We start from the raw sequence: 288,358 nt of genomic DNA, 5'->3' as shown, positions 1-288,358 counted from the left end.
GTGCTTGTGATCACAAACTGTTCCAAGCCTTTTCCACTATTTTTTCTTCCCAGCATTCTGGTACAGATTAATATTAGTTTCATCCATTAAAGAATGCTTATCCAGAACTGGTCTGGCTTATTTAGATGTTTTTTTACAAAGTCAAATCTGGTTTTTCTATTCTTCAGGCTTATGAATGATTTGCACCTTGTAGTGAACCTCTGTATTTGCACTTGTGAAGTCTTCTTTTGATTGTAGACTTTGACAATAATACACCCACCCCCTGGGGAGTGTCCTTCACTTGTCTGGATGTTGTGAATGGGGTTTTCTTTACCATAGATAGGATCCTGCGATCATCCACCACTGTTGTCTTCTGTGGACGTCCAGAACTTTTTATGTTTCTGAGCTCACCAGTGCATTCTTCTTTCCTCAGAAAGTACCAAACTTTTGATTTTGCATCTCCTTAGGTTGCTGTTATCTATCTGATGGATTTGTTTCATTTTTGAAGCCTTACAATGGCCTGTTTCACTTGCATGGACAGCCCCTTTGAATGCATGATGTAGGTTCACAGCAAATGCAAATACCACACTTAGAATCGACTCCAGACCTTTTATCTGATTAATTGATGAAGAAATAACGAAGGAGTAGCACACACCTGGCCACGAAACAGCTTTTAAATGTAATTGTCCAATTACTTTGGCCCCTTAAAAAAGGAGGGATGGCTATTCTGAAGAGCTGTAATTCCTAAACCCTTCCTCCGATTTAGATGTACATACCCTCAAATTAAACCTGAGAGTGTTCACTTTCAACCTGTATACATTATATAATAATAGCCTAAATATATTTTGGTGAATATCTGAAAAAAACTAAAATTGTGTCTGTCCAAATATATATGGACCTAACTGTAAATTTGTATATAATTCTTTAAAGCCCAGCTCTGGGAAAATGTAAAATCATCACACAACATAGTGGGGCTGAGCCCACACAGCAAGGGCTAACTATTCATTTCGTCTAAGGGAAAGGAGAAACATTTTCAATTACTGAATATTCCACTCCAAAAACATGACATGACAATATGAGTACATACATGGTAAATAGGCATAACAATCACATATTATTGACCAGATATTCACAAAAACAATCATAGCAACTTGAAGATGACATATTGAGGTATCAGACAATTGTCCATAGTAAATAATCACTTAAAAAGCAGCATGGTGGGATAGTTTGGTAGTGAATTAAATAAAACCCTCTAAAAAGAAAATGGTGCATCAAAATCGGCTCATTTCGTGGCTTCCTACCACATCAGCTGCCTAAAATGTTCTTCCTGGGAGCTGAGGAAGCGGCCCACAGGAGATCCAGACTCACACAATGATCCCCAGAACAAAGGAAACCAGTAGTCAAAAGGAAAACACATTTGGGCTCAAATGCTGCAAAAGTGAACAAATCAGGCAGACCATGAGTACATGAAGGTGCACTGTATAATTGAAAAGCATTAAACAGCAAATGGAGCCCAACAAGAAAGTCCAGCCAGGTAATTACCTAAAGCTGTAACAGAAAACCATGATCCACAGATCTGTGCAGTCTGCTGTGGAGGTGCTGTCAAGAGAACTAGCAGAGTGAAATGGGGATCCTTATATGCTCAGCGTCACGCTGGCAGGCAAAAAAGGGAAAGGCCCTCCTGCCGGAGCGACCTAAGCCGCCCATGACAGTTAGACGCATCTCCCCATGTGCTGGCCACGATAGAAATTCCACTTATGCCAGCAACAGGATGCCCAGAGTGGGCATCGTATGCATGGCGCGGGGAGGCGTGGTGCCAATGCGCAGTGGGCTGGCCCACCCCAATCCCCTACACCAACCAATGGTGGATGGGAGGGAAGAGGGAGGGCCCACTAAGCCCCTCGCAGCTCCCTATTAATGAACAAAGACCAGCCCACCAGAAAAAGATCACAAAGGTCAGACAAACATGACTGTATATAAAAAGTTGCTACGTGCGATACAACTATTAAATCAGTATTAACGTGGGTCTTTATTAAAAAAAAAAAAAAAAAAAAAAAATTAAATGCATAATGGACACAAAAGTTCACCTTGAACTGCATAGGAAGAAAATATAAGATCACAGACTCCATGAAAGCCGCTAGTATACCTCCATCCCTAATCAACCCCCTCCTTTTTGATCCATATTTACTCATTTTACAAAAATCGTAGTGCAGATGTGGGAACTGCAGAAAAAATTGCATGGTCAAAATGAGCACATTTTTCTGCAAGCACCTTTTTCTGCGGGAAATGCAGACATAGCAGCCCATTGAAATTTATGGGCTGCTGTCAGGTAGGATGGAATGATGCAATCTCTGGGAGGTTTTCAGTCATAATTCGGGAGGTACATAAATGACCTACACCTATAGCAAGGGTGGTATTAAACTTGTAGGTTTAAAGTCAAAGTTGCACTGTTTGCTTTTATCTATAGACACCCCTTATCTCCATAGGCAGTTTTTGGGTAAAGGTGAATTAACCCTTTAAAAGGTAAACCCTTTTCTCCTTCTATACTTGCACAGTGTATGAACTACCCAAGCCTGCTCTAAGACTCCTTTCACACTGGGTCGTTTTGCAGGCGCTATTGCGCTAAAAATAGCACCTGCAAACCAACCTGAAACAGCCGTGGCTGTGTCTCCAGTGTGAAAGCCCCGAGTGCTTTCACACTGGAGCCGTGCTCTAGCAGGACGATAAAAAAAAAGTCTTGCTGACATCATATCCTTTGAAGGAAGATATTATGAAGCAAGCCCACCTTGTCCGCAATGTGACCCATAGAGATCACCCAGTTCAGCTGTTCCCGGACCTGTCCTGGATCACCCTGCAAAAGCATTGACTACTCCAACCACTGCTACGAATCCTCCAAGATGAGAATATTCCGTACCGCTGGGGGTTCCCCTTTAGCCTCACGGCCAGGCATCAAGGCAAGATGGCGATCTTGAAATACCTGGAGGACTTAGAGCCATTTTGCGACACCCTGGAGCTTAGAACCCCCCAGCTGCCGGACTGGGAACTTATCGCCCCCCCCCTCCACCACCTACAGTGTGGCAGAAGGTCCCCCCACCCAAGCGCCTCCGCGGTCCGGAGAAGTCGCCCAGAGGCAGAGGCTCCCAGCAGCGAAGACCGTGAATATGCCTTCCTTGGGATTGACCATTTTCCTGAGAGGACATGTGCTTCTTGTTATTTCTTTTCTTCATTTTTTTCCTGGGCGTTTTGCTGCCCTCCCAACTGGAGCAACCATGGTGATCGGCCACAAGTGATATTGTCTATGGCAACTCTGCCACTGATGTGTTGAACATTATGAGCTAGTCTCGGAGGAGACTTTAGAGAGACATTGTCCACGTATCCCTTCCCACCACCACTGCTGGACTCCTAGTGCAAGCGGTCTATAAGGTCTCGCATGTTTGACTTAGGATTCCCCTGGGCCCCTCTGGCCCACCCTACCCGAGTGGGGCCAGAGGGTCACAGGGGAAGCCTGTTAGACCTAGGCCAGTTGGCCTCTACAGGTCCACTACTGATGATACTGTTTATGTTTGGTTTTACCATCCTCACTGTTTTTCTTTTTTTCCTAGCTTTTGCTCGTCCCTCCCCTACATGTGAAGGCGCTTGGCTCTACAACAATGGCTGCCTACCCACCCGGATTACCTCCCGTGCGGTGCCTGCTGCACGTCCTGGCTGTCGGGCACACCTCTGACCACCCCAGATGAGTATATACACCCCCCACCCGGGTACTCATGACTAAGATTTTATCCTTAAATGTCCATGGTTTAAACTCCAACCGTAAAAGGCAGCTGGCATTGGGGGAGTTCAGGCAGTCGGGAGCGAGTGTCATACTGGTGCAGGAAATTCACTTCGATCGGGAGGGCATGTTTATGTTCGCCTCCCGGTATTACCCACAGATTTACTATGCATCGGGTCCCCATAAACGAGCAGGAGTAGCCATCCTGATTAAACAAGGGTCCCCTTGTACTCGTCCCATTACGCCGATCCCGAGGCCATTTTCTTATTCTTCGGGGACTCTGGCTGGACAAGGAGGTTACATTCTGTGCAGTCTATGCCCCAAATGATAAGAAAACCGGTTTTCTGAGCAGGGTACTGAACCACCTCTTCTGAGTAGAACATGGGGTATTGGTGGTAGGAGGGGACTTTAACCTTGCCCACTTGTTGCTGTCGGATCGCCAGGGGTTGACGCACTGCTCGAGCTCTTAGGGACTCGAAACAGTTTCGCCAACTTACTAGAAAGTATGCCCTCTTTGATGCCTGGTGGACCCTCCATCCGGGCGATCGGCAGTACACGTTTTACTCTGCCCCCCACCGCACCCACTCCCGCATAGACTACCTATTTGTCAATAGTACCGCCTTGCGTATGACCCAAACGGCGCAGATACTACCGATCTCCTGGTCGGACCATGCCCCAGTGGAAATTACCCTGGACCTGGGCTCTCCCGCACACAGGCCCTATAACTGGCGTCTAAATGCATTTCTGCTTCAACACTCCCCCTCCAAACCTGAATTGCTGATTACTCTGAGAAACTATCTCGAAGAAAATGATACTGGGGAGGTGCCCATGTCCACCTTGTGGGAGGCCCATAAGGCGGTGATGAGGGGCAGATGTCTGGCCCTCTCTTCCGCCTTGAAGAGGGATGTGAAGGCCATGCAGATGCAAATGGAGAGGGAGCTTAGAACCCTTGAGGAGCAATTGCAAACCGCACCCACCATTACTCTCCTGAAGAAACTTACATCCCTCAGAGCAACTTTAGGCGACCTTGCCCTGGGTCGTGTTGAGAGGGCCATAATCAAATTAAAGCAAATGTTCTATGATAAGGGTAATAAGGCCCATACACTTTTAGCCAGAAAGCTAAGGAACAACACTTTAATGTCAACCCCACACCAGATTCAGGACAGCTCAGGCTGTTTGGTCTCTCACCCTAAAGACACAGCCCAATCTTTTGCGGATCTCTATAGGGCCCTTTACAATAATCATGACATCCCGTCCAATCCCCCCTCGCCCGACCTTACTGGGCGACTTCAGCAGTACCTAGACCATAGTGGAATAGCGAGGCTTCCAGCTGCAGATCTAGACTCCCTAAATTCCCTGATCACCCAGGAGGAAATAGAGAAGACCATCAAATCCCTACCTAATCTTAAAGCCCCGGGCCCGGACAGTTTTCCTTATGAGTATTATAAGGAATTTCTCCCGTCCCTGCTCCCCGCAATGTGTCAGTTGTTTAATGCCTTCCTACAGGATACCCCGATCCCGAGAGACATGCAGAGCTCCTTTATCACAGTAATCCCCAAACCAGGGAAGGACCCTGCCATGTGTGCCAGCTATAGGCCGATAGCCCTGCTGAACTCGGACCTTAAAATATTTACTAAACTCCTGTCCACTCCCGTCCCTAATCCACAAAGACCAGGTAGGCTTTGTCCCCCTATGCCAAGCAGGGGACAACACCAAGAAGATAATTGACCTGGTGGAGGTGGTGAATAGGGAGGGCGGCCAGGCTCTGCTATTGGGTTTAGACGCGGAGAAGGCGTTTGATCGTCTGGGGTGGCCCTTCCTTTTCGCCACACTGCACCACATAGGGATCAGGGGACCCTTCTTCAGGGCTATCCAACATCTGTACTTGCACCCCACCTCCCAGGTCAAGACCCCCTTTGCCCTCTCTGCCCCACTACCAGTAATGAATGGCACTAGACAGGGATGTCCGCTATCGCCCCTGCTTTTTGCACTTTGTGTCGAGCCCGTGGCAGGCACAATCCGGAAAAACCCGGACATTAAAGGCATAATGGTGAGGGACAGAGAGTTTAAAATTTTCCTGTTTGCGGACGACATTATTCTCTCGCTAACACAACCTAGAACATCCCTTCCTATTCTTCACGCGAAACTGGAACACTTTGGAGTTTTATCGGGCTATAAAATAAATACTTCTAAGTCGGAAGCCCTCCCCATTAACATTCCGGTAGGGGAAGTAGCATATCTTTCAACCAATTTCCCTTACAGCTGGAGAACTAAGGCACTAAAATACTTGGGAATTAATATCACCCCGCAGTATTCCACCCTGTATCAAGAAAACTTTCCTCCCCTCCTTCATAACATAAGAACCCTCCTCCAACAGTGGAAAAAACACCATATCTCATTACTCGGGAGGATCGCGTCCGTTAGGATGATGATCCTCCCGAATTTATTATACCTCTTCCAGACCCTACCCATACCAGTCCCCTATGGCCAACTAAGTCAACTACAAGCTGACTTACTGAACTACACCTGGAACTACAGGAGGCATAGCATCCCACGTTCTGTATTGCAGGCGGCCCGCCTGGATGGTAGCCTGGCCTTCCCTACCCTCATTAAGTACTATCAGGCAGCACAACTGAGGGTGATAACTTCTTGGTTCACACTCCGTTCATATAATAAATGGACCGAGATAGAGACGTTATGGCTAGCCCCAATACATCCCAACAATTTATTGTGGAATGCGAAAGCGGAGGTGGAACCGGCACAACTTCTAGGCCCGATGGCACTGCTCTGGAAGCTCTGGCGCTCATTGTCACGTCAACATAAGCTTTCATCGGAGAGCTCGCTCCTGACCTCCTTGGCCTGTAACCCCAAAATACCAGACAGTCTGACCCATCGGATGTCCTCCCCCTGCATCACCAGAAATCTTTTCCATTACGGACATCTGGTCGATCCTTGCACCCATAAACTGCGTTCCTTTGCCGAACTACAGTCCAAATTTGATCTTCCGAAGCAGGTTTTCTATGGGTATGTCCAAATCAGACATTACGCCTTAACATTTGCGCCGAGTCTGCAATTCTCCACACCAACCCCCTTTGAAAACCTCATCCTAGCAGGATCCTATGCACGCTCTACAAAGAAAATATTTATAAGATACTTTATTTCTGGTACATGACTCCTGACGTGCTCCATGCCATCCACCCGACCAGTTCCGACCATTTCTGGAGATGCCTGGGAGCCAGTGGTACACTGTACCATGTCTACTGGGCATGCCCCTTGATAGTACCTTACTGGGAGTCGGTTCGGCTACTCCTGAATCACCTCCTTAAAAGGGGGAGATCCCCATCACCCCTACATTTTTCCTGCTGGGGCTGTCGCCTTTGAAAATCCCAACCCCACATGGGAAAATAGTCAGGCATATCCTCACGGCAGCTCACGGCCTAGTAGCATTGCACTGGAAGAGTCGCTTCCCTCCTCCAGAGGGAGCACTGTATGCTAGGGTTTAGTGATGGACGAACTTCCGACGGGACGTTTCGCGAACGCGAAACGCGAACGGACACAAACGTTCGCGAAAACGACCGTTCGCCGCGGGCTCCATTGACTTCAATGGGAGGCGAATTTCGCAAACCTTTAGGTCGAATTTGCGGCCACGGGGTAATTATTAGGGGGTAGCACGTAGTCCCACCACCTGGACAATAGCATAATACATGTATGAGGTGAATTTGGGATCGATAACTACAAGCATTTTTTTTTTATTTGGGAAATTGTTCTGACAATTCAGGACTATGGAGCTAATGAAGGCAATGGAGGAGAGGGAAGGTCAGGGACCAGGGTAGGCAAACAAGAGGGTGCAGGAGATACAGAGCACTGACAGCAGCACCGTAATACAGAGCACTGACATCAGCACCGTGACATACAGCGCTGACAGCAGCTCCGTGACATACAGCGCTGACAGCAGCTCCGTGACATACAGCGCTGACAGCAGCTCCGTGACATACAGCGCTGACAGCAGCTCCGTGACATACAGCGCTGACAGCAGCTCCGTGACATACAGCGCTGACAGCAGCACCGTGACATACAGCGCTGACAGCAGCTCCGTGACATACAGCGCTGACAGCAGCTCCGTGACATACAGCGCTGACAGCAGCTCCGTGACATACAGCACTGACAGCAGCTCCGTGACATACAGCGCTGACAGCAGCTCCGTGACATACAGCGCTGACAGCAGCACCGTGACATACAGCGCTGACAGCAGCTCCGTGACATACAGCGCTGACAGCAGCTCCGTGACATACAGCGCTGACAGCAGCTCCGTGACATACAGCGCTGACAGCAGCTCCGTGACATACAGCGCTGACAGCAGCTCCGTGACATACAGCGCTGACAGCAGCTCCGTGACATACAGCGCTGACAGCAGCTCCGTGACATACAGCGCTGACAGCAGCTCCGTGACATACAGCGCTGACAGCAGCTCCGTGACATACAGCGCTGACAGCAGCACCGTAAGCAGCCCCAGGAGGAAGTCAGCACAGCACAGGGATGGTGTGATCCCCTCATAATAAGAACCCCCAGGAGGAAGTCAGCACAGCACAGGGATGGTGGGAGCCCCTCATAATAAGAACACCCAGGAGGAAGTCAGCACAGCACAGGGATGGTGGGAACCCCTCATAATAAGCAGCCCCAGTAGAAATATGACACCGCTCAACCTCTTCAAAGAGGAGGGTAGGGGCATATAGTACGGTGTGCTTTTTTGGGTCAGGGAAGTGAGCCAAATGAATTAAGAAGGTCTGTGTGCTTGATTCCAAAAATTGTTTATAGACATATACATGGTCTACTGATCACATGTGTTGAATTCCTCCGAGATCCATGCCTCATTCATTTTTAGAAATGTGAGGTAGTTAACACTGTGGTGAGCTAGGCGAGTACGCTTATCGGTCACAATCCCCCCTGCTGCGCTGAACGTCCTTTCGGACAGGACACTGGATGAGGGGCAAGCCAACAGTTCGATTGCAAATTGGGCAAGCTCTGGCCAGAGGTCAAGCCTGCCCACCCAGTAGTCTAGGGGTTCATCACTCCTCAGAGCGTCCACATCGGCCGTTAACCCAATGTAGTCGGACACCTGACGGTCTAGGCGTTCCCTGATGCTGGATCCGGATGACACCTGTCGATGGGTCGGCTGAAAGAATGACCTCATATCCGAAGTCACCAACACATCTTCAAACCGGCCTCTTCTTGCAGGCGCTGTTGGATTGGTACCCGCAAATCCTTCTCTGGGAGTGGGAATTGCTCCTCTGCCAGCGCACGCAAAAGCAGAATGCAGCATTTCTCGAAGCAAGGCCTGGAAGTGCTGCATTCTGACAGCCCTCTGCGACGGCGGTAACATTTCCGCCATTTTGTGTTTGTACCGGGGGTCTAAGTACGTTGCCACCCAGTACTGGTCCTTGACCCTCATGCTTTTTATACGGGGGTCCCTATTAAAACACTGGAGCATGAAGGCCCCCATTTGCACTAAAGTGGAAGCGGTGTGGTGGCCTGGCTCCTGCTCATCATCCAGGATAATGTCGTCCTCTTCATTCTCCTCTCCCCATCCTCGCACAACAGGGATCCCAGAAAGGTTTAAAGCATGCTCTTCTTGCTCCTGCTCATCCGCCCCGGCACCATCCTCCTCTGACTCCTCATCAGACTCCTGTTGTTGACTTGTCTCAGATAGAGTAGCCCCCCCTGGGAATTCATCCAGCATTGCGACTTCCTCATCTTCCCGCTCCTGCTCCTCCACAGCCTGATCAATGACACGACGCAATGCACGCTCCAGAAAGAAGGCATAAGGTACCATGTCACTGATGGCGCCATGGCTGCGACTGACCAGTTTGGTGATCTCCTCAAATGGCCGCAGAAGTCTGCATGTGTCGCGCATGAGCAGCCACTGGCGCGGTGAAAAAAAACCCAGCTCCCCAGAACCGTTTCTTTCGCAGAGTTCATACAGGTAGACGTTAACTGCACGTTTCTGCTGGAGCAGCCTATCAAGCATATAGAAGGTTGAGTTCCATCGCGTCGGGCAATCGCAAATAAGACGTCTGACCGGCAGATGGTGTCGCCGCTGAATGTCAGCAAGGCGAGCCATGGCCGTGTAAGATCTTCTGAAATGGGCCGAGATTTTCCTTGCCTGCCGCAAGATGTCCTGGACCCCAGGGTATTTGACAAGGAATCGCTGCACGACCAAGTTTAAGACGTGTGCCATGCACGGCACGTGCGTGATTTTGCCCTGTTTCAATGCGCTAAGCAGATTGGCACCGTTGTCACACACCACTTTACCAACTGTCAAATTGAGCGGTGTTAGCCACTCATCTGCCTGTGAACGCAAAGCTGAAAGGAGTGCCGGGCCAGTGTGGCTCTTTGCTTCCAGGCACAACAGACGCAGCACGGCATGGCAACGTCTCACCTGGCATGTGGAATAGGTTCTGGGGAGCTTGGGCGGTGCAGTGGAAGAGACGCTAGCAGCGGAAAAGGAGGAGGCAGCTGAGGAGGAGAGGGAGGAGGATGGAGTAGGAGGAGGAGAAGAAGAGTCAGGCCTGCATGCAATCCGTGGCGGTAAAACCAAATCTACACGGGTGCCACGGGTTACATGCTTGACGGCCGTCAGAAGGTTCACCCAGTGGGCAGTAAAACTGATATACCTTCCCTGCCCGTGTTTGCTAGACCACGTGTCTGTGGTCAGATGTATCTTGGCACCGACACTGTGTGCCAGAGATACATTCACTTGCCGCTGAACATGGCCATATAGCTCTGGGATGCCCTTCTCTGAGAAATACTTCCTTCCTGGGACCTTCCATTGTGGTGTTCCAATGGCCACAAATTTGCGAAAGGCCTCCGAGTCCACCAGTTTATATGGCAGTAGTTGGCGGGCTATGAGTTCTGACAAGCCAGCCGCCAACCGTTGGGCAAGAGGGTTATCCGGCGTCATCATTTTTTTACGCTCAAACATTAGGCCCACGGAAGCCTGCCTTTTTGCAGAAAAATGTGAGCTTGGCGTGATGGAAGGTGGAGTGGAGGACAATTGTGAGGAGAGAGGAGAAGGAGAAGTAGAAGACGAGGCTGGACGGTGAGAGCCTGCAGTGTGGCTTTGTGTGTTCCGTTGCTCCCACTGGGCTCGGTGATGGCTGCTCATGTGCCTTCTTAAGGCGGTCGTCCCTAGGTGAGTATTGGGCTTACCGCGACTAACGCGTTGACTGCAAAGATTGCAGATGGCAACGCTATTGTCAGCAGCGGACACGTTAAAAAAAGCCCACACTGCGGAGCCATGTGCCGGTGTCCTGGGAGCGCCAGATGTGACCGTACATGGTCGATGACTCGCTCCTGATACATTTGCAGTCTGCTTTGTCCCTGCTGTGCAATGTAAGTCATTGCTGCTTCTCCTCCCTATCTGCTGGTCCATATCTCCCTCTGAACTCCCCTCCTCTTCCTCTCTTGTGGGCACCCACGTGACATCACTAGACACGTCATCATCAACGTCACCTTCCCCACCGCTATAAGTAGAGTAGGCAGCAACACCGGGGACCAACCTCCTCCTTGGGCTGATCTGGGTACTGGCGTCAGACTGCTGAGTAGCGCTTGTTGCTACCTCCTCTTCCTGATCCAATACCAAGAGTGGCTGCGCATCAGAAATGTCCTCTTGATATGGATCGGAAAATAATTCCAGTGACTCAAGCGGAAGGTATGTGGTGGTGGTGGTGGTGGTCGTGTTGTTGGTGGTAGTGTCTTTGGGGGTGCACATAGCAGAGAGTGAAGAAGAGGGTGCAGATCGAGAGGATGAGGAGGGTGCAGAAGAGTAAGGCTGAGCGAGCCACTCAACCAAGTCTGGTGCATCCTTTAAAGTAATTGAACGCACCTTCTGCAACTTCCCACTTTGGCTCAAGCCTGTTGCTCCTGCCCTACCCCTACCACCCCTGCGGAAGGGCCTGCCTCTTCCTCTGCATGTCATTTTTTAAATGACCCTGTGACAAAACTCTTAGTCCCTATACCGCTGAAGGACTGCTGCAGTATAGGTGAGCGGTCAGCAGTGGTGCACGTCAACCCTATCTATTGTGGACCTATAGCGGTCCTTACAGAACAGCAGACTGTACCGCACTCAAGCCTATGTACCGTAGCACCCTATACCAAGTTACCAGTCCTTATAAGAACTTTTGTGGACCAAGCAGGTTGTGTATTAGTGTTTAGCAGACTGTACGTCAGTCCCTATACCGCTGAAGGACTGCTGCAGTATAGGGCAGCGGTCAGCAGTGGTGCACGTCAACCCTATCTATTGTGGACCGATAGCGGTCCTTACAGAACAGCAGACTGTACCGCACTCAAGCCTATGTACCGTAGCACCCTATACCAAGTTACCAGTCCTTATAAGAACTTTTGTGGACCAAGCAGGTTGTGTGTTAGTGTTTAGCAGACTGTGCGTCAGTCCCTATACCGCTGAAGGACTGCTGCAGTATAGGGCAGCGGTCAGCAGTAGTGCACGGCAACCCTATGTATTGTGGACCGATAGCGGTCCTTACAGAACAGCAGACTGTAACGCACTCAGGCCTATGTACCGTAGCACCCTATACCAAGTTACCAGTCCTTATAAGAACTTTTGTGGACCAAGCAGGTTGTGTGTTAGTGATTAGCAGACTGTACGTCAGTCCCTATACCAATGAAGGACTGCTGCAGTATAGGGCAGCGGTCAGCAGTAGTGCACGGCAACCCTATGTATTGTGGACCGATAGCGGTCCTTACAGAACAGCAGACTGTAACGCACTCAGGCCTATGTACCGTAGCACCCTATACCAAGTTACCAGTCCTTATAAAAACTTTTGTGGACCAAGCAGGTTGTGTGTTAGTGTTTAGCAGACTGTGCGTCAGTCCCTATACCGCTGAAGGACTGCTGCAGTATAGGGCAGCGGTCAGCAGTGGTGCACGTCAACCCTATCTATTGTGGACCGATAGCGGTCCTTACAGAACAGCAGACTGTACCGCACTCAAGCCTATGTACCGTAGCACCCTATACCAAGTTACCAGTCCTTATAAGAACTTTTGTGGAACAAGCAGGTTGTGTGTTAGTGATTAGCAGACTGTACGTCAGTCCCTATACCAATGAAGGACTGCTGCAGTATAGGGCAGCGGTCAGCAGTAGTGCACGGCAACCCTATGTATTGTGGACCGATAGCGGTCCTTACAGAACAGCAGACTGTACTGCACTCAGGCCTATGTACCGTAGCACCCTATACCAAGTTACCAGTCCTTATAAAAACTTTTGTGGACCAAGCAGGTTGTGTGTTAGTGTTTAGCAGACTGTGCGTCAGTCCCTATACCGCTGAAGGACTGCTGCAGTATAGGGCAGCGGTCAGCAGTAGTGCACGGCAACCCTATGTATTGTGGACCGATAGCGGTCCTTACAGAACAGCAGACTGTACTGCACTCAGGCCTATGTACCGTAGCACCCTATACCAAGTTACCAGTCCTTATAAGAACTTTTGTGGACCAAGCAGGTTGTGTGTTAGTGATTAGCAGACTGTACGTCAGTCCCTATACCAATGAAGGACTGCTGCAGTATAGGGCAGCGGTCAGCAGTAGTGCACGGCAACCCTATGTATTGTGGACCGATAGCGGTCCTTACAGAACAGCAGACTGTAACGCACTCAGGCCTATGTACCGTAGCACCCTATACCAAGTTACCAGTCCTTATAAAAACTTTTGTGGACCAAGCAGGTTGTGTGTTAGTGTTTAGCAGACTGTGCGTCAGTCCCTATACCGCTGAAGGACTGCTGCAGTATAGGGCAGCGGTCAGCAGTAGTGCACGGCAACCCTATGTATTGTGGACCGATAGCGGTCCTTACAGAACAGCAGACTGTAACGCACTCAGGCCTATGTACCGTAGCACCCTATACCAAGTTACCAGTCCTTATAAGAACTTTTGTGGACCAAGCAGGTTGTGTGTTAGTGATTAGCAGACTGTACGTCAGTCCCTATACCAATGAAGGACTGCTGCAGTATAGGGCAGCGGTCAGCAGTAGTGCACGGCAACCCTATGTATTGTGGACCGATAGCGGTCCTTACAGAACAGCAGACTGTAACGCACTCAGGCCTATGTACCGTAGCACCCTATACCAAGTTACCAGTCCTTATAAGAACTTTTGTGGAACAAGCAGGTTGTGTGTTAGTGATTAGCAGACTGTACGTCAGTCCCTATACCAATGAAGGACTGCTGCAGTATAGGGCAGCGGTCAGCAGTAGTGCACGGCAACCCTATGTATTGTGGACCGATAGCGGTCCTTACAGAACAGCAGACTGTAACGCACTCAGGCCTATGTACCGTAGCACCCTATACCAAGTTACCAGTCCTTATAAGAACTTTTGTGGACCAAGCAGGTTGTGTGTTAGTGATTAGCAGACTGTACGTCAGTCCCTATACCAATGAAGGACTGCTGCAGTATAGGGCAGCGGTCAGCAGTAGTGCACGGCAACCCTATGTATTGTGGACCGATAGCGGTCCTTACAGAACAGCAGACTGTACTGCACTCAGGCCTATGTACCGTAGCACCCTATACCAAGTTACCAGTCCTTATAAAAACTTTTGTGGACCAAGCAGGTTGTGTGTTAGTGTTTAGCAGACTGTGCGTCAGTCCCTATACCGCTGAAGGACTGCTGCAGTATAGGGCAGCGGTCAGCAGTAGTGCACGGCAACCCTATGTATTGTGGACCGATAGCGGTCCTTACAGAACAGCAGACTGTAACGCACTCAGGCCTATGTACCGTAGCACCCTATACCAAGTTACCAGTCCTTATAAGAACTTTTGTGGACCAAGCAGGTTGTGTGTTAGTGATTAGCAGACTGTACGTCAGTCCCTATACCAATGAAGGACTGCTGCAGTATAGGGCAGCGGTCAGCAGTAGTGCACGGCAACCCTATGTATTGTGGACCGATAGCGGTCCTTACAGAACAGCAGACTGTACCGCACCCAAGCCTATGTACCGTAGCACCCTAGACAGACCAAGTTACCAGTCCTGATAAAGAGCTTTGTGGAACAAGTGAGTTGTGAATGATTAGCAGACTGCAGCAGAAGGGCAGCAGTCAAGTATAATATTCTTTCTATATTTGGAAGAAAGAATATTATACGTGTACAAGCCTATTACCGTACCACTGATACCAGTCCTGAAAAGAACCTTTGTGGAACTAATAGTAACAGCAAGTCTTTAAAATTATCCTCACTGCCTGACACACTGCTTCCTGCCTGTCCCTATACAAATTGGCAAAAAAGAGTAGGCTGGAACGATTAGCTGGAACAGCTCTTTTGTGGACCTGATAGTAACAGCTAATGATGATGATGATGATGATGATGAAGAAAGACTAATCTGGCTGAGCTGTCCCTAAAATAGCAGCATACAGCGCTCTGTCCCTTTATCTAAACTGACAAAAGAAACTCAGGCTGCTGACCTAACACCTATACCAGTCCTGAAAAGAACTTTTGTGTACCAAATAGCTAGCGTTTTCTCTGTCCCTACTCCACACAGGATCCTTTCCCTACAGTGACAGAAGAAAGAATGTAAAATGGCCACCGGATCGGGTGTATTTATAGGTTAGGGGGAATGTCCAAGTGTCCATGAGCTGTCATGTCTCAATTGGTTGTCCTGTAACACATGATAAACGTGTCACGAAAGGTTAAAGTTCTTGTATACATTAAACACGTAAGTCCGCCGGGGCGAACGACGGAAAAAGGCGTTCGAACCCGCGGACGGCGAAAGTCGGAAATTCGCCGCGAAACGACCGCCGGGCGAACCGTTCGGCCATCACTACTAGGGTTAAAGAAGTAGAGATAATGGAGAGCGGGACTGCCTGGACGCGTACAACCTGGTTTGGGAACTATGGCACCGCCGGGAGGAACCTACCGGTCTGGAATCAGGTACTTGTTGAGATTGGCCGAGCCTTCCTTTCCCCCCCCCTCTTGTTTTCCCCCCATCACCCCCTTTTTTCCCCTCCCTCTTCCCTTTTTCTTTTCTCCCTTTCATTGGGTGCCCGTTAGGGACCTATGTACCCACCCACTACACCAGCTGGATGGTCTGTTCAACAGCATTTGCATTAGTTGTTTATATAACCTGATTTGAACAGTCTTGAGAAGTATACAATAAAACATGGAAAGCAGATAGATAGTGCACACGAACTAGGGACACTTGCATAACCATGTAATTTCAAGGTGAAAGTTTTTTTTTCTTTGTATTGTTGGTCGAAAGACCATTGCACTTCAACTGTATGTGAAATATCTTTCAATAAAAAGTTATTGATAAAAAAAAAGTCCTGCTATTAGAATCTTTGGAGCAGTAAAAGACTGGTGTATACACCACTCCTCCACCACTCCTGCCCATTCAAATAAATGGGGCAGCGTGGCTATACCACCAGCAAAGCGCTGCTGCAGCAGCGATTTGCAGTGGTTTTAACCCTTTCTCAGCCACTAGCAGTGGGATAAAACCACCCCACTAGTGGCCGAATACTGCCGCTAAAACGACATTAAAGCAGCACTAAAAATAGCACCGTTGTACTGCCGACGCAGCTCCTGCCCCAGTATGAAAGGGGCCTAAGACCCCTTTCACACTGGGTCATTTTGCAGGCGCTATTGTGCTTGAAATAGCGCCTGCAAACCGACCTGAAACAGGCACTCCTGTGTCTCCAGTGTGAAAGCCCCGAGGGCTTTCACACTGGAGTGGTGCGCTAGCGGTGCACTTCACACTGGAGCAGTGCGCTAGCAGGACAGTAAAAAAAGAAGCATCTTCGGAGTGGTGAAGGAGCGGTGAAGGAGCGGTGAAGGAGCGGTGTATACACCGCTCCTCCACCGCTCCTGCCCATTGAAATCAATGGGGCACCATGGCTATACGGCTGGCAAAGCGCCTCTACAGAGGTGCTTTGCGTGGTTTTTAACCCTTTCTCGGCCACTAGCGGGGATAAAACTGCAACACTAGTGGCCGAATATCGCCGCAAATCCGACTGTAAAACGGCGATAAAAATAGCAGCGCATTACTGCTGACGCACCTCCCACCCTAGTGTGACAGGGGCCTAAGGTGCTGCACAATCCATATGGTTCCAATATTATATTGGATTTTCTCATATTGATCTTCCCAGCAGTAAGCTCTGAAAAACGAGTCATATGTACTTTTGTAAGTATGTGAGCAGAATTATATGGTGACCAACAGGTTAAGCTATCCAGGCATTTTATAAAACTCTTCCTTCATCGAGCACTGATCAAAGTAAAGCTGAGCAATAGGGGGTCAAGTGATGTTCTCTGTCTATGATACTACAGAATGCACGTATGGTAGACCGCAGAAATTACAGCAAAGTAATTAATGATTCTTGCAATAGGAAGAGAAAGATCAATACACACAGGGAGACCAGGGGCTATGGGTAGCAGAACTACACTAAGAATGAAATAGTAGGCAAATAATTGAATTACATTCCCTTCAAATGTATTAACAAAATTATGTTAAGAGGTGTAGGAGGAGGGACAAGAGAGAGGAAGGCAGCAAATATACTATATACACCCACCTCCCTGTGTTCTCACCCCATCCTTAAATATCCCTGTCTAACAAGACTTGGACTAGGACTTGTTGCTGGCAGGAATCAGAGACACAAAGAAGAGATCCTACTGAGACAAAATGTGGTGGAGGTTCTCAACATTTTCAAAGCAGGTGAAGAAGAACCCTGGAGTAAGTCCTGCATTTACTATTGTTATAGATTTTTTTTATATATATTTCTAATAGCTGCAAAGTTAGTAGTCAGTGGCACTACATAATGTACATCTGCTGTAAACTTTTTAAGATATATAAAAAGAAAAAGTAGGTTAGAAAATTGTCACAGTTACTTTATTTGCAGTGTCCTGGATAAAATGAGTCATATATTCAGCTGTAAATCCTCATCTGAATGATGATGCTCCAGTCACTCTTACAAGTGGGAATAACTAATTGTAATAGATGTAACCATGCCCAGACTGCTGCTTCTTATCACAGCACTCTTCTTTAGAAGGAAAACTTTTAGTGTATTCAAAGTACCTTGTGATGAGAGACATGAAGGAGGTGCTATTGCTGGCATAACTTTAAAAGAGTGAGGCTAGTGAGTCAGACCCAGAACAAGTATGCACCCAGTGAAGGCTGAATAGTCTAAACTGTCATCCTGCCTACTTGTTCCAAATCACAGGAGGGGTGAAACGAATGTTAACTCCTTTTACAATTAGACAACTCTTGCATTTATCATCTAACAGGTTAATTCTATAGTAAATAACTTATATCTGAAAGCAACTTCAAAGTTTTGTACGCAAGATGGATAACGCGTAGAGACTGCATTTACTTAGTAATTTCATATTTCCCTTGCAGAGGGTGAAAATCATTTCTTTAACTGATTTAAGTTTCATTATCTGCATGTTGTCAGAACTCCTTTCCTAGTTACTGCACACAGTTATGGAAATCGGTTGTAGCGTCTGATCATTTTTTAAACTGGTTGTGAGTGAATAGGTTCCAATGTTTATTGGCAATGGGCTTCGCACCCCTTTTCATTGATTGTTAACAGAGAGGTGCCCAGTTATCCTGGTGATCAGTGTAACTTTACATTGGTGGTCAGTGGTTAAGTGCCACCAGTGTATTGGAAGTTAGTGGTGAAGTGTTCCTTACATTGGTTGCCAAAAGTGAAGTTTATCCTTACATTGATGGTCAGTGGGAGAAGTCACCCTTAAATTGAAGGTAATTAGTGAAGCCACCTTACATTGATGATTAGTGGTAAGGTTTTCCTTTACATTGATGATCAGTTAGAGAAGTGCCCAATTACATTGGTGGTCAGTGGTAAGTGCCACTAGTGTATTGGAAGTTAGTGGTGAAGTGCTCCTTACATTGGTGGCCAAAAGTGAAGTTCATCCTTACATTGATGGTCAGTGGGAGAAGTCACCCTTAAATTGAAGGTAAGCAGTGAAGCCACCTTACATTGACGATTAGTGGTAAGGTTTTCCTTTACATTGATAATCAATTGGAGAAGTGCCCCATTACATTTGAAGTAGGTGGAGAAGTGCCCCCTTACATTGACAGTAAGTAAAGAAATACCCCGTTACATTGTTGGCTAGTTTTTTTGGCCCCTTAAATTGGCGATTAGTGTAGAAATGCCATTTTACATTGGTGATCAGGTTAGTGCACTCTAACATTGGTAGCTGCAGAGAAGTGCCATCTTTTGTTGGTGGTCTGTGAGAAAAGTGCCTCTTTACATTGATAGTCAGCCGTGTCTGGTGGCAAAATGGTAGCTTAATAGATCATTGGTGTCAGTTGATCTTACTTATTTCTAGATCTGGCTAACCCAGCAAGAGAACCTGGTTGTGTGCCCCAGGTGCCAGGGTCTAGTGATGGCCATGATGATATTCCTTCCTCATCCATACATGGCTCATTAGCTGCCATGTCCCTGTTCCTTCTTTTTATATATGTGTTTACAGAAGTATAAGTAAACCAGTAATTGACATCCTACTCCATTATTAGTCACATCTGGAGTATTACAGGTTCCTTGTGATGAGAGAAGTTTGTGAGCTGCTATTGCTGGCATAACTTTAAAAGAGTGAGGCTAGTGAGTCACAGATCCAGAACAAGTATGCACCCAGTGAAGGCTAAATAGTCTAAATTGTCATCCTGCCTACTCGTTCCAAATCACAGATGGGGTGAAACTCGTGTTAATATCTTTTACATATAGACAGCAACATCTCTTGTATTTCTCACATAGCAGGTTCATTCTATAGTAAATAACTTGTATCTGAAACAACACCAAAGTTTTGTATGCAAGATGGATAACGTGTAGAAACTGCATTTACTTTAATTTCATATTACCTTTGCAGAGGGTAAAAAAATGTTTTTAAACTGATTTAAGTTTCAATATCTGCATGTTGTCAGAGCTTCCTCCCTGGTTACTGCAAATAGTTATGCAAATCAGTTGTAGTGTGAGATTATTTTTTTAAACCTTGAAATTTTAAAATGTATGCAGAGGCAGAGAATTATTGTCAAAGTGATACCTTTTAGTAGCTAAGATATTAAAAACACAAGGTTTTTATAACACTGGGTTCCTTCTTTGTCTATATTGAGAGATAAAAGCTAAATTGGCAGAGTACAAAATAATATTAATTCCAAGCAAATATTTGAACAGTGTGGATAGGATAATAAAAGATGACATGTAAATTAGCTGTTAATACGTTTGCTCACAAAATATGATAAATCACAGCAAATAATAATACAACAATGTTTTATTCCATGTGTAGTACAAGCGGAAATATTTATTATATGTGATGAACAGCCATGGGGTGTTAAAATAGTACAGCTCATTAAAAAGGAGTCATTATACAATCTAATTCTCTACAAGTCTAAACCCCTGTACATACGGTCGGAGATTTCGACAACCAAATCCGTCTGATTTTCTCAGTCGGATTTTGTCCGTCGGATCTTGTCCGAAACTGTTGCATACACACGGTCGGACTAAGTTGTCGAAAAATCCGATCTTTCAGAACGTGATGACGTAATTTCTTTTTTTACGATGGGACTACATTCAGGCTAGTAGCCAATAGCTTTGATGTAGGAATTTGATCTGAGCATGCGTGGCACTTTGTCCGATCAAAATTCTCTACACATGATCAGAGTATGTCCGATCGAACCAGTTGGTGGGAAAATATTTCCAACAAGTTGGAAAATTGGGTCCGACGGATATTCTGAAGGAATCAGTCCAATGCATACCACACACAGTCGGATTATCCGAAAAACCGGTCTGATAGGACACATTCCGTCTGAATCTCCGACCGTGTGTACAAGGGCTAAATTTTTTTTTAACATTTTGACAGTCCATGTACTGGTGAGAGTAACATTAGAGAGAAAAAAAGAACCCCTATATAGTATTTCTAGCCTTGTGATTCCAACACAATATACGGGGCATTGTAAGGATTGAGAAAGCTGTAATAGTTAGTGTACATGGCCACAGCACGCACGTTGATTTACCGTGCAGCTCTGCATAGAAACCAATCAGCTTCCAGGTTTTGTTGTCAAAGCTTAAAGCAGAGTTCCACCCGCCTCTTTAAAAATTAAAAGTCAGCAGCTACACATAGCTTAACATTAGAACACTTACTTGTCCTGGAGTCCAGCAATGTCGGCACCGCAGCTGATGTTTACATAGGCTGTCGGGTGCTGCTGCCGCCATTGCCGGTAGCCTTGCGACATCATGGCTGTGTCCCTACTGCGCATGCGCACTGCACTCTCTCACTGGCCTGGCAGAGGGGGAGTGAGGAGGAGAAGGGGCCCAGATATGTGACCTACTTTGTCATGGCCTGGTCTACTGTAAGTGGGGACTGGGTACCTGTCAAAAACAGGTACTTGCTTTAAGACGCCTTTCACACTGAGGCACTTTTCAGGCTTTTTCACGCTAAAAAAAAAGCATCTGAAAAGCTCACGTAAACCTATTTCCATTAAGATCAATGAATGCTTTCACACTAGGGCAGTGGGCTGGCAGTGAGGTGAAAAAATGCCCCTCTCTATTGAAATGAATGGAACGCTCTTCATAAATGTCTGAAAAGCTCTTCAAAAGAGTTTAAATGTTTTATTGGCAGTTTAGAAGCGCCTCAGTGTGAAAGGGGCCTAACTGAACAAGCTTAAGTTAAAAGCTGATTGGCTACCATGCACAGCTGCACCAGATTTTGAACTCTCCAGCTTTAGTATATCAACCCCTTTGGATGGTGGGAGTGACTTAAAGTTAAATAGCCTACTTGTGTATATTTTGCACACATATTGCGCAGTCCTTGTGCTGTCATAAGTGAGAATCTCACAGACAAATATAAACCTCAGGACAAAAGAGCATTTTTACACATTGATACTCTCTATCTTCCTGCATACAGAATAATAACACATACTATTCTTCTCTCTGCATACAGAATATAAACAAAGAACTAACACTTTTTTTAGTCTGCCTTAAAGAAGAACTTCAGTAAAATAGTTATGGACCACTTATAGTAACCAACTGAGAAAACAATTACTTTAGTCTTAGAATATATATATATATATATATATATATATATATATATATAGTATATTTTACATCCCAGCTTATATAGTGCACAAGCCTGGAAATATGTAATGTACAGCACAACTTACAAAATAAAGCAGTACGGGTTACATACAGCAGGGCTTAGGGAGGTCAGTGGTCAAAGGTATGCCTAGGGAATGCACTGTGCTGAAAAGTTAGAGTAATGTCTTCTTACAGGTGATTATTGGAGAAATAACTTTTACATAAGTGGTCAATGGGAATTGTCTCCCTTACATTATACCTAAGTTCCTACTTAAAGTATATTAGTTGTCACTGTTTAATTGGGCAGCTGTGTAGCAAATGAGATTTAATGTTGATAAATATAAAGTTATGTACTTGGGGGGCTAAAAATATGCATTATGCATACTAGGGGGAGTACAACTGTGTACCTCCCAATGTGCATTGCATCCTAGCACGTTACGTTAACCACTTCCCACCCTCCGTATGCAGAATGACAGCCAGGAAGTGGTTCTGTTATCCTGACTAGGTGTCATGTGATGTCCAGCATGTTAACATACCAGCATGCATGTTAGTCTGACACCCTGCATCTCGGATCATGATAAGAAGCCTCTGTCAGAGGCTTCTTACCATGTGATCAGCTGTGACCAATCACAGCTGATCATCACGTGAACCAGGAAGTGTCGGTAAACAGCATTTCTTGGTTCACGCTGACAGGGAGAGACGATCGGAGGCTCTCCCTGTGAGGGGGGGGGGGGTCTGTGCTGATAATCAGCACATTGATTATCAGCACAGCCCCCTCATATGTGCCACACAGGACCCAAAGTGCCAATCAGTGCCCATAACAGTGATAATCAGTGCCCACCACAGCGCCAGTCAGTGCCCATCTCAGTTGCAGAAGTAAAACCTGTCAGTATTGGTGCTGCCCATCACCTGTCAGTGCCAATCAGTACCGCCTATCTGCAAATCAGTGCCACCTGTCACATTTTATAACTGAAATGAAGAAAAACATTTTTTTAATTCTTTTTTCGTTTGTTTAGCAAAAAATAAAAACCACAGAGGTGATCAAATATGACCAAAAGAAAGCTCTATTTGTGGGAACAAAATTATAAAAAATTTCTTTGAGTACAGTGTAGCATGGCCGCGCAATTGTCATTCAAAATGCGACAGCGCTGAAAGCTCAAAATTGCCCTGGGTGGGAAGGGGCGAAAGTGTCTGATATTGAAGTGGTTAAATTTACCTTAAAACTAAGCTCTTCCAGCATCGAGATGTCTGAGCGGCAGATGCTCCCATCTTCACTCGTCTTGCTTTCAGGTTTGTGGACTTCGGCTCTGTGACTGGCCAGAGCTGTGATGACGTCACTTCGGCACATGCACATGGGAGCTGCCGTTTACGGCACAGGGCTCTGAAGGAATGGCATAGGTGGCCATTCCTTCAGAGCGCATGCGCCAGTAAGAACACTGGCTGCATTTACAGTAAGTATCTTCTAAACAGTGCCCGTTTAGGAGATACATACACTACCTATAGGTAAGACTTATTAAAGGCTTGCTTATAGGTAAAAGTTAGTGATTTTAAAGGAGAATTGTAGAAAAAAAATTATTGATTAAACTCTCAAGTGCCTTTTTTACCACTACTATTCCTTTATATTGGCTTTTGGAAAATTTACAAATGCAGCAATTTGCAAATTGGGTGAAAGCTTTAGCAGTGTAAAACATTTTTTGATAGATAAAAAATGCATTTTATATACAACTATATAGATTAGACCAAAATGAGGGACAAATGAGGAGGAAAGTGGGACAATCCCTCAAAATCAGGGACAGTTGGGAGCTATGCAACCTTGGGGAATCAATGGTGGAGAAGGATGTGGGTGTTCTGGTAGATCATAAGCTTAAAAATAGCATTCAATGCCAAGCTGCACTTTCCAAATCAAGCAAAATACTTACATACAGTTTTGGGCACAAGTTCATGAAAAGGATATCGGGGAAATGGAGAAAGTGCAGAGAATGGCAACCAAACTGATAAGAGGCATGGAGAAGCTCAGCTATGAGGAAAGATTAGAGGAACTAAATTGATTCTTTCTTGAGTAGAGGAGATTAAGGGGGTATAATCTAAGTACATAAGTGGTCCATATAGTGAACTTGGTGTACAGTTATTCACTTTGAGGCCATCAACAGAGGACAAAGGGCACTTTTTATGTCACTTTTTATGTCTGGGGGAAAAGAGATGTATCCTCCAAATATGGAAAGGCATCTTCAGAGTAAGAGCTGTGAAAATGTGGAATAGGCTCCCACAAGAGGTGGTTCTGGCCAGATCAGTAGATTGTTTTAAAAAAAGGCCTGGATTCTTTCCTAAATGCACAAAATATGAATTAATACTAATATTTATACGTGCATTTGGTAAGTTAATCCAGGAAATAACTGATTGCCTCTTAAGGGTTCAGGGAGGAATTTCTGTCCCCACTGATGCACATTGGATAATGCTTTATTGCTTTATTGTGTGTGTGTGTGTTTTCTCTGTGGGCTGAACTGGATGGTCTTTTTTCAACCAGTCATTATATGTGACTATATATATTAGTGGCTAGTGAACAAATTTCCTTTGTGTTGCTAGTGTAGTACCCCATATATTGGTGGTGAGTAAACAAGTTCCAACTTTTATTGGTAGTGAGTTTAGCGCCCCTTTTCATTGATTGTGGACTTATAGTGGTGATCATTGGTAAAGTGTAACTGTATTGGAATTCAGGGTGAAGTGCTCCTTACATTGGTGGCCAAAGGTAAAGTTTTCCTTACATTGATGGTCAGTGGGAGAATTGACCCTTACGTTTGAGGTAAGTAGTAAAGTGCCACCTTACATTGATGGTTAGTGGTAAGGTTTTCCTATACACTGATGATCAGTTGGAGAAGTGCCCCATTGCAATGGCAGTAAGTGGAGAAGTGCCCCCTTACATTGACAGTAAGTGGAAAGTGCCTTCTTACAGTGACAGTAAGTGGAAAGTGCCCCCTTACATTGGCAGTAAGTGAAGTGCCCCCTTACATTGGCAGTAAGTTGAGAAGTGCCTCTTTGGTGGCTGCAGTAAAATACCATCTTTCGTTGGTGGTCTGTAAAAAAAGTGCCTCTTTACATTGATAGTCAGCGGTGTCTGGTGGTAAAATGATAGCTTAATAGAGCATTGGTGTCAATTCACCTTACTGGTTTCTAGATCTGGCTAACCAGCGAGAGAACCTGGTTGCGTGCCCCAGGGTCTAGTGTTGGCAATGATAATATTCCTTCTTCATTCATACATGGTTCATTATTATTATTATTATTATTATTCAGGATTTATATAGCTCCAGCAATTTACGCAGCGCTTTACAATATCATTATCTGCCGTGTCCCTGTTCCTTCTTTTTATGTACGAGTTTACAGAAATGTAAGTCAACCAGTGATTGACATTCTACTCCATTATTAGTCACATCTGGAGCAGAAAGATCTGCAAGTTTATAAAGAATTTATAAGGCAGTTTTGTAAGGCTGGTTTTGCTGTTTTTTTCCTCAAATGTATTTAGCATCTATTATTGTCATTGCAAAGTATTGGTATAGCAATGCTATGTTGTTTGTTCTGCAAGTTAATGTTGATGGAGATACCCAGCAAATGTTTTAGAAGATGAAAGTAAACCTTTATGTTAGTACTGGTGTGCTTTGGAATTCTCATGTTTAACACTATGGGGTGAAAGGTCTTTCATTTGGAGGCTGTCCAGAAGCAGAGCACACTTCCCAGGACCTCGCTTCCTCCCCAGATTCATCCCCGGTAGCTGATTATACACAGTTTTTCCATTAAACTCATTAATGTTCCTCAGAGTTATCACAGAATAACAACCTATATAGGTTCATTATCATTGCAGCGATCCTTAGCTCCCTGGTTCCTCTCTGTGCAGTCTTCATTTGAACAATCAACAAAGAAGGCAGTGACACCACCTGAATGACATCCCCACCTCTACCATGGGAATATATGTGGAACACATCATTTAGAAGGGATGCAAGGAATTAATTTCATATCTGGTCCTGTGGCTGTAAAGGCAAGACTGCAAGTAGGGAAGATTTCCTTTCTAAAGGGACAGAATTATAGACCCAGCAAGGATCAAATCCCATCCAATTTACCCAAAATGTAAATATGTGGTGTACAGTTCTGCTTTAGCATTAATGCATATTCGTGTGCACAAACGTTTAATATTTGGGAATGAACACTTTAGTTAATCCATATTTTATGATCTTTTCTTTCTCCTGGTATTAAAAAAAACATTAAAATAACTAAAGGGATGATAACCAGTCACAATTTTTTATACATATGTTCAGTATTATTGTAGAAGGGAATCAAATATTTATCTAGCCATAGAACATCCCAGGCGCTACATGTGTACAATTACTAGAAAATAGGTGATTCTGAAACTGCGATCCACTGTACTGAAGAGTAGGTAAGAGATGTAAAGAGGTTTGACATTGCCTATTTTGTTCCTCCCTGTGTTTCAAGTTTATGTATGGCCAAAACTTTTGGGTAGATCAAGGAATAATCAGAAACCCTGTTGGGTTGTGTTTGTCATCTGTGTTCCTGCTGAAATAACCGCCTGCATAGTGGAGATTTACTAAAGCTTGAGATTGACAATTCTGATGCAGTTCTGCACAGAAACCAATCAGCTTCCAGGTTTTATTGTCAACCCTTAATGGAACATGCTGAAGTTAGAAGCTGATTGGCCACCATGGACAGCTGCAGCAGATTATGAGTGCTCCAGTTTTATTAAATCTCCCCCTCTGTGTCCTGGTGTTTTTTTTTAAAGCAGAGCTCCAGTAGTTTTTGTGTTTATTAAAAGTCTGGATCTTTGTATTAATTTAAAAGTCAGCAGCTACAAATAGTGTAAACACACATTCACCTGTCCCAGGATCCAGCGATGGGATCACCTGAACCATTGCTTGTCTCCCTCTCATCTCCCTGGCACAGGCATTTCAACTGTGGGCACCTGGCTGTGATAGGTTGCAGCTTTACAGCCAGGTGCGAGTCACACTTCGTCTGCTTAATGGTCCGGCAGTCTTCTGGGATCAGTGACGTGTCCCAGAGGACTGCAGTGAGGGAGGGGGAGAGGAGAACTTCTGCTGGGATTGCTGAGGTACCTGCTCCCTCCAATTTAAAAACAACTAAGTTTCCCGCTCCCTCCACTAAGAACAAGTGGTGAGAGGAAATTTTCATAATTTTTCAGGTATTTCCTCTCATTTTCTGCTGCATTTCCAGGACAGGAAGTAAAGCAAATCTTTTCAAGGGGGACACAGAAGGTAAAGATAAAACCTAACAAAGCTTTTATCCATTTCTTCTCTATACAAACAAAAAAGTTTTGGCTATACTACACTTTAAGGCATGGGTCGGCAACCTACAGCCCGCGAAATGTCCGGCCTGTCAGTGCACTTAATGAATTCATGTGCACCCGGCCCGAAGACATTTTAACCCCAGTCAGCTTTCTTATGATAACACCCAATGCGGCTAAGAAGCTGCTTGGCTGTTTCCCCAAGTAGCGGGAGGGGACGTTCCCCCCCCCTCCGGCCCCTGCCTTCCGCGGCTCGCCCAGGCTCTCCCATCCCACTGGGAGGCCCGAGTGACCAGCCGTCACGTCTGGCGACTGGCCGTAGAGCCAAACGAAGCCAGAATTGGCTTCGACCGGGTCTCGGATCTTGTAACCCGGAAGCGATGTCATGACCTGTCTGTATATTACTGTCAGAAGGGATGTTTACATTCCTTCTGACAGCAATAAAAGTGATCAGAATTATTTTTTTAAAGGGAAGTGCAAAAAAGAATTAAAAAAATAAATAAAAATTAAAGCACCCCATCCCTTCATACTCACAGAACCGAACGCATATGTAAGTCGCGAATGCAAATGTAAACAGTGTTCAAACCACATGTGAGGTATTGCCCTGATCGTTCGTGCAAGAGCAATAATTCTAGCACTAGACCTCCTCTGTAACTCTAAACTGGTAACTTGTAGACATTTTTAAGGCGTCGCCTACGGAGATTTTTAAGTACAATAGTTGGTCGCTATTCCATGAGTGTACGCAAATTTAAAGCATAACATGGGCTGTGTAATGTAAAGGGGTCCAGATTATTATCTTAATTTATTAGCAGGTGAATGGTGCCCTAAATGCATTCACATACATTGAATCCATCCCTTAAGTGGAAAAAAGGTTGCTGACCCCTGCTTTAACCGCTTAAGGACCGCCTCACTCCGATATACGTTGGCAGAATAGCACGGCTGAGCACAAGCACGTACAGGTACGTTGCCCTTTAAGTGCCCAGTTGTGGGACACTCGCGACCCGGTCCTGAGCTCCGTGACTATGGCCGTGGGACCCACGGACCCGATCACCGCCGGTGTCCCGTGATCGGGTCACTGAGCTGAAGAACGAGGAGAGGTAAGTGTAAACAAACCTCTCCTCGTTCTTCCTAGTGAGGCTGTCACTGATCGTCTGTTCCCTGTTATAGGGAAAGACGATCAGTGACGTCACACACCAAGCCACGCCCCCTACAGTAAAAAAAATCCCACACACACACACTTAACCCCTACACTGCCCCCTAGTGGTTAACCCCTTCACAGCCAGTGACATTTTTACAGTAATCAGTGCATTTTTAATCATACTGATTGCTGTATTAATGCCAATGGTCCCAAAAATGTGTCTAAATTGTCCGACGTGTCCACCATAATGTCGCAGTCACAATAAAAATCACTGATCGCCGCCATTACCAGTAACAAAAAAATTATTAATAAAAATGCCATAAAACTATCCCCTATTTTGTAGACGCTATAACTTTTGCGCAAACCAATCAATAAACCCTTATTGCGATTCTTTTTACCAAAAATATGTAGAAGAATACGTATCGGCCTAAACTGAGGAAAAAAAAATTTTTTATATATTTTTTGGGAATATTTATTATAGCAAAAAGTAAAAAATATTGCATTTTTTTCAAAATTGTCGCTCTATTTGTGTTTATAGCGCAAAAAATAAAAACACCGCAGAGGTGATCAAATACCACCAAAAGAAAGCTCTATTTGTGGGAAAAAATTACTCCAATTTTGTTTGAGAGCCACGTCGCACGACCGCGCAATTGTCAGTTAAAGTGACGCAGTGCCGAATCGCAAAAAGGGGCTTGGTCCTTTAGCTGCAAAATGGTCCGGGGCTTAAGTGGTTAAGGTGTCTATTTACTGTATAAAAAAAATTATTGGACAAATGTAACAAACATGTGCCTAGCTGTGATGAATTCTGACCATAATTTACGGGTGATTTCCTATAAGGGCCAGCTCCATCTAGTGGCCATATTATGATATTTTTTCTGATTGCGGCATTTCAGAAAAAATACCGCTTTCTGGCCACTATATGAAACTGTTGATCATAGGAAATAACTGTATTAATCGTAATACAGTCAGAAATTATCACAGCTAGGAAAATGCTGTTCACACTCATTTTGTATAATTAGATCCCTAAAACAATGGTTTCTCTTTATTTAAGTAAGAAGATATCTCACCAAAACAATGGGATATCCCCTCTAAGCCCTTGTAAACACGGTCGGAGATTCCGACGGAATGTGTCCGAATCGGACCGTTTTGTCGGATATTCCAACTGTGTGTGGTCTACATCGGACTGTTTCCGTCGGAGTATCCGACGGACCAAGTTTTCCAACTTGTTGGTAAAATTTTCTGACAAAATGCTCCGATCGGACATACTCCGATCATGTGTAGAGAATTCCGATCGGACAAAGTGCCACGCATGCCCAGATCAAATTCCTACACCATAGCTATTGGCTACTAGCGTGAACGTAGTCCCGTCGTAACAAAATAACGTAATCACGTCGGATTTTCTGACAACTTTGTCCGACCGTGTGTATGCAACAGTTTCGGACAAGATCCGTCGGACAAAATCAGACGGATTTGGTTGTCGGAATCTCCGACCGTGTGTACAAGGGCTTAGACAGTTGTCACCAGAAGAGTTTTACCCATTGGAAGCTTTACAATCGCCACCTGTTACTGTGACAGCTCAAAATGTTTAGATGTTCCTCACTTTCTATCTCAGTGGGGACACAGACAACAACAAAAACCTGACAGAGGGTCTATCCCTCCCCTTTTCAATTCAAAACTAAAAAATAAAGTTTTGGCTGGACTTACACTTTAAATTGTAGCTCATAAATCCTTAACCTAATGCTATTGCATCTTCAGGGTGCCACTTAGAGACATATTCTGCAATGCTGAAAGGAAAGAACACATTTTAACTTAGTTTCCTAGTACAACCTAACCTCCCAGTACTGATATAGTAAAAGTCAACAAAGATAGAAGAGTGCAAATACTACAGTAGCTCTGAAACACTTTCAAAATACAATGTACAGGTACATTTTTACTTTTCTGGATGCGCTGATATGCTAAGCCATAGCAGCAGAATAGTCTGTTTAGTTCCATTATGCCTGTACAGTGGCTTAAAGTTTCCATTGTGCTCGATCAAGAATGCTCACATTTTGCTTGTTAACCCGTGGGAAATACAAAAACTGTTTTATGCCGTGTCTGTAAACATTGCCTAGCACAGTTATAAACTGTTGGAAAATGAGTCTCACAAATGCAAGCAATATTTTATCATTTCAAACAAAACCAAAGAAAATTCCCAGCTCGACTTACCAACCAGCCTGCAACCAACCAAATTATCCTGTCTATCAGTATGCATTAAAAACAGGAGTTTAAGTGGTTGTAAACGTGTGTTTTTGTTTTTTCTAAGGCCGGGTTCACACCACAGCGATGCGGGAACGCTGCGAATCCGCTGCGTTTTCCCGCATCGCATGCCTCCCGCCGGCAGTTCACACTGCCCTATGCGAACGACTGGGAGTGTCAATGAAATGTTAATGACACCCCCAGATCCGTCCGCATATCGCAGTGCGATCTGCACACTCGCACAGGAATCGGATCGCATGGTGTGAGCACCCATGCGATCCGATTCTGCTGCGGACCAAAAAAAGGGTCCCGTGCGAGTTTGCTGCGGGAGCGATGCGAATTCAGCCATACTATCTGTATGGCTGAACTCGCATCGCTACGGAGATCGGATGTGATTTGCACTGCAGTGCGGTGCGAATCACATCCGGATCTCCCCCCGCAGCAGTGTGAATCCAGCCTTAATAACAAACATGCCCATACTTACCTGCTCTGTGCAATGGTTTTGCACAGAGCTGCCCTGAATCTCTTCTTCTGGGCTCCCCGTCGTCGATCCAGGCCCCTCCTCTTCATCGGTGCCCTCAGGGAAAGCCACTTTCCATGGGGGGGGGCACCCATGCGAGTTCGCTCCCGAGTACATCTGCTGTATCCATTGACACAGACAACGGGACTAGCCCCACCCCCCTGATCCCGTGTCACAGCTTTTGATTGACAGCAGCGGGAGCCAATGGCTGGAGCAGCGCTCGTGCACATCGCTGGATCAGATCAGGCCCAGGTAAGAAAAAGGGAGGGTTGGGGGCGCTGCAGCACAGAAAGTTTTTCACCTTAATACATAAAATGCACTAAGGTGAAAAATCTTAAGGCTTTAAACCACTTTTAGTTTGCACACATTTGCAAATACACGCATAAGCTGCAGAGCCACTTCACGACACCCCAGGATTATCTATAGTCCTGACTCTAAATTTTGAGAGCCTCCATAATAGAAGCACATGCATTATAATGAATAGGCAGAGGGCAGTTGAGTCTGGAGGGAGCCCACCCCTCATAAAAGGCACAGGGGCACACTGAACACCCAACATATAGCACTTTGACAGCAAAGGTTTCCAGTGCCTCCCCTCACCAGTATTCCAACAGTACAAACAAATGGCCCCTGTCCTCACATATAACTGGCCTTTGCAGCAAGGAGCACATGGAAAGGTGAGAAAATTCCCAGCTCAACTCACCGACCAGCCTGCAACAAACTGAATTATCCAATTTTATCATTTCCAGTAGGTTAACATGAACACCATCAAAAGCCCTTACAGGCTTGAAGCAAAACTCCTATTTTCATGCATTTATTCTTTAATAAATCTCTCAGATGTCTTATAAAATAGGAACACAGTGTTCCCCACAGAAGTCTACTCCACTGGAACAGGGAACTGAGGCTACAATTCGCACAGGCTCACCAAAATTGGACTATAGAAGATTGGAAAAACATTGCCTGGTCCGATGAGTCTCGATTTCAGCTGAGACATTCAGATGGTAGGGTCAGAATTTGGTGTAAACAACATGAAAGCATGGATCTATCCAACCTTGTATCAACGGTTCAGGCTGGTGGTGTAATGGTGTGGGGGGTATTTTCTTGGCCCACTTTGGGCCCCTTAGTACCAATTGAGCATCATTTAAATGTCACGGCCTACCTGAGTATTCTTGCTGACCATGTCCATCCCTTTATGACTACAGTGTACCCATCTTCTGATGGCTACTTGCAGCAGAATAATGCATCATCTCACAAAGCCCAAATCATCTCATCACTGATTTCTTGAACATGACAATGAGTTTAATGTACTCCAATGGCCTCCACAGTCACCAGATCTCAATCCAATAGAGCCCCTTTGGGATGTGGCGGAACGGGAGATTCGCATCATGGATGTGCAGCCGACAGATCTGTTGTCAATATGGATCAAAATCTCTAAGAAATGTTTCCAACACCTTGTTGAATCTATGCCACGAAGAATGAAGGCAGTTCTGAAGGCAAAAGGGGTTCCAACCAGGTACTATCAAGGTGTACGTAATAAAGGGGCTGTAAATGTATTTTTATCCTTTTGCCAACCGCCCCACATACATTTACTTCAGGGCAGTGGCTCCTCTACACTCTGTACGTGATTCTGCATTGGCGGGTCTGGGGCACGCACATGCCACCAGTGACCAGCTCCCACTGTGATTGGACACAGCAGGAGCCAATCAGTGATGTCTGCCAGGACACACCGTTCTTATGAGGCACAGGCCAGATGGTAATCTGCAAACAAGGAAAATCTGTAAACAAGGCAGATCGCTGTTCTGTGATAAGAGAAGGCAGTGATCTTGTGTTTCTGCTCAGCAGAAACACAGATCTCTGCCTTCCCACAGCACAAGCATCCCCCACACAGTTAGAAAGCACTCCCTAGTAACACATTTAACCCTTTGATCCCCCCCAATGTTAACCCCTTCCCTGCCAATGTCATTAGTATAGTGACAGTGCATATTTTTTTAGCACTGATCATTGTATTGGTGGCACTGGTTCCCAAAAAGTGTCAAAGGTGTCAGGAGTGTGATTTGTCCTCTGCAATATGGCAGTCCCGCTATAAGTCGCTGATCACCGCCATTACTGGTAAAAAAATAACTAAATAGATAAAAATTCCAAATATAACTATTTTCCCCTGTGGAGGAACCCTGGTTAAGGAACCCTGCTTTAAAGTTGTTTATGTGTGATAGTTGACAAAGCCGTTGCTATATCTTTGGACAGGTGTGTGTTTTCTTGTTAGAGAATAGCCATTGTCATTCTCTGATGTTCTTGTAAGTGTCACTCTGATATCCATCGGTCAAACCTTCGGTTTGCAGCAAATGATATATATATATATATATATATATATAAAGTCTCAGAAAAACCTGGAAAAATGACTGAAGCAAATATATATATATATTTCACTATTAGTACTATAGACTGAGAACTTTGCAAGTGCAGTTGCTCTAGAGCTTAGTAAATGAGGGGTAGCTCAGCTGACTTCCATCATCATGTGCAAAAAAAAAACATTTATTTATTTTCCTTGCATGTGATTGTGTATTCTCTGTAAAGTAAACCTTTAACTCATTTACTAAGCTCTGGAGCAACCTGTAAACTTGCACAGTCTATTTGCCTTAAAGTAGGCACAACTTTTTTTTTTACATTTTGGATAGAGTAAGGGAGGATTATAACCCCTGATAGTCTGTGTCCCATTGGAAGATTTTATACTTTTCTGGGGACAGCTCAAAATTAGGGATTTTCTTTTACTTTCAATGATAATGGTAAACAGGACAAGTATAGGGCGAATCTCCCTGATGGGGGCACATACAACATTAAGTCCACACTATCCAAAACTTAAAAATGGTTCTCCTTTAGTTATACTTTAACCACTTGCTTACTGGGCACTTAAACCCCCCTCAGTCCCAGACCAATTTTCAGCTTTCAGCGCTGATGCACTTTGAATGACAATTGCGCGGGCATACAACACTGTACCCAAATGAAATTTTTATCATTTTTTTCCCACAAATAGAGCTTTCTTTTGGTGGTATTTAATTACAGCTCGGAGTTTTATTTTTTGCTAAACAAACAAAAAAACATGCAAAAAAAAATAAAAAATCATGTTTAATAGTTTGTTATAAAATTTTGCAAACGGGTCATTTTTCTCCTTCATTGAAGTGCGCTGATTAGGCGGCACTGATAGGCTGCACTGGTGGGCACTGATGGGCTGCATTGGTGGGCACTGATAGGCTGCATTGGTGGGCACTGATAGGCTGCACTGGTGGGCACTGATAGGCATAGTTAAGGCGGCACTAATAGGCACAGATAAGGCGGCACCGATGGGCACAGATAAGGTGGCACTGATGGGCAAAGATGGGCACAGATAAGATGGCACGGATGGGTGGTACGGATGGGTGGCACGGATGGGTACCACTGATAGATGGGACTGATGGGCACTGATAGGTGGCACTGCTGGGCACTGATGGGCGGCACTGCTGGGCACTGGTAGATGACACTGATGGGCACGGATATGTGGCATTGGGGTGAAGCACCTTTGAGGCAGATTGTGGGCACTGCTGGGTGGCACTGCTGGGTGGCACTGACGGGGGGCACTTACTTTTAATACATGTGGCACTGCAGGGGGCAGGTGGGCACTGGCAGGGGGCAGGTGGGCACTAGCAGGGCTGGCCGTGATCGGGACTGATGTCCCGATCACGGCCGCCGGTGATCAGCTTTTTTTTTTCTCCTCGCGCTGACAGCTGATCACGTGATAAGGGGTGATAAGGGGTCGGGATCGACCCCTTGCACGGATCGGTGATCAGGCGAGTCTCATGGACTCACCGATCACAGAGCACGCCCCCCTCAGGGGGCGCGCAGGCCGCTCGTGCACGGGACGACGTCAATAGACGTAGTCCCGGAAAAGGATATCCGCGCTGTAGCCGTCATTTGGCTATAGCGCAGATCTCAAGTGGTTAAGTAAATCAACCCCAATAATTTTCATATTTAGGTTTCTATGCATTACTGCTGAGAGGACAGATCCAAAAAGGCAGAGACTACTCAAAATTGGTTATTATTTATTTACATTCCTTAAATATCTCATACCTGAACCACTACTTAATTACCACATGCATTTAATTATTTATTTCCTTCTGTGAATTGACTTTAATCCCTTTTCATGCGGTATTTACTGACAGTTTTAAACATTTTGCGGTAAATATCACAAAACGGTATAGTGAATTGACAATTTCAGGATCGCATGCAATATATAGGGGAAGTGTGTCTGGACACCTAAATCTCACATGTGAGATGCTTTTGTGAATGGAGCCCATTGCATTTTGTCTAGGATGGACTCTAGGAAAACTTTAATGCAAACTCTGACTATGGCTGCTTCTGATTGGGGTGCTAGAAGAAATTTTGGGGGTACTTTAGCAAGCACCCTCCTGGTGCTACCACTAAAAGCACCAGACCCAGTGTCAGCCGGTGTTTTTTTTGTTTTTTGTTTGTGGGGGGGGGGGGGGTTGCAAACAACCACAACCCCGCCCTTCGCTGTCTGCCGATCCACTGGGACTTACCCCATCTAGGCGGCGGGCACATCAGGCAGCGTCGAAGATTGGACAATGGCAGGCACATCGGGCAACGGCGGAGATTGAGCAACAGTGGGCACATCGGGCAGCAGCGGGGATCGGGGCATCAGCGGGCACATTGGGCAGTGGCGGACATCAGGCTATGATGGGCATCGGCTCCTGTGTCTTCTACTCCTCCCCTCCTCCTAAATGTCCAATAGGATCTCTGAGTGCTGCGTGAAGGTCATTTGCTCATTTAAGACTATTGTCCAAAAGGATCGCCTGTCCTTTCAGCCAATCAGGTGAGACCTGCTTCCATCTTGGCTAGGAGGAAGATCAGTGTTATATTAATTTGCTGTTGTAACACCTGGGTGGGCTCATAGTGCGATGCTCCGCGACCCGAACCAAACCTATTTTGAAGCCTATTAGAGCCTCTGGCACCCCCGCTGCTGTAATTCATGCACCTGGCATCTTGAAAGGGACCGGACACATAAATTAGGGGGTAGCTTCATGTGGATCATAGAGCATTAATTAGGATGTGGTGGCCGTGGATACAGAGGGCGACACCCCTAATGGACGGGCCACCACTGACCAGACCCAAAGGTCCAGTTCTCATTTTATCATTTGTTTGACTCATGCATCTCTCTACTGTGTGTTTGTTGCACAACTTGCCTGTCTGACCTTGACTCAACTTCACTTGCCCCAGCTATTTCTATGAACCCCAAATCAGATTCCCATTTGCCCTTCTATTCTAAAGCATAGTTTTTGCATCTTCTGCTATAAACTCCGTAAACACTACATTTTTGGCACCATCTATGTCTGGTTGATTCAATTATCTATTTCACCTAGATCAACCGATGTTTAACTGTTTGACATTGTATGGGCATCTTTAGTTTGATGTCAGCCTGTTTGTACATCTTGTTAATCTGCAGACTGTGGCCTGCCGCCTACATTCTCTGAATAATTTTAGCACCCACACATTCAAAGCTTACTTGAAAAGTACCTGCTAAGGGTGAAGAGCACTAAAGAAGTGGTCATAGGGTCTGAGCAAGAAGATCATGTAGTTTTTCCCTTCTGAAAATCTAAGACTATAAAATAGTTTTAGATATCTATTAATTTTCAATATATATGCACAGGTGTAAATCCAGCTGCGTCCAGCAATTTGTGCCCATGCATGTGTTAAGGACAACATGCTGTATACCCACCTACTGCCATTAATTACGATGGGCAACTGTATGTTGCAGCTGTATTTCCCAGGTGCAGCAATATACCTGCAATGTACACTGTATGGCCTCATGCGTCTGTGTACATGAGGTCTCATTGGCCCTTGTAAACCTGCTAGCCATGGGCAAAGACCATGCAGTGCATTATGGTTTTGAAAATTTTTCCCAGGCAAATCTGCAAAGAAACTCACCGGAACCACAAATCTTGATACCACATGGTTCAGCTCAAATCCTTGGTAGCAGCAAACCCAAACCTCATCCGTATTAACAATGTGACAGCGAAGGTACACAACTGGAATACAGGAGAAAAAAAACATTGTCAATGTATAACAGGAAGTGCCCAGTGCAGGATAAAACCCTGTGGATGCCCCAAAGCCAAGGCGATCCGACTGTAAGTGGGAGTAGGTAGCCATCAAAACCAGGAATCTGCCCCCCATGTAAATGAGGAGGGGGTGGGATGCAAATAAGCGGAACTTCCCCTTTTGGGTGAAGTTTCACTTTATGTTCTCAATATTTTCTGCATAGAGCCCTTTAAGGTAAAGTTTTCATTTCTTTGAGTTTCTTTTTCTTTCTATCTTTTGTAAACAATTTAAGAAAGCTTCACTGTCATTTTCTTTCAAGATCAAATCAATGTTATTTTGATCCATTATCACGGGGCCCTTAAATGGCATTTGGCCCATTAGGCCAGTGTCTACTCTGCTCATTTGAAAAGCACTAGAAGTACCTGAACCAGGACCTTCTCATGAAAGCTTCATATATAAAAATATTGAAAATTACTTTTAAAATTAACATATTAAATAAGACATGTGAAATTATAGTGACTGAATTTATAAAATAGTTCAAGTGAAAAGAAGTAAAAAAAAAATAAATGGTATAAAGTAAGACATCTTATGAAACAGAACAAACCAGAGCTGGGAAAAGAATGGCAGCCAAGCTTAGACTTCCAGATGATTACTTAGCTAGGTACTCCACCTGCCCTAAATCAAATTCTACCCTCCCCATTTGTTGTTATTATTTCCAGGGTGCGTTTGCGAGTGGTATTCCGTGTGCAATTGGTCCATTTTAAATGAGGCAATCAGCAGCACGACACAGCCTGGCAGGGGACTCTAGCTTACTTAAGGTCAAGTGCTTGTGTATAGTATCCGATTGAGGGCAAAGCTCTCTGTCCCCTGGGATAAACACAGGCAAAGTAGACCTAGAGACAGCAACAAAAGCCATTATTCTGAGAAATAGAGAAACAAAACTCCTATTAGAGAGCCAAGGATGCAGGAGATTGACCCATCGAGTGCTGGAGAGACTGGAGATGGTAAAGCACGGCTAAGATTACAATACGATTTTGTGTCAGCTTTCATTTAAAAAGCCATTAATCTTGAAACAAGATCAGAAAAGATATATATCAAAATATAAAGCCCAAACTTCATGCACATAAAGCCCAATACATGATTTTACTGCATAACTACACGATTATACAAATTTGTAGTCCTATTGTTCTAATGCCAGATTTGTTTACTGCAGGTACAAAATTTATTAAAGAGAACCTCCATTCAGGACATCCGAAATAAAATAAAGGCATCATTATAACTATCGTGAAATAGCAAAAAAAAAAAAAAAAAAAAAGACATTTTTAGAGTTACATGCAGGCTTTTGTTTTACTGATTACCTCTTCATTTTTATCCTTAGTGTTCTTATCATGGTGGCCATTTTCATTAAAGTGGAAGTAAAGTTCACTTTTAACTTGTGTCTACAGGTAAGTCTATAATAAGGCTTATCTGTATGTATAGTAAATATCTCCTAAACTTGCACTGTTTAGGAGATATTCACACATCATGCAGCCATGACGTCACCATCGCATTCACGCTGAAGAGATGGCATACCCATGCCATACCTTCAGAGCTGTGTGCCATTCATACAGCTGGAGTCCATAAACCCGGATGGAAGACGTGGTGGAGATAGGAGCACAGGGAACAGTGACAGGACTGCTCCGCGCTGGAGGGATCCGTGTCCAGGTAGGTCTGTCATAATGTGGTAGCATGCGAAGATTGGTGTTTTTCAAATGGTTTTGATTTTTCGAAATGGTGCCGTTGACATCCAGGTAAATCAGAAGTGATGTCAGGTCAACACTTTCAGGTTACCATAGCCGAGAGCCGAGCAAAGCCAATATATTGTCTCTGCTTGTAAAAAGAAAATCCAGCCACTAGGAATCACATTTACAAGAGAGCCGATCACCAGCTCTAAAAAAACTGTACTTTTTTTCCCCACATATAGAGCTTTCTTTTGATGGTATTTGATCACCTCTGCGGTTTTTATTTTTTGCGCTATAAACAAAAAAAGAGCATACATTTAGAAAAAAAAAACACAATATTTTTTACTTTTTGCTATAATAAATATCCCCGAATTTAAAAAAATATATATATTTTTTTCCTCAGTTTAGGCTGATATGTAATTTTCTACATATTTTTGGTAAAAAAAAAAAATCACAATAATCATATACAGTGTCTTGCGAAAGTATTCGGCCCCCTTAAACTTTTCAACCTTTTGCTACATTTCAGGCTTCAAACATAAAGATATAAAATTTTAATTTTTTGTGAAGAATCACCAACAAGTGGGACACAATTGTGAAGTGGAACAAAATCTATTGGATAATTTAAACTTTTTTAGCAAATAAAAAACTGAAAAGTGGTGTGTGCAAAATTATTCGGCCCCTTTACTTTCAGTGCAGCAAACTCACTCCAGAAGTTCAGCGAGGATCTCTGAATGATCCAATGTTGTCCTAAATGACTGATGGTGATAAATAGAATCCACCTGTGTGTAATCAAGTCTCTGTATAAATGCACCTGCTCTGTGATAGTCTCAGGGTTCTGTTGAAAGCGCAGAGAGCATCATGAAGACCAAGGAACACACCAGGCAGGTCCGTAATACTGTTGTGGAGAAGTTTAAAGCCGGATTTGGATACAAAAAGATTTCCCAAGCTTTAAACATCCCAAGGAGCACTGTGCAAACGATCATTTTGAAATGGAAGGAGTATCAGACCACTGCAAATCTACCAAGACCTGGCCGTCCCTCTAAACTTTCAGCTCAGACAAGGAGAAGACTGATCAGAGATGCAGCCAAGAGGCCCATGATCACTCTGGATGAACTGTAGAGAACTACAGCTGAGGTGGGAAGAGTCTGTCCATAGGACAACAATCAGTCGCACACTGCACAAATCTGGCCTTTATGGAAGAGTGGCAAGAAGAAAGCCATTTCTCAAAGATATCCATAAAAAGTCTCGTCTAAAGTTTGCCACAAGCCACCTGGGAGACACACCAAACATGTGGAAGTGTCAGGTCACCTAGAGCCCAGGTGACAGATGCACCCCGTAGGGTTAGGGGTGCACCGCAAGGTTGTGGACCCTACGGTTGACTGCTGCAGATGGGGGACAAATCCCACTGGGGTTAGAGCGTGAGATTCCCTGGGGCGCGGAGTCTAAGAGCCAGCAGGTGTTCACCAGAGCCTCGAGTGGTGAGGATGGACTTGGCTGCAACTGGCTCCAGGTCGCGACCCCCAGGGTCCCCCAGCTCACACCCACAGTAGGCAACAGGAGGATAGGGATGATGAGGGACAAGCCAAGGTCGGGGCCGCAAGCAGACAAGAATAGTCGGGTACACGCCAAAAGGTCAGGGTCACAGGCAAACAGGGATAGTCAAAACACGCCAAGGTCGGTAATGGAAAACAGTAGCAGAGCACACGGCAGGAAACAGGACGCTAATACACAATGGATACACAATGGTTGATCAGCACTGAGGCCTGCAGTGCACAGGTTAATATAAGGCTCCCTGATAGGCCTGGGGTGGAGCCATGCTTAGAGGAGAGGTTATAAAAACCACCAGGTGGAAGAGGCTGGCTTCTTAGTCTGAAGACATGAGGGAAGGTAAGCAAACACAGGAAGATCACTGCATAACCATGACAGGAAGAAGGTGCTCTGGTCAGATGAAACCAAAATCAAACTTTTTGCCCACAATGCAAAACAATATGTTTGGCGTAAAAGCAACACAGCTCATCACCCTCAACACATCATCCCCACTGTCAAACATGGTGGTGGCAGCATCATGGTTTGGGCCTGCTTTTCTTCAGCGGGGACAGGGAAGATGGTTAAAATTGAGGGGAAGATGGATGCAGCCAAATACAGGACCATTCTGGATGAAAACCTGTTGGAGTCTGCAAAAGACCTGAAACTGGGACGGAGATTTATCTTCCAACAAGTCTCTGTATAAATGCACCTGCTCTGTGATAGTCTCAGGGTTCTGTTGAAAGCGCAGAGAGCATCATGAAGACCAAGGAACACACCAGGCAGGTCCGTAATACTGTTGTGGAGAAGTTTAAAGCCGGATTTGGATACAAAAAGATTTCCCAAGCTTTTAACATCCCAAGGAGCACTGTGCAAGCGATCATTTTGAAATGGAAGGAGTATCAGACCACTGCAAATCTACCAAGACCTCTAAACTTTCAGCTCAGACAAGGAGAAGACTGATCAGAGATGAAGCCAAGAGGCCCATGATCACTCTGGATGAACTGCAGAGAACTACAGCTGAGGTGGGAGAGTCTGTCCATAGGACAACAATCAGTCATACACTGCACAAATCTGGTCTTTATGGAAGAGTGGCAAGAAGAAAGCCATTTCTCAAAGATATCCATAAAAAGTCTCGTCTAAAGTTTGCCACAAGCCACCTGGGAGACACACCAAACATGTGGAAGAAGGTGCTCTAGTCAGATGAAACCAAAATCGAACTTTTTGCCCACAATGCAAAACGATATGTTTGGTGTAAAAGCAACACAGCTCATCCCCCTCAACACACCATCCCCACTGTCAAACATGGTGGTGGCAGCATCATGGTTTAAGCCTGCTTTTCTTCAGCAGGGACAGGGAAGATGGTTAAAATTGAGGGGAAGATGGATGCAGCCAAATACAGGACCATTCTGGATGAAAACCTGTTGGAGTCTGCAAAAGACCTGAAACTGGGACGGAGATTTATCTTCCAACAAGACAATGATCCCAAACATACAGAAAAATCTACAAAGGAATGGTTCACAAATAAACGTATCCAGGTGTTAGAATGGCCAAGTCAAAGTCCAGACCTGAATCCAATCGAGAATCTGTGGAAAGAGCTGAAAACTGCTGTTCACAAACGCTCTCCATCCAACCTCACTGAGCTCGAGCTGTTTTGCAAGGAAGAATGGGCAAGAATTTCAGTCTCTCGATGTGCAAAACTGATAGAGACATACCCCAAGCGACTTGCAACTGTAATCGCAGCAAAAGGTGGCTCTACAAAGTATTAACGCAAGGGGGCCGAATAATTTTGCACGCCCCACTTTTCATTTTTTTATTAGTTAAAAAAGTTTCAAAAATCCAATAGATTTCGTTCCACTTCACAATTGTGTCCCACTTGTTGGTGATTCTTCACAAAAAATAAAAATTTTATATCTTTATGTTATGTTTATCCTATGTTTGAAGCCTGAAATGTGGCAAAAGGTTGAAAAGTTCAAGGGGGCCCGAATACTTTCGCAAGGCACCATATAGATTGGTTTGCGCAAAAGTTATAGTGTCTACAAAATAGGGGATAGTTTATGGCTTTTTTTTTTTTTTACTAGTAGTGGTGGTGATCTGTGATTTTTATTGGGACTGCAACATTGCAGTGGACAGATCGGACACTTTTGACACTTTTTTGGGACCACTGACATCTATATAGCGACCAGAGCTCAAAAATAGCCACTGATTATTGTATAAATGTCACTGGCAGGGAAGGGGTTAACACTAGGGTGATCAAGGGGGTTAACTGTGTTACCTCAGGCCGCGTACACACGGGCGGACTATCCGTCCAACTAAGTCCATCAGACAATCCGACAGACAGTCCGTCCTACTTTTGAATGAACGGACTTGACCACACACGACGAACAGACAGTCCGCTGAAAGCTTGCGCGATGACGTGTACGGCACGTACGACGGGACTAGAAATACGACGTCCAATACACTGCAATGCAACCTTCGGCCGTGTGAATCCTTTCTGAGCATGCGCCATACTTAGTCCGTCGAACTAGCCTACTCACGAGCGGACTGTCCGCTGAAACCAAGTTTGGACGGACAATATTACGGAAATTCCGAAACACTTAGTCCGCCAGACTGTCCGCTGAAAAAGTCAGCTGAAGCCCACACACGAGCGGATTGTCCGCTGAAACACGTTTCAGCGGACCAAGTCCGTCAGACAGTCCGCCCGTGTGTACGCGGCCTCAGTGTGCTCTTATTGTGGGGGGGGGGGGGTGGGATTGCCTGAAGGAGGACACTGATCAGTATTCCTATATACTAGACATGGGCGCCGTCAATAAATTAGTTTAGTTTCGTTCCGTTACGGTTCAAATTAGAATTAATTTGTACTTCGTAATTTGTGTCCGAAATTCAATTTTGATTCGTACGAAATACGAATTGTCGTTCGGTTCGTTAACTTGTCGTAACAATTACGAACATTCTTTACTATGAATTTAAAGGCAAAAATATATATACCTCAATATAACAGTCGATGCTGATGGAAGTTTGGCTTTTATCCGAAATATGAAATTTCGTTAAAGAATTTCCGATCCGAAATATGAATTTTCATTAGATTTGTTCACTTTTCGGTCCAAATTTCATTACTACGGAAACAACATGTGACTGTTGGTTGACCAATCAGAGCTTTTCTTCTGATGCTGAGGCCTACAGGGCAGGCCTGATCATGTGACTTCCCTTTGTGGGTTAGTTAGTGTAGTGGAGCAGATCATTTAGGTAATATGTTGTTATTTTCTGTTGGTATAATATTTTTTTGGGGACATTTGGTGATTTTGGTGTTAGTTTGCTGGAATCAAAATCATATTTTTTTGTCTACATTTTAGTTCAAACATCTGGATCCTCGTCAGCAGTTGACAAACAGTGGCACCGCTCCTTCCTCCTGCACGCTGAGGCCATTGATGAAAAGCACACAGCGCAAAACATCCTGCAAGCCCTGCAGAAAATGTTGTTGCAGTGGTTTGGACAGGCAGATAGCAACTACCGGATTAGCTATGTTGTCACTGATGGAGGCAACAACATGGTCAAGGCTGTAAGGGATGGCAGCTTTGTGGGTGTGCGCTGCTCAGCCCACCTTCTCCACCAGGTGGTAACTGACAGTTTTCGGTTGGTGGAGGCCATTTCTGGCAGCGATGGAAGGCTGTCCAAAGTGGTGGACTCTTGTCAGAAGATGGCTGGTCACTTCCATCAGAGTGTGAGGGACAGCCACCTCCTCAGGGTGGAACAGAGGAAGGCAGGCCTTCCAGAACACTGCCTAAAACAGGAAGTGGGGACTAGGTGGAATTCAACCCTTGTCATGGCCTGTGATCATAACATTGGCATAGAGAGACCTTTAGGCAGGGAGGACTGGGCCATAATTGGGCAGATTATGGCAGTCCTCAAACCTTTCCTCTCTGTCAGAACACCTAAGCCGCGAGGATGCCAGCATTGATTATGTGCTCCCACTCTTCAACCACCTTAAGATTTGGATCGGTTCAAGTCGGCTGAGGAACCTTTGCCTGGTAGTGGCCCTCAACCTGATGTGTTGGCTCTGCTAAACACATTTCTGATGGAAATGGGCAGGCGCACGCAGGAGTTGACTGCCTCTTGCCCAGAACTGATGCTGGCTGCAATGTGTGACCCTCGCATAAAGGGCAAAATAGCTGTGCAGTGTAGTGCTGTGACAACATGGCGGGGCAGACTAATCGACAGGGTGCGTCTGAGGGAAAGGCAGATGGTAAGGCTGGGAAAGGAGGAAGAGGAGGAAGAAGATATTGAACACCCCCTCTCCCATGCATCATCTAGTGAAGTGAGCAGAGCTTATGCCAGCGGAGCATCTTCTGTCTTGGCTGAGGCACTTGACAGCCTAATGGGAACCTCCAGCATAGTGTGCCCCAAGAAACCCATATCTGCAAAGGAGGTTGTCATGTCCTATTTGTCAGCCCCACCAGTGCACCCCACCACAGATCCAATGTTTTTTTTGGCAGGAGAAGAGCGAGGAGTGGCCTGCCCTAGCAGATATTGCCAACGAGCTACTGTCCTGCTCTCCGACAAGTGTCCAGCGTGAGCGGGTGTTTTCTGTGACGGGAAACATCCTGCCACCCCAAAGATCCCAGTTGTCCCCCCAGCTAAAGGAGAAGTTAGCATTTTTGAAAATCAATTTGCCAAAGCTCGGGTATCCTTGCCTCACTCTGAACATTCTTTGAACTGACTGTCTGCAGCAGAGATGGCCATTTGGTCTTAGTTGGTCCCTGTCCCTCCACACAATCCCTCCCCTCGCTTCTCATTTACCTCTATTTGCTTGTGACATCATCTGGGATGGACAAGAAGAGAGGAGGGGCCGCCAGGAAGCAGCGGAGAGAGAGAACTTATTACACACGCTTCCTGCGCTACTCTGCATGCTGGCTGGTAAACGCTGTGCCCTGATGTTCCCCAATGTGCCCTAATGTCCCCAATGTGTCCCAATGTGCTCCAATACGCCCTGATGTGCCCCAATGTGCCTCAATATGCCCTGATGTGCCCTGATGTGCTCCAATGTGCCCTGATGTGCCTCAATATGCCCTGATGTGCCCCCACCATTCTTCTAATTTACATATATGACTGCTAGAACAGATAAAAAGACATTTAGGGAAATTGATCAAAATTGGAGCGAACAGAATCTGGAGCAGTTGCCCATGGCAACCAAGCGTGGTAACACCAAACAATTTCCAGTGACCCCGCACATCCCCGGTGACCCCGTACAGTGCGGGGGATCAAAACTGGAGCTGGCAAAAACTGGAGCAGCTGTGCATGGCAGCCATGTGCTCATTATGAGGGGCTCCCATCATCCCTGTGCTGTGATGCCTTCCTTCCTCCTGGGGCTGTACCCCTGCTGTGCTCAGTATGTCAGCACAGCACAGGGATGGGGGAAGCCCCTCTTAATGGGCACAGCAGGGGTACAGCCCCAGCAGCAAGTCAGCATAGCACAGGGATGGTGGGAGCCCCTCATAATAAGCATAATGAGTCGACGACGACGATTGATCCGAAATTCGTAAACAAAAGTTTTGTATTTCGTACAAAATTGGGACGCATGGCAATTGGTATTTTGGATCCTCCCAAATGTACGAATTTAGGGAAATTCATACGAATTTGTAATTCGTACAAAACTAATCGCACATGTCTACTATATACTAGGAACACACGATCGGTTTCCTCTCCCCTGTCAGAACGTGGATTTGTGTGTTTACACACACAGATCCTCATTCTGGCTCTGTCAGGAGCGATCACGCATGCGCATCGGCTGCTCAGTACCACGGCGGGCGCGCTCCCCTTATACTCCTTAAAGCTGCATACAGGTACAGTGAGTGATTTGTGCAGGGGAGCCATTCTGCCACCATTAAACAACGGTGGGCGGTCGGCAATTGGTTAAATACCGCATAAAAAGGCATTAAAGTCAATTCACAAAGGCAAATAAGTAAATGCATGTGGTTATTAAGTACTGGTCAAAGCTTGCAATAACCATGCGGTAACTATGGCAATGGCCAAAGTGATTGATTTAAAAAATAGGTGGGAAAGTGCTAGAGCAGGTGTCAGTTATATTTTAGTCAGGAGTTGTTTCTGGGGCCTGACAGACCACATATTAAATAGGATTGCGCAATGCAAAGGAGGAGGATGAGGAGGAGAAGATCTCAAGTGGTCCTTTTAAAGAAAAGAACCTTTAAGGAGTGAACACTGCTGGATCAATTCTTTGATGCTGATACCCTGCAGAAGTTCAGGTTATTAAGCCAGTGGTTCTCAACCTCAGTCCTCAAGTACCCCCAATGGGCCATGTTTTGGGATCTTCCCTTAGATAAAATAGCTCTTATCAATAAAATGTCATTGATATTGATTTAAAGCAGCTGTGCAAAGTAAAGGAAAACCTGAAAACATGGCCCGTTGGGGGTACTTGAGGACTGAGGTTGAGAACCACTGATCTAAGCAACTTTTCATGGAGCTCTATACCCAACTCATAGGGTACCTTGAGCCCTCAACACAGAGAAGCCATGCCATACCAGCCATGACTAATGCTGGCCATACACTATACGAAAAATCGGACAAACCCATTTTCGAAAAACGAACATTCGGCCATGAGCGCAAACGATAGTGCTATCATGTAATGACCGATAAATCGCTCAGTGGACATAAGTGCATTTTTTTTTTTTTTTTACATATACCTAGTACAGACAGTTCAGACGGGAGAATTTAGTCGAAACCCTAGCTTCAGCTGTGTGAGGTGACAGATCCAGTCTACCATGCATAGGATACAGCACTCTGGATTATTGTATTTTGCTTTCTGCTTTACAGAAGTAAGGTAAGGGGGCCATTCCACCTGGTGTGTTGTGGGCACTTTGAAGATACAGGATCACTTAGTCACATATCCAAGTCACTCAATTCCATTTCTTCACGGACTTGATTTCCAATTTTGCTTTTTGCACTGTGTGCTTCACGGACTGTTTATTTATCTGTGATTGCTGTTATTGCACTTGTTTATGCACTTTATATATTCACATACATGGATGTTTATATTTGCACTTAAAGCGGGAGTCCGCCGGGACTCCACGTTTTTTTTTTTTTAAAAGCCAGCAGCTACAAATACTGCAGCTGCTGACTTTTAAAATAGTGACACTTACCTGTCCAGCGCGCCCGAGATGTCGGCACCCGAAGCTGATCTCTCGATCGTCTCTCGGGTGCTGCCGCCGCCATCTTGGGTATGGGAATCAGGAAGTGGAGCCTTTCGGCTTCATTTCCCGGTTCCCTACTGCGCATGCGCGAGTCGCGCTGCGCAATAAGGATGGACCCGCTGCCTCTGGGATCTGTATGTTTCCCAGCAGGCAGCGGGGGGACTTTCGGAAAGGGGCGTAATCTACGCCCCTTTCCGCAGAGAGCTATCCTGGAAGTGGGTGCAGATACCTGTACTGTACAGGTATCTGCACCCCCCTCCCCCCTGAAAGGTGCCAATTGTGGCGCCGGAGGGGTGGAGGGTTCCGATGAGCGGAAGGTCCACTTTAGGGTGGACCTCCCCTTTAATGGCTTGATTAGCACAGTGGATTTTATGATTGCACTTTATTTATTTACCACATCCATGTGTTTAGTTCTTAATTCATTTATTTTAATAGGCCACTTTATTTTATAGTGTTGCTCTGTGTTTTTTATTTGGAGTGCAACACCATATATTGATTTTTTTCTTACTATTTAATTGGGTGGGGTTTGCACCCCTGTCGGTGGTTTGCTGCCACCAATTTTATTTCATTTTCATTTGTTCATTCTCCCAGTAGCGCGGGAATACCATATTATTTTATATCTCTATTTTCAAATTGTTGTACCACTGAGCATGCGGGACAGGAAGACAGGGACACTTTATTATACTGTGTGACCTAAAAACTGATCTACAATTATCTGTTAGAAAAATAAATTGCAATTACAAAACATGCTGTTATTTTTTTTTTCATGGTATTTACTTGAGTGGTATCTATATAGATAACCGAAATAGTTAAAATAAAAATGTAATTATAAAAGTTTTTTCCTAAAAATAAATAAAAGCAGAACAATGGTCAGCATGACAGGAGAGATTATGAGTACTTGTATTATCACCTATGGTTCTGCAAGATTGTTATTCATAGCTGTGACATCATAGCCCTGACTAATACAATTACTATGGGTTACACAGCTGGAAGCAAATTAATATTAGTTCTCCCACTGACAAGTGGAATCGCTTAGAACAAAACCTTAATTTTAAAAGGATACATCCACTTAACGAGGCTTCCAGTGCATGTCTTTCTATCTTAAGTGCCTTTCCTTTTCAAAAATGTTTAAAAGAAAAATACATAAAATCTAAATTTTAATGTAGTACAATTTTTAACCGAATGTTGGTCATCTATTCTGTGTGTGTAAAAAAAAAAAAATAACAGCATAATGTGTTCTTCACATTAGAAAGTATTATTTTACAAAATACCTTTTAGTTCTACCTTTTCGGGGCTTAATCATAGAGGCCCCTACAATTTAGACCAGAGTATGGTGAAACAAGTCTGAAGGGTTTTCTACAGGTGAAGAACAGAAGCTGAGCCATCCTTTACCCATTCTATTCACACTCATGCAACAGGGTGGTTGTATGCAAACAACCGCCATTTTGTTTTTAGTTGATGTCTACTGGAGCCTGACAAGCCGATCCTGTCTGTCATGCACCAGTCTTTCCACATTCTAATCCGACCAATATACAGGGGTTGGACAATATTGTTACCTAATATGGCGTTGAACCACCTTTGGCATCCAAGACGGCCTGAATTCTTATGGGAATTGCAAATATAAGTTTTGGATGGTGATAAGAGAGTCTGATACCACTCTTCATGCAAAAATCTGGGTCACAATCCTTTTATCTCTTTCAGTCAGTTGACCATGTCGACTGTGCTTATGCGTAGCAGACAGTTTTACCAGAAACTATATATGCCGTCATAACCTTTGATATTGTACCTTGCGACACCGTAAATAAATTGGCAACTTCAGTCACCGAGGTACCAGCTAAACGGGTACCAACAATTTGCCCTCTTTGAAACACAGCAAGCTCTGACATGACTCCGTATTACTAGCAGCGCACACAGCGAATGATGAAAGTAAGTCTTCGCATCTGCTAGGAAAAAGAATGTTACATCACTTCTGCTTTAAACGTGAAACATTGTTACTTCCATACCTGCAAATCATGTAATGCTTCCATATTTTTGTCCAACCCCTGTAGGCTTGAAGGGCATTTAAAACAAAAACATTTCCTCCCCCCTCCTCCTACCTATCTGGTGTACCCTGTATAAAAGGATCTGTATATTTACATTTTTTAATCTTGTTTGGTCACATGATTCAGCTGCTCGCCTGTGTAAGGCAGTGCTTGACAACGGCTGTGAATTCCCATAGCCGTGGTTTCACCTATAGGCTCCCATGACTTAGCCATTGTCAGAGCTCCCTCCTCTCCCCTGCAGCAGACACAATGGAGCTGGAGCCACAGGGACATGTGACATGTGACATTAAAAAAATAGGTAAGTACACATGCAACAGCATTTCTGTATTGACAGCCCTGATATGATGCAGGCATATCTTAAAATGGTTGTAAACCCCACTTGGTCATTTTTACCGACAGGTAAGCCTATAATAACGGACTTCCTGTAGGTAAAATGAATATCTCCTAAACGTGCACCGTTTAGAAGATATTCACCCTACATGCAGCAAGTGACATCACTGGCGCAAGCTCTCTAAAGGTCAGGCATACCTTGCCGCTCCTACTTGCATGTGGTGGAGTGACGTCATCAAGGCTCCAGCCAATCGCATAGCCGGAGCTCGCGAACCCATAAAAAAGATAGGGCGAACATGTCAACCCTCTCAGCAGTGATTCTACAGCACAGGAGGGCTCTGTTCCAAGGTGAGTATTTCATAATGTGTTAGTATGTGATGCATACAAACACATTTTGCAAATATTCTTTTTTAAACATCTGCAGTTTACTACCTCTTTAAAACTATGTACAGTGCCTTGCGAAAGTATTCAGCCCCCTTGAACTTTTAAACCTTTTGCCACATTTCAGGCTTCAAACATAAAGATATAAAATTTTAATTTTTTGTGAAGAATCACCAACAAGTGGGACACAATTGTGAAGTGGAACGAAATCTATTGGATAATTTAAACTTTAAAAATTATTCGGCCCCTTTACTTTCAGTGCAGCAAACTCACTCCAGAAGTTCAGCGAGGATCTCTGAATGATCCAATGTTGTCCTAAATGACTGATGGTGATAAATAGAATCCACCTGTGTGTAATCAAGTCTCTGTATAAATGCACCTGCTCTGTGATAGTCTCAGGGTTCTGTTGAAAGCGCAGAGAGCATCATGAAGACCAAGGAACACACCAGGCAGGTCCGTAATACTGTTGTGGAGAAGTTTAAAGCCGGATTTGGATACAAAAAGATTTCCCAAGCTTTAAACATCCCAAGGAGCACTGTGCAAACGATCATTTTGAAATGGAAGGAGTATCAGACCACTGCAAATCTACCAAGACCTGGCCGTCCCTCTAAACTTTCAGCTCAGACAAGGAGAAGACTGATCAGAGATGCAGCCAAGAGGCCCATGATCACTCTGGATGAACTGTAGAGAACTACAGCTGAGGTGGGAAGAGTCTGTCCATAGGACAACAATCAGTCGCACACTGCACAAATCTGGCCTTTATGGAAGAGTGGCAAGAAGAAAGCCATTTCTCAAAGATATCCATAAAAAGTCTCGTCTAAAGTTTGCCACAAGCCACCTGGGAGACACACCAAACATGTGGAAGTGTCAGGTCACCTAGAGCCCAGGTGACAGATGCACCCCGTAGGGTTAGGGGTGCACCGCAAGGTTGTGGACCCTACGGTTGACTGCTGCAGATGGGGGACAAATCCCACTGGGGTTAGAGCGTGAGATTCCCTGGGGCGCGGAGTCTAAGAGCCAGCAGGTGTTCACCAGAGCCTCGAGTGGTGAGGATGGACTTGGCTGCAACTGGCTCCAGGTCGCGACCCCCAGGGTCCCCCAGCTCACACCCACAGTAGGCAACAGGAGGATAGGGATGATGAGGGACAAGCCAAGGTCGGGGCCGCAAGCAGACAAGAATAGTCGGGTACACACCAAAAGGTCAGGGTCACAGGCAAACAGGGATAGTCAAAACACGCCAAGGTCGGTAATGGAAAACAGCAGCAGAGCACACGGCAGGAAACAGGACGCTAATACACAATGGATACACAATGGTTGATCAGCACTGAGGCCTGCAGTGCACAGGTTAATATAGGGCTCCCTGATAGGCCTGGGGTGGAGCCATGCTTAGAGGAGAGGTTATAAAAACCACCAGGTGGAAGAGGCTGGCTTCTTAGTCTGAAGACATGAGGGAAGGTAAGCAAACACAGGAAGATCACTGCATAACCATGACAGGAAGAAGGTGCTCTGGTCAGATGAAACCAAAATCAAACTTTTTGCCCACAATGCAAAACAATATGTTTGGCGTAAAAGCAACACAGCTCATCACCCTCAACACATCATCCCCACTGTCAAACATGGTGGTGGCAGCATCATGGTTTGGGCCTGCTTTTCTTCAGCAGGGACAGGGAAGATGGTTAAAATTGAGGGGAAGATGGATGCAGCCAAATACAGGACCATTCTGGATGAAAACCTGTTGGAGTCTGCAAAAGACCTGAAACTGGGACGGAGATTTATCTTCCAACAAGACAATGATCCCAAACATACAGCAAAATCTACAAAGGAATGGTTCACAAATAAACGTATCCAGGTGTTAGAATGGCCAAGTCAAAGTCCAGACCTGAATCCAATCGAGAATCTGTGGAAAGAGCTGAAAACTGCTGTTCACAAATGTTCTCCATCCAACCTCACTGAGCTCGAGCTGTTTTGCAAGGAAGAATGGGCAAGAATTTCAGTCTCTCGATGTGCAAAACTGATAGAGACATACCCCAAGCAACTTGCAGCTGTAATCGCAGCAAAAGGTGGCTCTATAAAGTATTAACACAAGGGGGCCGAATAATTTTGCACGCCCCACTTTTCATTTTTTTATTAGTTAAAAAAGTTTCAAAAATCCAATAGATTTCGTTCCACTTCGCAATTGTGTCCCACTTGTTGGTGATTCTTCACAAAAAATAAAAATTTTATATCTTTATGTTTGAAGCCTGAAATGTGGCAAAAGGTTGAAAAGTTCAAGGGGGCCGAATACTTTCGTAAGGCACTGTACTTAAGATTGCATTGTACATGTACAGTGATTCTTATTTATGTTAAATTACCATCATTTTATGAATTTCTGTTTAGAGGACATCTATGCTTTTAGTAAAGCTGCCCTTTAAATGTTACCACATGAGTGGCAGCCATCTACCCTAATACTTACCTTTTACCCTGCTACTGAGTTCTAAACTATGTGGCACTACACAGCTTTTGCAGTAAAAAAATAAATAAATATCCCAGCTGCTTTTAGCAACAACTGCCTATATGCACCCCTTGGTCCATTAAGTCCTATAGTTGGTCTGCACTGGTTTGAATGGGTGCAGCTTGCGTGAGCAGTAAGAGCTGGGCACGCCCAGGACTTATTCTGCAAAGGCTGTGTGGCACCAGGTAAGGCCACTTGGTGAAGAACTCAGAACTTTTAATTAAAAGTGACAATGCCCTTTAAATTTCTGTTTAGATTGACAGTGGGAGTGATTGTACTGGTGGCTGGAACATGAAAGAAGGGGCAGAGTAGGGATGATTGACACAAAATCTCCTCTGCCATTTGCTTTTCCTGCTTCCTACTGTCTTATTAAATGAAGTGACATTAGGTAAGGTATTTAGACAGCACAATAAAGATAAACAGGAGAAATCACCAGTTACACTCCATTCAATAGTATTTTGTTATAGTTGGCTGGAATGACTGAAACAGATGGTACCATTCCATAAATGCAAGACAAGATATGTCATCTGTACATAAGAAATTGCTCAGCAGGCTTTTAATTTAGTCATAATGACAGACATGAAGAGTTTTGAGGGCCACACGGAGCCCGTTTTATTAGGCAATAGTCAACTGATAAAAGGGACTCTCTATGGCCATAAATTGTTGCATATCTTTCATTGTGACTACACAATAAGCTCTCGCTGAGCAATTTCTGATATACAGATGGCATATCTGGTCCAGAACAACAGAAGTCACACAAAGTTTAAACACGTGCCAGGAGGCAGAGTTGAGAGCCCTTAAAAAAAATAGTTATAGTCTGGGAAAATGATAATTTAGTTTCAGGGTAACTATCGTTGACGAATCATGTGGAGAGCTACACAAATTTCACTTGTATTTGGCTTTGAGAGATCCATGCTGGAAACAAACAAAACAATAGTTTTCACAGCAAAGTTACGTTAATGGCAGATACTTTGTTATGAGTGCATTAAAATCCAGTACGTTTCTATACATAATACAGCTATCAGTTTAATTGATCTCTTGATAAAGTCAAAGATTCCTGGTGAATCAAGATGGTCATCCTCATCAAACAGGCCTTTCTCACCTTGAATAGGTGACTGATAATGTTTTAAACAGGCATTACATAAATTATATTTGTTGTTACCAATAGTAACATATTGCCTAATATTATACTTTCTATTTTTATTACAGCTGGTGCCAATGCTTGGTTTCACAGGACTGGGAGTTATTAATGTTACTGTCTACTTGGTGAAGAACATTCTGTTCAACCGAGAATTAAGGTATAAACCACACTATACTAAAATACAGTATATACCTAAGAAATAGCAGTAGAAATATTAGGTATTTGAAATGTCAGATAGCAGAGATGTTGCAAGACATCCAAAAATGGTCACCTGTTGAAAGTGTAAGCATTTGTTCCCTTCTATATCAGGGTGCAGTGTCTAAATTTTTTAAAATAAGTAACAAGGTCACTTTTGCAGGAGCAAAAAATGTATTGGCTAGAGATACTTTTTAAAGTGATTGTGAGGGATTTTTTTATTTCTTTTTTCTAAATAACAAACATGTTATACTTACCTGATCTACGCAATGGTTTTGCGAAGAGCAGCCCTGATCCTCCTCTTCTGCGGTCCTCTGCCAGCGCTCCTAGCTCCTCCTGCCTTCTGAGTGCCCCCATAGAAAGGCGCTTTCTAGGAGTGCACTCACATGCCTCGGTCCTGAGCCACACTGTGTGCGCCTATTGACAAATACAGTGTGGCTCGGCCCCACCCCTTCTGCTACCTCATCACTGGAATTGATTGACAGCAGCAGTGATCTCTATAATGATAACAACTAATGACTGAGTGATTCATTCACCTACAAAATGTACCCCCGGGGCACCGCAGTACATACAGTATACCAGGGGTTTCTAAACAAAGGGCCAGTTTACTGTCCTTTAGACTTGGGGGGGGGGGGGGGTAGGGGCAGACTGTGGGCACTGGGAGTAGAAAAGGTTAGGGGGAATGCACAATGCCCCATTTTTGGTGTCAGTGGGAGGAATAGTGTCCCATTGTTGGTATCATTGGGAGGAATTGTGCCCCACCTTTGGTGTCATTGGGAGGAATTCTACCCCTTCGTTGGTGTCAGTGGGGGGGGGGGGGGGTAGGATTTTTCCCCATTGTTGGTGTAGTGCCCTCCTAGATAGGTAGATAGGTGCTAGAGTGAGTGTATATAGTTTTTGTTTTTTCTGCTTAAAAGTGAGACAGCTAGGCAAATTTATGCCCTGTCAGCTTATCAGAGAGCTGTGATTGAATAGCAGAGTCTGCTCAGTGCTCTGGTGCTGCTCATGCTGTCTTGATTGGTTTCACACTGGTCTACAGTGAGGGTAAAAGTATTTGACCTCCCTTGCTGATTTTGTACGTTTGCCCACTGACAAGGAAATGATCAGTCTATAATTTTAATGGTAGGTTTATTTTAACAGTGACAGACAGAATAACAACACAAATATCCAGAAAAACGCATTTCAAAAAGGTTATAAATTAATTTGTATTTTAATGAGTGAAATAAGTATTTGAGCCCTTCGCAAAACATTACTTAGTACTTAGTGGCAAAACCCTTGTTGGCAATCCCAGAGGTCAGACGTTTGCACACATCTCTGGAGGGATTCCCACTCCTCTTTGCAGATCCTCTCCAAGCCATTAAGGTTTTGAGGCTGACTTTTGGTAGCTCGAACCTTCAGCTACCTCCACATATTTTCTATTGGATTAAGGTCTGGAGACTGGCTAGGCTACTCCAGGAGCTTAATGTGCTTCTTCTTGAGCCACTCCTTTGTTGCCTTGACCATGTGTTTTGGGTCATTGTCATGCTGGAATACCCATCCACGACCCATTTTCAATGCCCTGATTGAGGGAAGTTGGTTCTCACCTAAGATTAGAAGGTACATGGCCCCGTCAAACATCCCTTTGATGCAGTCAAGTTGTCCTGTCCCCTTAGCAGAAAAACACCCACAAAGCATCATGTTTCCACCTCCATGTTTGTCGGTGGGGATGGTGTTCTTGGGGTCATAGGCAGCCTTCCTCCTCCTCCTCCAAACACGGCGAGTTGAGTTGATGCCAAAGAGCTTGATTTTGGTTTCATCTAACCATAACACTTTCACTCAGTTCTCCTCCGAATCATTCAGATGTTCATTAGCAAGCTTCAGATGGGCCTGTACATGTGCTTTCTTGAGCAGGGCACCTTGCAGGCGTTGCAGGATTTCAGTCCTTCATGGCCTAGTGTGTTACCAATTGTTGAGATCATTAACAAGATTCTCCCGTGTAGTTATGGGCTGATTCCTCGCCATTCTTATGATCATTGAAACTCCATGAGGTGAGATCTTGCATGGAGCCCCAGACCAAGGGAGATTGACAGTTATTTTGTGTTTCCTCCATTTGCAAATAATGGCACCAACTGTCGTCACCCTCTCACCAAGCTGCTTGGCGATGGTCTTGTAGGCCATTCCAGCCTTGTGTAGGTCTACAATCTTGTCCCTAACATCTTTGGACAGCTCTTTGGTTTTGGCCATGGTGGAGAGTTTGGAATCTGACTGACTGATTGCTTCTATGGACAGGTCTTTTATATACAGGTAGCAAGCTGAGATTAGGATCACTCCTAATCACACTTTAAGAGAGTGCTCCTGGGAGCCAGAAATCTTGCTGAGTGATAGGGGATCAACTACTTATTTCACTCATTAAAATGCAATCAATTTATAAAACTTTTTTGAAATGTGTTTTTCTGGATATTTTTGTGGTTATTCTCTCTCACTGTTAAAATAAACCTACCATTAAAATTTTAGACTGAGCATTTCTTTGTCAGTGGGCAAACGTTCAAAATCAGCAGGGGATCAAATACTTTTTTCCCCTCACTGTAGTAGCTATGGGAGGTACGGGGCAGTGGGAGGAAACCTTGCAGATGAGCGCATGGATGTCTTTACAGCCCTAGCCAATTAGAAGGGGTAAATTGTATTTATATTTGATGAGCACATGGGTTATGAATCTTCCTCTAGATAGAGATCCAGGTGGGGAGGAGGCTGCTGCCTCTCCCCAGTGCAGGCTGCAATGCGGCTCAGGTGGATGGCCTGAGGGCCTGAAGCTGAAACCCATGGTTCTTGTGAGAGCTAAAACGAAGGAGGATGTCCACAGATCCTGCTTGGCATCATGGAGGAAGGTGACCTGGCCAGGGCCTTGTGAGTACAGACCCCCTAAAAGGATCCTAAATACTGTTGTTGCTAAAATCTCCTCTTGGTGCTAGAAGTCAGCATACTGGGTGTATGCTAAAGGGGACACTGGCTAGTGTTTTGAAGAAGCAAAGTCCACTAAATTCCTTCTGCTACAAAAGGACTTGCTCTATTCTGTACAGCCTGTTGCATAGTTCTACTGACAGTCTGCTACACCGTTCTATTAAGAGGTTGGCCTCACTTGTGAATAGTTCATTTGGAGTATCCTACTAAATCCCTTCTCCTATCCAAGTTCTCCAAATAAAACAAAAAAACACATCCCCTAGACTGTTTATTAGAGACAACGAGAGGGAGAGTGTGTGCACCTGGCTGTGGGAAAATACCCTGTGACTGGCTGTGGATTAATCAGTGGGAGGCTTGGGCACCTATAGCGGCTCCTGCAGGGGTAGTGTTACACTGGTATCAGTGGATTAAAATAGTGCCCCAAGGGTTGGATAAAAGCAAGCAAAGGGCCACATTTGGTCTCCGAGCCACAGTTTGGAGATCACTGCTGTATACCATGCATTTTGGTGTACTGCATGTTCAAAGAAGGAGTTGTGTATGTTTTTTCATCTGTTGTGGTGCGTTGGGAGCCCATTCATAAATGAACGCACAACGCATGCCACAACACACATTTACCCAACAGAACACTTAGGTGTGAATAGGCCCTCAAGTCTCATGTAAAAATAAAAGCGATCTATAAAATTCTTGTTAATCATTTGTAGTTCTCTTCTCTTAATGGCAAGCATATGCTACTGCAGGAGTTCCTTATCTATTATCTTTACACAAATGTTCATATAATAGCATGCAGATGGTGGTCGAAATGTGGTCTCTAAGTACTTTCAGCTCCTTGCCAGGATGCGTGCTTGTTTGTATCATGATCACATCGACTCTACCTGCTGCACAAGGTGCTGTGTAATACTGATTGGTTTTGATTCTATCAGCAACAAAGAACTGGCATCAAAAGGAACTACCCAGGTAATCTTAACAAAAACAATCACAGTTTTGAAAGCTCACAGAATGAGCCTATGAATGTCCCCTATCTGTTCCATTACTGGAAAGAAAAAATAATAATGATTTTATTTGACTCATACTTTTTTTGTCTTGCTGTTTTTCCGCAGTTGGGTAAAGAAGGAAGAGCCAGAACCATGGTATAAATGAGGTCCAGACCTCTGAAGGAGAGGTGAAGACCTTTAAGTGTTTTTATAATGAAAACAGGTAGAATGGATTGAATTCTAAATGACTGTTCTTGTACCTGCTGTAGTGTGAGATTACTCAGCAGATCTGCAATAGGTGTAATTTGCACACCCACCTCTTAAAAGCATGGCACTTTCTGTTACTTGTCCCAGTGAAGACACAATGCAGAAATGAGGAAATGACCAGGGATTTCATACTGTATATCCTTTCCACATCCCTATGTATATAGCGATATACAAGGCGATCATACAGACATGAATTAAACGCAGCATGCACATGATAATACAAAATATATAGTATATATAATCATATCACCACTATACCCATACAGAGTATAAACAAGTTATCAGAATCACTTGGAAGCCACTGTAAGTGAAGGACACTGAAGACTCTGAAAAGTACTGCATTATGATAGATTATTTCTAACCCAAAGCACTTTGTTGCAAAAAGGTGTCAACCTGTTCCTTCGCTGGTGAAGGAGATTCTGTAGCATTTGAGCCAGGGACAAGGCCATGTGTTAGGCATAGATAAACAGTAGCAGGACAATGGCCTCTGGCACCCAATGCAAAGATACCAAAATGCCCCCCCCCCCCATCTTCCCCATCATTACAATCCCAAGCTGAGACAGGTCACTCTGCATGGCCAGTACAGGGTACATAAATGACAAATACTACCCACTGTTACCTGTTTATTGTATTTTAGATTTAATATCGCTCAGATATGATGTGGGTTAAATGAGAGTTCTTTGACCAGGTGTGAAAACACAATAACACATTTTTGTTGGTGAGTAGTAGAAAGTCTAAACTAATACACAGCAATCTATCTATAGCGTATACAAAGGAAGAAAATCTTCAGTTAAAATAAAAGAATACAGAGTATATTCCTTAAAACATTAATCTACAAACAGTAGGACATAAAAGACATAAGACAAACATATTTACTTACAAGTACAAGGCAGACATTTCCCATAGTTACCATTCCCACAAAGTTCCATTCTGGTGGCTAGTGTAACATACAGTGTGTGCTTCCCTCCCATCTAGTCTGTGTATATGATTACAGGATGATGCCTCATTGGTTGGCATGGCGTGGCTCTGATTGGTGGGCCTCCCTATTCCTGGTTAAGAATTGGCTACATCTCCAATTCCTATACTTTGAATAAGTCAGCCCTTCTATAATGCAAATCCTTGTTACTACTCTGAGCGGGAGATTTAACTTGACCCTTTTCAGGGAAGTTAAGTATTGATGACGGGCTAGCCACTCTCATTGAATATCTAAACATGGATCCTTTGAAGTGAAAATGTGTAGAACAAAGAGGTCCCAATGTTTAGACACACAAGCTTAGGCACCAAATGGTCTGTATACCAGGGCCTTTTGGGATGCTATGTCACACCCCCTACAAATATACAATGCTAAAAGAAATATATTCACTATTACAATATTTTACAGCTATTAATGGAGATTTCACATAAACTCATAAGGCAAAACCCCTGACCCTAGGACTGCCTTCTTCTGTCCATGGAAAGTTGGCATTGCCTCATTGCCAGCCAGTGTGGTTTAATCATATTGAGCATGGTGAAACACAGCCATGTTTTCATTACAGCTGACCTTGCATCAAAATACAAGGTCCACTTTACGGACAGCATCCCACACCCAAAATACAAAATGCCTAATTAAAGATGGAAAAAAATATATAAAAAAGTGCTTACAGGCCTAGCTTTCACCTACTTCCCAGAGTCGCTGATGACGGCATTGGCCCCATTGCTGCTAGGACATTGCTGGAGCACATTCCCATGACAATCCCATGACAATCTGATCCTCTGGCAGTGGTGAGACACAGTTATGTCACTGACTCCTCCAGGAAGCGTGGGGAACCAAGGGACCGAGAAAAGTTTTTTTTTTTCACAAAGTCATACATTTTTCAATGTTGACTATTGGTATTTTGAATTCAGGTCAGCTGTAATGAGAACCTGGCTTTGTTTCACCACACTCACTGTGATTAAACTATGCTGATTTAATATGGGGAAACATGAGGAGTCGAACAGACACTACAACACTCAGCACAATCATCCTCAAGTATCCTTCTGCCTTCCTGTCTATGATGTTCTTGAACGACCCCGCGTCTTCAAAAGACAGATCCGATTTCTTCGCCACCTTGGACAGGGCAGCATCAAGCCTCTGACATTTTGCCCACAGGGAGGTGACTTCCTTGAATAGGAATCTCCTTTTCAGGCTTTTTTCCAGTTCCCTCCCTTCCTGTAGTATGGTGTCCTTTAGAGCTGTATGCACAGGAAAGGTTCTGGACTGTCTTGTCTGCAAACCTGCGTAGAGTTAGTCGTGGATGGAAAAAAAAAACACTATCTTTTTCTTCCAGTTCTAAAGTGTTATAAATCAGTGTAAGCAGGTCATCTGTTTCATCTGAGTGAAATAAGTGAACCTTTAAACACAGCTTTCCCTTCCCTTTCTTTCTGTCTCCACTTAACACATTTTCCATCTCTTCCAAAGTACCCTGCTGCTATACCACAGCCACTGGAATAGCCAGGGATGCTTAACTAGAGCCTGATGTGCAAGGTATAGAGACATCAGCAGAGCCTGAATCCTGCAGCGATGACCTGAACGTTTGAAAAGTTTTCACCATTTCAACTTTCATAGTATCTGCGAGGAAAGGAATATTCATGTGCACAGACACACAAACCTTTAGAAGTCCTGCGCATGGCCAGTTAGTAGGCGCGCGCACACGTGCATATGCATGCATTGGTGCCAGAAGGGCTATTTAAACAGCACTAGTGCAGTGTGTAAGTGCTGTTTGGTCTATTACATTCCTATTATCAGTTCCTGTTGTTCTCCTGTTGCCGATTTGATGCAGCCTCTGACTCCGTCTGAAGGCCACCTGCACCAACCTTTATGACTAAGCACCGTGTTCGGTGTGAAACATGTCAGCGGCTGTGCAGTTAGTCTGTTTACCAGCCTAGATGCTATGATTTTAATTACATTTTTGAAATAAAGTTGAATAATTCGGAGTGCGGCTATCCAGCTACATCTTTTCTACTTCAGTTCCTGTTGCAAACAGAGCCAGCACCCTGTGGGATTGTGGAGACAGCTGTTTTGGGAGAAGTCATTACCTTAGAGCGGTAATTCTTTGTATCTGCACCAACCTTTAGCCTGTCCCTGGATTATGCTTCTGCCTGCTCATCTGATCTGCCGTTACCAACCCGGACTTGATTCCTGATGATTCTCCTGCTTGCCGTTTGTACCTGCTCTGCTTGCTAGTTGCCGACCTGCACCATCTGACACTGCCTTGTGCCCATCCTGCACCTGTATCTGTCTTTCTGCACTCTTCTCTGGCTCCTGTTCTGCCAGTGTTGCCAGTCCTGTCTTCCCTGTGTTCCAAACGTACATCAGCACCTGCCAGCGAGAGACTTACCAGGCACTCATGGCACTCTGCGCTCCAGCGCTCCCTGTCACCTTACCAGGGACTCCAGAGCCAGAGCTGTAAGAGAGGCCTTCCTCAATGCTTCAGGCTCCACCACCAGATATGTTACAATATCCAGAAGTTTCTTAAACATAGAGCTTGCTTTTTTCTTAGCTGTGGCATCTATGCAATTCTGACATAGGGTTTCCTCAAGGAGGATGACAGCTTTTATTTACATGAAGCATGTCTCTTTTTGTGGCTTCTTCAGGGCCAGCTAAATCTTTTTCCTTGTGACTCTTACCCTGTAAGGGACAAGCAACATACAGTGCCTTAGAGAGCTGCCAAGTGTTAAAGAGAAGAGGAAGGCAAAGAAGCCACCCGGTGTAAAATCTATACCTGCTACCTTCAAGCTGAGGTACCAACATCACTTTCCTACCTTAAGGCCTGGATCTTCCTGCATCCCCGCTGCAGCAGCCACCTCCATCGTGCCATGCAGGGTATCAGGGTAATGCAGAGTCCTTATGTGTCCTGGGTCCTGCCCAGCACAGCCCTTGTCCGTACTTGCGAGTCCCAGCCCAGCACATGTGGATTGGAATGCTGGTCCTTAGTCCCAGAGCCTGTAGTTCCTCCCCCTTGGCTTCCCTGATGTTTACCTGAGACCCAAAAGCAAGATGGCTGCCATCCACATCCAGCACATCACTTCCTCCAGGAAGTCATCATTACCCAATCGGAAGCGACGTCTTGCCTTGCATTCTCAGCCCCGCCACTGCCATACTGAGCCACAATGACAGCCAGGGAAAGGAAAAACATTCTCCCTAGCCAGGTATTCACCCTTTGCAATCCCCACACAGACCAGGTTTGCCTCCCACTGTGGCTACCTTCATGGACAGAAAAAAAGTAGGGAAGAGGGGGTCCCCCTAATCCTCCCCATAGCACCAAAGTCCTGGGAGAGCCCAGGCCAAATAAAGAACCCCTGCCCCCAGAGACATTGCCCTGGTATAGAAAGTTCCATGGCCAGGAGACCCCTGACGCCTAGTACGTGGGGTCTAAGAGAAAAAAAATAAAAAAATCTCTTCTCTATGCTCATCCTGTCTGGCTGGAGGAAACACAAAATATTGACAAACCCTAGGCTCACGCCTGTTTTTGAACCAATGTGGATTTGTGTTCCATGTGTTAGGTGGGAGGAGGCTCTCTCATTAAGTCATCCTAGAAGATGACTTGGGAAATATGCTTTAAAGTGATGAAACAAGAAAGTGTTAATTGTGTGTGTCATATACACCCATCCAGTGATTTAAGATACTCCGATGCTCCTTCAATTTCAAAGAGGCTATGGATATATTTTACTTCCCTTTACCTAGGATGGGACACCTGCCTGTTATTTTATTTGTCTAATCGATCTTGTATGTGCTGATGTCTTGATTTTCATGCCTTGCAGCTGTCACTATATTTAGTTAAGTACTGAATAATACAAGATTACTGCCTATTCTAAAAACAATACTCATGTAATGTAGCCAAGTGCATCTGAGTAACACCACACCTTCACAAAACAAAGCAATTACCAGGCAATCTAAAGGTGGGAATGTCAATGACCGTAGGCAGTGATATGGTTAACCTGGCTTCTAAATAACAATTCTTTTTTATATACCAGTCACTAGAGCAGATTCTAATTTAGTGTGTAAATCTTTAACAAACATGCATTAATTGGGGCCCACCTGTCTCTAAATGGTTCATAAAATCCCTGTAGTAACTAGTCACAAAAATGAATTACTATTAGCACCATTTGTAAGCGGTCACATCAAATTAAATTTGAGACAGACAGTGCATTACCTATAACAACTTTTTTTAAATAAATTTTAAAGGAAAAAAATATTTTTTCATATTTTATCCCAAAATAATAATACATGCAAGAGCATCAGTATAGCCATCCAGGACCATGTCCATTTTGAGGAGCCAAGAGTTTATCCATCAACATCTGTGCTGTTTTTCTATTGGTTTTATAGGGTAAAAAAGGGTTATAAGTAAGAATATGCTGAATGTATAGTAATGGGCATAATCAAAATTGTAATATTCTTATTATTTTTTCTCCACAGATTTCCTGGATCTGAAAATGCCTTTTGCAAGGTGGACTCGTGCTGCTTCTGCATAGGATATTATTTCAGTGTCACTGACGGGGCACCTGTATTATATAAAATCAACGTAATCTCCTCTTTCTTTCTTTGGGAAATTAGTATGAATGTGGACAAACCAGGAGTAAAATAAGTATATATATATATATATATATATATATATACACACACACACACACACTGTATATATGTCCATACACACCTCAAAAGCCTTTTGAACTGATTTAGACAGCCTATATGTTAAAATATTTGTTTTAGGGTACAAGATAACTATGCAAGAAATTCTCAATGTACAGTTTCTAGGGCACAGCTTGGCTGAGTAAATTTACTACAGAAACAGGGTCACTGTAACCAAAGCTCCTTTACTCCAGTTAAAGAGATCCTGTCGCCAGACCATTCATTTCATAAAATCTTTCTATATGTTCATTTACCATATTGTAGGTGCGTTATTTACCTGTAAAAGCTTCCCTGAGGACATTTAAAGGCCCAAAAACGATTGCTGGGTGACGTCATTTTCGATATCATGCCAGCAGCTCCAGCTACCTCTCAAGTGACACTCTACAGCAGGGTTTCTCATGGAAGTCTAGGGTTCCTCCAGAGGTTGCTAGGGGTTCCTTAAGCAATGTGCAATATTTGCCTCTTAGATAAGTTCCCACTTGACACCATTGATAATTCTAGTTATCTGTAAGAGGGGATTCTTCCCAATGACCACAAGTGTAAGGAGCATTCTTTCTACTGACCATCACACTAATGTATCATGTGTTATAGACATATAGAAGTTTATTTCAAGGGTTCCTCTGTGTTTAAAAGGTTGAGAAAGGCTGCTTTGCAGTAATCCCTTTTACTTCTTCCCTCAGAGGTGTATGGAGGTGAATGGAAGGGTGGAGGACTTTGGCAAGCACAGTCAGTTAATTAGACACTATCAGAAAAGGAAAGGCAAGAAATGCAAGGAGGGAGGGGGCTGCACTAGGGAATTGGCTAGTCAAATGTTCTAGCAAATGCAAAGACAAATTGCAAGTGAACATTATTTATGGATAGAAAAACACTGCAAGCAGGCATTTAAAATACTTAATTATTCTGTGCTTTTACCTGCATTTTTTTAAGTTGGTGAATGGGCCTGTTTAATACCTACTTATAAAATAACTAAAGCAAACGTAAATGTATTCAGATTATTTTTACTTTGAGACAATTATGGCTATTTCACAGCAGTGTTTAGCACAGTGGATCGGATTCAGAGGTAGGTGGAGCAGTGGCTGCCCGGTTTGCAGTAGGGGATACTGCTGCCTCCTGGATGTCTGTTTTTGGGATGGCCACAACTATGAACAAAGCAATTGCAATGTGCACCCACTGACCTGTCAAACTCTACAAGCTAAATAAAATTTGGGACAAATACAATCCCATCCAGTTGCAATAGTAGAATTTGGGTGGGCAGTCTGGAGACAGAAAAACTGCTCAACTGCCTGTTTTTACCACCCCCTGACCTCTCGTGTGAAAGGAGATTTAGGGCTCCACTGCAGTGGTCAGACTAAAACTGTAAACATATTTACATGAGAGAACACATGGAAGACCTTAGCAAAGTTCTTTCATTGTCAAATCACAATGCTAAAAAGGAGGACCAAAGAAACCCTATCATGAGAGAATGATAGAAGTTGCCATTTCTAACAATACTCATTTCATGCTGATACTTTGGCTTCAATGTTTTCTGAGTCACTGACCTGGGACACAAATAAAGGTAATGATTTCTGACACTCATGTATGGTATGTATGTTCCAAATATGGTGCCCAAAAAATATTGACACCAGACACAGCTGGTCAACTAGTATATTTTAGAAGCATGCCAGCAGTGGCAGCCCCTGTATAATGACAGGATCGCTTACATTGGAACCGAGTTTAAAAAGTGAAGATATGGTATGTTACTTGGGCCTGAGTAGTACCCTGAAGTTTACCTTTTGCCCTGAATTCCTCCTAATATAAAGCAGTGCACTTCCTAGTGTGTGAGGGTGGCTAGGCACTCATGTGCCCACACCTTTATTGCTCTACAATGCCTTGAAAAACTATTCATACCCCTTGAAATTTTCCTACATTTTGTCATGTTACAACCAAAAAACATAAATGTATTTTATTGGGATATGGTTTTCAATTTTTTTTACAAATAAATATCTGAAAGATGTTGTGTGCATTTGTATTCAGCCCCTTTACTCTTATACCCCTAACAAAAATCTAGTGGAACCAATTGCTTTCAGAAGACACCTAATTAGTAAATAGAGTCCACCGGTGTGTAATTTAATCTCAGTATAAATACAGCTGTTCTGTGAAGCCCTCGGAGGTTTGTTAGAGAACATTAGTGAACAAACAGCATCATGAAGTCCAAGGGACACACCAGACAAGTCAGGGATAAAGTTATGGAGATGTTTAAAGCAGGGTTAGGTTATAAAAAAATTATCCCAAGCTTTGAACGTCTCATGGAGCACTGTTCAATACATCATTTGAAAATGGAAAGAGAATGGCACAACTGCAAACCTACCAAGATCTGGCCATCCACCTAAACTGACAGACGGGCAAGGAGAGCATTAATCATAGAAGGCGCCAAGAGGGCCATGGTGACTCTGGAGGAGCTGCAGAGATCCACAGCTCAGTTGGGAGAATCTGTCCACAGGACAACTATTAGCCATGCATTCCACAAATCTGACCTTTATGGAAGAGTTGCAAGAAGAAAGCCATTGTTGAAAGAAAGCCATGATAAGTCCCATTTGCAGTTTGCGAGAAGCCATGTGGGAGACATGGCGAACATGTGGAAGAAGGTGCTCTGGTCAGATGAGACGAAAATTTAACTTTTTGGCCCAAAAGCAAAATGCTATGTGTGGCATAAAACTAACACTACACATCACCCTGAACATACCATCCCCACCATGAAGCATGGTGGTGGCAGCATCCTGTTGTATGGATGCTTTTCGTCAGCAGGGACAGGAAAGTTAGTCAGAGTTGATGGGAAAATTGATGGAGACAAATACAGGGCAATCTTAGACGAAAACCTGTTAGAGTCTGCAAAAGACTTGAGACTGGGGTGGAGGGTTACCTTCCAGCAGGACAATGACCCTAAACATAGTCAGAGCTACAATGGAATAGTTTAGAACAAAGCATATTCATGTGTTAGAATAGCCCAGTCAAAGTCCAGACCTAAATCCAATTTAGAATCCATGGCAAGACTTGAAAATTGCTGTTCACAGACGCTCTCCATCCAATCTGAGAGAGCTTGAGCTATTTTGCAAAGAAGAATGGGCAAAAATGTCACTCTCTAGATGTGCAAAGCTGGTAGAGACATCCCCAAAAAGACTTGCAGGTGTAATTTCAGCAAAAGGTGATTCTACAAAGTATTGACTCGGGGGGGGCTGAATACAAATGCACGCCACACTTTCACATATTTATTTGTAAAAAAAAAATAAAAAATTTAAAACCATTTATCGTTTTCCTTCCACTTCACAATTATGTGCTACTTTGTGTTGGTCTATCACATAAAATCACAATAAAATACATTTACAAGGGGTATGAATTATTTTTCAAGGTACTGTATATCTGCAATGTGAGATCTCAGACACCACTGCTTCTGACTGCTAGTCTTAGGAGTTGCGTTGGATTTGGTGATACCACTACTGTGCTTCTCACTGCTTTCCTTGCTGGCTCAGACAGGACGAAACATAACTCTACAGTGTAGAGTAAGGCATTGTGAGTAATGGTGAAAGGCCAGCTGCAGGGAAGACCACAGGTAATTCTAACGACTAGTCCTCGACATGCCTTTTCTTGGGACACAACTTACAGAATTCAGTTTTTGTTTAAGAAAGTAGAACATAAACAGTTAGTTTTCCCCGTAGTTCCTCATGGATTCGTGCTATTAACATGGTTCCAGAAGTAGAAAGATAATAAACTGTGCACTTGGAGGATACGTGCAGCTGTTAGCCCTTGTACACACGGTCGGACATTCCGATGGACAATGTCCGATAGGACCGTGTTGTCGGATAATCCGACAGTGTGTGGGCTCCATCGGACTGTTTCCGTCGGAGTATCCGACGGACCAAGTTTTCCAGCTGGGCTATAAAATTTTCCGACAACATGATCCGATCGGACTTTGTCCGATCATGTGTAGAGAATTCTGATCGGACAAAGTGCCACGCATGCTCAGATCAAATTCCTAGCCCAAAGCTATTGGCTACTAGCCTGAATGTAGTCCCGTCCTAACGAAATAACGTCATCGTGTTAAGTACGATCGGATTTTCTGACAACTTTGTCCGACTGTGTGCATGCAATAGTTTCGGACAAAACCCGTCGGACAAAATCCGATGGATTGGTTGTCGGAATGTCCGACCATGTGTGCAAGGGCTAAGAGTTATTTAGAATGAGTATGCAAGGAATATACCTGACACCTTGAGTCTATGTACAACTGTGTTTACCCAAGTATCCCTGCTCAGTATAGAAAAGATCACCTTCAAAGCTAGGGCAAAAAAACATGAAAGTACTATAAAGACACATATAATTTACCTATACTGTACCTGTACTGTATGTACTACTTAGAACACCTTGGACATTCATGGAATGTGTATATAACGGCTTTATGCAAAATCATATATTATATCAGCAAAAATTGATTTTGTTCATAGAACACATTGGACATGTATAGGATGTGAATACAAAGGGTTGATTCAAATTCCTGCCTAAGATCAGCAAAAACTATAAGTAATAGGATTTAAATTGCAGTGGCTCATTTGCATTGTAAAGTAGTCCAGAGACGCCCAATGAATGACGTGACTTGACCTGATTCAACTGGTCACCAGATCTGAACAGCATTATGACATGGAATGGTCGGCACCTTCTACAGTTAAAATGCCTTTTTTATTTATTCATATCAAACTTGGTGAGATGACAGTAAGGCTTGGAAAAGGTTAGAGATCTCAAAACACTGCAGCTGCTATATAGTTGCTGTTGTGATCATGGTTATGAATTTTAATATGGAGAAATAGAAAAGCTCTTTGACTGGTCATGCTAGCCATTCCATACTATGGCTCATTTGTATATAATACCTGAAAGTAGAGCAGATAGTTTAAGGTTTTCCCATGAATGAAGACTGGGGTATATTCTTCCAATACATGCTGCCTGTGGATCTACTCATTCTGGTGGCTGACTTTATTATTGTTATGCTAAATATATATAAAATGCAAATACTGTCTGTTTTTCTCTTGAGGATTTCCTAATAAAGCTTCTTAAAAACAATATTTTGCCTTCATATTTCCAACATGCCCAATTTAATGACACCATTTCAGCTTCAGAGGATTAAAGTTCTGACATACAGAGGGTCTTTGATGTAAGGAAAGCTTTCCCATACATTTCTAAGCGTAGGAGGTCAGAACTTCCTGCTTTCCATGACTACACATCACATCTGTGATGTCAACTCAAGCCAAAGCATAATAATCAATGGAACAGGCCACTGCAAAACTACCTCCGAACGTCTTGAGAAGAAAAAATACACCTTTAGCATTTAGTATATACTGGCTTCTCAAAACAACAAATATATTAATTAGAGGTTGGATAAAAAAAAAATTGTAGGGTAACATGTTTGATAGTCCATTGAAAAAGGTCTATACATGAAAACAATAAAACAAAAGGGTCAGTACATCAGACCAAAGTACTAAAGGGTGGACACTTTATAAGGATAAAGGTATACTTGGTACACAATTGTGGAGAACATGGCAAGCACAAATATTGTATTTGATGAACAGGTCAGAAATTGTCCACCAGTTATGAATTTTGTTATAGTGCATTTTGCCAAAGACAAGCATCTTAGAAGTGTGGCTGTCAGATGGATTAATAATCATCTCTGCTGCTGTTTATGCCCCACTTCTTTATAGGACAAAAATAAAATATGAGGATAAAAATGTATATATATATATATATATATATATATATATATATTTCATCCTTTGCACTTCTGAATTACTGCTAAAAAGTTGCAGTTGCCAAAGAACCTTAAAGTAGATCTGCACCACAAACAAAAAAACAAATTCAATGCAATTTACAATGCAAATATGGTTTTCCCCGTGGTGTCAGAGGGGGCTGGGTCACCCATTTAGGTAAACGGGTTACCCCGCCCCTTCTGACACCAGGGGAAAGCCATAGGGAAGTCTCCGTGCATCAGAGGGGGGCAGGGTCACCGGGTGGCCCTGTCCGCCGTTATATAAGAGCTGTCGCCTGAACAGAAGCGTCACACAACGGGAGACTGCCATTGAGGTGGATCATCCGGAGGAAGAAGAAGCCGGATGAAGATGACAGATGAGAAGATCGGAGGAAGAAGCAGAGGAAGATAGAGGAAGAAGCGAGGAAGAAGAAGATGGAGGAAGAAGAGGAAAAACGAAGAAAGAACAGAAGAAGATGGAAGAAGAAGCAGGGAAAGAAGAAGACATTAATAAAGGAATTGTCAAAAACCGGCTATTGTCTTTTTTAACATTGTTGACACTTTTTTGGTGAAATGGTAGGGGTACAAATGTACCCCACTACCAAGTCACACGGGGCAGGATCTGGGGGTTCCCTTGTTAAAGGGGGCTTCCAGATTCTGATAAGCCCCCACCCACAGACCCCCACAACCACCGGGCAAGGGTTGTGGGAATGAGGCCCTTCTCCCCATCAAACTGGGGACAAGGTGCTTTGGGAGGCTACCCCAAAGCACCCTCCCCATGTTGAGGGCATGTGGCCTGGTACGGTTCTCTCATCCCCCCTCTTTTCCTGTGGCCTACCAGGTTGCGTGCTCGGATAAGGGTGTGGTATGGATTTTTGGGGGGACCCCATGCCATTTTAAAAACAAATCGTGGCGCGGGGGTTCTCCTTAAAATCCATACCAGACCCTTCGGTCTGGTGTGGATTTTAAGGGGGGCCCTCACTCCATTTTTTTTTATCTTTGCCGCGGGGTTCCCCTTAATATCCATACCAGACCTGAAGGGCCTGGTATGGAATTTAGGGGGACCCCCACAACATTTTTTTTACATTTTGATTCAGGGTTCCCCTGTGGGGGAATCCCGTGCCGTTGTTTTCAAACACTTTTTATTAAAATAATTTGCATATTAACCTTGAAAATAAGCACTTTTGATTTCTCCCATAGACTTTTAAAGGGTGTTTCCGCGGCTTTCGGATTTGCCGCGAACACCCCAAATTGTTTGCTATTCGGTGAACAGCCAGTGCTCAAGTCAAATTCATGTTCGACCCAAACATAAAGCCCATCCCTAATGCAAACTACTCACTAGGGGGAAAACCCCTGGGGTAAATAAAGGATGGAGACAGATGTGGGGGATTCCTAATAGATGACAGATTGAGTAATAGCATGCAATGTCAAGCTGCAGCTACCAAAGCCGGCAAATATTAGAATGCATAAAAAAAGGGATATACTCCAGAGATCGAACGATAATCCTACCACTTTATAAAACTCTGGTTAGGCCACATCTTGCATATTCTGTCCAGTTCTGGTCACCAGTCCTCAGAATGGCTGTGCTGGAACTGGACAGAGTCCAAAGAAGGGCAACAAAACTAATAAGGGGACTGGAGGACCTCAATTAGTGGAATGACTGCAAGCACTAAAATTATTATTTTCGCTTTGGAAACCGCAGCTTGGCATTGGATGTTATTATTGAGCTTATGATCTACCAAAACCCCAGATCCTTCACTACGGATCCCCCCAGTTGTACTCTCCCTAGTATGTATGATGCATGCATATTATTAGCCCCCAAGTGCATAACTTTACATTTATCAATATTAAACCTCATCTGCCACTTAGTCGCCCAATTAAACAGTGCATTGAGGTCGGCTTGTAAATTGGAGACATCCTGTAAGGACATTATTCCACTGCATAGTTTGGTGTCATCTGCAAAGATTGAAATGGTACTTTTAATCCCAGACCCTATATCATTTATAAAGCTATTGAAAAGTAAGGGTCCCAACACTGGACTTTGGGGTACACCACTGATAACCTTAGACCATTCAGAGTAAGAATCATTAAACACTAGTCTCTGAATTTGGTCTTTTAGCCAGTTTTCTATCCATTTACAAACTGATATTTCCAAGCATGTAGACCTTAGCTTACACATTAGCCCTTGTACACACAGTCGGACATTCCGACAACAAAATCCGTCTGATTTTTTCTGACGGATTTTGTCCGAAACTGGTGTTGCATACACATGGTTGGACAAAGTTGTCGGAAAATCAGATCGGAACATGATGACATTCGTTGGTTACAACGGGACTACGTTCAAGCTAGTAGCCAATGGCTTTGGTCTTGTAATTTGATCTGAGCATGCGTGGCACTTTGTCCAATCTGAATTCTCTACAAACGATCGGACAAAGTCCGTTGGATCATGTTGTCGGAAAATTTTATATCCAACACGGTCCGATCAGACATTTTCCGTCGGAATTTCCAACCGTGTGTGCAAGGGCTTAGTCGTGTGTGGGGAACTGTATCGAACGCTTTTGCAAAATCCAAGTATACCACATTCACAGCCACCCCTCTGTCCAAGGTTTTAGTTACCTCTTTATAAAAGGAAATCTGATTTGTTTGAGTACTTGCACTCTATGGTATCCCCTCTGAGAATCCTTTTCCCAATGAAAATTCTTTTTTTTTATTTTAAATGGAAATACCTTGTATATTCTTCTTTCTCCTGCACTTCCTGGCACGTCCGCCCAGGCAATTATGTCCCCAGGTGATTCACGAGAGCTCCTGTGATGGCAGTGTCATATATCCCAGGAGTCCTTGGGACTTGCTTAGTGACAAAATCTTGTGTTATTTATTTCCAGATCGTTGCTACGGCAACGTGTCAGGAGGATGGATCGCTTCGCTGTGACATTACTGCGCAGGTGCAAGATTGGGAGGTGCATGCTGGGAATCCAGCTGCACCTAGTCCCAAAAATAGATACCAGAGGGCTTCAGATGCCCACACTGGGCAAGTCCCCTGCCAGCTTCCGAGATCAAAGTAGTCTTTATTTTAAAATGAAATTAACCGGAATACACTATAGGCACTAGCTAAATGTGCCAGTTGAACAAATGACAGCGGCATTTAAAAAAAAATTTGACTTGGGGGACTGGAACTCCACTTTAAACTCTCCGGTATCTTCCCGAATATAGAAGCTAAACTAATAGGACTATAGTTACTTGGTAAAGACTTTGTTCCCTTTTTACATATAGGCACCACATTGGCCCTACATCAATCCAGTGGTACTATTCCTGTCAGTAATGAGTCCCTAAAAATTAGAAACAATGGCTTTGAAATTACAGAGCTCAATTATTTTAGGATCCGTGGGTGGATACCATCTGATCCAGGTGCTTTATCAACCTTAATTCTGTCTAAATATTTCTGGACCATATAACTTTTGAGCCAATGTGGATCATTTGGGGCTGTGTCAATACCATCCCCATTATGGACATGAGCTCCCCCATGCTCCTTTTTTATACACAGAACTGAAGAATGTATTTAATAAATTTGCCTTCTCTTTGTCCCCAGTCACCCACTCTAGATTATTTTGTGAAGGGCCTACATGCTCAGACCTGACCTTTTTACTATTAATATATTTGAATAATTTTTTGGGGGTTTGTCCTATCTTTTGCAATTTGTCGATAAACTGGACCATAAAATTGTCCTGTAATAGGTTTATAATTTTTTTGCCCTTTAACTGTTCGAGCAGTGCCATTACTCCAGTCAATTTCCGGGTAGTTAAAATCCCCCATTATTATCACTGTTTCAACCCTTGTAGCCCTTTCCGTCTGTGAAAGAAGCTGAGTCTCCACCTCCTCATTAACAATGGGTGGTCTATAACGAACTCCAATGATTAACTTTGAACTACACACATCTATATGCAGTTCCACCCATAATGCTTCAGCCACATCAAACTCTCCACTAAAGCACTATAATTTCCAATGGTTGTTTGCAACGTGGAAACTTTCTTTTCACCTGCCATAACCCTCCCCCCATCTATCCCCATTCCACCCTTCATTAATGTCTGACCCCTAACTGACCTGTCTTCCCGATTGAATTCTAGTTCACCATCCCCCCTCAATCCTAGTTACTCCTCCAACTTTCCCATAAATCTCTCCCCCAGCACAGCAGCCCCCCTTCCATTCAAGTGCAAACCATCTTTAGCATATAGGTTGCACCCCAATGAAAAGTTTGCCCAGTGCTCTAGAAACAAAATCCCTTCCTTCTTACACCAGATCTTAAGCCATGCATTCAGCTTATTAATTACCCTCTGCCTTTCTTGTGTTGTGCATAGCACAGGCAATATTTCAGAGAATATCACTTTGGAGGTCCTTCCCTTCAACTTGCAGCCTAGTTCTTTAAATTGATTCTTAATCATATTCTGTCATTGGTTCCAACATAGACCAAGAATCCGCCACAGAGACCACTTTTATCTTGTAGTGGACCGCTGGCCGAACACGAGGATACCGAGCTCATGGCAGCTAGCTGCTGCCATAACGATATCTGTCCTCAAAGTAAGGACATATATCGGCATGCAGTGGTCTGGAAGTGGTTAACTCTCTACTTTAGTTCAAAATTCCACTTATTTCCACAATTTCCAGATGCAAGCCAGCTTTAGCTGGGAGCCAGCCCAGTTTTTACTTCCTCGGAAGAGCGTGTCACATTGATGAAAGCATTTTATATATGTAAGTTACTTCTTTTGAATAAACTACCTTTTAAATAAGTACTTCACTATGGCGGTTTTTACTATTACATATGATACTTGTTGGAGATGAGGAATTTCTGCCTGAAGCATCACTGTTTGGTGAGTTTGAGAGTATAGGTCTCTACCTAAGGTGAGCTGCTAGGTTGCACGGTGATGGAGAAGTTTCTCACAGGACTGAGATCTCATCATGAAAGAAGCTGTTTTGATTTGTGTCATTATGTCACTATTAATGGACTTTAAAAAAGCGCTATTCCCTTTAGTTGATCCCTTTATGGAATAGCTTTTACCAGTTATAACACTGGAAATTGATTATACCACTTAGGAGCACTATGAATTATAGCTTTTGGCCACTTACCACTATTAATATCTTTTTTTCATTTATACAAATATTCATTTATATAAATATTGTTTATAGCACTGAAAATCATACATAATAATTGCCATTATTTGTTGGGTGATATTTACAGCATTGGTATATGGTTCACAACAAAGTAGGTACTTAAAGTGGTTGTTAGCCCACTTTTATTAAATATAACAGCAGTTCAAATCGACAAACTTGAGTTCCAAAAGTCTCAAGAAGCTGAGTTGTACTATAGTCAGAGTCCAGACACCAATTCCACTGAAAAGCTCTGGCAGAGTTTGAAGTAGGCTATTCAAGCAATACATCATCCCCCCCAAAAAGTATAACCTCCTAAGTGCTAGGCAGGTCAAATCATCTGCTAAAATAAGTTTTGGCTGTCACGATGATCAATCTATAGGGTACTAAACGATATGGTCAACATTGACTCTCCTCTGTTCTATGTGAAATACAAGATGGAGTACTCTTTCAGTGTTCTTTTTATTTTTACATTACGGATTTGGCCGATAGGCCCCTTGCTCCCGTAGCATTGCTATAACTTGAACTGTATGGTTTCATATATTCTCAATAAAGTCCTTGTAAAAAAAAAAAGTATTTAGCTGGGATTACTGCCAATAAAGTAGCTACTAAATATACAAGCTCACATTGTTGCTCCATAAGTTACAGTAATGATATATATTTTATGAATAAATATTATAAACAATGTATAATTGGTTGTTTGTTAAATAAGGGTTCAACAACCTTTTGTATAGATGACGGTCAATATGTGAAAACATTTAAAAATGACATCCCTGCTCTGCCAAGGTAAGAAGGTTACAACAAACCAGGACTGGTATAGGATTTGAATTTATTCTATGCAACAAGGCATATTAAGTGAATTCTGTATTTCCACTGAGATGTACAATGCAGTCTGTATCCCCAGTGGATAGCAGCGTACAACAGTAAGAAAGTGAGCAAGGTTGGCCAACTGTATACCTCCCCGAGGAGAGCCATGATAATGCGAAAGCATAAGTGATTCGCAGTCTGGGACAGGTCCAATCTGCCCTAGGCAACATATGGTAGCTCCCATCTCAGCAGCAAGGCGTTCATTCTAGTGAATAAATACACTTCATCCCCTATGTGTCACGAAGCAGAAGACATCCTATTCCCCTATGATAAGACATTCAGAGAACAAATTGTACTTCCCAGGATACACTAAAACAATTTGCGGCTGATATAAGACACTTGTTTTTACTTCATTAAAAGGAAGTAGAAAAAACACAGCAATAGATGTCGTTCCTGGGCCTGAGAACTAGCCAGCTAGACGTGAGCAATGCAAAAGACGCTCAAATAGCATACACAAACAATGAATAGACTTCATCACTCAAGTTCTTAATTGCTTGTATCCTGGTTGTGCGCATTCTTTATTTGTTGTAATCACAGGACAGATCATTACTAAGGTTCTTCTTAATTGTTTTCCTTGCGCTTCTGACTTTATATAACAAATCAACTCAATATAAACTTTATTAGTGAATCATCTTGCTTAGTACTGAGAGGGTTACAGAAAGATTGTTAAATGTCTCTAGAATTCCAGAGACCTTTAAGACCTCTGAGCAGCTGTCCATGTCTGGAGCACAAACCTCAGGCCAGGAGGAGTCTAAATACACTCTCAGCACAGGAGAGGCTTGTGACACTGAGCAGATGGTGAAGATCCTTGAAACGTGCCTCCTTGCATGCTACTAGCGCTAACGAGGGACAGTGCTGCTTCTCATGCTTCTTTTAAACATCCTTCCTAGACTATAGGGTTACCTCAAAAATCATGTCTGGCCAAAACAGTCACTTGACCACTCTACATATTGCAGGCCAATTAAAATAAGCTTCAGATAACTGTTGATTTTTTTATTTTTATTTTTAATTACTGATGTACAGGCATGTAAAATGTTACCTGCTCTGATGGTTATTGGAACAAGCTTGTATCTTATTTAATTAGGCAAAGAAGAAATTGTTTAATTACTCCCACAAATCAGTAAAACAAGCTGCCATTTTTGACACCCCATTGGATTTCAGATCCCAGGTTATGGGTAGCTGGTTTTCTCATTTGTGTACTAGCGGAAACATCTGAAGCGGCGGCAGCAGATTGATTGTTATAAGAAACTTGCAGCCTCATTGATGACAGTGACTGACAACACTGTGTAGTTACTCTGAAATGGTTACATTCCATCAACTGGATGAGAGGTGCACAAACTGCAGTTTACAACCACAAGTCTGTTCTTGGTGTCAATTTAAAGAGTTATCAATTACAAAATTAAAAAAATATAGTGACTGCAAGGAGAGACTTACTAAAGTTGATCGTTTATAAAGAAAAAATGCACATACTGTATATTTGCAGGAAAAAAATAGCATTTATTTAATTTTTTTTCACAGGAGCCTGCAAAGCGTTTTTGCACCCGCAATCAGTGAATTGTCAATGGAATGCTCCTGCAAACTCTTCCTTCGGCTCTATGGCCAGAGTTATGAGCTTTCAGCTGGAGAGTTGTTCGAAGTGTCAATGGACTTAGTGCAATGCTTACTGTAATCGTGTTTCATTGAGAACTACAAGCCCATCTGCTGCAGTGGCAGAGGAGCCTTGTGGTTCATTCACAGATCTCAGCTCCAATTTGCACCATGTTACACCCAAGAAACAGGTGTTGTACAAAATCTGGAGCTGACCTTTAAGAAGTCTCAAGAAAGTTGCCATTTGAATCAAGGTTTGGGCATCATTAAGGTGTATGCCAAAGCACAAAAAAAGCATAGTTCCTACTCATTATATACGTACACACTTTCTCAATGTTTTTGCCCCTTAAACAGGCTAACCTGCTGATGTGCTAGAAATATGGTTTGCCCTACCTTCCTCTTTGATATGACAATACACTAATTTTGGCTTTAAATTCCACGGCTGGTGTTGTCAGACCTGCCTACTTCATTTAGGGTTTATTATTAAGAACCCAAACTTTGCATTATCATCTTCATAACCCTTCCTTGTGCACAAGCAGGCAAGCTATGACTGGTATGTGTTTTGGCACACCAGAACGCATGGTAACAAAATACATTGGGGTTGACTAAAGGCAAATAGTCTGTGCACTTCAAGTGCAGTTATGGTAGATCTGAGGGGAAGCTCTGGAATGAGGAAAAGCTCTGCTGATTTTTATTATCCAATCACGTGCAAGTTGAAATGCTGTCTTTTTTTTTTTCCTTGCATGTTCGCCTCCGATCTAGAGCAACTGTACTTGCAGGGAAGAGACTATTTGCACAACCCCAGTGTGTTCTGGTGAAGTGTGCAGGTGCAAAGACTTGTTTGGTGCGATTTTAGTGTGTTGGACAAGCAATTTGAATCAATGGGTTGCCCTAATACCGTTTGCACTGTCATAGCTGCTCAGTAGCTGTGAATGGAACCGTATGACAGCTTCACACTGTCCCATTGAACTTTTGCTAAAGTGCAACTCTTGAATATTGCATCTTTGGTGCACTTTCTGAAGCCACATCAAAACCATAAGTCCCCGTTCACACTTGTGCAATGCGATTGTGATGCAATTTTTTTCATTGCGTGTTTGGTTATTACCAGCAGAATTGTATTGCAAATTCAATGTGAATTTAATGCGCTTAGAATGTAAATAAGGCACAGAAGCATTTTGTGCTCAGGCCAATCGAAAAGGCAAGAAAAAAATGGGTGTTAACTTCCTGTGCTCTTCCCTGTTTTCTTTTGTGGGGAGAGTATTGTTGAGGAGTGTGGTTTCTTTGTGAGTAGTCAGTGAGGATTTTGATTTTTGGTCATTATGTTTGGTCATATGCCATTGATCATGGTAGCAGTTGTAAGGCCGCGTACACACGCGCGGACTGTTTGCCCAACCTTGTTCGTCTAAGGCCGCGTACACACGGGCGGACTGTTCGCCCAACCTTGTCCGCTGAACAGTGTTTGGGCGGACAGTCCGCTCGTGTGTGGGCTTTCAGCGGACAGTTTCAGCGGACAGTTGGACGGACAAAGTCTTTCGGAAATTCCGAAAAACTGTCCGCTGAAACTGTGTTTGAGCGAACAGTCCGCCCGTGTGTGGGCCTGTCCGCTGTACTTTCGAAATGAGCGGACTGTTCCCGCTCGGAAAGTCCGCCCATTTCGAGCGCGTGTACAGGTAGGCGGGGCCCGCGAAGGAGACGTCGCGGGCTCCGCCGCCTGGAATGGACTTAAAGGGGAACCCCAACGCCGAAAAAAATCGGCGTGGGGGTTCCCCCAAAGTCCACACCAGACCCTTGTCCGAGCACGCTACCCGGCCGGCCAGGAAAGGGGGGCGAGCGAGCGCGCCCCCCCTCCTGAGCCGTACCAGGCCGCGTGCCCTCAACATGGGGGGTGCCTTGGGGAAGGGGGGGCCACGCGGCCCCCCCACCCCAAAGCACCTTGTCCCCATGTTGATGAGGACAAGGGCCTCTTCCCGACAACCCTGGCCATTGGTTGTCGGGGTCTGCGGGCGGGGGGCTTATCGGAATCCGGGAGCCCCCTTTAAGAAGGGGGCCCCCGGATACCGGCCCCCCACCCTATGTGAATGTGTATGGGGTACAATGTACCCCTACCCATTCACCTGTGAAATAAAGTACAAAAAAAAACACAACACAGGGAAAAAATATTTTATTGCACAGCTCCGGGGGTCTTCCGTCTTCGGGGGTCTTCTCGCCGGACTCCTCCACTATCTGTGTGTAGCTCTTTTACTAGCGGAGGAGTCCGGCTTTCTTCCTCCCCGCCGCCGGCCTCTTCTCCCGACTTCGGGGGTCTTGTCCCCCTCTTCGGTTCTTCTGCCGGGCCACCGCGCCTTCTTGTAGCTCTTTTGCAGGCGGTGGCCCGGTCTTCTGTCGCCGCTGCCTTCCGTTCTTCTGCCGCCGCCTTCGGTTCTTCTGCCGGGCCACCGCGCCTTCTTGTAGCTCTTTTACAGGCGGTGGCCCGGTCTTCTGTCGCCGCCGCCGCCGCCTTCCGTTCTTGTTCTTCTTGTTCTTCTTCTTCTTCTTCTTCTTCTCCAGGAGATGTTGACACGTCGCTCTCTCCGGCCGGAATGCCAGAGCCGCGCTGTGCGGTCACTTATATAGTGACAATGGGGCGGTGTCACATGGTATATGTCACATGGGTTGGTCACATGGGTTGATGTCACATGGGGACTATGACATCGTAAGGGGGCGGGGTCACCATGTGACCAACCCATGTGACATATACCATGTGACACCGCCCCATTGTCACTATATAAGTGGCAGCGGAGCGTGTCCCTGGCATTCCGGCCGGAGAGCTCGTCGAGTCAACATCTCCAGGAGAAGAAGAAGAAGAACAAGAAGAAGAACAAGAACGGAAGGCGGCGGCGACGACAGCGGCGACAGAAGACCGGGCCACCGCCTGTAAAAGAGCTACAAGAAGGCGCGGTGGCCCGGCAGAAGAACCGAAGAGGGGGACAAGACCCCCGAAGTCGGGAGAAGAGGCCGGCGGCGGGGAGGAAGAAAGCCGGACTCCTCCGCTAGTAAAAGAGCTACACGAAGATAGCGGAGGAGTCCGGCGAGAAGACCCCCGAAGACGGAAGACCCCCGGAGCTGTGCAATAAAATATTTTTTCCCTGTGTTGTGTTTTTTTTTGTACTTTATTTCACAGGTGAATGGGTAGGGGTACATTGTACCCCATACTCATTCACATAGGGTGGGGGGCCGGTATCCGGGGGCCCCCTTCTTAAAGGGGGCTCCCGGATTCCGATATGCCCCCCGCCCGCAGACCCCGACAACCAATGGCCAGGGTTGTCGGGAAGAGGCCCTTGTCCTCATCAACATGGGGACAAGGTGCTTTGGGGTGGGGGGGCCGCGTGGCCCCCCCTTCCCCAAGGCACCCCCCATGTTGAGGGCACGCGGCCTGGTACGGCTCAGAAGGGGGGGGCGCGCTCGCTCGCCCCCCTTTCCTGGCCGGCCGGGTAGCGTGCTCGGACAAGGGTCTGGTGTGGACTTTGGGGGAACCCCCACGCCGATTTTTTTCGGCGTTGGGGTTCCCCTTTAAGTCCATTCCAGGCGGCGGAGCCCGCGACGTCTCCTTCGCGGGCCCCACCTACCTGTACACGCGCTCGAAATGGGCGGATTTGCCTCCTCCTTACGTGGGCGAGTCCGTTCATTTCAAAAGTTGAGCGAACTGTTTGGCAAACAGTTCGCTGAAACAGTCCGCTCGTGTGTGGGCAAGTCCGCTCATGCAAATTTTGAGCGGACTGTTTGCCGAAACTGTTTGACGAACAAGGTTGGGCAAACAGTCCGCGCGTGTGTACGCGGCCAAACAGTTTCGGCAAACAGTCCGCTCAAAATTTGCATGAGCGGACTTGCCCACACACGAGCGGACTGTTTCAACGAACTGTTTGCCAAACAGTCCGCTCAACTTTTGAAATGAACGGACTCGCCCACGTAAGGCGGAGGCAAATCCGCCCATTTCGAGCGCGTGTACAGGTAGGCGGGGCCCGCGAAGGAGACGTCGCGGGCTCCGCCGCCTGGAATGGGCTTAAAGGGGAACCCCAACGCCGGAAAAAATCGGCGTGGGGGTTCCCCCAAAGTCCACACCAGACCCTTGTCCGAGCACGCTACCCGGCCCGCCAGGAAAGGGGGGCGAGCGAGCGCGCCCCCCCTCCTGAGCCGTACCAGGCCGCGTGCCCTCAACATGGGGGGGTGCCTTGGGGAAGGGGGGCCGCGCGGCCCCCCCACCCCAAAGCACCTTGTCCCCATGTTGATGAGGACAAGGGCCTCTTCCCGACAACCCTGGCCGTTGGTTGTCGGGGTCTGCGGGCGGGGGGCTTATCGGAATCCGGGAGCCCCCTTTAAGAAGGGGGCCCCCGGATACCGGCCCCCCACCCTATGTGAATGAGTATGGGGTACAATGTACCCCTACCCATTCACCTGTGAAATAAAGTACAAAAAATACACAACACAGGGGAAAAAATATTTTATTGCACAGCTTCGGGGGTCTTCCGTCTTCGGGGGTCTTCTCGCCGGACTCCTCCGCTATGTGTGTGTAGCTCTTTTACTAGCGGAGGAGTCCGGCTTTCTTCCTCCCCGCCGCCGGCCTCTTCTCCCGACTTCGGGGGTCTTGTCCCCCTCTTCGGTTCTTCTGCCGGGCCACCGCGCCTTCTTGTAGCTCTTTTACAGGCGGTGGCCCGGTCTTCTGTCGCCGCTGCCTTCCGTTCTTCTGTCGCCGCCTTCGGTTCTTCTGCCGGGCCACCGCGCCTTCTTGTAGCTCTTTTACAGGCGGTGGCCCGGTCTTCTGTCGCCGCTGTCGCTGTCGCCGCCTTCCGTTCTTGTTCTTCTTCTTGTTCTTCTTCTTCTTCTCCAGGCGATGTTGACACGTCGCTCCCTCCGGCCGGAATGCCAGAGCCACGCTGTGCGGTCACTTATATAGTGACAATGGGGCGGGGTCACATGGTATATGTCACATGGGTTGGTCACATGGGTTGATGTCACATGGGGACTATGACATCGTAAGGGGGCGGGGTCACCATGTGACCAACCCATGTGACATATACCATGTGACACCGCCCCATTGTCACTATATAAGTGGCAGCGGAGCGTGTCCCTGGCATTCCGGCCGGAGGGAGCGACGTGTCAACATCGCCTGGAGAAGAAGAAGAAGAACAAGAAGAAGAACAAGAACGGAAGGCGGCGACAGCGACAGCGGCGACAGAAGACCGGGCCACCGCCTGTAAAAGAGCTACAAGAAGGCGCGGTGGCCCGGCAGAAGAACCGAAGGCGGCGACAGAAGAACGGAAGGCAGCGGCGACAGAAGACCGGGCCACCGCCTGTAAAAGAGCTACAAGAAGGCGCGGTGGCCCGGCAGAAGAACCGAAGAGGGGGACAAGACCCCCGAAGTCGGGAGAAGAGGCCGGCGGCGGGGAGGAAGAAAGCCGGACTCCTCCGCTAGTAAAAGAGCTACACACACATAGCGGAGGAGTCCGGCGAGAAGACCCCCGAAGACGGAAGACCCCCGGAGCTGTGCAATAAAATATTTTTTCCCCTGTGTTGTGTTTTTTTTTGTACTTTATTTCACAGGTGAATGGGTAGGGGTACATTGTACCCCATACTCATTCACATAGGGTGGGGGGCCGGTATCCGGGGGCCCCCTTCTTAAAGGGGGCTCCCGGATTCCGATAAGCCCCCCGCCCGCAGACCCCGACAACCAACGGCCAGGGTTGTCGGGAAGAGGCCCTTGTCCTCATCAACATGGGGACAAGGTGCATTGGGGTGGGGGGGCCGCGCGGCCCCCCCTTCCCCAAGGCACCCCCCCATGTTGAGGGCATGCGGCCTGAAACGGCTCAGGAGGGGGGGCGCGCTCGCTCGCCCCCCTTTCCTGGCCGGCCGGGTAGCGTGCTCGGACAAGGGTCTGGTGTGGACTTTGGGGGAACCCCCACGCCGATTTTTTTCGGCGTTGGGGTTCCCCTTTAAGCCCATTCCAGGCGGCGGAGCCCGCGACGTCTCCTTCGCGGGCCCCGCCTACCTGTACACGCGCTCGAAATGGGCGGACTTTCCGAGCGGGAACAGTCCGCTCATTTCGAAAGTACAGCGGACAGGCCCACACACGGGCGGACTGTTCGCTCAAACACAGTTTCAGCGGACAGTTTTTCGGAATTTCCTAAAGACTTTGTCCGTCCAACTGTCCGCTGAAACTGTCCGCTGAAAGCCCACACACGAGCGGACTGTCCGCCCAAACACTGTTCAGCGGACAAGGTTGGGCGAACAGTCCGCCCGTGTGTACGCGGCCTTACTGCTACTTCTGCAGTGCTGATGGACAAAGCCAGGAGGAAGAGGAGGAGGAAGAGACCGATGAGTACAAGAAGATATTGGGTCCATCCAATTATTCAAAATAGGGAAGAGAGAGGCCAGTTCAGGATCCTCTACAATGATCTCAGGCAGCATGAGGAGAAGTTCTTAAACTATTCCCGCATGTCAGTAAATATGTTTAAATATGTTAGTACCTTTGCCCCTCTTCCTTCTCCTCCTCCCTCCTTTTTCTATCTATCACTGACATACATCCCACTGACCACCAATCCCACTGACCACCAATGTAAGGGCATGCATCCCACTGACTACCAATCCCACTGACCACCAACCCCACTGACCACCAATGTAAGGGCATGCATCCCACTGACTACCAATTCCACTGACCACCAATGTAAGGGCTTGCATTCCACTGACCACCAATGTAAGGGTATGCATCCCACTGACCACCAATGTAAGGGCATGCATCCCACTGACCACCAATCCAAGGGCATGCATCCCACTGACCACCAATCCCACTGACCACCAATCACACTTTCCATCTCTTTTCTTCTTTTACTAGAACTCTTGCCTCTTACCATTCAATTTGATTTTATGTATGGGGTTTAGCCTGTCACTTACATTGGTTTTGTGGTTTTATTTCTTAGCTTCGATTAATTACTTTGGCTGCTTGGTACACATTTGGAATATCAGAACACCACCTTTCGGAATAGTGTGGAGCCACTGGAAAGGTTGCTTGTTAAGGTAAATTTCATAGATATATTTTGTGAAATGTTGTGCTATGCACCATAGTAAGCTATAGTAAGGAATGCAAAGAATGCAGACAGATATCACAACAAAATTGTCTTCCAAAAAAGTATTTTTTATTTTTTTTTCAAAAACTTTAGTTTGTGATTACATATTTTGCATGATCTATTGTGGAAACAATCTAACTTCCTCTGACTCTCTAACCTCCTCTGACTCTCTAACTCCCTCTGGCTCTCCAACTCCCTCTGGCTCTCCAACTCCCTCTGGCTCTCCAACTCCCTCTGGCTCTCCAACTCCCTCTGGCTCTCCAACTCCCTCTGGCTCTCCAACTCCCTCTGGCTCTCCAACTCCCTCTGGCTCTCCAACTCCCTCTAACTCTCCTACTTCCTCTAACTCTCCAACTTCCTCTAACTCTCCAACTTCCTCTAACTCTCCAACTTCCTCTAACTCTCCAACTTCCTCTAACTCTCCAACTTCCTCTAACTCTCCAACTTCCTCTAACTCTCCAACTTCCTCTGACTGTCTTAACTTCCTCTATCTAGCTTTAACTTAAAGTGGCATTTTCAACGACGGAGCTGCCGTGCGTGTCGGCTCCTGTGCGCATGCAGCGGAGCTACGAGACCCCACCGAGAAGATGGATGCGCCGGAACAACAGGGGACAGCGGTGACATCGCTGGCTCCTGTGTCAGGTAAGTGACACATAATGGACTACTATGCGATGCATAGTAGTCCATTATGCTTTGCCTTTGCAGGGAATGAAAGAGGAAGTAAACTCATCAGGGTTTACTTCCTCTTTAACTGAACTTGAATTCTAACTTACAAAACTTTAGTAACTGAAACTCTATCTCTCCACCTCATCCTCCCTGTCATCTCCCACTCTCTTAACCTCCCTCCCTCACATCTTCATCTCCACTTTCCCCCTAATCTTTTTTCTCTCCATCTCTATTTCCCTGAGCCAGTCAAAATATGATAGCATTTTGGAATAAACTATTCAAAATGACAAAAATAATTTAACAAAAATATAACACTAACACAGAAAGTATGGATTTTCAACATGAAGTTGGTAGTGGCATTAGCAGGTAGTAATCTACAAATTCAAAAAACTTGGTGAACTATGTTCATCAGGCTTGGTTAAATCATGCCATTGTAGTGTTGCTGTTGAAGAGCTTGGTGGTGTTAGCTGGAAGGCTTCACCTTGTGTTGAGGGATATTTCCTCAATGCCACAGGTGGGGATATCTCGGTATCTGGTGGTAAACTTGGGGGCCCATATTGTCTTGGTGTAGGCATGATTGGGGCAACTTCAAGTGATCGATTGCGCTATGGATAATTACTTGCCATTATCAGTTTGTGCTGTTCCATTAGTCTTGCTACAGGTGGAAAACTGATTTGGCATGGATTGTATTTGTTTGTAGAGCTGTGGTGGTCGGTTTTGTGTTGGGACAAGGTCAAGTGGTCTCATATCCATTTGTCTGGTAATATCCGTGGTTTTACTTGGGGGTGAAATTACTGAGGCAACTGGTGAAGGAATGGAATATGGGATTCGTGATTTGGGGGTCTCATACATGCTAGAGGGTTCCACAAAACTAGAGTGAGAAGGGTTTGATGCAGTGTTTGAGGCAGAATAAATGGGAGTAAATACTTGGGTACTAGGACTCTCATGCTTAGGCACAGAAACATGGAGTGGCAAATGAAGGAATGGATGCAATGTTGCACTGCAATCCTCATATTAAAGTAATGGTCTGGCAAGACCTCTTTGAGAAGAAGCACCAAACTAATGGCAAACATAGTGTGAGGGCATCGATTTGATCAGTGATCCCTGACACTATTTGTAGTAATTTATTGGTCTAGTTATCATCAATACTGGGAGCATGCTCCTCCTCCCCCTCCTCCCAACTTGCTTCCGTACTGCAATACAAAAAATTTAAATTGGAACTCTATTATGAAATAAAAAGTATAAAACTGATAGGGGGAGAAGTAAAGGTTAGGGGTAGGACAGGTTCATTATTTAGAAATGGTAGAGTGACCGATTCATGTATGATAACTTACTTCCTCAATTCTAGAACTGGCTTCAAAAATCCATGTATCTGGAGAAGGCATAGGGACACTTTGGGGGGCACCAGACCCACTCCTTCCTTCACGCTGCAGTCTCTGGTGTCTCTGAATTGTGTCCTTGAGGCTCCGCCACCTAGTGCGTATGAGTCCTTCTGTAATAAAAACAAACAGAACTAATTCATTTTCTATTTTTTTTAGGTACCTGGCAACTGGAAATTAATTTGCCAGCTTACACTATGAGTTCAAATTGAGGAAATCTATGGTGAGCACAATTGTGCGGGACACCTGTATTGCCATCTGGGAGGTCCTAAGAGATGTGGTCATGAGAAAACCAAACAAAGAGGAATGGAACGCCAAAGCTGAGTTGTTTCGGGAGCGCTGCAACTTCCCTAACTGTGTTGGTGCCATAGAGGGCAAGTACATCACAATTGTGGTGCCAGTCGATAGTGGGACAACATTTTTTAATTATAAAAAATATTTTCTTTTGTTCTTCTGGCAGTGGCTGATGCAAACCATTCGTTCACCTACATAGACATTGGTTCTTATGGGAGCAGTTCTGACTCCAGCATTCTTTCCCACTCAAGTTTTGGAAGAATGATTCAGGAGAACACACTATCATCATATGGATGATATGGAAGGGGCAATTATAGAGGGGCCAGCATCCATGAGCAATTTAATGACTTCCTTATGAGTCCTGTCAGTCAGGTATCATGGCAGCTTGCCATGCCATTGAATAAAGACCAATAACTTTTTCCCTGTCATGCTGCATCATCTACTATCTGTTACTTTTTTCAATAAATGTGATAAAGTTTTATTGTTCAACAGTGCGTCCATCTATTGTCAACATACTGAGCATGCAATATCATTCCACAACATTACATTGGTGGTCAGTGGGATTGGTGGTCAGTGGGAATCATGACCTTACATTGGTGGTCAGTGGGAGGCATGCCCTTACATCAGTGGTCAGTGGGATGCATGCCTTTACATTGGTGGTCAGTGGAATTGGTGGTCAGTGGAATTGGTGGTCAGTGGGACGCATGCTCTTACATTGGTGGTCAGTGGGATGAATAAATAGAAATATACTTACGTTTATGTTTGCGGACCTGAGGTCTGAAGTCATCCCAGTCTGCATACAGATTTTTACAATGTCAACATACTGAGCATGCAATATCATTCCACAACATTACATTGGTGGTCAGTGGAATTGGTGGTCAGTGGGATGCATGCCCTTACATTGGTGGTCAGTGGGATGCATGCCCTTACATCAGTGGTCAGAGGGATGCATGCCCTAACATTGGTGGTCAGTGGGATGCATGCTCTTACATTGGTGGTCAGTGGGATGCATGCCCTTACATTCGTGGTGAGTGGGATTGGTGGTCAGTGGGATGCATGCCCTTACATTGGTGGTCCGTGGGATTGGTGTTCAGTGGAATTGGTGGTCAGTGGGATGCATGCTCTTACATTGGTGGTCAGTGGGATGAATAAATAGAAATATACTTACGTTTATGTTTGCAAACCTGAGGTGTGATGTCATCCCAGTCTGCATACAGATTTTTACAAATTTCATCCCAGCCTCTGCTCTTCCAGGCATTATTTTTGTATTCTTCAATCTGGCTGTCCCATATATATGGCCTGTCACGGACAAGTCTGATGAGCTCCTCATTATCAATGCTGTTCCGACGCCTGGGGGCCATCATGACTGTTTACAGATGGACATGAGGCAGGAAACAGGAAGTGAGGAGGCAGAACTGGAAGAAGGAGCTGGAGGTGAAGAATTTGCACATATCTGAACCAACAATGCGCTTCCAGAATGATTTACATTAATGTCTATGGAGACTAAATTTGCAACGCAACGCTGTAAATTCGCACAAGACCCTTTTTTATATCGTATCGCATTCAGAGAGGAATCGCAACGCATATATGTGAACAACCGTCATTGAAAACAATTACTTTTGGATGACATGTGAATCTAGTTTTTGTTTAACGCATCACATTCTTATCAACTCGCATAAGTGTGAACCGGCACTAAGACATCATAGATGTCTATGGGAAAGCGCAAGCAACCCACAGGTTAGCTGTGCTTTGCCCAAAGCAGAGTGAGGAACGCATCGGGACAGTGTGAAGCTGCTTTTTAGTTGAAGAGTTAAACGTGCAGTTGGCGTTCTTACCTAGCAAAGGATTTGTATCTCTGTCCATCCAATTCTGAAATTTACACAACCTGGCCAAAAAGGATAGTAAGCCTAATGACCTCACATTTTTCTGTTGCAGTTAAGCAACCCAACTAGGTCACCCCTCTTTCCCAGCCTATGACTGAACACTGAATGCAGGAGACTCAAGTACCAACTCAAGTAGCAGGCCCAAGTACTGCCCTTCCTTTTCTATGTCTACTGTGTAGAGCTTTAAAAAAAGAGATGATGAAATAAAGTCACACTAATAAATATGCAACTACATTTTTTTATTAGTATCTGCTTAGAGACCATCTTAAAGTAGTTGTAAACCCTTACAAACCACTTTGACCTACGGGTAAGCCTAGATTAAGGCTTACCTGTAGGTCCAAGAAATATCTCCTAAACGGTTTAGGAGATATTTATAAAAAGACAGCCACCGCTGTCTACAGTGCATGCACCATAGACAGCGGCTATGCATACTAGCTCATTATGCCTTTGCCTTGCAGGTTGCATTTTTTTTTTTTAAATAGCCTTTACTTCCTCTTTAAAGCCATTCATAGTATTTTCAGGACAGGTTAGTTTGCAATTTGGTTTATTGGATCTACTGACTGTAATGAAGATGCATGCAGTGACTTTGTATGCATGCAAAATCCATAAGCTTTACAAATGCATTAAACGGCTTTAAGCAAGAGACTAGACTGTGGTTCTGCTGTCTGAACAGATGCTGCAGTTTAAAAGTCAGTCTCCGGAATGCATTCTAAACATACACCTTCATTACATCACCTGAACTATCATGAATTTGTCTTTCACAATTGAAAGAACTAGCATGTAATTAAGACTTTAGCTCTGACATGCCATGCATATGAGAAGGAAGAAAACAAATCATGCACCAAAGTGATATTAAAAAACAAAGACGTGTCCTGGTACTAGCAGTTTATTTTACCATGAGAATTTGGAAAAGACCACAATTATCCTGTATAAAGTAGTGTGATCTCCTTTTAGGAAAGAAGACCCATTAGGCCTGGCAGCGCAATATACTGCTGTCCCCCTTCAGCAAAAGGGGTTAATAACACAGAACTGTGCATGTCACCCCAGGCGGTGAGCAGATGGGAACATTACACCAATACCCAGTCTCATTTCATTACATTTACTCCGTTTGTTTGTTAATCGATTCTAATTTGACCGCCGGGATCGTTTAAAAAAACAAAACGCGAGGAGTCTACTTCCCAAGCTGTTGCCTGCTCCTTTCAGGGACAAAACGCAGCCACCGCCTCGGGGCAAATACAATTTCATCTAAACAAATTGAATTTGCTTTACGATAATAGTTCGCTGGCTGTGATGGTAAGTTATGGCTGTGAGCCCTGAATGAGGAGGAGAGCGAAACACGGCGTCACGGGCTAGGGCACTGCATAAGATAGACGTCTCTAAAAACTACCAAGAGTAAGATAAACCATGCTGTGTTAAGGATGCATCATACCACTATTCAGTGCTTCCACTTAGACTTTAGCAGCATTTTCCCCGAATTTCGCATACTCTAGAGAATGTTCACAGGGAAGGTAGGGATGCGAAACAGTTAATGGACTGACTTAAGTGATCTCTCACTAACTGACACTTTAAGCCCTCATGCACACGGCTGCCTGGGCTGTTTGACATCAAATTCAGGAGTCAAAGTGGCGCGTACATCTGCCCATAGAAATCAGCGGCTCTACACAGATATACGCTTCCATTTGAGTAAACATGCATGTGTATAGGTTGCCTGCATCCAGGGTTGTATGTCTGTACATATGTGCATGTTTATACAAATACTGGTGTACACCCTCATGCGGCCATAACTTTCGAAAGATGGATATTCGCAAGCACCTGTGACTGAGGCCGCGTACACACGGGCGGATTGTCTGGCCAACTAAATTCGTCAGACAATCCGACAGAGTCCGTTCAAAATTTGCATGAACGGACTTGACCACACACGTTGAGCAGACAGTCCGCTGAAAGCGTGCGCGATGACGTGTACAGCACGTACGACGGGACTAGAAAAACGACGTCCTATACACTGCAATGCAACCTTCGGCCGTGTAAATCCTTTCTGAGCATGCGCCATACTTAGTCCGTCCAACTTGCCTACACACGAGCGGACTGTCCGCTGAAACCAAGTTTGGACGGACAAAACCAAGTTTGAACGGACAAAATTTCGGAAATTCCGTAAGACTTTGTTCGTCAGACAGTCCGCTGAAAAAGTCCGCTGAAGCCCACACACGAGCGGATTGTCCGCTGAAACACGGTTCAGCGGACTAAGTTGGACAGACAATCCGCCCGTGTGTACGCGGCCTCACAGGCAAGAAAAATACACCCACATTTTAGGTCAGACAGCTCAAGCCAGCCGTGCACGAGGCCTTAGCGAGACTACAGTGAGGGGGACAAAAAAAAAGTATTTGATCCCCTGCTGATTTTGTACGTTTGCCCACTGACAAAGAAATTAACAGTCTATCATTTTACCCCCTTCATGACTAAGCCTATTTTGGCATTTGGTGTTTACAAGTTAAAATCCATATTTTTTGCTAGAAAATTACTTGGAACCCCCAAACATTATATATATTTTTTAGCAGAGACTCTAGAGAATAAAACGGTGATTGTTGCAATATTTTATGTCACATGGTATTTGCGCAGCGGTGTTTTAGACGCAACTTTTTGGGAAAAGGGACACTTTCATGAATTAAAAGAAAACGAAACAGTAAAATTAGCCCAATTTTGTTTGTATAATGTGAAAGATAATGTTACGCCGAGTAAATAGATACCAAACATGTCACACTTCATAATTGCACGCACTCGTGGAATGACGACAAACTACGGTACATAAAAATCTCAATAGGCGACACTTTAAAAAAAAATTCCAGTTACCCGGTTAGATATACAGAGGAGTTCTAGTGCTAGAATTATTGCTCTCGCTCTGACGATCGCGACGATACCTCACATGTGTGATTTGAACACCGTTTACATATGCGGGCGCGACTTCCATATGCGTTTTCTTTGCTTCGCGAACTTGTGGGTGGGACGGTGGGTGCTTTAAAAAAAAAAATGTTTTAAATTTATTTTAAAATTAATAAATTGTTTTAAAAAAATAATAATTTTTGATCACTTTTATTGCTATCACAAGGAATGTAAACATCCCTTGTGACAGTAATAGGTGGTGACAGGTACTCTTTACCCTCCTTTACACTTCAAACTATTTTCGGCAATTCTGAATAGTGTATTTTTTTTTAAATCCGGCGCCATTGGCAGCCGAGTAAACGGGAAGTCATGACGTCGCTTCCGTGTTTACCATTAGGAGACTGGAATGAAGCCACTTACAGCTTCATTCCAGTCCCTGCCCAGCCGCCGGAGGAATCGGATTTGCGATCGGTGCTCCCGATCGAACGGGAGCACTGGTAAGAGCGGCGGGAGGCAGTGGGGGGGGGGGGGCGTCCCCTCCCGCTCCTCTGGCATAACAGCTGAGCTGCTTTTAGCCGCATCATTTGTTATGGCTGGAAAGCCAATCGCCCGCTCGGAAAAACGGTACCGGGATGATGCCTGCAAAGAGCTTGATTTTAATCTTATCAGACCACAATACTTTCACCCAGTTCTCCCTTGACTCATACAGATGTCCATTAGCAAACTTCAGAAAGGCCTTTACATGTGCTTTCTTGAGCAGGGGGACCCTGCACAATTTCAGTCCTTTACGGTGTAGTGCGTTACCAAATGTTTTCTTGATGATTATGGTACCACCTGCGTTTGTGTTTCTTCCATTTGCGAATTAGCTCACAAACTGTTATCACCTTCTCACCAAGCTGCTTGGCGATGGTCTTGTATCCCATTCCAGCCTTGTGTAGGTCTAAAATCTTGTCCCCGACATCCTTGGACAGCTCTTTGGTCTTGGCCATGGTGGAGAGATTGGAATCTGATTGATGGCTTCTGTGGACAGGTGTCTTTTATACAGGTAACAAGCTGAGATTAGGAGCCCTCTTTTAAAGGGGGTGCTCCAAATCTCAGCTTGTTACCCACATAGAATACACCTGGGAGCCAAAGATGTTGCTGATTGATAGGGAATTAAATACTTTTCAATTATTAAAGTGCAAATCAATTTATAACTATTGAAATGCATTTTTACAGATATTTTTGTTGTTATTCTGTCTCTCACTGTTAAAATAAACCTACCATAAAAATTATAGGCTGATCATTTCTTTATCAGTGGGCAAATGTACAAAATTAGCAAGGGATCAAATACTCTTTTCCCTCACTGTATACTCAAAATAAAAAATCACATTAGGATGCAGGCTGATAACAGTAGTTTCTTTTGTTTTTCTCGGTCAGAAAAATGTTACCTTTTGAACTTAGTAGATCTCAGATATTTCCCCTTCCTGTAATAACATGACAACCTTGTTCATTCTGCAGTAAAACTGCACAGTAACATTGTCACTGTGGGGAACAACGCTGTATCCTGGCCTAGGGCAGCACTTTGCTGGGGGGGCAGCACGGAAAGCGTCCCCGCCGGCTTGCACTACACTGTTAGTGTAGCGCCAGTCTTATGGGGCGGACTGGGCTGAGAGGCAAATTAGTCTAGCACCCCCATAAAGCAGCCTCATTGTTTCTGGTATGCAGGCGGCATTCCACAACTTTGGGGGGGGGGGGGCGCTGCTTCTAATTTTGACTGTCCTATCATCCTGGACCACATACCTTCCTCCCTGTGCCATATGTTTTCTGCTGCACCATTTAGAATAAGGGAGGGTTATAGGCCCTGTCAGTTTATTTTTTTACCATCCCTGTTGCATTTCAGAGATTTCCCTTCACTTCCTGACCCATAGCCAAACAGGAAGTGAGAGAAAATCTATGCAAATTAAGGATTTCTTTGCCCCGCTGGCCCTCAGAACTAGTGTCCTCACTCAAAAATTTCAAGGCGGCTCTTAAACAGCAAGGGGTGTGGCCTTGACAGGAAGGGGTGGGTCATTTCTAAATTAGGGGGTGCACGAGTTTAGTCAGGCCTAGGGCAGCACAAAACCTAAATACACTACTGGTGGGGAAGTGTAGTTTTTGATGGACATGTAGTTTTAAATTAACTTTACATAAAATAAAATAAAAACACATTAAAGCCTAAGTCAAGATAACACTCCACTTTTGAACTATAATGTTTACCTGTAGGTACGTGCACGGTTTAGGAGATAGTCACACAACATGCAGTCAGTGATGTCAATGGCGCATGTGCACTGAAGGGATGGCATACCGTGCCAGACCATCAAAGCTATGTGCCATAGCCCTTGCCTCCCACGCACATGTGCGGGAGGGACGTTACCGCAGACTCGGACATTCATACAGCCAGAGGCCACAAACCCAGAAGACCAGGTGAAGAGGGTGGTGCTGAGGAGCCATGACACTGCTGCACTGGAGGGCTTCATGTACAGGTAAGTCTTTTATAATTTGCTAGTATGCATTGCATACTGGTACATTGTGACTTAAAGTGGTTGTAAAGGCACAACCAGTGGTGTCGGGAGGGTGGGCTGGAGCCCCAATGTGCCCCCAAAAAGCTGCGGGTCTCAAAATCCCTATATGCATTATTAGCCCTGAGCCGCTGCAACAGGGAATGATCTACCGCCAGCACGGCTGAGTGACGTACTAAAAGTCCAGCACCTGGCTCCTATGACGGATGTCCCACTCATCCAATACCGAGACCGCGGGTCGTGTGACGTCCATCATAGACGCTGCCGGGTGCAGGAGGAGAATGACACTGCGGCCACACTGGGAGATCCCCACTGAGCTGCTCGCTCTATATAAATGTGCAGGCGGCTCTTCTATCCTGGCTCTGGCTGCCTAGTGCCTACAGGGCTGTCTGAGTGGTGGTGAATGCTGGGGCCCCGGGATGAGTGTACTCGCACACTACAGGTAAGGCTGAGCACCTATCATCCTCGCTGAGCCCGCCCCCCGACCAGCACGCCCCCCCCCCGCTTTACCTCCGGGCTGAACCCGCTGGTCTTTTTCCCACCCAGCAACACCCCTGGGCACAATGTTATTTACCTTCATGCATTCTATGTATGAAGGCAAAACACCTTCTGTGTGCAGCAGTCCCCCCCCCCCCCCCCCTTCGATTCAGCGATGTGCAGGAGAGTCCTGCCTCGCTGGGGGCTCACACTCCTGATTGGCTATTGGCAGCAGCAGGGGGCTGAACCGCAGCTGTGTGTGTGTGAATGGACATACACAGCAGCATCTCGGTTGCCCCCATAGCAAGCTGCTTGCTGTTGGGGTACCCGATAGGAGGGAGGAGCCAGGAGCGCCAGCGTGGGACTCTCGAAGAGGAGGATGCAGGCAGCTCTGTGCTGCAAATCCACTGCATAGAGCAGGTAAGCATAACATGTTTATTATTTTGATGAAAAAAAATATTAAAGCTTTACAATCACTTTAGATCTGCAGGGGAGGCCCTATTGTTTTTTTGTTTTTGTTTTTCTGATGGTTTAAGCCATATGAATAAAAGATGACCGTTGTAAGCACCTCCACCAGCATAATATGTTGTGTTTTTTTTTTATACTTCCACTTTTGCAAATTGTTAAATGCATGGTTGAAATATATTTATGTTTATTGTTTTACTGGTCAAAAGATTTATAACTCTGGCCAGCCATGTTTGTGATATATAACCTCTTCTAGCCAGCAATATCTATCTGCTGCATTATGGGCAGGGCCAGATTAACAGCATCATGGGCCTGGTGCTGAGGATTTTGGTGGGCCTTTTTTACGGAAACAAAATGAAAATGCAAAAATGTTTTGCTAAAACAAATTAAATATACTTTCACCAGTAATATCGGCCGTGCAGCCTTTGAGCAGCAGGAACACCCCCAATACCACCTGCTATGCGGTCTCTCAACAGCAGCAACATAGGAGACCACATTTCCAAACTGCCATTCAGGGAGATCCCCCCCTTCCCAAAAAAAAAAAAGAGGGGGGATGTAGTCTCGGGTTGATGGGGAAATAGGTGGCGGGGGGTGATTTTTCAGGCAAATGGCACTTAGCACTTAAAATCATCCTGACGCTATGCTTGATATGGCATCGGGATGATCAAATTCCATTATTTCTATTACTACATTGTAATATATAGTGAAATAGTTCAACTCACCATGATGCATTATCAGTGGGAACCTGAGCTTGTCACTTCCCACCAGATGCAGTGTGTCGCTTGCCACCATTGCCTGCTGCCAGATGCCACCCGCAGCCTGCCACCAGATACAGTGTGCCACTTGCCACCAGATACAATGTGCCACTTGCCATCAGCATGCCACCAGATACAGTGTGCCACTTGCCACCAGCAGCCTGTCACCAGATACAGTGTGCCACTGGCAGCCTGCCACCAGATACAGTGTGCCACTTGCCACCAGATACAGTGTGCCACCAGATACAGTGCCACTAGCAGCCTGCCACCAGATACAGTGTGCCACTTGCCACCAGATACAGTGTGCCACTTGCCACCAGCAACCTGACACCAGATACGGTGTGCCACTTGTCACAAGCAGCATGCCAGATAGTGTGCCACTTGCTACCAGCAGCATGCCACCAGATTAAAGCGGGATTCCACCCTAAAGTGGAACCTCCGCTGATCGGAACCCTCCCCCCATCCGGTGTCACAATTGACACCTTTCAGGGGGGAGGGGGGTATTTTCACCCACTTCCGGGCATAGACTCCCACGGGAGTCTACGCCATTTCCTGCCCTGCCGCGCTGTCTGCTGGGACACACACGGGTCCCAGTGACAGCGCGGAGATTTCCTATTGCGCGGCGCAGCTCGCGCAGTAGGGAACCGGGAAGTGAAGCCGATTCGCTTTACTTCCTGATTCCCTCACCTAGAATGGTGGCGGCAGCAGCCGAGGCACGAGCGGTCGATCGGCCTCGGCATCGCTGGAACCCGGGACAGGTGAGTGTCCATTTATTAAAAGTCAGCAGCTGTAGTATTTATAGCTGCTGGCTTTTAATATTTTTTTTTGGGCGGAATCCCTCTTTAAGTGTGCCACTTGCCACCAGCAGTCTGCCACCAGATACAGTGTACCACTTGTCACAAGCAGCCTGCCACCAGATAGTGTGCCACTTGCCACCAGCAGCATGCCACTTGCCACCAGCAACCTGCCACCAGATACGGTGTGCCACTTGTCACAAGCAGCATGCCAGATAGTGTGCCACTTGCTACCAGCAGCATGCCACCAGATACAGTGTGCCACTTGCCAACAGCAGCCTGCCACCAGTTACAGTGTGCCACTTGCCACAAGCAGCCTGCCACCAGTTACAGTGTGCCACTTGTCACAAGCAGCATGCCAGATAGTGTGCCACTTGCTACCAGCAGCATGCCACCAGATACAGTGTGCCACTTGCCAACAGCAGCCTGCCACCAGTTACAGTGTGCCACTTGCCACAAGCAGCCTGCCACCAGTTACAGTGTGCCACTTGCCACAAGCAGCCTGCCAGATATAGTGTGCCACTTGCCACAAGCAGCATGCCAGATACAGTGTGCCACTTGCCACCAGCAGCATGCCAGATACAGTGTGACACTTGCCACCAGCAGCATGTCACCAGATACAGTGTGCCACTTGCCACAAGCAGCCTTCCACCAGATACAGTGTGCCACTTGCCACAAGCCGCCTTCCACCAGATACAGTGTGCCACTTGCCACAAGCCGCCTGCCTCCAGATACAGTGTGCCACTTGCCACAAGCAGCCTGCCACCAGATACAGTGTGCTACTTGCCACAAGCAGCCTGCCACCAGATACAGTGTGCTACTTGCCATCAGCAGCCTGCCACCAGCAGCAGTGTACCACCAGATACAGTGTGCCACTTGCCACAAGCAGCATGCCAGATACAGTGTACCACTTGACACAAGCAACATGCCACCAGATACAGTGTGCCATTTGCCACAAGCAGCCTGCCATCAGATACAGTGTGCCACTTGCCACCAGCAGCATGCCAGATACAATGTGCCACTTGCCACCAGCAGAATGTCACCAGATACAGTGTGCCACTTACCACCAGCAGTGTGCCACCAGATACAGTGTGCCACTTGCCACCAGCAGTGTGCCATCAGCAGCCTTCCACCAGATAGTGTGCTACTTGCCACCAGCAGCAGTGTGCAACCAGCAGCCTTCCACAAGATAGTGTGCTACTTGCCATCAGCAGCCTGCCACCAGATACAGTGTGCCACTTGCCACCAGCATGCAACCAGATACAGTGTGCCACTCGCCACCCACAGCCTGTCACCAGATACAGTGTGCCACTTACCACCAGCAGCCTGCCACTGCCTCCAAGACTCTCCCCAATTGGTTAGAAGAGACAGGGCCTGCATAGTCAATCAAATCCCTGGAGCCCCCACCCCTCCTGAGCTGGGATGGTATGGCTGTATGCCAGGAGTTTTGTTTAGACCAAGTTGTACAGGGTTGTGTGTGCAAGCTTTTGGGCTCACACTGGTGTGCTGCAGTTGGCTGCACTGCTCATGTATCTGCAGTTTTAGCTGCAGTCCTATTGATTTATATCAGGTTGCAGGTTTTTGCTGCATTTTCTGACAGTGTGCCAAAGATGCAGCATGCAGGAATTTTGGTGCGCTTTCAGAAAATGCAGAAAAAACAAACAACCTAATAGAAATCTATAGGACTGGGGGTAAAACGCAGGAAAACTGTGGATACACCAGCAATGGGCCAAAACACAGCAAATCAGTGTGAACCACCTAAAAGCACAAGGGACCACCAAGCACTGCCACAGGCTGATGACACAATTCTAAACACTTTGGCTGCAGTTATAACAGCTACTGCTGGAGAAAAAAGTTAAAAACGAGGGAAAGGGATATAAGAAACCAGTCACTGAGCTCACATGTGGACGGTCCCTGGAGGCTCATCACTCAGAGATATCCTGTTCACCTTCTATCTGCCGGTGTTTCCCACCCACACGGCTCCTTCACTGCACAGACTTCACAGAGGGGGAGGGGAAAGGCAGAGCCAACTCAGCCTCTCCCATTTGTGTAGGGGGGGAACTGTGCACTGTGACATTGTAATAACCACAGTGAGCAAACACAGATGCAGCCAGACACCCCTACATTTACACACACTTCTCCTGTCCCATAGAAGTTTATGGACAGGAAAAAAAAAAATCGGGCTTATGCTGCTGGCTGGGTGGGCCTATTTTAAGGCAGGGGCTTGGTGCTGCAGCTCCATCAGCCCCTATGTTAATCCGGCCCTGATTATGGGTCAGCACCTTGCTCACTGGACAGAGTTAATGGTGCCGATTTAATGTCTAATAAGAAGGTGACATAGGCAGCTTTGTGCTTTTGATGGAAAATTACAGCTGAGAGCCTGTTACAGAGTACATATATACAGTATCTCAAAAAAAGCAAATACACCCCTCACATTTTTGTAAATATTTTATTATATCTTTTCATGTGACAACACTGAAGAAATTACACTTTGCTACAATGTAAAGTAGTGAGGGTACAGCTTCATTCTCCAGTGTCATATGACTCGTTAGTGTTACAAGGTCTCAAGTGTGAATGGGGCACAGGTGTGTTAAGTTTGGTGTTATCGCTCTCACTCTCTCATACTGGTCACTGGAAGTTCAACATGGAACTTTATGGCAAAAAAAAGATTGCCAAGACCCTAAAACCGAGCTGCAGCACAGCGGCCAAAATCATACAGTGGTTTAACAGAATAGGTTCCATTCAGAGCAGGCCTTGCCATGGTCGACCAAAAAAAGTTGAGTGCACGTGCTCAGTGTCATATCCAGAGGTTGTCTTTGGGAAATAGGCCTATGAGTGCTGCCAGCATTACTGCAGGAGGTTGAAGGGGTGGGGAGTCAGCCTGTCAGTGCTCAGACCATACGCCCCACACTGCATCAAATTGGTCTTCATGACTATCGTTCCAGGAGACCACTTCTAAAGATGATGCACAAGAAAACCCGCAAACAGTTTGCTGAAGACAAGCAGACAAAGGACATGGATTACTGGAACCAAGTCCTGGGGTCTGATAAGATCAAGATAAACTTATTTGGTTCAGATGGTGTCAAGTGTGTGTGGCAGCAACCAGGTGAGAAGTACGTGTTGCCTACAGTCAAGCATGGTGGTGGGAGTGTCATGGTCTGGGGCTGCATGAGTGCTGCCGGCACTGGGGAGCTACAGTTCATTGAGGGAACCATGAATGCCAACAAGTACTGTGACATACTGAAGCATAGCATGATCCCCCTCCCTTCAGAGACTGGGCTGCAGGGCAGTATCCCAACATGATAAAGACCCCAAACACACCTCCAAGACAACCACTGCCTTACTAAAGAAGCTGAGGGTAAAGGTAATGGACTGGCCAAGCATGTCTCCAGACCTAAACCCTATTGAGCATCTGTGGGGCATCCTCAAACGGAAGTTGGAGTGCAAGGTCTCTAATATTCACCAGATCCATGATGTCGTTACATAGTTACATAGTTAGTCAGGTTGAAAAAAGACACAAGTCCATCCAGTTCAACCTTAAAAACAAAAATAAAATAAAAAATAATCGTACAATCCAAATACCCAATTTTATGCCCACAATTGATCCAGAGGAAGGCGAAAAAAAAACCCCAGCAGAGCATGCTCCAATTTGCTACAGCAGGGGAAAATATTCCTTCCTGATCCCCCAAGAGGCAATCGGATTTTCCCTGGATCAACTTTACCTATGTTAGTACCCAGTTATATTATGTACATTCAGGAAAGTATCCAGGCCTTTCTTAAAGCAATCTACTGAGCTGGCCAGAACCACCTCTGGCGGGAGTCTATTCCACATTTTCACAGCTCTAACTGTGAAGAAACCTTTCCGTACTTGAAGATGAAATCTCTTTTCCTCTAGACGTCATAGAGGAGTGGAAGAAGACTCCAGTGGCAACCGCTGAAGCTCTGGTGAGCTCTATGCCCAAGAGGGTTAAGGCAGTGCTGGAAAAATAGGATTTTTGTACTCAGTATAAAATCCTTTTCTTGGACACAGCACCTTTAAACTTGACCTTAGGGTTATATCACCACCTTTAAGAGAGGACTACGTAAAAACAGCAAAACTGCACAGTACTGCCCAGGGGGTGGTCCTACTGGCTATAACCCCCCACTCTGCTTCCGGCAGCTCAGTTCATCAAAAAGCAGTACAAACATAAAGAGGAGGGGTGGGTGCTGTGTCCGTCAATGAACTTCAGAGAAAAGGATTTTACGGCGAGTACAAAAATCCTATTTTCTCTTTCGTTCATTGACGGACACAGCACCTTTAATCTTAACCTTAGGGACATCCCCAAGCAGTATAAAAAAAAACGAGGGGTGGGAACAGAAAGAAAATTCCACCCATAACAAAAAGAACTCCTCAACAGAGGAGTTGCAACCTTAAACAGCCACCTGAAAAACCTTGCGGCCGAAACACACATCCGAAGATGCGCTCACATCAACCTTGTAAAATTTAGTGAAAGTGTGAACAGAGGACCAGATCACGCCTTACACACCTGGGAAATGGACGCTTTATGTTGGAAAGCCCAGGAAGCACCAAGCGCCCAGGTAGAATGTGCCGTGACAGGAAAGGGGGGCACCCGGCCACTTATGGCATAAGCCTGAACCATGATCTGTCTGATCCACCTAGAAATGATGGCCGATGAGATCGCCAGACCCTTCTTCGGACCAGCCACTGACACAAACAGGGAGTCCGACCTCCGAAAAGGAGCTGTAGCGGATACATCCGCAGAGCCCGGACCACATCCAAAGAATGCAAAGCAATCTCTGAGATGTGATGGCCGAGGACATAAGGAGGGAAGCACAAAGTCCGCATTTAGATGAAAGGCCCAAAACAACCTTTGGAAAAAATGAAGGCTGCAGGCGCAGCACCGCCTTATCCTTGTGGAGGATCAAGTAGGGAGACTTGCATGACAAGGCCACCAACTCAGAAACCCTCCTTGCAGATGTAATAGCTACTAGAAAGACTACTTTCTGAGAAAGTGTCAATAATGGAATCTCCCTAATGTTTTCAAACTGCGGTTTCTGAAGCACCAAGAGCACCAGATTCAAATCCCACGGAAGCAGCAGTGGTCAAACCGGAGGGGGCCACATGTCGAAGCCCCTGAACAAACGTACTCACCAATGAATGAGTCACCAAAGGTCACTGAAAAAAACCAGCCAAAGCTTATATCTGCCCTTTAATGATGCTTAATCAAGTTTCTGATCCACTCCTTGCTGCAAAAACAGTAGGATCCTAGTAACTGAATATGTACGCGTATGCCACCCCATCTCCTTCCTCACACATGGAGATGTAGGCCTTCCACGTACGATGATAAATCTTCAGAGAAGAGGACTTCCGTGCCCTCAGCATAGTGGAGATTACCGAATCCGACAGTCCTCTATCCCTTAGCACCTGGCTTTCAACAGCTATGCCATTACAACCAGGTAAAGCAGGATGAAGTATTGGACCTTGTGACAGAATGTCCTCCCGCATTGGCAGCCGCCAAGGAACATCCGCCCACCATTCTATGTCGGTGTACCAAGGACATCAAGGCCAATCTGGTTCAATCAGAATCACCGGAATCCCCTCAGCCTCCACTCTGTGTAGCAGACGGGGTAGGAGTCTGAGCGGGAGGAAGGCATAAATCAGCCGATAATGCCCCCATGGAGCCACCAATGCGTCTGACGCGTGTGCCCAGGGGTCTCTTGACCTGACCACAAACCTCTGTACCTTCAGATTGAGCCCGAGAGGCCAAGAGATCCACATCTGGCATGTCCCACTTTAGGCAAATGAGCTGATATACTTCTGGAAGCAGCGACCATTCCCCCTGGTCCAGAAGCTGACGACTGAAGTAGTCTGCCTGGCCAGTTTTCTATTCCCGGAATGTATACGGCCGACAGTGCCAGCACATGCCACTCTGCCCACTGCAGGATGTGATCGACCTCCAGAGCTACAGCCAAGCTCCTTGTCCCTCCTTGATGGTTGACATTAGCCCCCGCTATGGCGTTGTCCGACTGGATCCTGACCGGACGCCCCTATAACCTCTGTGACCATGTAGAGAGGTACCGCCTGATAGCCCGAAGCTCAAGCACATTGATTGACAGGTGAGATTCTTCCTGTGTCTAGCAACCCTGGGCCGACTGTACACCCCAAACTCCTTTGAGCTGCTCTCAGGAGGAGGTCGTCCAGGTAACCCACGATTGCGATCCCTTGTTGTCTTAGCGATGCCATAATTGGGGCTAGCACCTTGGTGAAGACCCTTGGCGCCATCGCTAGGCCAAAAGGGAGAGCTACAAATTGGTAGTGCTTGTCCCCAATCGCAAATCGTAGAAACCTCTGATGCCCGACACATATGGGGACATGCAAGTGTGCGTCCTTGATATCCAAGGACAAGAAATCTCCCTGATGGAGTGCAGCGACCATGGAACCAACGGATTCCATCCTGAACCTTTGCTACAGGACTGGATGGACCCCTTCCTTCTTTGGGACTACAAACCGATTGGTATAGAATCCCTAAAACCTTTCTGGCGTCGGTACAGGTACTATCACCCTGCGCAGCAGCAGGTCCTGTACTGCCCCAAACATGGCCTCCCGACGACCAGGAAGATGAAGGTTGGAGGGAAAAAAATCTATCTTGTACTCTGAGGAAACCAGTTCCCAGACCCACTGGTCAGGAAGGAGGGAGGTCCACCATACTGCAAACTCCCAAAGACGGCCTCCCACCCGATTGTCGGGTGGGGGCAAACATTCATGCAGCAACAGATTTGCTCCCAGGCTTGTTTGGCTTGCGAAACCAGGGACGCTTTTGTCCCTCAGCAGGCACCTTGTCAGACTGGGAAACTAAGCCAAATCAGTCGACGCAGCACCACAGCTGATATCGAGGGTCTAGAAAGCAAAGGGGCCGTATCCAGGGCCACATCACAGACATACTTCAGGCCATGCACCAACTGGTCTGCCAGTTCCACACAGACCGGGGAATCCTGTTGCTTCTCCAACTCACGGTGCAACAACTTAGCCCATTCAGTAAGCGTTTTTGACACCAGGGCCGTGGCTAACACTGGCCGCATTGCTGACCCAACCACCGTAAACATGGACCAGACAACTGCCTCGGCCCTTCTGTCAGAAGGGTCCTTGAAAGCAGGGGACCCTTCCACCGCGATCATGGTTACCTTATTTACCCTGGATACCGGGGGGGGGGGGGGTCAACAACCGGAGATGTCCATTTTTTTCAGGAAACTCTCCTCAAAGGCCCGTTTTAGGCTTCCTAAATAAATATGTCGCAATAAGTTAAATACGGAAACACCTTAGCAGTGCGGGCCAGCTTGTGGCACCCAAAAGAGACCGACACCTCTGCAGATGCCCCCGCCGTATGCTCTATCTTTAGGGTATCCCGCACCACTGTGATAAGTGGTCCTACTATCGCTTTTTCCCACGCTGACCCGGACACGGAGTCATCCTCCCGGTCCTGGTCCGCATCCTCTGAAACATCAGAACAGGGGCCACCTGTCACAGCGGGACCCGAGTCTGAGTCACAGCTGTCCCCAGAAGACAGTGGGGTTGTTTTTACACCCCTTGCACTGGCACGCCGCTTCCACCCTGGCAACAAAGTACTCCAGAACCGCCGACAGGGCATCCATAGGCACCGCTGGTGCAGGGGAACCGGTTGCAATAAGGGGGATGTCTGGGGAAGACGCGCCAGTTCTGACACCATGCTGACTCCCTCGCCTGTCACCACTAGGGACCTAAGGCAAGTCACAAAAAAAGGCCCACCCTCCTAGCTGTCACAGTCTGAGGGGCCCCCCGCAGGACTCACCACCCTGACCTAGGTACTGAGCTGTGCTGCCACCGTCCGCTCTCCCTTGTTCCAGCCACGAGGTGTTCTGTGTCAGTTTCACGCTGTTCCAGGCTGAACCAGCCACCCAGAGCTAGAGTAAAACAAATAAAATATGAGGCTACTAGAAAATGGCTAGAAAATGACTAGAAAAGTTTGAGAGTGCCGGGACTTGAAGAAAATGGTTGTGGTTAAGAAAACTGGCTGCGGCTACAAGAAAATGGCCGTGGTTCCGCGGTGGCCAGTCCCCACACAGACACTAATGCCCACCCCCAAAAACGGCCTAAAAACAGGGAGAAAATGAGCGGACCACCAACTGCCCAGCGCAGCCCCCTGCGAGGACCCAGAGACTCTCCAGCCAGGTATGTGCACCGCATCCCCTGTACCCAGTCACACAGTGGCCCCTCAGCATGGGGAGGAGGGGAAGGGACAGGGAGAGAAGAAAGGGAGATAGAGAGACCCCCTAGTCAACCTCCCAGGGAATGCCCAGCTGCTCCATCCTGCTGAGACAGGTGGGACCATTCTTACCCCTCCTGCACGGACTGACGCATTCCACAGACAGACCCATCACCCGAGCAGTACAGGGTGGCTGTTGGTCACGGCACACTATGACATGGACAGCAGTAGCCTGGTCACGTGTGCCCCGGAGCATATAGCTCACCGGCCGCCCCTGGACTAGACGGGGCATGTCGTGGCCGACCCAGTGTGTAGCTAAGGTCTGCACGCGCTTGATGGCCAGGCTGGGGAGACTACCAGGATCTATATTATCCAGCCCGTCACCCAGCCCGGCTGTTGTTGCAGCTTACAGGAATCAAAAAGCATAAAAAAAAAAAATTCCTAGGACCGTTGGCAGAAAAAAACTGAGCTGCTGGAAGCAGAGTGAGGGGTTATAGCCATTAGGTCTGCCCCCTGGGAGGTACTGTGCAGTTTTGCTGTTTTTACATTTTCTGCCCAGTCCTCTCCTGAAGGTGGCGATATAACCCTAAGGTCAAGATTAAAGGTGCTGTGTCCATCAATGAACGAAAGAGAAATAATAGTGGCCACACAAAATATTGACACTTTGGGCCCAATTTGGACATTTTCACCTTGCCAGGGGTTTAGACAGTTGGCTGTGTGTTGAGTTATTTTGATGGGACAGCAAATTGACACTGTTATACAAGCTGTATGCTCACTACCTTACATTTTAGCAAAGTGTAATTTCTTCAGTGTTATCCCATGAAAAGACATAATAAAATATTTGCAAAAATGTGAGGGGTGTTCTTACTTTTGTGAGATATTGTATGCATTTCAATTGCCCATAGCTTTGCTTTATGGACACAAACGTCAGCAATTTTGGTCTAAACACGACTTGTAATATTATATTGCTCTTAGATTCAATACCCTCTTATTTAAAGGTGATATTATCTTAACCTTAGTCATTTTTTTCATCTATTAAATCTTCTGCCCTTGTTGTTTTAACTTTGGATAGTAAAACTCCTGTTTTTTGTCTAGTAAGAAAAAAAAAAAAGAGCCTAGGCTTGACATCATGCACAGGTCTCCGACTCTCCTGAGTTTGACAGGAAGGGAGGGAGGATGAGTCATAAGAGGGCAAATGAGATCTGCAGATCTGGAGGTGTACTGTGTGTGTGTAAATCCAGGAAGAGAACAGGCAGCCGCTTCAGCTGTCCACGGTTAAAATGACTGCAGCCAGACTCAATGGAGGGAGATTTCTGCATAAATGGCAAGTACAGAATCACAGTATATATAAAATAATATGCAAAGTGGTTGGAGGGAAGCTTCAGAATGTCAAAGATGTTTTTATTGCAAATTATGTGAGCAGACTGCAGTTCCTCTTTAAGGTTAACCCTTTCATGACTAAGCCTATTTTTGGCATTTGGTGTTTACAAGTTAAAATCCATATTTTTTGCTAAAAAAATTACTTGGAACCCCCAAATATTATATATATATTTTTAGCAGAGACTCTAGAGAATAAAACGGCGATTGTTGCAATATTTTATGTCACACGGTATTGGTGCAGCGGTGTTTTAAACACAACTTTTTGGGAAAAGGGACACTTTCATGAACTAAAAAAAAACGAAACAGTAAAATTACCCCAATTTTTTTGCATAATGTAAAAGATAATGTTACGCTGAGTAAATAGATACCAAGCATGTCAGACTTTATAATTGCACACACTCGTGGAATGACGACAAACTACGGTACCTAAAAATCTCAATAGGCGTCGCTTTAAATTTTTTTATGGTTACCAGGTTAGATTTACAGAGTGCTAGAATTACTGCTCTCGCTCTGACGATCGCGGTGATACCTCACATGTGTGATTTGAACACCGTTTACATTGCAGGCGCGACTTCCGTATGTTTTCTTTGCATTGCAAGCTCGCAGGGACGGCGGGCGCTTTAAAATTTTTTATTTTTTTTTTTTAATAACTAAATTGTTTTTATAGAAAAAAAATTTTGATCACTTTTATTGCTGTCACCCCCGATCCCTCCTTTACACTTCAAAGTATTCAGATCGCCGAAAACGGCGATTCTGAATACTGTATATTTTTTAAAAAACCGGCGCCATTGGCAGCCGAGTAAATGGGAAGTGACGTCATGGAAGCAGCGGATGTGAGATCAGTGCTCCCGATTGAACGGGAGCACCGGTAAGAGCGGCGGGAGGGGGGGGGACGTCCCCTCCTGCTCCTCCGGCATAACAGCCGAGCGGCTTTTAGGCGCATCAGTTGTTATAGCTGGATAGCCGATCGCCCGCTCTGCAAAACGGTACCGGGATGATGCCTGCAGGTGCGGGCATCATACCGGTATAACCCCTGGAAGTCAAGTACGCACATCTGCGTATGCTCGGCGGGAAGGGGTTAAAAAAAAAAAAAAAGTATCCTTTACAAGTATTTCTAATAAAATCTTCCATATTTATGAGGAGAGATTTAACCCTTAACCACTTCAGCCCCGGAAGATTTGGCTGCTCAATGACCAGGCCATTTTTTTGTGAAAACAGCACTGCGTCGCTTTAACGGACAATTGTGCAGTCATACAACGCTGTACCCAAACAAAATTGACATCCTTTTTTTCCTCACAAATAGAGCTTTCTTTTGGTGGTATTCGATCATCTCTGTAGTTTTTTTTTTTTTTGTTTATAGTGTAAAAAAATAAAACAATATTTTGTACTTTTTGCTGTAATAAATAGCCCCATTTTTTTTTTTTTTAAAGCTATTTTTTTTTCCCTCAATTTAGGCCGATATGTATTCTACATATTTTTGGTAATAAAAATTTCAAAAAGCATATATATATATATATACATATATATATATATATATATATATATATATATATATATATATATATATATATAGATTGGTTTGAGTAAAAGTTATAGCATCTACAAAATAGGGGATAGATTTATGGCATTTGTATTTTTTTTTTTTTTTAACTAGTAATGGTGGCAATCTACGATTTTTTTTATGGAGACTGCAACATTATGGCGGACACATTTTTGGGTCGATTGACAATTATACAGCAATCAGTGCTATAAAAATGATGACTGTATGTCACTGGCAGGGAAGGGGTTAATACTAGGGGGCGATCAAGAGGTTAACTGCGTTCTCTAGGTGTGTGTTCTAACTGTGGGGGATGGGACTATAGGAGATGAGAGATCATGGTTCCCAGCTTGTAGGAAATCATGATCTCTCACCTCACAGAAGTGGTATGCGTTTACACATACATTTCCCTATTCTGCCTCTCATGCCCGCTACCGCCAGTCACGAGCATCAAAAACCCTGCTGTGCAGCGGGCTCTTGCCTGCTATCCCGCTTAAAAGGGACCAACTTACAGCTATGCCGGTTCGCAGGATCGTGCCGTTCTGCCGCCGTATAATGATGGCGGCTGGTCGGCAAGTGGTTAAAATATCCTTGAAAAGTCATCAGCATTGCGTTAAAGTGATGGTAAAGTATAGTTTTTATTTATTTTTTTCAATTAAAAATAACAAACATGGTGTACTTACCTGTACTGTGCAGTTGGTTTTGCACAGAGCAACCCCAACCCTCCCCTTCTCCGGGCCCTGGCTGGTGCTCCTGGCCCCTCCCTCTGTTGAGTGCCCCCCCCAGTAAGCAGCTTGCTATGGGGCCACCCGAGCTGAACAGCATTCAGACATGGAGCTGTGGCCCGGCCCTCTCGCTCCTGATTGGCTAGCCGACTTTCATTGACAGCAGCGGGAGCCAATGGCACTGCTGCTGTGTCTCAGCCAATCAGGATGGAGACCCCCGGATAGCCAAGGAACTAGTGGAGATCACTGGACAAAGAGGGGGGGGCTCAGGTAATTAGGGGGTACTGGGGGAGATGCCACACACAGAAGGCTTTTTATCTTAACCACTTCCCACCCAGCCGATAACAGAATGACATCCAGGAAGTGGTTCCGTTATCCTGACTGGGCGTCATATGATGTCCAGCAGGACAACATGCTGGCGCACAGCGATCACGACTGTGGCGTGTCTATCTGATTCACTAACCTAGAAGTAGGGCTGCAGCTGTTGGTTTGGGTTTAGGGTGACCAGTCTCTACAGCAAATCTGATTGCATTGAATGACCGGTCACCCAAAATCCCCCAGTAGTAGAGCATAGCATGAGCATGCAATATGACAAAAGGAAAACCATAAAAGGGCATTCTCAGAGGAATTCAAGGCGCAATAAATCTTTGCCTCATTTAGCGTTGTTCAAGCAGTTGCTTTAAATGGCAGAGATACTGAAGCTCCACCTTCCAATAACTTGTCTAATGAGAAGTTTAGTATGATGGAAGGATAGCAGGGGTAGAAAACTAGGGGGCGATTCATGCTTTGTGTTCAATATGGTAGGAGCAAGAGCAATGATAATGTGTTAAGTTTGACTTTACTTCCCTTTCTCTTCAGACACAGAATACATCCTATGATCCACATAAAACCAAGAACGTTTATCAATCTAAACATCCCCGAGAAATTAAGCCCTATGTCAGTGGGTGCCAGCAGGCTACCAAACACCACTTGTCAATGAATGATCTTGCTTGGATATTTTCAGCCATCACCATTCCTTTCCCTGTAATATGCACCAGAGTGGCCTAGTAGTGTTTCTGCACACTTGGATAATATTAGCGTAAGTGCTTACAGAAAGGTCTTTTAACCACTACAGATCCGCGCTATTGCCAAATGACGGCATTAGCGCGGACCTACATTTCCGGGACTACGTCTATTGACGTCGTCCCGGATACGAGCGGCCTGCGCGCCCCGAGGGGCACGCGCGGCGCGCTCTGTGATCGGCGAGTCCGTGAGACTCGCCTGATCACCGATCCGTGCAAGGGGTCGATCCCGACCCCTTATCACGTGATCAGCTGTCAGCCAATGACAGCTGATCATGTGATAGAACGGAGCCGGTAATCGGCTATTATTCCTCCTCGCGCTGACAGCGCGAGGAGAGAAAAAAAAAGCCGATCACCGGCGGCCGTGATCGGGACATCAGTCCCGATCACGGCCAGCAATACAGCTGACCACCTGCCCCCTGCCAGTGCCCACCTGCCCACCGCCGTGCCATCCTGAATAAAAGTGCCCCCCATCAGTGCCCATAGTGCCCACAGTGCCACCTACAGTGCCACCCACAGTGCCATCCAGCAGTGCCACCAACAGTGCCCACAATCTGCCTCAAAGGTGCTGCGACCCAGTGCCGCCCATCAGTGCCGCCCATCAGTGCCCAGCAGTGCCGCCCATCAGTGCCACCTATCAGTGCCACCTATCAGTGCCCATCCGTGCCACCCATCCGTGCCACTTATCCGTGCCACCCATCCATGCCATCTTATCTGTGCCCATCAGTGCCGCCTTATCTGTGCCCATCGGTGCCGCCTTATCTGTGCCTATCAGTGCCCACCAGTGCAGCCTATCAGTGCCCACCAATGCAGCCCATCAGTGCCCACCAATGCAGCCCATCAGTGCCCACCAATGCAGCCCATCAGTGCCCACCAATGCAGCCATCAGTGCCGCCTAATCAGCGCACTTCAATGAAGGAGAAAAATGACCCGTTTGCAAAATTTTATAACAACCTATTAAAACATGATTTATTTATTTTTATTTTTTTGCATCTTTTTTTGTTTGTTTAGCAAAAAATAAAACTCCGAGCTGTAACTAAATACCACCAAAAGAAAGCTCTATTTGTGGGAAAAAAATGATAAAAATTTCATTTGGGTACAGTGTTGTATGCCCGCGCAATTGTCATTCAAAGTGCATCAGCGCTGAAAGCTGAAAATTGGTCTGGGACTGAGGGGGGTTTAAGTGCCCAGTAAGCAAGTGGTTAAAAAGACCATTAGGTGGTTACGATTGTGCCTAGTCAACCAATTACCTGTGCCATCTATGGTAAGGTCTAGCTGCAATTTCGTTGGACAAACACTGTCTATAAGTACAGTAGCGTTGCTAGGTGGGGGCGGGGGGTGCGGGCCGCACCCGGGTGACACCCGCCAGAGGGGTGACACCCGTGGATTGTGGGACCGCTAACACCGCCACTGCCCTGATGATCTGCGCCTCGCTGCGTCCCCAGTGGAGTGGACTGAAGCCGCCTCCTCCTCCTCCTCTCTGTTTACATCCAGTGAGGAGGAGGAGCCAGAGGGACACACCACTGTGTGTGTATGTCCGCGGCCACGCTGTTCTGAGGTCTGTACTGCACACTTATATGTCTACTTATAAGCAGATGGATGTGTGGGGGGGGGGGGCTATGGGAGGGAAGAGGGGTGTCTATGCTGATGGGAGGGTCTGCACTAAGGGGGGTGTCTATACTGCATGAGTTTGCACTAAGGGGGTGTCTATACTCATGGGGGTGGGTCTGGATTAAGGGGGTGTTTATACTGATGGGGAGGTCTGCAATAATGGGCATTTTATACTGATGGGGGAGGTCTGCACTAAGGGAGGATTCTATACTGATGGGGGGTCTGCACTAAGGGGGGATGCTATACTGAATGGAAGTTGTGCACTAAGGGGGGATTTTATACTGATGGGGGGGGGGGGTCTGCACTAAGGGAGGATTCTATACTGATGGGGGGGTGGTCTGCACTAAGGGGGGATTCTATAATGATGGGGGGTCTGCACTAAGGGGGGGGATTCTATAATGATGCACATCCCAAAGCCCAGCTGATGGTAGGATCTTTTTTTCCTAGAGTCCCATGACTGTCGCACACAAAAAGGTGTAGGTGAGGGAAGGGTACTTTTGGACAAGTGTTGGCAATAGCACCATAGAAAACCCCCAAAACACCAAAACAGAAGACAGGCATGAGGTGACCATAATTAATATTATAAACTCCTATTAGCCCTTACTTATTCAAAGCAATATATTCTTTTGTCAAGGTAGCCATTAATATCTGAGGAGGTTCGTCCTCTTTGACCTCAGGCTCCATCCACACCTGAGTGTATTGATTTACTGTTTTGCAGCTTTTTAAAACCTTTTTAGAAGCATATTACAAGTGTTTTACAGCTGCAGCCATTTTTGTTTAGCCAAGACACTAGGGCGAGGAGAGGAAATTAGGGGTGGAGAGAGCTGCCATTTAAGTAGAAAACGCTCAAGTCAGGCATTTCAATTGAAGTCTATGGAGCCAAAAATGCTAGTAATCTGCCAAAAAGAAGCTTATGTACTTCTCTGAGCTCAAGCTCTTTGCTTCAGGTGACGGAACACAAATCTCAGATGTGAAATAAATGGGATTTGGCTTGTTGAGCATTTTAGAGCTACAAGTTTCAAACGGAAAATGGCTCAGGCATGAACGGGGCCTTACTAATTGGCTAAGACTTGCCCGTGTTCATTTTAATTTCTAAGAACATGCTGAATGTACCTGAACACAAATGATAAGCATCAATCACTACTATGTGGAGTGGCAACTGTAAATTTAGGACCAGATCACATAGTTTGCCTCCCAACATGAAGCAGATTTTTATCTTAATTACAATTAAATGAATATACTGTACAGTGGGTATAAAAGTCTACACACCCCTGTTAAAATGATAGGTTTCAGTAATGTAAAAAAGGATACAAAGAAATAATTTCTGAATTTTTTCCACCTTTAACCACTTGCTTACTGGGCACTTAAACCCCCCTCAGTCCCAGACCAATTTTCAGCTTTCAGCGCTGATGCACTTTGAATGACAATTGCGCGGGCATACAACACTGTACCCAAATGAAATTTTTATCATTTTTTTCCCACAAATAGAGCTTTCTTTTGGTGGTATTTAGTTACAGCTCGGAGTTTTATTTTTTGCTAACCAAACAAAAAAAGATGCAAAAAAAAAAAAAAAAAAAAATCATGTTTTAATAGTTTGTTATAAAATTTTGCAAACGGGTCATTTTTCTCCTTCATTGAAGTGCGCTGATTAGGCGGCACTGATAGGCTGCATTGGTGGGCACTGATGGGCTGCATTGGTGGGCACTGATGGGCTGCATTGGTGGGCACTGATGGGCTGCACTGGTGGGCACTGATGGGCTGCACTGGTGGGCACTGATAGGCTGCACTGGTGGGCACTGATAGGCATAGTTAAGGCGGCACTAATAGGCACAGATAAGGCAGCACCGATGGGCACAGATAAGATGGCACGGATGGGTGGCACGGATAAGGGGCACGGATGGGTGGCACGGATGGGCACTGATAGGTACCACAGATAGATGGGACTGATGGGCACTGATAGGTGGCTCTGATAGGTGGCACTGCTGGGCACTGATGGGCGGCACTGCTGGGCACTGATGGGCGGCACTGGGGTGCAGCACCTTTGAGGCAGATTTTGGGTGGCACTGTGGGTGGCACTGCTGGGTGGCACTGTGGGCACTGCTGGGTGGCACTGTGGGCACTATGGGCACTGCTGGGTGGCACTGACAGGGGGGCACTTACTTTATTTCAGGATGGCACTGCGGGTGGCAGGTGGGCACTGGCAGGGGGCAGGTGTCCGTTTAAATTGCTGGCCGTGATCGGGACTGATGTCCCGAACACGGCCGCCGGCGATCTGCTTTTTTTTTTTCTCCTCGCGCTGTCAGCGCGAGGAGGAATACTAGCCGATTACCGGCTCCGTTTTATCACATGATCAGCTGTCATTGGCTGACAGCTGATCACGTGATAAGGGGTCGGGATCGACCCCTTACACGGATCGGTGATCAGGCGAGTCTCACGGACTCGCCGATCACAAAGCGCGCCGCGCGCGCCCCTCAGGGGGCGCGCAGGCCGCTCGTAACCGGGACTACGTCAATAGACGTAGTCCCGGAAATGTGGGTCCGCGCTATTGCCGTCATTTTGCAATAGCGCGGTACCCAAGTGGTTAATGTGACCTATAATCTGTACAACTCAGTTGAACAACAAACTGAAATCTTTTAGGTGGAGGGACGTAAAAATAAAAAAATAAAATATGGTTGCATAAGTGTGCACACCCTTAAAACGAATACTTTGTTGAAGCACCTTTTGATTTTATTTCAGGACTCAGTCTTTTTGGGTATGAGTCTCTCAGCATGGCACATCTTATAAGAGATTATAAGAGGGTGCACACACTTATGCAAGCGCATTATTTTAGTTTACTTTTACACGCTCCCACTAAAAGATTTCAGTTTGTTTTTTAATTGAGTTGTACAGTTTATAGGTCACATTAAAAGGTGAACAAAGTTCTGAAATGATGTCTTTGTCTCATTTTTTTTACATCACAGAAACCGGACATTTAACCACTTGCTTACTGGGCACTTAAACACCCTTCCTGCCCAGACCAATTTTCAGCTTTCAGTGCTCTCACACTTTGAATGACAATTAGTCATGCGACACTGTACCCAAATTAATTTTTTGTCCTTTTTTGCCACAAATAGAGCTTTCTTTTGGTGGTATTTGATCACCTCTGGGGTTTTTGTTTTTTGCGCTATAAATGAAAAAAGATCAAAAATTTGGGAAAAAAAAGCATATTTCTTTGTTTCTGTGACAGAATTATGCAAATTATTAATTTTTCTTCATACATTTTGGCCACAATTTATACTGCTACATATCTTTGGTAAAAATAACCCAAATTAGTGGATATTATTTGGTCTTTGTGAAAATTAGAGAGTCTACAAGCTGTGGTGCGAATCGCACAAAATTGATCACATCTGATGAACTGGTGGCCTATCTCGCTTATTGTGACCCGAACAAGTCAGGAAAGTACAAATACCCCCCAAATGACCCCTTTTTGGAAAGTAGACATTCCAAGGTATTTAGTAAGAGGCATAGTGAGCTTTTTGATGTTGTCATTTTTTTCCCACAATTCTTTGCAAAAATAGGATTTTTCATTTTTTTCCCCCACAAAATTGTCATTGTAATAGGTTATTTCTCTCACGTGGCATGTGTATACCACAAAAGACACCCCCCCCCCAAAAAAAATTCTGCTACTCCTAAGTATTACAATACATGTGTGGGACTTTTTCACAGCCTGGCCACTTAGAGAGACCCAACATGCAGGGAACGCCATCATGTGTTCTAGGAGCATAAATTACACATCTAACTTGTTGACTACCCATTACACATTTGAAGGCCCTGGAGCACCAGGACAATGACACGTGACACTGATGACAGATGGCACTGATACGTGGCACTGATGACACGTGGCTCTGATGACAGATGGCACTAATATGTGGCACTGATGACAGATGGCATTAATAACAGATGGCACTAATACGTGGCACCGATGACGCGTGACACTGATGAGTGGCATTGATGACATGTGACACTGACAAAAGATGGCAGGTGACACTGACAGGTGGCACTGATGACAAATGGCACTGATACGTGGCACTGATGACAGATGGCACGGATAACAGGTGGCACTGGGGACAGCTAGCACTAACAGGTGGCACTGGGGACAGATAGCACTAACAGGTGGCACTGGGGACAGATAGCACTGGGGTGGATGGCACTGGGGCGGATGGCACTTTTTTTATTTATTTTTTTCACACTTACGGCTGCTGCAGCCGTTCATCTCTCCCTCCTCACACGCTGTCTGTGTGAGGAGGGAGAGCGGCGCTGCGAGATGATCTCATATGTTTACATATGAGATCATCTCACATTGGACGCGCTGTAAACGGCCGGTGATTGGCCGTTTACAGCGATATGCGTTTGTCTCCGGGCGACACGGCAAACACAGAACTTCCCCGAAGCGCGCCCGCGGCGGCACGCATTGCAGGAGTAAACACCAGGACGTCCAGGGACGGCCTCCCGGACGAAAGCGCCTGCTCTATAGCCATCATTCGGCTATAGGGCGGGCAAGAAGAGGTTAATGGGTGTGTAGACTTTATATATTCACTGTATAATAAAAGATGATTTATTCAATTGTCGTTCATTTTGAAATGACTTGGTATAACCATACTGGTATCAGGGTAAGTGAATCCAGTCACACATGGGTGTTATTGCTTTTATTCACAGTCTACAGATGTCATAAAAATCTTCACAGCCATTGCTATGTAGTAGAATCCACAGTTGTTTAAGAGCATTAAACTGACCAAATGAAAATCTGAGTGTACAATCTCCTTTAGAAATGCCAAAACTATGTAATATGAAGACAAAGCTAACCATGCATTCAATATATCTCAAATTAGGCAGTCCCTTACACTTTATAGTCTATAGTAGATCTAAAGGAGAGAGTACAATAAGACTGTATAGAGCATGGTCACCTAAAAGCCTTGTACACACGATTGGATTTTCAGCAGACAAAACCTCAGACTTTTGTCCGAAGGTGGGTGCCTGGATTTTGTCTTGCATACAAACGGCAAGGAACTGTAGGCCAACAAACACGCATGTAGTGACGTACGTGTTTTTTCAGCTCTTTAGAGTCACCCTTTAGGCTGCTCCTGCTAATTTCGTGTTCATAGAAGTTTGATGAGTGTTGATTTGTGCTTTTCATTTAGTTTTTGAACGGTCGTTCATCAACCTGACATGTTGCAGAATCGTAGGAGAAAACGTGTTATTTATTATTGGCCTTGGAGTTATTGCTTTGACCCAAGCCCAGTCCAGGAACAGGAGGAGGAGTTCTTGGACCGAAAATTGGTTGCTTTATTAATCGTGACCAATTATGTCATATGCCCTTGCTGCAGGAGCTCCAGGAGAATAATCCAGATGATTTTCGGAATTATCTCTGGATGACAGACCCCTGCTTTCACCAATTCTTGGCATTGTTGACCCCCTACATTAAGAAGCAGGACACATTCACGAGGCTTTTTTTTTGTTTGAGTAATTTTGATTTGTTATATTTTCTATATTTTTTGGATGCATAGAACGCACTTTTTGTTTAAGTTCTATTGGCGGATAGCATGTCTAATTTTTTATTTGTTTTCTTTTTTTAATGCACAGTAAAAAAAAATGTAGTGAATAATACTTGGCTATACGTTTTACTTCAAGTGACAGTAGGCAGTTACATATAAAAAAAAATGCAATGTAAAATTGACAAGGGACACCAACATAGTTGTATCTTTGAACTCAAAAACTACAGGATAATGGTGCTGTGGTAACTTTTTTGTTATCACTAGAAAAAAAAAAAAAGTATTTGAAAATGCGTTTGCAATAACTCCATCAGTATCACCAGCAAAGCAGCTTCATTATGATCCCATAAAAGAAGAGAATGTGCACTGCATTTTGAGATTTCATAATTTGCCATGTCACAAATGTTAATTCTCTATTAAGAATGCTAGTTTACAAGACCCACCGCTTCCGGGTTGTCCTTGCTTCCGAGCATGCGTGTTTGTACTTTGGAATTTTGTCTGACAGACTTGTGTACACACACTCGGAAAATCCAACAGACATTTGTACGGGGAAAATTTTAAAACATGCCATCCAACATTTGTTCGCGGAAAATCCGACACTAATTGTCCGATGGAGCGTACAAACGGTCGGATTTTCCGCAAACAGCCTGTCATCAAAAATATCCCATCAGAAAATCCGATCGTGTGTACGCAGCTTTAGAGGTCATGTTGGAAGTAAGCTACACCACAAAAAAAGCAGGAAAGAAAGTATGAAGGAGTGATTTAATATCGAAAAGGCAGAAAAAAAGAATGGACAAGAGAAAAGATTGCATAGGGCAAAATGGAGCAGCTTTCTTCCCAGGGTCTATCGACATCTAGCGCTCATCAAATCCTGGCATGGGGAAGACACGAGCAAACTTCTCTACACGCTGACGAAGGTCTGCAATTTTCTGTACCGTCTCCTTGTCCTCTAGAAGAAAGTTCTTGAAATCTTGAAGTTTGGCTGCAAAAAAAAACCAAAAAAAAAAACCACACAATTACAAAAAAGGTCAGTGGGGATGGCACTGCTCAATTTTTAAAGATATAAAGTCACAAGGCCTGAGGCTCCTTAAAGGTCATGATGCTCTTAAAACCAAAAGCATCTCAAAGTGAAAAATTAGGGGATTACAACAGCAAATGCAAAATAAAATAAAGTAAAATGTAAAGTTGAAGAAAAAAAATACCAAGCGGATTCTTGCTTATAAATTGGGCACCTAATATTCAACTTTTAATACACATTTTTTTTTTTGAATTCTGAATTGCCTATATAAAAGGAGATACACATGCGGAAAGCTTCCCGGCAGCACAGTCTCATTACCTAAAAGGACTTCACTAGATTTCTCCTTTAAGGTTTAAATACTGGACGTCATTCAACCCAAGGTTGACCTACTCTAGACTTTAGAAGGGAATACCTGGGAGGGGCAGTGAATGTCAGAAGGGGAAGATTGTACTAAGAGTTGCTATTTTATAATCATGGGCAACATTTTCTTTTTCAAATCAAACCAGAATTGGGTTTTAAAGTGTAAAAAAGGGATAATCTGATTTCTAACTTTAAGAAAAATAGACCGTTCTTCCATCAGGCACTTTAATTTAGAAGCCCCCCCCCCCAAATTTCAGGCTCAGTTCAGTAAACTATAACAAGTGTTACCTGCCCTAATAGTATACAAAACTGAGCCTCATCACAGGATAGTAGACAGGTATTCATGTCAAGTATACATGGGTCAAGGATCACGCACGATAGATATGAGAGATAAGATAAGACAGTCTATATATTTCTGATCCTAGCTTGGAAATACTGTATCTTTACATCTTAGACTATAACCGATTTACCCTGCTCTCCAGGATTAGAATGACAATTAAAAAAAAAAATTTTTTATTCAGCTTCCCAGTTTCTGGATGCCACATGAAACACAATCCAGGCTCTGCAATCAGTGTACGTTTGGTTTCCCACTGAGCAGAGTTTGTTATCTTACACGGCGAGGAAGTGGTTTCCAGTGAACTGAAGAAACTCAGCAGTCACCTGATGGACAAAGACACATTTTGCTTAGAGCCAGCTAAAGAACTTCTTCAGCTCAGTGCATTCAATTTTCATTCTCATAAAAGCCACTCAGAGTTAGACGATAGATATTAAAGCTGCGATGCTACCAAGCTTATGCACCAATTGATTAGCAATATTAACTGTACCTGTTGACAACCTGGAAAATATTTATATAATTGGGTATATCTGCTATAGGTGTGTGTAAATATATATATATATATATATATATATATATATATATATATATATATACACACATACACACACACACACACACACACACACACACATATATACATACATATACACACACACAGGATATAAAAATTCTACACACCCCTGTTAAAATATTAGGTTTCTTTGTTTTTTTTTGTTTTTTTTACATCAGACAAAGATAAATAATTTCAGAACTTTTTCCATCTTTAATGTGACCTAAAACTATACAACCCAATTGAAGAAAAAAAAAAAAAAAAACACTAAAATAATGCGGTTGAATAAGTGTCCTCTTATAGCTGAGGATGTAGTTATGTTCAGAAATACGCAATCAAATACAAAACTTGTGTTAAATAGGAATCCGTACACACCTGCCATCATTTAAAGTGCCTCGGATTAACCCAAAATAAAGTTCAGCTGTTCTAGTAGGTCTTTCCTTAGTCTCATCCTACAGCAAAAGCCATGGTCTGCAGAAAGCTTCAAACGCATTAGAGGAATCTCATTGTTAAAAGGTGTCAGTCAGGAGAAGGGTATAAAAAGAGTCATCAAGTGGAGAAAATATGGCTGGGCTATGGGGTTGAGTGGCAAGACGGAAGCCTTTTCTTATGAAGAAAAACATCCAAGCCCAGCTAACTTTTGCAAAAAGCACAGCTGAAGTGTCCCAAAAGCATGTGGAAAAATGTCTTATGGTCTGATGAAACCAAGGTTGAACTTAATGGCCATAATTTCAAAAGAGATGTTTGGCGCAAAAACACTGCACATGACCACCAAAAGAACACCATACCCACTGTTAAGCATGATGGGGGCAGCATCATGCTTTGGGGTTGTTTTTCTTCAGCTAGAACAGGGGCCTTAGTCAAGGTAGAGGGAATTATGAACAGTTCCAAATTACAGTCAATATTGGCAGTAACCCTTAATGCGTCTGCTAGAAAGCTGAATATGAAGAACTACTTCATCTTTCAGCATGACGACGGAAAAAAATACATCCAAATCAACAAAAGAATGGCTTCACCAGAAGATGATTAAAGTTTTGGAATGGCCCAGCCAGAGCCCAGACCTGACTCCGATTGAAAGTCTGCGGGGTAATCTGAAGAGGGCTGTGCACAGGAGATATCCTCACAATTTGACACATTTGGAGTGTTTTTGCAAAGAAGAGTGGGCAAGTATTGCCAAGTCAAGATGTGCCATGCTGACAGACTCATACCCAAAAAGACTGAGTGCTGTAATAAAATCAAAAGGTGCTTCAACAAAGTATTAGTGTAAGGGTGTGCACACTTATGGAACCATAATTTAGCTTTTATTTTTACTACCTTCCACCTAAAAATAAAATTCAGTTTGTTGTTCAACTGAGTTGTACAGTTTATAGGTCACATTAAAAGTGGAAACATTTCTGAAATGATTTATCTTTGTCCCATTTTTTACATCACAGAAACCCGACATTTCAACAGGGGCGTGTAGACTTTGTATATCCACTGTAAAATAGGATTTTTGTACTCACCGTAAAATCCTTTTCTCTGAAGTTCATTGACGGACACAGCTCCATTAATCTTGACTGTAGGGTTATTACGCCACCTTCAGGAGAGGACTAGGCAGAACATGTAATACATGTGAAAAACAGAACTGTACAATTCCGCCCAGGGGGCGGTGCCTCTGGCAATAATCCCTCGGCCTGCTTCCTGCAGCTCAGTGTCAACAAGCAGTATAACGTAAAGAAATAGGAGGGGTGGGTGCTGTGTCCATCAATGAACTTCAGAGAAAAGGATTTTACGGCGAGTACAAAAATACTATTTTCTCTTTTGTTCATTGACGGACACAGCACCATTAATCTTGACGTTCTCAAGCAGTGTCATAACGAGGGGTGGGAACAGGAAACACAACTTCCCCCACAACCAGAGGTGCTCCCCAACGGAGGAGTCACCACCTTAAACAAATGCATCAGAACTTGCGGCCAACATATACATCAGAATGCATTGACAATCAAAATGTAACTCTCTCTAACAAGAAGAGAGTGAAAACTTTGCGGCCAAAGCAGGCATCAGAAGATGCGCTTACATCAACTTTGTAGAACTTTGTGAAAGTGTGAACGGATGACCAAGTTGCTGCTTTACACACCTGGGAGACCGACGCTTTATGTCGGAAAGACTAAGAGGTCCCAATTGCCCTGATGGAATGGGCCATGACAGGAAAGAGGTGCACCTGCCCCTTCAGGGCGTAAGCCCGGACTTCGTTCTGTCTGATCGGTGAGATGGTGGTCGACAAGACCCCCAGTCCTTTTTTCAGACTAGCTACCGAAGCGAACAGAGAATCCGACTTCCGGAAAGGGAGCCGTGGCAGACAGGTATACCCTTAGGACCTAGACCACATCCAGGGAATGGGGGGCCACCTCCTTAGGATGTGTCGGCTTAGGACACAGAGATGGTAACACAATGTCTTCATTGAGATGGAAGGCCGAAACCACCTTCGGCAGAAAAGAAGGTTGCCGATGCAACACCACCTTATCCCTGTGGATAACCAGATAGGGCGACTTGCAAGACAAGGCCGCCAGCTCAGAAACCCTCCTGGCAGATGTAATAGCCACTAGAAAGAACACTTTCTGAGAAAGTCAACAAGGGAATTTCCCTGATGTTCTCAAATGGCGGTTTCTGAAGCGCCGATAGCACCAGGTTCAGATCCCACAGAGGTAGGGGTGGTCGCGCCAGAAGGACTACATGCCGAACTCCTTGCACAAAGTTGCTCACCAATGAGTGAGACGCCAGGGGTCATTGGAAAAAAACAGCCAAGGCTGATATCTGTCCTTTGATGGTGCTCAAGGCCAACTTCTGGTCCACTCCACGCTGTAAGAACAGCAGGATCCTGGACAAAGAATAGGTGCGTTGACGTCTCCCCCATCTCCTCACACAAGGAGATATAAGCCTTCCATGTATGATGGTATATCATCCAAGAAGAAGATTTTCGTGCCCTCAGCATAGTGGAAATTACTGAGCCCGACAGACCTCAGTTCCTTAGCGCCTGGCTTTCAACAGCCATGCCGTTAAAACCAGCGACGGGTAAAGCAGGATGGAGTATCGGACCTTGCGATAGGAGGTCTTCTCGCATTGGCAACCGCCAAGGAGCATCCGCCACCAGGCGTACCAAGGACACCGAGGCCAATCTGAGGCAATCCGTATTACTGGGATCCCCTCGGCCTCCACTCTGCGTTGCAGACGTGGCAACAGTTTGAGCAGAGGGAAGGCGTAAATCAGCCAGTACTGCTCCCATGGAGCCACCAACGCATCCGACCAAGGATCTCTTGTCCTGGACACGAACCTCCACACCTTTTCGATCTCCTGATGCAGCGACCATTCTCCTGGGTCCAGCATCTGGCAACTTGGATAGTCCGCCTGCCAGTTTTCTACTCCCGGGATGTATATGGCTGACAGGGCCACTACGTGTCGGTCTGCCCACTGAAGGATGTGAGCGACCTCCCGTGCTGCAGCCAAGCTTCTTGTTTCTCCTTGATGGTTGACATATGCCATCGCTGTGGCGCTGTCTGACTGGATTCTGATTGGACGTCCTCGTACTCTCATAGACCATGTGGAGAGGCATAGCCTGATCACACTGCTCGGTAACTGGGATTCCTCCCTCGACCAGAGGCCCTGGGTCGATTGTGCTCCCAGTACTCCACCCCAGCCGGTCAGGCTGGCGTCCCTTGTGATCACCGTCCAATGAAGCGGTAGGAACGATTTCCCAGACCGAAGGGCCGGAGATCTAAGCCACCACAGAAGATAATATGACTAACTGGCTTACCCGAATCTGCCGATCCAGGGATAACAGAGATTTGTGCCATTTGGACAATATCTCCTTCTGCAACACTCTGGTATGAAATTGAGCGTACGGTACCACCTCGAAGGAGGCATCCATGAGACCCAGAACTCGCATGCAGAAACGCGACGACAACCTGTGGTTCATTAACAGCTTCACCGCGGCTCCGAGAGTTTGCAGTTTGTCTGAAGGGAGAAACACTCTCGCTTCCACGGAGTCCAGCAGTAAACCTAGGTACTCCAGGTGCTAAGTCAGCACTAGTACTGACCTTTTTGAGGTTCAACACCCACCCAAATTCCTGTAGAGATTGCATGGCGATTGCCACATCCTTCCTTAATTCTTAGGCGGAAGCTGCTCTAGGAAGGAGATCATCCAGGTAACCCACGATTGTGAGCCCACGTTGCCGCAACGACGCCAAAATTGGAGCCAAAACCTTGGTAAAGACTCGGGGTGCTGAAGCCAGGCCAAAGGGGAGAGCCACAAACTGGTAGTGGTCTTCCCCTACTGCAAATCACAGAAACCTCTGATGCCCGAGGCATATGGGTATGTGCAGGTACGTGTCCTGGATTTCCAGAGACACCAGGGAGTCCCCAGATGGATTGCAGCAACTACGGAGCGAACCGATTCCATTCTGAACCTCTGTACTTCCACAAAGCAATTGAGGGCTTTTAGGTCCAGGATTAGACATACCCCTTCCTTTTTGGGGACTACAGATTGGAATAGAATCCCTGAAACCTTTCCGTTTCTGGTACAGGTACTATCACCCCACTGCCTCGGCCCTCCTGTTGGTAGGGTCCTTGAATGCAGGAGCCCCTTCTACCAGGATCGTGGTTACTTTGTTAAACCTGGCTACTGGGGAGTTCATAACCGAGGGAGCCCACCATTTTTTAAGGCGGCTCTCCTCAAAGGGGTAATGCACCGCCATTCTTTTTGGGACCGAAAAGGTCTGTTGCGGGCTTCCCCATTCCTTGGATATGAACTTATCAAAGTCAGATACGGAAACACCTTAGGTGTACGGGCTGGCTGGACTGACCCAAAAGGGACCCCCACCTTGGCAGCGGATCCTGTCGCATCCTGTATTTTCAGGGTATTACGCACAGCAGTGATAAGTGCTCCAACTAGCACTTCTTCCTGCACGGACCTGGACATGGATTCCTCCTCACTGTCCAAACGGTCCAGGTCAGCGTCCTCTGACACATCATAACAGGGGCCGCCAGTCACTCCCTGGATGAGGGGGGCAGGGGCCTTTTTTATCCCCCTTGCGCCCGCACACAGCCTCCACCCTGGCAACGAACGATTCAAGGACCGCCAATAAAGCGTCCAAAGTCATTTGCAGGCAAGCCGGTTGTAATTGCAGGGAGATCTGGGGAAGAAACGCCAGCTTCTGACGCCATGCTAACCCACCCTGCCTGCCACCCTTGGGGACTTAGGACAAGGTGCTCAATCCTACCCTCCTAGTTGCTACAGACTGAGGGGCCCCCACCGCAGGACTCACCACCCTGACCAAGTGCTGCGCTGTGCTGTTGCTGATGGCTGTGTCCTGCATCCGTAGTCTGGTCATATGTGTGCCCCGGAGCACTGTGCTCACCGGCCGCCCCTGGAGCCTGAGGGGCATGTCATGGCTGACCCAGCGCGTAGCTAGGGCCAGTACATGCTTGATGGCCAGGCTGGGGAGACTACAAGGATCTATATTATTCAGCCATCACCCAGCACGCTATTGATAGAAGATTAAAGGATCTTAAAATCTTGCGCAAAAGCCAAAAATCCAGAGAAAATACCCAGGACCGATGGTCCCACAGGGAGCCTAGGTCCTTCTCCTTCACTAGGCAGAAAAAAAACTGAGCTGCAGGAAGCAGGTTGAAGGGTTATTGCCAGAGGGACCGCCCCCTGGGCGGAACTGTACAGTTCTGTTTTTCACATGCATTACATGTTCTGCCAGTCCTCTCCTGAAGGTGGCGTAATAACCCTACGGTCAAGATTAATGGAGCTGTGTCCGTCAATGAACAAAAGAGAAATATATTATACACACATAGTACTGTGCAAATATTTTAGGCAGGTGTGGAAAAAAAAATCTGTAAATTAGGAATTCTTTCAGAAATAGAAGTGTTAATAGTTTATTTTTATCAATTAACAAGATGGAAAGTAAATGAACAGAAGAGAAATCCAAATCAAATCGATATTTGGCATGATCACCCTTTGCCTTCAAAACAGCATCAATTCGTCTATGTACACTTGCACTTCGTTTCTGAAGGAACTTGGCAAGGTATGCTGTTCTTGGAGAACTAAATCACAGATCTTCTGTGGATGTAGGCTGCCTAAAATCCTTCTCTTCTTGCAATCTCTGACAGACTCTATATTTAAATCAGGGCTCTGTGGGGGCCAAACTATCACTTCCAGGACTCCTTGTTCTTCACTACACTGTAGGACATGGACTGTATGTTTGGGGTCGTTGTCCTGCTGCAGAATACATTTGGGGCCAATCACACATCTCCCTGATGGTACAGCATGATGGATAAATATCTGCCATAGACACACTTATCAGCCAAGGAAACTGAATGCAGCAGATGAAAGACACATCACACTTACTTCTAGAGCTGCACGATTAATCGTTAAAGAATCAGATTGCGATTCTCCCCCCCCCCCCACGATCTTAAATCATTTTCCTGATTCTATATAAAAAGTGCATAGAGTTCTCTGCTCAGAGCTGACAGCTATTTTAACAAGTTAAGGACCGAGTCTTTTTTTTGAGATTTGTTGTTTAGAAGTTAAAAATGTTTATTTTTTTTGCATTTTTTTCTAACATCCTAGAGAATAAAATGGTGGTCATTGAAATACTTTCTGTCACACCGTATTTGCACAGCGGTCTTACAAGCGCACTTTTTTGGGAAAAAATTTTTTTTTGATAAAAAAATAAAAAGAAAACAGTAAAGTTAGCCCAATTTTTTTATATTGTGAAAGATAATGTTATGCCGAGTAAATCGATAACCAACATGTCATGCTTCAAAATTGCGCCCGCTCGTGGAACGGCGAAAAATACTTTTACCCTTAATCTTCATAGGCGATGTTTAAAAAATTCTACAGGTCGCATGTTTTGAGTCACAGAGGAGGTCTAGGGCTAGAATTATTGCTCGCCCTCTGTTGATCTTGACGATACCTCACATGTGTGGTTTGAACAGAGTTTTCATATGGGGGCGCTACTCACGTATGCGTTCGATTCTGCATACGAGCTCAGTGGGATGGGGCACGTTTAAACATTTTAAAAGTGTTTTTTTTTTTATTTATTGTACCTATTTATTGTAGGCTTTTATTATTATTACAAGGAATGTAAACATCCCTTGTAATAGAAAAAAAAGCATGACAGGACCTCTTAAATATGACATCAAGACTGCATGGGGTCAACAAGACTGCAGAGCTCATATTTACACTAAAATGCAAAAATAAAAATTGTAATTTAAAAATAATAAAAATAATGGCCCTTTAAGTACTATGGGTGGAAGTGACGTTTTGACGTCGCTTCTGCCCAGCAATGGTATGGAGATGTGTGGGGGCCAGCTTCCCCTCACTCGTCTCCATACCCAGCATGTGAAAGGATCTGATCGCCTCCGCCGCTGCCGACGGCTCCGGTAAGCGGCAGAGGGCACTGGAGCGCGGCAGGAGGGAGCTCTCTTCCACAGCCGATAAAACTGATCTCGCAGCAAATCCGTGCAGAGACCACTCTTATCGGAAAGCGGACTGCCGAACAAAGAAGAGGATACCGGGGTTATGACAGCTAGTCATGAGGCATTGTAAGGCTGACCGTTACAAGCATGACTCCCACAGGCAGAGGCATAATGGGACTTGTAGTTTCGCAACAGCTGGAGGGCCGCCAGCTTGAGACCCCTGACTTAAAGACTAAACTTTTTTCTGACATGTGTTGCTTACAAGTTAAATCAGTATTTTTTGCTAGAAAATTACTTGGAACACCCAAACAAAATTCACATTTTGTAAATTAATAAAATTAAATGTACTGTATATTTTTTTTTAAAAGCATTCTTACTTTTCTGCATTTCTTCACCCCCCCCCCCCCAAAAAAAAAAAAAAAAAAAAAAGAAGACTGAATGTGTATAATATACACACACACACACACACACACACACACAATGGGGACAGAAAGTATTCAGAACCCCTTAAATTGTTCACTCTGTTATATTGCAGCCATTTGCTAAAATCATTTAAGTTCATTTTTTTCACACAGCACCCCATATTGATCAAAAAACAGAATTGTTGACATTTTTGCAGATTTATTTAAAAAGAAAAACTGAAATATCACATGGTCCTAAGTATTCAGACGCTTTCCTCAGTATTTAGTAGAAGCACCCTTTTGACCTAATACAGACATGAGTCTTTTTGGGAAAGATGCAACAAGTTCTTCACACCTGGATTTGGGGAGCCTCTGCCATTCCTCCTTGCAGATCCTCTCCAGTTCTGTCAGGGTGGATGGTAAACATTGGTGGACAGCCATTTTTAGGTCTCTCCAGAGATGCTCAATTGGGTTCAGGGCTCTGGCTGGGCCATTCAAGAACAGTCACTGAGTTGTTGTGAAGCCAATCCTTCCTTATTTTAGCTGTGTGCTTGGGATAATTGTCTTGTTGGAAGGTAAACCTTCAGCCCAGTCTGAGGTCCTGAGCACTCTGGAGAAGGTTTTCATCCAGGAAATCCCCGTACTTGGCCGCATTCATCTTTCCCTTGATTGTAACCAGTCATCCTGTCCCTACGGCTGAAAAACTCCCCCACAGCATGATGCTGCCACCACCATGATTCACTGTTGGGGCTATATTGGACAGGTGATGAAAAGTGCCTGGTTTTCTCCACACATACCGCTTGGAATTAAGCCCAAAAAGTTCTATCTCGGTCTCATCAGACCAGAGAATCTTATCTCTCACCATCTTGCAGTCCTTCAGGTGTTTTTTTTTTTGTTTTTTTTAGCAAACGCCATGCGGGCTTTCATGTATCTTGCTTCCATCTGCCATAAAGCCCCGACTGGTGGAGGGCTGCAGTAATGGTTGACTTTCTACAACTTTCTCCCATCTCCTAACTAAATCTGTGGAGCTCAGCCACAGTGATCTTTGGGTTCTTCTTTACCTCTCTCACCAAGGCTCGTCTCCCCCGATAGCTCAGTTTGAGGCCACTGTGCTCTTAGGAGTCTTAAAGCGGAGTTCCAACCAAAACGTTCGGCTTCGTGGCCAGGCAAGCATGCGCGAGTTGCGCTGCGCTCCCGGAGGGTGCCCAAAGTGACAATGGAGGCGCTGGCGGAGAGGAGGAGGAGAGGAGCGACACCCCATTCGACCTCATTGCTGGACCATGGAACAGGTAAGTGTCTATTAAAAGTCAGCAACTACACTTTTTGTAGCTGCTGACTTTCTATAAACATAAAAAGCCTGGAACTCCCCTTTAGGTGCAGAAGAATTTTTTTTGTAACCTTGGCCAGATCTGTGCCTTGCCACAATTCTGTCTCTGTGCTCTTCAGGCAGTTCCTTTGACCTCATGATTCTCATTTGCTCTGACATGCACTGTGAGCTGTAAGGTCTTATATAGACAGGTATGTGGCTTTTCTAATCAAGTCCAATCTGTATAATAAAACACAGCTGGACTCAAATGAAGGTGTAGAACCATCTCAAGGATGATCAGAAGGAATGGACAGCACCTGAGATAAACATATGTCACAGCAAAGCGTCTGAATACTTAGGACCACGTGATATTTCAGTTTTTCTTTTTTAATAAATCTGCAAAAATTTCACAAATTCTGTGTATTTCTGCCAATATGGGGTGCTGTGTGTACATTAACGAGGAGAAAAAAAAAACAAAAAAAAACAAACAACTTAAATTATTTTAGCAAATGGCTGCAATATAACAAAGTGAAAAATTTAAGGGGTTCTGAATACTTTCCGTCCCCACCGTGTGTGTGTGTATATATATATATATATATATATATATATATATATATATATATATATATATATATATATATATATATATATATATATATATATATATATATCACACATACAATGTCTCAAAAGAGTGATTAAAACACATTTTTGTAAATATTCTATTACATATTTTCATGTGACAACACTGAAGAAATTACACTTTGCTACAATGTAAAGTAGTGAGTGTACAGCTTGTAGAACAGTGTAAATTTGCTGTCCCCTCAAAATAACTCAGCACACAGCCATTAATGTCTAAACCGCTGGCAACAAAACTGACTACACCCCTAAGTGAAAATGTCCACATTGATCCCAAAGTATCAACATTTTGTGTGGCCACCATTATTTTACAGCACTGCCTTAACCCTCTCCCATGGAGTTCACCAGAGCTTCACAGGTTGCCACTGGAGTCCTCTTCCACTCCTCCATGATGACATCACGGAGCTGGTGGATGTTAGAGACCTTGCGCTCCTCCACCTTCCATTTGAGGATGCCCCACAGATGCTCAATAGGGTTTAGGTCTGGAGACATGCTTGAACAGGCCATCACCTTTACCCTCAGCTTCTTTAGCAAGGCAGTGGTCATCATGGAGGTGTGTTTGGGGTCCTTATATCGGAATACTGCTCTGAGGCCCAGTCTTTGAAGGGAGGGGATCATGTTCTGCTTCAGTATGTCACAGTACATGTTGGCATTCATGGTTCCCTCAATGAACTGTAGCTCCCCAGTGGCAGCAACGCTCATGCAGCCCCAGACAATGACACTCCCACCACCATGCTTGACTGTAGGCAAGACACACTTGTACGCCTCACCTGGTTGCCACCACACACGCTCGACACCATCTGAACCATCTTTAGAAGAGGCTTCCTTCTTGGGACAACAGACATGCAGATCAATTTGATACAGTGTGCGGCGTATGGTCTGAGTACCGACAGGCTGACCCCCCCCCCCCCATACATCTATTTCCCAAAGACAACCTCTGGATATGATGCAGAGCACGTGCACTCAACTTCTTTGGTCAACCATGGAGGCCTATTCTGAGTGGAACCTGTCCTGTTAAACCACTGTATGGTCTTGGCCACCATACTACAGCTCAGTATCAGGGTCTTGGCAATCTTCCTATCTTTATGTAGAGCAACATATTTTTTTTTTAAATCCTCAGAGTTCTTTGCCATGAGGTGCTGTGGTGAACTTCCAGTGAGCAGTGTGAGAGTGATAACACCAAATTTAACACATTTGCTCCCCATTCACATCTAAGACCTTGTAATACTGAGTCACATGACACCAGGGAGGGAAAATGGCTAATTGGGCCAATTTGGACATTTTCACTTAGGGGTGTACTCACTTTTGTTTCCAGCGGTTTAGACATTAATGGCTGTGTATTGAGTTATTTTGAGGGGACAGCAAATGTACGCTGTTCTACAAGCTGTACACTCACTACTTTATATTGTAGCAAAGTGTTCTTTCATATACATATATAATATATATTATTTTTTTATATTAATTTTTTTCCCCATTAGTATGCGATTAAAAAGAAAAGCATATTTTTTTTACAATAAAATGTGTGCTATACACTAGAAAGAAAGCAAAACGACTGGGATCCACAGATACAATAAAAACCTTATTAAGACACATAACAATGGTTGAATAAAAAAATAAAAAAAAAAACAGCAATCAGTAAAGGTATATATCTTTTTTTCATTCAAGTATACTGTAGTTCTCAAGTTTTCTTGTTTGTAAAGAAGAAAAGTCAAAGGCCTCATTTACAGGCCCGTATACTGTGAACGTCTTTTTCCCCTGGTGTGTTTAGCCTCCAGGTGGCTCATTGCAGACTATTAGGGCACACCGCTGCTGCACTGTGCACAGTCACTCGTAATATGAAATGCGTGGAGGTGCGTGGCCCCGAACACAGACAGGGTTTAGGGTTGGTTATCAGCAGGCCTGTCACATTAGGATAAGCAAATGTGTCCCTGCAGCTGCTGCACCTAATCTGAGATATGCTCAGGCATGTTTGGGCACATGTCCCTTGTATATGTGCTACTGTGGGGCAGATAGTTCATCAGCTGCCTGTGATTGGCTGCTGGCTTTGACAGCCACTAGGCAGGATAACTGGAGCAGGTCTGAACCCCCCCAAGCTCATCCCTAGCCCCAATAAACTTCAATAAGCTAAGCTGACTGCATGCAAGAATTTGGAGGCTGAAAAAATAAAAATAAAGGGCAGTTCACAGTATACAGGCCAGAGTACCCATGTGAATGAGGCCAAAAGTGAACAAATAATTATAAATATAAAACAGATTTCTGGGCATTGATCCAATTCATACATACTGTATACAAAAAAGTTCAAAGATGGACTCCAGCAAATAAAGTAGCTCTCTATTCACCATAAATAAGGAATGCTTTAGCCACATTTTTCACGTGGATAAATTAGGCTACAGTGTAAAATGGGGGACCCATCAAAAACATGTCCCAACCCATAGTTCAAGAAACACTGTTCTAGGAAGTTTTACAGTAAAGGGTTTTTGCCGTCAATAGATCAAATGTGTAAAATGAAAAACAGAAGCCTACTATTCTACTCACATGTTTTGCTCTTCACATCAAGTCCAATCTGAATGCCTTCATCAATAAAGTCAACCACTTTCTCAAAGTCGGTCTCTCTGAAATCGCGGGATGTAAGTGCGGGAGCACCTTTTAGGGAAAAAAAAAAAACCTGTGAAAATGTGTAAGCCAGATCTCAATGGTAAATGGTAAGTTGAGTTCTGTCATATGGTATAAAATATATAGTGTTAAAAGGCAGCCTTACGTTTATACTACAAGCCACTACACTCAGCATCAATAGGTGACCTTTAATAATGTTGGAACAGAGGCAAACATTTTTCACAAGCAACCTAGCCCCACTCAAAGCGGCTTTTTTCTCTAGAAATGCCAACCTCCAATGATGAAGCCTACAGAATGCACTATTCACTGGCCTAGGACTGGATTTAGATGTTAACAGGCCACCTGGTAAATGCACTGAAGTTATGCCAAGATCCCTTTCTATGGTCATTCCTTATCTGTAGACTAGCGGTCTCAATAAAACGTTGGCGTTTATTTACTAAAGGCAAATTCACTCTGCACTACAAGTGCACTTGGAAGCGCAGTCACTGTGGATCTGAGGGGAAATTCTGAAATTAGGGGAATCTCTGCTGATTTTATCATCCAATCATGTGCAAGCAAAAATGCGAGGGTTATTACATTTTATTTCTGTCATTTAATTTAATCGACTTTTTCCACCTGACCAACTATATAATTATGTACGATTTCCCCTCAACATATAATAGAAAACAGACAGAATCAAGTCATCCAGTGGGATACAGGAAAATGTGCCTTCATCCCACTATCCTCATTCTTCCAGGGCTCTGGCACATTACATAGCTTTGCTGCAGGACTTTTTTTTCATTGTCTATTGATTGAACAAGGCCCAGGTGGATGTTTTCTGCATCTGCACAGCTTCATGATAGATCACTTCTTCCACATACCTGACCTTCATTTTCAAGGTCAACTTGCTTTTTAAAATTCTAGTTACCTAGTGCCATACACACACTAATAAACCTTGTTTAGATTTTGACAAGTAGAGAAAAACAAAAATGCATTTAAACTGACTAAAAAGGACACTGCCTACTTGCCGAGTGTCTTGAATTCAGATTTTGGTGTCTTAAGCATTACGACATATCTATTCCACTAGCTAAACCCCTTCGACTCCCAGTGCTCTTAAGTGGTAAATGGCACTTAATCTGACTTTGTAACAAAAGAAGACAAGTGAACACCATGGTCCAGGAAACATATGACTTCATTACATACTGGAACGTGAAAGTGAGTTGCAAAGCAACTGCATTATAATACAAAAGGCTGTATTTCCTTGCACATGCCCTACAACAAGCCTAATAATTATGGCTAGCGTGGACTTTCTGACCTTCGCACACATCTGTAATGTTTCCTAAATAACATCTGTTCGCTGACAATTTTACTAGTAATGTAGAGATGCTCTTTTTAAAAAAAATGCAAATTTTTACAAGTAAAAAAATGTGCATTTTTTTTTTTTGAAGGTGCCTGTAAAGCAATGCACCACTGATGCCCTATAGGTCTGTTGCAGATCTGTCAGTGTATCTGCTTCCTCTTACCTCCAAGGAAGTCGATACATTCTGATAGAAAGCATGAATGAACTAACATTCAGCTGCAGAGGCTGTTGGGACTTGTTTTTAATTCACAGAGCACTGTAAATGAGTGAGGCGGCGGGTGGGGGAGCTTTTTTTTTTTATTTTGACAGCTAGCAGGGAGAAGATAACACCCCCCCCCCCCCCCTTCCCAGCTGTCAGAGCGGGAGAGTAGTTTCCTAACAGCTTACATGTTACACCCTGAATATGGGTGTAACATGTTAGGAAAGGTGAACTTATCCTTTAAGCCTCATGCAGATTGAACGTTCTTAGATACAGATAGAGCTTTCTTTTGGTGGCATTTAAATCACCACTGTTTTTTTTTCCTTTTTGCTAAATAAATCAGCAACTTTTTTCATTACTTATACAATTTTGTAAATAAGTAACGCTCCTTTACTGATGTGCGCTGGTGAGGCTGCACACTGGTGGGCACTGAGGAGGCGGCACTGATAATCTCTGTAAATGTCCTGTTACACTTGCCAGTTACTGGCGCTCCTCTCCTCACCCTGTGACAGTGCATTTGGAAAGGAATGCAAATAACTGGCAAGCTTGTGTACATGTGATCAGCTGGGGTTGTACACAGCTGATCGCATGGTAAAGAGCGGCTGTGATTGGCCCGTTACCATGATCTGTAAACAGCTGTGTTCGAAGGACATATCGATAACAGAATGCACCGGTTGAGCGCCCCAGGGGGCGTGCAGGTGGTGTGATCCTGGGAGGACATTCGTGGATGCCAGACATAGGGGTGGGCATTATGTGGTTAAAAAACAAAATTAGACCTGCTCAAGCAAGCTACTGAACCAGTGACCGGAGCAAACAATGCAGTTTTTAAAATGATACCTTCAGGATTTCCAGGCTTCTTGTATTACAGGCATTAGACTCTGAACATATACTGCCATAAACATTACTACTCGGTGCAACTTGCAGTCTCTTAAAGAGTTTCAAAAGCCATTGGCAGCAGGGCTGGATGGTGCACCTGTGCCTCCTTCCCACATGAAAATTCTGGAACCTTCTGCACAGTAGTCAAATGCCCAGTGTGCAGTACGTGGAGGCCTTAAGTGGCCCCTTTTAAAGGAGGACACTGGAAATGCCTTAAAAAAAATTTAATAAAAAAAAGTGATCACCCACTAAGGGTACTTACCTAGTCGCAGGCCTCCAGGGGTCAGAGCACTCTTATCCCCAGGGCATGTGTTCTTGTTGGCAGTTATAGATACAAGCTCAAGCACCCGCTCCGCTCGTGCTCCATCCATACCTTTAGGCCTGAGGTCTACTAGCACAAGGTGGTTATCTGTTCCTCCTGAAAGGGGAATGAGGTTATGAAAGCCATGACTCAAAGTATGCTGAACAAAGGGTCAGAAAAGACAAACCAATCATGTCAATATGGATTCCCAAATGGTATGAAACTATCTTGGTTAATGTTGGTACAAAGTGGCAAGGCTTGGGTTTTTAAATACAAATTTTGTTTGGTAATGAATTACTCAACATCGAATCCTATTCTCTTACAATGAGAAGCAGATGACACTTTCTAGTTTAAAAATTAAGCTTGCCATTTCACCTCTACACTTCCAGCTTGTACAGAAGGCAATCATCATCACCAGCTCTGTCAAATTAGCAGGGAGGTGATCCAGGAGGCAGCAAAGCAGAAATTAATAGTGTTGATCTTCCTGACTGTGCAGTGTTCCAGATGTGTAAATCACAAGATAATCGGAACAGAATTACAAACTGTATAGCAGTAAAAACAGTAAACATATGTATTTTAATGGTTTATTTAGATACATGCCTAGAGGTGTACTTTAAATGCGATTGTGGTGCTTTTCTTACTAGAAATGGCAAAATTCTTCAGTAATGTGATTGATCACTATTGATGGCATCAAGATGGAATATTTGAACCCCCACGGTGATGATAAATTGCCAACAGTCTCACTGGGATTTGCTTTCTTCTGTATAAATACAATTTTTTTCTCTATATTTAACCTAACTGTATTACTGCATAAACGTTGATTCTTTACAAGAGCACCACAACTAAGAGGCTCTGCATTTACCTGTCTGAAGCAAGAGTTTGGAACCCTCCACCTTGTGGTTAGAACCAGGAGGTGTAGAAAAAAAAAACCTTTTTCATAGAAGTGCAGTTTTGTTTTGATCAAGGTCTGGATTTAAAAAAAAAAAAAAAAAAAAAAATCACCATGGTCAGGATGATTTTTTTATTTTTTTTCAATTTGCATTCAGCAGACCACACACAAAGCTCCACCTATTAGCTGCACTATTGAAGAAATGTGTTGTGTACATAGCTCAAGCTTAAATTTACACAACTGAATGATTTAAACCAGTGAAAACCCCTTTCCCCACCACTGCCTCCTGCTGGTTTGATCAGTAGGCCCTTTAGGTTTTTAATGGAGTCTGAGAGTGAACATATCTGCCAGTTTTGCTGTGCTTTCCCACCAGAAAATCCAAACAAACATTCTCTGAGTATCCTGTGTCATTGGCACATCACATATTTTTTTTTTTCAGAATCGCATATATTTAGTAGCAAGAAAAAAGTGCATGAGCCCCTTGGAATGAACCGGTTTTCTGCAGTAATTTGCCCAAAAATGTAATCTTATCCTCCTCTAAGAACCCTTTCACACCAAGGGCATTTTGCAGACGCTATAGCGTTAGAAATAGCTCCTGCAATCCGCCTTCAAACCGCTGCTCCATTCACTCCAGTGTGAAAGCCCGAGGGCTTTCACACTGGAGCGGTGTGCTGGCAGGACGTCAGGAAAAGTCCTGCCAGCAGCTTCTTTGGAGCGGTGAAGGAGCGTTGTGTCTACCGCTCCTCCACCGCTGATCGCCATTGAAATCAATGGGGCAGCGCTGCCTTACTGCCTATTGCGAGCGGTTTTAACCCTTTCTCGGTGGCTAGTGGGGGTAAAAGCGGCCCACTAGCAGCCGACATGCGCTGCAAATCCGTCGGTAAAACGCCGCTAAAAATAGTAGCGTTTTACTGCCGACGCTATGGGCGGCTTGGTGTGAAAGCGGTCTCAGTCACAGTAGACAAACAAAATGTGCTTAAGCTTATAGGACAGGAACTCTTTATTGAACAAATCCATTAAACATTGGGAATGCTGTAGGAAAAAGTAAGTGAATTCAGACTAATTACTTCAATAGCCAATTGGAGTCAGTCGTCTGCACACCTGGAGTCCAATTAATGAAATGAGACTGGAGGTGTGGTTTAGAACTACTTTGATAAAAGACACTTAAACATTTTAAGACTGCTGTTCATAAGAAGCATCAGCCGATGTGAACAATGCCTTGCAAAAAAGAGCACTCTGGAGACATACAATCAAGAGTAGTTGATCTGCATAAGGCTTTAAAGGGATGCAAAGCAATTTCAAAGCAGAATCTTCAAGGCAGTAAAGAACCCCCGAGTAACAGCTTAAGGTTTGAAGTCATCACTGGAACTGAAAACAAGTTCATGAGTCTACCACACAAGTCTTTGAAACAGCAGTGTGTCCATGGCAGAACACCATTGCTGCGTGTCTGAAGTTTGCCAAACAGCACCTTGGCTAACCTCAAAACTTCTGAGAAAATGTTTTGTGAACCAATGAAACAAAAGTTGAATCATTCAGGAAAAAAATAAAATATAAAACTCTGCAACATCAAATCATCATCCCAATGGTGGTGTATGGTAGGGGGAACATCCTTATTTGGGCTGTCTATGAGCATTAATTTCCAAGTTTATCAAAATATCGTTACGGATATTGTCCAGCACTATGAATGTTGTGTTCAATAAAGACATAAGGAATTAGAATTGTTTGTGTGTGATCAGCTTAAGCACATTATGTTTATCTATAATTGTGACTTAGATGAGGATCAGATCACATTTTATGGCAATATACTGCAGAAAACCAATTCCAAGAGGTTCACCTGTGTTTTCTATATATTTGTGTATAAAAACATATCTTTATAATATTCAGACATCCAGTATAGCATCCTTCAATCATAACATTTCCAAAAAATACAGTATTCTTTATTAAATACCTGAGACAAGCGTGTACCCCTTCTTAAGTAGGGAAGAGGCCATTGCCTTAGCATTTTTTAGGACCTGCAGCGCATATTCATGGAACATTGGAGAACTAGCCTGTGGATTAAAAGAATAGTTCAGTATAACATTTAACACTCAACACTTATAACGCATCAGTGTATGGATCATGTTTATTCCACATGCTAGTATAAACATATCTTAAACTTAAGAGCTAATTCACCTTCATAAATCTTTCTACCTATAAATTTAAAAGGTTAAGGGGCTCATTCACATGGACGTGTCCATGCACGGAGCCTGCTCTGCGGGGGATCCCTCTGTCGATTCCCACTGAGCAGGAAGAGGACGGGTCCGTCTCTGCACACTGTGCAAGGACGGACCTGCCAGAGAGCCGCTCTGCCCTATGGGGGATCGGATGAGGACAGCCCGCAGAGTCCGTCGTCACCCGATTCGATCCTCAGACGGATGGAAAAGTAGGTTTTTCCACCATCACACTTGTTTGTCACTGCTGCCATCCGACGCTCCATAGAGGTCTATGCAGCATCCATTCAGGTCCGCCTAAAAAAAACTGACAGGCGGACCTGAACGGATCGTTCGTGTGAAAGAGGCTTAAGTTCACCTTTACGGAAAAATCTCTAAGGTGAACTTACACAGGACCCCCTTCTCATCCCCAGTCCCGCTGACCTGGAGCCCCACGATCTCCCGCTATGAAAACTCGTATAAGCGCCTCACCGGGGGTCAGAAATCCCCTCTGCTTAATCTCTATAAACATACCTTGTCAGGATGTACATTTAGGAGCATTCTAGATGGTTGGTGCCATCACATGGGTGGATCCGACCAATCAGAACCCATGTAGCCCCTCCTGTCACTGTGAGCGAAGAGAAAGCTGCAGGGATTTTAAATCCCCCAACTGGTAAAGTGGCGATACAATGTGTCAGGCTGGACGATTGACGCTCTCCAGATTAGCGGGACCGGGTGTGATACGGACAGAGTCCAGTGTAAGTTCACCTTACAGATTTTCTGTAAGGTGAACTTACACTTTAAATGTAGAATTCCAGCCTAAACCTACTTGGTCTTAAAAATGCTCGCTACCCCTGCCTAACACCTATGTCAACTACTCTGTGAAAGAAAGTAATATATCTTACCTATTTTTAGCTTGCTCTGGTCCGGTCACGTGACCCCCCTGCACCAGCCAGCAGCAGCTGCAAGGCACCTAACAGCTAGTAAAGCCTGTGATGACATTACCCTTATGCTACTGTGGCCCATAAGTTGTCACCACTCTCACCTCTCTCTTGCAGTTGATGTTACCCAACACAGGAAAACAGGTTCATGCAACTGGACTGGAGCAGCATGAAAATAGGTAAGTATATACATCTTTCTTATACAGGTTAGCCAGCATTAGTGTTAAGAGGGGAAAGGGAGATTTTAAGACTAGATTTATCCCGGAATTCTACTGTAAAGCATTACTGTGTTTTTCATTATTTTGTTTGAAATACATTTTTTCACAAATCATTTTGCTATGCATTTGGCCCCGTTTACTTTTTCAAATTTTGTTGGTTGCCATAAGCAAGCTGTACACACTTGGAGCACCGATGCTCACAGACATAATTACCAATGGAATCATGTGACTCGATTTTACTTGTCAATTAAGTCAACAGTATATGATAAAAAAAATAAAAATAGTACCAAAGCACAGGGACATACAAATAGCACCTGAGAAATTCCCCTGAAAAGCAGGATGCCTTCATATCCCTGTGTTAGTTTTTTCCTATTTGGTGCTGTTTTGGCAGATTTGAGAATAATCTTAAAGTAACCACTTCCCATCCAGGCCAGTTCTGACATTTCTCTCCAAGTGTAAAATGCATCATTTTTTTTTTTTGCTAGAAAATTACATAGAACCCCCAAACATTATATATGTATTTTTTAGCAAAGACCCTAGAGAATACAATGGCAGTCGTTGCAACATTTTATCTTGCACAGTATTTGCGCTGCGATATTTCATAAAAAAATTAAAGTGCATACGGCTTCAACATGCTTTTATGATGTGTTTTTGATGCTTCGAGATATATATATATATATATATATATATATATATATATATATATATATATATATATATATATCATACCTGCAATTTCTCCAAAGCTAAATTAAAGCTTCTCCAAAGCTGCAGGTGCTTCAAGCGAGCTTTGCCATAGACTTCTATGGAGGCTTTGAAGAGGCTTTGAAGCCCCAATAAAGCAACATGGGGGTCTAACTATATTTGTGTTACCCTTTTTTCTTATTTTTTTAGTTATATACATGGTGTGCCAAATACTTTAAAGAAAAAAAAAAAAAACTAAAAAAAATAAGAATAAAAAAGCTAAACACAAATGTGCCTAACCTCCTAGGACAGGAGCAAAAAACGGAAGCAGGATGGTTGCAAACATCTTTATATGGAGGCTGGTTTATGGTTTTTGTTCGCAAGTGTGCCAACCTCCAGAAGTCGGCAGTAAAGACTGTTTAAGAATTCCTAACATTGCTGTATCCTTAAAATATAAGATAAAGAAAAGCATGTTTCTGTAGGAAATATATCAGCACATAAGACAGGTCAAAGTCTTTCATTTTTGAGCTGCAAGGGTGAACTTACAATTTAAGCTACGAGCCCCTGGTGCTTTTCAATTTAATCTTTGTGTTTTGCAGCTATTAACCGCTCACAGAAAAACCTCCCCCTCATTTATGCATCAGAGCTCCATTTGTAGACAGTCCGCAATTAGTGATTTCACAAGGTGCCGTGGTTATTTTGTTTTGCAGTATTCCACAGCGCTGTCACATTTTGATTAATAACTGCATTTCCTGTTGGAATCACCTGCTCTGTGGTTATCGGCCAGCAGGTGTTCCACACACAGGAAAACTGTAATTCCATTTAACAAGGAAAAGGCTTACAGGAAGACTACTGTATGTCTAATGTTAAGCATGTGTGGTAGCAGCAGGCCATTCCAGAAATCACTGATTGCAATATACATGGAAACTAGGGATCTTCAAGGGGACCCAGAATGCTGGAGATTAGTTTTCATATCTCTACATTACAGCATATAGAGGAAAAACACAAAACAAAAAAAACCTTTGTTAGACTGACCGGTGACACTTTCTACGAGCCTTTCAGAACAGCACCTTGGAGAGAGAGTAGCTTCACCTCTTCAAAGGAAACACTGCGTGACAACGTCCTTTTTAAAGACAGCTGCTTCCATCATGCCTTCAGTTAATACAGAGAAGACCTCCGACATGCTGGAAGATATAAGCAGAATTACCAAGCCCCATAATTATACTTTACATATGATAAACCTAGGGAGGGAAGTAGGCTGCTGTCCTGAAAGGCTCGTAGAAATATTGTCATAGGCAACTCTAAGGTTTTCTCCCTTCGCCTTTCAGGACAGCACCTTGGAGATAACCAAGCACTTACTTCAGGGTGGGACCACTGCCTGTAAAACCTTCCTACCAAGAGATTGGTCTGAGGCTGACAGTAGATCCAAATGGTAATGCCTTATAAAGGTTGAAAAAAACTGGACCATGTGGCAGCTTTACATATTTGCTCAGGTGATGCCCCACCCCTCTCTGCCCAAGAAGTCGTCACTGCCCGCATAGAAAGAGGCAAGATTCCCTGTGGAGGTTCCAGATCTAAGGATAGGTAAGCTCCTTTAATGGCTTGCTTCAGCCATCTTCCTAGGGTACTTTTGGAGGCTCTACTCCCCTTGCGACACACTTCCATCAAGGCAGAGGGAAGATGATTTCCTAATACTGTTTGTTTCTAAATACCTAAGGAGACACCTTCTAATATGCAGAGTGTGGAAGGCCTCTTTACCTGGCCCAGAAGGCAAGGGACAAAAAGGTAGGGAGAATGATCTGAGCCTAGTGAAAGTCCGAGGAAAATTTAGGCAGGAAGGCTGGGTCCGTCCTTAGGACTATCCTGTCTGGAAGACATCTCATAAAAGGCTTTTCGGTAGATAATGCCTGTATTTCACGAATTGTCCAGGCAGACATCACTGCAACCAGAAGTATAGTCTTTAGTGTCAGAAATCATAATGAAGCTTCTTCTATTGGCTCAAATGGTGACTCGGTGAGCCCCTGAAGAACTAAAGATAAATCCCACTTGGGAAAACTTAGAGGTCTAGGTCTAATTTTTTGCCATAGCCCTAAAGAACCTAACTATCAAGGGCTCCTCCCTTGAAGGTTTTTTTTCCCAAAAAAACTGATAAAGCAGCTACCTGCGTTTTGAGGGTACTCGCTGCTAAACCCTTTATACCTTCCTGGACAAATTCTAAAACTGAAATAACACCAAGTAAATTAAAGTTTTTGCTGGGACACCAGGAATTGTAACACTTCCAGACTTTGAAGTAGGTGACCTTCTTTCTGCTGGCAAGAAGGGTGCTGATGAGATTTTCTGAGAGTCTCTTTTTCCTTAATATTTACTCTTCAGAAACCAGGCCATCAGATTGAGGTAGTCTGGATCTGGATGGAAAATCTGTCCTCGATACAGAAGATGCACCCTGAGTGGTAATCTCCATGGGGGTTTTCGCTGAGAGTTCTACTAGGATTGAAAACCAGGGCCTCTTCGGCCAATACGGGGCAATTAGTATCAGACTTGTGGATTCCCCCCTGAATTTCTCTAACACCTGCGGTATTCGTTGAAATGGAGGAAAGGCACAAGACAAAGGGAAGTCCCATCTTTGGGCTAACGCATCCACCCCAAGGGCCAGATCCTGCCTCTGAAGAGAGAAGAAAGCCAGTGTTTTTGCTTTTCTTTGATTTGCAAAGAGGTCTAATTGAGGAGAGCCCACGTCTCGGAGATCATCACAAATAACTCCTGGTTTAGAGACCGCTCTGCTTCTCTTATTTCTCTCCTGCTGAGGAGATCCGCCAGGGTGTTTTCTGTGCCTTTTAAATGGACTGCGGACAATGGCGCCAAATTCTTTTCTGCACAGCACAGGATCTGACGAGCTAGCTCCATCAGAGTCTTGCCCCTCATGCCCCCTTTTTTTACTAGGTTTAATACCACCGTCATGTTGTCCGACAGTACCTGGACATGTTGACCTTCTAGAAACTGCTGGAAACAGAGGCGGCTTAGGTGAATAGGCTTTAACCCTCTCCAATTTGAGGACCTTCTTGCCTCTGGTTTGGACCATACCCTGCTAGTTCTTTTCTGACAGATGAAAAGAGCTCTTTACAATCCTGTGTAGATTCTTCTTACTAAACCTGCGATGCAGGATTTGCACAGTGGTTTGGGCCAGGAGTCCTTGCATGAAGGTTACTTTCTCCATGTTGCTCGCTCTGACTTAGCAGTGACTTTCTGAAAAATAGCAAGACATAACCGCACATTCTATTAGGGCGACAAATAACTGCCAACAGGGAGAAACACACTTCTCACTATAGCAGTTAGCTGCAGGCCTAGCACAGACGCAAAGAAAAAACACACGCAGTGAGAAAAGTAAAGAGGTGGCACTGTACACCTCCCCTACCTGGGCCTGGCCAGGAACCTGGGCACCTGCACACGCCATCGCTGCTGACAATTCAGCCTCCTCCATTGCGAACGCCGCAGCTGCCACCGGTGTGCTTTTTAAATAATTTCCTCCATGTGACAAACAAACAAAAGGAAGTCCCGACCCTTGCTCCTGCATTCCAGCAGCCGGAACCAATTGCCGCTACACCCCGCCGGAAGTCTCTGCCCCCAGAACTGATGTCACCCGCCCTCCGGGACTCTGTGCTGACATGCTGGGACCGAGCATGTACACTCAGACCGAGCACACCAGCGCACCCTGAGCGCTCTAGGCAGACGACCTCCAGCAGAGCGAAGGGATGGACACCGGAGCACTCCCCTCTCATGCGGGGAGCTGGGTTGGTCAAAGAATAAAGCAAAGAAGGTACTGCTCAAAACCCCCCCTTGGAGAGCACAGCCCCTCTAGTTCCCCAAGCAGTGCTTCCATGGTGGAGGAATCACTAAAAATGAAAGCATGGTGAAAGAAGCTGCCTCTAAAAAGGGTGTTGTCACGCAGTGTTTCCTGTGAAGAGGTGGAGCTACGCTCTCTCTAAGGTGCTGTCCTGAAAGGCAAAGGGAGAAATGGAGGAGACTAACACTTACTGTGCCTCTAAGCAAAGACGTCAACACATGCATGGGAATAGACTGGTCCTACTGCATGCATTAATAAAAAGTAATTCTTCTGATGGCAACTTCTCAAAGATCCATGCTGCAATAGTTCAAACAATTTGCCCATCATGGGTCAGCACCACTCCATTCATTGCGTTGATGGGCTTGTGTTTAGAACTCACTGACAGGGGCATTAGACCTGCAGATCTCATCCTGACCTGCATTTGACTTCAACAGGTGTTGCATTCCCAAAGACTAATTGCAAAACCTGTTATAAGGGAACAAAGGCTTGTCTACACAGGCACTAACTTTTCTTATTATACAGGATTTGTATAGCGCCAACAGTTTGCACAGTGCTTTACAACTGACAGTACAAATACAATACACTTTAAAACAGTAGGAATCAGAGGGCCCTGCTCGTTAGTGCTTAGAATCCAAGAGGGAAGGTCAAGAGATACAAGCGGTAATGACTGTGTGGGATATGCTGATGGAGATGGTTTTCAGGGATTGTCTGAAAGTGGACAAGTAGGAGAAAGTTGGACAGATTGAGGTAAAGCATTCCAGAGGATGGGAGAGGCTCTGGAGAAGTCCTGGAGGCGAGCATGGGATGAGGTGTCAAGGGAGCTAGAGGTCTTGGAAGGAGCGAAGAGGACAATTTGGTTGGTATTTTGAGACCAAGTGAGTGATGTAGCTGGGGGCCAGGTTATAGGTGGCTTTATAAGTTATGGTTAATATCTTGAATTTAAATTTGTTGGTTGAGTGGCAGCCAGGAGGGACTGGCAGAGGGATGTAGCAGATGCCGAGCAGTTTGTAGGGTGGATGAGCCTCGCAGCAGCGTTCATGATGGACTGAAGTGGGGATAGCCTATTTAGAGGTAAGCCAATAAGGAGGGAGTTGCAGTAGTCTAGGCGAGAGATGACCAGGGAGTAGATTAAAAGTTTTGTGGTGGCATTGGTTAGGAATGGGCGTATCTTGCAGATGTTGAAGTTTGAGGCGGCAAATTTTGGATAGTGATTGTATGTGGGGCTAACAGAGAAATCAGGAGAAGTGGCACATGGGGAGGATGAATTTTAGGAAGTGATGAGACATCCAGATTGATATGTCTGTTAGCGAGTTGGTAATGCGTGAGGAGACAGATGGGGAGAGCTGGGGAGTGGAGAAATAGATTTGGGTGTCATCAGCGTAGAGAGCATATTGAAATCCATGGGAGGCAAGCAACTGACCCAGGTAGGTGGTGTAGATTGAAAAAAGGAAGATCCAAGAACAGAACCTTGGGGGACCACGACGGAAAAAGGAAGAGGAGAGGAGGAAGTAGAGTTGTAAGTGACACTGAAGGAGTGGTGGGATAGGTAGGATGAGAACCAGCGAAGAGTACAGCGATTCCTACATAAATATAATCAATTTACCAGCCAATTAGAATTTATTTTTTTAACCCAATCATAGTACAGTGAAAGCTGATTGGTTGTTATGCGTTACGTCATCTTGCACATCACCACTACTGTCTGCACCTTTACAGAAAATACACTATCATTGTTATGTTTTTAGAGTCTTTAAACTCTAGCCACAGGCACATTTACAAATTCATTAGGGGAAAATAAATGACCTCTTGTCGTCAGATGTATTACATGCTCTGCTTCATACGGTTTATCGTATATATATTTAAGTCATTTCTACCAGTCGGAAACTACAGTCAGCATTTTATTTCGAACACTTGCTATGAGAGCTTCCTTCACATAAAAGTGAAGAAGGATCCTGTAACTGGTGCTCCCATTTCATCTCCTCTTCCCTTGTCCATCCACCAGTCACCTAGTATTCTTGAACAGAATACAAAGTTGTCTTCAGATGAACAAGAGCCATAGTTCACAAACACAAGAGCCCCACAATAAATTACCCACCCCTTCTCTGCATTTCTTCATTCACAGAACAGACAGCTTTAGCTATTCAGTGTGCTGAGGTTGGGCAGCCAAACAGAATGCAGGTATGCCTGCTTGCAGACACTTTGATTGTGCAACACTTGTAGACATCTCATTACGATTTTTCGGGTCCCATGTTCATTCAAGGCCTTTGTGTCATAAAACATACTGTAAATAACTGGCCATAATGCTCATCACAAAAAATGCAACAGCCAAGATCTACATCTACGAGTCCTGTCTAAGGTTATGTTTGTTTTATCTTTTTAAACCACTACCCTGGAAATTGTAGCACTAATCTCATTTATTGCACGTTATAAAGTTGTCACTTTAAAAAAGTTATTAGACATTTCCTGACTCTTAAGCTGGTGGATAAACAGGTCATGTGTACAGCTGCTCGTCCGAGCATGTCTAACAAGCATGCTGGAAAACCAGTATTTGATCAGCGCTCACAGCCAAAGGCAGAGAGCGCTAATCAGTGTTTTCCTTGGGGGGGGGGGGGGGGCAGCAGAATGGCACGGCTGGGCAAAGTAACGCAACTTTCTTTGAATTTCTCGCCGTGCATGCGCACCCCTGCCACGAGCTCCATGACCGTGCCAGTGGGACCCATAGGGGGGGGGGGGGGGGGTAGGGTCAAAAATCAGATGCGTTAGTATGGTGATCTTTAACTGCTTGTCGACCATGTCCTGCACATATACATCAGCAGAATGGCACGGATGGGCAAAGTAACGTACCTTGACGTTACTTTGAATTTCTCGCCGTGCACGCGTGCCCCTGCCGCGAGCTCCAGGACCGTGCCAGTGGGACCCGTGGACTCGATGTCCGTGGGGATACCCGCAATTGTGTCACGGACCTGAAGAACGGCAGATGACAATGTAAACACAGCATCTCCCCGTTCTGCCTAGTGACAGGACACTGATCGTCTGCTCCCTGTCATCGGGAGCAGCGATCAGTGTCGTGGCACTGCTAGCCCATCCCCCAGACAGTTAGAATCACCCTCCAGGACACACTAAAACCCCCCACCCCCTTAGTGGCTAACCCCTTCACTGCCAGGGAAATTTTTTACAGTAGTCAATGCAATTTTATAGCATTGATCGATGTATTAATGCCAATGGTCCCAAAAACGTGTCAAAATTGTCCAGTGTGTCTGCCATAATGTCGCAGTCACGTTAAAAATCGCTGATGGCCACCATTACTAGTACAAAAAATAAAAAAAATATTAATAAAAATGCCATCTATCCCCTATTTTGTAGACGCTATAACTTTTGTGCAAACCAAAGACTTATTGCGATTTTTTTTTCCACCCAAAAATATGTCGAAGAATACGTATCGGCCTAAACAGAGGGGAAAAAAAATGTTTTTTTTATATATTTGTTGGGGATATTATAGAAAAAAGTCAAAAATAATGCATTTTTTTTTCAAATAATTGTCGCCCTTTTTTGTTTATAGCGTAAAAAAATAAAAAAACGCAGAGGTGAGCAAATGCCACCAAAAGAAAGCTCTATTTGTGGGTAAAAAAGGACGGCAATCTTGTTTGGGAGCCGCACAACCATGCAATTATCAGTTAAATTGATGCAGTGCCGAATCGCAAAAAAAATAAATCTGGTCTTTGGCCAGCAAAATGATCCGGGGCTTAAGTGGTTAAAAAAATTTTCGGTCAGCCCACTGAAAAAAAAATGTATATAGCGTGTACCAAGCTGTAACCTTTTTGCAAACCGGACATGAACCTAGTTCCTAACCTTACAGTGTATGTAAACCCTAAACAATGAACTTCTCTTTTTTGCTCCCTTTGGTCTTTGTGCTAAGTATACGCGTGAAAACTGTTTGTTATATTCGTTTGATAAGTGCAAACAATATCTCTTAATATTAGAGAAATCTTGTGACAGGATAACGTCCTGCATGATCTGTACAAAACAGTTATGGAGAGGAGAAAGGGGCGGGAATGAAGAAAGGTCTGTGTTCTCTGTAATTGATATTTATTTTATTTATTTCAGTTACTTATATAGCACCATCAATTCACGCAGTGCTTTACATATACATTGTACATTCAGATCAGTCCCTACCCTCAAGGAGCTTACAATCTAAGGTCCCTAATTCACATTCATACATACTAGGGACAATTTAGACAGGATCCAATTAACCTACCTGCATGTCTTTGGAGTGTGGGAGGAAACCAGAGTACCCGGAGGAAACCCATGCAAGCACAGGGAGAACATGCAAACTCCACTCAGGTAGTTTTGTGATTGGGGTTCGAACCATCGAACCTTCTTATTGCTAGGTGAGAGTGCTACTCACTACACCACTGTGCCACCCAAGTAGGCATGGCTGACACCACGTGTTTAGGAATTCAGGCTGTGTTGTCCTGTCAAGCAGGAATGAAGGAGCTAACCACATTTCTGACAGATCAAGTTATTTTTGCTCCCTTGCAGCATGTTAGAACATAGGAAAGGTGTGCATGTATTCCAGAGATGCACCAAATATGCTTTTTTTTTTTTTAATAACTTTGACATATGTTAACTTAAAAGCCCTAGCTGTAACCCAACACCCAAAAGCTAGCCTTACTCTGGCAAAATCTATGTAATTGTAGTGCTAAATACCAAGATGATACCAGTAAACAAAACAAAGTCACAACAAAAACATGATGAAAGCAAAAGGAGGAGAGAGAAGCGCTAAGCCAATCCTTTAAACAGCATAGGAATTTATTCAGTATATAGGTATAAAACAACACTAAAGGCTTGTGTGAAGCCTTTTGTGTTGGAGCACTTGCTCAGTGCTAGAGTGCGTGAGAGCTTCCACATGCAGTGTCACTGGAGCACAGGAGGACCGCAGGGAGGTCGCTATTGAGGGATCAATGAGCGCTGTGTGTTAGCCGCAACTGGAGCCTCGGTAAGTCTCATGGAGACACCGGCTGTGTGTCTCTGGGTGGGAGTGGTGTAGGCTTGTCAAACTGGGGAGCCGCCTACACGCTATCTGGCCAATCAGAACGCGTTTTGAAGGCACGGCCACACCTTCATCAGCAAAAATATGATTGCTTTGGCGTTTCCTTACAGTATGTCAGATTTTCACGTGTGCAAAACTATCTGGACAAATAAATCCTGAATCTAATGCTGTTACGCATGACTCAAACTCCTGACTGTGGATCACTGGTTTAGAGTAGTACATCTGTATAGATTTTTCCTTTAAAGGGTTTGTAAAGTCAGTTTTTTTTTTATCTGAATGCATACTATGAATTAAGATAAAAAGCCTTCTGTGTGCAACATCTGCCCTCAGCCCCCCTAATACTTACCTGAGGTCCCTCTGTCCAGCAATGTCCACCAGTGTCATAGCTGTCCAAGATTCTCCCTTATGATTGGCTGAGACAGCAGCAGTGCCATTGGCTCCCACTGCTGTCAAAGTCAGCTAGCCAATCTGAAGAAAGAGTGGGTGGGGCTGGGTCAGGGCTCTGTGTCTGAATAGACACACGGAGCTGTGACTCAAGTTAGGTGCCCCCCCATAGCAAGCTGCTTGCTGTGGGGGGCACTGAACAGGAGGGAAGGGCCAGGAGCACAGAAGAGGGACCTGAGAAGAGGAGGATCTGGGCTGCTCTGTGTAAATCCACTACACAGAACAGGTAAGTAGAACATGTTTGTTATTTTTATAGGGAAAAAAAAAAAACAAGACTTTACAATCACTTTAATTGCAATAAGCAGACTGATGCAATAACCGTGCATGATCACTTTCTGTGCATTTCAAGACTGGCTAATAAGGAATTTTATAGACTACGCCTCATTAAACATGGATTTGGTTTTTACGATCCCAGGCAACCAAACACGATTTTCAATACCAGTTCTGAAAAATGGCAAGCATAACAGACACCACATACAGTTTAGGATTAAAAAACATTTAGGTGTCTTTTGCCTTACCTGTTTTAAAGCTATTGCCACAGCTGCAATTGCATGATTGTGCGGCCCTCCCTGAATTGAAGGGAAAACTGCAAAGTTGATTTTGTCTTCAAAGTTGTAAAGGATGTCTTTTCCAGTTTTCTTATCCACAGACTTGACACCTTTTCGGTAAAATATAAGTCCAGATCTGTTTTTAAAACAGAAAAAACATCAAGTTTAGAGCGAAGCTTTACTCTAAAAGGTAGGCCATAAATTTTGCAATTTTCTTTCCTTCCACCACAGATGGTGTTGATGGTGGAATCCCCCGGCAGCACTATTGTGTTCTGCCAGAGGGGAGCCTTCCCTACTGGCAGAACACAATGAGTAGTATTGCCGACTATATCAGGCAGCACTAGTTGCTCTGGAAAAAACAGATAGGCTGGTTTTACACGAGTTGATCTATAGATCGACTTGTGTACAACCAGCCTGCCCATACATAGATCAAAATTTGCCCAGTCCAATTTCGTTTCATGTATGGCCGGGCTTATAGCTTGAGGCATGGTAAACCTTCTCCCCTTTTAACAAAAGCTGCACATTTTTTTATTTTTTACCTTTTTGTTATTCTCCTTAGGGCTGCCCCTATTCTCGCCTAGATGAGAATGACATTTTCTTCTTTCAGCCCCCTGAGATATCAACACATCTCATCAGGAAGCGGGAGGAAAATTCTTCATATTCATGTAAAGAAAATGTAATACCTTCTAAATGTGTGTTGTCAGTATTCCAGGAGGCAATACTAATCTCCATCCATAGAACAGCATTAAAAAATTCACAATGCCAGATCTCTGTCTGCGCATGTGCAAGATCCAGATGAAGAATTAAAAAAAAAAAAAAAAAAAAAAAAAAAAAAAGATACATTTTTGGTGACAAAAAGAAAACGGTGGCGTGGGACAGGACATCTGTGAGGCGTGGGGAAAGAGGACGACCGCTCTGAATCCAGTTGTGTTATTTTATTGCACGAGGACCCATACTCAGCGGCTAGCTTATACCTCCATCGCTGACCATGAATAATGCCAAGCATTCTATCACAAGTGACACAAGGGAAATTTTAAAAGTACTTTTTACTAAAATGCCAACTCCACTGAAGTAAATGATCCAGTTGCTTTTTACATCTCCCTGGTTAAATATGCCTTTATTCTTTTTCTATGGGAAAACTACAGGTTGGGTCCACAATTGCCTGCACTACTCCTGGGTGCACGTCCAGCTCAACTCTGAGGTAGAGGATTAAAATGATGGATGACCGTACTTCCAGTACTTTAAAAGTACTCCTTTAAGTGTCCCAATAATAATAAAAAAAAAACCGACAAGTGCCTTTCACAACTTAAAGAAACCCTGTTACATTGTCAATTTGGGGCAAAGCGACAAGTTTGTGTAAAGCCCACCATTTAACCATGTCATACCATTCTAGCACTTACCCACCACTCCTTTTTCTGTGGCTGCTTATGCAAAATACAGGTATGGAGGAGTATGTGACTTATGTGAGTATGTGAGTCCTATAATGCAGTGCTGGGGCCCAACAGCACAGGTGCATAATGAAGGGGTGACGTCACCACTTCCACTCAGTACCAACCACAGGTATTTTGGTAGTGGCTGTGACAGAGCACTGGGGTGATCAGTATATTCTAGTCAGGTGAGGGAAGAATTACACAGACATTGTCACTATGCACTAAATGGGGAAGGTCACAGTGTTCTCTTTAAATAGTTTGTTAACGTTTAGATGGAAAAAGAACAGAAACAAGCCAGTACATTTTCACTTTGCAAAAGGAAAATGGACCACAAACCTGTATATTTGTGTGTTTTACTTCCCAAATGCCCAAACAAATGTAATCATGGTTGAGCCACATCAATAGTGTGTTTGGATTGAATTCTTGTTTCTGAGCCACCAACAGACACATCATAGGACTAATAAAACCTTGGATTGTGAGCATAATTCGTTCCAGAAACATGCTTATAATCCACAGCACTTGTGTATCAAAGCAAATTTTTCCCATAAGAAATAATGGAAACTCAGGCGATTTGTTCCACAACCATTTATTCACAAGTCCTTCAGTTTATAGTCCATAGAAAAAGATTATAGCAATGTGATCGGTTGTGTAACCATAAAATGTCCATCCACAAATGGAAGCCTCCACGATCAGATGCAAAATCCAGCAGGAGCTACAGAGTATAAAAGAGAAGAGAGGCGCCTCTAAGCCCTTGTACACACGGTCGGACATTCCGACAACAAAATCCGTCAGATTTTGTCCGAAACTGGTGTTGCATACACAGGGTCGGACAAAGTTGTTGGAAAATCCGACCGTTCGGAACGTGATGACGTTATTTCGTTACGACGGGACTACGTTGAGGCTAGTAGCCAATAGTTTTGGTCTCGTAATTTGATCTGAGCATGCGTGGCACTTTGTTCCGATCGGAATCATGTTGTCAGAAAATTTTATAGCCCAGCTTAAACTTTGTCGGTCGGATATTCCGACGGAGACAGTCCGATGGAGCCCACACTCGGTCGGATTATCCCACAACGCGGTCCGAGCGGACATTTTCCATTGGAATGTGACCGTGTTTACAAGGGCTAATAGTAGTAATATGGTTACATTTAATGAAGGTACAACATTTAGCAACTCACATAGTTGATGATTAAAACAGGCACATCTAAGTACGCAGACATTCGGGGTAAAGCTGTCCACACAGACCATCATCCTCCCCGCCAGCACTCACCGCTGTCGGTCTGCAATCATGACCGGGAAGACTACCCTGTAGTAGAGCAATTTGAAAGCGAGGCTTGAAGCACTCATGGAGCGCAGTGTGGAAGGGATGACAAAGATGGTGGTGGAGAGGATGGTCTATGTGGACAGCTTTATGCCTGCATACTTAGATGTGCTTGCTTTAATCAACCATGCAACTTGCTAAATGTTGTACCTTCATTAAATGTAAACATATTGCTACACTTAAAGGCACTTGTGTTCTGCTTTATACTCAGTTGTGACATGACGCTACTTGTATATCAAGACAAAATGTATTTAAATATTTTTGCTCGTCTTACAAAATGCTCTCAAACCAAGGTTTTACTGCATCTTAATCCGATATACCAAGTTTTGAATAAAATGAATTAAAACACCCTTCATCTAATCAATACCTGATACACCGTCTTCTCAACACCTTCCACACTTTCTTCAGCTCATTTTAAATATACCAAATTTGCAGAAGCTTTGGCAGAAACAGACTTATTTACACTATGCACCAATCACGCTAACCTAATCCATCCCACAAAAGAAATTTAAGCAATAGAATTGGTGGCTCTACCTCAATATGGTTGACAAATCAATTGCCAACCATTGTTCTGATGGGTCCAAGGGTCATAAGATCAAAGACATAAAACGGGTACCAGGTCAACAAATTATGTGAAAGTATACATTTGAAACCCTACACATAGCCCTGGCAGAGACACATGGTTTAACTTTACCTGAAGAACCAAAATAAGGCTTCACCATTTCTACAGTTTAAATCTGCTTTACTATCAAGGATATAGTCTCTTTTCTCCATTTTCATCTACCACTGTTGCGCCACATATGGAAAACTTCTTGGAAGTCGCCACTCTGATAGAAATTCAGATCTTCTCTTTTGGAAGACTATTCATTGCTTATATTAGACCTTTTTAATCAGGATCCTCCAACAATCATAACACTCACGCACACAACTTTAAGTTGCAATAATTTTTTTTCTAGTTTTTAAGCCGATAAATACACAGTAGGATTCTTCTTTGTTGATCTCTGCCAGCATGGGTGTCATCCCTCTCCCTCCAATCTGCGCACTGGACAAGTAAAAGGCACGGGACCTAAAATGCAATGAAGCTGACCCATAAAAAAGGAGGCATTTTCCTGTCTGTGCAGCGAAGGCAGAATTGTGGGAATCACAAGGATGGCTGAGCTGAATTATATATACTTTGGAAAATAAAATAGCAAACATATGTATATTTAACGGAACATTCAGTGGTTTGTCTGGAGTTCCACTTCAATAAAATATGTCTATAGAATCGTGTCTCACTCTCAAATACAGTGGATATAAAAAGTCTACACACCCCGGTTAAAATGTCAGGTTTCTGTGATAAAAAAAAATCTAAAATGATTTATCTGTGTCATTTTTTTTACAACTGTATATAAACTGTACAGCTCAGTTGAAAAACAAACAAATCTTTTAGGAGGAGGGAAGTAAAATTAAAAAAATAAAAATATGGTTGCATAAGTGTGCACACCCCTACACCAATACTTTGTTGAAACACCTTTTGATTTTATTACAGCACTCTTGGATAGGAGTCTATCAGCATGGTGCATCTTGACTTGGCAATATTTGCCCACTCTTCTTTGCAAAAACATTTCAAATCTGTCAGATTGTGAAGTGCACAGACCTCAGATCACCCCACAGATTTTCAATCGGATTCAGCTCTGGGCTCTGGTTGGGCCATTCCAAAACTTTAATCATCTTCTGGTGAAGCCATTCCTTTGTTGATTTGGATGTATAATATGACTGATATTTGGAACTGGTCATAATTCCCTCTACCTCAACTAAGGTTCTTGTTCCCGCTGAAGAAAAACAGCCCCAAAAGCAGCATGCTGTAACCACCATGCTTCACCATGGGTATGGTGTTCTTTTGGTGATGCGCACTGTTTTTGCTCCAAATCTATCTTTTGGAATTATAGCCAAAAAAGTTATCAGACCATAACAATGTTTAATTGATTTGTACAGTTTATAGGTCACATTAAAAAGGTGGAAAAAGTTCTAGTCCTGAAATGATTAGTCATGTTTTTACATCACAGAAACCTCACAATTTAACAGGGGTGTGTACATTTTTTTATATCCAATATATTATATATATATATATATATATATATACACACACATATACACACACACCTATCTATCGCTATATGGTTAAAAAAAAAAAAAAGCCATGTGTTGAAAACCTGCAACAACCCTTTGCTATAACGCATACGGGCGGCTATACATTGTAAGAAGACATTGTTTATGTAGCAGAGATCTTGGCAAAGTGCTGAGAAAGGGTGAATGAAGCCCAATGAGAAGGATGAGTCCTGCTGCGCAGTTTCACAGTTTCCTGCTTCACGCTCTACTCCAGGGTGTGAAACCAACGGAAACAAGAAAGGTGCAAAAAAAAAAAAAAGAAGAAAAATAAAACCTCTCTAGAGATCAGGAAAAACCAAGGAAGTCAGGAGTAGAGGCATACGTGTGCTGAGACCCGTTTGTTAATTACTTTGATTGGAAGGTGTAGAGAACGGCACAAGGAAATGCTGGCAGAGTTCTCACCACTCGCTGAGGATTCTTATCACAAGGCTAGCTGCCGACTCCCTCATCGTTCAAGGCAAAACACAGATGCTTAGAATCTGCAGTTGGCACACACTGACAAAGAAATAATATCAACCGAGATTTAAAAACAGGAACGAATGATCACATAGAATACCTGTGTTTGGGGCTTTTAAGCTATAGAGTGTTCGATTTTACTGAAGCCACATTTATGAGTGTTGTTTGAAAAAAGTGAGACTGATACTACACCATATGCTCAAACCTTTCCTTTTATTTAAAACACATGGAAAAGGTATACCTGAATAGCTCCAATTTACTATACTGGCATTTCACTCCAGAGCCTGGACCTCCCTAGCTACAGTATATTCCTATGGCTGCACACTGGTGGGTCCTGACAATCTTTTGATAGGTGGGCCCTCACTCCATCTTCTGATTGCCCATCACTTTTCTGATGTGTTCAAGGGTCTTTTTCAATGCCAAGGAAAGTCTCTTGTTGGCTTAATTATCACCCACCACTATTACTATGTAGGAGTCATGTTTACAATCTAAAGCAACAGTATAATTTTTCTTTCTCCCATATATTGTTGCCACTATATAAAACCTGTGTACTAATAATAATATAAATCATAGTAACAGAGTGCCCTTACTGAGAGAGGCATCATCAATGGACAGCTGTTTCAGATTAAGACACATCAATGCTTGAATGCTTGCTGACTTCACAAATGCTGTTTTAATTAGCCAAAGTATCTGCTGTGCCCCTCTCGGATTTAGCTTGATTTTATTACCAGGGCTTAAATACCCCCAACCCTGAGCAAATAGCTATGCCCTATCAACTGTCATTCCACTGTGGAACAATGGGACTGTTCCATTGTCAATAAAGGTGCTCTCAAGGGTGGCAGTTGGTGGATCTTAGCCTTGAAGTTAGGATCAAGTAACAAGTTAAAACTAAATCAAAAGCATTTTTTTCTGGCCATTAAGGGTAAGGCTTGGTTCAGATCTATGTGTGTCAGGAATGCACACAAAAATCGCTTGCATGTCTAACCTGCACAGAAATGCGCTGCTCTTTAACTACTTAAAGACTGCCCACCGCATATATATCGCAACAAGGCGGCTCTATTGTGTGAAACGCTAATTGGCCAGAGTGGGAGCCACTCAGCGGGTCCAGCGGACCACAAATCATTCCTCAGAGAGGCAGAATGGTGATCTGCCTATGCAAACAAGGCAGATTGCCATTCTGACAGGGAAGTACACAGTGATCTTGTGCTCCTGCTAAGCAGCAACACGGATCTCTGTTCCTCCGGTCAGTCTATCCCCCACACACTTAGAAAGAATCCTCTAGGGACACACTTAACCCTTTGATCGTCCCTGGTGTTAACTCCTTCCCTGCCAATGTCATTAGTACAATAACCGTGCATATTTTTAGCATTGATCACTGTATTCATGTCACTGGTTCCGAAAAAAAAAAAAAAGTAAAAAATGTCAGGTGTCCGATTTGTCCGCCACAATGTCGCAGTCCCGCTAAAAATCGATGATCGCCACCATTACTAGTAAAAAAAAAAAAAAAAAAAAAAGCCAAAAAAAATGTCATAGTTTGTAGACGCAATCATTTTTGCACACACCAATTAACATACGCTTATTGGGACGTTCTTTAACCAAAAATATGTAGCAGAATACATATTAACCTAAATTGATGAAGACTTTTTTTTTTTTTTTACATTTATTAGTTGATATCTTTTATAGCAGAAAGTAAATTTTTTTCAAAATTGTAAATTTTTTTGTTTATAGTGCAAAAAATAAACTGCAAAGGTGATCAAATGGCACCAAAAGAAAGCTCTATTTGTGGGGAAGAAGGACATACATTTTATTTGGGTGCAACATCGCACAACCACGCAATTGTTAAAGTAACGCAGTGCCTTATTGCAAAAAATTACCTGGTAAAACCTTCCGGGGTTGAAGTGGTTAACAGAGGTGTGGGGTCATTCTTAATGGCACCCCACGCATTGCAAACCATGCAGTTTGATGCAGTGCGAGTAGAGGAGAGCTGGTCAGCTGCTCTCCTAACGGGGGGGGGGGGGCTGGTCTGTAATGATTGGTTATTAGTGCACACCCCGCCCCCCCCAGCAGGCCCACACGTGCCCATTAGAGGCACCCATCAGTGCCACCAATGACTGCAGCAGCCAAGAGCCTGAGCCAGCCGCTCCCTCCATAGCCCAGCGCTGCAATAAGCGTGGGAGGGGGATCACAGCAGAGCGCTGCTGAATGACAGTCAGCAGCTTTCTGCTCAGGGAGCTGTGAGAACCAATCAGTGGTGTTTGATTGCTTGGTTCTCAGTGTTAGGCCTCTTTCACGGGGGACAGATCCGTGATGATCCGCCCCGTGAACATCCGCTTCCTCAGCGGGGATCGCTCCGTCGATATCCCATTGTTTTGAAAATCTATTTACACTACAAACTATATGATTGAATCAGTTCCGATATCGCCGTTTTACTAAATTGACAGCTTAGTATTCTAAATAGGAAAGCTTTTGTTCGTTTGCAAATAATAAAGATTCTACGAGCAAGAATAAGCCCTTACATTTAAAGAGCACCTGCTGCCGCCACCTTGTTGTGTCACTGCCGCATATTCAGCCGCCCCATTAAACTGAATGGGACTGTCGGTGAGTCAACAGCAGGTCAGAGGTGACAGTTGCTCTTTAAAAATTATGATTTAAAATGAAGTTGATTTAAATCTAACCTTTTTACTAGTGATTTAACCACTTGCCGACCACTGCACGCCGATATACGTCGGCACAATGGCAGCGCTGGGAAAATGGGCGTACCTGTATGTCTTCTTTAATTGGCAGAGCTAGCAGGCACACGCACACCCGCCGCGTACTGGGCCGCAGAACGGGGAGATGCCTATGTAAACAAGGCATTTCCCCTTTCTGCCTTGTGACATGACAGATCACTGCTCCCTGTCATCGGGAGCAGTGATCGCTGTCATGTGAGTGGAGGCCCATCCCCCTCACAGAATCACTCCCTGGGACACACTTAACCCCTTCATCGCCCCATTTTAACCCCTTCCTGCCAGTGTCATTTACACAGTAATCAGTGCATTTTTATAGCACTGATCGCTGTATAAATGACAATGGTCCCAAAATAGCGTCAAGTGTCCGATGTGTTCACCATAATGTTGCAGTCACGATAAAAAAATAAATAAAAAAAATAAAAATCGCAGATTGATGCCATTAGTAAAAAAAAAAAAAAAATTATAATAAAAATGCCATAAAACTAGCCCCCATTTTGTAGACCTATAACTTGAGCAATTCCATATACGCTTACGGCAATTTTCTTTACCAAAAATATGTAGAATACATATCGACCTAAGCTGAAGGGAAAAAAATAAAAATCGTCAAAATCTTCACTTTTTTTTGTTTGTAGCGCAAAAAATAAAAACCGCAGAGGTGATCAAATACCACCAAAAGAAAGCTCTATTTGTAGGGGAAAAAGGGATGTCAAATTTTTTTTGGGTGCAACGTTGCACGTCCACGCAATTGTCAGTTAAAGCAGCGCAGTGCCGAAATGCAAAAAGTGCTCTGGTCAGGAAGGGGGTAAAATCTTCCTGGGCTGAAGTGGATAAGTCGTGATTTAAAATCGACTTGATTTAAATCGAATCCACCCTGGTACATCCCTAAGTGAAAATGTCCAAATTGGGCCCAAAGCGTCAATATTTTGTGTGGCCACCATTATTTTCTAGCACTACCTTAACCCTCTTAGACATGGAGTTCACCAGAGCTTCCCAGGTTGCCACCGGAGTCTTCTTCCACTCCTCTATGATGACATCATGGAGCTGGTGGATGTTAGAGACCTTGTGCGCCTCCACCTTCCGTTTGAGGATGTTCAATAGGGTTTAGGTCTAGATACATGCTTGGCCAGTCCATCACCTTTACCCTCAGCTTTTTCAGCAAGGCAGTGACCGTCCTGGAGGTGTGTTTGGGGTCATTATCATGTTGGAATACTGCCCTGCGGCCCAGTCTCCAAAGGGAAGGGATCATTCTCTGCTTCAGTATGTCGCAGTACATGTTGGCATTCATGGTTCCTTCAATGAACTGTAGCACCCCAGTGGCAGGAGCACTCATGCAGCCCCAGACCATGACACTCCCACCACCATGCTCGACTGTAGGTAAGACACACTTGTCTTTGTACTCCTCACCTGGTTTCTGTCACACACGCTTGACACCATCTGAGCCAAATAAGTTTATCTTGGTCTCATCAGACCACAGGACATGGTTCCAGTAATCCATGTCCTTAGTCTGCTTGTGTTCAGCAAACGGTTTACCGGCTTTCTTGTGCATCATCTTTAGAAGAGGCTTCCTTCTAGGATGACAGCCATGCAAATCAATTTGATGCAGCGTGCAGCATATGGTCTGAGCACATACAGGCTGAGCCCCCACCCCTTCAACCTCTGCAGCAATGCTGGCAGCACTCATATTTCCCAAAGACAACCTCTGGATATGACACTGAGCATGTGAACTCAACTTCTTTGCTCGACCATGATGAGGCATGTTCTGAGCGGAACCTGTTCTGTTAAACCGCTGTATGGTCTTGGCCACCGTGCTGCGGGTCAGTTTCAGGGTCTTGGCAATCTTCTTATAGCCTAGGCCATCTTTATATAGAACAATTCTTTTTTTCAGATCCTCAGAGAGTTCTTTGCCACGAGATGCCACATTGAACTTCCAGTGACCAGTATGAGAGAGAGAGTGATAACACTGAATTTAACACACCTGTTACACATGACCTGACACCAGGGAGGGAAAATGGCTAATTAGGCCCAATTTGGACATTTTCACTGAGGGGTGTACTCACTTTTGTTCCCAGCGGTTTAGACATTAATGGCTGTGTGTTGAGTTATTTTGAGGGGACAGCAAATTTACAGAGTTATACAAGCTGTACACACACTACTTTACATTGTAGCAAAGTGTAATTTCTTCAGTGTTGTCACATGAAAAGATAATAAAAGATTTACAAAAATGTGAGGGGTGTACTCAAATATATATAAAAAAAAAAGGTGTATATATATATATATATATATATATATATATATATATATATATATATATATATATATATATATATATATATATATATTTATTTGGGGGTTATTTAGCCAAAGTGCTGCACCAGCTAGCGAGAACAGTCCACACAAATGTTTTTTCAGGGCTTGTTGGCCTACTTTTATTAAAAGCAGAACAAAACAGGGGTTTTCACCATGAGCATCAGCATTAAACGACAGCATGTTCAGTCTCCTGGCTCACACATGCAACCTTTCAAACAAATATACCGAGCTGCCTGGCTCTCTTCAGCAGCAGCATCACTGCTCGGGCTCCCACGTGGAGCCCTCCTGACTCCTGTCAGTGACCTCAGACTCGGGTCTCTGGCATTCACAGTGCAGCCTGCACTCTGGCTTCTTCTTGCAAGCCTGAACTCCTCGGGAGGGTGGAGCCCAGAGCCATGGTCAGGTGTTCTCAAAACAGGCCAGCGCACGCCTAACCAGTCAGTGCGCTGGTGAGTCTCAAAATCCAGTTCTGATCGCTACAAAATCCCCGGGCTCCAGGTTCCAAAGTGGACTTTACTAAATAATGAGGAAACTGAAAAGCCAACTTCCTCCCAAATAAGAGAATGCACTGGAGCCCCTCAATCTGTCTGGTGGGGTACCACACACACACAGTTCTATCAAGACTTTAATTCACAGTTTTTTCAAAGCAGCCCAAATTCTAATTGTGTCTCCAAGTACTCTCCATATGTTTTAAAGTTAAGGGTTTTTTCACCTTTTCATTTTGTTACTACAACTATTATTTACTATGACCAGTAATAATAATTATATATATATATATATATATATATATATATATTTTTTTTTTTTAAATACTAAACCGAATTACTATCATTTTGGATGCAATTTATTTTTTTAGTAAGTTAAACCAACATGCCTAGCATGCATGCTTTATATTAAAGTGGTTGTAAATGTAGAAAAATAAATATAACAAACAGGCTTATACCTGCAGAGACTGCATTAAAGAAAAGCCTTCAGTCTTTACAATCACTTATGCTAGGGGGGCTCAGTATTAAATAGTATTCCATACAAACACCACCTGAGCGGTTTATTTTAAAGTGTATGTGATATTTATACAGTACTACCAAACTTTGAACTTTACAAGGTCACACATTTCCTGATAACTACAAGAATTATTTTTTGCAAAGTTGTGATCATGCCACCCATTTAATTCAATTCACAATGCAAATAGAAGCAGTCATTGATTTACAGTTTTTATAAGCATGAGGTGATAAGTAAGCTAACAAAGTAATGAAAGGTCTGAACAAAACTTCATACTACGGGGCAAACAATATTCACTATAGAGCAGAAACATTAGACTTGCATTACTAGGGAAAAAGTGAGTGGAAAAATGTTAGATAGTTCTATGAAAATATTTTTAAGCACTGGAAAGTGCACCAAGATTTACCTGGCCCCTCGTAGAGTCTTGTGTGTTGTTGTTGTGACCACATCAGCATGATCAAAAGGTGATGGAATGACGCCAGCTGCTACCAGCCCACTGATGTGGGCCATGTCAGCCAGGAGGTAAGCCTTCACCTCATCACACACCTGCAGGAGAGAAAGAGCTCATCAATATAGTTACTCATGTTCTCCAAAACAAACTGCTATTAGATACACATACCCTAAGGTCACAGTCAACCATAAGGAAACTGGGCTGTGTCCCACCAGAAGGGCCTTTGTTCCCTCTCCACCTACTGCACCCTATCCATCCACATTCTTTACTTCCTGGTTTGTCACTCTGTCTTTAGTACCCAACCCACGCCTCAGCTATTTCCAAAGTGTCCTTGAAAATTTCCCTGAGTCTGAAAACCCCATCTTTTACTGGGAATGACACGGTGTTAACAGCAAAGAGTGGACATTTTGGTGCCGAAACTGAAAATGCAGTAAGCGCTTAGCCGAAAATTACATTTTTAAAACAATATTTATATTTTTAACTATAATTGGATTATATGCGGTTTTAATTAATATGAATTTATTGTTGGTAGCAATAGTGCAAGAAAAGCTCAAGAAAAATGCAGTCTGCAGTCTGACCATCTCTTGTGATATTTTACTTAAAACACATTGCTAATAGTATTTGCAAAATTTGCATTCAGTGCACCTCTAGCAGACATACAGGAGATGGTCCGACTGCAGACAGGATACCATAGATCAATGCAGCCTCACCAGTGCCAATCAGATGCAGCCTCACAAGTGCCTGGATCAGACAGAGCAGAGATCTCACGCTGTGTCACGGAGCTGTATTTGAATTTCCTGGGCAGTGCAGTCGCAGTAACAAAGTCTCATCTCCTTTGATACACGTCACAACTCATTAAATTTCCTGGCATTGGATCAGTGTGCCGTCTATCACAGGAGGCCAAACAATTCGGGAGGGAGATCACGTCACTGCATGATGAGGAGGAGGAGAAAGGAGAGGACTTGGGCACGCTACTAGGACACCGCCACAATGTGCGGCGCTCGGGGCCTTTTCGGTGCAATCGGCACCTTTTCTTCTTTCGGCCGAATTAAAAAAGTTATGCTTCGGCGGCTGAAATTTCAGTGCACCTCTAGTAGCAAACACAGGACCTTTAACAGTAGCGAAGTTCAAACTCATCTGGTCTCCTACACTGCAAGTCAGCAATACCTTACAAAGACCACCACACAGCTTCTCCGTCATTTGTCCTTGCATATAACGGTACATTCATTTTTGCGCTATAGATACATTCTTGGGGATGCAGTCCAAACATTCAAACATTATGTTGTTCACAGAGCACCACAAAATCTAACCAGTCACAACTCCGATACCAGTTTTTAGATACTGGATGCGGATAAAGGGAAAACGAGGAGGGCTCCCAAGTACTGGGACCACTTCTAACTTTAATGATCAGCAAGAAGGGATTTTCAGTCTAAAGTCCTTTTTAGAGGCAATAGCACCACAATGTGGAACTGAAGCTGGTTTGTTAATAAAACAGATTCAACGGTTCCTCTCAATACAAAAGCTCTGTTTGTGTTACTAAACATTCTTTCATGTACAAGCTCCGTGATCTTTAGTAGGAATTTTCCACCAACCAATGTTCTCATTTAGCAATTCAGAGTTAAGATCAATTCCGCTCCCATATGTCTGCTATAAATTTAGCCTTAATTCGCTCTTCAGAGAGGTTTTTAGTCTTGTAAGCTCACAGGTTGAGACTTCTCTGGTTTTCCTCCTAAAACTCCAGAGACTTTTTGTACTCAGACTGGCAACATTTTGCTTAAAATAGTCAAACATCTTTTTTTCCTCCAGTTCATGATTTATACCCAAAGGGTCTCAAGACAATGAAAGACTAACCCAGCCAAGATGCTGCACCTTCTGTTGTCTCATTTGGAGCAGAATTTCTGCATAAACACAAACACAATACATCAGTCTACAGGCATGAATCAGGTCCCCCAGGTACTTGCCTCTGATGGAACACGCTATATTAGTCTGGATTTTCTATCAGCCCTGTACCTGCTTAAGAACAAACGAGAAAGAATAGTACTCTCTAGTAAAACTGCATAATATAAATGAGACTTTCACATTAGATGTTCATGTTATAAAATAGCAACCACTTTAAAATCAATTGTGTTTGCCATTTTGTGTGGGTTCCACCTTTACTGAAAACTTTCCTAGCTAAAATCTTTCATTCTGGCCAGCTTTAGTAAGGACGAAGAAAACTGCTGTGTATATATATATATATATATATATACACACACACACACACACACACACTTTTTTTTTTAAGTGGAGGGCTCATATCACATAGCAGCACATTTCAACCGGTTCAAAGGATTGGTGGTTTCAAAATTTTCTCAAATGTGTATGCAGCATTGCAAATGTCGATCCAAACCTGCTAGTTGTTTCTTCTCAGATGGATAAACAAGCATTTTCAAAGCAAGTGGCCATGTTAAAGGTCTTTAACCACTTAAGGACCGCCGCATGTAAAATATACGTCGGTAGAATGGCACGGATGGGCACAATCACGTACCCGTACGTGCCTGCCTTCCAGTGGGTGAGGGGTCCGATCGGACCCCCTCCCGCTGGCTGCAGCGGTCCGTTTCACTTCAGGAGCGATCCGGGTTGAGGGGATGGCCGTTGGTTTCTGGCCATCCCCTCTCGATCGCTCCTGGCAAATGAGAAGCTTCCCCTGCCTGTGTAGTGTAAACACAGGCAGGAGGAAGTGAAGTCACTCTCCTCGGGGCGGTCTTTTTGACCAGACTGCGAGAAGAGAAGACATAGTAAGTGCACCAACACTACACTGACATGTAGGTACAACATAAGCACACTTTAACCCCCCGTCACCCCCCCTCCCAGTCACAGTGTCACTGATTGCAGTGATCATTTATTTACTGATCACTGCATTTAGTGTCAGTTGTAACTGTAAAAACTGTCAGGGCAGTTAGTGTTAGGTCCAGGGTAGTCCCCTACGCGCCCCCCCCCCCCCCCCAAATAAAGGTTTAACCCCCTGATTGCCCCTAGAGTTAACCCTTTCACCAGCGATCACGGTATAAGTGTCACTGGTGACGCTGTTTAGGCAGTTAGTTATTTTGGTTGCCCATTTTTATATAGCGTAACGAACCCCCATACTACCTAATAAAGGTTTAACCCCTTGATTGCCCCTAGAGTTAACTCTTTCACCCCCTTTTGCCAGTGTCACTAAGCAATCGTTTTTCTGATCGCTGCATTAGTGTCACTGGTGCCGCTAGGTAGCTAGTTATTTTTTGGTTCACCGCCAGGTTTTTATAGTGTTAGGTACCCCCATATACTACCTAATAAAGATTTGAACCCCCTGATTGCCCCTAGAGTTAACCCTTTCACCAGCGATCACCGTATAAGTGTCACTGGTGACGCTGGATAGCCAGTTAGTCATTTTGTTACTTAAGTTCCCCGTCAGGTTTTTATATAGCGTCAGGGACCCCCATATACTACCTAATAAAGGTTTTAACCCCCTGATTGCCCCTAGTTAACCCTTTCACCAGTGATCACCGTATAAGTGTTACGGGTGACTCTGGTTAGTTAGTTTGCTTTTTATAGACGCTATAACTTTTGCGCAAACCAATAAATATACGCTTTTTTTTTTTTACTAAAACCATGTGGCTGAATACATTTTGGCCTAAATGTATGACTAAAATTGAGTTTGATTTTTCTTATAACAAAAAGTAGAAAATATTTTTTTTTTTCAAAATTTTCAGTCTTTCCTTTTATATAGTAAAAAATAAAAATCGCAGAGGCAATCAAATACCATCAAAAGAAATCTCTATTTGTGGGAAGAAAAGGACGCAAATTTCGTTTGGGTACAACATTGCATGATTACCAGTGCAATTACCAGTTAAAGCAGTGCGAAATTATAAAAAGACCTCTGGTCCTTAGGCTGACAATTGGTCCGGGGCTTAACTGGTTAACCACTTGGCGACAGCGAATTGTACACAGCGGGAGCCTGTCAGCAAGTCCTGACCAATGATCCACGGTTGGGACCTGCTGATCGGCTGTGTGGTAAACACAGAGCTCAGTACAGAGGGAGTGATCTGTCAGTTGCTCATCCCTGCAAAGGCATAAAAATTTTGAAACTACGGGCGGTTTATTCTCAAATTCTATAGTGCACCACTACACTGGTCAGGCGACATGCAAGATTACCCCGATGAAAAGCTTACTCACCGATGGATTGGAAAAGCTGCGGACTACAAAATGCCACTGACCCAATGGCCACCCAGAAAGCCCAGACTTGTAACTTTTTCCTGTGAGGGTACGTAAAAGATAAGGTATTCGCCCCTCCCCTTCCTGTTAAGCTAGTGGAGCCAAAACAGCATATTACAGCCACTATCACTGCACTTGATTCAGATATCTTAACTCGCGTTTGGGTGGAAATGGATTAGCGACTTGATGTGCGTCTTGTGACTAAGGGTGCACACATAGAACATTTGTGACAGTCTCTAAAAAACCTGAAACATCCCCCTACACTTCTGCTACAGGTAACAAAATATCTTACATTGTTCTTGTTTTATTGTGCATTGAAACATATACATACATAACACACACACACACATTATATACACACACAAACATATATATATATATATATATATATATATATATATATATATATACACACACACACACATATATATATATATATACACACATACACATATATATATATATATATATATATATATATATATACACACACATACACATTTTATATATATATATATTTGGACATGGGCACAATTTTCATACAATTATATTTATTCCAAATTATTATAAACATAAATAAAATGGTAATTTTTAATGTTTTGTTGGGAATCTTTTACTGGCAATGACTGCCCGAAGTCTGGAACCCATGAATATCACCAAAGACTGGGTTTCCTCCTTTCTAATGGTTTGCCAAGCTTTAACTGCAGCGGTCTTCAGTTCTGTCTGCGGGTCTTTTTGCCTTCAGTTTTGCCTTCAGCAAGTCAAATGTATGCTCAATTGGGTTGAGATCAGGTGATTGACTTAGCCATTGCAGAACAGTCCACTTTTTCTCCAAAAGCTCCTGGGTTGTTTTTGCAGTGTGTTTTGGATCATTGTCCATCTGTACTGTGAAACGCCATCCAATCAGCTTTGCTGCATGTGGCTGAATCTGGGCTGACAGTATATTTCTAAACACTGCAGAATTCATCTGGTTGCTTCTGTCTTCTGTCACATCAATAAACACCAATGACCCAGTGCCACTGGAAGCCATGCATTCCCATGTCATCACACTGCCCCCACCATGTTTTACAGATGACATTGTGTGCTTTGGATCACAAACTGTGCCAAACCTTCTCCACACTTTTTTCTTCCCATCATTCTGGTATAGATTAATCTTAGTTTCATCTGTTCAAAGAATGCTTTTCCAGAACTGGACTGGCTTTTTTGGCAAAGTCTAATCAGGCTATTCTTTTCTTCAGGCTTATGAATGGTTTGCACCTTGTGGTGGGATCCTGTATTTGCTCTCACTTGTCTGGATGTTGTGAATGGGTTTTTCTTTGCCACAGAGAAGATCCTGCGATCATCCACCACTGTTTTCTTTCGTGGCTGTCCAGGCCTTTTTATGTTGCTGAGCTCCCCAGTGCATTTTTCTTTCCTCGGAATGTACCAAACCGTTGAGTTGGCCACTTCTAAATGTTGCTGCTATCTCTCTGATGGATTTTTGTTTAAGCCTTACAATGGCCTGTTTCACTGACATGGACAGCTCCTTTGAACGCATGATGTAGGTTCGCAGCAATATATTCCAAATACCACACTTGGAATCAACTCCAGACCTTTTACCTGCTTAATTGATGAAGAAATAATGAAGGAGTAGCCCACACCTGGCCATGAAATAGCTTTTGATTCAATTATCCAATTCCTTTTGGTCCCTTGAAAAAAGCCGTTGGCTATTGAGAGCTGTATTTCCTAAACCCTCTGATTTGGAATTACATACCTTCAAATTAAACCTGAGTGTCCACTTTCAGCCCATATCCATTATATAACTATAGCTTACAATTATGAGCTTTTATTTATCTAAAACTTTTATTCCAAAATGAAAATAAACTGTTGCTGTAACAGCTTATAACGTGTGAGCTGGGGTTCAGCTTTTATTTATTAATTAGTCAAGTCACTCCAAATCTAACACTACCACTAACTACTAACACTATACACAGTTGTCTCTGTTGCTCCAATATCCAGAAAGGTGATAGTCTAAGTAGGAAGTGTGTTACTGGCCAAATCCCAAAGCAACAAATGAAGTAAAAAAAAAAAAAAAAAAAAGGAGAAAGTGAATGCAGCCAACATATTTAATGGGTAACTTCAATTCTCTTTACTGTCAATTCTCCCCATCAAAAATAAACCACCTGTTCTGAAGGCTCTGCTTAGCCTTCGGGACCCTGAGGAGACTCGAGGCCCATCTGTGCACATACAGGGGTGTTCCTGCCAGACATGACAGGATCCGGGTCCGAATCTCTGGTGTCTTCGCGTATGCACGGTAAACCCATGCATGCGCAGATTTCTGCCGCGACTCGAATCCTGACAGCAAATCTACAAACACGTAGAATTCTACAACATGCATGCATTTAAAAGGCTAAAGGGAATACATTTCTGAGCAAGAATACAGGGTGTGCAAGCACTGCATAAAAAAAAAAAAAAAAAGAAGTCAGAAGCACTGTTCTGATAAACATAACTGTTTCTACTATACTGGTAACACAATTGAAAAGGGCGTGACCTGGCACAGCCAAATGGCAGGCCTCCATCCCAGATATAGGTTACAGGAAAGGCGAAAAATTGGTACTTTAAATAATGGTAGTCACATGACTTACACTTGTATTTCATGCTATGAGCAGTGTAATTTAAGTAATGAGTTGAGATGATAAACAATAAGATGGATACAAAAAAATATATACATAACGGAACCAGATATATATTTGGGTATCGAATAGCACTCGGCACTTTCATGGCGTACAGTATACTGTAAAGAATTATCAATAATAATTAGTGCCCTCTAAAAAGGGGAGAAAGCCTATTTTCCCCAAAAAATGGCAACAGGTCAGTGACTTACAACTCTGCCCGTGAACTTGTGGGGATCTCAGGTAGGGTGTCTCCTCCGGGGTTGAGGCGGGAAAACCCTCCAAGGACCAAGGAATGCAGCCAAAGGAAGGCCGGATGGCCACAGCACAGTCCAAGAGTGATATGTGTGCAATTATTGTGCATGGTGTCCTACAAGGAATGTATAAGAAAAAAGTAAATAAAGGAATGGTAGTGTGTGAATGTGAAAGGTCATCAAGTGTTCCCACGGAGGGCACATTCACACCTACCACCACCTTATATGTAGTCCCTTCGAGGGAACACTTAAATGACCTTTTGTACTCAAACACTACCATTCCTTTATTTACTTTTTTCTTATACATTCCTTGTAGGATACCATACATGATAAGTGCACACATATCACAATTGGACTGTGCTGTGGCCATCTGGCCTTCCTTTGGCTGCTTTCCTTTGTGGGTTTTCCCGCCTCAACCCCAGAGGAGACACCCTACCTGAAATCCCCACAAGTGCAGAGGCTGTGCAGAGGTTGGGCCTTGGGGCAGAGTTGTAAGTCACTGACCTGTCGCTTTTTTGGGGTAAATAACCTTTCTCCCTTTTTAGCGGGCACCAATAATTATTGATATTTCTTTACACTATATTGTCGCACTACATTCCCGATGAGTGGCTGTAACGGCATGAAACGCGTTGAGTGCCATTAGATACCAAGATATATCTGGTTCTATTATGTATGTATTTTTGCTGTATCCATCGTATTGTTTATCGATCATGTCAACGCATTACTTGTATTTCATGCTATGAGCAGTATAATTTAATATATAATTTAAGTCATGTAACTACCAATTTAATAAATACAATGCCTATTTAAGAGTTTGGTATGAATTTTAGATAATAAACTCATTTATATATACATGTGTACTTATTCAATTTTTATTTGATATGGTGGGCCTCATTTAAAGTCACAATTTCTCTCCTTTCCTGTAACCTACGCTGGTAACAATTACCTGTATGAACCTATATTGCATAGTTGTGGGCGTGTATACAGGCTGTAGTGGAAATCTCCTCCTACCTGAACTCTCAGCACTGGAGAAACTTTGAAGTTTATCACTGACCGTGGTATACAGTGGCAATATTTTAATGTAAAAAAGATTTATAAGCTGTGGGCACTGTGTGTGTGTGTGGATGAACTATTTTCATAATACTAAGTTTAGTAACTCTTTAAAATGTCCAAATGGAATGAAAATGCGGTAAGCAAAAAGTTGTAACATTTATGGTGTTGCAAAATGTTAAGTGCACCAATATGTTTTATTACCAATGTTCTTTTTTTTTCCATAAAGCAGTTCTCAATTGGTCGAGGCAGGGAGTACCCGCCTTTTAGATGCATTTCCTCACTTGACCTGTGTTTGGCTGTACAAGGAGATGATGTGGGTTGTCCCTTGTGCTTCTCCTTGTGACTTGTCACTGTACATCTGTGAAGCCATCTGGGGGAGGAGCCAAGGTGTGGTTTTGGTCACTCTGGTGATGCATGCCAACAACCACGCTGCTTTGTGACGTCACATACCTACATGCAACGGGTGTTCGCGTCCCCGCGTGAACTGCGGGCAGCGGATGTTTCTGGAGTCTCTTCTGGCGGTGGGGGTACTTAGGACGCAATTTGGTCTCTAATTAGCACTACATCCCTAGATGGTGCAGTCGCATGGATCGGTGAGAAATGTTCTTTTTGTTCTAGGCTTTGGTGTTTTTCATGGGCATTTGGATACCTCATTTGGGTTACAATGTGCTTACACTCCGTAATCTCAATTTTTTTTTTTTTTTTTTTTTTTTACAGATAGTTTTGTCTGATTAGACTTGCCCTTCTTTTGGCAATGCAATATTCTCTGTGCCAGCTTTTTATTAGATGCCAGGCTGCCTTTATGTTGACTTATATGCCATCACCTCGGTACCACTCCTTAGAGCGGTCAGTCAGCTAGCTCGTAACAGATGCGGCTCAGCAGCCACTCAGCTGTTAATACAAGCAGCGAGAGGGGACATCCCATGGCCCCCTCCCTGTCACCTTCGGCCGCTCGCTCGGGCTCTCCCATCCCATCGGGAGATCTGAGCCACCAGCCAGCACGTCCGCCGGCTGGCCGAAGGCTCGAACAAAGCTTTTGCTTTGTTCATCTCTGATTTAGTGACCCGGAAGTGATGTTATGACATCACTTCTGGATTACTGCCATCTTAAAGGCGCCAATTTTAAAAGATAGGAACTGTGCTTGACAAATTTGCTTTGAATCTAGGAGCCAGCTTAAAAAGTTAGGAGACAGTTTTTTTTTGCGTGGTATGGATTGTCAGCACCCGGGGTAAGGCCAGTAATTTTCACCCCCTAACCCTAACTCACAATGGAGCTGTGAGTTAATTAAACGCTGTTACATCAGGGTTATGGGCCGACTAGAAAGAGTAAGGCTGGCAACAGATGGAAATGGTTGGCTCTGGCAGGTGCCACTGGTTGGCTTAGGCAGGTGGCACTGGATTGGAACTGGCAGATGGCACTGGCAGGTGGCACTGGTTTGGGACTGACAGATGGCACTGGTTGCCACTGGCAGGTGGCATTGGTTGTCACTGGCAGATGGCACTGGCAGGTGGCATTGGTTGTCATTGGCAGATGGCACTGGTAGCTGGCACTGATTGGCGGTGGCAGGTTTCACACTAGGGATGCACCGAAATTTCGGCCGCCGAAACATATCGGCCGAAAATGGTCCTTTCGGCAAAAAGCCGAAAGAGAATTTCCGCCGATACTGGTGCCGAAAATGGGGCGGGGCTTGGCCCTGCCCCCGGTGCCGCCCATCATGGGGGGGGTGTCCTATCTTTAGCTCTCCTGCTCCCCTCCCTCCTCACCTATGCTGCAGTCAGCCTGTGGGGTCTCGCTCTAAAGTCCCCCTCTCCACAGCGGTGGCTGCATATGTCTCCTCAGCCGATGTGTAAATCGACTGTGCAGGAGCTGGGCACGATATTCACTGTGAAAGTGAAACCAAAGCAGAGGCGTCTAGCAGTGTGTGCTGTGCTCTCTGCCTCCCCCTAGAGTGCAGTACCCAGCATGGAGATTAATGAAGAGCTGCAGCTGCCAATTTAAAAAAAAGACTGTCTATATATGTTTGTATGCCTGTGTGTTGTATGTATGTATGCATGCATGCACATACATATACATATACATATATAGGTATGTGCATGTTTATATGTATGTATGTATGTGCATGTTTATATGTATGTATGTTGTGTGTGCATGTTTATATGTATGTATGTTGTGTGTGCATGTTTATATGTATGTATGTTGTGTGTGCATGTTTATATGTATGTATGTTAAGTGTGTATGTGCGCATGTATGTGTTATATGTGTGTGTGTGTGTGTGCACGCGTTTTTATATGTGTATGTTTATATGCACTGGTGAGGCACAGGCAGGCTACATGGCGGGCACTGGTAGGCTGCTGGCACAGTGAGGCTGCATTGATCTCCTGTAGCATGTCCGCAATCTCTGACCAGCTCATGTAGCATGCCTGCAGTCTCTGACCAGCTCCTGTACCATGCCTGCAGTCTCTGACCAGCTCCTGTACCATGCCTGCAGTCTCTGACCAGCTCCTGTACCATGCCTGCAGTCTCTGACCAGCTCCTGTACCATGTCTGCAGTCTCTGACCAGCTCCTGTACCATGTCTGCAGTCTCTGACCAGCTCCTGTACCATGTCTGCAGTCTCTGACCAGCTCCTGTACCATGTCTGCAGTCTCTGACCAGCTCCTGTACCATGTCTGCAGTCTCTGACCATCTCCTGTACCATGTCTGCAGTCTCTGACCATCTCCTGTACCATGTCTGCAGTCTCTGACCATCTCCTGTACCATGTCTGCAGTCTCTGACCATCTCCTGTACCATGTCTGCAGTCTGACCATCTCCTGTACCATGTCTGCAGTCTCTGACCAGCTCCTGTACCATGTCTGCAGTCCCTGACCAGCTCCTGTACCATGTCTGCAGTCTCTGACCATCTCCTGTACCATGTCTGCAGTCTCTGACCATCTCCTGTACCATGTCTGCAGTCTCTGACCATCTCCTGTACCATGCCTGCAGTCTCTGACCATCTCCTGTACCATGCCTGCAGTCTCTGACCATCTCCTGTACCATGCCTGCAGTCTCTGACCATCTCCTGTACCATGCCCGCAGTCTCTGACCAGCTCCTGTACCATGCCCGCAGTCTCTGACCAGCTCCTGTACCATGCCCGCAGTCTCTGACCATCTCCTGTACCATGCCCGCAGTCTCTGACCATCTCCTGTACCATGCCCGCAGTCTCTGACCATCTCCTGTAATATGTCCCCAGTCTCTGACCATCTGATGTATGAAAATATTTTTTAAAAACAGTCATTTTCGGTATCGGTGCTGTTTCGGTATCGGTTTCGGTTTCCGGCCTAGTGTATTTTTCATTTTCGGTATCGCTTTCGGCACCAAAAAACCCATTCGGCGCACCCCTATTTCACACTGAGCACTCGGTAACTGTGTGAAACTCACAAGTAATAGAGCGGAGAGAAGAGCTGTCAGAATGGAGCTGAATGTCGGGGTGGGTGGGACCCAGCAGCTATCAAACACTGACCAATGATTGGGCTGCTTAAGAAAAGGGGTGGGGCCACATACACGTAGCGGCCCGCCCAGATCCCATTGAATGGTGTTTGATAGCTGCTGGGTCCAACTCCCCCCAGACATCAAGCTCAAATCTGACAGATCCTCCTCTCTCAGTTACTTGTCAATTTCACACACTCAGCGGCTCCGGCAAGCATCAAGCGCAGCGCTGAGTGTGGAGAAGGGAGGACGACGGCGGTCAATGTTAATGCACTGCATCTGTGGGGCATCGGGAGTTATAGTGAGTGGGCTGGTGGCAGCCTAAGCGCCAGGGTGCAATTTCTGGTCGCCATGGCGACCTGGCGCCTGGGTTTTGTCGAGCCCTGAGATAGAAAGTATTCAAATAATCTGATCTTGACGTTTTGAATACTTTCAAGCGCAGAGGAGGTGCTTGGGGTCTTATAGACCCCTAATCCCTCCATAAGAGTACCTGTCACTGCTTATTACGGTCACAAGGGATGTTTACATTTTAAAAAGGACAGTGTAAAATAGATTTTTAAATGTACAGGATATTAGCACCCGATATTGGCTATCGGCCTGAGAGGCAGCCGAAAAAAAGTATGTGTGTGTGTGTGTGTGTGTGTGTGTGTATATATGTATACATACACACATACATGCACACACACACACACACTCTATAATGTATGTTGTTATTTGTGAATCTTGCAACACTTGGTCAGTCCCATATTGATGTAAATGATATATTTGTATTTTCAGTTTTAGGTTTCTGGATATTATAATCTTGACTAAAGAAAACCACACTATTGTTAACAGAATAGATATATTGAAAAGGTCACACAATGCATGGAAACCCATATCAATAAGCAGGAACTAAAACATTGCACAAGAACAAAAGGATTACAACCAAGAATCCTGGTGGAGCAAGCTGGAATAATGTCATTAGCAAATTTTAACAAGAAAACATGAGCATATTAGAAAAAAAACACACTAGAATAGAACATGTTAATAGAAGATATACCACCTACCTTTCTAATCCTGGCATAATCTATCAGTCGTGCATATGCACTGGTCCCAGCAATGATGAGTTTTGGTCGGAAGAGACGAGCGGTCACCTCTAATTGGTCATAGTCAATTAACCCAGTCGCTGGCTAAAAAAAACAAAAAAAACAAAACAAAGCTAAAATAAGTGGACTGCAAACATTGCTGCACAAAACAGATTTAGAGACAAAACTACAAATGCATTTTGGCTGCTGTCTGCCAAGAAAAAATCTTGACAGTTCCTGTATTTAAAGTGGTACAAAAGTCTAAAAATTATTTTATTACCTCAAAGTGGCTGTAAACCTCATTCATGAAATCTGACCATATATATATATATATTTACTTATCTCTCTCCAAAGCTCTGAATCCAGTGTCTTACTGCTGCTCAGTTCCTCTGTTATCAGCATAACTTCTAAAAAGTTCCCCAACACAGAAGATAAAAGCAGCTGGAAATAACTGAGGCTGCATTCATACGACAGAGTTTTGAATCGCTGGCAGATTTGCTGCCAATCTGCCTGCAATTTGACAGCGCCATTGTGTGAATGACAAATCGCAAAACTTGTATTTGAGATGTCATTCATTTGAATCACCTATAAAATGTGCTGCAATCACGCCAATCTGCATCGCAGGAAGCACCCTGCCCAAAAAAAGTCCAGGAGCTTCTTTTGGGACACATGCTTCCAGTGCTGCATGTGTGTGGATTGCTGCAGACCTGCACCGTGATGAGGTGTCATTCAAATGCGAGTTTGACGATTTGTCATTCACAATGGGGCTGTCAAATTGTGGGCAGATTCGCAGCAAATCTGTACGCGTTTCAAAATGCTGTAGTATGAATGCAGCCTTAGAGAGATAAGCAGAGAGTCGGTCTTGTCACAGCACAGTTCTGCAAGTATCTTCGTTCCTCTTACTACGTGGAGGGGGGGGGGGGGGGGGGTGAGTAACTTTCACACAGTGTATGCCCAGACTCCCCTCCCACTGCTGAAAACAGGAAAAACATTTCTAACACGATGTACACTTTCCAGAGTGTCGAAAGTTAAAGACAGCAGATATACATGTAAAATTTATGTAGGATGATTTGTTTAATCTGTGTGTATAATCCGAGGTTGTTCACGTCACTGGACAGAGCATAATCCCCAATCTCTGTTAAATTAGTAGGTGCGATGACCAGCAGGGTTGGAGATGCAATTCGGTGTACATCTTGCGGCATGTATGCGTTCCTTAATCATCTGATCAAGGGCAAATACTGCTGTGCAAAATGTAAGCACATTGTTTACCTGGAAGCCCAGATTCTGAATGTAGGGAAGCAACTGTCAGCACTGAAAAGAATCTCCATCTTCAAGGAGAGCTGGGAACGTAGCTGGTAGGGGCCAGAACAGAGGCAGGTGGAGACAAAGTTGTGCAGGCACCAGAGTGGAGTAGTTGGGAGAGTCAAGAAGGGTAGAGGGGAAAGAGTCAGGGAGGCTGATCCTTAGCTGGAACATCCCAATAAGTACGCCCTGTTGTGTGGCATTGGGTGAAACCAGCCAGGGACCAGCACTGCTGGAGCAAAGTGATGCCGCTAGCTGCCAGGGGAAGAACTCCTCCAGTGAGTGTGGGGGGATGCCAAGGGTAAGGAAAGGAAGACTTTGGTGGTAGGGGACTCAATTCTCAGAAGGACAGGAGGGCAACCTGTCACAAGGACCTGAAGCGCCGAACTGTATGTTGTCTACCAGGTGCTCGGGTTGGGCACATCACGGATCTGTTTAACAGATTACCAGGGTGCACAGTGGCAACAATGAAAAAGTCAAAGGAAGATGTGGTGTTATAAAAAAAAAAAAAAAAAATTCAGAAATACTACCGGTACCTGGAGCCACATCAGAAAGTCAGAGGGAGATTAGGGCAGTAAACCAGTGGCTTAGGAGCTGGTGTAGAAAAAAAGTCAAACATTTTTGTAAAGGAGCTTCAATATGGAAGTCTCAGCAGTATACAGTGGGGGAAAAAAAATTATTTAGTCAGCCACCAATTGTGCAAGTTCTCCCACTTAAAAAGATGAGAGAGAGGCCTGTAATTGTCATCATCGGTATACCTTAACTATGAGAGACGAAATGTGGAAACAAATCCAGACAATCGCATTGTATGATTTTTGAAAGAATTTATTTGCAAATTATGGTGGAACATAATTATTTGGTCACCTATAAACAAGCAAGATTTCTGGCTCTCACTGACCCGTATCTTCTTCTTTAAGAGGCTCCTCTGTCCTCCATTCATTACCTTTATTAATGGCACCTGTTTGAACTTATCAGTATAAAAGACACCTGTCCACAACCTCAAAACAGTCACACTCCAAACTCCACTATGGTGAAGACCAAAGAGCTGTCGAAGGACACCAGAAACAAAATTGTAGACCTGCACCAGGCTGGGAAGACTGAATCTGCAATAGAAAAGCAGCTTGGTGTGAAGAAATCAACTGTGGGAGCAATAATTAGAAAATGGAAGACATACAAGACCACTGATAATCTCCCTCGATCTGGGGCTCCACGCAAGATCTCACCCCGTGTGCATCTGGACAAAACTATGAGGCATGTTCACTAATGCAAGGAGTCTGCCAGACAAGATGGGAGAACTAGAGCTGCTACTGTATGAGAAATTTGATTTTGTGGGAATTTCAGAGACCTGGTTCAATAGCTCTCATGATTGGCTGGCAACCATTCAAGGGTATTTCCTATATCGAGGGGACAAGGAGGATAAAAAAGGGGGAGGGGTATGCCTGTATATCAAAAATGATATACAGGTGAATGTGAGGGATTATGAACAGTCTACTGACTGGTATGGCACCAGCTGACTGGAGAAAAGCCAATGTAGTACCAATCTTTAAAAAAGGACCAAGATATATCCCTGGGAACTAGAGACCAGTTAGCCTAACATCAATAGTATGCAAGCTCTTGGAAGGGATAATAAAAAAAGGTATCATTAGCAGTAATCAGCATGAATTAAAAATTGTTCTTGCCAAGCAAATCTATTAACCTTCTGAGGAGGTGAGCTGACATCTAGATGAAGGAAGGCCAGTAGACGCAGTGTATCTGGATTTTGCAAAAGGCGTTTGATACAGTTCCCCACAAACTTTTACTATACAAGCTAAGGTCTGTCAACATGGACCAAAGAGCGAGTACCTGGATTGAAAACTGGCTACAAGGTAGAGTTCACAGGGTAGTGATAAATGGGGAGTACTCCGAATTGTCTGACATGGAAAGTGGGGTCCCTCAGGGTTCTGTCCTGAGACCAATCCTATTTAATTTATTCATAAATGATCTGGAGGATGGGATAAAAAGCTCAATCTCAGTATTTGCAGACGATACTAAACTAAGCAGAGAAATAGTTTCTCCGCAGGCTGCGGAAACCTTGCAAGAAGAGCTGAACAAAATTAATGGAGTTGTACGTGCTGCTGAGAATGCTGAAGGACTAGAGTCTGTGCAATTAAAGCCTATATTTAGTGTTTTTTTTTTTAATCAGCACAAAAGTACAGTACTAACATTCAATGGGAAGTGTCCCTTGTGCTGATGGCTGCTTTTTGAAGTCTGAAGTCCTCTGTACCCCCCACCCCCTTCCAGCGCTGTGGGGATTATTACAAGCTGCTGGACCTATCATAGGCATTCAAGAGTGGCAACTATGCCCGCTCTTTCCGCCTTCCTCCATTCACAGACTATTGCTTCCAACAATGAAAAGTGCTCTATGAATGAAAGAAGTGGATTTACATTCATCCAACCATCCTCTATTCATAGATAGCTTTTCATTGCTGGAACCTATTGTACAGTTTCTATAAATGGAAGAGGAGGGTGGAAAGGGCGGATATAGTTGGCACATTTGGGGCGGCACAGTGGTGTAGTGGTTAGCACTCTCACCTAGCAGTAAGAAGCGTCGCTGGTTCAAATCTCAACCACAACGCCTGGAGTTTGCATGTTCTCCCTGTGCCTGCGTGGGTTTCCTCCGGGTACTCCGGTTTCCTCCCACAATCCAAAGACATGCAGGTAGGTTAATTGGCTTCTGTCCAAAATTGGCCCTAGTATATGAATGGGGACCTTGGATTGTGGGCTCTTTGAGGGTAGGGACCGATGTGAGTGTGCAATGTACAGGAGCAATTGTAGACACTCAATCAGGTTGAACTGGATGGACTGGTGTCTTTATTCAACCTTACTAACTATGAAACTATTTGACGAGTGCCTATGACAGGTTCAGTGTCTTCAATAATCCCCCCCCCCCAAACACGGGAAGATAACCACTGGGTAATGAGAAATATTTGTAGCAAAGGACTGAAGATATCAACTAAGCAGCCACCAAGAAACTTCATTGAGAGTAAGTCCAAGTCCCTTATGCTTAAAATAAGTAAATTTAAGCTTAGGCTTTAAAATTTACCCTTGGGAATAGTATGACCCCAATTTGTATGTGGGTACACGTCATGTTGGGCGCATTATTTGAACAGATGGTTTACTATACTGGGATCCAGGGATACACATAGGTTGTAAGCTTTTCTCTGCGAGCTGAACTTTAGGTCAGCGGGGCAGTGGACGGTGTCAACAGTTTATTTTTTTACAATATTTTTTCGTCACTTTTTTTTAGCAGCCCTGTTGGGGGACTTTGGTGAAATATCAGGGGTACATACAGGCTCCCTGATATCACACTTTTGAGACAGAAAAGGGGACAGAGGACAGATTTCTCCAATCCCTTTCTCTGCAGCCTCAGTGCACTGGACAGTGAATGAATGGGAAGTGCTCTGTTCTGAGCAGCCTCCTGTTCATTCACAAACTGAAGCATAGTAAACAGTTTGCTATACGTTAGTTATCAATAAACCGAGTGATCGGTATCGATCACTCATAGTGTTCATTCAGAAAAGAAAGGGGCTGGTAAAATAGGATTTTTGTAGCAGCTTACCTGTAAAATCCTTTTTCTTGGATTATATAGGCACCTTTAGGTGATGAAATTGGAAAAAGCTGCGCTACAATGTCTCAATGTATTAAGTCCACAGAAACTAGCATACTGATATGGAAACCAGTCAATTAACCATATAGAAACTGAAAGTCGCTTGGAAATGTAAAAAACACTACAATGTGCAAACACAGAGTGCCCGACCATCGTAACCGTAGATTCTGCTTTCCAGATGGCAAGTTTTAAAGGCAGGTGGCTATAGCCCAGCCTAGGCCTTTAAACTTGCAGGTGGCCACAATGGCAGCGATGTCAGATGGTATTGACCATTCCCTCTATCCCGCTAAAATGACCGTGTGTGTCCAATGGATGCCCAGGAGGAGAGAAAAACACTAGCCATCAGAGTCAATGTTTACACTCGCCAGCTGGGTCCTTGCTGCAGTGTTTCTCCATCTGATTCCTTTCACACGTGTGGTTTGGCTGTGCTCTCCTATAGGCTTTAGGTGATGGACACTGGCACACCCTAGACAGGAAGTTTAGCTCCCTATATAACCCCTCCCCTTACTGGGAGTACTCCAAGAAAAAGGATTTTATAGGTAAGCCATCTTAAAAATCCTATTTTCTTTATTGTACATCACGGGACACAGCCACAGTAATTACTGTATAAAATGCCCCAGCGCAATGCTATCCGAGGGGAGGGAGACACAAGCAAAAGTAGGGTGCAATCAGACCTGGGGACCGATACTGCTGCCTGCAGCAAACTGCGCCCAAAGGCGACATCCTCATGTTTTCTTACATCCACCTGATAGAATCTGGTGAATGTATGGACTGAAGACCAAGTTGTGGCCTTGCAGATTTGAGCCATGGAGGCTTGGTGATGCACTGCCCGTGAAGCACTAACAACCCTGGTAGAGTGCACTTTGATTTGAAAACGTGGAACTTTCCTCCTCAAACCATAAGCTTGAATAATTACTTGCCAAATCCACTTAGCAATAGTAGATTTCGACGCTGCCTGTCCTTTCCTAGGACCTTCATGCAACACAAACAAAGCATCCGTTTTCCGAATCTGAGCAGATGCCTCCAAATAGATTTTGGGGGGAAGGAGAGGCAAAACACTGCTCTTAAACAAAACTAGCTGCTAACATTCAAACAAAGTTAAAATACATGTATAAACAAAAAAATGTAGCGCTGTGAAGTGAACACTACGGAACCAGAAAGTGATTTCTAAGTAGGTATAAACAACCTGTGTTTAAAAAGACAGAGAAACGTTTTGAACTGCAAGATGAGTGTAAACAACATCAAAAACATGGTGCAGTTATTAGTGCAATATAACAATAACAATGCCTAATTAATATGGCAACAGTGGGGTCACATAACATAAATCCTGTGTGGACAAACTATTATCAGTTCGTCAGTATATACAGTTCATCAGTCTAGGCAAAAGTCTCCTTATATGGCCAGTCTTCTCATATCACCCAGGACAATATGGACACCAACAACAGCAATCTATTTGTCTGTAGCAATCTCTGCAGCACTCTATGAATATAAAGTAGGTACTCTTACCAGAGCTGTTGGACCCGCATGCCCTATGACAGTGGGTCAAAAGAGCTTGTAATGCCGGAAGGGTGTATCCCAGCTGCCAGTGGGCTGAATCGTAATGTCCTTAGTCTTGGATGGAGACACGCAAGGCCAAAACTTGCCGACCAATGCTGTACTCACTTTTGAAAGTGGTGATATCCAGAGGGCCCAATGCGTTCCTGCCCCTGTTGATGACCGCTTGTGTCGAAACACGTCGGGAAGCATTACTTGCACCCTATATTGCTTTTTTCTTCATACAATTTGTTATTGTGATCACTTTTTATTTTTGTACAATATGTATATTTTTTATAAAACCAACCCTTTTTTTTACCTACACCATCCGGAGCTTTTTTTTCTTTTTCCTGTTATATGCCACCTCTACGAGACCCTCTTTTTGAAACTTGAATGCATTGAGCCCTCTGGATATCACCACTTTCAAAAGTGAGTACAGCATTGGTCGGCAAGTTTTGGCCTGATGTGTCTCCATCCGAGACTAAGGACACCCATAGGAGGATTCTACATTAAGATTCAGCCCACTGGAAGCTGGGATACACCCTTCCAGGATTACAAGCTCTTTTGACCCACTGTCGTAGGGCATGCGGGTCCAACAGCTCTGGTAAGAGTACCTACCTTATATTCATAGAGTCCTGCAGAGATTGCTATAGACAAATAGATTGCTGTTGTTGGTGTCCATATTGTCCTGGGTGAAAAGAAAAGACTGGCCATATAAGGAGACTTTTGCTTAGACTGATGAACTGTATATATTGACGAACTGATAATAGTTTGTCCACACAGGATTCATGTTATGTGACCCCACTGTTGCCATATTAATTAGGCATTGTTATTGTTATATTGCACTAATCACTGCACCATGTTTTTGATGTTGTTTACACTCATCTTGCAATAAGTTCAAAACGTTTCTCTGTCTTTTTAAACACAGGTTGTTTATACCTACATAGAATGCAGTTTCTGGTTCCGTAGTGTAATCACTTCACAGTGCTAAATTTTTTGTTTATCCAAATAGATTTTGACTGCTCTCGCTACATCCAGAGAATGTAGTGACTTTTCTTCCGTAGAACAGGGTTATGGAAAAAAATTAAAGGTAGAACAATATCCTGGTTTAGATGAAAACCTGAGACCACTTTCAGCAAATAACCAGGATGAGGACGCAATACTAATCTATTCTTGTGAATGATTAAATATGGCTCTTTACAAGAAAGGGTAGCCAATATTGATACCCTTCTTGCAGAAGATATGGCCACCAGAAAAATTAGCTTCCTTGTCAAAAGGACCAAGGGGAATATGTCATATCGGCTCAAAAGGCTTCTTCTGTAATGCCAACAGAACTAAATTCAAGTCCCAAGAGCTCAGGGATGAACTAACCGATTGATTAAGTCGTGTTAACCCCTGTATAAAGCTGCAGAGCAGAGAATGTGAAGTGGTCATTGAAACAATACTGATAAGGCCGAGACCTGGCCTTTGATAGTACTCAAGGCCAGCTTCATCTTTAACCCCCATTTGCTGAAAGGCGAGGATTCTACCTACAACATACTTTCTAGGATGCCAACCCCTGGATTCACACCAGGAAACATATGCCTTCCAGACTCTATGACCCTGGAAGCTGGCTTCCTTGCATCAAGGTAGATATCACAGACTGAAAGCCCACGATTCTTCAGAAAAATTTTACGTTTGTAAGGTAGGATGGAACACTGATCCCCGCGATAGCAGGTCTGGACATGGACATGGTGGTAGGGGCCATGAGGCCCCTACCGCCATTTTTAAGATCTCTGCATACCAAGATCTTCTGGGCCACAAGGACTACCGACTTCTTTTCTTGCTTGATCCTGCGAAGAAGTCGGGGTAGCAGCGGAATAGGAGGGAATGCATAAATCAGTGATAACTGATCTACAGAATCACCAACGCATCTGTTCCGTATACAAGTTTATCCCTTGTTCTTGACACAAACAGATCTACGTCCGGGATCCAACATCTTTGGCATATAGCCAGGAAGATGCAAGGATGAAGAGACCATTTTCCTGGAAACAACTGCTGGCGAGAAGTCCGCCTGCCAATTCTTTACCCCTGGAATGAAGATTGCCAATATGCATGGCACATGCTTTTCTGCCAAGGCTAGGATATGGTTTACCTCTCCTTGGGCTGCATGACTTTTTTTTTTTTTTTTTTTTTTATCAGAAAAGGTTTTATTTGAAATACCACATTACCACAAACACAGATATAGTACAGTGTATTACAAAAGATTACAAAACTCACAGCTTAGATTTACCTGTCGACTACTAGTATAAAAGTAACCGAAACCTGACTGGTTACATCCAGTCATAGGAAAGAGTTTTATATTACTAGTGGCTCTGTGGATCAAGAAGAAAACAAGAGGGTGACGGTGGAAAGAGGAAGAGAAAAACAAAACAAAAAAACCCCGTTCAGAATACACATTAGGTTGGCAGTAAGGGGTGGGATCAATTCCCAAAGCCTTATGATCATAGAGCATCTTTTCAGGCTGCACAGTCTAATATCCACTTTTGTTTTCTTATTTTGTTTGTTTCTTTTTTACCCCCTTTCTTTTGTGTTCTATATTGGTCATAGAAACAGCTGTGGGTATGGAAATTTCCATGCCAAGTTGGTAGTTCCCCCTGTAGTAATCTATATTGGACCAACTGATGAGGAGCTAACCCAGGACCTCCAACCAGTCCCGCCACATGGTATAGAATTTTTGAGGTACATTTCTATGCTGGTATGTCAGTTTCTCTCTAACATCGTGTTCACACGGTCAACCCACTGATGCCTGGTGGGGACCCTGGGGGTGATCCAGAATTGTGCTATCAATTTGCGAGCTATATAAAGTAGCCGAATAATTGCCGTATGGGCAGCTGGTGCCAGCGTCTCCACATCCAGGGCACCCAACAAGCATACCACGGGGGTCTTTGGAATGACCACTGAAAACACTTGAGATTACCTCTAGGACCCCTGTCCAATATCAGAAAAGTTTTGGGCATTTCCAGAACATATGCAAGAGGTCCCCCTGATCTCACCTACACTTTGGACAGAGGCGTAGCTCGCAATCCCCACTTGTAAAGTTTAACAGGTGTTCTATAGGCCCTGTGTAATAAGTATAGGTGCGATAGTTTTTGCAAGGCCGACACTGACACCAGGGGAGCAGAGGCAAGACAAAGGTTCCAGGTTTCCCCATCAAGTGGGCCAATATCCTCCTCCCATCCACGTTTGCAGGGTAAGCAAGTTGGGTCCTGTAGCACATTTAGTATGAGATTATATCCTCTGGAAATCATACCCTTTTTTACCTTCTCCATCATAATCATTTGCACAATAGTATGGTCAGTCAGTAAAAGTGGTGAAATCCTAGACTGCATTTGCAGGGCATGCCTCAGTTGCAGATATTTAAAGAATTCCCTACGTGGGATGCCATATTCTGCCTGGATGTCCGTAAATGATTTAAGAACCTGACCTCTACACAGGTGCATCATATACTGGATCCCAGCTGCCTCTCAGCTCCTGAACCCTTTCAGTTTTAGTAGTTCCCTATATTTTGAGTTCCTCCATATAGGGGTGAGTGCCAAAAATCCCTTTATGCCAAGCAATCGCTTGATATGTGTCCACAGTGTTCTCAGTAGAGTTATAGTATGACCTCCTCTGTTCAGATGCATATATCCTGCCTCCAATGTGGATAGTGCAGGAGAGTCATCTGTTGCTAAGCTTAAGAGTTTACGGATTGGGTCTGATGAGTCCTTCAAGCCCCACCCACCCAATTGTTGTATCTGAGAGGCAAGGAAGTAGGCTCTCGCATGCGGGACCGCCAAATCCCCCCTCTTTATTGTATTGCAGGGTGGACAGGCTAATTCTAGCTGATTTTTTATGCCACACCAGCTCCCTGAACTGAGAGTCAATTTTATTAAACCAGTGCCGGGGGATCCATACTGGGGAGTTGTGACATATATACAGAAGTTGTGGCGCCCACACCATTTTTATAAGGTTTGTCCTTCCCACCACTGACAATGGTAGTTTACACCAGATATTACATTTTTCTCTGAGTTTATTCAATAGAGTGATAAGGTTAAGGGATATGTATTGAGATAAATCAGGGGATACCTGTACACCCAGTTAACGGAAGGAGGTTACTATCTGCATCATCGATGCACACTCAGACATGGGGTCAGTCATTAATACCGATTTGTCCCAATTAATTGAAAAGCCGGATAGGGTACCGAAGCTTTTAATCAGATTCATAACTGCAGTCAGCGAGCCCTGTGTGTCCCCCAGATACAGTAGGGTGTCGTCAGCATATAAGGATATCACGTCCGTCCCTGTGCTGCGCCGGAATCCTAAAATCCCAGCATCTCCCCGCCCCCTCGCGGCAAGTGGCTCCAGTGCCAAGGCAAACAGCAGGGGCAAAAATGGGCACCCCTGCCTAGTGCCTCTGAACAGTGGGAAAGGTTCAAATAATTCTCCATTTACCCTAATTCTGGCAGACGGCCGGGCATATAACAACTTGACCCACCTAATAAAATTGTCTCCAAGACCCACTCGATCCAAAACCTTCCACAGGTAAGGCCACTCGACACCGTCGAAGGCCTTGGCTGCGTCCAGTGAAAGAATGGCTTGGTTGCCAGGATTCTCTACTGGGATCTGGATATTCAGAAAAAGGTGCCTGATATTCTGGGCTGTGGATCTAGTGGGTATGAATCCCGATTGGTCTCCATGAACCAGTTGTTGTACTACATGGGACAGTCTGGTTGCCAACACCCTGGCCAAGAGCTTAACATCAGTCGTAAGCAAGGATATGGGCCTGTAAGTCAGGGGAAGTGGCCTCTTTACCTGGTATCAAGAGCACTATGATGATTGCTTCATTTATGGAGTCCGGCAATATGCCGTCTTCCAATGCCCCATTGTATACCTTCAGGAGCATAGGCAATAGTGTGTCAGCATATCGATTGTATACCTCAGATGGGATGCCATCAGCCCCTGGGGATTTGTTATTATGGGTTTGTGCCAAAGCCAAGGCCAATTCATCTTCTGTCAGCGGTGCATTTAATAGCGCCGCATCTGAGCCAAACATTCGAGGCGGCACACACCCATCCAGAAAACTGGTTATGTCATCTTCACTGGGGTGTACTTTAGATTCGTATAGGTCTACATAAAAGGAGCAAAATATTTGGAGCACTGCTGAGGTGCCCGTTTGGCTCACTCCCTGAGCATCACAAAGGTAGGGAACCATGGATGTGGAGCCTTGAGTCCGCGCTAGCAAGGCCAGCATGTGTCCAGTGGCCTCCCCCTCCTCAAAGCGAGTCTGCTGTAGGAAAAAACTTGTTTTCAGCTAATTGTAGCGCCAATTGGCTTGACATGAATTGTGCCCCTAACCAAGCCTTTGTGTCCTCCGTAGGGTTGAATATAAGCATTTTGTAGACCTCAACTTCCAAGGCTTTGTTTGTTTTGATTCTATTAAGCTCCGTGATGAATTGGCCCCGTAAAAATGCCTTGGTAGTATCCCAGACAATTCCCAACTGAGCTGAATTTAGGTTATCTCAAAGAAAGAACTTAAGTCTTTCCCTAATCGGATCAGGGGAAGGGAGTAATGCGAGCCAGAATGGGTTGAGCTTCAAACTTCTGGGTTTGGTGTTAGTGGGCAGTTTAATCTCTACCAAAAATGAGGAGTGATCTTACACATGCCTGTCCCCATAACCTGAATCCACAACCAGTGGAAGGAGAGCAGCGTTCCCCAGTCCCAGGTCAATCCTAGACAGACTTCCATGGGTCGTGGAACAGCAGGAATACTGTCTAGTATGTGCATGGTGCACATGCCACACATCCGTTAGATCAAGTTCCCCGAGCAGGCTCGCAAAGGGGGTTATAACCCCCCCCCCCCCCCGGATGTTTGCAGCAGCCGGTACCGGTACTTTATCCCAAACATGGTTCAAATAGTTATTAAAATTGCCCACCGCTACCAGCGGCACACCCGGGAACTGCGCCATGAACCTGGCCAAGGTTTTAAGGATTTCAGACGAGTAAGGGGGTGGTATATATATGCCTGCTATAATACATTGCATATGGGAGACAGTACATAATAGAAAGATAAACCTTCCCTCCAAGTCTATAAGGTCCCAGGAACAGGTGAACTGAGTGTCCCGACGGATCAGAACACTCACTCCCCTAGCATAGGCCGAGTATGTAGAGTGGTACTGGGTATTATATACTTTGGGGTTAAGGCTGGGGGTGGTATGGGATGGGAAGTGTGTCTCCTGCATGCACACAACCCCTGCTCCCATAGCCTTAAGGTGTCTCAATATTGCAACTCTCTTTATAGGATTACTTAAACCTCTAACATTCCATGAAACAATCTTAATGGTTGCCATCACTTAAACGTATTATGAGTATAGATATGACCACAATGGGATCCTTTCCCAGGGGAACAATGCATAAGGTAACCATGTGAGGGTATAGGAAAACCCGGAATTCACCTGGCTTTAGGGATACTGAAAATACCTTTAGCCAGTCCATAAATGTCCATTCTAGTGGAAGGTCGCAAATTAATAGTAGGTCTTTCGGATCAGCAGCCGTAGTCCCATGGTATTCTGAGGGAAAAGAAAAGAAAAGGGAAAAAGGAAAAGAAACAAACAACAGAGCCCGGTAACAATGTTAACGGCTAAGGAGCCAACCGGGCTCTCAGCCTTTTGGGTTGCAGAGTAAACGACTTCCAGGTCTCCTGCCCTGGAGGGGGGGAGGCATTAGAAACACCCGTAGAAGAGACTTGTAGTTGGTAAGTGGGGTTTCACAATTAGCAGCAACATGGAACAACTTACAGTACAAAAAAAAAAAAAAAAAAAATCAAAGTTCTCCCGTCTCTGCCGGATTTGCAGAAGAGTGTCCCATTCTTGTCAAAGATAAAGTACGTTCAGAATTAGGCCGGGCGCTGTTGTCTAGCATCTTTAAGCGCCCTGTCCTCCAGGTCCAGCCATTGTGCAGCCGCAGCAGGGCGTTCAAAAAAGTGGGTCGTTTCAAGGGCCGTCACTCGAAGTCGAGCAGGGTATAGCATGCCATATTGCACATTTAGATCTCTTAGCCGTATTTTTACATCATTAAAAGTTGCGTGCCTTTTTTGCAACTCTGCAGAGAAATCAGGGAACAGTGAAATGCTGGAGTTATCAATCGCCATCTTGCCAGATAGGGATCTTGCTTTGGACAATATCACGTCTCTGCCCTTATAGTTGAGTGACTTAAATAGAAAAGGTCTAGGATGGTTGCCCGGGGGTAGAGGGCGGGTAGGTACCCGGTGGGCCCGTTCCACTGCAAAGAGCAGGGAGAAGGATTTCTTTCCAAATGTGGATATCCACCATTGCTCTATGAAATCCACTGGGTTTTTACCCTCGGCCTGCTCCGGGATGCCCAGGACACGAATATTGTTGCACCTCATGTGATTTTCCATTTCGTCCAGAAGCATTGCATGCTGCTCAGTTAAATGACAATTAAACTTCAGATCTCTTTGCATTGGGGCCATGTCATCTTCCACTGTGCTGAGCCTACCCTCCAGTGGAGATGTTCTCTCCCTAAGTTTCTGCATGTCTTGGCGTACGAATGATATTTCAGCCTTCACACCCTTAACTTCGTTAGACAGGGCATTTATGGACATATTGCAGGAAGTGATTGCTGTGAGAATGTCTCTGTTTCATCTGCATTGGAGGAGCTAATCTGAGGCCCAGCAGAATTACTTCTAGGAGTACTCACAGCGTTCCATGAGGGCGACAGACCATCAGTATCCTCCAGGGGGACAGTATCATCCTCTCCAGGTGATCCCTCCATGGAATCCCCGGAGGCAGGCTGGCCGGCCAGGGCATCCTTATAGGACCGACTGCCGAATAGGAGCTTTTGGGCTGCCTCCTTGTATGTGTCCCTGGCTGTGCGGCGGGAGCCGGCGCCAACTTGGCCCTGCATGTCCGTCTGAGATTTGCCTCCTGTGTGCCTTCTGGACATAGTGGCGGCTGCAAACTCGGGACCGATCAAACCCCGAGCGTCTCCCCGTTGCTGTCGGGTCGTTGTCGGGCGGCTACGCGGTCCAGTAACTGCTGGGACAGGATGATTGCTCGGATGGCCAGCGGAGCTGTTGGAACAAGCGTCCTGCTACATTCGCTGCTAAGCCACTCCCCCGGGGCTGCATGACTTCTGGTGCCCCCTTGGTGATTGATATAAGCCACTGCTGCGGCATTGTTGGATTGAATCCTGACAGGACAATTCCACAACCTGAATGCCCATGCCATTAGGGCTAGGTACGCTGCCCGAATCTCTAGACTGTTGATGGGCAAGGTCCTTTCGGTTCTGGACCATTGCCCTTGGACAGTTCCCTTCCAGGACTACTCCCCAACCCGAAAGGCTGGCATCTGTTACTACCTTCCAGGTAACTGGTAAGAAGGATTTCCCCTTCCGCAGATTCTCAGGTATCAACCACCAACTGAGGCTCTGGCGCACTTTTGGAAAATCTAGCGCCTGGATCTTCTTGTTCCAGGCAGACAGGATACTATTTTTGCAGCAGTCTCGAATGAAGCTAAGCATAGGGAATTACATCGAAGGAAGCCACCATCTTTCCCAACAACCTCATGCAAAGGCGAATAGAAGGACCCTTCTTCGCCCTGACCCCCTGAACCAGCTCCTTTATGGCGCTGATCTTTGCCTGGGGTAAAAACACCCTCTTCTAGGTTGCATCTATAACCAGACCCAAGTACTCTAGTCTTCTTATCTTTAAAGAAGATTTCTCTAGGTTGAGGACCCAACCTAGGTGTTCCAGGTAGTTGACTGTGGTGACCATGCTTTGGTCTAAGTGGGCTACCGACCGGTCTATCAAGAGCAGGTCATCTAGGTAAGCTATAATTGTTATACTTTGGGCCCTTAATCTGGCCAGAGGAGGGGCCAGGACCTTTGTAAACACCAAAAGTGCAATAGCTAGACCGAAAGGCAGAGCTACAAACTGAAAATTAAGGTTTTCCACTTTGAAACACAAATATTGCCGATGAGCGGAGAGCATAGGTACATGCAGGTATGCATCGTATGTTCTCCTGGAGGATGGAGACTACTGGCCGAATTGATTCCATGCAAAAAGAGTGAATTTTCATGAACCGGTTTAGATCTTTGAGATCTAGAATGGGTCTGACATCTCCATTTGGTTTTGGCACAGTGAAAAGGTTTGAATAAAACCCCAACCTCTGCTCTTCCATGGGGACAACTGTGATCAATTTTTGCGTCAAAAGTCGGTCTAACGCTTGGAGAGAATTTTTTCTCTGGATCTTTGGGAACATTTGACCTAAGGAAACAAGGAGGTGGGAATTTCTCAGAACTCTAGTTTGTAACCTAGAGCCATTGCAGAGACCACCCATCCGTGTTGAAAATCCTCCTGCCAGACCCTTGAGAACTGTAGAAGTCTTCCCCCCACTCGAGTGAGCGGGAGCACCCCTTCATAAAGAGGCTTTAGCGTTCTGTCTTGTAGGTTTCCTCCCCCCAGGACTTCTTTCGTCCCTGGGGTTAACTCTGAGGTTTACCTCTTAAACCTGATGGTGGAGACTGTTGTAATTGCTTGGAGGCTGATGCCCTTGGCACTGGAGAAAGAGCCAGTTTAAATGAGGGACTCCTTTTCTTAACTGTCAAAAGGGTACTTTTCCCACTTGATATCGCTTGGATATATTTGTCCAAATCCTCCCCAAACAGCGTTTCACGGTGGAAAGGAAACCCAGCCAGGAGCTTCTTGCATGGCGCTTCAGCTGACCAATTTTTCAGCTTTGTTTTTTGTTTTCTCGCCTTATGCTTGGGTTGGTGCATATGCATAGAATCCTATGCACCAACCCAAGCATAAGGCGAGAGATCTGAAGAATAGAATCTGACTGTGTCAATTGCAAAAAACAAAGCCCCTGCCAGCTCGGCTAAATCCTGGGCCTGCTGTTCAGGGAAAACCTTGAGCACCTGCTTCAAGTGGTCTCTCAAGTATTGACACGCTCCAATTGCCGCCACTGCAGGTTGAGTTACTGAACCTGCCAAAGAAAAAGTGTTTAACAGGAATTCCAACTTTTTATTGGTTGGATACCTAAGCATTTGATCATTGTTGACAGGAAAAGCCAAACTTATTTACAGAGGATATAGCAGCTTCGATTGCTGGTATACCCCCACATCTTTGTAAATTTTTCCTCCATAGGATAAAGTGTTGAAAACTTTTTAGGAGGGAAAAAGTGCTCATCTCGGTGATCCCACTCAGACTACATAAGCTTTTCCAGCAAAGTATGGAGAGGAAAGGCACGCAAAGCTTCAGGAGGCTTCCGTGAACACAACAAAAAGTGGGCTTTTCAACTTACTCAGTTAAGAGTAGCTCAAGTGTGGAGCGGACCATTTCAGTAAGAGATTGCAAAGCCTGTGAAGCTGAAGAAGGTCCTTCCCCACTTGATCCCTTGAAATAGGAGTCATCAGTCTCTTCACGGTCCCCTGTGGGGGGGAATCATCTTCACTCTCCCACTGTTCCTGTGTTTGAGGGTCCTGGGTGGTAGAAGGGGTCCTAATGCATTTTCTTCCATTTTGAAGATGTGATTAAAGCCGTTAATCTTTCCTCCAATCAAATCATGGCTGAGGAGAAAACCTTCTTTGAGGAGAAAACCTTCTTTGAGGAGAGCTGCTGGAGAAAACTGCCGTACTATGGCAGTGGCGGAGCACCATAACGCTGACTGACCCATGCTCCATTGGTCTACCAGAGAGAAGAAATACCAGTCCAGGTGGGGGGATTCTAAAAGAAAAGCCCCCTCCAACATCTTACCTGGGGCTTGGGCTGGAGGAAGCGTGCAGCTTGTAATGACACAGAGCTCTTGACAGCCCGTGATGGCAACTTTAGGCATGACAACATTTTACTTAAAGTGGATTTCCAGTCAGAAAACAAATTTAACACAATTAAGCTGCATTCAATACAAGGAACAACCTTTGGAAAAAAAAATAAAGAAATTACACTCAACTTTTCGGGCCTGTTGCTAGAGGGTCCCTTGTAATCTGCCTCTTCCTCTCCAAGGCACCCGACTATTTCCCTCGGTGTCCATACTGGCTAGTGCTCCTGGGAGATGTCTGTCATTTCCCAGGAGTCACTGGGCAGCACCGAGGGCTGTAATCTCGCTACGTTGTCATAACAGGGCAGGACCTTCCTTTTTTTTTTTTGCTGGAACTCCGCTTTAAAGGAGAAAACCCATCAGAATAAGAAAATTCCTTAGGAATCTCCACTTGCCTTATCGAGCTGCAGGGTTCCGTGGTAAACCAGACAGACCCAATCTTCACCACTCACGGTGGGCTGTTTTAAAAAAAAACAGGGAGCAGGGCCACTTTTTATGGGGGGGATTATTATTTTTATACAGGATTTATATATCGCCGACAGTTTACACAGTACAATTATAATACCATTCAATACAAGGGGGAATTAAAGAGCCCTGCTCGTTAGAGCTTACAATCTAGGAGCCACACTCCTGGACCAGTAAAGCACCCCGCCAGGAAACATGGCTGAAAAAAGCAAGCACTGGATCCCTGGGTCCAGCTCTCTAAAAAGAGAAACGTTACAGGTAAAATCTTGTTTTTCCCAACACGAGGCCCGGGTACTATTCAATTCGGCCTAAAAAGACACTTTGAATGAATCCGGTTGCATAGCTTGCCCCCAAAGGAATATTCCAATGGAGCTCAGCCTAACACATCTTTACTCGTGACCAACACCTAAGACACTGGCTAAAAATGGAGGTACTCCCAGTAAGGGGAGGGGTTATATTAGGGAGATGAACTTCCTGTCTAGGGTGTGCCAGTGTCCATCACCTAAAGGTGCCTATATAACCCATACAGTAATTACTGTGGCTCTGTGTCCCCTGATGTACGATAAAGAAATTACATATTCACCTTGCCCTGTTCTTCACCCAGAAACATCCTGTTATGTGCCCACAGTAGGAGGAGAGGATGAAAGTCAGCAAGGTTGCGGAACCCAGGCAGCAGGGGGAATCTGCCCACAAGGGGCAATTAGGGTGTGCCCTGTGCTCATGCCTATGATTAGAGTCTTGCATAGAGTACAATTGCAAAGCAGTAATATCTAAACTTTTTTTGTTATCTGCAACTCACTGATCACACTAATGTTAAGTGATCTGTAGATCAAAAATCTACAGGGGTTCCCCAATATCTAAAAAATTTTCAAGGGTTACTCCAGGGTAAAAAGGTTGCGAAAGGATGCTCTAGCTAGTAAAAATATACATCTTTAAATAGTGTATTTGCCAGAAGGTCCACTTTAAAATATACCAGAGAAGGGTGGCATGGTAACATTTAGGACACAGCATGTAAAAAAGGGAGCGGTGACACAGAAAGGGACAAGGAAACAATAGGGGACACAGAGTGCTGTAAATATGTCAGGTAAAGAACCACACAAAAAGTTATGGGACAAGCAACAGTGCACCAATGTTCTAAACATGAAAACTCTGTAGAAAGGATTTCAATTTTAAAATGGATGGTTCACAGGATCCAAGATAGAATGAGTGGCCTGTAGCTTAGAGACCTGGACTGAGTGCCCTGTCTAACCTGTGTCTGTGCTGGATCAGTCATGACAATAAAAGAAGTATGACCAAAATTGGACAAGTCAGGGAAGGCAACACTAACCAGACTGAATTATTAAGTTGCAGTCTAGCGACAGTGGCCCCCAGCAACCAATCTCCAGCAGTTTAGCAGCATAACTCACCTGTCCTTGGCTAATTAAACCAAGGACAGGTGAGTTATGTCAGCTACAGGCAAAAGATAGCGTTTTTTTTTTATGGAGGCACAAATCAAGTCTTAGGTGGTGAGTGAACATCATGGCTGTAATGCAGAAGTCATGCTTAATATCAGAAATCTCTGCCATGGATGACATTGTGTATCAAAATTCATATAATAACCTTATGATGAGTGCCAAATCCTTCAGTGGGAAACACACACTTCATATGGAGAGGAAGTATATTTTACAAAAACATTGCAAGGCAATAAATTGTACAAAAAAAAAAAAATCAGCATGGTTACTATAATTATGAAATATATAGGTCCATTAGAACACATCTATTGTACATTAATAAGAGTTATAATAATTCCTAATGCCATGGAATATATTTGCATACAGATTTGGAAACAGCAAGATAGTTCATGTAATATGCTGCAGAAATGTTATATGGAGATAATATAAATAAAAATGCTATTTAGGAAACACGTGAGCTCAGAATACTGATTAGGTGCACACTTCTTTTCTAAAAGTATTATATAGATATGCGTTTTTGGCCTTTTTTTAAAGGAGTAATTTTGTACTTTAAGTTTGACGCTTGTAGCAACCAGTAAAGGGTAAAAGAAAATGACATTGTAGGATAAAAACTCTCCTGTTTGGACACTTTCAATGTACATTTACAGCACTTGTGAACTAAAGGATGTATAAAACTTAAGTGTGAGTTATTAAAGGAAAAGCAAAAGTTGCATCTCATTAAACGTGGACCTCCCCCCCCCCCCCCCTCACTAAAAATCACATCAGCATACAGCTCTGCGTGCGGATATTAAATAGTCCTACATTCATTAAACATTTTTGCGGTTCCTTACAATTATGTTTTTCCACTTCTTGGAAGAGTGAGGCACTGGTGATGTCATCCTGGCCTCACATATGCATCCAGGGAAGTTCCAGGTGACAGACCCAGAGTTCTAGGCAGATATGAAGTAAAGGGATATGGACTCACCTGCCCTTAGGCCGCCCATAGATGGATCGAACTGCTGAACTGGACGAATTCTGATCCATGTATGGGCATTGCGATTGAATCAAAGTTGAAGTTTTTTTTTCTTGTTTTATGATGATTGAGGACATTTAGTCCTTATTTTTCACCATTATATTTTGTTGGTTTTTCTTTATATATTACAGTGAATAAGGTGTACACAGACACGAACCTCCTAAAGAAGCTATATATACACACTAGCGAAACATGACAAGAATTACATTTTTGTACGGTGGTTATATTTAATTCTTTAATATTTTGGTGTGATCATGCAATTTTAAACTAAAGATTGTCATATCTTTTAAAAAAATGTATTCAATAAAAATTAGCTATTTAAAAAAAAATATATATATATATAAAAAAAAATCCTCTCCTCTGACAGCACAGGGATTTGTCTGTTTACACACACAAATCCACGTGCTGGCGCTCATGCACGCGATTGCGGCGGGCATGCCCTCTGTTGGCCTAACAAGGTTAGGACGTACTGCATGGGATTTTGACCAGGAGAGACATTGTGCCGCAGTATATCTGCGCAACGTGGTCAGGAACCGGTTATTATGCTACTAAAATTTGTGTGCTGTAAATGGCTTCCAGCATTGTTACGGTTTCTTCTTGCTGGAGGCTGCCATTTTGCTGAAGTCCAGATCCCCTGAGAAGCAGTAAATATTTAGGCTGTCAGCAGATTGACCCCTAGTGCAGTGATGGCGAACCTTGGCACCCCAGATGTTTTGAAACTACATTTCCCATGATTCTCTGGCACTCTGCAGCATAGTGGAGCATCATGGGAAATGTAGTTCCAAAACATCTGGGGTGCCAAGGTTCGCCATCACTGCCCTAGTGGCTCCAATTTACAGCACAGTGCCCTAAATAGATAGCAACTAAGCATGAAGGTTTTTAAATAGTAGCTATACCTCCAAAAGTGGCCAGCCTGAAGTGATCTAGCAGGACTTCATTTTCTGAATGAAGTTCCACTTAAAGGCTCCATTTGCTTGGGTGTTTACACATGCTGGGAATCCCAGCAGCAAGAATCAACAGATTACTGCAACTGGGATTGACATGTGTGTATAGTCGAGGCCACTGAGCCCATTCAATGCAATGGCAAGCTACTGCCGGCCACAACTATTTACGGCTGTATTTGCAGTGATCATGGCAGGACAAAAAAATGAAGCAGCTATTAACACACATCTGTCAATCCCATCGACAGCAATCCGCAGATTCTTGCCTCTGGGATTTTCAGCATGTAAAAAAACGCTTGTGCGAATGAAGCCTAAAGGCATATCAAATTCGAAGTTATGTGACAAATGACCTATAATAGCTTTGAAAGAGTTCTATACTATTTTTGAGGTTTGAAAGTGCTGGATTACAATGGTTTAGCAACAACATCCCAATTATAAAATTACTATAAATTAAAGAAGAGCTAAACCCACCGATTTGATTTAACTGCTTTTGAAAAGAAAGCTCAAGTTAGAAATGATCAATAAAATGTTATTAAATCCTTAACAACTTGAGTCCCTGGGTCTTTCTACCTAAATCCTCTGGAGCACCAGAGCAACAATTCCGTCTCTGCAATGTCTATCTTTTAGGTTCTGTAGCCTAACCTAATTATACATTGGTTTTCTTTCTGAACAGATAGAGCTTTAGTTTGGTAGCAAATTTGGATACATATATTGAATACATACATACATATATACACACACACGCATTATTATATATATATATATATATATATATATATATATATATATATATATATATATATATATATATATATATATATATATATATATATATATATATATATATATATATATATATATTTTTTTTTTTTTTTTTTTTTTTTTTGGGCTAAAACAGCTAAAAACAGCTAAAACAGCTTCAACTTCAGCTCCATCAGTGCCTTCTTCTGGGAAGGCTGTCCAAGGTTTAGGAGTGTGTCTATGGTAATGTTTGACCATTCTTCCAGAAGCACATTTGTGAGGTCAGGCACCGATGTTGGACGAGAAGGCCTGGCTTGCAGTCTCTGCTCCAATTCATCCCAAAGGTGTTCTATTGGGTAAAATTTAGGACTCAAGTTCCTCCACCCCAAGCTCACTCATCCATGTCTTTATGGACCTTGCTTTGTGCACTGGTCCAAATCAGTGAGGGAGGGATTATGGTGTTGGGTGTTGACCCTTAGTTCCAGTGAAAAACTCTTATAGTGTCAGCATAGCAAAACATTTTGGACTATTTCATGCTCCCAACTTTGTGGGAACAGTTTGGGGATGACCTCTTCCGGTTCAAACATGACTGCGCACCAGTGCTCAAAGCAAGGTCCATAAAGACACAGATGAGCAAGTTTGGGGCACTTGGCTGGCTTGCACAGAGTCCTGACCTCAACCCTTTACAACACCATTGGGATAAATTTGAGCAGAGACTGCGTCGCCAGGCCTTCTCATCCAACATCAATAGTGACCTACTGCTATAGGGAAAGGCTGGGAAGAGCCTCTGCAATGACAAAGTGCCATGACATCACTAAAACCCCCATGCAAATATTATGCAGAAGCATAGGGTTTACGTTTGCTTCCACAGCGTGTTCCAGGAGGGAGCTGTAGAAACAATTTAACGCAGGTACCAATCATTTCAGCTCCTGGGCTTAGTGTTGGATGCACTATGTTACAGATCGTTGTCTGTATATGCTTATGAGACCCAGAAACACTAAATCTGATCATACACTAGAGCTGCAACTAACGATTAGTTTGTCTGTCGACTAATCCATCGATTACTTTTTCCATTAGTCATCGACTATCCGATTATTTTTAATGTAGAGTTTTTTTTGTTGTTTTTTTTGATTAGCTAATTAATCCTTTGAATAACCTTACAAAAAATGATAAGTACATAAAAAAAAAAGGATATATATATTATATATAAGTATGTACTTATATTCTTTTATCTTACCTTTTTTTTTTTTATGTACTTATTTTTTGTAAAGTTAAGATAAAAGTATATATATATATATATATATATATATATATATATATATATATATATATCAGCTTTATATATTTATTTTTTACAATGTTTTCTTTTTTTAAGGGGGAGGGTGTGGGGACAGTGTGTGTTTTTTTTTTTTTTTTTTTACAATTTTTTTTTTAATTATTATTATTTATTGCAATTTTTATCAGCCCTGTTGGGGGGGCTATGGTGAGATATCAGGGGTCTTAAACCTCTGACATCTCCTATTTGAGACAGGGAAAGGGACTGGGGACAGAGATTCCCCAGTCCCTTTCTCTGCAGCCTCTGCTGCACTGATAATGTATGGAGAGAAGACAGCGGCTTCTCTCCATTAATTAACTGAGACATCGTAATCACAGGAGGTTACAATGTTTCAGTTATGTGAATGGACAGAGTCAGTGGTCACTGACTCTGTACATTCTGAAAACGAAGGAGCCAGGTTTACCGGCTTGTACCTCCGCTCTCCATCCTGAGATACCGAGGGGGGGTTGGGCAGCACGGAGGGGGAGAAGAGAGAAGGGGACAGATGCACGGAGGGGGAGAAGAGAGGGGGACGGCGGCACGAAGGGGGACAGATGCACGGAGGGGGGAGAAGAGAGGGGGGCGGCGGCACGAAGGGGGACAGATGCACGGAGGGGGAGAAGAGAGGGGGCGGCGGCACAGAGGGGGACAGATGCACGGAGGGGGAGAAGAGAGGGGGCGGCGGCACAGAGGGGGACAGATGCACGGAGGGGGAGAAGAGAGGGGGCGGCGGCACAGAGGGGGACAGATGCACGGAGGGGGAGAAGAGAGGGGGCGGCGGCACAGAGGGGGACAGATGCACGGAGGGGGAGAAGAGAGCGGCGGCGGCACGGAGGGGGAGAAGAAAGGGGGACGGCGGCACGAAGGGGGACAGATGCACGGAGGGGGAGAAGAGAGGGGGACGGCAGCATGGAGGGGGACAGATGCACGGAGGGGGAGAAGAGAGGGGGGCGGCGGCACAGAGGGGCAGAAGAGAGGGGGACGGCAGCACGGAGGAGAGCGGGAGATACGGAGCAGTGTAACGCATCGACGCCCTGCACGCACGTTGACGTATTTTTGTCGTTGACGTAATCGACGTGTCATGGCAGCTCTATCATACACGGCTCAAAATTGTGGCCGATTCCTGATACATTGGCTCAAATACGAGCTGTAGGTAGCCCTGTTGGTACCACTGTGAAATGGAAAGCTATGAATAGAGGATGGGTGAATGATAGCTCTGAACCCCTCTGCTCATAGAATGTGTTCCATTCATAGAAGCTGTCGTATGGATTCTACGAATTGCAGATCTGGGTGGAAAGAGCAGAGTCTGTCACTGGCTCTTGATGAGAACCTGTGGCAGAGCCTTAGTTGTATTAATCCCCGCCATACCAGAAAATTACAGCAGTAGGGGTGGTTGTTGGGGTACATAAGGGACACATCCTACTAAGTTATGTCCCTTGTGCTGATTTTTTTCCGTTTTTGATTTTTGGCTGCACTTAGGCGTTAAAGACGTGGTAAAGTCATAAATATATATTTTAAAAAAAAAGTATATCACAAAAATCCCTTTCAGCATTTTTTTTTTTTTTTTAAATGGCTGTACCAGGGTTGCATACTCCTACATAAATACTCCTTTTACTTTACACCGTCATCTCTGAATTATTAATGTCAATGTGAATATATCTAAATTCTAGAAACTTCGAAACAAAATGGACAGAATTTCCATAAAAGGAGCAAAGATTCTGTTGAAAGGCATTTCCAGTTTCCATGAATATATACAATATACAAGTACCAGTAGATCATCACAGTATTTTAAGGACAGTCTTGTCCTAAAAAATTGTCATTTAAGACCGGCAAATGTCTGGCATAAACCACTGGGGAGAGTCCTCTTACAGAAAAGAAATGAGAGCATATACAAAGTAAAAAAAGAAATCAATATCAACCCTGACAAAGATATAAATGGGAAAATAAATACTCACAGCTTCATTTTTCTACTATCCCTCAAAACTGATACAATGTGCATGGATAAAAACTGTTAAAGCTGAGCTTCAGGAATGATCTGTATAGCAAACTTACATTGTTACAGCTTGGCACAATGAGAGTATGTATAGATCACAGCTGATGGGCTGCTGGTAAAGCTCAACATCACTATAGTAGTCAACACTACTATAGTAATGGCTGCGATTTCCTGTGCCCTGCTGGTGTTGGTGTCCTGTATGAGCAGCTTCCCCCGCTACACATGGACCCACAGGGGGTCATTCGCTTGGCATTGTCTCCATTCCGTTGCCCAGATGTTCAGATTGGAAGAGGTGGAGACCCATGACATCACTGCTTCTCTCAACCTTGTCCAATAAGAGAACACCTTGCATTCATTGAAAAAAAAAAAAAAACAAAAAAAAAAACCTCATACTTATTTAAACTATCCGGTTGCGTGTCTATAGGTCTATACTTCAGCTTTAAAAAGGAAACCGATCCAGCCTTGTAATATGTGGTAAATCACAAGCAAAGGAAGGTGGCGCACCAGCCTAGTGCATTACTGTAATTATTGTATTAAAAGAAGATGTATTTACAAATGGAGAATGAGACAAGCATATCTGAACAATGTACTCTGCGTAAGGGGGCACTTTGTTACCGTGTTCAGATATCCTTGCCTCATTCCCAGTGGAGGGTCCTGGATGCAAGATTTATCCTTTGTGGTTCTTTTTGGACTGGTTTGTCTGTGAAACCATTTTATACTTTTAGTGCGGACTTGTGCGCTTTTCAATCCATGATAAATGTAGAAACAATGAATAATTTTTTTATTGAAGCAATGAATGTCAGGGGTTAAAAATAAAAAAACCTCTAGAGTGTAGGGATGTTTGATGTAGATGCCAACACCTGCAACAAACAAGAGAAACTGCCATGCAAGGCTCTGTCCAAGCACTGCAAGGCCCCTTTCATACCAGTGGATGGATTGGGTCCACCTGTCCAATTCTCAGGTGGTCCAAATAGGACCACCCATTGTTATCTAGAGGGATGTGGATGTTTACACCCACCTGCATCAGATCCAACCTAGGCCGCCAAAAACAGACGTTCCCCACCAGCCTAGCAGACAGCATAACCATTGAATAGAAATGGACAGGAGGTCAGTTTCCATCGAATCGCCCCATAAAGAAGAGCGGGATGTGTCCGTGTCCATTCTGCATAGCAGAGCGCACGCGGTTCTGTCATCCGCCTGCTCAGTGGGGATCAGAGGACAGATTTCCTGCTGAGCAGGCAGATCTGCATGATTGCATCTGCTCCATCTGCAAGGGGCCTTAAAGGGATTGTAAAGTTATTTATTTAAAAAAAAACCCCAAAAAAAAAAATCATGTTATACTTACCTCCACTGTGCAGCTCGTTTTGCACAGAGTGGCCCCAAACCTGGCCTTCTGGGGTCCCTCGGCGGCTGTCTCGGGTCCCCCCACAAGTATTTCTCGCGTTCAAGCAAGCTCCCTCGCATGGTGAGAAGCACCTGCGGGCACGCTCCCGTGATACAGTCGGCGGCTATAGCAGCTCGCTGTATCACACGGCCCCACCAGCGCGCCACATCATTGGATGTGATTGACAGCAGTGCGAGCCAACGGCTGCGCTATCAATCCATCCACTCCAGCCAATCAGTGGCCAGGCTGAGCGGCGGAGAGGACGGCGGGGGCAAGCGCGGGACTTTCGAGGGGTCAGGTAAGTAAAACGGGGGGACTGGGGGCGCCGGCACTGAGATGTTTTTTCACCTTAATGCATAGAATGCATTAAGGTGAAAAAAAAACATTTACCTTTACAACCCCTTTAAGATCCTAACATCCCTAGATCACCTGAGCTATCCAAATATCTAAAACAGTCCTCATATTCATATCATAAGCAAAGCAGGTCTTAAAAAAAAAAAAATATATATATATATATATATATATATATATATATATATATATATATATATATATATATATATATATATATATATATATATATATATATATAATTTTTGGCCAACAACGAGCTTATTAAGCTCATTAAGTTTTATATTCATGTTAAAGAATTTTTCTGGTCTTGTAAAAAGAACACAACTTGGAAGAGATGTAGGTTTCATTTTTATTGATCTGAGAATGTCTGTTTTCTTTCTTCTTTTGCATGCTTACTTTATATGCATAGATGTGTTTTTAGTGAAAATTATATTGTTTCGCTTGACTGTGTTCTCTGTAGCCAGACTATTACTCCTCTTTATTATTCACTTTATTGCACCTTTTTCATATGTCTGCATCATTGCGTCTCCTCCTTTGCCCCGTCTTTCCTGAAGCACTTCCAAACGTTTTCATCTCTTAGGCTTCTTGACTTCTCTATGTAGCAGAACTATAAACAATTCAAGAACTCTGTACTTGGCACTGCTTTGACAAGCATAGAAAACTCCTTAGAGCAACTCAGACTTTATAAAATAAAACAATTACAAAAATGCTAACTTTTAGACAAGACGCTTCAGACCGAGAATTACTGGTCAATGAGTATTTTCTTTTTCTTTTTTTATACACTCCTCTGGATGCTTGAATTGCTGACAGCGACTCTACTACCCGTTCATCTCAAATCAAATCTGCAACACTTAGAAACTAATCTATGGCTGCTTGGGGGTGAAATCTATCATTTTTTAAATTGAAAAAAAAAAATATATATATATACACAAGTATGAATGCCTTCAACAAATGCATACTAAATCCCTCACCTATAAAAAAAATATATGGACATATTAAGTACTGAAAAATACCAAATAATCCTTTCCAGACGTGCAGTGAACTTCTAACTTCCTATAGCAGGCTCACGACATTGCAGCTACAGCACTGAAATCCCAAGAAGTGTTGTCAGACCCGCCTAAAGAAAGCCATACAGTAGTAGAATTTTGTAAATGAAACAGTGCATTAGGGCTGCAACTAACGATTATTTTCATAATCGACTAGTTGGCCAATTACTGTTTCGATTAATCAGTTAATAACCTTAAAAAAAAAAAAAAGTAATTACGCGGCGATTTGCATTGTTACATATTTTTTGGGCCAATTTGTTGTTGGGCAGATTAAAAAACACAAATTGCCGCAAAAACACATTATTACATGCTTTTCTGCAGCTTCTCCATTGAAGTATACTGAACCAAAAAAACGAAATAATACCACTTTGCGTTAAAAAAAAAAAAAAAGTCCTTGCCTTTTCCAAATACGCAGCAGCTGAAAAAAAAAAATCATGGATGTGAATGTGTCCATTGGGAAACCATGTAAATGAACTGTAGTGTGTTTCTGCAAAAAGAACCAAAAAACAGAGGTGTGACCCAGGCCTGAGATGTTTAGTAACATAATGGGGTTAAAAAAATAAAATAAAATTAGTACAAAAAGAGCAAATAATCGCTACTGTAAGGGGTTCATTTTTTACTATAGGACATTGAAATATTTACAGTAGCGATTTGTTCTTTTTGTATTATAAAGGCCTAATTTTTTATTTTTTTTTAACCCCATTATGTTAGTGGCCGATTAATCGATTATGAAAATAGTAATCGATTAATTTCATAATCGATTTGTTGTCGATTAATCAATTAGTTGTTTCGGCCCTACAGTGCATGCTGACTTAGCGCAACAAACCGCTCCATCCATTAATGCTTCATTCAAAGAATGACCTCTAATATCTTAGCCAATGTGCTTCAAAGCATCACCTCTTCATCAGAGCCAACCCGGCAATACGAGGAGACCGAGTACGCTTTTCATATCTCTCTATACAAAATTATAGATGCCACTCCCCTTCAATTAGTATATAATTTTACAATAATAAAATCATGAACTTACAGCCCTATAAGGGTTAAAGGGTTAAAGCCTAAAATAGCACAATATATCTTCTGTTCTTAGCTCTCTAACTTACCAACAGCTTATCAGTGAATATCTGAAAACAATAAAACAAACTCTTAGGGGGCGAGAGGTGCACAGCATATGTTAAACTGACACTAAAAGGTACTTTTTTTTTTAAAACAAACATCATACTTGCCTCTACTGCGCAGCTCGTTTTGTACAGAGTGGCCCCAATTCTGGCCTCGCCCCCCAGCGGCCGGGTCATTGGATTTGATTGACAGCAGCGGGAGCCAATTGGCTGCGCTGCTATCAATCTATCCAATCAACAGCAGAGAACCCCCTAGCAGAAAGACAGCGAGACCCCGTGGGCCAAGTTCAAGGGTTCAGGTAAGGGGGGTGGGCACTGGGAGTCGGTCACTGACTGACTGACTGACTTTTTTCACCTTAATGCATAGGATGCATTAACCACTTAAGGACCAGCCTCGTTTTGAGATTTTGGTGTTTACATGTTTAAAACAGTTTTTTTATTTGCTAGAAAATGACTTTGAACACCCAAACATTATATATTGTGTTTTTTCTAACACCGTAGAGAACAAAATGGCGGTCATTGCAATACCCGTATTTACGTAGCAGTCTTACATGCGCACTTTTTTGGGAAAAAATTCACTTTTTTTTGAATAAAAATAAAATAAAATAGGACAGCCATAAAATTAGCCCAATTTTTTTTTATATTGTGAATGATAATGTTACACCGAGTAAATTGATACCCAACATTTAATGCTTCAAAATTTACCCTTAAAAATCTCCATAGGCGACGTTTTAAAAAAAATTCTACAGGTTTCATGTTTTGTGTTACAGTGGATCTCTAGGGCTAGAATTATTGCTCTCGCTCTACTGATCATGGCGATACCTCGCATGTGTGGTTTGAGCACAGTTTTCATATGCGGGCGCTACTCACGTATGTCTTCGCTTCTGCGCGTGAGCTTGGTAAAAGAAAAAAAAAAAAAAAAAAAAAAAATTCACTTATTCCTATTACAAGGAATGTAAACATCCCTCGTAATAGAAAAAAACATGGCAGGTTCTCTTAAATATGAGGAGATCTGAGGTCAAAAAGTCCTCAGATTTCATATTTAGACTAAAATGCAAAAAAAAAAAAAAATTCTATTTTAAAAAAATCATTAAAAAAATTGGCCCTTTCAGAGCTATGGGCAGAAGTGACAATTTGATGTCGCTCCCGCCCAGCAATTGTATGGAGACGGGTGGGGGCCATCTTCCCCTCACTCATCTCCATACTGAGCCATTGAGAGGATGCAAATCACCACCGCCGTTGCCGACAGCTCCGGTGAGCAGCGGAAGGCACCGGATCACGGCGGGAGGGGAGGCCCTCTCCCCACCACCGATAAAAAAAGTGATCTCACGGCGAATACGCCGCAGGGACCACTTTCATCTTGTAGCGGACCGCCCGCTGAAGAAGGGGATACCGGGGTTATGGCAGCTAACAAAGATATTATCCTTCAAAGAGCCGCCGTAAAACTGTGCGGGCGGTCTGTAAGTGGCTAAGGTGAAAAAACGCAAACCTTTACAACCCCTTTAACCCACAGGGCCAAATGAGACCACTGACTAAAAAAAAATGTTTACCATAAATTGCTTGAGGATCATGAGGTTCTCCCTTTAGGCCTCATGCACACCGAGCGTTTTTAAGCTGCTGTTTTGCTCGTCAGAAGTTTTTTTAAACTAGTTCCAAACTCCCCTGCATGTTATCCTATGTGCTTTTTGCAGTGTTTTTTGGCAGGAGAGTTTAGTGGTAGGAAACAAAAAAAAAATCTGTTGTGTTCTGGAGCAGCAGCGTTTTGGCAAAAAAAAAAAAAAAAAAATACGGTGACAACTCTTAAACTCTCCTAAACTCCGCTAAATGCTGGGGCCCAGCATATATAGTTTTTTTTTTTGGAGTACAGGCAGCCGGTGTCTTTAACCCCCTTCACCATTTTGCAGGCCAAAGACCAGAGCACTTTTTGCGATTCGGCACTGCATCGCTTTAACTGACAATTGCGCAGTCGTGCGACGTGGCTCTTAAACAAAATTGATGCCCTTTTTTCCCAAAAATAGTGCTTTCTTTTGGTGGTATTTGATCACCACTGCGTTTTTTTTTTTTGTGCTATAAACAAAAAAAGAGCGACAATTTTGAAAAAAAACACATTTTTTTACATTTTGCTATAATAAATATCCCCTCAGAAACACAAAATTATTTTTTCCTCAGTTGAGGCTGATGTGTATTCTTCTACATATTTTTTCACAATGGATGAAACATCAGCTGTCAGCGGGATTCTCGCTGGTAGCTGAATGTAAAAACAATTACTGACAATGAAAATTTTTGAAGAAAATGGCGGGAGCCCCCCCTAAATACATACCAAGCCAAAATAAACAAACGTCATAAGGTTCCCCTCTAGAACCCACACCAGACCCTTATCCGGGCATGCAGCCTGGCAGAAAAGGGGGGGGAGAGAGCGTGCCCCCTCCTGAACTAAGCCAGGTCACGTACCCTCAACACAGGGAGGGTGGGGCAGGGGGCATCTTCCTCACAACCCTGGCTGGTGGTTATGGGGGTAGACTACTCCTTGACCCCCCCCCCAAAAAAAGTAGTGTAAAAAAGACAGGTATTTGACAAGTCCTTTATTTAAAAAAAACAAAAAACAATGCCTCCGTTGTAAATCCATTGTCAATCACGATGCCCGCTGCCAATGCGACCCGTAGGGGAAAAAAAAAAAATCTGTACCCGACGAAGGCTGCTGCTGTCTCACAGTTCTTAAATAACTAAGGGGTGGGCTACCTGATGACGTCACTGGGTGACCCTGCTTCCATCATTGGCCAGGGGCATGCTGGGTCGGTGACATCACATGGGGTGGGGCTATCCGGGGACGTCATTGGGTGGCCCTGCTCTTTAGTTATTTAAGAACTGTAAGATGGCGGAAGCCTTCGTCAGATGCTGACTTTTTTTTTCGGGTCGGCGGTGGGCATCATTGATGATGGATCTACACTGAGGGACATTTTTTTTTTTTTTTTAAAAGACCTGTTAAAAATTGCCTAACGAGCTGATGATCACTGCATCATCAAATTGTTGAAATCAAAAAGAATCATGTCAGATGCGGTGGTGTGTGTGGTTTTCTGGTAGGAAATAATCTTCTCTTATAAAATCCAATTTACCATTTGCTTAAAGTGATACTAAAACACACATTGACATTGCCCCTTCTATTTCTGTATACAAATGACGGCACTGTATTTTAATTTAAAAAAATAAATAAATTCTAAGTTCCCCTTTCCCAAATTGATATTCAGCTGTCACATGTCCCAGCTCTTTCCCAGTCCGTCTGCAGATAAACAAGCAGGAGGAGTCCTCTGCTGCTGGTCACATGTATAAAAGAGAAAAAAAAAGCCTTTGTAATACAAAGTAAGAAAAAAAAAATATCAAACGGTTTTAAATTGTCAGACAAATATTTATTTTAAATTAATTTATTTTGTGGAAATAACATGGTGTGGGCGGATTTCTGCCAGTCACAGGCTGTGTCACACCCCTCCAACCTGTGTCTAAGAACAATGATCTACATATAATATCCCACCCCCATTGTGTTTAGCTGGTTAGTGGGCATTGAGCAGGAGGGAGGGAGTGGGATGTAATTTACCACTGTGTATATGCCCATATGTGTGACTATAGTCACATGGGCTGCTCAGATGCGATAGGGCGTAAACACTCATAGAAACTCACTGAAAACTGAGCATGTGCAGCGTTGCCACCACAGCTGCAAAATCCTTAGCCAAATTGAGAGCAGCAGGATCAAACAGTTTTTTTTGCAGACAACAGAAAATGAGTATGAAGAGCAGGTAATACACTATTTCAGTGATGGCGAACCTTGGCACCCCAGATGTTTTGGAACTACATTTCCCATGATGCTCCACTACACTGTAGAGTGCCGGAGCATCATGGGAAATGTAGTTCCAAAACAACTGGGGTGCCAAGGTTCGCCATCATGGCACTATTTGATAGTTTATGATGTGAATTTACTAGACTTTAACCACTTGCCGACCGCCGCACGACGATGTACTTCCTATTTTTGAAGAGGGATATCTCGGTAACGGCAACAGCTGCTGCCACAACCGAGATATCCATCTCTTCAGGCGGTGGTCGGCTGTACGATAACTGTGGTCTCAGCGGCGGATTTGCCGCGAGATCACCGCTATCGGCGGTGGGAGAGGTGCCACCCCCCCCTCCCGCCGCCCTCCCGCACCTTCCGCCGCTTACCGGAGCCGTCGGTAGCGGCGGAGGCGATCGGATCCTCTTCCTAGCTGGGCATAGAGACAAGTGAGGCTAAGGTGGCCCCCACTCGTCTCTATACCATAGGAGGGCGGAAGTGACGTCAAAACGTCACTTCCGCCTATACCTCTTAAAGGTGTAATTTTTTTTTTTTTTCTTGCATTTTAGCCCAAATATGAGATCTGAGGACTTTTTGACCCCAGATCTCATATTTAAGAGGACCTGTCATGCTTTTTTCTATTACAAGGGATGTTTACATTCCTTGTAATAGGAATAAAAGTGATCCATTATTATTTTTTTTTTTAAACAGTGTAAAAATAAAATTAAAATAAATAAGAAAAAAAAAAGTTTTTTAAAAACACCTCGTCACGACGAGCTTGCGCACAGAAGCGAGCGCATACGTGAGTAGCGCCCGCATATGAAAACGGTGGTCAAACCACACATGTGAGGTATCGCCGCGATCGGTAGAGCGAGAGCAATAATTCTAGCCCTAGACCTCCTCTAACGCAAAAAATGCAACCTGTAGAATTTTTTAAATGTCGCTTATGGAGATTTTTGAGGCTAAAAGTTTGACGCCATTCCACGAGCGGGCGCATTTTGAAGCATGACATGTTGGGTATCAATTTACTCGGCGTACCATTATCTTTCACAATATAAAAAAAATTGGGCTAATTTTACTGTTGTCTTATTTTTTTATTAAAAAAAGTGAATTTTTTTCCCAAAAAAGTGCGCTTGTAAGACCGCTGCGCAAATACGGTGTGAAAAAAAGTATTTCCATGACCGCCATTTTATTCTCTAGGGTGTTAGAAAAAAAACAATATAAAATGTTTGGGGGTTCTAAGTAATTTTCTAGCAAAAAAAACTGTTTTAAACATGTAAACACCAAGTCTGAAAAAGAGGCCTGGTCCTTAAGTGGTTAAGCACTTCTATACTCACTTTTCAGCACAAAAATCATCAATTAGTGAGGTGTATGGATAATGGAATTTATATGAAAATCTGAGGCCTTATATCCTAGTTTCAAAGGCTCTAGTTAAAATATTATAATTCCGCCTCAAGAAGATTTCTCAAACACCGTAAAGAATTTCAGCCCCAACATAGGAATGCTGACCACGGGTCTTAAGAACACAACTCTGGAAGCTGTGCCAAAAAGGCTGGCAAAAAGGACAAAGAACTAGTCAGTGTTGCCTGTAACTTGACTTTTCCCAATTCTGTAAATCACATAATTTTTATTGAATTTTTTCTCATATACAAAAAAAAAAAAAAAAAAAAAAAAAACACAACATATCCATAAAATACCCCAGATCAAAAAAAAAAAAAAAAAAAAATCTAAATATTTACACACACCAGATATTTAAGTCATCAGTCGAATCCTTCCACCTCTTCAGAACCGTTGATCCCCCTTCAGCTTGACAGAATTATCAGTTTTAGAAACCTGACCTAAATATTCCATTTAGATTATTACGTCTTAATAGTATTTACATTTGCAGTTATCCTCCACAGATATGCTATCATTATTAGCTTTCCTCACTATCGTTAATATAATATGCTCAACTGACTGCTCAGACAGATCAGAGACTAGCCACCAATACCAGATTTTCACAAATTTTTGGGGCATGTTTATATGTCAACTCCTCATGTCTTAAAGATTTATTGCTGGCACGTGGTTTGATATCCATTTTTGTAATGTGAGTTTGCGAGCCAAATACATTAGCTCTTAGCCACATCACATGCATTTCAGCTGGGAGAGTATCCCTAACAATGCCATCTTTGGATCATAATGAACCTGTGTGAAGCACAAGGAATTCAAAGTGTCAACTACACCTTCCCAGTAACAAAGCAGTTTGGGACATCGCCACAACATATGTACGATTATACCTACATCAGTAGTACATCTTAGACAATTTATTGTAGCTGCCTTGCCCCAAGAGTGCAACTTCTGAAGGAGTATAAATGAGCTCTATGAATAATAAACAGCTGTGTCAAACACTGAGGAGGATAGGGATATCCCAAATTTGTTCTTCAGAGCTTGCTCCCACTCCTCATCACTGAGTATCTCCAGATCTCTTCGCCACCGTCTAGAGCTACCCTCTAGTACATATGTTCTAGTTTTCTCTTGTAGAGAAGACTATATGTTCCCAATGATTCCCTGTTTAGACCGTCTTACAGTTACTACTATAGCTAGAATTGATGAAGGGTTATATTTTAATAAAAAGTTTTTTGCTTGACTCTGCAGAGCATTTTGCTGTAAATATTGAAACAAAAATGTCTCATTAGGCAAATGATATCTCTGCCAGTAGGAATCCAGTCATTGACAGTATGGTGGACTTCAGTTCTGCACTGTTTCTGTGTGGAACCATCTTGGTAGAGGCAGGGCTTTGCTTCAAGTCAAATCCTCCAGCAAGCAGAAAAGCTAATAGTTGTTACCATCTCTCATTCCAAATCCCCTGCAACTAGCAGTCAGAGGCAGCAATACCCTAGATCACACACTGCAGCTATATAGACACAGGAGCGTTGGGGGGCATATATTTTTATGTTTGTTTATTCGCTGCTGCTCTCCTGCAGCACACAAAGCCAGTAGTGGGGAAAAGGAGGGAAAATGTCACACAGTAGTCCCAGACACTAGAACCGATCCCCCCCCCCTGCAGTGCAGCTGAAGAAAAGTAGAAGCAGCAGCACTACCCAAGTCATAAGTGTACGCAATAAGGCAGAACTGCTGGACCTTCTACTTGACAGGTGCCTGGGCCCCCCTTTTGAACTGATGGGGTCTGGGCCCAGTACAGGAGGGCAGGCTGTACTGCCTTATGAGCAATGATTAAGCATTTTGTATGAAAAGCGTCTGCTGAACATTGTGGATCCCTTATGTGTCATGTTTTTAATCTTTTGATTCTACAAGAACTATTTTTCATTACTGGATGTGCTGCTTTCTCTCTTCGTTTGTATAAACTGCCTTATAAGCAGCCCTGGTGGAGGGATGCCAAATTTTAGGTGAATAGCTCTAATCAGTGGATTGTCATCTACTGATTTGAGCTACTGTTTTGTTCCGTTTTGTTCAGAAGTATCTGCTGAACAGCTTTGATTTAAGCTCATGGTCACTTCATGAATCAGGTCCGTACAACATGTAGAATTTCTGCCCAACCCTGTAACAAGGCACTCTATATAGCCCACCTGTGCGAGTTATAGCTTCAGCAACTAGTAACTTAAATTTTCCCTTCCCTCCGGGGGGCTGAACAGAGCAACACCTTAGTGTCTGTGGAGGTTTGCAATAAAGTGAACCAGTTGGGCAATACTTAGATTCCTTTTTAAGGCTTTAATAAAGGTGTTCATAGGGAAGTCTTGGTTGGATCCTCCAAAAGATGGCAAAGAAAGACTTCTGACTCTAAAGCCAGATTCCAGAGCCACCGAGCCAGGGACAATGTTCCTTGGAGACAAATTTAGCAGTCTGTCAGAAATCGGATCAACTTGTCCCACAATTGCAGAAATGTGTGGCAGGGGTCAGGAATGAAACTGGGAAACTGTAACTGCCTCAAAAGGAGGCTACTATTAGGTGTATGACTTTCAAACAAAAGTGGAGGAGATTTGGATGACTCCTGGACTGATGAATGAGAATTTGAGACCAGAAAATCTAAAGTTTCTCCTGTGGAATGCGCTGGCCTTCACTGTGTCCAAGATTTGTTTGAAAAGAAAAGTGATGTTCCTTTATCATATTTTTGCATTGGAACTAATTAACTGAAGTTAAGTTCAAGTTGAAAGCTTCTCTTTAAAGTCCCTTACCTGTGTATGATGCTTCAGAATCAGTGTATCATGGGTTAAACATCCATGGGGTTGTTATCACATCTTTGAGAGGGTGGTATTTAACACGATTGTCATATGGGAATATGCTCAATAAGGATGTAAATACGGCAGGAGATGGGTAGAAGATGCCTACTTACAGATGGTCTCCAGGGAAAGGTGTGCCATTTGGTCACCCCCAAAGACTATGTTCACCCTGTCAATTCATATCAATTTCTTTATCACAATATAAGGATTGGAGCTTCAAAACGTTTTATAACTTCCACATTTTGCAGTACACAGTTATAGTTATTCATAAAAAAGATGGATTGCACATGGAGATTTAAAGAGTGTAAACATGCAAAGTGATATTGGAGGTTATTACTTTGGGTCTGTCTGGGATAATAACTGCTTTAATATCCAAGTTTGGTCTATAACTACTTGCTGACTGTCCGCCTTTGTTTCACAGCAGCAGAATGACTCCCCTGCGTGAACTGCCGTAGCTGTACAGCAGCCGCTTTAGGGGCACATGCACACCCGCCGCGGTACTGAGGAGCCGATGCATGTACCCGGCGGCCGCGATGTCCACCGGGCACGCGCAATCACTCCTCACAGTGGCAGAACGAGGATGTGTGTGTGTGTGTGTGTGTGTGTGTGTGTATAAACACACAAATTCACGTTGTGACAGGGGAAAGGAGACATATTGTGTGTTCCTAGCATATAGGAACACCGATCAGTCTGCTCCCCCAAGCAGTCCCATCCCCCCCCCCACAGTTAGAACATACATGAGGGAAAACAATTTAACCCCCTTGATTGCCCTCTAGTGTTAACCCCTCCCCTGCCAGTGACATTTACACAGTAATCAGTGGCTATCTATAGCTCTGATCACTGTATAAATGTCAGTGGTCCCAAAAAAAAAAAAAGTCAAAAGTGTCCAATCTGTCGACTGCAATGTTGCAGTCGCAATAAACAATCGCAGATCGCCATTACTAGTAAAAAAAAAAAAAAAAAAAAAAAGCCATAAACCTATCCCCTATTACTTTTGCGCAAACCAATCAATATACGCCTATTGCGATTTTTTTTTTTTTTTTTTTACCAAAGATATGTAGAAGATTACATATCGGCCTAAACTGCGTGGAAAAAAATATGTATTTTTAAACTAGGGATATTTATTATAGCAAAAAGTAAAAAATTGTGTTTTTTTTTTTTCAAAATTAGCACTCTGTTTATAGCGCGAAAAATAAAAGTAGGGGTGATCAAATACCACAAAAAGGCTCTATTTGTGGGGGAAAAAAAATGTTTTACATTTTGTTTGGGTACATAATCGCACGACCACACAGACGCAGTGCCCTATCGCAAAAAATGGCCTGGTCAGGAAGGGGGCAAATCCTTTCTGGGGCTGAAGTGGATAAACCAAGAAAAATGATGGCATTACATATTATTATTACATATAATTACATATCTTCATAAGTATATAGCAGTCTATGCATGCCTGAGCATGCATCTGACTGGAGAGGCTGGGGGCTGACAGCTATACTTTGAAACCAAACATTTTAATTCTGATACCTAAAATTCAGTAACACATTTTTGTGGCTGTTTGATGTTGACTAGGGATAAGCAAACATTTCTTTCTAAGCCCTTGAAGCAGGAGTCATTTCAAATCTTCCCGTTTTTCTTTTCCCCTTATATATATTGAATATATTTTGGAACACGTTCTGAAATTGTATATACTAAACAACCTTTTAGGGATATTAAATCTAATATAGTTTGATTGCTCTTTAGTAAGCACGTATCTAAAGCGGCAGTGTTTTTCTAGGCGTCTAAACCCTGTAGGTGGTGATCAGTTTTAACAAATCTGGTAACTGCTAAAGGGGAGCAGCATGTGGTTATACAAATATTTTGTACTGGCCCCTTATCTTCTAAATGGCAGAGTTTACTTAACATATCAACAGAAATACATACAAACTTACTAAACTTGTCTGAACAATTTATAATAAGTACAGTAAATCAAACTGAATGTCACATTACATGTAGGGAATACTTACATTAAGCTTGTAAGGCATGGATTCAAAGTAAATTGAGGTAGCTGAGATACGTTTCACATCAGACATGTACCCGTGTGTTAGACTTGGGGAGAAAAAAAAAAAAAAAAAGAATATCTTATCAACCGTGTCTGAATCTGTAAAAATTGCAAGTGTCACAGAATATGCAGTTATTTTTTAGCTTACAGTAGAAAAGCATCAGTAGTGTATTTTACCAGGCTGGCCTTAATTAATGCAAGAAGTTTGAAATGTAACGTATATGCAATATTGGCCAACTTAAGTTAAGCCTCAGTTCACACTAGCCTGACTCCAAAGTCATGCGACTTTCAGTGCAACTTTAATGTGACTTTTTACACTATGTGGCATTGAAGTCGTATCAAAGTGCAGGAATCTTTTCTAAAGTCAAACTTGTGTAGTATCAGTCAAGACAGCTCTCATAGAGAAACCCTGGATTTCACGTCATCCAACTTGGGGTCTCACAAAATGGATCCTATGTCGCATCAGTGTAAACGGAGCCTAAAAAGGAGAAGTTCACCTTTTGTAACATGTCACCTCCATATTCAGAGTGCAACACTTAACATGTTACAAATTCATCCTCGTTTTAACAGCGAGCAAGGGATCTTCTTCCCCAACTTACTGCCACAATCTAAAGAAAACACGGCCCTTTGGGGCTCTGCCTGCCTGGCTGCGTCATTAATTCATAGTGTTCTGTGAATGGGAAAACAAGTCCGACAGCCTTTGTGGCTGTCAGCTTGTAGTCATCAAAAAACTACCATGGCTGTTGAGCGCTCCGGTAGTTCACTGTCTTCCTGGCAGTGTGCATCTGCCGGCCCGTAGGAGCAGACCAATACACTGACAAGTCTGCAGAAGTCCTGCATGGCACCTGCAATCTGCCGATTGCTAGTGCAATTACTTTCCAAGTAAAAAATGAATAAATTGCACATGTTTTTAGCTTAAAAAAAAAAATGTGTATTTTTTTTTAAATGGTGAACTTATCCTTCACAGATGCAAGCTTGTAGGATAACTTAGATCCCACAGTCCTTCAACTAGGTTTTCCTATATTGGCCCTAGACACTACATGGTTGTAGTCAGCCTATTAGTCCTGTATTGTAGTTGATGTTAGTATGCAATGGACATCTCAAGCGCATTACAGAAGAAGGCTTCAGGGGACCGTTCGCACAGCACAAAAGAAGCCTGCCAGAGCGAGAAATAAGGCAAGTATTACACTGCATTTTTTTATGATAGGAGTGAGGCTTTAAAGATATCAGTCACACAGGGGATAGAGGCATTGTTTTCAGTAGGTTGGCAGAACAGCCTGCACAGGTACAAGAAATATCAAGATACTGAAAGAAGTCTTTACTACGCCAATGCCACAAAAAAAAGCCTGGTTAAAACATGCCCGAAAACACCTCGTCATGCCTTACTGGGCTTTTTCACGGCACTGGCACAGTAAAGGCTTCTTTCAGGCAACTCGACCATGTAGCTCATTTTTGTTCAAGTATTGTCATATTGTGCTCCTTAAAAATAATTTCATCATCTTTCTCCAGAGCACCCTGTATTCTCCTGTGGTTACCTGTGGGTTTTTCTTTGCGTCTTGAACAATTCTTCTAGCAATTGTGGCTGCAATCTCTTTGTCTACCTGACCTTGGTTTGGTATCCATAAAGAGATGCCTGAATTTTTCACTTCTTAATAAGTGATTAAACAGTACTGACTGCATATTCAAGGCTTTGGATATCTTCTTGTATCCTTTTCCATCTACATAACGTTTAAACTACCTTGTTATGAATGTCTTTTGACAGTTCTTTTCTGCTCCCCATGATTCAGTATCTAGCCTGCTCAGTACATCCACGTAAGAGCTAACAAACTCCTTGACAATGTATAAACAGACACTTATTGCTATTTAAAAATCCAGGTGTGAGAAATGAACCTTTGTCATTTTAAGATGCGTGTCCCATGATCAGTCATATTTTCACTGTCAATACAAAAATTTCATGATTTCTGCCAGGATATGCAAACTTCTGTGCACAATGGTACAAATTACACATAAAAAAAAATTGTAAACACACTGATCAGTTTGATATAAAAACTGATCTCTTTAATGTGGAACTCAAAAAAAAAATACTTTTACATGGTCAACTGAAAAATATTGTGGAGTTTGCTATATGAAAGCTATAAACCACCTAGTGATTTCTCATGTTTCCCAGGAACATTATAGTGAAATCTCTGCTTCTAGGTTTCCAGGTATGAACAAAATCGACCCCACTGGATTGTTTCATTATATTTTTTTAAAGTCTGGTCACTTATTGTAAAATATAGTGATTTAGAGCAGCATTTTTCAACCAGGGTGCCTTGGTAAATGCCTAAATGCCCAAAACTGTATACAAGGCAGCGTTTGGATGAAGCCTGCCTTTTAGTTACACAATGCCACTGGTCTTCATTGTGCACCAATATAGCCTTCTAGCTGCCTCCTAACGACCAATGACATCATTAGTTGACAAGGAGGATGTCGGTCACCTGCATATCATCCTTGTTCCCGTCTCTCAGTTTTGGAGGTCACATTAGCTAAGTGATGAAGCAAAGCGGAGTGAGAAGAGAAACATTGAAATACTAGTCAGTACCAGCTTGCACCTCTAATATCGGGTGTGCTATGTGTGTGGATGTTGCTCCATTACGTAAAACTATTAGAACGGTTTTAACATTTTAGAATGGGGTGCCTCAAAACTGTCCATCATTTTAAAGGGTGCCTTGACTGAAAAAAAAAGGTTGAGGAACACGGATCTAGAGTATACTTACTGTCCTCCATCAGGAAGATCCAGCCCCATGAGGCGGTCGTGTGGCTGCAGTAGGGCTGTGTATGCTGCAAAGTTAGCTGGGGAACCAGAGTATGGCTGCACATTAACGCCCCATTTTCCTGGGTCCAGTCTGAAGGCATCCAAAGCACGCTGCTGGCACAGCAACTCTATCTGATCCACAACCTCAGCACCTCCGTAATACCTAGAAAGACAGCAAGATTTAGTTAAACACTGGTGCATTTCTTTGACTTGTGCCTTCCTTTTATTAAAGTGCATCTCTAGGCAAAACTGGTTTTATACATTTTGAATAAGGTAGGAATAGGTTAAACCTTGTGTTAGGGATAGTTTGCACTTGCTTCAAACACGCTTTGTTAGGGCTCTCTGAATGCCAGTCAAAGCTCATGTCACTAAATAAAACGGTTGGCTTACAGTCCTGTTTACACCTTGCTTTTGCTTGGGGCTTCGATGAGGCTTCAAGCAAGCTTTGCCATAGACCTCTATGGAGGCTTTGAAGCACCATTAAAGCTACATGGGGTATCATTTTTGAAGTGAAGCTGAAGCAAAGCAAGGTGTAAAACAGGACTGTAATCTATTTTATTTAGAGACAGGAGCTTTGACTAGCGTTCAGAGAGCTTTAACAAAAGCGTGTGCGAAGCCTTGTTTTGAAGCAAGTGTAAACTAGCCGTTAATGTGTTTTGAAGCCAAAAGCAAGTGTAAATGAGCCCTTAAAGTGGAAGTAAACCCTCCTATCCCTTTCAACCAAGGAAGCAGCCATCTCGGCCTGTGCATGTGATCAGGTATGACACCAGCCATTGGATGGTTTCACAGTTTGGTTGTAGCATGCTGGGAATGCTGGGATTTAAATTGATGGTTTTACTTCCACTTTAAGCTCCCCCCTCATATTAGTGAGATCAACACCACTATTCGTACTCGTGAACACTGACCAAAATCAAAAAACGGAATCATCTATGGCCAGCCCCCTGCCATGTTGCAAATATGTGGTAAGCAAAAGTTCATGGCTAGGTAGCGTTATAATGTGAGTGAATAATTAGGAGGTATGGATAACTATTGCGAATTTCACAGTTTCACTTGGAAATCTGCAGAATCTTTACATCAATCCAAGTGGCACCTGTCAGGGCAGAACATGTTCCCTTCTTATGCTACCTTGAAACACCCCCCCCCCCCAAATCACAATGCTCACTCTGACACCCTGAAACACCCCCCTTCTGCAGACCATCTCCACATTTGCCCCTTGTCATCCTTTGTCCCACATTCTCCCATTTCATTAACACCCCTTTCCCTTTCTATTCCCCCTATCACCCTGCAGCCGCCACTTCAGTAAAGTACATCCACTCTATCCTTTTAGTCTTACTGCCCTCTTCGCTTACACTAGTCCACCCCAACTGTCACCCTGAAACCTATGATCTCATTCTGCCTTCCCCTTTATCTTTAATGAAAAGAAAAATTTGGAAACACAGCCTGCACTCGCACTGTAAATACTGCCTCAGGTGGGGGCGTGGCCTGGAGCTACATGGTGCAGGGTGTGCAGAGTGAGAGCTCCGTCTGAGAAACTATCCTTCTCATTCATCCTTCTATAAACACTTTGATCGGCTGCCCACGGTGTCTGCCTGCATTTCTGCCTCCATGTCACCGCCAAAACGGACATCTGAAACCATAACCAAACTGGCCAAATATCACCATGAGGGTCAGGACAATGAGGAGGAAGATGGCGCCGATATCTCCTGCACAGGACGCAGAGGAGCCTCCCTCTAGTCACACTGTCAAAATCTTTGAGGCTGTCAGACTACCCTCACCTCCAAGATTGAAGAGGTTAAAACTGACATCTTCATCCGACAGGATATCCAGAAGTTTAGGGACTACAGAGCTACTGACACTGAATGCAGAGTGAGCCGCATGGAGGCAGACATCACACTCCTGCAGGTGTCCACTGAGCAGCTTCAGCACCAGCTCAGCATTGTCCTGCACAAACAGGACAACATGGACAACAGACTTCGAAGATGTAATCTCCGGTTCGTGGGTTCCGATCCTCCCACATACCTGGAAAACCTTCTTGTCAAAACCTATGGCAGAGAGGCCTTTTCGTTCCATGTTCGTAGTTGAGTGCACTGACCGCCTGGCTGCTCATCCTCTGCGAACCTTCATCGCAAAATTTCTCAACTACAGGGACCGGGACACTGTTCTGTGCTTCACCCGGGAGCAGGGGAACATCCCGGTCGGCAATGTCACCGTGGTGGTGTTTCAGGACTTCTCTGCCGAGGTGCAGAAAAATAGGGCGCAATTTACTGAGGCCAAGCATCAGCTCCGCATCCACCCCCTTACCTATGCAATACTGTTTCCAGCGAGACTTCGTGTAATCTACGGCAGAAAGGCCCAGTTTTTTGAAGACCACGCTGCTGTCCAGACATGGCTGGAACACCACGGGGCGGTGGGCCCTGCAAATCGCTGAACCTTCTTGAGTAATCTCCCTAGCCCTGGCTGTGCACTGACCGCTTTGGACCTGGATCGCTTACTCATTTATTAACCGTGAGTTTATTACTGCCCGTTCCCCATTTTCCTCTCCTCCTTCCCTCCCATCCCCATTGACCCCCCCTTGGACAGCTCGTATCTTTCACACAGCTTCCAAGCCTGTGGCGGCATAAAGGGCGCCCTGATTCTCCCCTTTCACCCCCCTTTCCTTGAAACCCCCTGTTGCTCTCAGACACTCCAGCTACACTCACTTGGACTACACACTTTTCTCCCCACTCAGCTGTGTGCTCTGCAGTTTTTCTTTTGTTTGTCGCCCCCACAACGCGCCATGGTCGCACCCGGACTTGTGCACCCCCCATCGCTCTGTTTACCTGGAGGTCACTAATGTTCTTTCAAGTTCTGTTTCCCTGGCTAGCTGCCACCCCCCACGGCTGTGGCGGGTGGCTGTTTGTATATTATGCCGCGTTGGTCCAGAGCTGCCAAAGTTCATAAGTTATCTCTGATATGTTACTTGCATTTGACTTACCTTACGCCTCAATTTTACTGTATCTACTTTATACCTTGCCTCGTTTGTTTTACGATACCGGGAGTGACACTCTGTGCAACCAGTTATGTTAACCCTCAGGTTCCTGCCGTCTGCTTGCACAGATCACTCCGTGTAATGCCTCCTATTCTATACCTAACATTGCTTTATAATGCATATAATATGTCTGACTGCCCTGCTGGGTGCCATCACCAACGGATTCGACTGCACGCCACAACTCCCCGGGACATCTCATCGCCTCGCTTAGGCTGGTTACCTGGAATGTGAGGGCTAGGTGCTAAACCTAAGCGAGTAGCTGTCCTCTCCCACCTCGAATCCATATGCGCAGATGTGTCTGTCCTAGTTGAAACCCACAATCGCTCAAAAAACCTTGGGTGGGCTGGCTCTATCATGCTCCGCACACTTCTAACTCTGGCGGAATAGCCATCCTAATTGCCAAAACAGTGCAATTCTAACTCCATAATCTGCATTTGGATCCTCAGGGCCGGTTCCTATTCCTCCATGCTACTATCAGTGATCTGGAGGTGCTTCTCATGGCATTTTATATCCCACCACCATTCCAGTTTAACGCCCTGCAGGACAGTCTTGACTTCATGGCATGGTACCCCACAGTACCTGTAATCTGGCTGGGCGACTAATATGATGATCAACCCCACCCTGGACAGACTCAGCATGGCTGCCCAGATGCCCCCGCCCCCCCTCCATCTTCCAATAGATTTGGCAGGTTCCTTTCAGAGTTTGCCATGACAGACTCCTAGAGGCATAAACACCCAACCAAGATAGCCTACTCCTGCTTCACCCCTTCACAACCAGCCATGTCCCGTATTGACCTGATCTCCCTCGCCCTGCTACCCGACTTCATAGATGTGGGGTTTGGCACCAGAGTGCTTTCAGATCACTCCCCATATTGGGTGACAGTGCGACTTCCCACGACCTCCCCCTCCCGCATGTGGCGGCTAACCCATTTTGGTTCACCGTCCTGCCGGACCTGGACTCCACCCAAAGGGAATAGAAACTTTTTCTGCACCAACCTGGGCTCAGCACCCACTGGATCGGTTTGGGAGGCTTTTAAACTCCATGTGCGTTTGGTCCTGTCTACATGCATAAATAGGCACAAAGCCACATCCAAGCTTGCTCTACCACTACCAACAAGCTGAAGAGCACCTGAGCTCCCTCGAACAGGTGTTTCTCACAGACCCCTCAGCAGCCAAAGCTTCGCTTGTCCGTTTACAAGCTAGATTAACTGATCCGAAAAGGCGAAGCAGGGTATTTTTTTTAGTAAGTAGCGCATATTTGAACATTGCGAACGCGCTGGAAAACTGCTAGCCTATATGGTCCATCTCAACCACAGTTCCCCAGTTGTGGTTCACCTCCAGGCAGCCTCCGGGCCGTGATTTTGGAACCTAGCTTGGTGGCAGAGGAGTTCAAGTGGTTTTACTCATTTTTATACAGCCACAGTACAACACACTCAAACCAAACTATCCCAGTTCCTTCAGAACATTGATTTCCACACTCTTACCCACTCCCAAATATCCCTACTGGAAGTGCCTATCACCTCAGACTATTACTGAGGCGCTGCCACACCTTCCACCCTCTACGGCACCTGGTTCTGACGGCCTTCCCCTTGAATTTTACACAATTTAAGTCCTCCTCCCCAAGCTACAAGCTCTATATACCCACATTTTTGACTCTGCGACCCTCCCATCTATCAGAAAAGCTCTCATTGTTCTCATCCCCAAACCCATCAAAGACCCCCTCTTTCCAGAGTCATATCGCCCCATCTCACTCCTACAGCTAGACCTAAAAATCCTAGCCAAAATTCTTGCCTTACATATCAACAAAGTAATACTCAGTCTGATCCATCCTGACCAAACCGGGTTTATGCTCAACAAGAACAGTGTGTTCAATCTTCACAGGCCACACATGACAACACTGGATCCAGGGTAGTGGTGAGCCTGGACGCCGCCAAGGCCTTCGATTTCTGTGGAATGGAACTACCTTTGGGAATGCCTCCACAGGTTTGGCTTCGGCCCTAAATTTGTCAAATGGTTACAGCTTAAGTTAATGGCAGGATCTCTGACTCATTTGCACTATCCAGAAGCACTCGCCAGGGGTGCCCCATATCTCCATTACTATATGCTCTGGCCATGGAGCCTCTGGCTATTGCCATCAGAGCCCACCCCCATATCAAAGGCCTCCACATGGGTCAGATGACTGAGATCCTAAGCCTTTATGCGAACGACATGCTCCTCTATTTGGAAGACTCAGCCCCCCCCCCCGCAGCAGCTCTGAAGATAAAGCAATTCGGGGAGTACTCTGGCCTGCAAATTAATTGGTCTAAATCCCAAATCCTCCCGCTGGATCTGAATGCTCCATCGGCGTCCCAGGCAGCACATCTTGTCAGATCAAGTCAAATCAAATACCTCAGTGTGCAGTGCCCGAGAGACCCTGCAGACTATAGAGACCTGAATCTAAAACCGCTATTTGCCCTCCTCAAAACAAAGACCTAAGTTTGGTCCTGACCCCCTCTTGGAGTCATGGGACATATAAAAACTTAGTTAAAATGATTCTCCTCTCCAAGCTACTCTACCTGTGCTGGCATGCTCCCCTCTACATCCCTCCCCGAATCTTTAAGTCCATGGAAGCTATCCTTAATACATTTGTATGGGGCTCCTCCTGACACAAACTCTCCTGGCGAGCTGTGAAGTGTCCCGTTCACTTGGGTGGTACTGCCCTTCCTGACATTGTCCTCTAATATATTGCGTCCCAGCTGTCCCATTTCTATTACTACAACCAAATCATCAGAGACCGGTACTCAACCCTACTGTGCTCTCCCTGTACCAGTTTGGTCATCCACCCACTCCAGGTTCTCCTACGTGGCATCGATGGGCCCTCAGACATCAGAAACATGCTGTTCCATCGTTGTAAGATTTGGCAACTTGTCATGAACATATCCAACATGTTCCCTACAGTTGACACTCAAGCTCCTGTGGGACAATTTCCAACTTCCCAAACTACATACAGTCCCTGACCAAAACCTCTGGACGGCCAAAGGAATACTTCTCACACATTTTGGACAGTGGTGCAGTCAGGTCGTCCCAGGCCATTAAAGATGAATTTGGCCTATCCAACCGAATGCTCTTCCACTACCTCCAGCTTCGACATGCCCTCAACTCCCAATTTGGAGAATCCATCCCCAGGCTCGAGTTGCTGCTCCTTGTGCATATGGTCCACGGTCAAGACCCCAAGGGGGCGATTTCCTTTTTCTATAACCATCTCATGCTGCCCGCAGCCACCTCGCAGGTGTACCGGCTAAAGTCCAAGTGGGAGGTGGACCTGGGGGCGAGGACGGAGACTGGGAGGATGCATTGGCCACCTCTAAGACAGTATCACCTAAACTGTCAGACAGACTCACACACCTATATATTCTACATAGGTCCCATCTCACCCTGACTTGCCTGTGCAGGTACATTTTACCATCTGATATGGGCTTGACCACTACTCCAAGATTAGTGGTCACAGGTGGTCAAGATCCTCCATGACCGCATGGGCTCTCCCCTATCTCTGTGCCCCCCCCAATGTCTACTTGGCATCCTCTCTATCCCTGAAGAGAAGTACCTTAACATATTCCTATAAGAATCTCTATTTCTTTCCAGAATGCAAATAGCTCGCACCTGGATCAAAGCGACCCCCCCACCATCCAGGAATGGATAGGGACTGTGAACGCCACTCTCCCTTATAAAAAGGTGTTGTACCTGCATAGAGGCTGCCCAGCTAAATACAAAAAAATTTGGGACAGGTGGTTGGACACATCCACATGCACGGATTAGGATCAGTGCCCAGCTGAGGCTCTGACTTCAGCATGTCTTGTGCATTTGTTTGTCGCCCTTCAATCTAACGGTTTATTTTCTTTTGAGTACAATGTCATATGCATTCTGCACTCCTAATATCTCTGTAGGTAAAAAAACGGTCACCACTCCAAGTGGACCTGCTGGTCCTTGTGGTCGGATTCTCATATCCCCCAACCAATGTGTTCCGACGTATGCATCACTTATTTGTAAAATATTGTCAAATGTGTTACCCTTCTGTTTAGTGCCTGTTTACTTGATATTTGTTTATGTAACCTTTTTCTTTATGCTCAAACTTCCTCTTGATTAAAAAAAAAAAATAATTCTTCGTGTACAGCATTTCCAGTTAGGTTGTGTTTAAAGGGGTTGTAAACTCTCAAGGTTTTTCAACTTAAAGCACTTTATGCATTAAGGTGAAAAACCTCCTGTGACAGAGCCCCACATTTTACTTAACTGAACCCTGTCTTTCCAGCGACGGGGACAAGCACACCAACTCCAGCCGGTGTGTCGGGTCTTGATTGGATAGATTAAGAGCAGCAGGAGCCGATGGCTGCGCCGTTATCAAATCCAATGATGCAGGAGTCGGGGGCGGGGCCGAATCCTGCTGTCTGTCAATGGATGCAGTAGACCGGCTGCACAAATGCACCAAGGGAGAGCGACTCTCCATTAAGGAACTCTAGAAGAGGAGAAACCAGGAGTACTGCTGAGGGACCCCAAAAGAGGAGGATCGGAGCCACTCTGTGCAAAACCAACTGCACAGAGGAGGCAAGTATGACCTTTTTTTTGTTTTTTAAATGAGCCTTTACATATTCTTTAAAGTGAGTCTAAAAGTTAAAAATAAAAAAAATAAAACAAACCAAACATGCTCTATGAGGATTCTTCAAAAAGTTTCCTCACTTTTTTTAAACTCTATTAAATAGAAAAAAGCGTGGAAACATTGAAGATCAAATCATACTTACCAACTTTGCATAGTTTTTCCACAGAGCAACACGGATCCTCTTCTTTTTTTTGGGTCCCACCCCAGCTGTCCTGGCTCCTCCCCCCTGTGAGTTCCCACTACAGCAAGCCTCCTGCTATGGGCTCGCTCCCGAGTAGCACTCTAGATAATGGGCATTGTCCATTCACACACAGTTGTGGAAATTTTTAGCAATGTATATTGTCAATGTCCCCCAGTGTCAGTTTTGCTGCAATACGCTCACGTGCGTTGGTTTTCGCACAGACACCGGTGGAAGAACAGAACCAGACCAACAAAAGGCCAGCCCTATGGTGATACAACCATGCTTCAAGTTTTTTGAGGGTTTTTTTTGCGTTCGGGATCTTGATTCTCGGTCCACTGTATCAGGTAAATTCTGCTTTGCAAAAGAACCTTTTATTGTTTTGTCGCTCTCTGTATAATGGCGGGATTTTAATTGTATGTTATAGTTTCATCATTGTAGGTAGGTCTATTGTTTGGCAAGGTAACCTATATTGAAGTTCTCTATAGGTACTAATCAATACAACCTAAAGTGTTTTGTATAGGTAACTGTATGCTGTGTTTATGAGTGCAATTGGTGTCAACGTTGTATGGAATATTTTCGTTTTGGATAGAGTAATTTTTGTTTTTATGTAACTTTGGCATTTTTGGATATATTGGTTTTTTAACCAACTTACATTTTAGTCCTTTATAGGCCATAATCAATATAGCCTAAAAGCGATTAGTCTGTATACGTACAAGTGTTTATTTGGTGTCTCAACTGTGTAGTCAGGTTTTTGGGGGGGAAAAATGTTGGGTTTCTAGCAAAGAAATATTGGTTTGTGATAGTTTTGGTGGGATTGGCGACTGAATTTCAGTTGGTAGTGCCGCCATTTTGTTGTAGACTGAATTTATGTTAATGTCACCAAGTGCAAGGGTGCCCTGGATGCAGGGACACGTTCATGAGCAATTTGAGTCGCCATGGGTAAACGTGGCGTCCATGTGTGGGAGGGAAAAAAAATAAAAAATTAGACTCCTCACCAGTCAGATAGCTGCACAGTATAGGAGGTCTGGGTTTGGGGCTCCGGACATGAGACTCCTAAAGATTGGCATATATGGACAGAGGGTGCAGCAAGGTGTATTCCTTTGAAAGGTACTTTTGATATCTGGAGGTGGGAGAAACTAATCACTGAGTTTAGAACCAGGCTCCAGGCTACAAAGACTTTAGACATAGCTCAATTGCGGCTTCAGAAATCTAACGTTGGATGTGTAGTACATGTTTGTCTGGTAAAAAGTCTTCCGAATGAATTAGAATTTAGAAACTGCTTAGGTGGAAAATAAATTCCAAATTCTTTTGTAGTGTGTAGCATTTTAGCCCACCAGAAAGAACATTGCTGGGTAAAGCCCAATTTTGTCGTTGCAAAGAGTTGCCACTGACATAATACAATCAAGGGAGGGGGATTGCCAACAGCCCCATCTATAGGTGCAAAGAAAAGAAACAAAAAAGAGGAAACCCATGCAAGGTTTGGAGCCGCTCGTGTGTTTCTTATAGCAATTTATTTTCTATTGTTAAAAGAGTGAAGGCAGAACTATGAAATATCTCCCTTGTATTTGTATCCAATTGTCTTATTTTTCTCATTGTATGTAGTAATATGCTAAAGCCCACCGCGGCGGGCCCTCCTACTCGTTGCAGCAAATGTATTTTTGTAGGAACGTGAAACTAAGAATTCGAGAATTCTGTTTGTTTTGAGAAATGTAAAAAGTTACTATATTCCTATTTTGGTCAAAGTGGAAATTTAACTTGCAAGTAGATAGAATATTTCATCCTTTCACTGAAAGAACTGAACTTTTAAAGTATTTAATGGTGGAGGTCTGGTCAGTGAATTAGATCAAGATTAATGTAACTGTATAATCGAATTGGTATTTTATTTTTTATTTTTCTTTAAATCAGTCGCATTGAACATACTGCCAAGTTTGGAAGTTGAATTAGTGCAGTAGATTGCTTTTTTGGATTTTAAACTGGATTGGCTGCAAGTTATTGGCAAAACACTGCCACTGTTTACTATTGTCTGCCAGGAGGTTCCCTGGCCACTATTTTTTGTTGTACATTTACTGTTAATACCATATCTCCATTTCTATGCCGCACACCTATTTTTTGTTCCTTGAATTGGAAAGATGTAGAGAATAACCTGCCCAAACAGGAATACCGTATATACTCGAGTATAAGCCGAGATTTTCAGCCTCTTTTTTGAGGCTGAAAGTGCCCCCCTCGGCTTATACTCGAGTCATCGCCGTCTGACTGCTCGATCAGCGTATCGAGCAGACAGACGGCGGACATACTACAATTCGAAAGCCGCGCCTCCGCCTCCGCCTGTGATAGGCGGAACACTGAATTTCCCAGCAGCCTGTGTTCCGCCTATCACGGACATCGTCTCATCCTCGTCCGTAGTACGAGGATGAGACGATGTCCGTGATAGGCGGAACACAGGCTGCTGGGAAATTCAGTGTTCCGCCTATCACAGGCGAAGGCGGAGGCGCGGCTTTTGAATTTTAGAATGGCCGCCGAGGCGCCGACGAAGAGCGGCGATCCTGGCAAGGCACGGGACGGAGGCAAGGAGGCAAGGCACGGCACGGGACGGAGGCAAGGAGGCAAGGCACGGGACGGAGGCTCGGGACACAGGCTCGGGACACACACACACACACACACACACACACACACACAGGGATGGATGGATGGAGACACACACACACACAGGGATGGATGGATGGAGACACACACACACAGGGATGGATGGATGGAGACACACACACACAGGGATGGATGGATGGATGGAGACACACACACACAGGGATGGATGGATGGATGGAGACACACACACACAGGGATGGATGGATGGAGACACACACACACAGGGATGGATGGATGGAGACACACACACACACAGGGATGGATGGATGGACACACACACACACACACACACAGGGATGGATGGATGGATGGACACACACACACACACACAGGGATGGATGGATGGATGGACACACACACACACACACAGGGATGGATGGATGGACGGACACACAGGGATGGACGGACACACAGGGATGGACGGACACACAGGGACGGACGGACACACAGGGACGGACAGGCATGTCTCACCCTCGGCTTATACACGAGTCAATAAGTTTGCCAGTTTTTTTGGGGGTAAATTGGGGGCCTCGGCTTATATTCGGGTCGGCCTATACTCGAGTATATACGGTAGTAAGATGGGATAAAATACCAGATACAAGTTATGTTTCAGAGGTCTATGGCATTTTAATTTCACTAGATCAAAGGGGGAACGTCAAAGACCATTTACCAATGTTGGTTTCTTTTGCACCATTCTAAAGCCTGCGTCTTTTTCCGGTTTGTAATGAGAAAGAAAATGAGGGGCGATAATGGTAAGAATGACAATTTTCAAACTTTACGAACCTCTCTAATTCTAACCAAGTTTTTGACCTAGTAGGACATGTTAGAGTTGTAAAGGCAGACAGCACACACAAACCTTGTGTGTAGCAGTCGCCCCCCCCCCCCCCCCCCCCCATTACCTACCTGAGCCCCTTCTCACTCCAGCGATGTCCATGATCCCCTCAGCCATCCAGGACACTCCTGATTGGCTAAGAGCGCAGCAGTGCCATTGGCTCATGTGGCTGTCAGTCAGCCAGCCAGCCAGCCAGCCAATCAGGGGGGAGAGGGGCAGGGCCAGGTTGGGCTACATGTCTGAATGGATACACAGAGCTCTGACGCTGCTCGGGGGCCCCCTGTAGCAAGCTGCTGACTGAGGGGGCACCGAAAGGAGACAGGGGAGAGAAGTGGCAAAGAGGGACCAGAGAAAAGGAGGAACTGGGTTGCTCTGTGCAAATCCACTGCAACTGAGAAGGCAAGTATGACATGTTTGTGATTTAAAAACAAAAAAACATGCCTTTACAATCACTTTAGGGATCACCATGACTGTCTTTCTTTGATGCAATTTAAATCAGCAACCATCAGACCAGTGAAGTAGGCTCCCAACCCAGACTCCAAGACCCTTTATATCAATGGTTCCAGGTACTACACCCCAGATGGTAAGCCACGCACAAGTTATCCAGTGACCACAGTCAGTGAAATGGTGCAAAAGGGTTTATTGAGTTTCAACATGTTTGGGTTATCGACATATGAGGTTTGTTTTGAGGTCAACCAAAAACAGGGTTGTACTTTCTTCAGCAGCTGTACATTCCCAGATGATGGGGTAGGTGCAGGCTTGCAACATGAACTTCAAAAGGTCTACCACAGGGTTCATGAATCCCTCCTGGACTCTGACATGATAACCGGTTTACATTCTATCCAACTGGGTCATTGTAAAGAAACGTCAAAGAATGGGACTAGAACCAAGATACCTTGGGCCATACCAGGTTCAGCTCCAACCTCCCTAAAGCTTGAGAGATGAGACAACTGGATCCACACCAGCCACTGCAAGAAGCTGCTCAACTACACCAAAGAATGAGTATTTTTATTTATGTCTTTAGCTTAGTGTATTTTAGCAAGGGCAACGATGAACTGCATCCCAACTTATTGTATAAAGTGCACCTCCAACTAGCTAAGAAAGCGAATAGGACCAATTGCTGTGTCTGTTTTAAATCTCCACCAAGCCTTGGTACCCCAGCAATGGCAGCGGTACATGCTATATATGATGTTTGTATTGGCATGAGGAAATTTGAAAAACTAGTAAAGACTCCAGACACTTGTCAATAGAACTTAAGGATACATTCCTAGGAGGGTAACATTAGTTCTAGTTTTAACAATAGCTCTGGTTCTTGCCCCTCCCTCACAAAACCAGTATGGGTGTTGTACAATAATTAGCTCTCTACATGTCTGGAAACACATTTCTTACAGTATGCTACAGCAAGAAATTCCTGATCCATCCTGAAAATCTCTGGCATCATGTCTAATGTAACTTCAAGAACTAGACTAGGCTGGAACAGGAAGTTTGTTACTGGCAGGATCACCAGGTTATCATAGGTATCGTGACAACTGGGTAGCCCACAAGTTTGCTTCAACTTTAGTTTAGGTAAAGGGGATAACTTTGTAGGGTCCAGTGACAAAGTTCAGGCCCATATGGATAAGGTTACATTCCTGTTAGGCTCGGTTCACACAGGGGCGACTTGTCCAGGTGACTTCGCCGTCTGACAAGTCACGCTCCGTTCTGTACTATGGAACCGTTCTAATAGGAGCGACTCAAGTCGCTCCGACTTAGAATAAAGGTTCCTGTACTACTTTGGGGCGACTTCAAGCGACTTGCATTGACTTCTATACAGAAGTCCTTTTGCAAGTCGCCGCTGATCGTGTGCAGGTCGCGGCGCTGCAAGTCGTGCCACCCCTGTGTGAACCGAGCATAAGGCAATGTCAAAGCTATAGCTAGTGAAGGTTGGAATCCTTTTAAGGGTCCGGGAAAATTTAGGGATTTTTTTTTTCCCGTCGGATCATGGTTGAAGTAAAAAAGGATATTTGTTTCTATTCCTTCTATATACTGTGACGAAGTGCTCCTGTTGTCTCATCAGACAAGTAAACAGAGCCCGAGCAGATGACCACATCTTCCTTGCTGAGATGAGATTTTTGTTTGGAAACTGCATTGATGCTTTATTTTTATTTTTTTAAGATTATGAAAAACTGAATAGTATTCTCAGAAAAACACAAATTCCTCAAGATATGGAACCCTTGGGTTATCGCCACGCAACATTTTCCATGGAGAGTTTGACAGCACTATGGAGGAACTCAATGTGGAGGCTGAGAGTCCCGTGTAATGCCTTCCTCTAAAAACTCCTTTTCCTACACACCTACCCAATAATCTTTTTCCTCCTGTCTTCTCCTTTTTACTTCCATTATACTAATAAAATAAACAAGCCAAATCATTATCCCATTTGGCCACATATGAAGGTGGTGATGCACCTGGTTTATTGAGTGTTGAGATCCTTCCCCTACAATGTGGATCTTTAAAGCAAATGAAAAACAGTACTTTTTTTTCCTCAAAGCAGTACATATATCTGCCTGCATAAATATCTGCCTGCATTGTAAAAAACAAAAAAAAAAAAACAAAAAAAACACACATTATATGGGTCCAGGAACCCAAAAGCTTGCTCTGTTCATCCCCCATTGAGAGTGTTACACTGTATATACTTGACAGCAGAATGGACTATATGTACATTCATCCCTGGTTCAAATCGTATGCCAAATCGGAGGCAATTTCAGCATATGAATCGGAGCGACGGCACATTTGCAATGCCACACTGATTCCCAAAAGAAGTTTTTGTACTACTTTTGGCGATTTCAGGGTGTGATTGCCATCTGTGCAGAAACCCACACAGATGTCTCTGAAATCACCCCCGAACTCGGGACTGACATGCAGAAATGAAATCTGGCACGATTTAATTCCTGCAGTCAGTGTAAACCAGGGCTTAAACAGGAATGGTTGTTCCTAAATGACTAAACAGTGGGAAAAGAATTGATTTCCTTGTATCCCAATTTCACATTCTAAAGATAAACACAGTAATACTATGAAAAACAGACACTGATTTTCTACTGGCACAATGGATATTCTTACCTCTTTCCAGGATAGCCCTCAGAATACTTGTTGTTCAGACAGGATCCAAGGGCCTCCAGGGCTGCACGGCTACAAAAATTCTATTCAGGAGAAATAAAGTGACAATTTTCATTAAACTGGACAAAAGCAATAAGTTTGTGTAAACATAAATGCAAAGCATATTTGTTAAAACACTCCAAAGCAATAGACACAATACTTGCAGTTAGATTGGATATAGCCCTTAAAACTGTACTCCAGGCAGATAGAAAAACACCAAACTAATGCACCTATGTATACATTAATACCATCATTATGTGTATTTTTATAATGAATCAGTTCAAGTACCCAAATCTGGCTTGGTAGTAGCTTTTTGTAATCCTCTGAGACGTGTCAAACACAAGGCCCAAGGGCAAAATCAACCCCTTCAGACCATTTCATGTGGCGCTCTCACCTCTCCTGCAGCTGCACCACCCCACTCGTTTTTGCCCCCAACTTCTCTCAGTAGCTGGCAGCAGAGAAGGGCAGAACTCCTCCTACAGATCCTGCACTTCTTCATGCAGCTGCAGAGAGGCTCATCTCTGTGCCCCCCCCCCCCTCAGCAGCAGGAGGAAAAAAGCTCCTCCTACAGATCCTCTGCCTCTCTGCACAGCCGCAGAACCCCCTTGTCTTTTCTCCCCTGGTAAGGGAGGGTGGTAGACCCTTGACTTCAGGTGGTGAAGGGGCACTCGACATCTGATGTAAGGGGTGGGGTAGGGTGCTCTGGACATCTGCTTATAAGTACTCTGAGAATACAATTCTATACTTTTTGAAAAGAAGGGTTGCATACCGCTAGGATAATCAAGAAGCTAAATAGGAGACTGCTCAGGCAGAACACCATAGCAGAACCATGTTCTGTCAGAGCAGTCTCCAATAAAGTTTCTTGTGAATGATACCAGCGGTGTGTGACCCTTTTCAGGCTTACATCATCAGCTACAGGAATGTGAATAGGCTCTGTGCCAGTGTGCCCTTTAAAGCTCAGGTCTTAAGTTATTACTAAAAGCAGTAATAATTGAACGCAGAGGCAATTATGTAACCACTTCAACCCTGGAAAAATGTACCCCCTTCCTGACCAGAGCACTTTTTGCGATTTGGCACTGCGTCGCTTTAACTGAACACTGTGCGGTTGTGAGACGTGGCTCCCAAACTAAATTTACGTCCTTTTTTTCCCAACAAATAGGGCTTTCTTTTGGTGGTATTTGATCACCTCTGCAGTTTTTATGATTTGTGCTATAAACAAAAAAATAGCAACAATTTTGGAAAAAAATGCATTATTTTTAACTTTTTGCTATAATAAAAATCCCCAAAAAATATTTAAAGAAGCACGTTTCCTCCTCAGTTTAGGCCGATACATATGCTTCTACATATTTTTAATAAGAAAAAAAAAATCGTAATAAGCGTTTGACTAGTGACTTGGTTTGCGCAAAAGTTATAGCGTCTACAAAACAGGGGATAGTTTTATGTCATTTTTATTGATATTTATTTTTTTCATAGTAATGGCAGCGATCAGTGATTTTTATTGTGACTGCGACATTATGGCGTACACAAACAATTTTGACACCATTGGCATTAATACAACGATCAATGCTAAAAAACTGCATTCATTACTGTAAAAATGTCACTGGCAGTGAATGGGGTTAATCACTAGGAGGCGCTGTAGGGGTTAAGTGTGTTCTAGGGAGTGATTCTAACTGTGGGGGGCTGTGTGTGTGACACATCACTGATTGGCGCTTCCGATCCCAGGGAGCAGAGATCAGTGACGGGGAGATGTTTGTTTACATTAGCATCTCCATGTTCTTCCTCACTGTGCGATGATTGCGGGTGCCCGCGGGCCCCACGATCACGGAGCTCCCAGCGCGCAAGACTGCGAGCTACCTCTTAAAAGGGAAACATACAGGTACATTAATCTGCCTGTACGTGCCCTTCTGCTGCAGTATAGCTGCGCAAGGCGGTTGGGAAGCGGTTAATATGATAAAGAGTAGATACATTTATATAGTCTTACAGATACAGCCGGCCTTTTGAGGGCAGCCATTATGCCCATACAGCCCGTGATAAAATTTAGTTTGACACCCCTGCTCAATGACCAAGAAAACTCTGATAGGGCGAGAGAGAAGCAGCACTATAAGCCAATCAGCTGTGCTGGAATTGCTCATGCACTGACGGGAGGAGAAAGCAGAGTGATGAGGATATGAGCCTGCTGCTGCTCATTCACTACATCTAAAATCACAGACAAGGAAGGAAGGTGACTGCTGACTGTATAAATTTCAGGAATGGCTAAACAGAAAAATAAATCACCTTGACAGGTAAAACAGATCACATATAAACCTTTTATTTAGAGGTTTGCTGGTAACACCGCATGTGCATCTGAATCAAAAATGACTGGTCAACTGCCTAAAACAATTGAGACATCCTACCTCCCTGGTTATAGCTGCTCAGTTTTACTAATGGAGAGCGAACTGACAGGCCCCAATTCCACAGCTCATGTATTGTGTTACATGTTCCACATGTGGAGTGTGATTAGTGTAGGGCTTTGGCTTCAGAAAAGCATAGCAGTCGGAGGTAGAGAAGTCATCCTCAGCATTTCTGATGGAGAATACTAACATTTCTATACAAACTTTGTGGTTTTAAATGAAGAACACCGACTATCCTGTGCCTTGCTTGGAGACTAGTTGGTAATACCTGACACTATCTGAAATAAATATATTTCAAAATTATGAAAGACAAAAGGTGCACAAGGAAAAAAAGAAATAAAGTGTACAGCCCCTACCTCTGAAGCAATCATCTCCAGTCCACGGCATTGTCTGTCCTTCTCCTTTTGTACAAGGTCCCACATTTCTGGGTCGTTGTCCGCCAAACTCTCCTGGCCATTCCATGGCTGTTTCCCAACTTGTGATGCTGGTCGAGTGTGCTGGGCCCGAACATGGCAGCATCTTCGCAGAGGCTGTGTGTAAAGTAAAAAAAAAAGAAAACATGTCACTGACAAATGCGTGATTTTCCTATTACTAGAGCTAGAAAACACCAGGTCTCTAGATGCTATCCAAGATAAATGCTGCATTAGGATAATTACTAGCATAAATTTGATGCTCTCCATTGGCAAGGGACTTGTATGCATTCGTACCTGCACCTGGAATGCTGAACAGCTAACTACATAATTTACAACATGACTTCATATTTTTTCCTCACGCAGCACTTCCAGTCATGTACGAGGTGGTATTAAAGTTTTGAGACTAGTTTTGTAACACGCCAACAGATGGCAGCACAAGGCCGCATGAACAGTCACAGGGAGCACCCACCTTCATAAGTCAGTGTGGCAAAAAACATCATCCTGTGTACACCGGGAGCTGTGTAACTGGTGCTAATGTGACCACGTGAGTTACAACAAAACATTAGAACAAAACAGCAAATGTGAAATTCTGCATAAAACTGGGCAAATCTGCTACAAAGACAGCACATATGATTTGGCAAATTTACGGCTATGCTGCAAGGAGTTGTCTGAGTGGTTTTGAGTTTGAGGTGTCCCCATGCAGCTGACCCACAAGCAGAAGGACATCACGTCAAGGTCTGCCAAGAACTCACTCAGCGTGCCATGGGGGAAGAACTTGGCAGCAACAAGGTGCATATTCAAATCACACGTTAGGACTGCTGGACTGTTCCATATCATACAACCGACAACGGCAGCAATGTTGTGGATTGTTCTCAGACGATCATGCACAAGTTGCTGAATGGTTTCGACTTTTGGGGGGTTGAGCTTGTTGAAGGTCCACCAGAGATGTTCTTCCACTCGAGGCACGTGTGCCACTCAAAAACACCTCATTGCAGAATCGCCATAAACTTGCCGAATCACGTCAAACATCTCTGTGGCCGATTTGCCCAGTTACAAGCAAAATTTGACATTTGCGCTTTGAACTAACTTGCTGTCCATGACGAAATAGACATGGTAACACACGCGATCAGAATAGCACCAGATGCACAGCTCCCGATGTACACAGTATGAGGTCTTTGGGCACACCGACTTATGAAGGTCGGTGCTCCCTGTGACGTGCATGCAGCCTTGTGCTGCCATCTGTTGGTGTGTTACGAAACAAAACTAGTCTTGAAACCTTTTGATGCCACCTCGTATATCAAAAACAAGGAGTCTTTGGGCAGTTATACGATTAGCGAGATCATTCTTCCTCTACTCTCACATTGACAGGGGAGGGTCTTCTATACAGCAGGGAGAAGCCTTTAAAGCTAAAGTAATAACCGATGAGACCCTAGTGGTCTCTTGTCACAAATGCCAAGAACAGTGGTTAGTTTCTCCCAAAATGGGTTTTAGTTTGTGGGAGATGCTAGAAAGGTAAATCACCTATTTTCTATATTCATCAAGGTCCATCTTGATGGACTTAATGTGACCATTATGAGGGGTTCACACTCTCTGCTGGATTATTAATAATTTTGTAGCGTGGATAAAACAAGAGAAGGTGCTCGTTTCTGAAATATTAATTATCACTGTTCTAGTTTATAAAACTGCTTACTCTGGCCATCAAGCTGACCCCAGATGCGCCCACTTGGAAAAGTTAGCCTCATCTCTGGTGGCGACAAGTATATTTTTTTGGAAATGGAGGATTTCCCATCACTTTCCATTTCAGCGACAATGGTTACCAGGATAAATAGGGGGGCGATTGTCCCCAGTGATGACACACAGAGCAAAATATAACAGTCTAACCCCTCACCGGTATAAACAAAACTCATTTAAATAAAAAGTTGTGCCCTTAAATATAAATTTATCTCTGCAGACATGTGAATGTGGAGGGAATGTGCTGAAAATCCATTTGCTTTTCTTCACAGAAGTAGGAATGATCAGTCCCCAAAGAGATTTTTCAATGTGCTGAAAAATCTCAGTGTGTGATAACCAGCACTTCCGAGACATGGATAGGCTTATTAAAACTGTACAGTTAATCCATATAAAGCTCAAACACCATTTGATTCTCCTGCATCTTTTGCAGATATAAAAGTTTATAAAAAGGCAGTACCCCTCTTTTGTACTCTCTCCTTGCACACAACAGTGCAATTGCCGGAAGCGCACCGCATGGGTGTTAACACCCATGCGATGCGATTCAGGTGCTGGGGAATAAAAAATTTTTTAAAAAAAGTCCTGCACCATGGTCGGTTCAAATGCGATTTACCTTTCTAGCATCTCCCACAAACTAAACCCATTTTGGGAGAAACCAACCACTGTTCTTGGCATTGGTGACAAGAGACCACTAGGGTCTCATCGGTTATTACTTTAGCTTTAAAGGCTTCTCCCTCCTGTATTGAAGACCCTCCCCTGTCACTTGAAGGTATTTTCTAGCACTTTTTGTTCACATTTTTGCTAAAAACTTTACTTCAAATCCTAAACATTATATATATATATATTTTTATTTTTTTTAAAAAGCAAAGGCCCTAGAGAATGAATTAGAGGGTATTGCAATTTTTCGGTCACACGATATTTGCACAGAGAAAAAATAGATATTTTTTTTGGCACAAAAACAAAAAGCAAAAAACAAAATTGGTTAGTAAAATGGATAGGCTGTGTAAATAAACATGTAATGCTTTAAAACTGTGCACGCCCATGCAACAGAGACAAATGACGTAAATGTTACTTTCCATAAGCCTTTACAGGTTACCACTTTAGAGTTACACAGATCTGATGTTAGAATTACTGCCCATTATCTGACGTTCGTGGTGATACCTCACATATGGAACAATCGCTGTTTGCGTGCATGTGGGACCGACAAGTGTGTTCACCTTTCCGTACTAATACAGGGGGCACGTTAAAAAAAATGAGTAAATAATTTAATCTTTACACCGTCGCTTTTTTTTTTTTTTTTTTTTTTTTTTTAACTTTTATGGTCATCACAGGGAATATAAAATTTCCCGTTATAGCAGTAGGCAGTGACAGGTACTATTAGATCCCAGAGCCCTCCTGTACCCTTAAAAGCATTTGATCACACCAAGATCAGTGAGCTTAGATGCTTTTCATTTTTAAAAGTGGCACCATTTACACCCGAGGAAACCGGAAGTTATGTATGCTCATCGCGCCCGGTCTCCATTTGCCTCTGATTAGCAGGTGGAAGCACTGGTTGGTTCGATCGGGTCCCCCGATGGGATGGGGAATCCCAATAAAGCTGCGGGGGGAGGGGGGGGGGAGCATCAGACCAGCTATTAGGGATGGGACAAGGCAGAGTGGGGGGATCTGTAGCTGCGGCTGGCTCTCCAAATTCATGCGTATCTGCTCTTCTGTTATTCAGCTCAGTCAGGCTCTTTACTGCTACCTCTGGCTGCTTCCTGCATGTGCACCCCTCGTGTGTACTATATTTTTGAGTGTGTACAGGCGTGTGTGTGGGGGGGGGCAGCTGAGTGTGTACAGGTGTGTGTGTGTGTGTGTGTGTGTGTGTGTGTGTGTGTGTGTGTGTGTGTGTGTGTGTGTGTGTGTGTGGGGGGGGGGGGGAGCAGAGTGTGTACAGGTGTGTGTGGGGTGTGGGGGGGGGGGAGCAGAGTGTGTACAGGTGTGTGTGGGGGGAGCAGAGTGTGTACAGGTGTGTGTGGGGGGAGCAGAGTGTGTGTGTGTGTGTGTGTGTGTGTGTGTGTGGGGTGTGGGGGGGGAGCAGAGTGTGTACAGGTGTGTGTGGGGGGAGCAGAGTGTGTACAGGTGTGTGTGTGTGTGTGTGTGTGTGTGTGTGTGTGGGGTGTGGGGGGGGAAGCAGAGTGTGTACAGGTGTGTGTGGGGGGAGCAGAGTGTGTACAGGTGTGTGTGGGGGGAGCAGAGTGTGTACAGGTGTGTGTGGGGGGAGCAGAGTGTGTACAGGTGTGTGTGGGGGGAGCAGAGTGTGTACAGGTGTGTGTGTGTGTGTGTGTGGGGGGGGGAGCAGAGTGTGTACAGGTGTGTGTGGGGGGGAGCAGAGTGTGTACAGGTGTGTGTGTGTGTGTGTGTGTGTGTGTGTGTGTGTGTACAGGTGTGTGTGGGGGGAGCAGAGTGTGTACAGGTGTGTGTGTGGGGTGTGTGGGGGGAGCAGAGTGTGTACAGGTGTGTGTGTGGGGTGTGTGGGGGGAGCAGAGTGTGTACAGGTGTGTGTGTGGGGTGTGGGGGGGGGAGCAGAGTGTGTACAGGTGTGTGTGGGGGGAGCAGAGTGTGTACAGGTGTGTGTGGGGGGAGCAGAGGTGTGTACAGGTGTGTGGGTGGGTGGGTGTGTGTGTGTGTGTGTGTGTGTGTGTGTGGGGGGGGGGGGGGGAGCAGAGTGTGTACAGGTGTGTGTGTGTGTGTGTGGGGGGGGGGGGCAGAGTGTGTACAGGTGTGTGTGTGTGTGGGGGGGGGGGGGCAGAGGTGTGTACAGGTGTGTGTGTGGGGGGGGGGGGCAGAGTGTGTACAGGTGTGTGTGTGTGTGTGTGTGTGTGTGTGTGTGTGTGTGTGTGTGTGTGTGTGTGTGTGTGTGTGGGGGGGGGGAGGAGCAGAGTGTGTACAGGTGTGTGTGTGTGTGGGGGGGGGAGCAGAGTGTGTACAGGTGTGTGTGTGTGGGGGGGGGGGGGAGCAGAGTGTGTACAGGTGTGTGTGTGGGGGGGAGCAGAGTGTGTACAGGTGTGTGTGTGGGGTGTGGGGGGGAGCAGAGTGTGTACAGGTGTGTGTGTGGGGTGTGGGGGGGGGGGGGAGCAGAGTGTGTACAGGTGTGTGTGGGGGGTGTGGGGGGGGGGGAGCAGAGTGTGTACAGGTGTGTGTGGGGGGAGCAGAGTGTGTACAGGTGTGTGTGTACAGGTGTGTGTGTGGGGGGCAGATTGTGTACAGGTGTGTGTGTGGGGGGGGGGGGGGGGCGGGCAGAGTGTGTACAGGTGTGTGTGTGGGGGTGAGCAGAGTGTGTACAGGTGTGTGTGTGGGGTGTGGGGGGGGAGCAGAGTGTGTACAGGTGTGTGTGGGGGGAGCAGAGTGTGTACAGGTGTGTGTGGGGGAGCAGAGTGTGTACAGGTGTGTGTGTGGGTGTGTGTGTGTGGGGGGGGGGGGGGAGCAGAGTGTGTACAGGTGTGTGTGGGGGGAGCAGAGTGTGTACAGGTGTGTGTGTGGGTGTGGGGGGGGGGGGCAGAGTGTGTACAGGTGTGTGTGTGGGGTGTGGGGGGGGAGCAGAGTGTGTACAGGTGTGTGTGGGGGAGCAGAGTGTGTACAGGTGTGTGTGTGGGTGTGTGTGTGTGGGGGGGGGGGGAGCAGAGTGTGTACAGGTGTGTGTGGGGGGAGCAGAGTGTGTACAGGTGTGTGTGTGGGTGTGTGTGTGTGTGGGGGGGGGAGCAGAGTGTGTACAGGTGTGTGTGTGTGTGTGTGTGTGTGTGTGTGTGGGGGGGGGGGGCAGAGTGTGTACAGGTGTGTGTGTGTGTGGGGGGGGGGGCAGAGTGTGTACAGGTGTGTGTGTGGGGGGGGGGGGGGGGCAAAGTGTGTACAGGTGTGTGTGTGTGTGTGTGGGGGGGGGGGGGCAGAGTGTGTACAGGTGTGTGTGTGTGGGGGGGGGGGAGCAGAGTGTGTACAGGTGTGTGTGTGGGTGTGTGTGTGGGGGGGAGCAGAGTGTGTACAGGTGTGTGTGTGGGGTGTGTGGGGGGAGCAGAGTGTGTACAGGTGTGTGTGTGGGGGGGGAGCAGAGTGTGTACAGGTGTGTGTGGGGTGTGGGGGGGAGCAGAGTGTGTACAGGTGTGTGTGGGGGGTGTGTGGGGGGGGCAGAGTGTGTACAGGTGTGTGTGGGGGGAGCAGAGTGTGTACAGGTGTGTGTGTGTGTGTGTACAGGTGTGGGTGTGGGGGGGCAGATTGTGTACAGGTGTGTGTGTGGGGGGGGGGGGCGGGCAGAGTGTGTACAGGTGTGTGTGTGTGTGGGGGGGGGGGGGGGCAGAGTGTGTACAGGTGTGTGTGTGTGGGGGGGGGGGAGCAGAGTGTGTACAGGTGTGTGTGTGGGGTGTGTGGGGGGAGCAGAGTGTGTACAGGTGTGTGTGTGGGGTGTGTGGGGGGAGCAGAGTGTGTACAGGTGTGTGTGGGTGTGTGTGTGTGGGGGGGGGGGAGCAGAGTGTGTACAGGTGTGTGTGTGTGGGGAGCAGAGTGTGTACAGGTGTGTGTGTGTGTGTGTGTACAGGTGTGTGTGTGGGGGGGGCAGATTGTGTACAGGTGTGTGTGGGGGGGGGGGGGCAGAGTGTGTACAGGTGTGTGTGTGTGTGTGTGTGTGGGGGGGCAGAGTGTGTACAGGTGTGTGTGTGTGGGGGGGGGGAGCAGAGTGTGTACAGGTGTGTGTGTGGGGTGTGTGGGAGCAGAGTGTACAGGTGTGTGTGTGGGTGTGTGGGGGGAGCAGAGTGTGTACAGGTGTGGTGGTTGTGGGGGTGGGTCGTTCAGAGAGTGTACAGGGGGGGCGACAGAGTGTGTGGTGTGTGTGTGTGTGGTGGGGGGGTGGGGGGGGGCAGAGTGTGTACAGGTGTGTGTGTGGGGGGGGGGGGGAGCAGAGTGGTACATGTGTGTGTGTGGGGTGTGTGGGGGAGATGAGTGTACAGGTGTGTGTGGGGTGTGTGGGAGTGTTCGATACAGGTGTGTGATAAGGGGGGGGGGGGGGGGGGGATAAAAGGGGGAAAAGGTGTGTGGGGGGAGCAGAGTGTGTACAGGTGTGTGTGTGGGGTGTGTGGGGGGAGCAGAGTGTGTACAGGTGTGTGTGTGGGGGGGAGCAGAGTGTGTACAGGTGTGTGTGTGGGGTGTGGGGGGGGGAGCAGAGTGTGTACAGGTGTGTGTGTGGGGGGGAGCAGAGTGTGTACAGGTGTGTGTGTGGGGTGTGGGGGGGGGAGCAGAGTGTGTACAGGTGTGTGTGTGGGGTGTGGGGGGGGGAGCAGAGTGTGTACAGGTGTGTGTGGGGGGGGGGGGCAGAGTGTGTACAGGTGTGTGTGGGGGGAGCAGAGTGTGTACAGGTGTGTGTGTGTGTGTGTGTGTGTGTGTGTGTGTGTGTGTGTGTGTGTGTACAGGTGTGTGTGTGGGGGGGGCAGATTGTGTACAGGTGTGTGTGTGTGGGGGGGGGGGGGGCGGGCAGAGTGTGTACAGGTGTGTGTGTGGGGGGCAGAGTGTGTACAGGTGTGTGTGGGGGGGGGGCAGAGTGTGTACAGGTGTGTGTGTGGGGGGGGCGCATAGTGTGTACAGGTGTGTGTGGGGGGGGGGGGGCGCATAGTGTGTACAGGTGTGTGTGGGGGGGGGGCATAGTGTGTACAGGTGTGTGTGGGGGGTGTGTGGGGGGGGCAGAGTGTGTACAGGTGTGTGTGGGGGGAGCAGAGTGTGTACAGGTGTGTGTGTGTGTGTGTGTGTGTGTACAGGTGTGTGTACAGGTGTGTGTGTGGGGGGGGGGGGGCAGATTGTGTACAGGCGTGTGTGTGGGGGGGGGGGGGGGCAGAGTGTGTACAGGTGTGCGTGTGGGGGGGCAGAGTGTGTACAGGTGTGCGTGTGGGGGGCAGAGTGTGTACAGGTGTGTGTGGGGGGGGGGCAGAGTGTACAGGTGTGTGTGGGGGGGGGGCAGAGTGTGTACAGGTGTGTGTGGGGGGGGGGGGGCAGAGTGTGTACAGGTGTGTGTGTGTGGGGGGGGGGGGGCAGAGTGTGTACAGGTGTGTGTGTGGGGGGGGGGGGGCAGAGTGTGTACAGGTGTGTGTGTGTGGGGGGGGCAGAGTGTGTACAGGTGTGTGTGTGTGGGGGGGGGCAGAGTGTGTACAGGTGTGTGTGGGGGGAGCAGAGTGTGTACAGGTGTGTGTGTGTGTGTACAGGTGTGTGTGTGGGGGGGCAGATTGTGTACAGGTGTGTGTGTGGGGGGGGGGGGGCGGGCAGAGTGTGTACAGGTGTGTGTGTGTGGGGGGCAGAGTGTGTACAGGTGTGTGTGGGGGGGGGGGCAGAGTGTGTACAGGTGTGTGTGGGGGGGGGGGGGCAGAGTGTGTACAGGTGTGTGTGGGGGGGGGCGCATAGTGTGTACAGGTGTGTGTGGGGGGGGGCGCATAGTGTGTACAGGTGTGTGTGGGGGGGGGCGCATAGTGTGTACAGGTGTGTGTGGGGGGGGGGGCATAGTGTGTACAGGTGTGTGTGTGGGGGTGTGTGTGGGGGGGCAGAGTGTGTACAGGTGTGTGTGGGGGGAGCAGAGTGTGTACAGGTGTGTGTGTGTGTGTGTGTACAGGCGTGTGTGTGGGGGGGGCAGAGTGTGTACAGGCGTGTGTGTGGGGGGGGGCAGAGTGTGTACAGGTGTGCGTGTGGGGGGGGCAGAGTGTGTACAGGTGTGCGTGTGGGGGGGGCAGAGTGTGTACAGGTGTGCGTGTGGGGGGGGCAGAGTGTGTACAGGTGTGCGTGTGGGGGGGGGCAGAGTGTGTACAGGTGTGTGTGTGGGGGGGGCAGAGTGTGTACAGGTGTGTGTGTGGGGGGCAGAGTGTGTACAGGTGTGTGGGGGGGCAGTGTGTACAGGTGTGTGTGGGGGGGGGGGCAGAGTGTGTACAGGTGTGTGTGGGGGGGGGCAGAGTGTGTACAAGTGTGTGTGTGGGGGGGGGGGGGGCAGAGTGTGTACAGGTGTGTGTGTGTGTGTGGGGGGGGCAGAGTGTGTACAGGTGTGTGTGTGGGGGGGGGGGCAGAGTGTGTACAGGTGTGTGTGTGTGGGGGGGGGGGGGGCATAGTGTGTACAGGTGTGTGTGTGGGGGGGGGCAGAGTGTGTACAGGTGTGTGTGTGTGGGGGGGGGGCAGAGTGTGTACAGGTGTGTGTGGGGGGGGGCAGAGTGTGTACAGGTGTGTGTGTGGGGGGGGAGCAGAGTGTGTACAGGTGTGTGTGTGGGGGGGGGGAGCAGAGTGTGTACAGGTGTGTGTGTGGGGGGGGGGGGGGGGGAGCAGAGTGTGTACAGGTGTGTGTGTGGGGGGGGGGAGCAGAGTGTGTACAGGTGTGTGTGTGTGTGTGTGTGTGTGGGGGGGGGGGGGGGAGCAGAGTGTGTACAGGTGTGTGTGTGGGGGGGGGGGAGCAGAGTGTGTACAGGTGTGTGTGTGTGGGGGGGGAGCAGAGTGTGTACAGGTGTGTGTGTGTGTGGGGGGGGGGGGGGAGCAGAGTGTGTACAGGTGTGTGTGTGTGTGGGGGGGGGGAGCAGAGTGTGTACAGGTGTGTGTGTGTGTGTGGGGGGGGGGAGCAGAGTGTGTACAGGTGTGTGTGTGTGGGGGGGGAGCAGAGTGTGTACAGGTGTGTGTGTGGGGGGGGCAGGGAGCAGAGTGTGTACAGGTGTGTATGCGCGTGTGGGGAGCAGAGTGTGTACAGGTGTGTGTGTGTGTGTGGGGGGGGGGGGAGCAGAGTGTGTACAGGTGTGTGTGTGTGGGGGGGGCAGGGAGCAGAGTGTGTACAGGTGTGTATGCGCGTGTGGGGAGCAGAGTGTGTACAGGTGTGTGTGTGTGTGTGGGGGGGGGGGGGAGCAGAGTGTGTACAGGTGTGTGTGGGGAGGGGAGCAGAGTGTGTACAGGTGTGTGTGTGTGTGTGTGTGTGTGTGTGTGGGGGGGGGCAGGGAGCAGAGTGTGTACAGGTGTGTATGCACGTGTGGGGAGCAGAGTGTGTACAGGTGTGTGTGGGGGGGGGGGGGAGCAGAGTGTGTACAGGTGTGTGTGTGTGTGTGTGTGTGTGTGTGTGTGTGTGTGTGTGTGTGTGTGTGTGGGGGGGGGGGGACAGGGAGCAGAGTGTGTACACATGTGTGAGGGGGGGGGGGGGGGGGCAGGGAGCAGAGTGTGTACAGGTGTGTATGCGCGTGTGGGGAGCAGAGTGTGCACAGGGGTGTGGGTGTGTGGGGGGGGCGGGGAGCAGAGTTTGTACAGGTGTGTGTGGGGAGCAGAGTGTGTACAAGGGTGTGTGTGTGTGTGTGTGTGTGTGTGGGGCGGGGAGCAGAGTGTGTACAGAGGTGTGTGTGTGTGTAGCTGAGTGTCTATGGGCGTGTTAGGGGGCTGGGTGCGTAGAGGTGCGAGGGGGACCTCTACGCACTCAGCAGGGCTCGGCGCGTAGAGGCATGAGCAGTGAAAGGGGGGGTGCTAGATATAGGATCCGCCCCGGTTGCCAAACGCTCTAGGTATGCCCTTGGCGGTACGTCCCCTCCCTCTGCTTGTAAAAGGTTTTTAAATTGGAATGCAGAGTCAGCAATTCTCTGTAGAACGGTACCCTCCAGTAGGACCTGTAGGTCTCAGTGCCGATGTCAGACACTTTATGTAGTGGGGGAGCTGAATAAAATGAAGAGTTTTACCAAACCCGGCAGCAGCCACACATGGGACACATTTCATTGGTGGAGATTTTTTTTTTTTACAGTGCCAATATCCACAAATTCATTTCCTCCAGAGTTCAGATGGAGCAAAGGCTGAAAGAAGAGTTATATTACAAATATCTGAATAATGCAGGAATTTAGAGGCAGTAATCTGCAACTATGAAAACATTCTAAATAGGATACATTGCCAAAGGAAGCTCCTTTAACACAAAGAAACGCAAGTTTAAACATCACTAAATCAATAAATGTAGATGCATGTAATCCATGTATAAATTCAATATAAGCCACTCAAAGTGAAAAGCGTATCCGGTACGACCTTGCTTATATATTTGCAAGTCTATGACTTACAAAGCTAGCGGAATGATTATGACAGTTTAGGAAAAATCTGCGGAGGAACGGTTGGATAATTTTCTTCTTAAACATGTAAATGCTAGGCACTAGGGCTGTGCGCTCACGTGCTGCCTCAGCAATTACTTGCCTTGCTTTCTGCATATGGAACTATTGAAATGGTGAACGTCCTGGTCTTGGATTGCATTCGTTAGAAAATATATAAACAAACTCCGACACAAAATATCAAAACACACCATGAGAAAACACTAAAATCCCTGTGTTTGCAGCTGAACACTTAGACCTCTCACACTGGGGCCGCCCGTGCGTTAGCGGTAAAGTAATGCTCGTTTAGGTGGCCCTTTTTAAACCCAAAAAAGGTTAAAAACTGCTGTGTTGCGGCGCTTCCAAAGCACTTTTCACTCATTCATTTCAATGGGCAGGGTGCGCTGTATACTGCACTCCCAAACCGTTCCAAAGATGCTGTTTGCAGGACTTTTTCTAACATCTCGCAAGCGCACCGCCCCAGAGTTTAGCACTCGGACTTTCACACACTGGCAGCATGGGAGGCAGTTTTCCTGTACCATGTCCAGCGCTAAAAACTGCCTCAGTGTGAAAGGGTCCTACGTAAAATCAAGCTAAAACTAAATTACATAACAAAATTTCAAACTCCAACACAGAACATTGAAACACACCATGTGAAAAACATTATCTAAAATCCCTGTTTGCAGCTGAACACTTATGTAAAATCAAGAGAGAAGTAAATTTCATAACAGAAAAAAAACGCAATGAAAACGCAATGAACTTTTCAAGGTTACAAACTTCAAATATTTGGTTTTAAATGAACAGCTGAACCAAAACCGAAATTTTACACAAAATTATGTGCACCTTAAAAAGAAGAGCTCCGCTGCTCCCAGCAAAAAATGTAAAAAGTCAGCAACCACACATACCGTAGCTGTTGACTTTTATTAATAATAGGACACGTAGCTGTCCTGGAATCCAGCAACGTTAGCACCCCAGCCGCTGTTTCCATCAGCTCACGGGTGCTGCCACCACCATTCGTAGTAAGGGTACACAGCAATGAAGGCCTTTTGGCTTCACAGCTGGTTGCCTACTGTGCATGCACAAATCAGACTGCGCTTTCTGAACAGCCCAGCAGCGGGGAAGGAGGAGGGGGCCGAACTTCCGAGTGATCATGGCAGAAAGTAATAGAAAAATGTGCAACAGGATCATAGACTGCAATGAAAATCTGACTGGGGGGGGGGGGGGATCTAGTCTTAACCCCCCCCCCCCCCCCCCCCATGTTTATTCACAATTCCTGCCAGTTGAAATCTTGTTGCAGTGCAATGAGAAATCTCTTGAACAGAGCTGAGCCCCCAGCAGCAGAAAAAAATAATCAACTGGGGTTCCAATGCTTTCCTGATCTATCCAAATTTTTTAAAAATGTATAAAAAACAAAAAACACAACTTTAAAATGTTGGGATTTCAAGCCCCTAAAGTGAATAAAAAGAAAAATCAATGGGGAGATCAATTTCAACCACAGGATCTCCGGAAGGTTTTACCCCCTTCATGATCAGGGCATTTTTTTGCTCTTCAGCACTGCGCTATTTTAATTGCCAGTTGCTCAGTCATGCAACAGTGTAAGCAAATTAAAAGTTTACATCATTTTTTTCCCCACACAAATAGAACTTTTTTTGGGTGGTATTTGATCACTTTTTAAATTATATACCGTATATACTCGAGTATAGGCCGACCCGAATATAAGCCGAGGCCCCCAATTTACCCCCAAAAAAACTGGCAAACTTATTGACTCGTGTATAAGCCGAGGGTGAGACATGCCTGTCCATCCCTGTGTGTGTGTCCGTCCATCCCTGTGTGTGTGTCCGTCCATCCCTGTGTGTCCGTCCATCCCTGTGTGTCCGTCCATCCCTGTGTGTCCGTCCATCCATCCCTGTGTGTGTGTGTGTCCATCCATCCATCCATCCCTGTGTGTGTGTGTCTCCATCCATCCATCCATCCCTGTGTGTGTGTCTCCATCCATCCATCCATCCATCCCTGTGTGTGTGTGTCTCCATCCGTGTGTGTGTGTGTGTGTGTGTGTGTGTGTGTGTGTGTGTGTGTGTGTGTGTGTGTCCAGCCTACCTTTGTCCCGAGCCTCCGTCCCGTGCCTTGCCTTGCATCCGTCCCGTGTCGTGCCTTGCCTTGCCCCCGTCCCGTCCCGTCCCGTCCCGTCCCGTGCCGTGCCGTGCCTTGCCTTGCCTCCGTCCCGTGCCCTCTTCGTCGGCGGCCATTGTAAAATTCAAAAGCTGCGCCGCCGCCTTCGCCTGTGATAGGCGGAACACTGAATTTCCCAGCAGCCTGTGTTCCGCCTATCACAGACGTCGTATCATCCTCGTCCGTAGTACGAGGATGATACGATGTCCGTGATAGGCGGAACACAGGCTGCTGGGAAATTCAGTGTTCCGCCTATCACAGGCGAAGGCGGAGCCGGAGGCGCGGCTTTTGAATAGAATGGCCGCTGTCTGTCTGCTCGACACGCTGATCGAGCGGGCAGACAGCGATGACTCGAGTATAAGCCGAGGGGGGCACTTTCAGCCTCAAAAAAGAGGCTGAAAATCTCGGCTTATACTCGAGTATATACGGTAAATAAAAAATGAAAATTTTGAAAAAAAAATCCAATAATTTTTTTTACTTTGTTTTAAAACATAGCCAGTAAAATCAAATTGCTTTATATATTTAGGCCAAAATGTACTCTGCTACATGTCTTTGGTAAGAACTAAACTGTGTTTTTGGGGACACTAGTATAGTTCTGATCGTGATCAAGATACTGATTCATACAGACATTATACTAATAATGATGGAGATTAGTGACCGATCCGATGTGGTGGACAATCTGGCATGGAAACTGGTTGGGAGGAACACACACTTGTCGCTAGTAACACTAATACAGTGATCAGAGATACTACTGTACACTCACTTTACTAATGACACTGGCTGGGTGACAGGGCAAGCAAAGGGTTAGCTGTGGGGGGGCAATCAAGGGGTTAGATATGCCAAACAGGTTTGTGCAATTGTATGTGTGCTGCTTGGAGATAAACACTGGACACATTTCTTGCGTTCGGTTTATAAAAACACACAGGTCTGTGCTGCGATTGGCCACAGCTGATCAGCAGGTATACAGTCAAAATCATTGGCTATAACCTGCTGACAGACTCGTGCTGTGGCCAGTAATAGCACAGATCAGCAGGGGGCACACAGGCTAAAAGGCAGGGAGTAGGCCTCGATGTACCCATGCATTGCTTAGCATGGAACAGATGCCCGCCCACAGTCAATGTACAGAGACGGGCAGCAAGTGGTTAAAACACAATTATACAAAAAACAAACATAATTCATAATCTGCCTTTACTGTCCTTCACTTTTCTTTTTTCCTTCGTCGAATTCTGTTTGAGCTTTTTAAACACATGTAAAATGAAATTAATTGCTTCTCTTGTATTTATGTGTGGGAGTAAAAAAGTGTATTTTAGAAAATACATGTTTGAGTAAATCTTAAAGGGCAAAACCGTACATGACATTTCTCTACTTCAGATCTATGAGCAATGCAGAAGATGAAAAGACATTTCTTTTTACTATTATTTATCCATTCACTTGTACACAATCACCCAGGTACAGTTCATGATTGCAGCTCTTAAAAAGGAAAATCAACCAAATTAGTCTGCAAAAACACCACCTCTCTCTCATAAGCCAATTCCGAATGACTCACCATACTAAGCAGCAAAACCATTAAAAATGGTCTATCAATGTGTATAGAAATTGAACATGGATAAAATTGCATAATAGCTGGAATGTCTATGAGTATCTCTAAATGAGAGGATACCACTGATCATTTGCTTTAACCACTTGACCTCCAGAGGAATTAACGCCCCCCCCACCCCCCCCCCCCCCCTCATGACCAGGTATTTTTTTTGCGATTTGGCAGAGTTACTTTAACTGACATTGCCCATTCACGCGACACTCTACCCAAACAAAATGTATGTCCCTTATTCCCACAAATAGAGATTTATTTTGGTTTTATTTGATCACCACTATATATTCTTTGCGCAAAAAAAGAAAAAAAAAAAGAAAACACTTCTTGATAAACTTAGGCCGATATGTATTCTGCTACATGTTTTTTGGTAAAAACAAAAAAACAAAACAAAACCTAGTACGTGATCTGGCACAAAACTGAAACTAAAAAGCACTATATTTACTACTTCTCTAACAGTCCAGGTACCTCACCCATGTCGGCATCTCCACTGGCCATATACAAGCACACATAGTGCAGCATAAATTATAAAATGTAAAGCTAACTGTTCAAATTGAAACATCTCAATAAATACTGTGAACATATAAAACAATATAAAAGTCCAAAATATAGCCCAAAAGTCCCACAATGAGCTACGATTCCAAGTGTAATGAAGAGAAATCAGATGTAAAGGGCACTCCAGGTGGTAAATCCATTCACCCACAGACAGTTTGCGCACTCACCTCAAACAAATGACCCCAGAATTAGCAGCAGGTCAATAACGCTTGCCCCATACAGGGGAATATGTGAAGCAGCAAGAGTTCCTGAATAACAGCTTGGTCACAGATACACATGGAAAATGATTATATCCAAGTGTTCTCTGCTATTTACAAGTACACACGTTTATTAAAAAAGGTAAGACACTCACAAAAGGATCCTCTTTTTATTCAGCATGTAAAGAAACACAGCAAGCACCGATCTCCCTTCTGCACTGTAGGATAGCAGCGGATACATTAGATGTGGCTCCTCCTCCCGTGCACGTCCAACGGGATTTAGTCAGCGGGCTGGAGCCTCATCGTAATAGAGTGGGCTGCTATGGAAACTACAGACCCCACAACCACACTTGAGTTACATAGACCACTAGTGGCAAACACAGGGAAATGAAATTGGGACCAGGAAACCAAACAGGTTACAGACTTTGGCCGTCAATACAGCCCTTGAGAGATGGAGCTCCTGCCCTGGACAGGAAACACATTGCCTCCAGCTCTTTAAAAAGGCGGTCCCTCAGGCATCTGGTCAGTTTTATCCAAGAACCAAAAGGACAGAGCTGAAATACAGTTAAACTATATACAATTCATTTTTCAATTTATACATACAAAAGGGTGGGAACGTGCTGTCCTGGAAACGGTTACCGGTAAGTCTAAGTCCGGTTTTCCCCCAGTCTTCCAGGACAGCCCTTGAGAGGATGAACAAGTACTAAAATTTTTAAGGGGGGAGAGGGGGGGGGACCACTGCTTGGAGGACTTTGCTCCCAAATGCTTGATCACCTAAAACTGTCAAATCGATAGTGTTAAATGAACGTAGACATGCTTGACCATGTGGCGACCTTACATACAACCTCTTTTCTGCACAGGACGTGGCTAATACCGATGTGGAGTGTGCATTCAAGCCTTGAGGAGGGTCCAAGTGTTAAGTTTTGTATCCTGAGATGGCCATCTTTATCCACTTAGCTATTGTCCCTTTAGAAGCTTGTTTACCTTTCAGATTTCCTGAGAAGAGGATAAACAGGGCCTCTGATGTTCTGAAGCTCCTGGTAGCTTCCAAATAGCCTATGAGACATCTTCTAACATCTAGTCGGTATAGTAGTAGTTCTTTGCTATTCAATTGTTTACTACAGAAAAAAAGATAACACTACATACTGACTTCTGTGAAAGGTAGAAGCAACTTTGGGGATAAATGCTTGGTAAGTCCTGAGAATGACTCCATCCTCCAATATCTGCATAAAGGGCTCGCTAACTGACAGAGCCTGTAGTTTGCCGACTACGCGAGCAGACGTCATTGGAATGAGAAAACCATTTTGAGGGTAATTAGTCTTAAGGATGCCTTTGATAATGGCTCAAGGGGTTCCCTCATGACTGCTTTTAACATGATAGACAAGTCCCATGTTGGAATTTTACGACATGGTACTGATCATAGTCTAGAGACTGCCTTAGAAAATCTATTTACGAGTGGATCCTGTTGTAGGGAATGCCACAAGTAGACTGATAGGGCTGAAATCTGTACTTTAATTGCGCTTAAAGTGGAGTCCCACCCAAAAATGGAACTTCCGCTTTAAGGGAAGTGACCCCCTTGACATGCCACGTCTTTTTTGGGGGGGGGGAGGGGCCAGTGCCCTCTTTCCAAAGGGTCCCAGCTCCCACTTCCTCCCAGGGCACCGGAAGGGAGATTGACTCTTCCCCCCCCCCCCCCCCCGGCAATCCTCTGGGACACGTCACAGGTCCCAAATGATTGCCCGGCCAGTTGCGGCGCGGTTTGTTAATGCCCAGTGAGTGCCGACTGTGAAGCCACAGCTGGGTGCCCACACTTACAATGCCGGCGCCACAGATAGGATGGGGAGACAAGCAGAGCTTCTCCCCCCCTGCATTGCTGGACTCCAGGACAGGTAAGTGTCCAATTATTAAAAGTCAGCAGCTGCAATATTTGTGGCTACGGACTTTTAATTTATTAAATTTTTTTTGCAGAACTCTGCTTTAAAGGATAGTCCTTTGTCAATGCCTTCCTGCAGGAACTCCAGAATCTAGGGCTGAAACAACTAAATCGATTATGAAATCAATTACTATTTTCATAATTGATTAAACAAATTAGTTGGCCTGCATACAGAATGCATTATTTGTTCTAAATATCAGGAAATACAGCGCAGCACACATACAGCTCAGTATATCATCCATACATGTCAGTATGTGCCTGAGAACTTGTGAATGTGTTAGGAGCAATGCTGCATGGGACATGTAGTCCCATGGGCAGGAAGTGAGTGGTTCTAAAAGGCAGAAGTTTTCTTTACCTTGCTATTGGGACACTCTATACTGTACTTAACGCACAGCAAAAAGCAGTACAGAAACAGATCAAAAGCAAACTGCATAGGTGTGTACCGAGCCTTATGCTGGCCACATGGATCAATTTTCAGATGAGAATATTCATATGAAAAATCTTTGTACATTCGCCGAATGAAAGAATGTCGTTTGAAATTTTCACTTGCTTTTAACATTCTGTTTTAAAATGAATGCAATTTCTGAATGAAAACCACATACATGGTCTGAAAATTCCTTTGACCAAGCAGTTTTCTATTTCTAAAATTTTCCTGTCACTGTCGTTGAAAAGGAACATCGATTTGACCCCACTAACGATTCGAAAAATTGAAGGAGCATTCTTAAAGTGGTTGTAAATCCTTACAATCCACTTTGACCTACAGGTAAGCCTAGATTAAGGCTTACCTGTATGTCCAAGAAATATCTCCTAAACCTATATGGTTTAGGAGATATTTGCCCGAAAACAGGCACCGCTGTCTACGGCGCATGCGCCGTAGACAGCGGTGCGCAGGCGCACTGAGCGCGGCATTCTCACCGACGGAGCTGCCGCGCGTGTCGGCTCCCGTGCACATACGCGGGAGTGACGTCATCGCGGCTTCGCCGAATGACAGCGGCGGGCTGAGAGACGCCACCAAGAAGATGGATGCGGCGGACTACAAGGGACAGCGGCGACTTCGCTGGCTCCTGTGTCAGGTAAGTGACACATAATGGACTACTATGCGATGCATAGTAGTCCATTATGCTTTGCAGGGAATGAGGAAGTAAACTCATCAGGGTTTACTTCCTCTTTAAAATTAAATTTTTTGTATCGAAGGAAGACATTGTTTTTGTATGGCCAGCATACAATATATTACAGTTCTAACTTTTTTTTTTCCCTTAACCACTTGCCGTCAGCGCTATAGCTGAATGACGGCCACAGCACAGACCTGAATCTCCGGGAAGCAGTCATAGGACGGCCTCCCTTTTGCACGCTCCCTGCGCGTCCTGTGATCTTGGGGACGATACGGTTCATTCCTCCTATGACCAGAGGACCGGTAATCTCAACGGCTGGCAGACCAGTGGAGATCAACCTATCTTTATATGCTCATATGACCTCATGGTTCTGGTAAGAGTACCCATCTTGTTTATTTTCACCGAGAGTCCACTGCTTCAAGATGTCTTTATGATCACCTTCCAGCGTTCATTTTATGTGATTTATCACCATTCTTGTCCTTTGAGGACTCTAAAGACTTTTTGTATTCACTGAATATTTGGACTTTTATTTATATTCTCTCTCTCTCCTTTTTCACTATTTGTCACATGTGCTTTTCACAGCCTTTTTTAGCGCTAACTTATATTGTTGGAGTTTTATATATGCATTTCTTTTTGTTCGTATGTAGCTGCTGGTTTATGTACTAATTTTTGCTTTTGGGGTTAGCGCAATATTATTTTCCTTTTTTTCCCGTATAATATATTACAGTTCTAACAGGTCTAACTTTTTTTTCCCCCCTTAACCACTTGCCGTCCACGCTATAGCTGAATGACGGCCACAGCACAGACCTGAATCTCCAAGAAGCAGTCATAGGACGGCCTCCCTTTTGCATGCTCCCTGCACATCCTGTGATCACGAGACTTAGGTAATCACAGATCCGAGTAAGGGGCCGGTCCCAGCCCCTTACCACATGATCAGCTGTCAGCCAATGACAGCTGATCACGATGTAAACAAAAGCTTCATAAACATAAGCGATCACCGGCTTATCTGCAAGGGACATCGGTCCCGAAGAAGAAGCAATTATGCCTCATCTGTGCCCACCAGTACCCCCTGCCAGTGCCACCTGCTATTGCCCCCTGCCAGTGCCTATCAGTGCCACCTATCAATGCCCACCAGTGGTGCCAATCAGTGCTGCCTATCAGTGCAACCGATCAGTGCCCATTATTGCACCCTCAGTGCTCATCACTGCCACCTATCAGTGTCCATCCAAGTTGCCTCATCAGCGTACATTAATGAAGGAGAAAAATTACCCGTTTGCAAAATTTTATAACAAAATATAAAAAAAGATTTTATATATTTTTTTTTTTAACTGAATTTAAAAATGTACCAAAAAATAAAAACCGCTGAGGTGATCAAATACCACCACTGGGTACAGTCTAGCAATTGTCAAAGTGCATCAGCACTGAAAGATGAAAATTGGTCTGGACAGGAGGGGGATTTAAGTGCCCAGTAAGCAAGTGGTTAAAAAAGATCAGAGTCTGATATTTACCAAATTTAACCTCTAATATAATGTATAAAGCACCATCTCCTCTAATAGTATTTCCATTATATCTCTTCTATCTGTTATTCTCAGAGTGGATTATAGATTTTGCTCTCTAACCAGATGGTTATTTATATTTACCACTGCATATAGATATTTAAGAATAAATTGCCTTTTTTTTAATTTTACATATTAACTAAAATCTACACCACACTTTTTTTTAAAGGATATTAACCGATTGATCAAAACAATAATTGGCCAACTAATCGATTAGCCCTACTTAGAATTATTGTTGGAGAATTAGATTCTCTTTTTCCTCCCTCTGTTTGCCAGAGGTTAAACTTTCAGGTATTTGGCTCTTGTGACTAGTTTGCAACTTTATAGCAGAGTTTTTGTCACTCTGTTTGACAGACCCTTAGACTTCAGCATCTCAGTTTTATATACCATGCCGCTAAGTTTAGCATGGCTGCATTGGGATGCAGGTTCAGACTAAAAAAGTAACACACAAGGTGGTTGATCCGCTAATGATAGCAGAATTAAAAACCATGCCTTCTTTGGCCAAAAAGAGGCTCTTAGGCTAAGAGATGTTTGTTCTGTCTTGAATTTGGAGAGGACTCTTGAGATCAGGTATAGTGGTGGGAAGGCATAATAGCCTGAAGGTCCATGCATGCTGGAGGGCATCGACTGCCACTGGCTGATCTCTTGGGTTTAGTGAGAAAAAAATAAAAATAAAAAACTTTCCACAAACACTGTTGGATCTAGTGACCAATCTTCTTGTAATCTGTCTGCTCAAAAAGTCAGCTAGGTTGTTCTGCACTCCTTTGAGATGGATCGCTGAAATATTCCATATTTATTGTGCTATACACATCAAGATGGGACTCCTGGTCCCTCCTTGTTCGTTTATGTATGCTACAGAGTTATTGTCCGATCTGACCTGTATATGTTGGCCTCTGAGCTGACTTTGGAATGCTTAGATTCCTCTGGCTACAGCTTTGAGTTCCTTGTAGTTGGATGAGTGTTTCTCTAGTTGAGTCCAGATACCCTGCATCCACTGTGCCTCTAAATGGGCCTTCCCCATCCCTGACTGCTGGCATCTGTAGTCAATATGCGGGAAGGACCACAGTAGTCCCGCTTGTAGATTGGTTTCTCTACCACCAAAAGGATTTGCTTTGTTTTTTTTCTGGGGAGGTACACCTCGTCCTCCAAGTCTTTTCCCCACAAATTTTGTAGGAGGAAGGACTGGAGTGGTCTCTGGTGAAACCTGGCCCATTTGACTTCCGGGATGGATGAAGTCATAAGTACTAAAACTGACATTTTTTCTTATTGTAACTGGGAGATTTGTCTGTATTTGTGCTGTTGTCCCACAAGAAAAAGTTGATTTCTTGGGGAGTACCATTATTTGTTCCTTTCAGCGAATAGTGTAACCTAGAATTCTCCCTACTCTCTAAAGACTCTCCTGAACCTGAAGCTACCGAAGTAGGGAACGTGGGCACCCAAAACGGCTGGCTACCGGGACTTTTATGAATGACTGACAAATAGATTGCATTTCATCCTTGAAGAAGGAGTAGAGGAATTAGAGAATCCTCCTCGCTCTTTAACATGGCTGTGTTGCACTACAAGAAGGACATTTCATCTTGTCTGTCTTGGTAGTGGCTTTCTCTAACCTGAATGATTCTGAGAGGGGGACAAGGAGGAGAGAGGGAGTTTAATAAAATAAACCTCATCTAGTCCTGGCCTCCTCTCTGTGTGCTTAGGTGCCCAACAGAGCTAATAAGATGGTTTCCCCAAGGTCTTTTAGCTCCCCTTGTAATGAGTGATACACGGGGGGGGGGGGGGGCGGTTCTGGCCAGGCCAGCCTACCTGTGATGAGCCGGCAGTTGACTCCCCCGGAGCGTGGGATGCCTCCATGGTGCTCAGTTTGTTGTTGGCTAAAGCCCATGCTGCACGTCTTATCTGCGCCGGCTCGGCCTACCCCTCTGCGCCATAGGCCGGAACCACAACCTCTGGTGCTCAGTGATGACCTCATATCCGCCAGAAGTGATTTCCGGGTCACGGCATCCTACAGCGAGCAGAGTGCTTTCTCAATGCAGACACTCTGCCATCACTACCCACTCCCTCGCCAGGCACTGGAGGGGGGACAGGGAGGAAAGAAGGTGAGGGTATTCGGCTGGTCTGGACAGCTCTTGATGATGGATGCTCTCCAACTCCATCTCCCCTTTGAAAGACTGCTCCTCCAGGCAACATGTCTCCTCTGACTGAGGAAACAAAACAAAAAAAATTGACCAGATGCCTGAGGGACCGCCTTTTAAAGAGCTGGAGGCAATGCATTTCCTGTCCGGGGGAGAAGCGCTATCTCTCAAGGGCTGTCCTGGAAGACCACTGGCGGAAAATTATATAACAAAAAACCCCTCTATATTCCCTATTTCAAAAACCAATAGAGCACCCGCAGCTATGCTTTACAACAGGGCTCGACAAAACCCGGGCGCCAGGTCGCATTTGCGGCTAGAATTAGTGACCTGGTGCCTGGGGCAGCACAGCTGGGGGTATCCTGTCTCCGTGGATTCTAATACCCTATAGAGTAAAATGGTGGTCGTTGCAATACTGTCTGTCACACCGTATTTGCACAGCGGACTTACAAGCGCACTTTTTTGGGGGAAAAATTATTTATTTACTAAAAAAAAAAAAATAAGACAACAGTAAAGTTAGCCCAATTTTTTTTTTATATTGTGAAACATAATGTTACGCCGAGTAAATCGATACCAAACATGTCATGCTTCAAAATTGCGCCTGCTCGTGGAATGGCGACAAACTTTTACCCTTTAAAATCTCCATAGGCGACGTTTAAAAAAATTCTACAGGTTGCACGTTTTGAGTTAGAGGTCTGGGGCTAGAATTATTGTTTTAAGGCTGCATTCACACCTGAGCGTAGCGTTTTTTTTTAAAAAGGTGTGTCACTTTTATTCCTATTACAAGGAATGTAAAAATCCCTTGTAATAGAAAAAAAGCATGACAGGTCCTCTTAAATATGAGATCTGGGGTCAGAGAGACCTGACATCTCATATTTACACTAAGGCTGGGTTCACACCGCTGCGGGGGGAGAACCGGATGTGATTCGCACAGCAAATCACATCCGATCTCCGTAGCACTGCGAGTTCAGCCATACAGATAGTATGGCTGAACTCGCAGCTGTCCCGCAGCAAACTCGCACAGGACCCTTTTTTGGGTCCGCAACGGAATCGGATCGCATGGGGGTTCACACCATGCGATCCGATTCCTGTGCGAGTCGGCAGATCGCACTGCGATATGCCGACGGATCTGGGGGTGTCATTAACATAACATTGACACCCCCAGCCGTCCGCATAGGGCAGTGTGAACTGCTGGCGGGAGGTGAGCGATGCGGGAAAACGCCGCGGATTCGCGGCGTTCCCGCATCGCAATAGTGTGAACCTAGCCTAAAAGGCAATTTAAAAAAAAATTGTCATTTGAAAAAAATAAAACAAATAAAATGTCCCTCTAAGAGCTATGGGCAATGACTTGGAGACAGGTGTGGGGCTGGGGGCCATCTTTCCCTCACTCGTCTCCATGTCAGGCCAGGGACAGGGACAGGTCCAGATCGCCATCACGGACCTGGCTCCTAACCTTTTTAGCTGGCTCCTAGATTCCAAGCAAATTTGTCAACCCCTGATTTACAAGTCACAAAACTAGAACCAATATAACTAAATCACCTTTAAAATAACCCCAAGACTAATAATAACCCTTTTGGATATGCGATCTTGAGGCTATAATCTAGGGATAAGGGTAACCAATACACAGTACCAGTTTCTGACAAACAAAAGACAGTGATAATACAAACCTAAAAAACAAAAAGGAACAACCAGGGGACCAAGTCACCTGATATAAAAAAAATTTAAGTCAAACGTTCAACCCAAAAATTGCATTTGAAAGACTGCTGCGCAAATACAGTGTGACATAAAATATTTCAACAATCATCATTTTTTTTACCTCTGTGGTCTTTGTTAAAAATGTATGTGTGTATAGAGCGAAAATAATATAATATAAATATAATATATATACATATATACACACACACACACACACACACATATACACACACACACACATACACACACAGTATCTCACAAAAGTGAGTACACCCCTCACATTTTTGTAAATATTTTATTCTATCTTTTCATGTGATAACACTGAAGAAATGACACTTTGTTACAATGTAAAGTAGTGAGTACAGTTTGTATAACTGTGTAAATTTGCTGTCCCCTCAAAAATAACTCACCACACAGCCGTTAATGTCTAAACCGCTGACAAAAGTGCAGTGGTATTGCAGTTTTCTTCAAGGTCTACATATACTGTCTGGGTCCCCTATCACTGTATAAACTGCCTCCTATTAGAGGCAAACGGCTACTTGCAAAGAAAAATAAAATAGATTTTAAACTTAACGTATCCCTGTTCTCTGCCAGACATCCCATTCTCTTCCTTACATTGCCATGCATAGTCCGATATCCCACATTTTCCTTGCATTACATTGCAAGGTCAGCTTTATTTTATCAATTTTTCAAAGATAACTATTGATGGCATTTTACCAAATTCCACTGACCACATAGTAGTACATGAAAAAAAAAAAAATGAAACATCCAGCTGAATTACAAAATCAATCTGCCTTATCCATCTATTGTAGATCTTCAGTTGGAGGGGGTTTGCCATTATCTCATAGCTATTTGTCATTAATATATGAACAGCAGCGCTCAAAGTGAAGGTGTCCCCAGTCTCCCATATTTTAGGAGCAATTTTGCTTCATTATGTAAACTGGCAGTCATCTGCTCCATTAAAATGGATAACTCCAGAGCGGCGTTTATTCTGTGACTGGGGCTGAGAAGAATTCTATTCATCCGCAAACTGAAAAACACTTGACCGCCAAGATGTGCGTAGGGAATTCCTGATTTACTGCAAAAACATTTTTCATTCCAGCATTTTTGTATGGTTTGAAATGAAACTTGTATTAGCTTGAAATTGCTTCATTGAAAAATGATGGGTGCTCTTTAAAATTAAATATACCTAACAAAATTAAACAAAGTATGAGCTAAAACTACATAAATGTTCATGATTAAAACTCCAATACATGCAAAAAGCCTTTTAAAAACGTTCCATTCATAAGAGATTTGTTTGGGCAATCAGAAAAAAAAAAAAGTCCCAAAAAAGGATCAGTTATATTCCACCCATCAACATTTTTTGCATACGTTGGGAGTTTGATCACACACACTTACATCATATTTTCATGTGAAGTTTTATTTTGTACTCGTTAATTTTGGAGGAAGAGGAAGAAGAGGAAGAGGAAGAGGAAGAGGAAGAGGAAGAAGAAGAGGAAGAGGAAGAAGAAGTATTCGTTGGGCACTTTTTTGGCACAATGCAACTTGTACAGATTTTTAATCAATTATATCAGATATGTGCAGCTCTCTTAGGTCAGTTGTGCAGAATATAACCAGTCTTTTATTAGCTTTGAACTCCCTTGAATTTTTTTTTTTTTTTTTAGTGTAGATCAGTGGTCTCCAAACTGTAGCCCTTTGCTAGCCTTTATTGGGCTCTTTGGACACTATTTCCTCCCAATGATACAAAGCACTATTCCTCTAATTTGAAACCAACAGTGGGGCATAGATCCTGTCATTTACACCAATGATGGGGCACTATTTATTGGGGGGCATTTTCACCAACAATGAGGTACTTTTCCTTCCTATGATAGCAATGATGGGGTACTATGCCTACTGGCCACCAACTCTGAGGCCATGTTTCTTCTCACTGATGCTGGGCCAAGGGCTTTTTCTGCCCCCACTGGTCAGAATTTGGCCCCCCTAAAATCTGAAAAAACAAAGTTACGTACCGGTAACGTTGTTTTACGGAGTCTTTCAGGACAGCCACCTGAGAGACATTGGCTCCTCCCCTCTTTAGGAAACACCTGTGTCAGCTTAATACATTTCCTCCTTCCCTGCTGAGTCTCAGTTCTTTAAGAGCATCTCCAACCTGCTTGGGGAGACACAAGAACATATGATAAACATAATCATATCACATTTCCTGTAAAGGAAATCGTTACGTCTAAATATGGGTAGGTATCCGGCTGTCCTGAAAGACTCCGGAAAAGAACGTTACCGGTACATAACTTCGTTTTTTCCCCCAATCGTCTTTCAGGACAGCCACCTGAGAGGATAACCAAGCACTTACTCTAAGCCCTTGTACACATGGCCGGAGATTCCGATAACGAAATCCGTTGGATTTTGTCAGACGGATTTTGTCCGAAACTGTTGTATACACACGGTCGGACAAAGTTGTCGGAAAATCCGATCGTTCAGAACGTGATGACGTTATATTACAGCTTGCAAGACTTTGCGCCCAAAGTCTTGATCTTCAGCCAACCATAAGTCCACTCTATAGTGTCTTACGAAAGTGGCGAAACTGGACCATGTTGCTGCTTTACAAATCTGCTCCGGCATTGCTCCAGCTCTCTCCGCCTGCGACACCGCCATTGCCCTTGTGGAGTGTGCCCTGATTCCTTTCGGGGTCTGCCTACCTCCTAACCTGTAACACTGTTCTATGGCTTACCTTAGCCACCTGACTATTGTACTTCTTAAGGCTTGGTGCCCTACCTAAGCCCCTGCATATAAAACAAATAAAGATTCCGTCCTTCTAATCTCTTTTGTTGCTTCTAAACAATGTAGGATGCATCTCCTGACATCTTAACTATGGAATTTCACTTCCTGTTCCTGCACAGGATTAGGACAAAATGAAGGTAATACAATCTCTTGGTCTCTATGAAATCTAGAGACCACTTTAGGCAAAAAACCCGGGTCCATCTTGAACACTATACGATCTGGGAAAACCTGGCAAAAGGGGGGTTTGATTGATAATGCTCCTATCTCACAGACCCTTCTGGCTGTAGTAATTGCTACCAGAAAGATAGCTTTAAGCGTCAGCCTCTTCAGGCTGCATTCCTTTAGTGGTTCAAAGGGGGCTGCCGTCATAGTTCGCAGCACTAGCGACAAGTCCCACTTCGGAAAGGCCGTACCTTGCCTAGGCCTCTGTCTGCTCACAGATTTAAGGAGTCTGATTACCCATGGATTAGAGGCTAGCCTCTTTTCCTGGTAAACCGATAATGCTGAGACTTTACTTTTTAAAACGTACTAAGTCTCAGTCCTTTGTCTATCCCACTCTGTAGAAATTCTAAGACTGCTACTGAGCTTTGCGTCTTGAAGCTGTTCTCTGCGCACCACCTGCAAAAACATTTCCACACCTTCTGGTATATGTTACGTGTCTCAACCTTTCTGCTTTTCAGCAGTGTTTCTACCAAACGGTTTGAGAACCCTTTTGCTTTTAGCAGCTGCTCCTCAGATACCAGGCGGCTAGCTTCCACCTTTCCACTTGCGGACAGTACACTGGGCCTTGGGATAACAGGTCCTCCTGGACCGGTAGCAACCAAGGGGGCTCTATGCCGAGTTCTTTGAGCATAGAGAACCACAGTCTCCTGGGCCAGTGAGGTGCTATGAGAATTAACGATGTGTTCTCTATACGTAACTTCCTTATTACTGCTGGTTTTAGCACTGGTGGGGGAAAGGCATAACACATGCTGAATGCCCATTTTTGCGCTAATGCGTCCACTCAGAGTGCTCCAGCCTCCTTCCTCAGGGAAAAGAATGTTTGGACTTTCCTGTTTTCTTTTGACGCAAATAAGTCTACCTGAGGTATTCCCCATTTCCTTGTGATCTGGTCGATTACCTCTTGTTTTAGTAGCCATTCTCCTTCCCTTATTTCCTTTATGCTGAGGAAATCTGCCACTTTGTTTAAATCCCCTTTTAAGTGGACCGCTGAGAAAGATAGAATATTTTTCTCTCCCCATTCCAGAATTTTTTCTGCTAGGGACCATAGAGCCCCGCTCCTGGTCCCTCCTTGTTTGTTTATGTAGGCTACTACTGACGAGTTGTCTGATCTGATCTGTACATGATGTCCTCTCAACTCTTTCTGGAAAAACTGAAGTGCGAGTCATACTGCCTTAAATTCTTTCCAGTTGGATGACCTCCTTCCCTCTTCCTTCCCCCAAGTTCCTTGTGTTATTCGGGAGACTAAATGTGCCCCCCATCCTGTGCCACTTGCGTCCGTGGTTAGGATTCGAGAGACGGATAGGATCCAAAGTCGCCCTTTGTTTAAATTTCCTACCCTCCTCCACCACCATAAAGGTCTTTTTTATTTTTGCTGGTATTAGCACTTGCGTATCCAGCGACTCTTACCTATGGTCCCATACTTTCAATAGGAACCTCTGTAAGGGGCGAAAATGCAGACTTGCCCACTGCACCGCTGGGATTGCGGATGTTAGCAACCCTATGGATGACATTACTCCTTATTGAGCATGGCAGATTGGTCTGCATCAATCCTATTTCTTTTTGAATTTTCTCTATTTTTTTCCTTGGGTAGAAAGACTTTGTTGTACTGAGTCTATTACATATCCCAAATACTTTATTTGTTGCGTGGGTTGTAGATTTGATTTTCCCACATTTACCAACCACCCTAGACTCTCCAAGAATGTCCTGGTGTATCTGAGGTCTTCTAATAGCCTTCCGGGAGATTTTGCTAAAACTACCTTTAGACGTAATGGTGCCAGGGCCTCCGCCAAGATCTTCGTATAAATTCTGGGCGAAGAAGAAAGGCCGACGAAGGGCAGAGCTTGGAATTGAAGGTGTATGGTTTCTTTCCCAGTTTCTATTGCTAGCCTTAGAAACTTCTGAAGACTGATGTATTGGCACATGTAGGTACGCGTCCTTTAGATCCAGTGAAACCATGTAACAGTTTGGGGGTAACAGAGCCTTCACTGAGTAAATGGAATCCATTCTGAATCTTTTGTAAGTTATGGAAAGATTCAAAGGCTTGAGGTTGAGGATTGGCCTGACCTTCCCTGAAGGTTTCTGTACCCCAAAAATGTGGGAATAGAAGCCCTGTCCTTCCTCTCCTCTTGGTACCTTGCCTATTACACCTTGTTTCCTGAGGTCTTTTATGGAACTCATTAACCCACTGGCTTTCCCTCTGTCTCTTGGCAGTTTGGTGGTGAACAGTCTGCTTGGGGGCGATCTTGAGAACTCTAGGCAGTAACCTTCCCTTATTGTCCTCAAGATAAACTGGTTGGAGGATATTTTTTCCCATTGTGAGATGAAGGCCCCCAGTCTTCCTCCCACTGAGATAATTTCATTGTTTGTTACGGGTTTGCTCAGGACGACGAAAAATCACTCCTCCCTTGCTTTTCCCCTTCTGGACCCAAGGCTTCCTCTGATTGTCCGCATTGGGTGTTGAAAAACGGGCTCTATCCCCTCTCTCTTTTTATTTTGTTGAGGTTGACCCCAAGGTGCTTTACGCTTGAGGGAAAACGCTTTCTTTTTGTCTGCTGTGCGGTCCAGAACCTTTTCTAAACCTGGCCCGAACAACAGGTCCCCTGTAAACGGATCCCACATAATTTGGCCTTGGATGTGCAGTCCCCCTGCCATGTCTTTAGCCATAGAGCCGGTCTGGTAGAGTTGGCTAGAGCCGAAGATCTGGCTGCCATGCGTACCAGTTCTGCCAATGCATCTGCAATATAGGCAATGCCCCTTAAAAGAGTGGGAAAAAGAGTACAGAATCTGCTCCTTTGCAGTACCTTCCTCTATATGTGCCTGGATACAGTTCAACCATAATTCAATATTCCTGGCCACTACCGTAATTGCCATTGCAGGCTTCAGGCTGTCTAGGGTGGAGTCCCAAGGCTTCTTTAAAAAGAGAGTCCATTCTCTTATCCATTGGCTCGGATAAGACCCCCCATGTCCTCAAAGGCTAAATCCGTATGTCGGGACACTTGCGAGAAGGCCGCATCTAATTTAGGGGATTTGTTTCCATACTGCTGGCTCATCATCAGAGAATGGAAACCGCCTCAAGACTTTAGAAAAAAAATGGCTCTCTTAATTGCCTCTATTAAGACCTCGTGCACAGGAAAATTATTTTTCTGCTCCCCTAAGCCCTCATACATCTGATCATGCAGGGATAAGGGTTTCTTTTCTGCTTTTATACCTAGTGTGGTATAAATGGCTCCCAAAAGCTGATCTACCTCATCTAATGTGAGCTTGTATAAGGAGGTTTTCCTGGAATCACCTTCCAGTGCCTCCCCTTCGGATTCCTGGGAGCCAGACGCTGCGCCATCAGGCTCGTCCTCTGCCTCCTCCCTAGGGGCTACTGAAGGACCTGCACTAGTGGAGGGAAGCGCTTGTGTCTTTGGTAGCGACAGTTGCACTGGTGGAGGAGCAGTCTACTGTTGTGGGATCTGAAAACCTTCAAAAAAGGTTTTAAAAGATTCAAAAGGTACTGGATAGTTCTTTGACAGATGCCGCTAGAGCATTGCTTTGCTCAGTGGAATGTTCTTGCACTAATTTATTAATACATTCCTTACATAAAGCTTTAAGGAATCTTTAAGAGCATTTTTACAAGAAGGGCATCTCCTCTTTGAATTATGGGAGGGCTTTGTTTTTATCTGATTTCTGAAATGACACAAGAAAAAACCCACAATTAAAACTGCAGCCTCCTACCAATGCAGGTGAGCAATATAAATCATGTGGGTTACCCTCACCAGGGACCCCATGACCCACCCTCTGACACCGGAGGGACCCTACCGACCCCCCTTATTCTTTCACCCTTTTGCCCATGTACCCTTGATGGGGGAGGGTGGGGGGGTAGCTAGCGGTCTTAGGCAGGGGGAGATGCACCCCAGGTTTCCCTTACCTTTCCATGGCCTTGCCTGGCGCCAATTCATGTTTCGCCGTTCGGAAACCAGAAGCCACGATCACGGAAGCACACGCCCCCTCCGCCGACATGACGTCACCCGCCACTGGCACCGCCATTCAAATACACAGCGGTGCTAAAGGGCTGAGATGGCCGGCGTGTACCTCCCTGCACCACCCTCGGCGCTTGGACCGGCTCCCCCCGTCAACCTCTAACTGCGTTTAGCGATGCGGGGGCAGCAAAAGAAGGTCAGTCTGCTTGTCCTAGCAGCCTCTACTGCTTTTCAGGACCTCTGGGTTTCCTAGGTGTCCCCCCTGTGGAGGAAACGCAAAAAACTGAGAAGCAGCAGGGGAGGAGGAAATTTATTAAGCTGACACAGGTGTTTCCTAAAGAGGGGAGGAGCCAAGGTCTCAGGTGGCTGTCCTGAAAGACGATTGGGAAAAAAAAAACCTAGTATACTGGCCATTTGTTTGGAAAGTTTGTAGATGATGCCTTCATGTTTATCTTGCAGTATGCACTAGGATGATCTCCCTACAAAAAAAAAAAAATGTTTTTTGTCTAATTGACACCACGTTGCAGAAAATAAAGTTGGCCATACACTAGTACAAACTATTTGCAATCAAAATTCACTATGATGTAGAATAAGCAAGGGGGAAACTCACTTGTGAAAGGGGGGCACCTTTACGATTGTTTTCTGGGAAGAGAAATAGAAATTATACAATACATGAAAACGCCCTCCCAAAACTGAAATATCAATTTACCATGGAGTTAAAGTGAAAAGGTTTAGCCATCACCTTCAAAAGTATCCACAGATTGGAGAAAGACACACATTCCCATAAAACCGAACGTGTGCCACCCAGTCACATGGTCTCTTTAGGTTACACTCGAGCTCGCTGATAGCCATTTATTGACAGAACGGCTCAGTAAACAGAGCACGTCCACAATCAGCAAATCTCTCCGCTTGATCCATGAGAGTTCAAGTCCAAAGAATAATAGCAAGTCCTGTGTTTACTTCTTCAGCTCAATGACTTGGTGCAAATGTCTCTTCTGCTATTCCTCCCTCCCAAACAGTGTGGTTACAATCAAGGTCCAACGCTTCCAGATAATAAGAAAAAAAACCCACACTCAATCCAGTTACACTGGGGCTAGCCAGCTGTGGCTGCTGTAAAATGACTTTTATGCAAGAGATGTGCAGACACACGTACACAGCTGCAAGGGAGAAAGCCGACAAAATTGGGCTATAAAGTCAGCCGAGCGTGGCATGTCTCTGAAAACACCATAATAAACCTATTTCCAGCCACTTACTCTAGCACATAATATTATACCAATTCTGCTGTTTCTACCATTCACATATGGTGATTATTATTAACCCCTGTGCTCGGGACAGATGCAGATGTAAAAAGAGTGCAGAAAGTATATATTTAAAGCAGAACTCCAGGCGCAGAAGTAAAATATACTTTGCTAAGCACATCTCCAGCCATACTGAAAATGAGCTTTAAAATTGCCAAAATGTTTCACTGATAAAATGCTTGGTTTGTGGCCTAAATACATAATCTACTGTACAGTTTCCCATTATCATGACCAGTTCTTTTGGCTTGTTGACTACCTGCCCACATGTAGTTTACAGTAAACGATGCTTTGAGTCATCAAACCACCACTGTCTTGTAAGATGGGGTCCTTGGTGGGAGTGCGTGCCCATTTAGACAAAACTGGGTTAAAACTAGAGGTACACATCTTCACTAGCCTCACGATTTGATTATCCTGTCAATTATTCAATTGGATTCTGTGATGCATCACGATTACTGCCATGGTTTTCATCAAAAACCCATCAGTGGAGCTTCATCAGTGCAGCCTTAGGTTACTTTCACACTGGGGCGTTGCGGGTGCTGGCGGTAAAGCGGCGCTATATTTAGCAGCGATTGTTGTTTTAGCGGCGCTATGCGGCCACTAATGGGGAAGTTTTAACCCCCGCTAGCGGCAAAAAGGGTTAAAACCGTCAGAAAAGCGGCGCTTTGCAGGTGGGTTTGCAGACCTGCCCCATTGTTTTCAATGGGAAGGGGCGATTTAGGAAGCCGCTCCAAAGATGCGGCTTGCAGGACTTTTTTGACCGCCTTGAAAGCGCACCGCTCCAGTGTGAAAGCCCTCGTGGCTTTCACACTGGAGACACAGCAGCAGCTGTTTCAGGGTGCTTTGTAGGTGCTATTTTTGCCACTTTAGCGCATCAGCGTGAAAGCAGTCTTATATGTGACCAACAGTGCCCATTATTGCCATTTCATCAGTGCAGCCTCATCAGTCCTCAGATCATACAGACAGAGGGCAACTCCTGCTGTGACACAGAGCTTGTATTTAAAATTGCCCGGGGCGGCCGCTGTCAATAAAGTCTCGACACCCAGACTGGCTCCTATGATACATGTCACACTGATTCAATTTCTCGGCACTGGACCAGTGTTCCGTCTATCATAGAAGCCTGTCTAGGAGATGGGACTTTGCTACAGAGGCCATGCTGCGTTTCAATTACAAGCCCATGTGTAAGCATCTCCCGCTGTGACATTTAGGCATGGAGAAAGACTCTGACAGGGACTAATAACGCAATCGCAATATAGCCATTCTCCGTATTAATGCAGAATCGTTTAAGGCTGCATCGCGATGCATAGAATACATTATTTTCCACACCCCCTAGGCAAAAACTGGCCATAGATGTATCGAAACAGACTGTTCAGCAGGAAGCGGCTGAATTTCGATTATTGTGTGGCTCCTCCAGCTTGACAGGCTTGTTGGAAAGTTTCTCTATCAGCTACTGCAGCTGATAAACCTGCTGCAGCCACTGATTAGTGTATTCTGACAGCAGAGAGTCCCGCTGTCATAATACAGCGCCTCTCAGCCCGCTGGACTGAAAAAAAATAAAAAAAATGGGGGGGGGGGGGGGGGAGATATCCATTTATGGCCCAATTTACTGATGGACATTGCTACACAGAAACACTTCTAAAAGCAATGACCCAATACATTTCTCCTAACAGTTGCTGGCAAATGTAGTTTGCAGGCACACAGAATGATTGTATCAAAAAACGTGACAAACAAAAACTCTAGGCTAGAAAATGACAACTTTTTTTTTTTTTTTTAAGTTGGCATTTTCTATTGGAACCTCCTCCAGCTTTAAAATGTGTGCCAAGTGTATCAGGAGGGTGCCAACCATCATAAAGAAAAAAAAATGGACGCAGATTGAATGCATGAGGTCAGCATTAAAACAAGCAAGTCTTTTTTCCCCCATAAAGGGTTGTTGTTTTTCACATACTAAGTCGAGGTCATTTTACATGGCCTTCTGAGATTTAAACAAATCTTAGTCTATCAGAGCTAGTTAATCTGGGAACTCAAGAAGCAAAATGCTCATATGAGTCCTATTATCTCAGTGAAAGATGTATTGTAAAAACCAGTACAGTTATTAACACTGAATGGAGTTCTTCTATTAACACTTCACATGCCTAAACTGTCATAACCAAAATAAATCCATACAAAATTTTTAACATCTATACACAATGCAACAACTTTTTGGGCGCCAGAACCCTGATCCAAGAGATTTGTGCCCAAATCAAATATTCTTTACCATTTACACTCTATTATTCTCCCAGGCCAAGCTGAAATGGTAAAAATCAAAAAAAATAAAATAATAAAAAAAATCATCAATTTACAAGCAATGGTTAAGTTCCAGGGGTTTGTTCAGCTTTAGTTCATAGCAGTTTTTCCCCCAAACTGTGGACCTCCATTTACAAGATTTGTGGTCTCGCATGTCCCTGCACTGCCATCATTTAGTTGGAACAATCGGCCTAATGCAATAGAGTTATCCTTTAAAGTGGTTGTAAACCCTTACAAACCACTTTGACCTACAGGTAAGCCTAGATTAAGGCTTACCTGTAGGTCCAAGCAATATCTCCTAAACCTATATGGTTTAGGAGATATTTGCCCGAAAATGGGCACCGCTGTCTACGGAGCATGCGCCGTAGACAGCGGTGCGCAGGCGCACTGAGCGCGGCATTTCCAAGAATGGAGCTGCCGTGCGTGTCGACTCCCGTGCGCATACGCGGGAATGACGTCATCGCGGCTTCGGCGATTGACAGCGGCGGAGCTGCGAGACCCCACCAACAAGATGGATGCGGCAGACTACAGGGGACAGCGGCGACTTCGCTGGCTCCTGTGTCAGGTAAGTGGCACATAATGGGCTACTATGCGATGCATAGTAGTCCATTATGCTTTGCCTTTGCAGGGAATGAAAGAGGAAGTAAACTCATCAGGGTTTACTTACTCTTTAAAGCAAATTCTTATAATCTGCTACTGAAAATGCTAGCCCCTAATACTATTAGAATTCTATTGTCCTCTGTGTTTATCCTAGTTCTGACAGTTTATCCATTGCCACTCCATGCACCACGCTACCATTTATTCATGGGTCTCCCAGCACATCTCCTCTTCCACCATTGGGAAGCAGTCTACCTTTTTGTCCCCTGCTCCATCTGTCAACCACTTGTCATATGAAGCTTCAATAAAAGGATTTTTAGAAGTGCAGCTGTCCTGAATCATTTCCTTACATGTACATCAGAGTTCTAGCATTAGACTACATTCCCAGCATCTCACAAATGTCAGGAATAGGCAAACAGTGTATATTGAGCTGGAAGAAAGAAAAAAAAACAAAACAAAAAAAATACATGGAAATGTTAATCTCAAAAACTCTTTTGTTAATAAACGCAGCACATTAACCGGTTCCCGACCAGCGCACGCCGATGTACGTCGGCAGAATGGCACGGGCAGGCATATTGCCGTACAGGTATGTCCAATCTTCAATGCCGCCCTGCCATCGCGAGCGCGCCACCGGTCGGGACCCCCGTGAGTCCGGTCGCGGGTCCCGCAGACTCTATCGCCACGGGCATACCCGCGATCGTCTCACGGGACAGCTGAATGGAGGAAATGCCATGTAAACAGCATTTCTCCATTCTGCCTAGCAACTAGTGACGCTGATCTCTGCTCTATGTGATTGGAGCAGAGATCAGTGTTCACTAAATGAAAGCCCAACCTCCCCCCACAGTAACACACCCCTAGGAACACTTAACCCCTACACTGCCAGTGTCATTTACACAGGAATCACTGCATTTATATAGCAGTGATTACTGTAGAAATGACAATGGTCCCAAAAATGTGTCAAAAATGTCCAATGTGTCCGCCACAATGTCGCAGTCACAATAAAAATCGCTGCCATTACTAGTAAAAAAAATAATAATAAAAAATTATTAATAAAAATGCCATAAAACTATCCCTATTTTGTAAACGCTTTAACTTTTGTGCAAACCAATCAATAATCGCTTATTGCGATTTTTTTTTACCAAAAATATGTAGACCAGGGGTTGACAAATTTGCTTGGAATCTAGGAGCCAGCTTAAAAAGTTAGGAGCCAGGTCCGTGACGACGATCCGGACCTGTCCCTGGCCTGACATGGAGACGAGTGAGGGGAAGATAGCAGCGCCGTCGCCGCCCCCCGTCTCCAAGTCATTGCCCATAGCTCTTAGAGGGACATTTTATTTTTTTCAAATGACAATTTTTTTTTCAATTGCATTTTAGTGTAAATATGAGATGTGAGGTCTCTCTGACCCCAGATCTCATATTTAAGAGGACCTGTCATGCTTTTTCTATTACAAGGGATTTTTACATTCCTTGTAATAAGAATAAAAGTGACACAACATTTTTTTTAAAAGAACAGTGGAAAAAAAAAAAGTTAAAATAAAGCAGAAAAAATAATAATTTTTAAACGCGCCCTGTCCTGCCCACATATAAAAATCGGTGTTCGAACCACACATAGGAGGTAGCGCCGTGATCGGTAGAGCGAGAGCAATAATTCTACCCCAGACCTCCTCTGTAACTCAAAACGTGCAACCTGTAGAATTTTTTTAAACGTCGCCTATGGAGATTTTAAAGGGTAAAAGTTTGTCGCCATTCCATGAGCGGGTGCAATTTTGAAGCGTGACATGTTGGGTATCAATTTACTCGGCGTAACATTATCTTTCACAATATAAAAAATAATTGGGCTAACTTTACTGTTGTCTTATTTTTTTATTAACTAAATTATTTTTCCCAACAAAAGTGCGCTTGTAAGTCCGCTGCACAAATACGGTGTGACAGACAGTATTGCAACAACCACCATTTTATTCTCTAGGGTGTTAGAATAAAAAATATATATAATGTTTAGGGGGTTCTAAATAAAGGGAAGAAGAGGCAGGTAATATAATACAGGCAGAGGAATCTTCATTAACATTGCTGGTTTGTCATACCAACGGCGACCACAAGAGGGCGCCAGATTCCATAAGGAATCATAGGACCGCAGAAGGCCTCAAAGCCGCGGCCTAAATTTTCGGCCGCCGGCGGAACGGCCCGACGCGATCACGCTGGGGGGGTCCACAGACACAGGATACCCCCAGCTGTGCTGCCCCAGGCGCGAGGTCGCTATTTCTAGTCGCCAATGCGACCTGGCGACCGGGTTTTGTCGAGCCCTGATGTAGACGAATACGAATTGGCCTAAACTGAGGGAAAAAAAAATGTTTTTTATATATTTTGGGGGGATATTATAACAAAAAGTAAACAATAATGCGTTTTTTTCAAAATTGTCGCTCTATTTTTGTTTATAGCGCAAAAAATAAAAACCGCAGAGGTGATCAAATACCACCAAAAGAAAGCTCTATTTGTGGGGGGGAAAAAAAAGTACATCAATTTTGTTTGGGAGCCACGTCGCACGACCGCGCAATTGTCAGTTAAAGCGACGCAGTGCCGAATCGCAAAAAGTGGTCTGGTCTTTGACCAGCAAAATGGTCCGGTCTGTAAGTGGTTAAAATACCACACAGATCTGAATATAGCCTTTAGTACGCTATATACAATTTGATTTCTCCTGACCAGTGTTCTGAATGAAGGAAATCACATATGAAAACAACATTGATGACTCTTCCCTGCCAGCTAGTGTATTCTGACAGCCTGGGCCCGTGGCTGCCCGAATACCTGAAAAGTGACTGCAGCTGATCAGCAGAGATGGCCTTGAGCGTGTTCGAAACCCCTTCATGCCCGATCCCGCCAGGAAGCCAACACTGCACACGGCTAATTACAGGCAATGAGGCATTTCCCAATTTGCAGCTACAGTGATTGAAAAACGGCTCACTGTCTGCAGTTAGCCCTATGCAGTGTCGGCTTCCAGGCGGGATTTGGCATGTGGGGCTTCGAACACGACCGAGCCCATCTCTAATCTTGCAAGCACATCTCTAATCAGCAGGCTGCAGGCACTGTTTGGCCAACAGTTTTTCGATTGAATTTGTTGAGCTGAGTGTTAACATGTTTGGTGTCTCTCTGATCCTTTGGTCTTACATATTTTTGTGTGATTACTTGTCACAAATGCGACTTTATCATAGCAGGTTTTATGGATATTATGTAGAGTGTAGGTCTTTGCCGTTCGATCTCAGGTTTAAAAAAATAAATAAATAAATCAGAATGTGTATTGCTTCAAACTATTTACAAACAGAAAGTTTAGGCTATCCTGCTAACCTAAGTTATACGAGTTTTGATGCCTCTGCTTTGTGTCTTGAGCTGCCTGTGTCTTTTTTTTTTTTTTTTTTTTTTTTTTTACGGCCACATGAACACTTGAGCAAAAAAAAAAAATATAAAAAATAAAAACACACACAAACCAGTTTTACAGACATTTTTGGGTTTCTAAACACCCCTCCATGTTGGCCTATGTGTCAATGTACTCATAGGCCTCTGTAGGAACTTGTAGGCATTAAAAAAAAAAAAAAAAAAAAAAATTTCCTGTTCAAGAGAAGAGCATTTTGGCAGAAAAAAAAAAAAAAAAAAACACCTGATGTGGGCAAAATGTGTCATTAAGTGCTAGGTGCATTTAGTACTTGAGCATTTTTGTTTTTAATTTCAATGCTAAGAGAAAATGAATATTCTGTCCAATGAAATAAAACGTCCAATCGTGTTTCCAAGAGCGCGACTTTGCTGGGGAAAAACATTTACAAAAGCCCCAGTGTGCATAAGATCTAAGGGTTTATCGATCTGGTCTGTAGTTTTTATCTATGGACATAAAAATTGAAATCTGATGATTTGCCAGGTTAACTTGTGAATTTTTGGGGAAGAAGGGTGGCACTGTGTTTAGTACAACTTCCCCATTCTGTCATTCTCTCCACTGAGTCTGGAGTTCATTACAGCTCATTAACATCACACCATCATTCTCCACTGGCTGACACCATACCTGCACCCTCCTCCATTGGCCACCACTGTACCTTGCAGAACTCTATGCACTCTATGATCATTCACACCAATTATTACAGAATTTGGTATTCATCCTCTTTGACCTGGCATAGTTATGCTGCTTTTGATATAAAATTGACTCTTAACAGGCTTATTATAAAAGAAAATGATGCAGATTCCCACTGGATCGCTTTTAGAAACTGCAGGAGTCACCGTGGTTCTCGGGCTTATCTGGGTGATCGGTAGCCCTGAGAACTGATCCAGCGGTTGCGGTAGCTGGTAACAGATGAGCGGAGGAAAGATGACCTCCGCTCATCTCTATGGTCTAGGAGGACCAGAGCAACATCATGACATCAGTTCCTGCCCAATGTAAACAAAGCCATTTTTTTTTTTTAAAGTATTAGATCAACGTTTTGTTTTTCGATCCAATGTTTTACATTGTAGAGGAGAGATTTGGGGTTCGAATGACCCCCCATTTCTCCATAGAGGAGGACTTGTCACTGCTTATTTTTAGCACAAGGAAATTGGAATGTTTACATTCCTTTTGATAGGAATAAAGAGTGATCAAACTTTGGTTTTAAATGGAACAGTCTAGTAACCTGTAGACATTTTTAAAGGATCGTCTATGTCGATTTTTTACGTACCATGACCGTGTGCAATTTTAAATATGACAACATGTTGGGCATTTAATTGGCGTAACATAATTTTTCATATTTTACCAAAAAAAGTACCAGTTACTTACCGGTAACTGTCTTTCTGGGAAATCTTCCAGGACGGCACACCTGAGAGATGAGAGGCTCCTCCCTACAGGAAACACAATCAATCGACAGCTGTTTTAAGTCCCCACCCTTCCCCTTGATCCTCAGTTTGTAGAGAAGTAACTCCTGAACCAGGTTCACAAGGGAAATCATTCCTCATAGGTACTCACCTTCTAGTGTTCTAGAATTTTCCCTCCTCCAACGGGCGGGAAGTAGGCCTGCCGTCCTGGAAGATTTCCCAGAAAGACAGTTACCGGTAAGTAACTGGTACTTTTCTCAAGTCATCTTCCAGGACGGCACACCTGAGAGGATAAACAAGTACCTCAGGCCTACCTTAGGGTGGGGCCACTGCAAAACCCTCTTGGCGAACCTTGGCTCTGCAGTGAGCTTTACCTCCACTCCATACGCTCATATGCTTGATGAAGGCATCTTAGCTGGATCATGCGGCTGATCTGCAGGTCTGCTCCACAGATGTTCCTGCCTTTTCCGCTTCAGATGCAGTATCTAGGTGAAATGGGCTCTTAAAAATGGAATCAGAAAACATGTTAAACTTGTAGGTTAGCAATGTTGCCTATCTCCACATCTAACAACCATGGCCTATTATGCCTGTAGGTGCTACTTAGAACCACTAAAAAGATAAATAAGAGACCTGTGTAAGACAAGGACACTACATTAATCAATAAGAGGGCCTGTCTTAACACTATCCTGTTGAGGGAAATAAAACTGCTTCCTTTTTATCTTTATGTCAGCAAAAGACTAAAGGGAAGCCTACTTAAGGGAAATAGATTAACAGAAGCTTGAACCCTGGGTTTAAGGCACGCCCAATCTATGTCCTTACTTACGCCTGAGAGCCTTCTTCAGGAGATTAAAGTCCCTAGCAGGAGTAGACTACCCATATTGCTATGTCTAGTTTTGCTAAAAGGGCAAAATGAAGGCCATGCACCGAGCCGAAACCTATTCGATCGGGTATACATCTTTATACTTCATCCTCAGGCCCTAATACTCCTCTGAACAGAGCTCTCCAAGTTCTTACTAAACAGGGCGATTCATTATCCCCTTCCTCCAGTGTCCCATAACCCTACAGGGCTTCAACCCTAGGAAATGGTTCTGGCATCCCTGAATGCAAGTGGTCAAGGTTTTCTGACATGTGGCAGCTGCAGCCCGAACTCCTGGCCCCTCCATGGAAAAGAAGGCTGAAATACAAAAAGGTGATACATGCATTAATAATATCACAAATAAAATGATCATAGATTGTGGGCACGGCACAATAGATTTAGACAGAAAGGACACAAGCATAGACAACAATGTTGTGTGCCTGAGTGTGACTAGCTAAACCAATATATCAAATATGGGAAGAGACCCAAATCTGAACCTCAACGTAGACAAACAGTCCTCATAGTCTGGTTTTCTGATGTGCTGCCAAGACGTAAAAACATTAAGACTCAAGCAAACCCTAAATGCTGCGTATTTCTTTAGTGCAGCTAGCTAGGTCATAACTGATATATAAATACGGAAAGGACAGGAACCCCCTTTACTGTTGTGCTTTACCTATGTACAGCAAAACAAGGCTATAAAGACAGAAAGACCCAAACTTCTATGTTGTGTATTTCTGACAAACCACCACAGTTATAAGATTAATATGAACACCAACTCCCGTGTTGTGCATTTCTGCTATGCCACAGGGAAAAATATGGAACACAAGACAATCCTTTCTGTCATGCACTTCTGTAGTGTAGTTCAGATAGAACCAACACTGAGAAAGGACACAAGCAACCTGCAGCATTGTGTTTTTCTGAAACAGAAAGCACCAACAAGCTTCAATCTTGAGTATTTCTGCTGTGCAACAACATAAAAGCAGACACTGAGGAAAAAGACAGACAGCCTTTACAGCTGCAATCTTTCTGGTCTGCTGCAAAATAAAACAATAACGCCATGATGAGTATTCCTGCTGTGTAGCAAAACCTCAATCAGAAGGGACAGATAAGTTTAGGGTTCCCACACCCGTGCGACCCAACCTGCGACTTGGGACTGCAAGACGCATGAGAAGTCATATACTATGGCTTCCAATGGGTACCATTTGTGTCTGTGCGACACCAGCAGTCCCTGATTCCTGGATCCACAGACCTCAAGATTACACAGGTCGCAGGGAAAAAAAAAACAAATAGCAATTTTCAGGTCGAACAAGTAAGGGGTCCCCAATGCTGTGACTCCCTGGAGGATTGCAGCCAACAAACCCCTGCTGTGTATCCCTAAGATGCAGAAAGGTAGATCCATGAGAAACACTGCTTAGCCTGATATACAAACGATAAGGCAGTAAATATAGGACATACAGGACACAAACATTCAATCTTTGTGTATGTCTGATGTGTAGCAATATACCAATACTGAGCAGAGAGGCCACCATCCTCAATGTGTCTCTCAGCTGAGCAGCAAAAACAAAATCAGAAAAAGACAAGCAATCTTCACTGCTGTGTCCTTTCTGATATGCAGCCAATAAGGCAGTATATGCAAGGCATAGAGGACAGACAACCTTCAATCCTGTGTATGTCTGATGTGCAACAATATAACAATTCTGAATAGAGATAGCACATGCATATTGAAGCGATTTGGCCTTGCGACTCAACATGTCAAATCGCATGGCTAAAATCAGCACAACACCACTTTGTGGTGCTACACGGATTACCAAAGGCAGTATATGTACTACACCTGGCAGGGGTTCAATTTGTATTTCTACTATGTAGCCCAACAAATTCGAACCATCAATTTTCACTGCTGCCTTTCTGATAAGGCAGTAATACAGGACACAAAACCTCACAGACCTTAATGCTGTATAAATCTGATGTGCAACAATAAAACACTATGAATAGAGATAGCACATCCATATTGAAATGATTTGTCATGCGACTCAACATGTCAAATCGCATGTTTAAACTCGGCAGCCATTGCTGTTAATAGCACTGTCTGAATCAGCACAGCGCCACGCAAATCAGGACCATCAGACTTCACTGCTGCCTTTCTGATAAGTAACCAACAAGGCAGTAAAACAGGACACAAAGCCCCACAGACAGACCTCAATCTTGTGTATGTCTGATGTGCAACAATATAACCATTATGAGCAGAGATGTCACCAGACACAATGATGTGCATTTCTGCTGTGCAACACAAAACCAGAAAGTACAGACCACCTTCACTGTTGTATTTTTCTGATCTGTAGCCAAACAAAGCAGTACCTTTAGTATATAAAGGACAGCAAACAAGCTTCAGTGCAGTGCACTTCTGATGTACAGCAATATAGACCTTATAAGCAGAGATGTCACAAATCTCAATGTGTATTTCTGCTGTGCCACAAAAACATCCCAGCAAGCACAAACCTTCACTACTGAGGTCTACTGGTGTGCAGCCAATGAGGAGTCATGGTCTATCCCTTTATGAAATAACCAACAGGCAATTTATTTCATAGGCATAGCCTGGGCTGTAGATACTAAACCTTCACCACCAGAGAAGGAACAGATCCTAAAATGGTTGGACACCCTACTATTAGTAGTAGTTGTTGTCCTACCTTACCTCCATAGACTGAGCAAACGCTAGCCAGCACATATCCAGGTGGTGCTGATTAGCAACTAAAGTCTCCAATGAGCCCAACCCTAGAGACCAATTTAAGACCTCTCTAGAAGAGGTGGTTACCAGTTTAGCCTGGGAGGTAAATAGCTATTTGCAGGCTTCAAATAATTAATTATGTAGCTCTTGCATAGGTTTGCACAGAAAATCCTCAATTAAAAGGATGTAGGGAGCGATCTATGGTGAATCGCCTTTAGATCTGCCACTGCGTGGATTGTAGCCCAAACCAATAAAAAAAGTTTCTTCTTACCTCCTACACTATAATATAAACACAGTGTAAAGGTGGAGTGGGAGGTTGGAGCTTATGAAAGTTAACTATAGCAGGCAACCCCCAAAAGGAGGATCTGTGACAAGGGAACCCCTACTGTGCCACACAGTAGCTTGGTCTCTGCCCATCCTTGAATGTTAGGTCAGCTTTTGAACATTGTGAAGCAACTTCAGATTCCTAGCAGCTGGGCTAATAGGGCCGGTAACCTAGTGCACCTGCTGACCAGGGGAGCTTCTGAATCCACCAACCACTGCCCAATTAATAACCTGTTCAGTGGTATACCTGGCCTGTAAGTAACTTTGTATCTACCAGGTCCCCTCTGTACGCTATATTCATCCCTACTAAATGTACCACAACTGGGCATGTAGGGAGAGGCTGGCAACCTACTGCTGCGATAACCACAGTGTCTCTGCTGTAAGAGGGAGCTGTGGCTGGTGGTTTTAGCAGTGGCGTCTGCGCTATTTGTATCCCGACCCCAGGTTCTGCACTGCACCAGTCAGTATATACACGGGGAAGGGGGAGCAATGGCCTACCTACCTCTTTCTCATCTGAAGTGGTTTAGGCACACTCGTTCCTCTGCACCACCTGTCCACCATACAGCTTCTCTGATGTAAGAGGGAGCTGCGGCTGGTGTTTTTAGCAGAAGCTTAAGGGCTATTTGAATCCAGACCCCAGGTGAGATCTCAAATGCCCAGGAACCCTCTGGCTGGAATTGGGGATTTTGCAGCTAAATTCCCACGGCAAAAGGAAAGTAAAGTACTCACCGTTGTCGTCTTCCTCTTTTTGCCACAGCCAGCGGGCTTGCTTTTCCATCCTTATGGTCCACACGCAAGGAGGATAGCCGCCAAAGTGCTCCCCCCCCCCCAACTGCTGTCCCCATAGGGAAGTCAGTCTATATACATGGGGGGGGGGGGGGGCAATGCCTTCCATTCCTCATTCCCATCTTCATATCTGAGGTGGTTAAGGCAGACATCCACCGTAGTAAACTGGTGCCTCCTCGCTCTAGAGAAAGGAGGATGTGGGCGCCTGCTCCTACTGACTCTCAGCCTTCCCTCCTGGGTAAGAACGCCGCTGCCATTTTCCCGAAGTTTGAAAATGACGCGGGTGCTTGTTGCCACGCCCTCTCCGGCAGCCCACGCGAGCTACCGGGGACCCAGGAGTCGGGGACAAGCCCCCTGGAAAGAACCGATGGCCAGCACCCCCGTCTGAACAGCCACCTGTACAGGTAAGGAGGGGGGAGACAGGATAATGGCCCCTGAAGTTCTGGGTACACCACTGTACCCAGGGTCCTTCAGCTCTCAGGGGGGCTCTTCCAATTTCTGCTGCCCGCCCTGAGGAAAAGATAGGGGAACCCCCCAGGAAGGACAAGAATATCCTACCAGACCCAGAGGCTTCCCAGGCTTGTGGTCTGGCTCCCAGGGGGAGACCACCAGCCCCAGGCTTCGGGTCATTTGGAAAAAAACAAACAGTTTCGCTGTGTAGGGAGAAACACAATCAAAAACTGAGGATCAAGGGGAAGGGTGGGGACTTAAAACAGCTGTCGATTGATTGTGTTTCCTGTAGGGAGGAGCCTCTCATCTCTCAGGTGTGCCGTCCTGGAAGATGACTTGAGAAAAAATTTTTTGAAATCATTTGTCGGTGTATAACACGCACACACCCAATTTTAGGAGGGAAGTTTAATTAAAATGCAAGTGTTTTTCCATAAAGGACTTTGAAGTAAAATTTCACAGCTCATGAATGCACCCTGTTCAGTGCCCATCTGCAGCCTATAAATTGACCAACAATGCAGCCTCACCTTTCCCATCATTGTAGCCTCACCAGTGTTGGATTATCCCTGCTGTCTCAGAGAAGAGGAGCGAGTGCCGCTGAATTACAGAGCCGCGATTTCCTGGGTACCTGGCACTCCGTCATTCACAGCCACGCCTCCTGGCCCTGCTCATATGATAGGCAGAACAGTGGCCCAATGTGGGACCAGGAGGCGTGGCTGAGTGACAAAGCGCCAGGTGCACAGGAGATTGCGGCACTATGCAATTCAGCGGAGCCCGCCCCTCTTCCCTCAGAGACAGCAGGGATGTGTGTGTGTGTGTGTGTGTGTGTGTGTGTGTGTGTGTGTGTGTGTGTGTGTGTGTAAAATTGTATTCATTAACAGTTTCCCTACTGGCCACAGTACAGTGCCTTGCGAAAGTATTCGGCCCCCTTGAACTTTTCAACCTTTTGCCACATTTCAGGCTTCAAACATAAAGATATAAAAAAATTTATTTTTTGTGAAGAATCACCAACAAGTGGGACACAATTGTGAAGTGGAACGAAAGCTATTGGATTTTTGAAACTTTTTTAAACTAATAAAAAAAATGAAAAGTGGGGCGTGCAAAATTATTCGGCCCCCTTGTGTTAATACTTTGTAGAGCCACCTTTTGCTGCGATTACAGCTGCAAGTCGCTTGGGGTATGTCTCTATCAGTTTTGCACATCGAGAGACTGAAATTCTTGCCCATTCTTCCTTGCAAAACAGCTGGAGCTCAGTGAGGTTGGATGGGGAGAATTTGTGAACAGCAGTTTTCAGCTCTTTCCACAGATTCTCGATTGGATTCAGGTCTGGACTTTGACTTGGCCATTCTAACACCTGGATACTTTTATTTGTGAACCATTCCTTTGTAGATTTTGCTGTATGTTTGGAATGATTGTCTTGTTGGAAGATAAATCTCCGTCCCAGTTTCAGGTCTTTTGCAGACTCCAACAGGTTTTCATCCAGAATGGTCCTGTGTTTGGCTGCATCCATCTTCCCCTCAATTTTAACCATCTTCCGTGTCCCTGCTGAAGAAAAGCAGGCCCAAACCATGATGCTGCCACCACCATGTTTGACAGTGGGGATGGTGTGTTGAGGGTGATGAGCTGTGTTGCTTTTACGCCAAACATATCGTTTTGCATTGTGGGCAAAAAGTTCGATTTTGGTTTCATCTGACCAGAGCACCTTCTTCCACATGTTTGGTGTGTCTCCCAGGTGGCTTGTGGCAAACTTTAGATGAGACTTTTTATGGATATCTTTGAGAAATGGCTTTCTTCTTGCCACTCTTCCATAAAGGCCAGATTTGTGCAGTCTACGACTGATTGTTGTCCTATGGACAGACTCTCCCACCTCAGCTGTAGTTCTCTGCAGTTCATCCAGAGTGATCATGGGCCTCTTGGCTGCATCTCTGATCAGTCTTCTCCTTGTCTGAGCTGAAAGTTTAGATGGACGGCCAGGTCTTGGTAGATTTGCAGTGGTCTGATACTCCTTCCATTTCAAAATGATCGCTTGCACAGTGCTCCTTGGGATGTTAAAAGCTTGGGAAATCTTTTTGTATCCAAATCCAGCTTTAAACTTCTCCACAACAGTATTACGGACCTGCCTGGTGTGTTCCTTGGTCTTCATGATGCTCTCTGCGCTTTCAACAGAACCCTGAGACTATCACAGAGCAGGTGCATTTATACAGAGACTTGATTACACACAGGTGGATTCTATTTATCACCATCAGTCATTTAGGACAACATTGGATCATTCAGAGATCCTCGCTGAACTTCTGGAGTGAGTTTGCTGCACTGAAAGTAAAGGGGCCGAATAATTTTGCACGCACCACTTTTCAGTTTTTTATTTGCTAAAAAAGTTTAAAATATCCAATAGATTTCGTTCCACTTCACAATTGTGTCCCCACTTGTTGGTGATTCTTCACAAAAAATTTAAATTTTATATCGATGTTTGAAGCCTGAAATGTGGCAAAAGGTTGAAAAGTTCAAGGGGGCCGAATACTTTCGCAAGGCACTGTATATATACACCTCGCAGTGGGAAGCCGTTATACCAGAATCCTGGTTGATGTTACAACCATGATCCTGGTATCAGTTTTTAGTGCTGACAATTCTCTTTCAAGTAAAAGTAATCTGAGCGGCTAAGCAGCCACTGGCATACTTTTATAGGTGGCAGAAGGGGGTCACACCCGCCGCCTTTATCGGGCTCTCCCAAGCAATCGGGAAGCCCAGTAACGATGCAGCCAGCAGCATCCAGCTCCGGACTCACAATGAGAGGCACAGAAGTGGTTCCCCCCCACTGTGTGACATCAGAACCTGGAAGTGAAGACTACGTCATCATTTCCGGTTTTGGCCCTTAGTGGACATTGAAGCAACCAATGAGACCGATCCGTTTCTGACTGGCTGCATTGGAGTCCAAAGTATAATAAATAGATTTTTTATGCATTTTCCCCAACACAGTGGCGAATGCACCATTTGGTCCTGAGCACATATGTAAACAGTGATTACACCACACATGTAAGGTACCACAAACTTCAGAGATTCTAGCACCAGACCTTTTGTGCCAATCTAAACTTGTAACCTGAAAAAGGCTTTTAAAGCACTGTCGTTTGTCACCATTTCATAAGTGTGAGCCATCTTAAAAAGTGTGACATGTTTGGCATCTATTTACTCTGTGTATCCTCTTATATTTTACCATAAAAATTGCATATTGTGTTTACTAAAGTTCATTAACCACTTCCCGACCAGCGCACGACGATGTACGTCGACAGAATGGCACGGGCAGGCATATTGGCGTACATGTACGTCCAATATTCGTTGCCGCCGTGCCATCGGGAGCGCGCCGCCGGCGGCGCGCTCCCGCGCTGGTCGGGACCCCCGTGAGTCCGGTCGCGGGACCCGCAGACTCGATCGCCGCAGGCATCCCCGCAATCGTCTCACGGAGCGGCCGAATGGAGGAAATGCTGTATAAACAAAATTTTTCCATTCTGCCTAGCAACTAGTGACGCTGATCTCTGCTCCATGTGATTGGAGCAGAGATCAGTGTACACTAAATGAAAGCCCAACCCCCCCACAGTTAGTAACACACCCCTAGGAACACTTAACCCCTACACTGCCACCCACTGGTTAACCCTTTCACTGCCAGTGTCATTTACACAGGAATCACTGCATTTATATAGCAGTGATTACTGTATAAATGACAATGGTCCCAAAAATGTGTCAAAAATGTCCGATGGGTCCCCCACAATGTCGCAGTCACAATAAAAATCGCAGATCGCCGCCATTACTAGTAAAAAAAAAAAAAAAAAAATTATTAATAAAAATGCTATAAAACTATCCCTATTTTGTAAACGCTATAACTTTTGCGCAAACCAATCAATAATCGCTTATTGCGATTTTTTTACCAAAAATATGTAGAAGAATACGTATCGGCCTAAACTGAGGGAAAAAAATGTTTTTTGATATATTTTTGGGGGATATTTATTATTACAAAAAGTAAAAAATAATGCGTTTTTTTCAAAATTATCGCTACATTTTTGTTTATAGCGCAAAAAATAAAAACCGCAGGGGTGATCAAATACCACCAAAAGAAAGCTCTATTTGTGGGAAAAAAAGGACGTTAATTTTGTTTGGGAGCCACGTCGCACGACCGCGCAATTGTCAGTTAAAGCGACGCAGTGCCGAATCGCAAAAAGTGGTCTGGTCTTTGACCAGCAAATTGGTCCGGTCTGAAAGTGGTTAATGTGTATTTTTTCCCTAAAAGCAACAATCGCTATTTTATTCTCCAGGGCCTTTGCAGGGAATTTTTTTTATATAATTATTTGGGGGTTCTAAATTTTCTAGCAATTAAAACACAGATTTTTAGATATATGAGAGAAGCGTCAAAATTGGCCCGGTAGGCAATGCAAAGAAGTAGTGGTCCCCAATGGTGGAAATGGTACCAGTAAAGTACCTGGGTGAGTATGGGGGTTAAATCGCCTTGCATGCCAATCAAAATGGGCAAAGAACATCATCCAAAAAAAGACAGTCCTGGTGTTGGCGAGGGACCTCTTTTCTCTAGACTGTCCAGGACAAGACTAGAGAGAAAGACTCCACCTCCGAAGGCAGGAACCAATTAAATCCATAAAGGGCAGCTCCCATCCCTCTTCCACAGTCTTTGCGTTTGCTCCACTAAAGGAGGAGGCTGGATGGAGCTCCCCATTCCCTGAGCCTAGTTAGGGCTGCCTAAGGAGCGGGGGAAGGAGGTCTCTAGGTACCTTTTTACAGGGATAGCAGGCATCCAAGTCCCCTGGTCAGGCTTGCTGGAAGCTGGTACCGGCACCGTCCTCCATAGGTAGCCCAGGGAGGGCTGTCACTCCCTGCATGGATCTCACAGCAATCTGCTGGGCTGGATACTGTGGTATCCTGGCAAGTCCAGCGGGGAGAGGGCGTAGGCCTCGAGTTCCAGCCTGTGGAACGCAGGAGGAGGGTGGGGACTTCCGGCATATCACTTTCGCGCGGTGAGAGTGGATGTCAGAGCCATGGTGGTTTATTTTAAACCAGCCACGGCAAGCACACGGTCCTGGTCCACCGATGGCACTGGCGATGCTCCAGAAGGACAGCATGGACCCAGCAGAGCCAACTGGCAGCAGTGCCGGCCCACCTCAGGTAGGCAGACACTGGGGTAGTTTTGGCCTACAGGGCTAAGAGGGGGGGGGGGGGGTAGAGAGGCTTAGTACTAGGTACGTCTTCACCCTTCCCCCCTTGGTGAGACAGGACGGAGGCTAAAGAGTCTTGTGAAACTGGTCAGCAGTTGGTGTGGTTGCACATAGGTGTTGGTGAAGGTGCACACACACCTTTTGCCAACAAGTGTGTGTGTGTGTGTGTGTGTGTGTGTGTGTGTGTGTGTGTGTGTGTGTGTGTGTGTGTGTGTGTGTAAGCAGCATGTCCTTGTTTTCTGCCTTCCTTCTCTTGGACTGAGAGGAAACTCAGGTCAATAGCTGCAGTCCATCTAAAAAGGCAGTGGACAATCATCTGGTGAACTTTGAGCCAACACCATGTGTACAAATCAAAATGGTCACTGAACAGGAAAGTCTTCCAGCTAGTGGCAGAGAAATGGGGCCTTCCAGAGGTGGACTTGTTTGCCAACAAGTCAAACGCCAAGGTTCTAGTGTACTGCTCATTGGAAAGAGAAGTGGGGCCAAGGGGATAGATGCCTTGGCCCAGAAGTGGGCATTTTGCCTATGCTACCCCTTCCCCCCGTTCAAATGCATTCCCCTGGGCCTGAGAAAGTTTGTTCAAGAGCGCACCACAATGATCCTTATGGTCCCGTATTGGCCGAAGAGGCTTTGGTTTTCCAGATCCTCCCCTCATGCTGCCAAAAATACAGACCCAGAAATAAAATAAAGGGGCTCTCAGACAGGGTGGTAAATACAATTCTTTCCAGTAGAAAGAATGTAATCCAAGCAATTTACATTAAATCTTGGAAAGTTCTCCGTTCACCAAGAAGGTGTCTGCAGACATTCCAGCTGTTTTGGAGACGGCGCAGACCAAGGACTGGCCATTAGTACATTGAAAGTTCAGGTATCGGCCTTCTCCGTTTTTTGTTTTTTTTGGAGCAACCCCTGGCGTTAGACCCGCTAGTTAGCAGATTCTTTAAGGGGTTAGCCAGGACTAGGCTCATTCCATTCAAAATTCTGCCAAAATGGGATTTGTTGACAGTATTGCAAGGTTGGATAAAACGGTTGCAAGTCGAAAGAGCTGTCCTTAACCCCTTCCCGCCGAGCGTACGCAGATGTGCGTACTCGGCTTTCGGGGGTTATACTGGGATGATGCCCGCAGCTGCAGGCATCATCCCAGTACCATTGTTTAGAGCGGGCAATCGGCTTTCTGGGGGGTTAACAACCGATGTGGCTAAAAGCCGCTCGATTGTTATCCCAGAGGAGCAGGAGGGGAGGTCCCCCCCCCTCGCCGCACCTCATTCCAGTCTCCTGGATGTAAACGTGGAAGCGCGTCACAAAGTCACTTCCTGTTTACTCGGCTACCAATTGCGTCGGTTTTTTAAAAATATACAGTATTGGGATACACCGTTTTTGGTGATCAGAATACTTTGAAGTTGATTTTTTGGGGGGGTTTCATTTGTGGTATACACATGCCATGTGAGAAAAATAACCTATTACAATTTTGTGGAAATTTTTTTTTTTTAAAAATCTTAATTTTGCAAAGAATTGTGGGAAAAAAATGACATCAGAAAGCTCACCATGCCTCCTACTAAATACCTTGGAATGTCTACTTTCCAAAAAGGGGTCATTTGGGGGGTATTTGTACTTTCCCAACTTGTTCGGGTCACAAGAAATGAGATAGGCACCAGTACATCAGATGTGATCAATTTTGTATGATTCGCACCACAGTTTGTAGACTCTCTAACTTTCACAAAGACTAAATAATATCCACTAATTTGGGTTATTTTTGCCAAAGATATGTAGCAGTATAAATTGTGGCCAAAATGTATGAAGAAAAATTAATAATTTGCATAATTTTGTCACAGAAACAAAGAAATATGCGTTTTTTTTTCAAAATTTTCAGTCTTTTTTCATTTATAGCGCAAAAAATAAAAACCCCAGAGGTGATCAAATACCACCAAAAGAAAGCTCTATTTGTGGGAAAAAAAGGACAAAAAATTCATTTGGGTACAGTGTTGCATGACTGAGTAATTGTCATTCAAAGTGTGAGAGCACCGAAAGCTGAAAATTGGTCTGGGTAGGAAGGGTGTTTAACCACTTCCCACCCGGCCAATGCATATATACGGCCGGGTGGGAGCCGTCTACTCCCGATAGGCCGTTCAGGAACGTCCTTCAGGAGTAGCGGGATCGCGCGCGCGCTCGCGCAGCGGCGCGATCCCGATGTGCTCGTGTCACCCGGACACGGCACATCTCAGATCGGCAGGAGGGCTCTGTGATTGGCCCTCCTGATCACATGACGGCCGTGTCCAATCACGGCCGTCATGTGATGTAAACAAACAGCCGGTTGCTAGGCAATCGGCTCTCCTCTCCTCACACGGAAGTCACCGCTGAGGAGAGGAGAGCAGAACGCTGCAGCCGGCTGATGATCAGTGAGTATGGGCTGCTTTTTACAGCTTTTTACTCACTGATCATCAGTGTAGTGTAAACACACAACACACCACACAGTACAAACACAGTCCCCACATATGTCCCCAAAACACACATGTCCCCAAAACATATGTCCCTAATAATAAAAACATGTCCCCCACATATGTCCCACTAAAATCACATGTCCCAATGATTATCTGCACACATATGTACGTGATCACCTGCACACATATGTACATGATCATTTGCGTACATATGTCCGTGATCACACAAACCAATTATTATACACTTAACGGAATTTTTTTTACCAAAAACATGTAGCAGAATACATTTTGGCTTAAATTTATGACAAAATTTGATTTTATTGGATTTCTTTTCAAATAGAAAAAAGAAAATATTGTTTTTTTTCCAAATTTCCGCTATTTTTGCGCTTATATCGCAAAAAAAAAAAAAACGGAGTCGTGAATAAATAACACCAAAATAAAGCTCTATTTGTGTGAACAAAATGATAACAATTTCATTTGGGTACAGTGTAGCATGACCGCGCAATTGTCACTGAAAGCGCTAGAGCGCTGAAAGCTGAAAATTGGGCTGGGAAGGAAGGGGGTGAAAGTGCCCTGTATTGTAGTGGTTAAAGAGGGATTCCACCTAAAAAAAAAAAAATATTAAAAACCAGCTGCTATAAATACTACAACTGCTGACTTTTAATAAATGGACACTCACCTGTCCCGGGTTCCAGCGATGCCGGCAGCCGAGGCCGATCGATCGCTCGGCTCTCGGCTGCTGCCGCCACCATTCTAGGTGAGGGAATCAGGAAGTGAAGCGAATCGGCTTCACTTCCCGGTTCCCTACTGCGCATGCGCGAGTCGCGCAGTGCAATAGGAATTGTCCGCGCTGTCACTGGGACCCGTGTGTCCCAGCAGACAGCGGGGCAGGACAGGAAAAGACAGACTCCCATGGGAGTCTATGCCCGGAAGTGGGTGTAAATACCTGTCTTTGACAGGTATCTCCACCCCCCACCCCCCTGTAAGGTGCCAATTGGGACACCGGAGGGGGGGAGGGTTCCGATCAGCGGAAGTTCCACTTTAGGGTGGAACCCCGCTTTAAGTGCCCAGTAAGCAAGTGGTTAATATCACTGTAAAGTGCATTGTTTCCAAAACAACTGAGTTTTGCAAGCGTGACATAAATAAAAATAAAAAATGCAACACCCACCATTTTATTCTATAGGGCCTCTGCTAAAATATATTATATATATATATATATATATATATATATATATATATATATATATACACACACACACACACACACACATACACACACACACATAGTATCTCACAAAAGTGAGTACAACTCTCACATTTGTGTAAATATTTTATTATATCTTTTCATGTGACAACACTGAAGAAATGACACTTTTTGCTACAATGTAAAGTAGTGAGTGTACAGCTTGTATAACTGTGTATAACAGTGTACATGCAGTCCCCTCAAAATAACTCGACACACAGCCAATAATGTCTAAACCACTGGCAACGCTCAGACATCTATTTCACACACACACACACGATATATAGATTATAATAAATAAAAAAAAAAAAAATATATATATATATATATATATATATATATATATATATATATATATATATATTTGTGTGTGTACATATATTTTATACACACATATATGATATAATATATAAACACACATATATATATATATATATATATATATATATATATATATATATATATATATATAAAACAAATGTATTTTAATTTTTTTGCTAGAAGTGGATTCTCCCATGTATGGGAGGTGATGTAGTAGACATTATTGTCCTGTGTGTATGGAGGAGACAAGTGTCACCCCCTGATAAGCCTGCAGTAATTCCTGCACTCAGTGATAGACATGTGCACACACATATACAGTCCATTAGAAGTGTACAGTAGTTTATATAGTAGTATATACAGCACATTGTATAACAATCCCGATCGTGTAATGACATGCGCGGTGACAGAAGACTGTCCATGTCGCTGAGCCCTGTCCGGTGCCGGGTGACAGATGTCCCAGCAATTAGTTAATGATCCATCACCCAGACACACCGGAGAGCCGCCAGCATCCCTCGCCCGGCTGACACACGTCACTCACCTGAGCCAAGCGGCGGACAGAGAACGATAACATTGTCCTACGGATCGCACAGCACCCGGGCCTCCCGCACACCTCTGATCAGCACCGGGGAAACACGTGGGACTGAGCATGCGCACTATAAATCCGCCACGCTGCTACTGTCGCTGTATGTGGATATGCGCATGCGCCGCGCCCGAGCTGTCTCCTAGGAAGTGTAGCTTACCCCCTCAAATCCCTACGCCTGGACACAGTTTGTGCAACTTTATTCTGGTTCAAACTAGCAGTTGGTGTAATGCAGCTGAGATCAGTGCAGCGATGATGTGCTGAGTTAGGTGGATTTTACTGTTTCCTTATACAGTGTAATCGCAGAGCGCACGGTGCGACACAGTGGATTGCCACTCGCTGTGCTGCGCCGAAAGTAGTGCTCGGATACAGTCATCTAGAGTCCAAGGTGCCGAACTGCGTCCCCCCCAGGGGGCCAACCTTTTATAGGCTCCATTCACATCTGAGCTGTCTGATTTACAGGCAGAATCGCCACGATTAAAATAGTGGCAAATCGCAGGATGCCGTGCGCTCTCCATCACTTCCAATTGGCACCCCCAATCGCAGTATAATCACGAGAAGCCTGTCATTCAAAAGAAGTACAAGGACTTAACGATTGGGGTGCCATTGGAAGTGACGGGGAGCGAATGGCGACCCGCGATTTTACGCTTTTTGAAATTGCAGTAATTCTGCTTGTGATTTGGATCACTCAAATGTGAACGGAGCCTTAAAGCCAAGCCCCAACACTTTAGAAGCCTGGGACACCTTTGGGTGTGCATAGTATGCCCAGCGAACAGTGGGAGTGGCCAAATTGCTCTTGCTGACATCAGCTTCCTGTCTCCCCCCCCCCCCCCCCCCCGTGATGCTGCACCTGCCCCCAGACCACCACCTGCAGCTCCAGGACAGATTTGTGTTATTATCTTGGTTACTTGGAGAGCCACAGCCCGGTCTGAATAATGTGTCCGGGTTTCAGTCCACCTAAAACCCGGATACATGATTCAAAACCTGGACTGTCCGGGTGTATCCCAGACAGGTGGCAACCCTACCCTCCCTCACCCCAAGATGTATGAGCATCGTGTGTCAGCAAAAAATCCCCCCACAAAAACACTAAG

At 44.6% G+C, this 288,358-nt stretch overlaps 1 protein-coding gene and 1 long non-coding RNA gene across 3 annotated transcripts; one reads left to right on the top strand and one right to left on the bottom strand.

Moving 5' to 3' along the window:
- Positions 1 to 17,343: 17,343 nt before the first annotated feature.
- On the top strand, positions 17,344 to 69,037 carry LOC143983643 (uncharacterized). Of its 2 annotated transcripts, none has more exons than XR_013274627.1 (4): positions 17,344 to 17,464; positions 54,004 to 54,092; positions 58,165 to 58,226; positions 63,740 to 69,037. It is a non-coding gene; the product is annotated as an uncharacterized LOC143983643 (long non-coding RNA). The 2 variants fall into 2 exon arrangements; XR_013274626.1 differs by having other exon boundaries at positions 58,165 to 58,261.
- A 46,723-nt stretch (positions 69,038 to 115,760) lies between these two features.
- SHMT2 (serine hydroxymethyltransferase 2) lies at positions 115,761 to 287,389 on the bottom strand. The gene is made up of 12 exons (XM_077483572.1): positions 287,226 to 287,389; positions 232,587 to 232,760; positions 229,805 to 229,884; positions 215,358 to 215,558; positions 212,567 to 212,648; positions 173,364 to 173,486; positions 160,616 to 160,755; positions 148,793 to 148,958; positions 136,859 to 136,958; positions 133,983 to 134,138; positions 131,229 to 131,336; positions 115,761 to 117,600 (listed from the first exon to the last, which is right to left on the bottom strand). Exons 1-12 carry the CDS (start codon positions 287,256 to 287,258, stop codon positions 117,473 to 117,475), a joined length of 1,491 nt encoding a protein of 496 aa, XP_077339698.1. The 5' UTR covers positions 287,259 to 287,389; the 3' UTR covers positions 115,761 to 117,472.
- Between the last annotated feature and the right edge of the window lie 969 nt (positions 287,390 to 288,358).

This window comes from Lithobates pipiens, unplaced genomic scaffold (assembly GCF_037356315.1).
Source record: "Lithobates pipiens isolate NorthernLeopardFrog02 unplaced genomic scaffold, aLitPip1_a1.2 Scaffold_16, whole genome shotgun sequence".
In the NCBI taxonomy this organism is placed as follows: domain Eukaryota; kingdom Metazoa; phylum Chordata; class Amphibia; order Anura; family Ranidae; genus Lithobates; species Lithobates pipiens.
The sequence above is the reverse complement of the archived record's forward strand: the minus strand, read 5'-3'. Positions and strand labels throughout refer to the sequence as shown.

Coding starts and splice junctions, on each gene's coding strand:
- SHMT2 (XM_077483572.1), bottom strand. CDS start 287,258: ATGTTATCGTTCTCTGTCCGCCGCTTGGCTCAG. Junction 148,959..160,615: donor AAGACTCTACGAGGGGCCAG/GTAAATCTTGGT, acceptor TTTTAAAAACAG/ATCTGGACTTATATTTTACC. Junction 131,337..133,982: donor CCCTGGAGGCCTGCGACTAG/GTAAGTACCCTT, acceptor TTTCCCTAAAAG/GTGCTCCCGCACTTACATCC.